At 42.3% G+C, this 288,358-nt stretch overlaps 1 protein-coding gene across 1 annotated transcript; it reads left to right on the top strand.

The window, feature by feature from the left end:
• The first annotated feature begins 124,174 nt into the window (after positions 1 to 124,174).
• On the top strand, positions 124,175 to 282,486 carry LOC126419837 (glycine receptor subunit alpha-4-like). The gene is made up of 9 exons (XM_050087115.1): positions 124,175 to 124,187; positions 216,448 to 216,515; positions 222,492 to 222,718; positions 223,645 to 223,727; positions 223,880 to 224,029; positions 230,709 to 230,907; positions 252,031 to 252,214; positions 262,511 to 262,960; positions 282,277 to 282,486. The coding sequence occupies exons 1-9, from the start codon at positions 124,175 to 124,177 to the stop codon at positions 282,484 to 282,486; spliced, it is 1,584 nt and encodes a 527-aa protein (XP_049943072.1).
• Positions 282,487 to 288,358: the final 5,872 nt, after the last annotated feature.

The following is a 288,358-nucleotide window of genomic DNA, read 5'->3' as shown; positions in this document are numbered from 1 at the left end:
CATGCCCACTATACGCCCTCGCTCAAAGTCCGTCAACTGCACATACGGTTCACGTCCACGCTGTCGCGGCATACTACCAGTGTTAAAGACTGCGATGGAGCTCCGTATACCGCGGCAAACTGCCTGACACTGACGGCGGCGGTGCACAAATGCTGCGCAGCTAGCGCCATTCGACGGCTAACACCGCGGTTCCTGGTGTGTCCGCTGTGCCGTGCGTGTGATCATTGCTTGTACAGCCCTCTCGCAGTGTCCGGAGCAAGTATGGTGGGTCTGACACACCGGTGTCAATGTGTTCTTTTTTCCATTTCCAGGAGTGTATAAATGACCTAGTAGATAGTGTCGGAAGTTCCATGCGGCTTTTCGCGGATGATGCTGTAGTATACAGAGAAGTTGCAGCATTAGAAAACTGTAGCGAAATGCAGGAAAATCTGCAGCGGATAGGCACTTGGTGACGGGAGTGGCAACTGACCCTTAACATAGACAAATGTAATGTATTGCGAATACATAGAAAGAAGGTTCCTTTATTGCATGATTATATGATAGCGGAACAAACACTGGTAGCAGTTACTTCTGTAAAATATCTGGGAGTATGCGTGCGAAACGATTTGAAGTGGAATGATCATATAAAGTTTGGTTGGTAAGGCGGGTTCCAGGTTGAGATTCATTGGGAGAGTCCTTCGAAAATGTAGTCCATCAACAAAGGAGGTGGCTTACAAAACACTCGTTCGACCTATACTTGAGTATTGATCATGAGTGTGGGATCCGTATCAGATCGGGTTGACGGAGGAGACAGAGAAGATCCAAAGAAGAGCGGCGCGTTTCGTCACAGGATTATTTGGTAACCGTGATAGCGTTACGGAGATGTTTAGCAAACTCAAGTGGCAGACTCTGCAAGAGGCGCTCTGCATCGCGGTGTAGCTTGCTCGCCAGGTTTCGAGAGGGTGCGTTTCTGAACGAGGTATCGAATATATTGCTTCTCCCTACTTATTCTCCCGAGGAAATCATGAATGTAAAATTAGAGAGATTCGAGCGCGCACGGAGGCTTTCAGACAGTCGTTCTTCCCGCGAACCATACGCGACTGGAACAGAAAAGGGAGGTAATGACAGTGGCACGTAAAGTGCCCTCCGCCACACACCGTTGGGTGGCTTGCGGAGTATAAATGTAGATGTAGATGTAGACGTTGTCGGAGCCACAAGTTCACCTCTGCTATCACGTCTTCATCATTATCAGCGTGAAATCCTCGAAGGTGTTCTGTAACTCCTGGAAACAACTGAAAATTGGTTGGCCTAATTCGGAACTCTATGGAGGATGGTGGATGACGGTGAACGTAAGGTTTCAGATTGTTGCAGATGCCGCAGCGCTCGTGTATGTTCTGGCATTGTCATCTTGAAGGAGAGGGTGCTCCATGTGTGGAAGCACTCTTAGAATTCGAAACCTGATTTCAGCATGCTGTTTCTACGCACTGACAGAGTTCCACTTCACACCGCCATCTTACGTGCTACAGTTCGGAACCCTCCAGCGGCAGAGATCTGCTAAAATGTAGCTATAAAGAATAAAGATGCAGAATGTTAATAAGGTTTGTTTTACTTATAAACATGTAAGAGTTTTCGCATAAAATGTGGAGGTATTACTTTTCAGTACGCTCTCGTAATGTAACAACGAAATGTAATACTAAACGTATCCGAGATTATGAAGTATTGGACTATGATGTGTTAGGTCTTCAAATTTTAACCTTTATTCTACGCTGCCAGCTGACCTCGTGCTTTTGAAACATTGTCTATCCACGCTGGTATGTAATGCATGTTTGTTGATATATTTACATTCGATACTAAATTATGCCCGAAGTGTTATTTATATAGGATGTTTATAAATGAATGGTGAGGATTTAAAAATTAATAATGAATCGATTTATTACTTTATATTGGCATATCTCGCAGAACAAGCAGCGGAAACAGTCTAAAGCTTGGCTGCATTAATCATAATCCTTCAATATATGCATCTGTGATCACATGACAAGAAATCGCAAGGTTTTCAATCTGGCGAATGGTTTAGCCATGGGAGAAGGTTTTTGGTCAGCGTTGGTGACGAACACGATTAAAAAGCTCTCATACATTCCTGTGAAAATGGGGCGCAGCAGTTGCAGCTGCAAAATGTAATCATCGTAACTGGTGTCCAGCTGGGGTGACAACTAGGTCTTTAGTGTGTCTCGAAAAGAGTTGCACGCCGAAGAAGAATGGTCCATGAACTTTACGGAAACCGTTCACTTTTGGACATCCACGCTTTGTTCTAACAGCGTAAGTGGTTTCTGGCTTTCCAAATACGTACGTTGTGTGTGTTCACCTTGTCATTACGTGGACAGTGGCTTCACTGCAGAAGATACGTCTTTCTACAAAATCAGCGTCTTCCATTCTTAACTGCTGTTCTTCGAAAAAGCCACGTCGTTTCACTTTGGCCGCTTTATAAGGGTCTGCACTAATCCGACTTTGAATGGTTTAAAACGTAGCCGCTTACGCAACACCTACAATACCGTAATCTTCGGCATGAGCTATTCCCTACTTGCTTTACTAAGTAACTTTCGAGGACTTCGTTGAAACCCATAATGCACTATTCCGACCGTTCTATCAGACATACTAGATCGACCAGGACTCTAATACGTACAAAGGCATCCGGTTTTCATGATTTCTTGGTATCACCTATTTATGTTATTCTTGTATGGTGGGTGCTTCCTAAACCGTTGCCGAAACTTAACGCTGCACTGTAACAACAAACCTGGACGCTTCAAAACGGAGCACCCATCTTGAAAACAGACACTACGCCTGCGCAGTAAGCATGACAAACGAACAACGGTGTGGCCTCTTCTGTCATCGTCCAGCGCCGTGACATGCGCGGGTGTTTGCAAGTACAGTACCGGGGAACTTTACCGCTGGACGCCAGAGACGCTATACACAAGCGACATTTGTTGTGTGACTTACTCTTCCATTGTTGATTTCTGTTCCACGTCCTACTCCTTGACGAAAAGCGTGAATCTAAGTGTTAGATACAGATTAATTTACTGTACTGAACTTTTCTCACACCTTCGCACGCGTTATTGATTGCGGTGTATTATGGTCTGTTCTGCCCGCAGGGCTTCCTTAATAAATTGTTACATGAAGCTGAGTTAAGCGTTCTTTCCTTATTCAGCCTACAAGCACAAGCAGATGTTAAACTATCGATCGCGGTAATTCAAACCGATACCAACAAGGTGGTGTCCCCGGAGTGATCTCCTGCGTGCACGCTGAATTTACGAGACGTCCTTGCAAGAAATTGAGATGGCGAATCCACCAGAGCCGACAAATACTTCTGTGGCGTGCCTAGCGGTGCAACTACGACTCTCCTAGCCGCACAATCCATCCCTGTGGTTTGCGCCAAGATGAAGCAAACTTTTTCTACGTGGATATCAAGATCGACGCCACGAAATTCGCGTCAGTGGTCATCCAACTAGATCACCAGTACGCCAGCGTAGCAAGATAAATCGCCACGTCCACTCAACGGTAGGAAGCTATCCAATCACGACAGCACGATTCACGCATGTCCACCTTGATACTGTTGGTCAACTGTCATCATCCGATGGTCACCGCTACGTACTTACGGTGATCAATAGGTACACTCGATGGCCGGAAGCTGCACGAGTAAACAATGTTACGGCAGAAACTATCGCTTTCACCTTCATCACACACTGGATGTCTCGTTTTGGTTGCCCGATGCACGTTACGACGGACAGGGGACGTCAATTGGCGTCCGATTTGTTTCGAGGGTTGACAAAATTTTGAGACACACTTCACCACCGGACGACGAGTTATCACCTCGACAGCAATGGTTTAATAGAGCGATGGCACCGTACACTAAAAGCTGCCTTAATGTGTCATGACACTGGATGAACCAAAGCACTTCCTGTGGTATTAGTTGGACTCCTAAGCACATTCAAGCCAGACCTGGATGCTTCTTCAGCCGAATTGGTCTACGGCGAAGCATTGCGCCTGCTGGCAGAATTCGTGGCTACCGACGCTCTACCGAATCCTACGGGCGACCAGCCGGAATTTCTCCGCCAACTGCGACAACATGTGGCTCGCCTCCGTCCACAGCAACCTCACCGACATGGGACCCCTGCCACGTTTGTCAATCGTGGCCTATACTCCTACACACACGTCATGTTACAAACTGAAGATATTAAACCCTCGCTCTAACCACCATATTCCGGCCCACACCGTGCCGTAACCAGAGGAAGCAAGATCGTAGACATCTTGATCAATGGGAAACCGACTACGGTCTCCGTTGACCGCGTGAAACCGGCGTACGTCTTTCCGGAAGCAACGACGCCTGATCTACCACTACTTCCGCCTCGCGCAGCAGTCACTCCGTCAACGTCGTTGCCGACACAGACGCAGCCGGGGGCCGCAGTTGACTGACCACCACACACCTCAAGATACGGGCGACATGTCAATTTTCCAGCACGCTATTTGGAATGACGCTCCGCTTCCACCATTGGGGCTGATGTGGCGTCTTCTGTCATCGTCCAGCGCCGTGACTTGCGCGGGTGTTAGCAAGTACAGTGCCGCGAAACTTTCCCGCTGGACGCCAGAGACGCTACACACAAGCGACGTTTGTTCTGTGATTCACTCTTTGATTGTTGATTTCTGTTCCACATCCTACTCCTTGACGAAAAGCGTGAATCCAAGTGTTAAATACGGATTAATTTACCGTACTGAACTTTTCTCACGCCTTCGCACAAGTTATGGATTGCAGTGTATTATGGTCTGTTCTGCCCGCAGGTCTTCGTTAATAAATTGTTACATCAAGTTGAGTCGAACCTACTTTCCTTATTCAGTGTACAAGCACACGCAGATGTTAAAAAGTCGATCGCGGTAATTCAAACCGGTACCGACAAACGGCTAGCACATCAAAAACTTGGATAATCGCTGCTGCTTGTGCTGTAAGTTTTCCTATATAAAGTAAGAAATCGATTCATTATTAGGCATTTCTAGGCGCTTCAGCCCGGAACCGCACGACTCCTACGGTCGCACGTTCGAATCCTGCCTCGGGCATGGATGTGTGTGATATCCTTAGGTTAGTTAGGTTTAAGTAGTTCTAAGTTCTAGGGGACTGATGACCTCCGATGTTAAGTCCCATAGTGCTCAGAGCCATTTGAACCATTTTTGATTTATTAATTATTTTTAAAACCGCACCATTCATTTTTAAACAACTCGCATATTTGGAGAGTACGTTTATTGGATACACCCTGGGGGGAAGTTCACCCTTTACGGAGACGATTTAGTGGGTGGGCCGCGCACTCCAGGGCGCAGCCTGACAGCGCGGCACTCCCCGCCTCCTCGAGAGGCATCCCTCGCGTGCCTCGAGCGCTTCCACACGCTAACCGACTTTGCCAACCGCAGCCTGAAAACAAATGAAGCTATTAGAACTCCCTGGAGCAGTCGCGAGATCAGGTTCACGAGAATAAACGGTATAAACGATAGTGCATTCATCACTCAACGGTGTCAATAGAAGCAGTACCGGGAACGCTCTCTGATAGAAATGTCACGCAGTCATACATGGCACTCAAATGAATGATTATTAATTTGTCCCACTGTGCTGCAGATAACAGCAGAAATTTACCTGTTCCACAATATCCACTGATTACTGGATAAAAGACGAGAACTTCCGCAAATCTACACAGAACTGAAACTTCCTGGCAGATTAAACTGTGTGCCGGACCGAGACTCGAGCTCGGGACCTTTGCCTTTCGCGGGCAAGTGCTCTACCAGCACTAGAGCACTTGCCCGTGAAAGGCAAAGGTCCAGAGTTCGAGTCTCGGTTCGGCACACAGTTTAATCTGCCAGGAAGTTTCATATCAGCGCACACTGCGCTGCAGAGTGAAAATCTCATTCTGGCTACACAGAACTGTTTATATTTTACAGTTATCAGAAGAAGTAATAGCGAAAGTAACAAAAACGAATGACACTGCATGTAAAAAGAGAAAGAAAAAAGCAAAAACTGCTGATTGCGTCTTTAGCCGTAGAATGAGCAACTCTTTGTAGTTTGCTTATCTACATTTCCTTCATTACTACGTGTGTGTTACAGCTGCTTGGACGGCGTAATGGGACCACCTCCGACATCCAACCCTTTCTGCAGAGAGGACGAAGACGCAGAGGAATACCAGTTGGATAAAAAGTACAACAAGAATATACCTCCTCCAGGTAAGTCCGAGCAAAGCTCATGCGTCGATAATATATGTCTATTTGCGTTCTAAATGTAGAGCAAGTAGTTAGGCAGCACTTTCTACGTAACAGTTCTTCCGAAAGCTATAGTAGACAGAGAAGAATCAATTTAGACGAAAATAGCAGAAAATTTACAGTTATTCTGGTAGTTTTGCGACGTTTTCCATGGTTACATTTTCCTGTAATCGCCATAGTCTTGCCCAATATCTGTCGTAAACGGTTTGTGAATGCTCTAATATAAAAATGGAAACATATTCAAAACGCAAAAGCCATGTGCTTTTATTTAAATATTCGCAACGCAGAACAAAATTTCACTAATGCAGCGTCAGCTATCAATTGTTCACAGAGACACAAAATATATTTTATTCATTTAGTAGTCGTTTGACTGTTACGATGTTATGATGCGCATATTGTAATTTGATTTTTGCACGCGTTAGTGTGAACGATGAAGAGCAGCTTGGCAGGCTCTATATTCAAACCGATGAACTTGCGGAGAGATTAACCAAAAATTGCTATCTTATCACTGATTGACGATTAACTGCTAAATCTCATGAATGTTTTCATATTGGGCGCACCATCAGTTATATGTTGTCGTTGAAAAGCTCGAAAATCACAATTTGCATGCAAGGTGGGTGCCCAAAATACTTACGGATCAACACAAGACGCAAGGAATACGACGCGGACGACTGGTTTTGCATCGCTGTCAATAGCGCATAGATGATAAATTTTCCATACCTTGACACGGTGAGACACGGATGCCTTGCACAGAATCTGAACAATAATTAATACAAAGGCGCTATTTAATTTTGCAAAAACAGAAAAAGAAGTAATCTCCTCACTCTTGTCGGAAAATGCTGGTTGATATTTTCTAGGATGAAACTGCGTTTTCTTGGCTGATTTCATACACTTTTGTAGAAAAATTACAGTTCTACTGTTAAACGGTCATCTAACTGAGGCTTGGTATCCAAAATTGAACTGTCGTCTAGGATATTACTCACTGCAAAGCGCTTCCTCGCACCGCTGCTCGTATCAAGGGAAAGAGTGAACATTTACGCTGCGAACTTTCAGACTACCATCCCTATAGTTCCAACCTCGTACACAGTAACTAACACCTGCTCTTGCACTTGAAACTATGGTTTGGCAACAATATTTGGTAAACGACATTCAAATTAAAGCCGCAATGTCAGCTGATTCAATTGGCAACTTTATAAAATGTGCTTGGAAGTGAACGGTGATTATGTGGAATGTGAAGAAGGTTTGTTGTAAACACTAGAACCATCAATGAATACTTTTCTGACAAACATATCTTTCATGGATGAAAGGACCTCACATTTTAAATGCTCCCCCTATATGCGTGTATGCATGTGGCCATGGAGAGTGATGTGGAAAAGCGTCAAGTATCGCCAAACGGCCCATGATCAAATCTATGTGGCTGCTGGAAGCAGCTGAACCTAGGCATTCTGAAGACGCGAGTCATGGGAGTCCAAAGTAATGAATAAACTTGAAATTTTCGTTACATACTTCGGAATACGGTACTGGAGAAATATCCGACATTAATGCAAATGTATGGAACAGCACCGATAAACAGAAAACATGATATAACAGGTTCAAGTGGTTTTTGGTGGAATGGAGGCTGTTGTTCATTCGTCACATTCTGTTCTACCGTCTACGCGCAATGCAAAATAAATGAAACACGTGCTGTCGGAGACTTCGATTGTCACTGAGACTCACATTGCAGAAATTAGGGACTAGCAGCTTCTAATACCGTCAATCACGAAGATGTGCTTAAGTGGAAGAGCCGTTCCTGAGGTACTGCGTAAAAACTGACTCAGTGGCAGGGGGCAACATGGATGGAGAACGTGGGAGATATTCACATATGCGATCAAGTTCCATTTATGCTGCAAACTTTTATCTCGACAGATGAGATATAGCACCACTAGTTCGGTCGGAGCAAGTTAGGTGGTCATACTCTCTGTCACAGCTATCGACTTCTCACACAACGCAGGATGTTAGATATTTACGATTAGATCAATTCCAAGAGAAAGATGTGAACTCTCTCTTCCGTTACTTCATGGTAGAGCAACATAACAACACACACACACACACATACATTGTCTTTTTTCTGATTTGTTCCTTTTCCATTTATTTGCGGTTTACCTTTAACATCTTTAATTACAACATCATTTCATTTATAATACAAAATAAACCTAACGCCGCAAATACGTATAATGCTCACTTAAGAGTTTGTAGGTAAATAAGGATTGTTTGCATCTTCATCCTTAATTGATATACAATAACATTCATCAAATTTCCTTGGCGCAGAGAAACAAACGAGGTAATTTCACGTATTGTAGGATTAAGTCTTACCAGTGATATTAAATACCTCACAGCCATTCAAAATCACTGTGGTGTTCCAGAAGTTTGAGGCTTCGTAATTTGTTGTATTATTATGTATTACGTAAGATAGCCCTTGTATTATTGCGTTTATTGCGCGATTATGATATCAGTTAATGTTAAGCCGTTAAAAAGAAAGGGGTAGTGTTTATAGTTGCATTTTAATGTAGAGAGTAGTAAGCGCACTAGAGATTTGAGCAAGTTATATGTCTCTGTGTCATGCATATTCATTTTCGTTTCTTCGTAGTGTATATGTTTGATATTCGCTAAGCAGAGACACAGAGAATATCTTTCGACATTGTCTCGAATAAATGTCAGTAAATTGTTCGAAATAATTAGCCTCTTGCTCAGCAAGCGGATCCAATGCAATACTTTCGTCTCTTTTTCCACTGTCCTATCGTTACAAAATGGTTCAAATGGCTCTGAGCACTATGGGACTTAACTTCTGTGGTCGTCAGTCCCCTAGAACTTAGAACTACTTAAACCTAACTAACCTAAAGACATCACACACATCCATGCCCGAGGCAGGATTCGAACCTGCGACCGTAGCGGTCACGCGGTTCCAGACTGAACCTATCGTTACACACGGTTAACCGTTTCTTTACGTTTGTGGATATACTAGATTACATTTAGTCCTATAGATGAAACTGCGATGTAAAACGGTGTTCATTATAATAAGAAAAGTCACAAAAGAAGGAATGAAAGCGTGAATATAAACCTCTGTACCAAAAATGATGGTTTCTGATAACTGTCTAGGAAAAGTTTGTACTTTCACGCTTGGTAACGATCAATTGTGCGACACAGTTCTTGACTGTATTCTCAATATCATGCTGATTACTATAAACTGAGATAACTGAGATCGAGGGGTGTAAATGGGATTAGGGACTATTTTCCTGTAGTCTACACATAAAAATAAAAAAGTTCACAGGAGTGCTTCTGTGAAGTTTTGAAGTAGGAGACGAGGTACTAGTGGAAGCACAGCTGTGAGGTCTGAGCGTGATTCGTGCTTGGGCAGCTCAGATGGTAGAGCTCTTGCCCGAGAAGGCAAAGTTCCCGAGTTCGAGTCTCGGTCCGCCACACAGATTTAATCTGCCAGGAAGTTTCAATCAGCACACGCACCGCTGCAGGGTGACAATTTCATTCTGGCACACAAAAATACTCGTATGTCTTACAACCTAATCTACCTTCCTATAAATCGATAACAGAAACTGTTTGCATAACACGCAACTAAAAGCTTGAAAATCTGGAATTACCATAAAAATTGCGTGAAACACAGTAGAAATTTTCCGACAAGAAGCTGTGTACCTCCTACTGAAGTTTTCGAACATTGAAACAAATGCCTCCCTCCTTTCAACAGAATACGTCTATCATAAAATAAACACTTTTTCCAACCCGTTCCTACATCACATCTTCCAAGTTGGGTGCTAAATATTACATCTCAACATGGAAGCTACTCACTCTCATAATCAGGTTAAGTTCCCTTCAGTCACTTATCCTTCCTCGTATAAAGTTTTCTCCCAACCCTACTCTCCTTCCGGCATTCATTCGTTTCTCAAAAGTTCTACTTCCTTTTGATCCATACCATCTACTTTTTGTAAATAATAGCAAAACAACTTGAATTTGTCTGTCACACTGGGAAAGATAACAGAGAGAGAGAAGCAGATGAAGAGTAATAAATTTTTTAAAAAAATGTTTAGACGTCGTCGATAATGGAGGCAACTTGACAGGGTCAGCGAAAATTCACTTAGTTACGACACATTACTCAAGTCCGCAGCTCGTGGTCTAGTGGCTAGCGTTGCTGTCTCTGGATCACGGGGTCCCGGTTTCGATTCCATTGGACTGAGTAAAAATTGGGACTTTGTGCAGGAGCTGATGACCGCGCAGTTGAGCGCCCCACAAGCCAAACATCATCATAATTACTCAAGATATTAATTTCAAAGAGTTTTCATATATCAAGGAATTGCGTAGTAAAGATAAAGAAATGCCTGTGTTGGCTGGTAAATCCCAAGAATCAGATTCAGGCGCGTAAGTCGTGGAGTTTTATCATGCGCATTGAAACTCAATGAAATGTGGTTATTGAGTCTTAAGTAAAGCGGTGTACTTAGTTTTTAGAGAGTTGTGTTCTGTTACTGATATCGACAACTATGGCTAAAGACAGGGGGTATCCAGAAGCGGCACATAACCACTCCGCTAGAACAGCGCCAAGTTGTCACTCAGCGTAAGGACCCAACCAGTCTGAAGAAATACCAACGACTGGGTCACTTAACCTTTTACCCTGACACATTACGGACAACTTGCCTGACAGTCCAGCTACGATAAAGTGTTGACACTTCCCTACTTACTTTTGATGGCCAAGTCACGTTATGAAAAATTTTTAGCAATTGCAGGATTCTTTCGCTGGCTCTCTCTTCGGCGAACGTCACACACTAGGATGCATTAGATACCACTGTTCCGTGGTCTACCAAAGAAAACACCACATTACAAGAGCAGTGAATAAAGGAGTCAGTTTCCTCTACTTCGACCCGAATAAATTAGTACTTAGAATAATTTTTCGTATATTTTGTACAGGGCGTGGATCGTTTTCGTAAAGAAAAAAAAATGTTTGTCTTTGTTTGTTACAACCTGCCCATAGTAATAGCCTACTCCAGAAATGTTTTGAGAGAAAACATTTCATACTAACAACAGAGTGTGAAAACAAGCTGAATTTAGGTGTGATGTAATATTTCTGGTCTTTTCCCTTTCTCGGGTCGTGTTTCCTAACACTTAGCTCAACTCTTTGCGTGACCTGAAACTCATCCTTCGCCCGAAGCCTTCCCCCATCCCCTGCCGCAAGCGAAAAATTCGCGGCCGTTCTGCGCTCCGAATGGGATTTCGTGTTCCAGCCCAGTTCGTAATAAAACCAAACACCCCTCATTTACATCCACATTGTGCAAGTAAAATAGGCTCCTTTAATTCTGACGCTCGTAAGAATGAAAAATAGACTATTTTTACATTCGTATTATGCAGCTTAACAAATCTATGATGTATTTGTGCATGCTATATTGTAAACAATATACTGCTGTTGAATACGTTCACAGACTTTTGGAAAAGCAGTTCCCCAATAACTTAAAAAAAAAATAAGTTACTAAGATTGTTCGCAATAGATACTGTTCCATACATGGAGATCAGTCACTGGACAGTTCAGAGCTTGTTTCAGCATTGTACGCTTATATTAACGTTACGACGTTTAGGCATTTCAACCAACAAAATTAACTACTCATTATGAACTAATTCACATAACCAATGGTTTCTGGTGCCCAACAGATTACGTCTTTCTCGATTAACCACATCTGTCGGGCACAGTCCTAGGTTCAACTGCAATTTTAAATCAAAATGAAGGATTCATTGCACTGTATACAGAGTCCTTAAGAAGTATCAAATGATGGTTAAAAATAATTTTAACGAATCAAAATGTATCAAAATGGGAATGGGTAACTGTCGATCACTTATTTATCTTCAAGATGGCATGTGAATTTCTGTATTGTCATCGATACGGCACAAGGCATTCTTCTGGATCGGATAAATAAACCTGACGAAGACTACGAAAAGGTGGAGTATCGTACTTTACTTGTTAATTTTTAACCACCACACTATACTTCAGCTTATCACGCGCTTTTCCGAATCTGTCTACCCACTATGGTGTATTATTCATATCTGCTGACGGCATTTCATCTGTTTTTCTTTCGTTTTTCAGTCACATGATTTTCATACCCTTGTCTTAGAACAGATTCTATCGAAACGTCTCCTTTTTCGACAATGCTACAACGTTTGTGGTTTCGTGATACTGTTCATGGCGCAAGGATAATGCCTAGATATCTGACGATGAGTCTGAGCTACACAATGGACAAATAAATTATTCAGTAAAATGAATAAAAAATGGTTGTTATTTCCGGAAAAATTATTGTCAATATTTACCAAAGTCGAAATACTCAACATTGTCTCCGAAGGGCAGGAAAAAACTATGTTACGGATCATTCCATGTAGGCTTTCACGGCCGGCGTCATTATCAGTAAACACTTCCGGGCTAAGTTGCCGTGGTCGATCTGTAGAAATTCTTCTCCTTGACGTTTCGTTCTCAACTACGGAGAACATCTTCCGAGGTGAGTCGACGACTGGCTGCTAGGAGCTGGGGCTGCCACTTATATGGAGATCGTAGAGGGCGCCACCACACGTCACGTGGCGTCGATGTGTGGCTATCTCTGGCTATCGTCTGTTCTCTCGATTGCAGGCAATCGATTGTCACGTGATTGATGCAACGTTGACCGCCATATATTGTTCAATTTTAATCCTTCTTCTTTAAGATTAAAATTGTATTGATGTTTGTGGATTTCAATTGCCTCTCTATACATACGTGTATAATAGTGCGACGTCCTCGCTAGCAGGCTTGTCTCGTCAAATTTTATTTCGTGATCTACATCCTTAAAAACATGTTCCGCTACTGCCGATTTGACGACGTGACGAAGACGAAGAACAGGCTGGAGTTTAGGAGATTAGTCAGGAGAAATCAATATGCAAAGAAGTGAGGTACAGAAGTACTACGGAATGACGAGATACGCTAGAAGTTCTGTAAGGCTGTAGATACAGCAATAAGGAATAGCTCGTAGGCAGTGAAGTTGAAGAGAAATGGATAAATCTCAAAAGGGAAATCACAGAAGTTGGAAAGAAAAACATATGTACAAAGAAGGTAATTGCGAAGAAACCATGAATAACAGAGGAAATACTTCAGTTGATCGAGGAAAGAAGGAAGTACAATAATGTTCTCGGAAATTCAGGAGTACGAAAATACAAGTAGCTGAGGAATGATGTAAGTAGGAAGTTCAGGGAAGCTAAGACGAAATGGCTGCATGAAAAATGTGAATAAATCGAGGAAGAAATCACTTTTTGAAGGACTGACTCACCATATTGGAAAGTCAAAACAACCTTCGGTGAAATTAAAAGCAAGGGTGGCAACGGGAATTCCACTGTTAAATGCAGAGGAGACCGCGGGTAGTTGGAAAGAGTACATTGAAGGCCTCTATAAGAGTGAAGATTTGTCACATGTGATAGAAGAAGAAACAGGAGTCGCTTTGGAGGAGATAGGGGATCCAGTATTAGGATCAGAATTTAAGAGAACTTTGGAGGACTTAAGATCAAGGGATATATAACATTCCATCAGAATTTCTAAAATCATTGGGGGAAGTGACAAAAAACGACTATTCATGGTAATGTGTGGAATGTACGAGTTTCGCCATTTATCATCTAACTTTCGGAAAAATATCGTTCACACAATTCCGAAGACTGCAAGAGCTGACAAGTCCGAGAATTATCTCACAATCAGCTTAACAGCTCATGCATCCAGGTTGGTTGCAAGAATAATATACAAAAGAATGGAAAAGAAAATTTAAGAGGTGTTAGATGACGATCAGTTTGGCCTTCGGAAAGGTAGAAAGGCACTAGAGAGGTAATTCTGAAGTTGAAAATGGAAGCAAGACTACAGAAAAATCAAGACACGTTCGTAGGACTTGTCGATCTGGAAGAAGTGTTTGACAATGTAACATGGTGCAAGATGTTCAAAATTCTCAGAAAAATAGGGGTAAGCCATATTGAGAGACAGATAATATATAATATGTATAAGAGCCGAGAGGGAGTCGACGACCAAGAACGAAATGCTCGGATTAAAAAGGGTGTAAGACAGACTTGTAGACTATCGCCCCTACTGTTCAATCTGTACATCGAAGAAGCAATGACGGAAATAAAAGTAAGGTTCAGAAGTAGAATTAAAATTCAGGGTGAAACGGTATCAATGATACGATTCGCTGATGACATTGCTATCTTGAATGAAAGTGAAGAAGAATTACATTACATGCTGAATGGAATGAATAATCTGATGAGTACAGAATATGGACTGGGAGTAAATCGAAGAAAGACGAACATAAATAGAAGTACCAGAAATGAGAACAGCGAGAAACTGAACAGCAGGATCGATGGTCACGAAGTAGATAAAGTTAAGGAATTCTATTAGCTAGGCAGCAAATTAACCAATGACAGACGGAGCAAGGAGGACATCAAAAGCAGACTAGTACTGTGCGAAAAGGGCATTCCTGGCCAAGTTCAGTCTACTAGTATCAAATATATGCCTTAATTTCAGGATGAAATTTCTGAGAATCTACGTTTGGACACAGCATTGTATGGGAAAGAAAGATGCACTCCGGAAGAACCGGAACAGGAGAGAATCGAAGCATTTCAGATGTGGTTCTGCAGACGAATGTTGAAAATTAGATAGACTGATAAGGTAAGGAATTAGGAGGTTTTGCGCAGAATCGGAGAGGAAAGGAATATGTGGAAAACACGAGGAGAAGAGACAGGATGATCGTACATATGTTAAGAGATCAGGAAATGACTTCCATGGTACTAGAGGGAGCTGTAGAGGACAAAAACTGTAGGGGAAGACATATATTGGAATACATCCAGCAAATAGGTAGTACTCTGAGATGATGAGGTTGGCACAGGAGAGAAATTCCTTAATCGCGGCGGGCCGCTTTCGGTCAGAAAAATGATGACAAAAAAAAAGGTAAATCTGAAATTTAACCTATGTTGCAATCGTCTGGTACATTTTCCACGTTTTCCTCTATCGAGAAAGCCATTAAAAATTAGACACATGAAATTACTGTAACATCGTACAACTGCATAGACTATTCATATCTCGATAAGTCATGTAATATTCGTCAATTTCGTCATCAGAACGGGTGATGAAGCTGTTGTTGGCAGTGGCATGTCTGCTCAAATGGTTCAAATGGCTCTAAGCACTGTGGGACTTAACATCGGAGGTCATCAGTCCCCTAGACTTAGAACTACTTAAACCTAGCTAATCTAAGGACATCACACACGTTCGCGCCCGAGGCAGGATTCGAACCTGCGACCGGACTGAAGCGACTAGAACCGCTCGGTCACAGCGGCTGGCGACATGTCTATAAGAACAATGGATAATAGCACCTCTAATGCCTGTTTCAACAAATTTGACTTGTTCTGCTTAGGTAATAAGTTTTGCATCCCATGCCAAGCAAGGTGAAGTAATGTAATTACCAGGTTCCAGATCCATGTTTTAAGACATAGGCTATAAAAGTTTACAAATACGTCAGCAGGCGGCAGCACGTGAATTTTCAAATAAAAATCGGAATACTCTCCTACCTTCTTACTATTGAATACTGTCCATACACTGCTAGCTTTTTAGTACTCAGCTGCTGTTATAAAAATGGCTCTGAGCACTATGGGACTTAACTTCTATGGTCATCAGTCCCCTAGAACTTAGAACTACTTAAACCTAACTAACCTAAGGACATCACACAACACCCAGCCATCACGAGGCAGAGAAAATCCCTGACCCCGCCGGGAATCGAACCCGGGAACCCGGGCGTGGGAAGCGAGAACGCTACCGCACGACCACGAGATGCGGGCGCTGCTGTTATAGTTTCACCTATTAACAGACTTTTTAACTTTTCAATTTGGAGTAAGTGACATTGCAGTTGAAACAATTCACTGCTTACATAGTCATACAGAAAAGCACCTTTCTGATTAACTAAATTATGCTTGTGACAACTGGGAACATGTGCCCTCACTAGTTTGAGTTCGTCGAATTTCAGGGAAGATGCACACTTTTCTCAAGACAGATAATCGAAGTACTTGAAATTTATGTTACATCTCTTTTGTTGGTGCATTACTGAAATGATCTTTGTAAATGATTTATATTTTTTCATATTAGATGGAATCAGAGAAACGTGACTTGGATTTAGCTTCACTTCCTCATCGAAATCTGTTGTCTCTTGCTCACATATATCCATGATGAAGAAATTCCTGTCGTAATTACTAAGATTGTGATGTATGAAGAGGACGGTATAATATGACCTGTAGTTCACGTTGAAGCACCAGCGTATGTGCTGGTGAAACGACAGTGGTCCCTGTGCTATCTTTCTTAAATGCTTTTCAGCAAATATTACCAACCGCAGCTGAGCAAAACATTAGTTTTTCCTCTAGAAATGTCCATTTACAGTGTCGGCGATTGCATGCAGCTCTTCGGGGAACATTTAATGCAATCACTGCCTCTATACAATTTTAACCCAGATTGTCCCCCCGTCTGCTTTTCGAAAATGTGAACGTGTTTCAGCTCTTCAAGGAATGGTATGTTGGCGAAATTTAATATTTCTGCAAATGGGAAATATTTATACACAGAGTCTGTTTTCTTTTTGACATGATATAAATCTGCTAAAATTGACCACGAAACATGCGTTGTACTTTGAATGAATGTTTAAGACTGTATGTTTATTTACTACCACTTTTGACAGCTTGTAGTACATTCCTGCATAAAAAGCCATTATCTTCACTGACATTAACACACAATTAAACTATTTCCTTCATGGCCCAGCCAGCATCTCTCTCTTGAAAATTCTTAAGTTTCCTTAACAGCTTACTGATGGCACTAGGCAGGCATCAATCATCACTTCTTTCAGATTAAATAAACTCACATTTTTTTGCACTGAGATACTTTTTTCACCTTCTTGGGCAAGAGGAATTTGTAAAATAGGAAAACCTGATTTTAAGAGGTTTCCTACTACGAAAAACTCTGGTTTTCTTCTTGTATCCAAGCCTATTATCTATCACGCCACTACATATTCGACTTCTAAATACAGACTCGACAGCAAGCCATTCAGTATCATCCACATTAAAGGGCTTTGGTGCTGGTTCACCCACTGGAATAATATTACGAGGTTAGTTGACGAAGCTCAGCCTACTAAGTTGTTCTTCACCTTCTTCAACCGCTCCCAGTTTTCCGATGCTGCTGCTTGCATATTCAACGCTGCACGATTGTATTGGTTGCTAGATGATGGATCAGCTCTATTTTCGACAATCTCTGCTCTGTTGCCAGATGCTTGCGGATTCTACTACACATGAAAAAGCTTACACAAAATACAACGTAGTTGCACTTATAGATATGGAAATGAAATGAGCGTTTGGCGTCATTGGCCGGGGAGGCCCCTTACAGTATAGGTCCGGCCGCCTTGGTGCAGGTCTTACTACATTCGACGCCACATTGGATGACCTGCGTGCCGGATGGGGATGAAATGATGATGAAGACAGCACAACACCCAGTCCTTGAACGGTGAAAATCCGCGACCCAGCCGAGAATCGAACCCGGGCTCCTTAGGACGGAAATCCGTAACGCTGACCATTCAGCTATCGGGGCGGACACTTATAGATATGACAAGGTCTGGAACAAAAGACTTGTATAACAAATGCCTGCAGGAGAAAGTGAAGATTGGAAGAGGCTTTGTGAACGGTCTGGGTAAGTAGAAACGTTTCAGGAAGAATCGGTTAGGTTCAGTAAGAATTATTAATACTAATATAATTGATAGAAAAAAATCCTATCGCTAGGAAGGATTTGTGCAAGAGAAATGGAAGCTGGTAGATGTGGTGCCACATACCAGCACCACGTCATGGGTGTCAAAGTTGGCAGTGGAACTGCAAGTTTCTGTCGGACAACGGTAGCGACAGTGTGGGATCTGGCGGACCTAATGGAGCACGTGCGCTGAGCCACGCCTCCAGCTGCTCTGTACCATGAGTGTGATCTGTCACCGAGATACAGGACGGCCGGCGGTAGCCAAGTGGTCCCACTCACACCCGGAGCCCGCATAGTCGCGGCTCTGACTCCTTCGTCCGTACCGCAGCACAAGGAGACTCATCCCTGTTGCCAGTGTGATAGCTGGACTATGTCTCTAGCTGCATTCTTTTTAATGAGTCTTCATATGTTCAAAGAAATACAAGTTACGCAAATATTCTGTTTACTGTGTTAACTTGTTCACTAATCATTTCTGCTCCTGTTCAGCTTTCCTAAGACGACAGCTATCGCACCACTTTGTAGACCACCTCTTGTTAATGTAGCGCACTAAGTCATACACAACAGTAGGTGCCTGTCTACATCTGAAAGACGATGATAATTCAGATTTCGCTCTAGTAGTGCCACTATGAGGACGCAAATCAATTTTGCTTTAAGTACATCACGTAACGGTCATGAACGTTAGTTACCGTCGAGACTGGATATAGGAAACTGATGGTAGTGAAGCATGCCTTTAAGATGAGGAAGAATCCATTATTAACTGGTCACAGATTTTAAATGAGGTGGTGTAATAGGACTGTGATAAGCTGGATGTTGCTTCTGCTTCAGTCCAGAACCGCGCGACTGCTACGGTCGCCGGTTCGAATCCTGCCTCGGGCATGGATGTGTGTGATGTCCTTAGGTTAGTTAGTTTTAAGTAGTTCTAAGTTCTAGGGGACTGATGACCTCAGATGTTAAGTCCCATAGTGCTCAGAGCCATTTTTTTTGTTGCTTCTGCAGTATTGCAGAAAGTCTTGGCAGGAATGTGGCCTCTGTACATGATTGATGGCAGTGGTGTTCATAACAAGGTACAGTCGCAAGAAGACTGGGCTCTGGATGGCCGTATGGCACTACCAAGAGGGTTAGACGTGTTCGGCCTATATTATTGAGGCGCAAAGTACTACTTCTGCAGCATCATTTCGAGCACCTGTTGGCACCACAGTGACCTAATGAATTGTTAAGAACTAGTTACTTCAAGGACATATCCGAGCCAGACGCCCTGTGGCGTGCATTCCATTAACCTCAAAGTACTGCCGTTTGCAGCTTCAATGAGTCAAGAGAGCGCTCATTAGAAGGTGGGATGCAGGTCTGTTGTCTTTTCTGATGAAAGCCGGTACAGCCTCGGTGCCAGCGATGGCCATGCGTTACTTAGGAGGAGTCCAGGTGAGTGTCTGCAACCAACTCGTCTGCGGTTTAAGCAAAGTGGAGTTATGGTCTGGAGAGCGACTTCGTATGATGGCAGGACCACTCTCGTGGTTATCCCACGCACCCTGACTGCAAATTTGTACGTCCGTTTGGTGGTTCGACGTGTTTGATTGCCATCCAAGAGATGTTTTACAAACTTCATGCACACACCACTCCAGAGAGTGTCGACATGTTATCCTGTCCTGTTAGATCACCAGATCAATCTCCAATCGATAACCTATGGGACATCATCGGACAACAGCTTCAGTGTCATTCATCAGCACTGACCGAAAAAGTGCAACGGGTATGGAACCTCATCCCACAGATTGATAACTGGCACCTGCATAACAGAAATCATGCACGTTTGCCTGCTTGCATTCAACAATGTAGGGGTTACACAAGTTATTAATGTACCAGTATTTCACATTTTCAATGGCTATTCTCGCGTTTACATTGACCTTGCAACGTGAATCACTGAAATATGTTACATAAATGTTGCCCCAAAATTTCATTACTCTGGATTATTTATTTCTTAGTGCTGGGACTTTTTTACCATCGGTGTACATGTCAAACTTAAATTTCTTGCAGAATTTCCGTACGAATCTAATTTTCCTCATGAGTGGGTATTTTGACGACAGCAGGAGCATTTCTTCGACCACTGCTCTGACCGGGTACTATAGATGCCAGCCAATGCAAATTCTGCAACCATAAATAAAAAAGGCATGTCTGAGTTACAGCACGTAATTAGGAGGTGTGAAATTGTTAATATTGATTTATGTTAGACTTAAACTTTTGAAGAATGCACTGCAACCATAGCCATGATGGTTCAGCGTCAATAATATGCCACAAATGACTGCTCCTGCATTTATATCACGTTTCCAGCTGAGTCAGCCAAATAGTCCGAACACTTTAGAGCAGTTCCAAGCCTTGCTTCTTAATAAGTAAGTTGAAAACCATTCAGAATGGTTCACACTTGTCGATGTCAGCAAAACCAGATTTGTTGGAACAAGCAAGACGCTCAGTCAGCGAATACAGTCTTGCCAATGCCTAATCAGCATGTGTGTCATATTATATCCAACCAAGAGCCAAATGTGATGGATGTCACAGCAAAACAAGACTTGCTGAAACAAACAAACCACTCAATCAATATGTCCACCCTTGCTGGTATCTAATCGGCTTATGTGTTTTATTACACCAGGCTGAAAGCCAAACGCATTCGTCTCTCTCACCTGAGTGCGAGTGTTGTTGTGCAGCAGTAACGTATTGTGTATTAGGTTCTTAACAACAGAATTTATCTTCACAGACGCCATTGACTTTAAAGAGCATGGATCTTGAATTGCATCTTCTCATGATAGTCTTTAAAAGCTCTTGCATAGACGGAGAAACGTTTTACGAATTGTCGATTAACTATCTACTTGTGGGCTATTGGAATAACTATCATCACGAAGGTCATACAATGCAGTTAAACGACAATCTAGTGAACAGTACATAAACTCTGTTTATGCTCTTAAAAATCTAATCTGGAAGATTCTATGTTGTTAATAACCTGTATCTTCGCATGTTAAAAGTTCCACCATGTAAAATCTGTGTTTGTTGCATGCCGATGATATAAGCAGCTTTCCATCGTAATTTATACAAACATGGGCAAGTTTTGCTAACTGAAATTAGTGTTAAAATTGGTATATGCTACTTGGTTTTCGTGTGCGTTTTAAAAATCCGCTGAAGCTTTTGCCATTTTGGTATGCTCGTATATGTCTGTTGCAGTTGTCACGCCTCTCTCATTTCTACAGAGTCTAATACTGCGCTCTGCCAAGCTAATGAAAATTATTCCGCACTCACTCGATGACAGAATGCGACAAAACTATTTCTAAGACTTACGACTGCATAACATGCGCATCCTCAGCAGCGGCTGACGACACGTTCAGCTCTGATTACACCTGATAACACACTTGCAAGCTCTCTGCTCGCTGCGCCGTCACACACTGACAGAGGTCCCTGATGTGAACACAACGGTTGATTTAACGTTAGTCTCCAGTAAATAAAACAGAACTGTACAGGTTACAGTACATATTTGCGAATTAATTTTTTTCTGCACAGTACGTTTCTCAGTCAGTCAGACCACTTTGTGACGTGCTGCGTTTCTCCAATGCAAGTTCCATGTACTTTCTACCGCTGAACGTTACCAGCTGGATCAATTAGCACAGGATGATGAACGTTTTACTTCCAGATAAAGCACATACGTTAGCTTGGGTTCAGTGCCATCTCGGAAATGATAGTGAATGGTGTTATTACAAGGCCGAGAGAATCTCTTTCCTGACCTCCCTACCTCAACTTAACTGATGAGGTACTACCGGGAATCGAACCCGGCTCCTTCCACACCAAAGGCAGTGATTCTAACCGTTCGGCTATGGAGGTGGTCGAATTTAGCGTGCATGTGTGAAAAATGGAAAAACATTAAATGTGGTTTGTAGCTGATTAACTTTGAAAAATCATATAATTCATCAATTTTATTTCTTCTTTTAAAATGTCTTTCAGCTCAACATGAGGTTGATTGTTAATTTGATACATTAAATGCTGATCACTCTGAAACGCTTGAGGTAACCTGTGTGACAGGATACACATTTAAAGGTTCCCAATGAATGAGACTAAGGTATTTGACGTTTGACATTAACATATTGTGAGTGTGTGTGTGTGTGTGTGTGTGTGTGTGTGTGTGTGTGTGTGTGTGTGTGCGCAATTCAGAGGCAAATATCTTACGATACTTTCCTTAAATATTTTTGACCTTGGTGCTTAGTGAAGGTTATGTAATGTCTTGGGGAATAATGTATGTCTTTGAACTTGACTCCGTTAACTTGACACAATTTTTACACAATTTAAGTAACTGGCTGCATTATTCTAAAATTACATTGATTAAACACGGAGGTGTGTCTATGCCAGTGGTCTCTATACTATCTAGATGTCGAACTCTAGCTGTCTGAACGTGCCAGCCAAAGATTATTTTCTTTAGTTTCTTGTCTAATTACAACATGCATGCCACGATATGTCACGGGAACGTAGAAAGAAAACACGTTTCGAATCTGCTTCCGCATCAGCCTATTCATCGCATATTGACATAAACTGCAAAACCAGAAATAAGTAAAGAATTCTTTATCACGCACAGATCGATAGAATTTTTTTTGCCTAATTACAACATGGCGGACTATGCAGATGACAAGAACCTGCAGACACGTCGAAGTTCCATGTTCGGATATTAGGGATATATATCTATGTGGTCTAGAGACCACTGGTATGTGCACATAATTTTACACAAATGTCTTTGGCCTTCAAGTGAAGGTGTGATAGAGATGGGGCTATATATATGCGCTTCACATTACTTTGAAGCCGCCATGTTAGACCTTCCCTACATAAGCAGACTACTGTGTACGACTGCCCCCTGTTCCTAATTTCTGTCGTCTGCACGCAACAGTTGTTTTAAACAGAAAATACACTCCTGGAAATTGAAATAAGAACACCGTGAATTCATTGTCCCAGGAAGGGGAAACTTTATTGACACATTCCTGGGGTCAAATACATCACATGATCACACTGACAGAACCACAGGCACATAGACACAGGCAACAGAGCATGCACAATGTCGGCACTAGTACAGTGAATATCCACCTTTCGCAGCAATGCCGGCTGCTATTCTCCCATGGAGACGATCGTAGAGATGCTGGATGTAGTCCTGTGGAACGGCTTGCCATGCCATTTCCACCTGGCGCCTCAGTTGGACCAGCGTTCGTGCTGGACGTGCAGACCGCGTGAGACGACGCTTCATCCAGTCCCAAACATGCTCAATGGGGGACAGATCCGGAGATCTTGCTGGCCAGGGTAGTTGACTGACACCTTCTAGAGCACGTTGGGTGGCACGGGATACATGCGGACGTGCATCGTCCTGTTGGAACAGCAAGTTCCCTTGCCGGTCTAGGAATGGTAGAACGATGGGTTCGATGACGGTTTGGATGTACCGTGCACTATTCAGTGTCCCCTCGACGATCACCAGTGGTGTACGGCCAGTGTAGGAGATCGCTCCCCACACCATGATACCGGGTGTTGGCCCTGTGTGCCTCGGTCGTATGCAGTCCTGATTGTGGCGCTCACCTGCACGGCGCCAAACACGCATACGACCATCATTGGCACCAAGGCAGAAGCGACTCTCATCGCTGAAGACGACACGTCTCCATTCATCCCTCCATTCACGCCTCTCGCGACACCACTGGAGGCGGGCTGCACGATGTTGGGGCGTGAGAGGAAGACGGCCTAACGGTGTGCGGGACCGTAGCCCAGCTTCATGGAGACGGTTGCGAATGGTCCTCGCCGATACCCCAGGAGCAACAGTGTCCCTAATTTGCTGGGAAGTGGCGGTGCGGTCCCCTACGGCACTGCGTAGGATCCTACGGTCTTGGCGTGCATCCGTGCGTCGCTGCGGTCCGGTCCCAGGTCGACGGGCACGTGCACCTTCCGCCGACCACTGGCGACAACATCGATGTACTGTGGAGACCTCACGCCCCACGTGTTGAGCGATTCGGCGGTACGTCCACCCGGCCTCCCGCATGCCCACTATATGCCCTCGCTCAAAGTCCGTCAACTGCACATACGGTTCACGTCTACGCTGTCGCGGCATGCTACCAGTGTTAAAGACTGCGATGGAGCTCCGTATGCCACGGCAAACTGGCTGACACTGACGGCGGCGGTGCACAAATGCTGCGCAGCTAGCGCCATTCGACGGCCAACACCGCGGTTCCTGGTGTGTCCGCTGTGCCGTGCGTGTGATCATTGCTTGTACAGCCCTCTCGCAGTGTCCGGAGCAAGTATGGTCGGTCTGACACACCGATGTCAATGTGTTCTTTTTTCCATTTCCAGGAGTGTATTATAGTGCTTTCGTGAATAACACAACGTCGGGAAGCCATTTCCAGACCTTTCTCTGGCCTTAAATGCATATCTAATCCTGTAATATGGCGCATTTCGCCTCGCTAATGTACATTTCTTTTTGTTATGCTTTTCGAAGAACTAACAAGATAAGTATATGAAATGCAAAGGCTGTTTCCGTAATCCAGCCTTTTCCTTATTAGCGACTGACGAAAGTGAAGTACTGTATGCACTCTTCCTTAAAATGCCGAGAACATGTTTTGGTATGTTTGGTCGGTTTCTAATCTTTCATTCGCACAGCGTTCACCCAGGGAACTTTTTGAACTAGACTGATTGGAAATCTAAAGTGAAATGACAGCAATAAAACCACTATATTAAAAGAAAGCAGCGCAAGGAAAATGCATGTATGAGGGCGTGCTGAAAAGAAATGTCTCCGAATTTTTATGTTACCCCTCTTAAAGATTTTAGAATGAAACAAATACTATTAACGTTCTACATCTTCCTTGTTCATGTCTATTCATTCGCAGCCCTCTGCGCTGGAGGACTCCGAACTGCGGCGTGTATCATGGTGATTTGCAACGTAACCATGTCAGTGCATGAGAACCAGCGTGTTGTACTCATCCTCCATAAAGTCTCGACTCAGCCCCATCCGATTTTCTTCCGTTTCCAAAACGTAAGGAACGGTTTTCAGGACTTCACTTTCATAGTGATGAAGTGATACAAGCACAGGTAAGGCTGTGATTCCATCAACAAAGTCAGATATTTTACAGTGGTAGTATCAAACGGTTCAAATGGCTATGAGCACTATGGGACTTAACATCTTACGTCATCAGTCCCCTAGAACTTAGAACTACTTAAACCTAACCAACCTATGGACATCACACACATCCATGCCCGAGGCAGGATTCCAACCTGCGACCGTAGCAGTCCCGCGGTTCCGGACTGCAGCGCCTAGAACCGCTCGGCTACACCGGCCAGCGGAGCAGTATTATACGGCATCAGTAGTGCCACCCATGTAGAGGTCTCCTACTTCTACGTCCACACTCCGCAAGCCACCTGACAGCGTGTGGCGGAGGGTACCTTGTGTACCTCTATGGGTTCTCCCTTCTATTCCAGTCTCGTATTGTTCGTGGAAAGAAAGATTATCGGTATGCCTCTGTGTGGGCTCTAATCTCTCTGATTTTATCCTCATTATCTCTTCGCAAGACGTAGGAGGGAACAATATACTGCTTCACTCCTCGGTGAAGGTATATTCGCGAAACTTCAACAAAAGCCCGTACCGAGCTACTGAGCGTCTCTCTTGCAGAGTCTTCCACTGGAGTTTACGTATCACCTCCGTAACGCTTTCGCGATTACTAAATGATCCTTTAACGAAGCGCGCTTCTCTCCGTTGCATCTTCTCTATCCATTCCATAAACCCTATTTGGCACGGATTCCACACCGATGAGCAGTATTCAATCAGTGGGCGAACAAGTGTACTGTAACCTACTTCCTTTGGATTTCCTTAGGATTCTTCCAATGAATCTCAGTGTGGCATTTGCTTTATCGACGATTAACTTTATATGGCCATTCCATTTTAAATCACTCCTAATGCATACTCCCAGATCATTTATGGAATTAACTGCTTCCATTTGCTGATCTGCTATATTGTAGCTAAATGATAAGGGATCTCTCTTTCTATGTATTCGTAGCACATTACACTTGTCTGCACTGAGATTCAATTTCCATTCCCTGCACCATGCGTCAATTCGTTGCAGATCCTGCTGCATTTCACTACAGTTTTCCACTGTTACAACCTCTCGATATACTACAGCATCATCCGCAAAAAGCCTCAGTGAACTTCCGATGTTATCCAAAAGGTCATTTATATGTATTGTGAATAGCAACGGTTCTTCGACACTCCCTTGCGGCACACCTGAAATCACTCTTACTTCGGAAGTCTTCTCTCCATTGAGAATGACATGCTGCGTTCTGTTATCTAGGAACTCTTCAATACAATCACACAATTGGTCTGATAGTCCATATGCTCTTACTTTGTTCATTAAACGACTGTGGGGAACTGTATCGAACGCCTTGCGGAAGTCAAGGAGCTTTGCAGTCTTCCGGCCAACAAAAGGCCCACGGCCGCCTCACCTGCCAGTGTTTAGTATCTCGCAACGGACAAACTGGTTCTTGTTCACAGCTGTGCTTCAAGGAATCTCTAACTAAATTCTGCTTTTGTTTCTGGAGCCGCAACATGCTAAACTATTAAGATCAATTTTTACGCCTGGCAGAAATAACTGATTTTCTCAAGATCTCCACGACACTTTCTATCTCGGAACAAGAATCGTTTGAAGGGTTGTTTAAGTCTCTAACAATAGTTCAAAAAGGCTTACTCCGTGTCCTATGAATCAGTTGAAACGTAAAAAAAAAGACGTTTGCGTTCCTAAAGCCAACAGTCACATGAAAAGGTATAGTTCAGAATAGGACTGGACAAGAGTAGCAATAGTAGCTCTGGCAAGCCCTGGACGGGCTCGAATGTCACGGAAGACGAGGTGGAGGAAAACACGGGCCTGCGGCGTGCAGAGTGGCTACGCCCCTTTCGAGAGCGGCGGAGGCGGCGGTCCGACGTCGGCAAACCGTTTACCGCTAATGCAGTCAAGCGGGGGCGAGCAGAGGGCGCGGTCGGCCCACGCCCATCGTCTATCGACCTGCCTCCTCTAACAACCGATGGCCGCGGCACGGATTGGAGTGGTGCAGGAGTGGTCGGTCGTTCCGTTAGCAATGCTATGCAGTTAACGGCGGGGTAGGGACAAATGTATGAGCAGACCTCGTGGTAAGCGCGCAGACTGCCTAACCTCTCTACCATATGCTAGAGGCTGCGGTATCTATTAGCTAGCTGACTAACAGATACCGTAGCCTCTAGTCCGTATCAAGGTCAAAGACTAGTAAATCAGTTGCAAACAGGACTGAGAGGAGGTGGGCCGAGATCATATTGAAGGAACCAACAAAGAATCCACACAAATCACATCGGTTTGAGGGTGGTTAGAAGTTCGTCCCTACTAAAGAAAAATTCAGTGTCTTGAATCACTGTGCCACATCAGCAAATTCTGCACTAATGTCTTTTTTCTTCTTGTTCGCTTTGGCATTAAATGTGTGTGATTGGCTGTCGGAAACAGCTTCCTTACTTAATCGTTCGCATAATATTCATTAGGGAAATATGCATAAATATCGTGTCAACCATCAGGCATAAGTGAATTTCCGTTTCTACCGTTCCTGTGCTAAGAATACACTACGGTGCTAGTTATCTTTTCTTTGCTATTTCATTTACGATGAGACAACACAGGTATTCACCGTCCTATAAATCTGGTAAACTTTTCTACTCCTACCCGAATCATAGTAGTATATGCGCGTGCACTCTAGATGTATTAGTCACCTTCAATTAATTGTCGAAACATGATACTGAAGGAGACATACATACACCTTTTTCAAACAACTACAATGTTTCGGGAAACTTCTATGCCAGAAGTTTACGAAATTCGTCTCACACCAGAACTAAGCGGTATAGACGAATAAGTCAATGTACAAATAAGTTTAAAGATATTTTAACATAAAAGCAGTGATTATTCAAACTTCGATGTATTTCGCTGAGTTTCTACACTGTCTTGACGAAGATTGGAACAATCTTTACAGTCATGACGGTAGATAGAATTCTGCTAACATCCGTTAGCAGAATTCTTCCTAACATCTTACCTTTCAACAGCTGCTGATGACAAGAATATAAAATAGTTTGTGAGTCTTCCAAGTGTCCACGAGGAGTGACACTGCAGAATGGCAAGTCACACTACAATGAAACGCTAGATACGTGATTTCTGAGGTTTGCTGACGTAATTGATAGTATTTTCTAGAGTGTCGGTTAGAATGTCAACGAGAGAAGCACCGCTAGTTTCTGCTACTGATAAGGCGAGTACACCGTTCGCTTTTTACGTATTTTTACGAACTTCAAACAGGAGCAACTTATTTTCAGTTATCTGGGTAGTCACTAATTTATTTTTGTAATTTCTTGCGTGTTTGAGGGATTACTAGGCACAACCTTTTATTTGAATAACAGTGTAGTGTACAGTACCGCCGTTGTTATCGACACTTGTATCGATCCTCGTATCGTACAGGCTTTTGTTTGTTTGGTTAGAACAGCTCAGTGTCGGTTAGACCGTCAGCGAGAGCAACACCGCTAGTTCCTGCTACTAAAAAGGTGAGTACACTGTTCGCTTGATACATATTTTTACGAGTTTCAAACAGGTACGACTGCAGTAAGGGATAGGAAGTGTGATTGTTGTGTACAGATGCGAGCTGAGTTGGCGACCCTTAGCTCACAGCTCTAGGCTACTTTGGCTTCCATCACACAGCTTGAGGCTGCTGCCAAGGGGTGTCACTGTGGGGGATTGAACGAGGGGATGCGGGGGACGTCGAATACGTCCCACGTGTCCTCCGATCGGTCCACTGCTGTGGCTGCACCAGCCTTTACTGAGGTTCACCCCTCACCCATGGTCGAGTGGGAGATCATTCCGAAGTCTGGCAGGCAGCGAAAAACTTTCCAAGGGGCCGATCGTAGGGCCTCCCGGGTTCGTTTGACGAACAGGTTTCGGGCGTTATCTGTGACTGACGATGTCTCTGAGCTGGATGCAGTCGTCCACCCTGTTCCAGAGGAAGCTTCTCGGCCCGCAAGGTCTGGGCATTCACAGAAGGTGGGTTTGCTGGTAGTTGGGAGCTCCAACGTTAGGTGCGTAATGGGGCCCTTTAGGAACATGGTTGCCAAGGAAGGGAAGGAAGCCAGTGTGCACTCCGTGTGCATTCCAGGGGGAGTCATTCCGGATGAAAAGATGCTTCCGGATGCCATGAAGAATACAGGGTGCAACCAACTGCAGGTGGTGGCTCAAGTCGGTACCAATGACGTGTGTCGCTTTGGATCGGAGCAGATTCTGTCTGGTTTCGGGCGGCTAGCGGAAATGATAAAGCCTGCCAGTCTTGCTTCCGAGATCAAGGCGGAACTCACAATCTGCAGCATCGTCGATAGAAGCGTCTGTGGTCCTTTGGTGCAGAGCCGAGTGGTGGGTCTGAATCAGAGGCTCAGGCGGTTCTGTGACCATGTAGGCTGCAGATTTCTTGACTTGCGTCATCGGGTGGTGGGTTTGCGAGTTCCGCTTAATAGGTCAGGAGTCCGCTACACATAGGAGGTGGCTACACGGGTAGCGGGGGCTGTGTGGAAGGGACTGGCCGGTTTTTTAGGTTAGAGGGTCTCAGGGAACCACAGAAGGGGCGTCCGTCTAGAAGTGGGCAGGTAAAACACAGTAAGGTAGTTGTAGAAACGATTTGTATCGTTCTTGTGAAACACAGCTAGCTCTTTATACTCATGAAGTAATAAGTGCTATCGACAGTGGATGTCAAATTCTTTCCATATTTTTGGATTTCCAGAAGGCTTTCGACACCGTTCCTCACAAGCGTCTTCTTATCAAACTGCGTGCCTATGGAGTTTCTCCTCAGTTGTGCGACTGGATTCGTAATTTCCTGTGAGAAAGGTCACAGTTCGTAGTAATAGGCGGAAAGTCATTGAATAAAACAGAAGTAATATCCGGCGTTCCCCAAGGAAATGTTATAGGCCCACTATTGTTCCTGATCTATATTAACGACATAGGAGACAATCACAGTAGCCACCTTAGATTGTCTGCAGATGATGCTGTCATTTACCGTCTTGTAAAGTCATCAGATGATCAAAATGACTTGCAAAATGATTTATATAAGATATCTGTATGGTGCGAAAAGTGGCAATTGACCCTGAATAAGGAAAGTGGGAAGTTATTCACATGAGTACTAAAAGAAATCCGCTAAATTTCGATTACGCGATAAGTCACACAAATCTGAAGGCTGTAAATTCACCTAAATACTTAGGGATTACAATTACAAATAACCTAAATTGGAATGATCACATAGACAGTATTGTGGGTAGAGCAAACCAAAGACTGCGATTCATTGGCAGAACACATAGAAGGTGCAACAGGTCTAATAAAGAGACTGCTTACAACACGCTTGTCCTCCCTATTCTGGAGTATTGCTGTGCGGTGTGGGATCCACATCAGGTTGGACTGACGGATGACATCGAAAAAGTACAAAGAAGGCAGCTCGTTTGTACTATCGTGAAATAGGGGAGATAGTGTCACAGACATGATACGTGAAATGGAGTGGCAATCATTAAAACAAAGGCGTTTTTCGTTGTGACGGGATCTTCTCATGAAATTTCAATCACCAGTTTTCTCCTCCGATTGCGAAAACGGTCTGTTGGCAGCCATCTACATAGGGAGAAATGATCATCACGATAAAATATGAGAAATCAGGGCTCGCACAGAAAAATTGAAGTGCTCGGTTTTCCTGTGTGCCGTTCGAGAGTGGAACGGTAGAGAGACAGATTGAAGGTGGTTCATTGAACCCTTTGCCAGGCACTTTATTGCGAATAGCAGAGTAATCACGTAGATGTAGGTGCAGTGTCCAAATACGTTTACCACTTTTATGCTCAATATTTGCACAACTAAGTAAGTAATCTGCGCTAGGTGGATTACAGTATAAATGTAGACATTTATTTGCAAATACTTGTTATTGAAGCAGGACACAGTAAGTTAAGATGAATTAAGGTTACAGCTTCTGCGTCTGAAACATCTCTCAGTTAGCTGCAGCTATACCCACAACTCACAGAAGGTGGGATCGTCACTATCTTACTGCCGTTTTCCGACAATATGTCCAAATCGGTCCTTTTCCAAACTATGATTATCTGCAAAATTTTGCCCTATTGGACTCCTGTTCCGACGTTGTTATCGTGTTTTTGTTCTCCACCCGGCGGAAATCTGACTTACTGATGTTATGCCATTCGTCTATGACATTTATCCTACACGCACACACGCATGGGCTGCATGTTGTTTGGTTCAGCATTTAAGACGTTCATTCTACATATACTGTCGTTGCAGGTGTACAGATGTGTTGTCTTCAGTTGTTAATCAAATTGTAACAAAAGTTTGCAACGGATATCGAAGCTTCAGTACTTCATGTTGTCCGGTGCACCCAAGTAAAAGATGATCTTATTCGTTTTCTTCTGAAGACTAAAGAAGAGTCTCTGCTATGTGTAGTCTGTACAGGTGTTTCGAAAGTGCCTTGATTATGTCTGCTTGTAGCTGTTAAAGATGTTAATTTTGGAGACTGTCTATGAACTAGGGATTCTTGAGGCAAATTATTGATAATTTTTACTGTTGCGTGCCGTTGTCTTCCATTCTCATTACGAAGCACGATTCTAAATGCTACATGTTTGCATCGATAACTGCACTTCAATGATTCTATATGCAGTAGGAGTATATATTTCTCTGACGACAGAGTTCTTTTTCTTTCAGTATTGGTAAAGTAGTGTACAATATGAAACATTTGCCGTCCGCAAACAGAAATCTAGTATTTCTAGCAAGCCCATGAGTTCCTAAGTCATGATGTGTGCCTTTGTTGGTATTAGGATTTAACCAGTTTACCTCAAACTTTGAATGTAGAATGAACTTCCAACAGAGTAACCGAATTTGGAGATTACAGAGTGACACTACGCTAAACTTCAGTTATTCACAACTTCATCGTTTAAAATTAATGTCAGTTATTAACGTCACTGGGAATAATTTTATTGGATATGTCAAACCTATTTAGTTGAAATAGGTATCTGTTGAGAGGCCAGACAAACGTTTGGTTCCTGCAGGGGCAACAGTCTAGTTGACTGACAGATCTGGCCTTATAACATTAACCAAAACAGTCTTACTGTGCTGGTACTGCGAAGGGCTGAAAGCAAGGGGAAATTACAGCCGTAATTTAACCCGTTATTTAACCCGAGGGCGTGCAGCTCTACTGTACTGTTAAATTATGAACTCATCCTCGTGGATAAAATGTTTCGGGGGTAAAATAGTCCCCCATTCGGATATCCGGGAGGGACTACTCAGGAGGATATCGTTATCAGGAGAAATAAGTCTGACGTTCTACGGATAGGAGCGAGGACTATCAGATCTCTTAATCGTGCTGGAAGGTTAGAAAATTTAGAAATCGAAATGGAAAGGTTAAAGCTAGATATAGTGGTAATTAGTGAAGTTCGGTGGCAGGAGGAACAAGACTTTTGGTCAGGTGAATACAGGGTTATAATCACAAATTCAAATAGGGGTAATGCAGGAATAGGCTTAATAACGAATAAAAAAAGTAAGAGTGCAGATGAGATACTACGAACAGCATAGTGAACGCATTATTGCAGCCAACATAGACACGGAGCCCATGCCTACCACAGTAGTACAAGTTTATATGCCAACTAGCTCCGCAGACGACGAAGAGATAGAAGAAATGTATAATGAGATAAAAGAAATTATTCAGATAGTGAAAGGAAATGAAAATTTACAATGAAAAGTAAAAAAATGAAAAATAGTAGGTGAATATGCAATAGGGGTAAGGAATGAAACAGGAAGCCATCTGGTAGAATTTTGCACAGAGCATAATTTAATCATAGCTAACACTTGATTCAAGAATCATAAAAGAAGGTTGTATACATGGATGAAGTCTGGGGATACTGACAGGTTTCAGATAGATTATATAATGGTAAGACAGAGATTTAGGAACCAGGTTTTAAATTGTAAGACATTTCCAGGGGCAGATGTGGACTCTGACCACAATCTATTGGTTATGAACTGTAGATTAAAACTGAAGAAACTGCAAAAAGGTGGGAATTTGAGGTAATGGTTCCTGGATAAACTGACAGAACCAGAGGTTGTACAGAGTTTCAGGGAGAGCATAAGGGAACAATTGACAGGAATGGGGGAAAGAAATACAGTAGTAGAAGAATGGGTAGCTTTGAGGGATGAAGTAGTGAAGGCAGCAGAGGATCAAGTAGGTAAAAAGACGAGGGCTAGTAGAAATCCTTGGGTAACAGAGGATATATTGAATTTAATTGATATAAAAATGCAGTAAATGAAGCAGGCAAAAAGGAATACAAACGTCTCAAAAATGAGATCGACAGGAAGTGCAAAATGGCTAAGTAGGGATGGCTAGAGGACAAATGTAAGGACTAGAGACATATCTCACTAGGGGTAAGACAAATACTGCCTACAGGAAAATTAAAGAGACCTTTGGAGAAAAGAGAACCACTTGTATGAATATGAAGAGCGCAGATGGAAACCCAGTTCTAAGCAAAGAAGGGAAAGCAGAAAGGTGGGAGGAGTATATATAGAGCGTCTATACAAGGGTGATGTACTTGATGACAATATTATGGAAATGGAAGAGGATGTAGATGAAGATAAAATGGGAGGTTATGATACTGCGTGAACAGTTTGATAGAGCACTCGAAGACCTAAGTCGAATCAAGGCCCCAGGAGTAGACAACATTCCATTAGTACTACTGACAGCCTTGGAAGAGTCAGTCCTTACAAAACGCTACCATCTGATAAGCAAGATGTATGACACAGGCGAAATATCCTCAGACTTCAGGAAGAATATAATAAATCCAATCCCAAAGAATGCAGGTGTTGACAGGTGTGAAAATTACCGAACTATCAGTTTAATAAGTCACGGCTGCAAAATAATAGCGCGAATTCTTTACAGACAAATGGAAAAACTGGTAGAAGCCAACCTCGGAGAAGATCAGTTTGGATTCCGTAGAAATATCGGAACACGTGAGGCAATACTGACCCTACGACTTATCTTGGAAGCTAGATTAAGGAAAGGCAAACCTAAGTTTCTAGCATTTGTGGACTTTGAGAAAGCTTTCGACAATGTTAACTGATATAATGTCTTTCAAATTGTGGAGGCGGTAGGCGTCAAATATACGGAGCGAAAGGCTATTCACAATTTGTACAGAAACCAGTTAGCATAAGTGTCGAGAGGGCACGAAAGGGAAGCAGTGATTGAGAAGGGCGTGAGACTGGGTTGTAACCTATCTCCGGTTCAATCTGTGTATTGAGCAAGCAGTAAAGGAAACAAAAGAAAAATTTGGATTAGGAATTAAAATCCATGGAGAAGAAATAAGAACTTTGAAGTTTGCCGACGACTTCGTAATTCTGTCAGAGACAGTAAAGGATCTGGAAGAGCAGTTGAACGGAATGGACAGGGTCTTGAAAGGAGGATATAAGATGAACATCCACAAAAGCAAAACGAGTACAGTGGAATGAAGTCGAATTACATCAGGTGATGCTGCGGGAATTAGATTAGGAAATGACACACTTAAAGTAGTAGATGAGTTTTGGTATTTGTGGAGCAAAGTAACTGATGATGGTCGAAGTAGAGAGGATATAAAATGTAGACTGGCAATGGCGAGGAAAGCGTTTCTGAAGAAGAGAAATTTGTTAACATCGAGTATAGATTTAAGTGTCAGGAAGTCGTTTCTGGAAGTATTTGTATGGAGTGTAGCCATGTATGGAAGTGAAACATGGAAGATGAATAGGTTAGACAAGAAGAGAATAGAAGCTTTCGAAATGTGGTGCTACAGAAGAAAGCTGAAGATTTCATTTGTAGATAACGTAACTAATGGGGAAGTACTGAACAGAATTGGGAAGAAGAGTAATTTGTGACAGAACGTGACTAGAAGAAGGGATCGGATGGTAGTTCACGTTCTGTGGCATCAAGGGATCATCAATTTAGTATTGGAGGGCAGCGTGGAGGGTAAAAATCGTAGAGGGAGACAAATGTTTGAATACACTAAACAGATTCAGAAGGATGTAGGTTGCAGCACTTACTCAGAGATGAAGAAGCGTTTAATCACCCACGACACACCCTGCACTTGGCTTCCTCTGATTTTCATCTTTGCTCGCATGAACCAACGGCTATAAAGAGAACATTTTGGCACAGACAACAGACACAGAGAATTGGCAGAAATCGTAGGCAGATGACGTCGAGCGTGTCTGACCGGTCGACGTTGCTAAGTCTACAGGTATGCCGATTGGCCACAGGCTCACACGAGAAGACCTGGCGCCCTACCTTCACCCAGATACCTTGGCATCGTCTTTACGACCACCACCCGTCGAACCACAGTGGTCAACTAATGGCGTGCCCAAGCGACCGTTGGGCAACATCATCTCTATTGCCTTGATGCATTGTAACGTGAGGAATTATTTGAAAATCCATGTAGAGTCCAGGCTGTTGTACGTAGCACAGGTACTTCCAGTGTCACTGGTGATTGGTCGCAGCCTACATGCTGCGTTGGGCTACTTCCTGACGCCTGGTAGTAATTTCACTCTTTCCCAGAAGGCACTGGGACTTAGACTCGCCACGTCCAGTAACGTGCCTTGGCCTTATACGTGAACACCATGAACAAACAGTGACCAGGCACAAGGAACTCACACGACAACTCTTGGACATTTTCACGCCAGCATCTATATCCTCACCGGCGTTGTAGGACATGTTGCTCTTCTAATCGTACATCTTTTTCTTTCTTTTTTTTACGTTAGCTATGTCCATCCCGGCCTCCCATGTACGCGCCCACACGTCGGCAGTATTTCTACATTCACTTGCTGCTTGGTGTATCTTGCAACAACATTGAGATCAAGCATCCATTAACGAGGTGCCCTGTCGGGTAGCGCAACCTTCATCAGCCATTCCTTCCGACGTTAGTCCAAGAGAAATGGTATCACGTCGCTACTAACCAGCGTTTACATGCGATTGGTTTGATGGAGACTCCTATGTGCCCAACCTGCCACTCGGTAGACGATGATGCCTATCACCTGACTTGCGCCAGTGTCGTGCAGCCTGGTCACTGGGACAGCCTGTTTCCTCCCAGCCCCCCCCGCACCCCCCCCCCCACTCGTATGCTTTCATTCGCCCAGAGGACGCATGTTTCCCTCCAGCCAAGACTCCTGCGATAGTCTGCCGGCCGTGGTGGTCGAGCGGTTCTAGGCGCTACAGTCTGGAACCGCGCGACCACTACGTCGCAGGTTCGAATCCTGCCTCGGGCATGGATGTGTGTGATGTCCTTAGGTTAGTTAAGTTTAAGTAGTTCTAAGTTCTAGGGGACTGATGGCCTCAGAATTTAAGTCCCATAGTGCTCAGAGCCATTTGAACCATTTGAACCTGCGATAGTCTGGGTCGGTCGCCTACCTTTAAGGAGACGAGGACAAATCGCGGCTCCTCTTTGAAACAACCTACAGAATGAACATGACAACACGCGGTGACTGAACGACGTCCACGTTACAGCGCTAATTCGCCAATTACCTCCTTGGGGTTTTGCCCGAACCCCAACTCAGCTGGAATGTGCCTGCTGCAGTTGACTCGAATGCTGTCGAGGTGCACTATTAACGCCCCCTGCAGGTTTGTGCAGCTGACTTCGACCAATGGCCACTTGCTCTAGTAGAGAGAGGCATGTATATGTAATATGCCCAATGTCAACATGCAGACAGTACTTTCAAACCCCCGGCTGGCGCAGTGCCTGATACCACACTGTCCTCTGTTTCCTTTTCCCGACCCTCCTACATACTACTGCTGTGTCACATGTTGAGTCTCCTTTCTACTGTGCCATTTTGTCGACTTCTGGTTGGTTGGTGGTGTTGGGGACGCTGTGGCCAGGCCTCATGTGCTCGACCCCTGCTCACTCTACCCCCTGCCCTCCCATCAAGCCGGAGGCGACCTACACATCCTCATCTCCCATCGCCTCTGTCTTCCGTCTGTTTAAGGGAACGGCCAGTTTCCCTATTTACTTTCCTGACGTTATCTGCTGATTTGGTGTACTACCTTTTTTGGAAAAGGGGGGGGATAAAGTTTATATTCCCTCCACGTTCCTCTTAAGAAAAGTCCTGGTCTAGCACAATTTTTCAGCTCTCGCTGTTACGTTGAGGCCGGAAAGTCATTATTTCCCTTCTGTCTCTTTCCCATCGCATTTCCTTTCCATTCCTTTCACACCATTTATTCATGAAGTTTTCTGCTCGAGCTGTTACACTGGTCATTTGCTAGTAGTCCAGTAAGGAACGTCGCACAATGTAAACGCTAAGAGGAGCGTTCCGCTTCACTCATTCCATTAATTTTTTAATCGTTGCTGCGAACAGCACCTTCCAGTGATGATCAACACCAGAACAGTAACCATGTACACAACAGCAGAATGAGGATTCTCTTTTAAACCTAACACCGAGACATCCGAAACCCCATCACTGTGAAAGATGAGATTAACTGTATAGTTCATCACCTTTGCATAGCTGTTGGAAACGCTCTACGATGTCGCAAACTCTTCCAGTTTCCATATGATGCGATCACTCCACAGTGCTGTTGGAAACGCTCTACGATGTCGCAAACTCTTCCAGTTTCCATATGATGCAATCACTCCACAGTTTTGCCAATGAGAAACATCGCCTCTGTGTTTTATTTCTACCAACCTGTGTGTTGAAGGAGTGGAATAGTTTACACCATGTGATGTTCAACTTTCAGTGAGACTCAATGGATTGAAATGAGTTATGTCAGTTTAGCACCTAACACAGACCTCTAAGTCATGGTAGAAATACAAAGTATATAGCTGTGCACAAAGCTGTAGTCGTAGATTGCTTCGATGTGTTACAGCTGAAAAAACAATGTATTATACTGTTTATGAAGGAACAGTACAGGAACCCCCTCTAGTGATTAATAGTCCGTTGGATATGGTTTTCCTCCAGTACAATCGACAGAACTTTATGCAGGTTTGTGCAGCTGACTTCGACCAATGGCCACTTGCTCTAGTAGAGTGAGGCGTGTATATGTAATATTCTCAATGTCAACATGGAAACAGTACTTCCTTTTATACATTTGGAGAGAGAGAAATGATAAAATTTATAGGTGGTTCTATCACAAGGAGTGGTATAACTGGTTAAAGTCTGGCTGCTGATAGTTCTCTCAAAACTACGCCGATTTTTCTCATAAACTAACAGATATTGGCTGTGTCTGTTCTCATGGAATCATGGCCGTTTTTATTATTATCATCATTTTTGTGTGTTTAAAAATAGATGCTACTTCAAGTCCTGTGTTATTTCATACTTCATAACCTCTAATTATAAAATAGACACCACTTGAACTATAGCTCATTGTGGCACCTAGAAATGACAGGGTTTTCCCAACGTGTGAGAAGACTGCGTGAAACTGGCTGTGATGATCAAATTGCTCACAAATCTAGAACGCAAGGATCTGCTGTTATTGTGAATGATTATCTTCTGTATGGTAGGAACATTAGAGACAGGTCGGTAGAGTGGAGTTATGAAGCAAAAATATCAAATGCAAGCTCACAGGAGGTATTTGAATTCGATGTATCAGAAGAGAGAGATGGGGTAAAGTCTTATAGGAGGATCTATTACAAAACAGCATCTCACTATGTGTTTCGTAAAAGCCAGTGTGATATAGCATTGCAATGATAAAATGGGACCTGCTATACTGAACAAAATAGCAACATCCTCTTGAATTATAGCTTGTTGTTGTCGAATATAAAATGATAGTGTTTTTTCCGACATGTGACTAAATGGCGTGAAATGCTGTATTGTGTAACGTTATTTCACAAGTGTGAAATTTCTGTAATACACACATGAATGACAGTTTGTTTACAGACACTGATTTGAATTTGAGAGACACTCTCAGGTAGTGTAATTTGTCCATGAACTAAAACTAACTAAACTCCATCTGAACAAGCCTTTGGAGGCACAACGGTGACGGAAATGAGCGCTTGGCGTCATTGGCCGGGAGGCCCGTTGTGAGGCAGGTCCAGCAGCCTTGGTGCAAGTCTTATTACATTCGACGCCACATTGGGCGACCTGCGTGACGGACGGGGATGACATGATGATGAAGACAGAACAACACCCAGTCCCTGAACGGAGAAAATCCGCGACCCAGCCGGAAATCGAACGCGGCCCCTTAGGACGGCAATCCGTCACGCTGACCACTCAGCTGTCGGGGCGGACAGGCCCAACGGTACCGACCGGCAGCTGTGTCACCCTCAGTCCTACATGTGTCACTGGATGTGGATATGGAGAGGCATGTGATCAGCACACCACTCTCCCGGCCGTATGTCAGTTGACGAGACCGGAGCCGCTACTTCGCAGTCCAGTAGCTCCTCAGTTTGCCTCAAGGACTGAGTGCAGCCCGCTTGTTAAGAGCGCTCGGCAGACCGGATGGTCACTCATCCAAGTGCTAGCCCTGCCCGACAGCGCTTAACTTTGGTGATCTGATGGGAACCCATGTTACCACTGTGACAAGGCCGTTGGCCAATTTGTCCATGTAGCTAAAAGAAATTGCTTAACATAGGTGCTTTTTCTTAGAAGTTTAAATTCTCGCCTTTTCTCTACTCCAACGACAGTTCTGAAATAATGAGGACATTCTGTGGTAATCTGTAATTTTCGCAGGAAAATTATGGCACTTTTTCTCCCGACTTTATGCAGGCTGGACAGCTATAGGTCTTTGTCGTCTGGTCATTTCAAATCAGCGGCGGTGCTGTAGTTTTTTATGTTGCAAAATAATTAGATACGATTTGTATCCTGCAGTCTAACGGAAAATCTATACCGAATTTGCTTATAAAACTAGAAGAAAATAGAATGCGCCGATTTTCGTGGAAAGAGGATAGATATTAACGTCTCAATTGTGTTTTCCTTTTTAATAGATGCTCGCTAATAAGAGATGCATTGACATTAAATGGAATTGTTATTGTAAAGTGTTTTTCCATTCAGAACAGAGGGCATTGTGAGAGATGGTCCAGTGTGTGTGTGTGTGTGTGGGGAGGGGGGTCATTGAGGGCAGATGCACCCTGACCAGGGGGTGGAATTTGTGACAGTGCAGTGTGGATACAATTTAGATGAACAAACAAGTTGCACTTGCAGTAGCCCTCATTTATCTCATATTGTTTAGTTGCCTTTACATCTTCTGTGTTGGAAAAGGGCCAATGCTTGGACTGATGCCTGAAGGTGGATGCCACTCGTCCACTTGTGGAAGGGTGGTAGGCAGCAGAAAACCCATGCAGCTTGCAGCTGCAGTTCATCGTTTGAAAAAGGAGTGTTCCCACTGTAAGTGGAGGGAGAGAGAGGGGGGAGGGGGGAAGGAGGGAGGGATGGAGGGGGAGGGATGAAGGGAGGCAGGAGTGCCTATAATTTCGCTAGTTCGTTCCTGTACATGTCGGAGAACGTCTGTTCAACTGACATCCCCCTCTGCAATCTTTTGAGATGAAGATTTTCCCCAGGACTTGTGTCGCATTATGAACAATTGATTATGAGTGCTCGTTTTTCTCACAACAGTTTCGATTGTAATTAGAACAGAGGAGCATTTTCCATCAGTTGTGGTAGCATGTATTGGCTTAGATCAGCTGTCCTGCACGGTGATTGTCAAGCAGGCATCTGTAGCTAACTCTGTCATCTAACAGCGATAGTTACAGTCCTCAGCTGTATGCTTACTGGTAATACACTAATTAAATTAAACCCCTCTCTGTCCAACACCAGCATCTTGTAGTTTGCTCATATTTCCTACCAAAAAAATAAAGATAGTACCTTCCCCTCCAGCCTTTTTTGCTGCCAGCTCGTGGGTGAAGGGTAGTGTTTGTGTATGTCTGGAACTAGTTTTGAGTGGTATTGCGATATTTTTTCCCAGCAGGATAACACCAGTTTATGACATGACCAATTTTTGCTCTGTATTGCGAATTTATGCATTCCTTGTGTGGCGCTTTGCACGTAGTTGTGTAATTAGGACCAATCGTTATGATAAATTATGCAGTGAGGACCGACATTTACCACTGTTTCTATTTAGTACTGTTTCCCAACCAAAACAGATAAAGCACACTAATCTAATCTTCCTCGTCCGTATCTGCATAGTTTTTATATGCTGGGGTGTGTACTTGAGCTTTCCATCCTGAACGACCAGGATTCGATTCCCAGAAAGGTCATCACCTTTTCTATTTCCCGCCGATTCCTGTGTGGTCAGTGGGGTCAGCACAGTCCTGGGACAAAGAGATGCCTACCATAATTGGAATTGCCACAGAAATTCGAAATTTTCACAAGTAGGATATGTGGAGGAGGGGGAGGGGAGATGTTTCGGGTGAGTTGGTGTAAGTGGGTATGGGGTAGGGCAGGTGGGAGTAATTAATTAATCAATTTAATTTATTTGCATCTCAATTTGATATTAAAAGTGTCTTAGCACTCGCATCCCCCGCCCCCCCCCCCCTACTTGCAGCTAAATCAGACGTGCTAAGTTTTGGCTTGTAAGGGGGAAAATGTTGCTTCTGACTATGACAGAATAAACAACAAGCGATTTTTCAGGCATTGTAAAGAATAGACATCTATTTCTGGATGACGGATTTCCATTTACTCATTAGTATGTGAGGAGGAAAACACCACATGACATATAAGTCAATCAGTAGAAAGCCACAGTGTGCAATCTCGCACTTTCTTTGTATGTTTTCTACCGTGCGTGAAGGCACCATGCTCTTGCACAGCTGATACAGTTTCGAGATGCACGTATAAATTTTCATAATTATTACTTGGTGCAGACGGCGCATACCGTGTGTCACAGTCGGAATCTAGAGCATGCGAAGAGTGTCAGTGTTCCAAACGACAAGCCGCCTCTCAAATCTCACTGCCGAGTCATAAGCGAGTAGTGCAAATGTTGGAGTATGACAGTACTCAATACGTGATTATGTGAGCCAAGCATTGCGGTGTAATAACATGTACCATCCGAGCTCAGCTACTCCACAGCATCATAATACTGATGGAAAGTGTGAACGCAAGGAAAACTGGTAATAACTGAGACAAGATCGCACGGACTAGACCACTGACACTCCCTGTTAAATGATGACAAATGGCCACACTGCCTGTTGCGATGCCATTATGTCTAGCTTAAATATCCTCATTTCAGAAGCTTCAGTCTTAGTGTCTTGTCATCCCATCCGCCTCTCTGATTCCGACGAAATGTCAGTCTTGCTAGTTGCAGAGTAGCTTCATTAGCAAAACTTGATATGCTGCCTACTGCCTATGTGAAGGATTCGCCTCTGAGACCACAGCCATCCGGCTGTGGTGGGACTTAGCCGCTGCAAGTCACATCCGTGACTCATAAAATACACTACTGGCCATTAAAAGTGCTACACCACGAATATGACGTGCTACAGACACGAAAGTTAACCGACAGGAAGAAGATGCTGTGATATGCAAATGATTAGCTTTTCAGAGCATTCACAAAAGGCTGGCGCCGGTGGCGACACCTACAACGTGCTGACATGAGGAAAGTTTCCAACCCATTTCTCATACACAAACAGCAGTTGACAGTCGTTGTCTGGTGAAACGTTGTTGTGATGCCTCGTGTAAGGAGGAGAAATGCGTACCATCACGTTTCCGACACTGATAAAGATCGGATTGTAGCCTATCGCGATTGCGGTTTATCGTATCGCGACATTGCTGCTCGCGTTGGTCGTGATCCAATGACTGTTAGCAGAATATGGAATCGGTGGGTTCAGGAGGGTAATACGGAACGCCGTGCTGGATCCCAACGGCATCGTATCACTAGCAGTCGAGATGACAGGCATCTTATCCGCATGGCTGTAACGGATCGTGCAGCCACGTCTCGATCCCTGAGTCAACAGATGGGGACGTTTGCAAGATAACAACCATCTGCACGAACAGTTCGACAACGTTTGCAGCAGCATGAACTATCAGCTCGGAGACCATGGCTGCGGTTACGCTTGACGCTGCATCACAGACAGGAGCGCCTGCGATGGTGTACTCAAAGACAAACCTGAGTGTACGAATGGCAAAACGTCATTTTTTCAGATGAATCCAGGTTCTGTGTACATCATCATGATGGTCGCATCCGTGTTTGGCGGCATCGCGGTGAACGCTCATTGGAAGCGTGTATTCGTCATCGCCATACTGTCGTATCATCTGGCATGATGGTATGGGGTGCCATTGATTACCTCTTGTTCGCATTGACGGCACTTTGAACAGTGGACGTTACATTTCAGATATGTTACAGCCCGTGGCTCTAGCCTTCATTCTAACCCTGCGAAAACCTATATTTCAGCAGGATAATGCACGACCGCATGTTGCAGGTCCTGTACGGGCTTTTCTGGATACAGAAAATGTTCGACTGCTGCCCTGCCCAGCACATTCTCCAGATCTCTCACTAATTGAAAACGTCTGGTCAATGGTGGCCGAGCAACTGGCTCGTCACAATGAACTGTGGTATCGTGTTGAAGCTTCATGGGCAGCTTTACCTGTACACGCCATCCAAGCTCTGTTTGACTCAATGCCCAGGCGTATCAAGGCTGTTATTACGGCCAGAGGTGGTTATTCTGGGTACCGTTTTCTCAGGATCTATGCACCCAAATTGCGTGAAAATGTAATCACATGTCAGTTCTAGAATAATATATTTGTCCAATGAATACCGGTTTATCATCTGCATTTCTTCTTGGTGTAGCAATTGTAATGGCCGGTAGTGCGTGTGAACGAGCTGGAACTTCCTCTGGTGCAGGGCCGAATCAAGTGACTGTAATTCGCCACCTTAAACCTGTTGGGGAGGCACGCATTACTGCCTCCGCGGATGTATGCTGTGCTGCTGATTCGTGTCGTGAGGTTCCGCCATCACGACATTCGTCACGCTTGGTATACCTTTGGTACACTCCTAAACTCGCGTCTGTCTTCGAGAGCGCTGGACGTGGCTTAACATGCTGTTGTTGAGCTGTTGTAAGCTTGTACCGACAAACTCCAGAGTCCGCTACCTGCAGGACATCGCTGCTGGGTCCTGGCCTTCGCAATATCCGCAGCGTCCAGGGTGTTGCATCCTCATTCCTCGCCACACGCGAGTGTATTGAGAGCGCCTCTCACCGCGCCAGAGAATACAGTCGATGTTGTAAGATCACGAAAAATAAAGAAGTTACCAGAAAACACTGTTTAACTAACGGATTCGGGGCATACGACAGTCATCCTCACCGGTTCCCCGAGCTCGACACCCTACACCTGTATTGCTGTCACCTACCCTGCTCAGCCTCCACTCCCCTGAGGAGTGGCCGCTACGGCGCGAGGGAGCTCCGCAGTGCGCGGCCAGTCCGATAGCGACGCCGGACAGCGGGCAGCTGGCAGCGGGAGCGGTCAGCCCAGCACCGTCCCGCAACTGCCACTGCCACAGGCCGCTAATCGATGTCCACGGCGTGCCAGGGCCAGGCCAGCGGCTGGACCCGACGGCCCGTGGGCCGCTATTCTAACGAGATTCATGCATATTCCCGATGGCGGCGCAGATAACATCTGTCCGCCGCACGGGTCTACTGCAGCCGCTGCTGCTGCTGATTGTAATTTCAAATCGCAAGGCCAATTCCCCGGTTATTTCCAGAGCTACGGCACGCGGCCGCCGTGGAGAACGCGCTGCGCCGGCCGCTAATCATAGCCTACTTTCGCCCAAAATGCGGGTCACGCTGCCCTGTCGCAGCGACGCCTTACAGCGACGCCGAATTTCCTCACCCGGATATTGCTCGCTGCTCAGGCCGAGCCTAGGGCGCTTCCAATTTCCGCTCTTTCTGAGAAGAAATGACGACTGTGACACTTGCAATATCGAAGACATTTCATTCAACTTTTCTCGGCCTTAGCGTGAACCATTTCCTTCACAGCAACAACAGAGTAACTGTGCACTTCCAGGTAGACTGCATTTATTGTCTATTCAAATTAGTTGTTGTCGTTTCAGTTCTGCCAAAGACTGTCAATTTCGAATTCATTTTGTAAAAACAACTATTCTTCACTAATAGAACTACTTATGAGGAATAAACAGCGTCGCGCGGTGTTAGCCGAGCGGTCTGGGACGCTGCAGTCATAGACTGAGCGGCTGGTACCGGCGGAGGTTCGAGTCCTCCCTCGGGCATGGGTGTGTGTGTGTTTGTGCTTAGGATAATTTAGGTTAAGTAGTGTGTAAGCTTAGATTTCACACACATTTGAACATTTTTTTAAATAAACAGTTCTTTTTATCATAATTCTCGGACGATACTCTTAGGAATAAATTTTCTTCGGTAGTAATATCGTGCTCTAGCTGCTGGCTGCGCAGAGACGATCATAAATATGTGTGCGAACTTGCTGTCGCAATTACTCAACCGATGTAGGCACTAATTTAGCCCAGATCAGTTGCTCTACCAGAAGATCCCTCACAGATTGGGGGCAGATGTGATGATCTTGGGTTGATTAGCGGAAACGTGTGCACTAACCTTGGTCTGTTGGAAGATCGCATCTCCCATCATCAGGAAACATCAACATAATATGTATCCAATACGGCAAAATCTAATATTATATAACACTGCAACGTCCATTTGCGTTTTTCGCCCAACATCTTTCGAGGCATGTATCGGTAGAATGTTGAGAGGAAGCCCAGTGTACAACAAACGGTTGCCTAAAGTCCTAGCTGATACTCGAGATGCAACGTTGTTTCTAATCGCTGCCTTGGTCGCAGCAAGGGGTACGTGTCCAGTGTGACTGTACAGGTACGGGGCTGTTTGCTGCTACCGCCTACAGCAAAGATGATGCATCTTCCATGACCTAACGGCAGCCTACGGTGTATGTGAAGCTATAAAATTTCTTGATGATTTGATAATAATAAATAAATAAACCTGATTCGCAAAGAACCACACATATATCTTGTCAAAAGCCTAGAAGCGCTTCTTGGTGCTGTAGCTCTCAGGGACATCTATGCGTCTCTGTGAGTCGCAACTCGATGGCGTATCGCAACACACAGGAGTACTGTATTGCCAAGCGTGGTTGTGCGTGTCGCCTACCAGTTATCCAGTTAGTAAAATTTTCAAATGTGTGTGAATCCCTAATGGATCAAACTGCTGAGGTGATCGGTCCCTAGTCTTACACACTACTTAAACTAACTTATGCTAAGAACAACACGTATACCCATGCACGAGGGAGTCCAGTTAGTAACTCACAATCAACCTCATCCGCTGCCAACTTTCTCGCAAACTCAAAATACAATATCATCGAAATTAGATGAAGTGTACCCATCCAGATTGCCCAAGCATGTCTGTAATTTTCATTAACCTAGTACGATCTCGAAGCAACAGACCATTATTTTGAACACTGAAACGCTCTGATAGAGTAAGACAGTGTTGTGCTTCGGGGCTCGAATCAAGAACCTCTCCTTTCGTAGTGAACGTTCTTAGAGACTAAACTATCTAGACACAAACCTCCCTCATAGTTTTACTTCAATTTCTGGACCACGATGTTTCAAAACAGCGCAAAGGCCACTGCAAAGTGAAAGATTAATTCTGTTATAAGACCGGCTTTTTGTCCTCAGTGCACGATTCACACTCCTTTCAGGGCATGGTGCTTGGAGTAATTGTCTTTACCTGAGAAGGAATTCAGCGATTGGCTCGCAGCAGGGCCTCCCACCCCCAAATGTCTCCTAAAGCGCTCTCTGTTGCCTGTCGCGTGGTTTTCAGCTTCAATCTTTTCCAGACGCGCGTATCGAAACAACCACACGACCAATGACAACTCTTTCACAAGTGTCCTTCCATGTATATTCAGCTACACCTGATTAGCAAGCTGCGTAAACTGTGAAAAACTGTGGAACTTGTTTGTGTGAAAACAGGCTTCTTCACATGATCATAAAAGTTGATGATACCTTCATTTATATCATTTATAATGTCAACAGTCGGTCCGCAACGTAACCTAAGTCTATATTGGCTAGTCGTGTCGTAGCGAGCTTTATAAGAGTGCATCATATCTGCGGGAATTCATGGTTCTATTCGGATTTGGTTGCATGTAAATAAGTCAGAAACGCTTTGACATGAACAAGGCTTAAGTAATACCATCAGATCCTTAACCAGTTTTCACTATACATGAGCCAAGAACGAGAGTCGTATCATTCAGTTTAAAGAAGTTACTATCGATAATCCAAACGCTATAAAAAGCAATGTTTACTCATTTCAGTTATTATGACGTTTGCAATGTTGGCACCTTCACTGTCCTTTCGGGAGCCTGAGGGGACACGGAGGATGCTATTTCCATACCGGTACTACAGCAAAGTTGGCTTCTGCGTTAATACCCATACCGGGACGTAATACCTGTGGGCCAAATGAACATAACTGTTGGTAGTGGCACTATTTTTAGAATGTAAATACAGTTTCGGATCATCTTCCTGTAGTTTTCATTTGTAATGTACCGGATACCAACATGATAAAAGTAAGTGATACAGCTTAGCAGTCAAGCACATTGCACATTTGCTGTACATAAATTACACTAACTTAAATGAAGAGTGATACACCATAAGCACCTTGACTGAACACTATCGAACTAATAATCGAGTACTTCCATGTCTGTTACCGGAATTTTCTAGGCGAAGATTGGAAGCAGCATGCTCATAGGGCGTGCATATGCCGCTTATCGCCAAAACGTCGAGCTGTGCTATGTGGGCCATGGGAGGACCACACCTACACATCACACGGACAATTACCTGTAAAGCAATGAACGCAGCATAAGCAGTGAGGAGATGGGCCCAGGGTAACAGACTGGCGGGAACGGTAGCCACGAGCCCTTCCAGGCGGACTACACCGTGAGAAGATCGTAGGACTATTCCATTGGCTCTGACGGATGACCGGCCGGAGTATCCGTGCGATTCTAGTCGCTACAGTCTGGAACCTAGCGACCGCTACGGTTGCAGGTTCGAATCCTGCCTCGGGCATGGATGTGTGTGATGTCCTTAGGTTAGTTAGGTTTAATTAGTTCTAAGTCCTAGGCGACTGATGACCTCAGAAGTTAAGTCGCATAGTGCTCAGAGCCATTTGAACCATTTCTGACGGATGGATGACAACACCCGAAATGCGGGCAAGCGCTACGGTCATAATGCCTCCGTGAGCTCTTGGAAATAGTTTTCTGGAAGCTGAGTTGAGATTTCAGGTTCTCCTGCTTCGTTTCCGGCTGAATCTGTTCCAGAGACAACAAAGACTTGCATGACGTGGAGCCAGAGTCACCTGCAAGACTGAATAGCATTAGTGTGACATGCAGAAATGAGCCTCGCAATTTGGTGCGTACATCGCCACCATTGTCTCCGTAGATGGCCATGTGAAGATTCACAGGAAGCAGTGATTATCGATATCCACATCGCTATGCTGCAGGGAGTCACTGGATATGAAAATTTGTCGGATTCCGTAATTTTTGAAGGGAGACTGAATTCTCGCATGTGGCATGCGTGATAAATTATATTGCCGTATCTCTCATTAGCAACTAGCAAGTCAAATATTTCCATTAGATAATACAGAGTCCACAATGAAATTCACACCACAAACGGATTCTTGACTGGGAAACCCGGCTTCTTGATTTTACCAACACTGCATGTCTGGTATGAAGTAGGAAGCCGTATATTTTAGTACCAAAACCCAGCTAACTCGTTTTATGAACCACCACGGCATTCATGACCAAAATTTTCAAGATGACATTCGGTGGCTGTGTGCTTGTCTTTGACGACGAATATAATGGTGTATTCATGCTCTTGAGGGTCATACCTCATACTGATGTTGACGATACACACCAGTTTCGAAAGGAATGAAAGTTTAATCGTTTAATAACCGTCATCTGATGAACATTCTCACAGAGTTTAACAAAAATCGTACTGATGCATTTCTGCCAGCATACACCACAAAATATTTTGCGGCAGAATGTGGTTCTGTATCTTCTATGACGTTTTCCACAAAATAAATACGAACAGCAGTTTCCAGTTCTACCGTTCACACAACAACATCTAATCAGATCAGTACATTTATATGGAGGAGCCGGACATAACTAAATATTCAGTCAATGTGCTTTGCTCTTCCACGGTTTCTTTTTATATTACCAGATGAGTTTGTGTATGATATCTTCCTAGTGTACCTCGTTCACCCACCCTTGTTTCCCGCATTTGATGATCTTGACCTCATATTATGCCTTAAATACCACGTTTGCTTGCATTTTTTTCGATTCATAGCTCTAGAGAACTTCAAAAGTCAAACTGGTTTGCCCTGCGCCGAACGTAACAAAATCATGTTTTGTGATACTTATTTTCATACACTCATTTTACTGTGGAATCCGCTTAGTCCTTGGTGGTGTGACGTAACGAACTTCGGTGTAACATTATTTTCTTGTATTGATTTTCGCTATCCGACACACTATAACCATCAAGCAATTTGAAGAACCTGATCCATTGCCAGCTTTACAGGCGTCTTGCAGTCACCTTTTTGGTATTCGATTGTGCACTAAATTTCCTTGCGGTACTCTGTCAACTGGGCTGGAATGTAGGTCATTTACATCACGAAAATCTCCATTCTCTCTCTCGCTTTTTCAAGTGCACGACATTCTGCAGTTCGTGTTGCATTTAGCTATGTAGACAAAGCACGACACGGATAATCCATTTCTTATCCTCTTCCTGTACGTGATAACATCAGCCATTTGAGCGCAAGAAATTTTTTATCATGAAATTACTCAACTGCACTCACACGTAGTAATTTATTTGGACCCAACCGTTGTGGTCTTAAATATCTGACGTTAAGCACTATCACGACCGTTCTTTGTAATTTATTACCAACGTACTCTTGGAACAAAAAACATGTGATAACATTGTACTCAAAGTTACTTTAATTCAAGAAATTTGATTTATTTTTCAAACGTGATGTCCATTCGGAATATTTAGGTCGAGGAATACATTTGTACAACGCTGTTGCAGCTCGAAAAATATTATGTTCCCCCACAACATTTTCAACCAAAACCCAAAACTTGTTAACAATATGACAGCAGTGCAGTAGACACTATTCACAAAATAAACACAGTGTTTACTATCCTTTGTTTGTAAAAAAAAAAAAAATGGTTCAAATGGCTCTAGGCACTATGGAACTTAACATCTGAGGTCATCAGTCCCTTAGAACTTAGAACTACTTAAACCTAACTAACCTAAGGACATCACACACATCCATGCCCGAGGCAGGATTCGAACCTGCGACCGTAGCGGTCGCGCGGTTCCAGACCGAAGCGCCTAGAACCGCTCGGCCACTCCGGCCGGCTTTGTTTGTAAAATATAGAGACTGCATTAGCCTTAATAGCATATCGGTTGTCAGCAGTCGATGTCCACATTGTATTAGTAACTAATTTGCAATTAAGATCATGTCACTTACATTTAATTCCTTATTTTGATCCTGGATCTCTTGACATTAATGGATTACGACGCACACTTTTGAACTTCCTGCTAAACTGAAAACCGACGATTTGACAATTCCAAAGCGTTCTAGAGTTAGGATCCTGTTATACATTAGAAACAAACTCATATATTTGGTAATTTGTAGGGAAGTGTGAAATACAATTATATGTAACCAACAACGCTCATACAGAAGTTGTCAGTCTGACTGACAACAGACTGTTTTAAAACGTCTGACATTTGGAAATAAATGTGCATTAACCTGTCGACAGCCATACTCTGTTCCTCTAGTCACACAACCACCAATTATAATTTTATGATCTACATAGCTAATCCATTTCACTTATTCAATTGTGCAATAACTAAATCTCTTTCCTCCTTATCACTTGCTTAAACTACTCCCAACTACCCGGTCCTCAAGAAACAAAGCTTCAGAGTTTCATCGTTACAGTATTGAAGCGCTGTAACAAATATGTATGACAAGACCGTGCGCAGAAACGCGGTTTGGGGGGAGGAGTTATTTCTGCTCGGTTTCTATTTGAGCTAGGAATATAGGGTAAAAAGTTTTTGGTTTAGCGGCAAATAACGGCCTTTGTATAGCCATCCGAAAATCTGTGTTGCTGTAGCTATGTTACAGTACATTTGAGCGACGAACCCCAGCTGGCGTACACTGTGATATATTTTTGAATAGGTCTTTAGGAGAGAAAATGAATTACCGAATAAAAAAAAACAAGGTGCCATTTTAAAAAGTCATACCACTGTTCATATCTTCGTAAGAAACCAAGCTAAAACGAAGGAAACGATTCCGATTTATGTCCCCCTGACGGTTAGAGAATATGTGCTTAAAGCACTTTGTATTTTGCATCTGGACAAACAGTTATTTAGGGTGGTCAAGATAAATGGGACACCCTGTATCGCCTTAGAGAACTTCAACATTATGTCGACATTCCTTAGTACTTCCGTATCTCACTTCTTTGCGTGTTGGTACTTCCTGACTAATGTCTTAAACTTCAGCCTACTCTTCATTACTACTACATTGTGATCTGAGTCTATATCTGCTCCTGGGTACGCCGGCCGCGGTGACCGAGCGGTTCTAGGCGCTTCAGTCTGGAACCGCGTGACCGCTACGGTTGCAGGTTCGGATCCTGCCTCGGGCATGGATGTGTGTGATGTCCTTAGGTTAGTTAGGTTTAAGTAGTTCTAAGTTCTAAGGGACTGATGACCTTAGATGTTAAGTCCCATAGTGCTCAGAGCCATTTGAAACTTTTTTTTTTCTCCTGGGCACACCCTACACCCCAGTATCTGATTTCGGAATCTCTGTCTGACCATGATGTAATGTAACTGAAATCTTCCCGTATCGCCCCGCCTTTTCCAAGTATACCTCCTCCTCTTGCGATTCTTGAACAGAGTATTAGCTATTACTTGCTGAAACTTTTTACAGAACTCAGTTAGTCTTTCTCCTCTCTCATTCCGTGTCCAAAGCCCATATTCCCCTGTAACCTTTCCTTCTACTCGTTCCCCTACAGCTGCATTCCAGTCCCCTGTGACTATTAGATTTTCATCCCCCTTTACATACAGCATTACCATTTCAATATCCTCATACACTTTCTCTATCTCTTCATCTTCAGCTTGTGACGTCGACATGTATACCTGAACTATCGTTGTCGGTTTTCTGTCGATTCTGATAAGAACAACCCTGTAACTGAACTGTTGATAGTAACACAGTCTCTGCCCTACCTTCCTATTCCTAACGAATCCTATTCCCTTTATACCATTTTCTACTGCTGTTGATATTACCCTATACTCATCTGACCAGAAATCCTTGTCTTCTTTCCACTTCACTTCACTGACCACTATTATATCTAGATTGAGCCTTTGCATTTCCTTTTTCAGATTTTCTGGTTTCCCTGCCACGTTCAAGCTTCTGACATTCCACTCCCCGACTCGTAGAACGTTATCCTTTCGTTGATTATTCAATCTTTTTCTCATGGTAACCTCCCCCTTGCCAGTCCCCTCTCGGAGATCCGAATGGGGGACTACTCCGGAATCTTTTGCCAATGGGGAGATCATCAACACTTCTTCAGTTACAAGCCACATGTCCTGTGGATAAACGTTACGTTTCTTTCATGCAGTGGTTTCCATTGTCTTCTGCATCCTCATGCCGCGGATCATTGCTGATTCTTCCGCCTTTAGGGGCAGTTTCCTACCCCTAGGGCAAGAGAGTGCCCTGAACATCTGTCCGCTCCTCCACCCTCTTTGACAAGGCCGTTGGCAGAATGAGGGTGACTTCTTCTTCCGGAAGTCTTCGGCCGCCAATGCTGATTATTAATCAAAATTTAAGCAGCGGCGGGATTCGCACCCGGCACTGAAGACGTTTTGGTTATGAATCAAAGACACTACACCTAAACCACTGGTGCAAAAACAAGATAGTGCTTACTAAAGGGTGACGGTTTACTTGGAGAGCGGTTAAGGATAAAGCATGGAGAGAGAAATGCAGGCAAAAGCCATACTACACCATGACAGCCCATCTGGATACTGACATGTAGAGTCGATTCCACACCAACCGCCCACATCTTCAAATGTCGCAGATTCCATCATCTGGTGAGATAAAAATATTATACCCACTACATCCCCATTTACTGAATCATGTACATGTGCAACCAAATCGTCATTGAAATTTGCATTTATAGTTTATACGAAACATGGAGATTAATAACTGTAATTATTGTTGTACTCCATCCTCCCACGTATTCATTTTGAATTTAAAATGGAGTTTTGTTATAGTCAACTCTGGAAGCCGTTATTCCAACATGTCTACTTCAGGTACTTTAACGTAAAATAGCCTTAGTATAATAACTGCGTTAGTCAGCCCATACGGTGGCTGGTGGAACACGCTTAATCGAAGTCAGGATGCCAGTAATCGACATGACAGAGGGAGCCGGCAGCGGTATGGTGCGCTGGTGCTGAGTAGACGCCTGGTGAGATGCCACAGAAACAGCATTCAAAAAACATTCGTTTATCACTCATAGTACACCAGTAGTAGGGTCATTGCCCCAGACAGCTAGCTTACACTGGCGCCAGTAGCACACGCCGAGGCGAGGGAGGAAGGTACTGTGACAACACGTGGCCAGTAGCCATGGGCAAATGGGATGTAAGGAAGTTGTGATTTTAGCGCCAGCAACGCTGCAAGGTAGCATCTTGGGAATACAGCTTCAACCATGCCGATTAGAGGCTGCTAATAGAGCTGGGCTAAAATGACCAAGGTGTGCTCGACCAAGCTGGAGGCCCCATACAGAAGAGGCAGCTCAAGTGGTAGAGTCCCCCGAAAGCAGAGCAAGGCAGCAAGAAGTTTGCTGACATAAATGATGATGGTTTAATGGCTGCACAGTCCTGAACGAGAGCCAAGGGCTTCCAGTGTTAAATTTGGCAATAGCTGAGGAGGGGCCCTTCAGGTGACACGCCAATAGGAGGGTATAAGGTCCATAGCATTGTACTCATCGAGAATGTCAGCACCATTAACAGTGGCTAAGTCCAGAGGAGTAAACTTCTAGAACCATGGAGACTTGTGGATTCATAGATTCAAAATTTGCTGACGATCGCAATTCTCTCCTTGTAGCTGGTTGCCAGCAGACTGCAATATCTACAACTGAAAAAAGAAGTATTTACAAGAGCTTGATTCATCCTTGCTTTGGAATGGTCTGGTTTCTTCCACATAAATCACAACAGAATTATAGCCCCAGCATGAATCAATCAGGCCATCTGCAACATGGCTGCTCCAGCTTTCTGCTGTGTCGGTACTTGGCGCCTCTGTTCGCCCTGCTTGGCGACCCCATCAAGTAACTACCGTGGCATCGCAGCCATGATGCTCGCTGCATCAGCAGACAGCCCCGACATAACTTGCAGTAGCCGAGGAAGATATCTCAGTTTCCTGCATTTGTATGAAGTGAAGCATTTACAGCGCAACAGAAGGAAAAGAAATATTTCATGGAAGAATCATCAACTAATGATGACAAAATGTCGCTTGCTGAAATATTATACCCGATCGACAATAAATCAGGATTTTAACTCGTGAAATGCTTCATCATTGATTACACCAGGAGAAGCTGATCAGTCACTCATAGAGGAAAAAGAGAAAAGTATTATTAAAAGTATTATATATTCACGCTGGTGTGTAGAAAATATGAGAAGGGAGATAAGCCCCCAGACTTTTGGGAAAATGTCATCGACACAGTTCCAAAAACAGCAAGAGTCGACAACTGCGAGACTTATCGAACAGTCAGCTTTACGTCTCCGGCATCCAAGTTGCTGTCAAAATTAATAGAAAGAAGAATGGAAAACGGAACTGAGAATGTTTTAGATGACGATCAGTTTGGGTTCAGGAAGGAGAAATCAACCTGAAAAGCAGTTCTGACGATGATGTTGATAACGGAAGCAAGTCTGAAGACAAATCAACACATCTTAACAGGATTTGTCGACCTGCAAAAGTGATCGACGGTGTCAAATGGTACAAGACGTTCGAAATTGTAAGAAAAATTGGAGTTAGCTACAAGGAAAGACGGGTAATACACAGTATGTACAATAAGACTGGAAGACTAAGAACGAAGTGCTCCGATGAAATTGGGTCTAAGACAGGGATGTACTCTTTCGCCCTACTGTTCAGTGACGGAAATAAAAGAAATGTTCAAGAGTGAGATTAAAATTCAAGTAAAAGGATATCATTGCTAAGCTTCGCTTATGACATTGCTATCTTCAGTGAAAATGAAGAATGATTTACAGAATGTGTTGACTGGAATGAAGAATCTTATGAGTACAGAATATGGATTGAGAGTAAACTGAAGAAATAACGAAAGTGATGAGAAGTAGCGGAAACTAGAACAGAGAGAAACTTAACATCAGGATTGATGGTAGCGAAGTAGATGACTTAAGGAATTCTATTAGCTAGACAGCAAAATAACCAATGACAGGCGGAGCAAGGAGGACATCAAAAGCTGACAAGCACTAGCATAAATGGCATTCCTGGCAAGAGAAGTCTACTACTAACAAACATAAGCCTTAATCTGAGGAAGAAATTTCTGAGAATGTTCTTTTGGAGTTCAGAATTGTATGGTAGTGAAACATGGCTGTGGGAAAACAGGAGCAGAAGAGAATCGAAGCATTTCAGATGTGGTGTTACAAACGAATGCTGAAAATTAAATGGACTGATAAGGTAAGCAATGAAGAGGTTTGCGCAGAATCGTAGAGAAAGGAATGTGTGGAAAACGTTGACAAGGAGAAGGGACAGCATGATAGGACATCTGTTAAGACATCAGAGAATGACTTCCATGGTACTAGAGGGAGCTGCAGAGGGCAAAAAGTGTAGAAAAAGACAGAGATCGGAATACATCCAGAAAATAATTGAGGACGTAGGTAGCAAGTGATACTGTGGTGATATGAAGAGATTGGCACAGGAGAGGAATTCGTGGCGGGCCGCATCAAACTAGTCAGAAGACTGGCGACTCAAAAAAAAAAAAAAAAAAAAAGCGATATCTGACCGTCAAGTAACATCGTTCGAGAAATCTTGGATTATAGAGAGAAAGAACCGCTAACGTATAGTACAGAAATACTCGTACACAATGATACGAACAGAAAAGACACTTTTACTAACTGGATTCACCGTGGAACCTGATGGTACCGTGCACTTTACAAAAGGCGATACATATTTCTTAATAGAGTGTGTGATCACCATAGACCGTAATGCATTGCTTTACACCGCGCTCCCATGTTGGCCGCAACGCTGGTGATGGCTCTTGTGATGGGGCGTTCCTACACGAGCGCGGCTGACAACTGCTGGATGGTGGCTGGTGCATGTGGAGGTGCTGTAATACATCTCCTCAACGCATCCCACACGTGTTCGATGGGACTTCGGTCGGGGTAATGGGTAGACCAGTCCATTTGTCACATATTCCTTCGTTCCAAGAGCTGCTTAAGTCGCGCTGTTCTATGCGGTCGCGCGTTGTCATCAATAAAATGTAATCATGGACGAATGCATCCCTAAAACAACGCATGTTGAAAAATTTTGAGGTCAGCACGCCCATGCAAGATTATGCCTCCACAAGCCGTAAAACCTCGACCACAAAACTATGTTCGACAATGTTTCTCATTGCATTAAATGTTCTCACATTTCGCCATACAATGTTACTTGCAAAATCGCTACTTAGAGTGTATCCGTTCTCATCCGAGAAGAGTACACGACGCCAATCCTCGTTGGTGCAGTCCCTATGCTCTTGTTACCACTGGCAACGTTGCCGCAGATGTGAGGATATCAACGGAACACAACATGTTGGCCGTCGGACCGTGCGCTCGTGTTGAATGTGGATGCAATCGCACCCACTGTTTGGCGCGGGTCGTTTCTTGCCTGTTGCACTGTGTAGCGGTCATCTGCCGCCGTATTTGACCACTGTCGACCGCCTCCTTTCCTATGCTCCCCACGCACCTGAGACAATGCTGCAGGCCTGGATGTAAGAGGGGGCAACCCAGGGGTACTTGCCCCGGACGGCAATTTCAGGAGGCGCCAAATTCACACTCTTGAAGAAAAAAGCCTTGTTTCGCAAAGCGCCCAGCATCCAGCACACATTGGTCTATCGAATAGTCATATTATTTTGAAACGCATCCCTGTTGCTTTTTTTAAGATTTTTTAACACATTGTAAATTGACAAACTAGCTATTGGCTTCTGCCTCGGATTCTTCGGACTACGTTCTTCTAATGATTTTTCGTTTCGCCAGCAAGAGTGGCCGGCATTGTCAAAGCTTCACTCTCCATTGCCAGTAGTGAACTGCAGCCAAGCTTTTTTTCTTTTTCCTTTTTTTTATTATTACAAGAGTTGGAGCCCCTCCACGCCCACACCGGCGAGATGGCCAACTCAAATGTCTACTGCCATCTCTGCAAAAAAATGGTTCAAATGGCTCTGAGCAGGGACTTAACAGCTGTGGTCATCAATCCCCTAGAACTTAGAACTACTTAAACCTAACTAACCTAAGGACATCACACACATCCATGCTCGAGGCAGGATTCGAACCTGCGACCGTAGCAGTCGCACGGTTCCGGGCTGCGCGCCTAGAACCGCGAGCATCTCTGCAAAAGGGTTAGTTTTCCTCAAGTAAGGTGTCGCAGGATGCGGGTATTGCGATGTTTGCGTGCGTCTGGTTAAGTTTAACCATTAATACGCGTTCATCTGGCGATAGATTGGGTCGAAAGTCGAAGGAAGGGTAGCGGTTTGAAGGGCAGAGGGAAAACAGTGCCAAGGCAAGAGCTAAGGAAAAAAAAACCACTGTGGTAGTTAGGTCCGGTAGTAAGACGTCCTTTATGTTATTTGATCCTGTTGTTGACTGATCGTCCATTGTAAATAGATTTCTGAACGAATCGAAAGTTGATTTTTGAATGCGTGCGTAGTGTATGGGATGTCTCTGCCGGGGAAGGCCCGTCGCATCTAGAAACAGGTGAATGCCAATCACTGTTTGCTTATGTGGTTGTCTGGGTGTCCGAATGATGAGCGTTATTATAATGTTTAGCGAAATCCATAGATTCAGAGTACCAGAGTGGAAATAAATGACTAACAAGAATAACAGGCAAGAAAGATTACATACTATCCCCTCGGTGTATAAGAAAATGGAATTTTGCCAGAAAATTTTTGCCAGATGGCTACACTACTCAGGGACAGTTTTACAGTCCCTGGTTAGCAGCCGCTTAAGTTCTGTTCTCCGACTAGCGCAGAAAACGCGTTGTACGAACACATAATAATGCTTAACCGGAGAATAAATGCGGGATAATTAAACGTGTGATCCTGGCAGGGTTAGTGAAGTTAACCGGAGAGTAATTTTTGACAATGGTAGGAATAGTTACAGTATTAATTATGACAAGGTTGGTTTTCAGGACGAGGAAGGAGAAGAAACGGAGATATCACCTAAATTATGTGGAAGAATATGACGATTCCTGATTTATATAAAAATTTCGTACTACTACTTTTCGATCTCTTGCTTGAGAAACTGGAGCGTATGTATGAAATTGAAACTATTTCGTAAGATAAAACTTTTTGATTGTAGTTGGCCTAATACGCATTTTGTATTGGTACTTCGTGAATTATATTCTGTTGTGTTACAAAAATGACCATTTGCACCAAAACAGTGTCGCTTATTTCGCCTGTGTTACGACTGCTGAAATATTAGAAAACCTATTTCTTTTTATGTAGCAGACAGTTACAGAACAGACGTAATCAAATCGAGAAACCACACCAGCCTTGGGGACTATTAGTATTAACAGCTTTTTCAATATTAGACAACGAAATTTTGGTTTTTCAAATAGCAAAACGTTTAACGAACTTTGAAGAGATAATAGAATCTTATGGAGTAAGAAAACCACGCCGTGTAAATCTGTAGCAATATTATAGAGAAAAAAATGCTGGGACCTATGGACTGAAGAAATGTGTCCTGTCTTGCTTCTCTCTTGTCTTTACTGGTTTTATCTTTCCTACTTCGTCTTCCTTACAGTTTTCCGATGATTCTTCCCAATATTAAGTCATCCAAATGTTGCCTCGGTGTCATGTTGTAATGAAGAACATGACCACAGCGCGCCATAGCTGCTCGCTGACTAAGACTCGCTACCTCCTTCTGTTCCTTCAACTGCCTCGTGCTGTGCAGCCAGCCCCATTAAGCATTTGGCTATATAGCCACGCTGAGCTCCCGCCATTTGCCGTCTAGCCTTCTGTGCACGTCTGGGAAATCTCTGGCGACATGCATCCTCTCTTTCATCTATTTCCACCGAGTTGGCAATATGTTACGGAAATTTATCTACCTAGTCCTTAAATTTTGCGGAACAGTGTATATCCAAAGGTTAAATAAGTTTGTTTGTAACTTATCTTAGCAATCTTACGTTTCTTTACAGTAGGACAAGTACTTTAGATTCTTAAAAAAGTTTGTTTTAACTTCGAAAGGTTTCGATGACGATACTGCCATTTCACTTGAAACTTGTTCATAATCTGGATTTTCAGCGACAGGAAGGAGGAAGAGCAAAAATCATGTAGAAAGCTGTAGCTGTAGCAGGCGGTCTCTTCATACGCAGTAAACGTTACGTCTCCTGACCCGTTTATTTTCACTATTTATTCTTCTGAAAGGTGCGATAGGTCTTGTTTATTACTCGCTCAGGTAGCCCCTTGCAAACAGTACATGTGTGGGTTCCGTATTTTACAACTGACGCTTCACAAACGTTGCCGTGACGCTACATGTCTTATCAGAGCTCCAATTTAGACTGCTGTGTTCCTTAAATTAAGCGTTTTCGCTAACAACATAATGTTTTATTCATGAGCGGCGGTAGTCTTTTTTAATCTCTGCAGAAACGAAAAGTAAGGCACTATGTTGTTGATAATCTTCGGACGCAATGCGGCAAAATCGGCTACAATTGTGGTATAAAAATTTACTTTGCGTGTTTAATTTTTTTAGGGTAGAGAGAGCAGCGTTTTTACAGCCACAAACAGAAATGGAACACCGTTAGTGATCTTTCAGACCACCCAGACGCATATCTCACTGTAGATCATTTGAAGTCATTCTACTGATTTACGGTGCTTTGTAGTATCAGGGTATATACATCGGGTTTTGGCCTCTCCCTTTGTACTCTTATCGCCATCAACACTACCTTCACTACACTGACTTTTATATCCGCTTGACTTCACTTACAATGATCTGCTACAGCTGACACTCAACAGTTGCTTTTCGGGTAAAACTTAAAACCTTTGCCTTTGATTTAGGGAATCTAGCCCTCAATAGTAGCACTACGCTTTGTACATGTTGTTCTAGTAAAGAATATCTGAGGTCATCTTATTTATACAATTGTGTTAATATTCATAACAAGCAATGTCATGAGTAGGCATAACTCATCCTGCTATTAGCACGATATATAATGACACCATTCCTTGGCTTTACGCATGCTAAGAACAACAATTAGCAAAGAACAACAGTTAGATCATTAAAGACGAACTTGATCGTTGCAAAGAAGAAAACAGAAAATACTGTTATTAATTTACACAAATAGCACCGTTACCGCTTTCTATCCGACGGATTCCTCTTCCCTCAGCTGTTCACTTTTACATAAACATTTGTTGAACTTTACATTAAATTTCGGCTCTTTATTCCTCCGTGTGGTGAAAGATCTTGGGTGTCGTGGTTCATTACAGTGAAATAAGATGTGACAAACGACCTATTTAACTGTAACTCTACCTAATAACGATTCTGCGTAATGTAAACAAGTAGAACATTCTTAGTTTTAGGTTACTTCCATTGAAAATCTCACGTCATTGTATTGTAATGCTGACTGCTTGTGTTCTTTATGTTGATGTAACTAACTCTATGTATATATATATATATATATATATATATATATATATATATATATATATATATATATATATATCACAACCTTAGAGAAACCAACCAAGAAGTTTTTGCCGTATGGATGACTGCATACAAAGATAGCGCTGTCACAACATAATAGTCCCAAAGAATATCTCTGTGGCAGGGATGTTACAAAATGTACATTGATATGTCACTAAAAAGTTTAGAGAGTATAAACCTTTCAGATGAGTAAGTTAAATTTAATAATAAATGATAACAAGTAAAATAAATAAAGAAACTAGTTTGTTAGAAATGGTTACTTAAATGATATATGAATTTTGTGGTTTACACTAACAACAAAATAAATGATGAAAAACGGTTGTACATAAATAAATATTGCCACATTATATCAACATACGATAGTTACTTAAAATTTAAATCAATTTAACTATTTTGTTAATGTATATGTAACTAGGATGTTAATTTTAGCGTAGTGTGTCTTGTAGGGGTACGGTCTGCATGTTGGTACTGTCAATGGGCACAGTGTTTGTTTATTATTCAAATTGCAAGGTAGGTGAATGGAATTTAGTGGAATGGCTGCACTGGCTGACTCAGGCTCTTCCATGAGCACATGAATGTGGTGATTGCTTTTATGAACTTAAATTTCTCTCTATTTGAGTATATCCATACGGCCGCCTTTGCCAGCATAAAGCAGTATCTGGATGTGGTCTTTAATGCTTTGCGCTCCTTACCTGTTCAGAGTTGTGTGAACTGCAAATGTGGATTTTATATGCGTATGGTATCTAAATGCTCCCTGAACCGAACCTAGAAGCTTTTCTCAGTTTGTCCAATATCGGACTATATGTCAGGCTTCAACGAAACTGTATTACCTTCTGCTATTAACTGCTATTACCTGTAACTTGCCTTTCACCAGCATGACGCTACACAGTGTATCAATGTAATACAAAGAGTAATCGACTAATAACTTGTTTCAGCCCCTAAAGGGAGATCTCTGCTCTCTACTTCATTCACTCGGTTTTTGTATGAGTGAGGCAACCGAAATAGTGTATCGTTTAAATCTTTCCGTAGACACAAACGAGACAGCAGTTTTAGACTCAATGCTTTGTTTTTGTTTCTTGAATGTCTCTCTTGAAATAGATAGACAATATTTTTCCACTCCACTGTGACGTTTGCAACTATAAATACTTCACTCAAAGTTTCACTTCTCGTAACATATTATGTCTGCGACTTTTCATACTCTGAAACTATTGGCTAGAACAATGGGAAGAAGATCAGCTACAGGAACGTAAGAGGTACTGGACGAAGATAAGTTTGTATCTAGGAAAGGCAATGGGAACAGAAAGCAAATTCAATTTTGAACTTAGCAATGAAGAAAAAGGGGAAAGAAAATCAGGATACCTTCATAAGTTTTGCAAATCTACGGAATGCCTGTGACGCTGAGGTATAAAATAGTGTTAATAAGTCTGAGACAAATGAGAGTAATGCACAGAGACAGACAAGTTGTATATCCACAAAGGTAAGTTTGGTAATAAGAGACTTGTCAATACAAAACTTTTGTGTAAAGAAGGCTGCAGGGCAAAGTTTTAGATCATTTGCGCTGTCGTTTGGTCTGTATGTTGAAAAAGCAGAATAGGAGATGAACGTTAATTTTGAAACGGGAACTAAAGTGGAGTGTGACCACAAAGTAATGTCACTATTCACAAATGATTTAGACACATTGAAGGAAAACAGCAGCAACTTAATGAACCTGTTTAATTAAAAGGACCCCACAGCGTATGTTAATGTAAAAAGAAAAAAACCAGCAAGCAGAAATGAGAACAGAGTCTAGCTAACATCATAATCAAGACGAATATAACCCATGATGTGAAAGGCTACACAGTCTGACAGGAATTTACTTCAAAACGAAAGATCTCTACTTATTGTGATGGAACTGAAGATGAAATTCTTGAATTATGGAGCAGAGCTGAGTATGGAGGTGAAATGTAAACCGAGAGAATAGCAGATCTTTAGGGGAAAATAGAGAAGGATAACGATAGAGGCAGGCGATGATTGCACTGGGTAGCCGCGCGGTCTCAGGCGCCTTGCCACCGTTCGCGCGGCTCCGCCCGTCGGAGGTTCGAGTCCTCCCTCGGTCATGGGTGTGTGTGTGTTTTCCTTTGCGTAAGTCAGTTTAAGTTAGATGAAGTAGTTTGGAAGCTAGGAACCGATGACCTCAGCAGGCGATGATTAAGTTTCTGAAATAATTTTGGAAGGCGTTGTGTGCAGTTGAAATGAAAATATTAGGGAAATATAGAAAACTATGACGAACAGCATGAAATCACCAAATAATTTCTTGAAAGAGTAGACTCGGGAAATATTTGATGCGTTTATTAAAATGAAACTGCGTCAAGGAATTACTAAAAGAGTCCGTAAATTGTGTATAGCGTATTTAGGGCTATGTTGTGACACAGAGAGAAACCTTTTGAGCAAGATCCAACTTATTAGTGTTTACTGTTTAATAGAATGTAATAACGTCTACGAGATACTTGTTAGCGAGAAGCAGCAGCTGCATGTTTACAGGCCAGCAGGGTTTGCCTTGAGCTAATAGAACCTAGACACGCCATGCGCAGCCACAAGTGAAGCACTGGGCTAGCCAAGATGGTCGATTCAATGTCCCACAGGCAAACTTCAGCCGTGAACTGCTGACACTTCGTAACATTATCGCATTCGTAAGAAGACTCTTTCTCCGAAAAAGAACAGATAGTTTCAGCAGAAAAATTATCGACTGTTAAAAGCAACCAAGTGAAAGGAAACACAACTGATGCTATTTGTTAAGAACACGATTGTTCCAGTGTCGCTCATATTGCAACTTCTAATTCTGCAACTTAGGATACTATCAGTAAAATGTGCGACGACGCCAGTAAAAAAGAAACTGAATATGGATTACTAGGTTCATGAATAGGGAATTGTGATATAAGGTAAACGGAAGCAAAAGTGTGAGGGCTCAGTTCCATGATGGAAATTACAGGAGTAGTGAGCGTTCTCACCTATTGTCTTTATTATGACAATGAAAAACTACTGTCCATATAAACGTAGGCTATACAAGTAACGTACTTTTCACTAGAGAATAGTGTGAAGGCTATTACAATTGTGTGTCACATTACGATAAGTGCTTTGCGTCGACTGAGGTGAACAAGACCGCATAGTATCTGGCCTACACAGCCCGTCCAAAAAGTTCCGAGACCGATTTTATTCTTGGCTTATAAACGTCTACATCTACATCCATACTCCGCAAGCCACCTGACGGTGTGTGGCGGAGGGTACCTTGAGTACCACTATCGGTTCTCCCTTCTATTCCCGTCTCCTATTGTCCGTGGAAAGAAGGATTTTCGGTATGCCTCTGTGTGAACTTTAATCTCTCTGATTTTATGCTCATGGTCTCTTGGCGTAGGAGGGAGCAATATACTGCTTGACTCCTCGGTGAAGGTATGTTCTCGAAACTTCAACAAAAGCCCGTACCGAGCTATTGAGCATCTCTCCTGCAGAGTCTTCCACTGGAGTTTATCATCTCCGTAACGCTTTCGCGGTTACTAAATGATCCTGTAACGAAGCGCGCTGCTCTCCGTTGGATCTTCTCTATCTCCTCTATCAACCCCATCTGGTACGGATCCCATACTGCGCAGTAACTACGGTGGCAACTTCAACTGACAACTGTGTGCAACAGATACACATTCCAGCACTCAACTGCGAAGAGGCAATGTTGAGCTGTGGACAGATGGCCGTAGTGTGTCCACGTAGTCGGGTCACAAATCGCCATGAAGCAACATCTCTATATGAAGCGTTCAAGGCATTCTCCAGAATGTTTTGAAGGAGAAAAAATTGTGTGCGAAGCTTATCACGCACACCTTGACTGTCGAACAAAACCAACGACACGTGGATAACCGCGGCGGCTTGATTCAAATGCAGAAGGCAGGCAGTTCTTTTCTGTAAAAAAAATCGCAGGTGATGCGACTTGCTGTCATCACGACGACTATTATAAAACAAAACGAAAAAGTGCAGGAATTCTCATGAAGGGCCAGCGCCTTTACTAAAATCCAGGCCAATGTTGAACCACATCGCAAAGAAGGCTTTTCTGCCAGTTTCACATCCTTGTATGATCGTTGTTTGCGATGAGCTGAAGTGGCGAGAGAACATTCAGAACACCTGAATCAGTAATACCACCGTCCCAACGTTTCCCGTTTTTCATTGAGCCGGCCTAGAAAATATTTCAATAGATATACTAAATATGTTTCTTAAACATTTACTGAGTCTGTCAATGTTCGTCACGTAATTTACTCCCAGACTACTTACAGGTCCCATTAACTCACTATTTACTTTGCATGACAATGGCAGTACATTGAAAATTCTATGATATTCATTGATATATTACAATGATGATAATAGTAACGACAATAATTACATAATAGCAAGGGTTTATAAAAATAAAATTAAGTTCCATAACTATGACACAAATACACGGTCCAGTCACATTGATGTAACCACCCGTCAGCAACATAAAAAGTCATCTTTTGCGTCCCGGAGGTGTAGGAAGAGAGTCAGTGAGGTTCTAGAACGTAGCAACAGGGATGTGGGGCCATGTCGAGTCCAGTGTCATGGCCAACTGCCTTAGGTTTCACGGATGAGGATCCAACGCGCGATCGGCCCGATTGATGTGATCTCACAATTCTCTCCAGTTGGTTTAAATTCGGAGGGGGGGGGGGGGGAAGGGAGGGGGACGGCTGATGGCCAGGAAAACACAGTATACCACTCATGATGCTCTTCGAACCATACACGATGTACACTGCAATCTGTGTGACGAGTTGCTTTGTCCTGCTGATAGATACCATCGTGCCGAGGAAAAACAAACTGCATGTAGAGATGGACATGGGGATAGATGTATACTTGTGTTGATCCACTGTGCCTTTCAGAATAGCAAAATCACCCAAGGAATTCCACGAAAACATACTCCAGGCCGTGATGCTCCCTCCTCCAGCCTGGATCCTTACGACGATTGTTGCAAGGCCTTACACGCCAAATAACGTCTGTTCTATGGGCCACAAAAGTGATTCATCTGAAAAGAACACCTGCCACCATTCGTTGGACGTCTAGTTGATTGCAAATTCTAGCCTTCATCGCCGATGAACAGCAGTCGGCATGGGTTCATGAACCAGGCGTTTGCTGCAGAGGCCCATATGCGCCAATGTGCGCTGTATGGTCATTGAAAAGACACTGATGGTAGGGTGGCCTTTGGTTCATCTGAATGGTCAGCTCCTCAACAGTTGTACGTCTATTCGCCCGTACACATCTCCACAGGCGTTGTTCACTCCTGCCTTCCATGGTCCGTGATTCACCACAGTTGCCTATGTGCCGGAGTACTTTAAGCACGGCGGTACCCAAACAGCTTACAAACTTTGGTGTTGCGGAAATTCTTTCAGTCTTGGACTGAAAGACAATGGCCATGCCCTTTTGGACAGCAAATAAATCGCCCCGTTTCCGCATTTCGACAGCGGCTGCACTGTTTATCCGAGTCGCTTTCTTTAGCCCCCCCTCCCCGACCCCCACCTTCCCGACACGCTTTATATACTCTCCACAGCTACTTCTGCCACCTGTCGCCTGTGCGTGTTTATTGCACACGTAGTTGGTAGTCTCGTTAATGTGACTACGTCGTGTATAATTCCGGCGTGGAGCGCCAGTTGGAAAGTTTCATAAGACGCAAATGAAGGAAAATTGTGAAGTTCACACAGCTTGATATGGACCAACTCAATCTACTACATTAACAATAAGCAGAATAGCAACTTCTGTTACAAACAATAACACAGCATAAAAAAGGACAATGGAAGCAACTTCTAAATAAATGTGATCAATTAATCAGATAGCCTTTGTAGAGGCAGACATAATGTCTGTAGAGAGATGCTTTATCTGTTAGAAAATTACAACTAAATATGTGACAACTGCGATGTAATTCTGGCGATTATTGGTTTCTGTGGTTGTGGACTGTTTCCAGATCTCTTCATATTGCTTATAGTGTAACATAGCCGTGTACGTCAGTAGCAACACACTAATACAGAGACAGCACTTCCTTGGGTCTTCCGGGAATAGTTTGGCTGAAAAGGAGGCTGCTTGCCTGACTAGCCTTTCTATTGTGTAACTCTTCCCGTAGTGACGAATACTAATGAATGTAGTAGCAGTGATTACATTCTGTATAAACTGCTATATGTTCGTCCAGAACTGGTTCAGTTAATAACTAAAGCATAATTATTTTCAGCGATAATGACTATGTTTGTGAACCGTGACTGTGTGGGATAATTATTTATTTCAAGTTTCTGCTACCAGTCACTTTTTATTTTATGTTTAATTTAACATAATGCTACGCGTTTCGAACATGTTCTTTTCATCTTCAGGCGTTTACACATACATACATAAGAAGAGATATGTTACTTAAAAATAATCAGTCTTAAACTAGATTAATCTAGAACACTTTGGCCATTGTTTTTTACTGTAGCTGCTGGTGTGGCATTTGGGGGGAAGGAGGGGGGCAGTGTATGGCTAGAAATCGAAATCAGTGATGTCTTCTGCTGGTTTTCTTCTTTGTGGTTGACTATGTATATCACAGCCTGTATAGGCTGCAGATAGATTTGCATCAGTTATGTGTTACGAAAATAGTGTGAAAGGTTTGTATATGACTGTTGATCAGCCGCGCGGGATTTGCCGAGCGGTCTCAGGCGCTGCAGTCATAGAGTGTGCGGCTGACCGCGGCGGAGTTTCGAGTCCTCCCTCGGGCATGGGTGTGTGTGTTTGTCCTTAGGATAATTTAGGTTAAGTAGTGTTTAAGCTTATGGACTGATAACCTTAGCAGTTAAGTCCCATAAGATTTCGCACACATTTGATTTTTGACTGTTGATCACTTACAATTTCATCGTCTTACTGCTTCACTTGCATCACTGGTGTAATGGCGTAGTTGTTGGTTGACATTACACTATTGCACATTATATTTTGTCACTGATTGCCAACGTAATTCACTACACAAATTGCTTCGATGTTATACACACAACACAAGATGGCGGACTGTAGCATGTGAGTCTGTGAGTCTGTGTCGATTATCGAGGTTTTGTATCGATATTCTTGGTACTGACAGTTTTGTAGTCAATTATTTACATTGACATATCTTGAATCTATTGAGTTAGAACTGGCTTAAGACTGTTGAAGAATTTTGAATTTTTGAATTCGGTTACTTCATTAAGAATGTTATCTCCATGCTTTGTGTTGTGTATGAAAATTTCCATTTCTTCCATGATATCCATTCTTTTACTTTTTCCTATTTTGTGTAAAATTTAGAGGTTGTCTTCGATTTTCAGAGGGTGGCCTCTGTCTTTAATGTGAGCTGCTACTGCTGATTTGTTACATTTATCAAGCCTGTAGCAGTCTAAATGTTCTTTGAACCGGGTTTTGAAATTTCTGCCTGTTTGACCGATATAATATTTATTACATTGGCTGCAGGTAATTTTGTAAATGGTTCAAATGGCTCTGAGTACTATGGGACTTAACATCTAAGGTCATCAGTCCCCTAGAACTTAGAACTACTTAAACCTAACTAACCTAAGGACAGCACACACATCCATGCCCGAGGCAGGATTCGGACGTGCGACCGTAGCGGTCGCGCGGTTCCAGACTGAAGCGCCTAGAACCGCTCGGTGTACACATTGAAAGACATCTGAGTCCATGGTACAATATCGTAGAAAATTTTGTAATCAAATGCAGATCGCACTGAAAGAAAACAAAACGTACAATTATGAAATACGAGAGTGAGAATAATACTGAAACATCAACAGCAGGTTACTTAAATTTCAAATTTATGCGGAAAAACGAAGGGTAAGAATGAGTCGTCACCTACTACGGATCTATACCGTGTAGAATGATTGAGAGACCCACAGAGAAACCAAAACCAGAGTACCTGGAATAGGTAAGCCTGTGTTACCATCTTTATCTGAACAGCTTCCGTAATTCCCAATGTATTTCAGTGATTTACAAATTGTAAGCGTCGAATAAGAACATTACTTCCTACTATTCCACTGGTTACGGTTAAATATTTTTCAACTATTTTCAAGTGGACCTACGTTCTTCAACATGAAATTAAAGAAGTTTGTGAAGAGAAAAGACTTATATTTTAAAACTGAGGATTGTCACTAACAGTTTTCAACATTTATGATCATTATTGAAAATATAAGTGATATTTTTCTGGACACCTTCTTGAACATCGGTGACGAGTGTAAGCAATACATTATGTTCGTGACTCCTCACGGTGTCAACCGAATAGATGCTGATGTTCCCTTCATAGAAGTTTATGTTGTCAACCAAGAATCTCATAAACAAGCAGATCCATTGTTTGGTGCAACCATACGTTCTCTCACAAGCATGTTCTAACAACTGGCACAGGTAACTGTACCCAGCATAACCACAATCCATCACTCAGTTATATTTTTCATCATTCTTCCAACTGGATTAATTGACGACTTGCGATTTCTTTTCCTGACACAATCCCTTCATCTCAGAATAGCACATACATCCAGTCTCCTCAGTTACATGTTGTACTCGTATATATTTCAAACTACAACATAATACCCTATAATTTTTGATGCATCTGGTATCCTGAAAGTTCTTCCTTGATGACATAGCACGTGTCTTACAATCCTGGTCCTTCCCCTGCTCAGCCTTACCGTATGCTCCCCTTCTCGTAAATCCTGCGGGAAACCTCATTTCTTATCACTCCACTTGATTCCAGAAGGAAATAAGTAGGCAAGATTAAGGTTTAACGTCCCATCAACATCGAGGTCATAAGAGACGGAGCAGAGGCTCGGAATGTTCCAAGGATGAGGAAGGAAATCGGTCGTGCACTTTCGAAGAAACCCAACTGGTAATGGTCTGGAGTGATTTAGGGGGATCAGGGTGATCCTAAATCTGGATGGCCGGATGCAGATTCTAACCGTCGACTTGATTTCAGCGCCCTTCTGTACGATCGCATCATAAATGCGTCAACTCTCTTCTTTTCTAGATTTTAAAAGTCCATGCCTCAAGTCCATATGATGCTGCACTCCAAATGAGCCGTCTCGGGAATTTATTTCTCAAATAAAGGCTTATTTTTGGTACTACAGGCATACTTTGGAGATAAATGGCCCCTTTCCCTGTGAGCCTATTTATTTTGTCGTCCTTGGACCATTCACCAAAGGGGAATTTTATGACGCTACCATAGCAACAGATGCTTCTAGGTGTCGTAACTACTCGTATATTTCCTGGATGCCCTGACACACGTTTCCGGATGCTATACCAAAACACACACCTATCATCTGCTTCAGTCATGTGAGTCAGGATACCATTTCACATTATCCATTAGACGATTCGCTGCTGTCGGCTGACTCTGGCGAAATGAGTCAACGGCCTTGGTTTCTTAGGAAAGCCCTCGACCAGTTTTCTCCCCTTTCCCACACGACATTAATCCACAAATTCACTTCACATTTTTGGCAAACTGAAGTTCGCTACTGTGTAAGCACATTGTACACGATTCAGATAATTATGGTGATAAAATAATTACTAAGCAATTCATGATCTGATATAGATCTTGCGTTACAATCTGCCGAACCTAATAGGTACAGCTCGCAATGGCTCTTGCACAGAGGTGTAATGTATCCCCAGGTACTTCATAAGGAACCCACACAAAAGGGTTCATACGTAAACACAGGAAGAGCTTTCAGTCTCTGCATTGCAGTTGTAAGTAGCCTCGTGATTGTATTTCTTAATCGGCGGCCGATGTAGGCGGCTGAAATCCGTAAATTTGTTGCTCATGGTGCATGCATGTGTTAGTACTTTAATCACATGCACACGCGCACGCGCACACGCGCACACACACACACACACACACACACACACACACACACACACACACACACATACATACACACACACACACTATCCGATTACAGGAGACCTATGAGCGTAAGTGTTGTTAAAATAAAGACATAGAAAGAATCTAAACCTCTGATGTAACATGAAACGTCAGAAGCTGTTAGTAAATCAGTGTAATAATCTGCTCACGTCAGTTTCACCTACCCTTCCTGTTCATTTAATGTAGAGTACCTTACTTCATTTCTCACAAATTTCAACATGTCATTTAATGTAGAATATCTTACTTCATTTCTCACAAAGTTCAACATGTCATTTAATGTAGAATACCTTACTTCATTTCTCACAAATTTCAACATGTCATTTAATGCAGAATACCTTACTTCATTTCTCACAAATGTCAACATGTTTTAAGCACACTTTCCCGATTAATATTTATTACAAATTTGTGACTATTATACAGATAAATTCAGGGCAACTCAGTGACAAAACTGATGGAAAATGTGTACTGGTTCACATATTACGATGAAATCACACGTTAGTGACATTATGACAACTTAGTCTTTGCCAGCTACATAATATTAAGAGAACTGAACATGCATGAAACCTTTTTTAAATGAGAAAGTCGCATAACTATCATAAATGATGGAAATAAATGAATCACGTCTTGTATGTCTAATTTGAAATAAATTCGTCCTAGATTAATGAAGTTACCATGTTTTATTCCTGTAGAAAGGCGTCCTGTAATTTAAAGCGAGCACAATACATAGAGAAAGAGGTGAAAAATATTATTTCAACGGCCAAGTGATTGTCGTTACTGCCATGGGGCCACACATACTATATTTAAATGCTGAACATGAAATAATAAAAGGTCTTGTAACTTGCTACCATTTCAGATGCAAGCGACGATTAAGTTATTATATTAAAAACATAAATCCATAAGTATGGAGAGCACCTACAAATTGATTTTGCAGTGCTTTCTGTTGTGGCGTAACAAGCTTGCTACGCCACACTGGGAAGGGAGCCGAAAGAAAGGCACGCGTACACACACGCCGACTGGCGTCAAGTCTGGAACAGGATAACTATTGAATGGTAGCAAGAAAAGTACGTAGCTGCTTTATACTTAACTTTTATTCTTTGATGAATACAGCGTTCTTCTTGAGACATTTATACTATAACTCTCAAAGTAGGTAAGGCTAATGGCGCCTTGCTAGGTCGTAGCCATGGACTTAGCAGAAGGCTATTCTAACCGTCTCTCGGCAAATGAGAGGAAGGCTTCGTCCGTATTGTCGCTAGCAATGTCGTCGTACAACTGGGGCGGGTGCTCTATCGTATATCGAGACCTGCCTTGTGGTGGCGCTAAGTCTGCGATCACACAGTGGCGACACGCGGGTCCGACATGTACTAAATGGACCGCGGCCGATTTAAGCTACCACCTAGCAAGTGTGGTGTCTGGCGGTGACACCACACTTTCCATGTAACGCTGAATAAAAAAATAAAGAAAATAATCCAATATTCGATGAAAAGGTAATGCCGAAATAGCGAAGAAGCAGTTCGCGTCAACATAACTAAATTTCTGCAAAGTAGGATAATATATTTTATTTATATTTAAGCATTATAAAAATCATGGTTAATGTTTCCGTCGTTCCTTAGTTTCTTCCACATTCCTGTTCAAATGGTTCAAATGGCTCTGAGCACTATGGGACTTAACTTCTGACGTCATCAGTCCCCTAGAACTTAGAACTACTTAAACCTAACTAACCTAAGGACATCACACATATCCATGCCCGAGGCAGGATTCGAACCTGCGGCCATAGCGGTAGCGCAGTTCCAGACTGACGCGCCTAGAACCGCTCGGCCACCTCGGCCGGCCACATTCCTGTGATGTGGTTTGTCTAATGCAATAAATGAAATGCTGTTTTTTTATATTGTGGCACATACGTTTCGCTGCTTTTTATTTGTGAAGCATTTTGAGTGGCCGGTAATGTAGTTAGTTTTTCTATATAATACTCGCATTATTCAATAATTTCAGATCTGTTACTAAATACCGTTTCTTGTTATTCCTTTGTTATTGGGAGAGAAACACCTTTTCGTAGCACACGTTTCGTGATGTTAAATTAATATTTGTTTCCGCTTACGGTTTATGAACTTGTTAGCGCTTACGTGTCGTCCTGGAATTGTATTTAGACCGTTTGCGTCCGCAAGATGTTCGATTTTCAGTAGTTTAAGAACTGATTTCGACTTATCCCACGTGTACTCATTACTGTGTTTTTGTTTGATTTTTTTTCACTGTATTTATGGTTACCAACTGCTGCTCAGTGTTTTTCGATCGCCTTCTTATTTGTGGTGTGTCAGTGTCGTTCAATACTCTTTTTGTTTATTGTGTATGTCAGTGTGGTGTGGTGTGGTGTGGTGTGGTGAGTGAGTGTGTAGCGCTCCTTTTTTATTTATTATTTAGTTTTGGTATGTTCTTCATCTCTTTTTCTAGTGGCTAACACTATCAATGAGATTTTACATATATTGATTTGGTCACTCACTACTTTCTCGTTCATTGCAAGGGTTCGTTTTTAGGAGTTTTCTGTTGTGACTCTTCATCCCACCATTATTTTCATGTCCTGTTCCCTGTTAGATGGTTTATGTCCATGATTTTTTAGGTGTTCAGCAAAGGTAGAATGTCTATTTCCGTACTTCTAGTTTCTTGTGTGCTCCTTATATCTAGTTTTGAAATTTCTACGTGTCATTCCCAGACAGACTGAGCTGCAGCTTGATATTCTAATGGCTCCTTGCTTCAAAAATGGTTCAAATGGCTCTGAGCACTATGGGATTTAACAACTCAGGTCATCAGTCCCCTAGAACTTAGAACTATTTAAACCTAACTAACCTAAGGACATCACACACATCCATGCCCGAGGCAGGATTCGAACCTGCGACCGCAGCGGTCGCGCGGTTCCAGACTGAAGCGCCTAGAACCGCTCGGTCACCACAGGCCGGCCAGCTCCTTGGTATTTGCCTTTTTGTCTATTAAAGTGTTGGTAAATGTGACTGGAGGGTGTTTATTGTTCTGTAGACTATGTGTATACTATGTATCCTATGTTCTGTGTGTTTATATGTACTATAGAGTATTTGTTGTTTATGGACCTTTTTTTGGTATTTGTGTCCTCTGCTTATTTTCATTCTTCTGTAGTTTTGTCTTGATTCTGTGGTAGCGTTCTTCAATTATGTAAGTTTAAAATCCATTGTTTTTCACTATGAACTATAGTATTTCACTATGAACTATAGTATTTCTAATTCTTTTTTGCACTCTTTTCTGCTGAGTTAGATTTCGTTCAGTCTGTACACAATGCGTTGGAAAGCTGCTAGTTTGTGGCTGGTTTGATGTGACTTGTATAATTGTATCTGTTTGCTGTCGATTACCTGTAAATGTCAGACTTGTGCTTATCGGCATCTCTCTTTATTATTACTTACAAGAAGTGTATTTTTTCTTGAGTTTCTTCTTCTATGGTGAGTTACACATTTTATTTACATTGTTTATATCTACATGAAGTTGATTAATTTTCTCTGTTGGTTCATCCACTATACAGATCATATCTTCCAGAAGATAAAAGTCTTAAGTAGAAACAATTATTATTTTAACATCACTTAACCCCTTGCTAAAAAAGCAAAAAACTGTACTGTAGTCACAAATCTGTTATTATTATAGAAGGCAGATGTTATACAAAAATCAAAGTGTATTATGCTGAAGATGCTCCACATACAAATAAGAGCGAAAAGCGTATGGCACAATAAAAACAGCCTTTCATTTAGTTGCATTAGATGAACCACATTCCAACAGCTGTTTATTTATTTTTAATTTGTGTCATTCAGCATTTAAGTGCTACTTTGTGTGTGTTTTTGGTACTCTCAGATAGCTGTATCACTTAAGAAAGCCTATGAAGTGCTGAAACACGAAAGAGTACATGAAAGGTAAATAAACTGTGTCTTTCATCGGTGTATTCGATTGAAATTTTTCTTTGCAAGCATGGAAGGTAATAACAGAGGCATTACTTAAAAGGTGATAATTACGAAAGTGGCACTATAGCAAAAGCTCAGTGTCATGTGGGCAATTATACAGCTGCAACCAGGTACACAGTGATGAGAAACAGATTGGATCGTTAGCGCAGACACTGTTAGTTCCATAACTTCTCCACGCCGAACGACGTTTATCACTGTCACCAAGTTCAGCCATAAGGCTGCAGGTCGGAACAAAGTGCTTCGGCCCACAGCGGTGGGCTATTCTTGGCGCCGGAAGGAAACTCAACCTGCAACACGAGAGAAAGCAAGCCCCAGGGACGGCGAAGGGCTTGAGGGGGGGGGCTGTAATTGTGTGGAGCGTGTAGCGATCTGTCCACGCGAGGCGGCCATTATTTTTAGGAGGAGCGTCCGCGACACCCAGCAACTGCGCAGGCGCGCCGTCTCCCTGAGCTCCAAAGTTCCTGGTCCTCCCTGGGGTCACCACATTCCAGCCGCAGAGTGCTGCCACAGCATCACACCACTGCAGACAACGTTACATACTGACTGGTGTGGTGGGACAGTTACAGTACGAAGCGTAATCGTAACGATAAAAAAATGGTTTAAATGGCTCTGAGCACTATGGGACTTAACATCTAAGGTCATCAATCCCTACAACTTAGAACTACTTAAACCTAACTAACCTAAGGACAGCACAAACATCCATACCCGAAGCACGTAACGATCACCTCTAAAAATTCAAGCTGCGACCATGATGTTAGTCCTTCTCTCTATTTTCAGCCTTCGACGCAGCACATTACTCCCACCGATGGGTGACTTGGCGGAGACCTTATTTGTAGAAGTGTGCGTTTCGGAGCTTCAAGAAATGTTCCACATCAAAAATATCCTCCTCATCGCTCTGGAAACGCCTGCCAGGAAATGGTTTCTTCGTCCAGGGAAAGTCTTTGTGTATGTGTCAGGGTTGAGAAAAAACTTTTTGCCCAAAAAAGAAGCATTTTTGACTGCATTGCATGCAAAATGAGCCAGAACGCTGTAGTGGAGCAAAGACAACCCGCAAACAGTTCCCCACGTCGCTTCACCTTGACAGTTTAATGTAATCTCCGTAGTACACTTCAGTGGAGTGCTCGTGCTGTGATTTGCCTCACGAAATTAATGTGTTCGCATCACACCGTGGCAGTCTCGCAAAACACTCAGCATCATCTTACCCGGTAATGACTGGGTCTTTACTATCTTCGGCGGTAGCAAATCCAAATTATTCCACTGCTTGGCTGCGTGGTTTATTCTCTCGCCTCCTCCTCAACAATTAGGCAGCTAAGGAAGTCACCTTGAACAGCTGCGCACTTTCCTCTGTTGCCTCGGTGCAGGGTGCTTTTTGAATGACTGTCAAGTGTATTGGAACTCGCCGTGCGCCCACTTTTACATGTACTAAAAATCTGCAAGACTTTCAGAACCGACGGCAGTCTTGGAGCAGTTGGACCTCCGCTTCTAACGCTATTCGCGTTTCTTCATAGAAAGAAGATTTACCATTTCGTTCTCCGTGATTCAGTCTTGTTTAACGGCACTGGTTCGTCTGTGCTACCTGACCAGTGTGTTGTACTTCATCAGTTCTTGTATACACTTCCAGAATCCAACTTGGGTAGTTGCAGAGATGGTCCAATTCAAATGTACGAGGTGGAGATGAAAAAATGTGGAATTTGTTGTTGGATATCATTGGATATTCCCTGTTCAGTCCCCACGGTTTCATGACGTTCGGACAGATGCCGGCGATATACGTGACCTTCAAAATGGCACCTGTAACGGAGGCACGTTCCAAGCAGAATGCTGTCGCTGAGTTTCTTTTGGCGGAAAACCAGAACATCGCAGATATTCAAAGGCACTTGCAGAATATCTACGGAGGTTTGGAAGTGAACAAAAACCACGGTGAGTCGTTTAGCGAGGAATCTGCCATCATCGCAACGAGGCCACGCAAAACAGTCCTATCTCCTGCGTGCCTCAGGAAATTGATGAAACGACTTCAGCTTGTTCGTCGCCACAAGAACGCAAACCAACTTCTCCTTCTCCATGACAACGCAACGCCTCTCATAAGTCTGTGCACCAGAGAGCACTCCAAGCACCCGTCTTCAGGCCACAGGTGGCCCATCGGGACCATCCAACCGCCGTGTCATCCTCAGTTGAGGATGTGGATAGGAGGGGCGTGTGGTCAGCACACCGCTCTCCCGGTCGTTATGATGGCTTTCCATGACCGGAGCCGCTACTATTCGGTCCAGTAGCTCCTCAATTGGCATCACGAGGCTGAGTGCACCCCGAAAAATGGCAACAGCGCATGGCTGCTGGATGATGCACCAGAGAGGAGGTCACAAAATTTCATTGGACTGTTCTTCCTCATCCACCCAACAGCCCGGATCTCGCACCTTCGGACTTCCGTCTATCTGGCCCAATGAAGAATGTACACCGCGGGAAGCAGACACGAATGATAGGGAGGTCATTGATGAAACAAGACTTTGGCTCCGATGTCAACCAGTAAAGTGGTACCATGTGGGCCTACAGGCCCTCTCAGTAAGATGGAATATAAGGTTCTGTGACCAAAAGAATGGGAAATAATATGGTGTATCGGAATTCTGAATAAATCCACATCAGAAAAAAAATGCGTTGCATTACTTATTAAACGCCCCAGCTAGAAAACTAATTAACACACGACACTCCACTTTATCAAAGATCTGCGCAATTTTGTTTTGGCTCTTACGGATACTGTATTCAGTGTCTTCTGGGGCTACAGACGTGTTCCAGCAAAGAAACAGAAAATTATTTACACAACTTTTTTGAGGCCATAATTGAATTTTACGATTACCGTTCGTGCTGGACTCGTATTTCAGGAGAGGGACACTTATACCTGTCTGGCCATCTTCACTTACTCTTTTGCCCTACGTTATGGTGATTCATATACTCCGCCACAAAATTTAAATAGTGCATTTTCTTTGACAAATACAACAGAAACCTTATCAAAATAATTCCATATTCGTATCAGAGAGAGAGAGGGAGGGGGAGGGAGAGAGAGAGAGAGAGAGAGAGAGAGAGAGAGAGAGAGAGAGAGAGATACTTTAATTGTAAAGCACTGCTTAGTGGGACAGCTGTTACTGTCCATAATGTAGCCACGTTGATGGATAGCTCTGTGAGGACTAAAACGGATGGATTCTTACCAAAATGCGTCATGTATCAGTGCTTAAAACCCTATTGATTAAGAAGCAGCACACAAAGACTGACGGGATTGTTATATGACAACATTGCCTTTAGACCCGGGGACCATGCTGGCATGCTTCGTCTGAAACTACCGAGAGTATAACTCTGCAGCGATTTAGCACTGATGACTCATCAAAATGTTCGGATCTTGGATGGAGAGTTTTCCATGGGTAAGCTTATCGAAAAGTCATGTGAGCTTTCCTAGTAATTTCAGTCTGAATCAAAGAAATTGCGAACAGTGGACTAAGGGAACTCGAGGAATTGCTTTAGGCATCGGGGCGTACGGAGTTACTGTAGCGGCCGCTCTTTCCTGGGTAAAGCTGCCGACTCGCTACAGTTAAATTCTCCCAGGTTGCTTCGAAGGAACTGAAGCATAACTAATTTATTCTATCTGAACAACTTTTATAGTATGGAGCCTAGCATCGTACCACGAGTTGTTCATCACGCGTCAAACACCAAGCCCCTCCCAAAGTCCAAGTCGTAATTTAGACTTTCTCATGAACGGTACAGTACCAATTCAGCTGAACTGTCCTCCCAACCGGCACAGCTGGCGTGCAAAAACGCGTCTCGTACTCTCTGTCACGTACACTCTTCTCTCCACATTCGTGTCTCGGAATTTGTATCCCTTACTTCCACTATGGGCCTCCAGCCGTCAATGTACTGATTCATCAGACTCGAAAAGTTTATATCTTTTGTACAACCAATGTTATTTAAAAATTATTTGTAATGTGACGTACCCGTGTGATCTCTGAACAAACTGACACTGAACACTTAATGTCTAATTACATATTTTATAAGTTACCATGATTTGTAGCATTTGCATAAAGCAGGAATCTTAGACTGCTGACACAACAAGTAGCGTGCCTTCCCTATGGGAAAAATCCCCTTCTTCCAATTATAGTTAGGTCTTAATACTAGAGCATATTGTTGTGTGTAACATCTTGTTAATTAAGTAGCTTCCCTAAAGTGCTTCCCTATTAGTGACTGACTGCCTCCAACTAAACAAACATGTGAATGATACAATTGAATGTATTTATAGAGAGCTCTCACCTGGATCTCTCTGTTTGTAACAGAGATAATCAGTATCAGAGTGTAGTTGTAAAATATCTTTTTTGATTAGTTATATCTCTGGAAAGAGTGCTCATATTGAAAACTACGATGACCAGTAACACCGCCTAACGCCTTCTTTAATTTCCTGCTTTTGCCTACTGAATTTCTTTACTCCTTCGTAAAATATCACGAGTAATCTCTGTGCACTAAATGCAGTGTCCTGAAAATGACTCATCATAGTCCAGCCCAGACCGCTAAGGATGATGATGAAGTCCCATACTCCGTGACGGAGCGTAGGGGAACGATGCGGCAGACCCGCACCGCCGTACTAGGCAAGATCCTAGTGGAGGTGGTGTGCCATTGCCTTCCTCCGACCGTGTTGGGGATGAATGATGATGAAGACGACACAACAACACCCAGTCATCTCGAGGCAGGAAAAATACCTGAACTCGTCGGGAATCGAACCCGGGACCGCGTGCTCGGGAAGCGAGAACGCTACCGCGAGACCACGAGCAAAGCTTGAAGTTTAATGATGTGGATCTTACACTTCAGGCGTCGTTTAAGAAGAGTTTTTCGAAATTCCGACCTTAAAGGGATGAAATATGGGATGAAGTGTTTTTCCGAATAATGTTGTTATTAAGGCAATTTTGAAACTAGACCTGCGAAAGTTGGTATTAGGTTTCTCGGTCGAAGTAAATAAATACCTGTTTCAGCATTTTTAAAAATTTAACGCTATGGGGGAGACATAGGGGTAAAAGCTCTTTTGAAAGTATATCATTACTAAAGAACTACTAAAGCATATTTAAAGCTACATCTATGACCTTTGGTACTTAGCTCAACTAAAAAAATTTGTTTTAAAGTGAACTCCTAAGGGGGTGAAATAGGGAATGAGATTTTTTATGAAAATCTTTTATTATGAAAGCATTTTAAGGCTAAATCTACGAAAATTTAAGTTTGGCAACTCAGTTAGAAATTACAAAGTTACAAGTTTCACTATTTTTGGAAATTCAATTCCTAGGAAGGTGGGAGGGGGGGTGAAATAGGGGTGAAATTTTTTATGAAAGTATTTCACTGTGAAAGCCTTTTAAAGCCAAATCTTTGCAATTTTGTGTTTGGCTTCACGGTTAGAGGGTGAAATAGAGTCAGACTGAACCAGTGACTCATCATCACCAGTCCCAAACTAGCAATGATAGAAACTTGAAGTTTGGTGAGAGTGGCGATTTTCTCCTTTAGGCATCGTTTAAGAAAATATTGCCCAGAATTCCATTCTAAGGGAATGAAATAGGGGATGAAAAACTTTTTGAAATTATGTCGCTATTAAGGGAATTTTGAAGCTTCAACTACGAAAACTAGTATTTGGTTTCTCAGTCAGAAAATAAAAATATACATGTTTCAGCATTTTTGACAATTCAACTGTAAGGTATCAGGCAAATCCAACACCTTCCGTGAAAACCCTGACATGATAAGCAAATCCAGTAGTATGTCACATAGCTCAGAATAAATCGTGACATTAAATTAACCAAATTAATACGAGTAACGAGTGAGCAAACGGAATACCACAGACTAACACAAGAATGCCTAAATGCATGTCATACCTTCCCACCGTGAGACAGACGCCGTTCCGAGGGGAGAAACGAGAACAGAAGCCGAGAGCAGAACCGTGTTAAGCTGGAAGGCCCTACGACAAGGGACGGACGGACACCCACGTCGCCAGCTAACCGCTAGGACCACACCACCCGCAAGTTTTACTGTGAGACTTTTTCGCGTCTCTGTTACGTCTAGACCACCCCCCAGCCCATGTTAAAAGTTAGAGCCCTCCAGAAGAACAGTACAGATCTTACGATAACACTAAAGGACCACACCAGCTGCAAGTTTTAGCGCGAGACTTCTTCGCGTCTCTGTTACGTTGCAAACTTTAAAAACATTGTCCCACCACGAAAAGTGTAACGTTTCTCATTGGATAGACAGAAGTTTTGTAGGCCGAGCTTAAGGTTAACATTGAGACCCTGATTGGTCAGATGAAAACACAGCCAGATAGTTTTTTTACACCAACTTCGGTAAATTGTAGTAAGGAGAAGTTAAGAGTAGAGTTGCTTCCGAGACGGTGAGGTGAGCGGAGCTGTGCTGTCCGCCGCCCCCTGACGAACACCAACAAGGTAATGAACGCATGCGATGCCGCATAACAGCGCATAAGGCTTCACTCAGAACTGCAGAAGTCTCATCTGTTACATTCCCTTTTTGTGTAATACTAGTGTCGATCGTCAATTAAAGCTCATGGTGTTCACATTTGCCACTTGAAGTAAAAATCTGGAACGCGATGATTTTTCTGTTATATAGTTATTGAGAAGCCACATCAGCCACTGTAATTTACAACAAGTTAGATAAGTAATTCAAGATAATTGAGGGTCACTGTAGACCATTTTGATAGTTTTCTCTTTTGTGAAACTTAATTTAAACCTATAGATGTGATATGGCATAGGTCATCCTTCGATCCATTGTAGAACTTGGAAACCCATTCAAGGAATATCCGTTCACATTTTTGTTGAACGCAGTCGGTTTTTACCATCCTGTATTAAAACATTTCCTTTTATCAATAGTGCAATTTATAAACAATGTTCTGTGAGTAGAATAAAATTTCCAATGGTAAACTTAACTGCTTTTTCGACGTTATTTTACCAGCTAACTAAAAATAGGAAAGCCTTGAACCCCTTCCACTAAATTGAGTTAGTATTAAGATTCTTTTACAGGAAGTGCAGTGGAGCTGACGCTGAAATCATTAAGTATTTGGTTATATCATTGCTAGTCTCACTGAACTCTTCTGAATTCTACATGTCATGTGTGATCTGGCGTCTCCTTACCAGCAACAGGTCCCAGGTTCAAACTAGTCAATTCCCTAAAAAACACGCTCAGAGCGTCGTTGCGCGAAAGTGGTAGGGAGACACGATATAGAACAAACAGACACCACGCAGAATGTTAGACAACCACTTGGGTGTAAAATCTTGAAAGTTTTTTTGAAAATAACAAATTACTAAAGAACTACTCTAGGACTTTTAAGGCTATGTCTGCAATTGGTATTTGACTTGTCGGTTACAAATTAAATATTATGTTTTTCAGTGTTTCTGGAAATTCAGTCCCTAAGATAGTGCAAAAGAGAATGAAAATTTTTAAGGAAATGCTTCGTTATATTAAAAACATTTTAAAGCTAAGTTTATGAGCATTGGTGTTTCACTTCTAGATTAGATATAAAGAAATATTTGTAAGGGGATGAAAGTTACTGTAGAAATATCTCCACAATAACGTAAAAGACATTATTAACAATAACTTTCGACTGCAGCTACCAGAATCGCTCTTTGGTCAGAAGTTCATTTGGAAGAGACCATACTTATGTGGCGTTAATTAGCGTGGAAAGCTCATCAGGTGTTGCAATTTGAGTATAACATAAAATATCGATTAAATAAAAACAAAAAAAATCTCTGCATGCCATGCAGTCTACATGAGCGAAGCTGCGCGAGCTAAGCTAGTGTGAATATTAAATGAGACTACCGCAGTGTTACAGTCCGTGCAAACGCCGCTCACGCTTCCACTGCGCCACGCTGCTGCGTGGAGGCTCCCTCGCTCTTCGGCGCCTGACATGGGACACTTGGAAAGCCTTGTTTACGTCGCTTTCACACATCTACGTATATTTAACTGCGTGTCATCTTTCAGCTTGACGTGTCTCTATACTTGGACAGCTCGCATTATTCACGACGGTCGGATTTTCCATCCGCCAGCCAATGATCCTTGAATGACGCGAGGCTCCAGATCACTTATTTGATCCGGACTTAGGCACTCACTGTCCAAGTGAGACCCATATACGTGTTGGCCCATCGTTCATAGACAAACCACTGCATGGTAGCTAGTGGTAATTCTGTTATTATACTGCCTGTACATGTGTGACGAACGATTTTAGCTATTTCCGTCAGAAACTGAAGACAAAACATAATTATAATCAGGTAAATGTTTTACTAGAGAAAACACAGCAAACGGGTAATTTAGGTATAGTCTTTATTATAGGCAAGAAATTTAAAATGATTGTTACACGTACTAGAGGAATCTTAAAAAAGAATAAGTAGAATTGGTTTGTAAATAAACAAAATTATTCCACGGAAATTATTCAGGTCCACGGCTAGACACACTGACATTCTGATGAGCAAGTATAAACCTCTACGAAGAGCAACAGATCAGGAAGAAAAAGAATCAAGTAGCAAATTATAAATATGTTGTGCAAAAATTTCCGTCTTTTAAAAAAAGGGAGCTCATCACATTAACCTATAACAGAAATGTGACGCATTACTCTGAGTTAAACAATACTATTCTGGAGTATATGAGAAGATATAATGATAATTTCTCTAGAGAATAAAATGAAAATAATACCGCAATGAAGAAGACAAAACAGAATCTTATTTTGGCTAAACGTTACACATCATAATTTAAAGTGGCAGATAACACGGTGCCTTAGAAGAGAGATTAATTTGTACAAGCATTCAGAGATTTTTTTCAAATGTTTGTATAACACAAAAGATAAATCATAAACGTAGATTTACTTACTTATTCATTCCTTCATTCAGCCACGGATCATCTGACAATGCTATAGCACTTGTTATCATAATGCAATTAAATAAATAACACAAAATATAAATGCACGCAGAATATATAAGTATGCTTTAAGAGTATTGAACAGGTGATCGGCTGTGACCATGATGAAGAAACCATCCTGGAATTTTCTAGAAGAGACTCGGGGAAACCAGGGAGAACATACACTTGGATGGCCCGATGGAGCAAGCTCCATCCTCCCGAATATGAGGTCAGTGTCTTACCAGCTGCAGTGCCTCCTTCGGTTGGCCTCTACTGTACAATGTTCTTCGATCAAACACAGTTATACTCTTCTTAGCTACACATAGCAAGGACGCCGCTGAAGGCTCCGGAACCACGAACTTGTTGCTTCACCCCCAGCACTAACTCCTGTCCGTTCGCAAAACTGTACATTGGGAAACCTGACTCTCCATGCCCTCTCCTCAGTCCACCTGAGAAACTGAATAACTGACTGAGCACCCCTTCCCCCGTTATGAGTGAGATGTTGAACTCAGGAGAATGGCAAGACACTCCTGCAACCATTACACATCTTGACACTTGATTTTCTTGCAAAAACATTGCAGCATTGTGATGTGGTTAGGTGATGTAGTTAACTCGTTTTGGTAAGGTAGTGTAGTTATTCCGTTTCATTATTAACCACTCTAAGAAATCGTTTGCTGTGTAGTATGCATTACTTACAAAGAATGTTGCATTTTAAAATATATATATTTTAGTAATCTTCTCCATCTCCTTTACTAATTTACTACACAATTTTATTACCCGATAGGAAACGCTGTTTTGAGTTTCTTGTTTCTTTTTCCTTGGTAAAGTTAGTCCAAACTGGCCCTTGTTACATAATTGTGTGTAGAGCTATTAGAGAAATACGTAGTAATTTCTCCCCACCACGCACAACAAACTGGTAGATGTACTCCCCTGGTGCGGTAAGGATACCTAGCTTTTTGAAACAGTTCTTTACTATGATCCCGTTTACTACTTGTAGTTATTATTCTCACCGTCCTTTTCTGCAGTTTAAAAATTTATCTATGTTTTTTGCCTTCGAACCCGAGAAAAAAATACTCTATGACTGCTACCTAGCAACAGTACTCTCTTCTTCCTAACTTTGCACTTTTCTTATACTTCCAACTGCCAATTTCCTACTCCTACTTGATGCTCCTCTTCCCTCAACTCTGGCAGCTGGAACTTGTTGCTGGTAGATACAACGAAGTACCAAACAGCGTCCTCCCCCCGCACACCTTCCTGCTAACTGCCAGTTCCCAACCATCCCTCTCCCACCCACCCTTACAACTGCCTGCCTTCATCCACAGTAGTTCACTCCTAGCGTGATCCAAACGTATCTGAAAGGCAGAGATCAAGATCGTTTCCTCCTCTATTAACCTGCTCCTGCTGCATACATATAGCAGTTCCAGGAGAGGGCTCAGGAACCTCCCCAGAGTTCTCCCTGATACAGTCTCCTCAGTGAGACTATTTACTACAGCTCCCACAACGCTTTTTACTACCAACTTTCCTTTGATACCTCCCTCAGTTTCCACTCATGGTCAAGTAAAATATTTACGGAAAAGTAAAGAAACCTCATTTACGTGAAACTCAGAAAATATTATTACACTACTGGCCATTAAAATTGCTACACCAAGACGAAATGCAGATGATAAACGTGCATTCATAGGACAAATATATTATACTAGAATTGACATGTGATTACATTTTCACGCAGTTTGGGTGCATAGATCCTGAGAAATCAGTACCCAGTCCACAGCTCGTGGTCGTGCGGTAGCGTTCTCGCTTCACGCGCCCGGGTTCCCGGGTTCGATTCCCGGCGGGGTCAGGGATTTTCTCTGCCTCGTGATGACTGGGTGTTGTGTGATGTCCTTAGGTTAGTTAGGTTTAAGTAGTTCTAAGTTCTAGGGGACTGATGACCATAGATGTTAAGTCCCATAGTGCTCAGAGCCAAATCAGTACCCAGAACAACCATGGCCTTGATCCGCCTGGGCATTGAGTCCAACAGAGCTCCGATGGCGTGTACAGGTACAGCTGCCCATGCAGCTTCAACACCATACCACAGTTCATCAAGAATAGTGACTGGCGTATTGTGACTAGCCCGTTGCTCGGCCACCATTGACCAGACGTTTTCAATTGGTGAGAGATCTGGAGAATGTGCTGGCCAGGGCAGCAGTCGAACATTCTCTGTATCCAGAAAGGCCCGTACAGGACCTGCAACATGCGGTCGTGCATTATCCTGCTGAAATGTAGGGTTTCACAGGGATCGAATGAAGGGTAGAGCCACGGATCGTATCACATCTGAAATGTAACATCCACTGTTCAAAGTGCCGTCAGTGCGAACAAGAGGTGACCGAGACGTGTAACCAATGGCACCGCATACCATCACTCAGGGTGATACGCCAGTATGGCGATGACGAATACACGCTTCAAATGTGTGTTCACCGCGATGTCGCCAAACACGAATGCGACCATCATGATGCTGTAAACAGAACCTAGATTCATCCAAAAAATTGACGTTTCGACATTCGTGCACCCACGTTCGTCGTTGAGTGCACCATCGCAGGCGCTCCTGTCTGTGATGCAGCGCCAAGGGTAACCGCAGCCATGGTCTCCGAGCTGATAGTGCGTGCTGCTGCAAACGTCGTCGAACGGTTCCTGCAGATGGTTGTTGTCTTGCAAACGTCCGTCCCCATCTGTTGACTCAGGGATCGAGACGTGGCTGCACGATCCGTTACAGCCATGCGGGTAAGATGCCTGTCATCTCGACTGCTAGTGATACGAGGTCGTTGGGATCCAGCACAGCGTTCCGTATTACCCTCCTGAACCCACCGATTCCATATTCTGCTAACACTCATTGGATCACGACCAACGCGTGCAGCAATGTGGCGGTACGAAAAACCGAAATCGCGATAGGCTACAATCCGACCTTTATCAAAGTCGGAAACGTGGTGGTACGCATTTCTCCTCCTTGCACGAAGCATCAGAAGAACGTTTCCCCAGGCAACGCCGGTCAACTGTTGTTTGTGTATGAGAAATCGGATGGAAACCTTCCTCATGTCAGCACGTTGTAGGTGTCGCCACCGGCGCCAACCTTGTGTAAATGCTCTGAAAAGCTAATCATTTGCACATCACAGCATCTTCTTCCTGTCGGTTAAATTTCGCCTTGTAGCACGTCATCTTCGTAGTGTAGCCAGTAGTGTAGATGTACTACGTTTATTTCACCTTAAAAAGAATGTAAATCCCGATAACGTGCTGAATTCGCTATTAGCGCGAGTGCAGTAACGTCAGACGTTATAACAGGAGATCCTAAACATAGCTCAGAGACGTCAAATCATCGTTATATGAGAAAAAAAAGATGGTAATGCGACTATTTACAGCAGAAATTGTATATAAAAATATGTGCGAAGGTGCACAGTTCATAATGAGTGTTGGCTTCAGTATGTAACCAGAATCTGACTTATGTAACGACTACCGGAAGTTCCGTATGTAGGTAAATTTTCAATATAATAACCACCAGATACATTGCAAAAGGTATTTAAAAAGCGAAAAAGGCGAAAACAACAAGATGACAATAATTTTTTTATGAGCCACTGCAAATACGCTCATCACTCGGCTGCCATCTTGACAAGGTGTTAATGATGAAAATAATGACATTCCGGAAACAAAGTCACAGGAAGTTTGTAAGCCTGTCGAGGAAAGAAGAGACGACAGGAATCATCACATAATGGTATTTCAGTAGATTTAATTAAAACAAGAAGAAAAAATGCAATAATCACTACTGAACTTATTGATGACTACGATAATGACTGAAGCAGTAGAAATGAATTTAAATTTGTGCTGCCGCCGGGACTCGAAGGAAACGGTCTATTGACACACAGTAAATACGGATTTAGAAAACATCGGTCTTGTGAAACACGACCAGCTCTTTCCTCGCATGAAGTGTTGAGTGCTGTTGACAAGGGAGCTCAAATCCATTCCGTATTTCTTGATTTCCGGAAGGTTTTTGACACTGTACCACACAAGCGGCTTGTAATGAAATTGCGTGCTTACGAAATATAGTCTCAGTAATGTCAGAGGGGTCACAGTCCGTAGTAATTGACAGAAAGTACTCGAGTAAAACAGAAGTGATTTCTGGCGTTCTCCAAGATTGTGTTATACACCCTTTACTGTTCCTTATCTATATAAACAATTTGGCAGACAATCAGAGCAGCCGTCTTAGGTGGTTCGCAGATGACGCTGTCGTTTATCGACTAGTAAAGTCATCAGGAGATCAAAACAAATTAAAAAACGATTTAGAAAAGATATTAGTATGTAGCAAAAATTGGCAATTGACCCTAAATAACGGAGAGTGTGAGGTCATCCACATGAGTGCTAAAAGGAATCCGTTAAACTTCGGTTACACGATAAATCAGTCAAATCTAAAGGCCGTAAATTCAACTAAATACCTAGTAATTACAGTTACCAACAACTTAAATTGGAAGGAGCACATAGAAAATGTTGTTGGGAAGACTAACCAAAGACGGCGTTTTATTGGCAGGACACTTAGAAAAGTATCATCTCTACTAAGGAGACCGTCTACACTAAGCTTGTCCGTCCTCTTTTAGAATACTGCTGCGCGGTGTGGGATCCTTACCAGATAGGAGTGACGGAGTACATAGAAAAAGCTCAAAGAAGGGCAGTATGTTTTGTATTACCGCGAAATATGGGAGAGAGTGTCACAAATATTATACAGGGTTTGGGATGGACATCATTGAAACAAAAGGCGTTTTTCGTTGCGGAGGAATATTCTCACGAAATTCAAATCACCAACTTTCTCTTCCGAATGCGAAAGTACTTTATTTACGCCGACCTACATAGGCAGAAATGATCACAATAATAAAATAAGGGAAATCACAGATCGTACGGAAAGATATAGGTGTTCGTTCTTTCCGCGGGCTAAAGGAGATGGGAATAATAGAGAATTGTGAAGATGGTTCTATGAACTCTCTGCCAGGCACTTAAATAAGATTTGCAGAGTTCAAATGTTCAAATGTATGTGAATTCTTAAGGGAACAAACTGCTGAGGTCATAGGTCCCTATACTTGCACACTCCTTAAACTAACCTATGCTAAGAACAACACACACATCCATGCCCGAGGAAGGACTCGAACCTCCGGCGGTAGGGACCGCGCAGCACGTGACATGGCGCCTCCTAGCGCGGTCGCTTCGCGCGGCTGATTTGCAGAGCATCCAAGTAGATGTAGACGAGTAGATGTAGATGTCGTAGAAGTTTTTTTAAAATTTGTGAAGAAATGTCAGCAGTTTCTTTCTTTAAAAGTTATTTTCATAAAATAACTACTGCGAAATGAAATACGCCCAAAAAAACTTCAAGTTTTTCGAAGTCGTATTTGGTCCTTACAATTAATAAAATCATACAAATTAGTTAATAGCATGATAGTGCAGCTCTTTCTGAAGAAAATAAGCCTCAAAACGTTACTGTAAGGCCGTCCGCTGAGAAGTTATCAAAAGCGCCTTCTTTTCTAAATAAAATCGATATATCTCGAAAACCATTTCATACTTTTTAAGTTTTTAAACAAGCAGTTTTTTGACTTACCGTGGGCTATACCCACAGGAAATATCAAGTATGGGAACGTTAATGTTAATGAGGTAAAGAGAACCCTATTTTAATGGTTTTTTCGATATGTCTTGAAACGTAAGAAAGCAATCGATACTCCATATCAGCAGTCGATACACATTTTCAAGTCTTGCAATTCTCTCGTTCAATATTTTGTCGATCGGAGCTTTTTACTTATTTGCGAAAAACCGTTTTTTACACTTTTGCGGATTTATCTGTGCGATGTTCGCCATCTTGGATCGAGTTTCATGATAAATTGTATTTTTTAATTTTAATCTCCTATAAGCTCACATTTTTTGTTTTCAGGTTATACTTCTTGCAAACACTTCTCCATAATGCTTTAATTAAACCTGCATTCTTTGCCTACGCACCCAATGTTTGATGCCAAATGAGTTGCCTAGCACCATTTCGTCGTTCTTTAGCGACTCTCGGGGACAATCCTGCTGAAATGTTCCCATAATTTCAGTGCCAAGTAATCCTTTACAATCTCCAGATGTTTGTTGGTATCGTTTTGTTACATCTTCTGTATTAAATATGCAATTTAATGGTCTGAAGTTCCTCAGTTACAGTACTGTATCCAAAAGAGAGCATAAAATTTGGACAACACCTTCTTTTACTCTGCGCTCGTTCTGTCATTGAACTTATGGAGTACGTTACATGAGGAAATGAAAGATTTAATTTTGCTGTCAGTTTCATTTGTGTAATACGTCATCCAATCGAACCTCAAATAGCTGCCAACAGCTACGATTTCTGCCTTTGGATGTGTGTCCTTTTATTAAATTGGAAACAGCTATTTAAGATTAAGAAGATCTCTTAGGCATTTCTCTAATGTTTTCACTGTCTTCACCTTTCCCTCGGGTACTACAATGTAGAAGTTATACATCATAGTCAAACAGCAGCTTCAAATTAGTGAGCGATATCATTCAACTTCGTGTCATTGCTCACCTTTCAAACGTGTCTTACCAGTTACTGAATGTCAAGTGAATGAATTATTCTGTCAGTTTATCCGAATTAAAATTATTGCTTAGTAACCCAATGTTACTCATTATAAAATGGAACCAGAAAGGTTATCTGAAGCTTCTCTGCAAATATTGTCTTTATAGTACAGTCAGATGATATTTCGTTACTTACAGTCCAGGCCGGCCGCTGTGACCGTGCGGATCTAGGCGCTTCAGTCTGGAAGCGCGTGACCGCTACGGTCGAAGGTTCGAATCCTGCCTCGGGTATGAATGTGTGTGTTGTCCTTAGGTTAATTAGGTTTAAGTAGTTCTAAGTTCCAGGGGACTGATGACCACAGATGTTAAGTCCCATAGTGCTCGGAGCCATTTGAATTTGAATTTACAGTCCAGTGACGATTCACTATTTAGCCTACGTTTAAATACAGCTCACCATTCCAATAGCCTCCTTTCCACTGCGTATTTTTCATAAAGTTAGTTTTTTTCTACTGCTAGGACTTCTTGGTGTTTTTTTTTATTGGCTATACTTACTTAGTATCTTGACCGTAACTGCTGTTACATCCCCACATAATATGCGCTTCTTTATGCACTTTGTTTCAGAATTTGTCGAAAAATGACGCTAATACTAACACTTCCTTCTGTTAATGTGAATTACGCTACTCGTAATGACTGCTAATTTTTACAGTTGTGTGGTAGTTGTAGAACAGCGTTTTTCATCGTACTGGTGCATTTCATTATTGCTGAAAAAATTTTCCACCTTGAAAAGATAGCTTCAGCTCGCTTTTTCCAAAATGTGGTTCAGAACCCGAGCCTGATATAGCTTCCATCTATCGCCGATGAAAATTTGTTGTAGTATATATTACAGCCAATAAATTTATGGCTCAAATGGCAGTGAGCACTATGGGACTTAACTTCTGAGGTCATCAGTCCCCTAGAACTTAGAACTATTTAAACCTAACTAACCTAAGGACATCACACACATCCATGCCCGAGGCAGGATTCGAACCTGCGACCGTAGCGGTAGCGCGGTTCCAGACTGTAGCGCCTAGAACCGCTCGGGCAACCTGGCCGGCTAAATTTATGGTTCAGAATGGTTCAAATGGCTCTGAGCACTATGGGACTCAACATCTTAGGTCGTAAGTCCCCTAGAACTTAGAACTACTTAAACCTAACTAACCTAAGGACATCACACACACCCATGCCCGAGGCAGGATTCGAACCTGCGACCGTAGCAGTCCCGTGGTTCCGGACTGCAGGGCCAGAACCGCACGGCCACCGTGGCCGGCGGCTAAATTTATGTTTTGTGAACTTAATTACTGATGTGATCTTTAAGGAAGAGACTTTTTTGTATCTGGTTGAATAATTTTCCCTTAAAAGGAATCGTCGTTTTACAATTTTCTAATTTTCAGAATATTACCACTTCTGTCTCTTCTTTTACTCAGACAATGCGTTATTGTGTCTGCTCAGATTTACGTGCAGTCCAGATGGGTGAATATACAGCGGACACGAGCAACGTGATTTAGGTACAGTTAGCGCTAATTACAGTGTCACGTGGTCTGGGCACTGTGATTTACGCACACTGGCCCATTTGTTAATTGCTCCTGTCCAATTAGTAGCCACTAAGCCCCGTTACAGTAACTGAGATTCTATGTTATCCTGTAGTACTGCTTTTTGAGATATTCTTGTGAAACATTATTAACCCGACAAAAACTAGCTTCGATTCACTTTTCCATGGACAATATGTTTGCTCTAACCAGTAATTCTTTGAATGATGTTATTGGACAGACACTTTTTATCAACTATTGCTCAAATTTTACGATATTTTAAACACAAATGCATAAATTCTTTCCATGTTATCACTGTAATAACGTAGGTTGAATAGCATCTTTAGTTAAAATATGTGTACACCAATTTCCACCGAATATGCAAGCATAAGTACTGAAATTTAAATAACCAAAACAAATTCATAAAACCATCTCAAATTTTTCGAGGAATGCTAACATAAAACATGCTTCATTCTGTAACAACAATCAGAAGGCCAGTAGCGTTAAAGCAAGCGCTTTAATCGAATACGAGACTTGTCCTATTGAAATCCTGTCGTCAAACTGTGTTTAAGCTCGCTCATCGGCTTAGACACGAAGTTTTGTTCAGCTTACAGGCGATACTGTGGTATATCCGCCTAGAAAGAGATGGGGATGGGTCATAAGAGACTTACAGAAATACTGATTAAACTAGCACTTCTAAATATTGCGAGTATGCCTATGTTTGTCGAAAAGTAACAAATCGCGAGAGAACCAAATTGAAAGAAATTATGCCAAATTTAAAATCTCTCAGTCTGACACAGAATTGATATTAACTTCAATGAAAGTTTGTTATTCTATATTAGCACGTGTTTCGCAATAAAATAAATAGACTGTAACTTCATTTGCATATCTACCTTCTTTATGTGACTTTTTAAATCAGTGGTGGTGTGTGTTTTTTTCGAATGGGTAAAATAGAATAAGGCACTAGGAAATATTTTTCTTACTAATCTCGACAGAGTATTTTCTTGTTTGTTTTTCGAAATCAGTAATCGTAAAATATAAGGAAGTGACTTGGATGGTCTCAAGACTAAGTGTCTCACGAGCAGTTGTCGCAGATCTACACAGGCTGTATCTAAAACTGTAGTAGCAATGTTTGTTTGGATTCGTTTATCGGCAACAAAAATTCGTCCTTAATTGATGAAGGTTTATAAAGGGCTGACTCTGTCACTTTCAAAGGTACGAAAAGGACAGCAAAATCACACAAGGACTCCTTCTCCACAAGATGGTCCACGTGAAAAACGTCTGAAAACACATATTAAACATTGGTAAAGTGCACAATATCGTATTGTATGGTAGATGATGAAAAGTACATGATATATGGAACGGTAAAAGCTTAACAGCGGAAGAAGTGCCGTATATTTTACGTGAAGAAGTAAATAATGGGAAGTTTTGTGTAAAGTGGGTACCACTTTTTTTTTTAATGTTGAGCCAGTCGGAGGCATTTTGCTCTGATTGTTGCCAGCATCATATCTAAAGTACCAGTGAAGCAGGTTGCCAGCCTTACTTGCCCCGAGTCCCTTGAGTTTTGCCCCTAATGGTTGAGGGACTAACCGGTGGATTTGGTAGTCTTTGCCGTATGAGCACAAAGGTGACCACGACTCAGAATATGTCCGAGATGCCCAGCGTTATTCCAAAGTAGCTGGTATCCCGACTGTCGTGACCACTTACTTGGCCACTCATACGTTGCCCGTTAGGTACCAGTTAGTTGAATGTAGCCAATTACAGTCATTGGAAAAAGAATGGACAAGGTACAGGGACACAGTACTAGAAGTGGCTAAAGAATGTCTTGGAACAGTAGTGTGTAAAAGTAGGATGAAGCAAACAGCTTGGTGGAATGGCACAGTCAAGGCAGCCTGTAAAAGGAAAAAGAAGGCGTATCGAAAATGACTACATACTATAACTCAGGTAGACAGAGAAAGTTATGTTGAAGAAAGAAACAAAGCCAAACAGATAATTGCAGCATCCAAGAAGAAATCTTGGGAAGACTTTGGAAACAGGTTGGAGACTATGGGTCAAGCTGCTGGAAAACCATTCTGGAGTGTAATTAGCAGTCTTCGAAAGGGAGGTAAGAAGGAAATGACAAGTTTTTTGGACAGGTCAGGAAAACTGCTGGTGAATCCTGTGGATGCCTTGGGCAGATGGAGGGAATATTTTGAAGAGTTGCTCAATGTAGGTGAAAATACGATCAGCAATGTTTCAGATTTCGAGGTAGAATGGGATACGAATGATGATGGAAGTAGGATCACATTTGAGGAAGTGGAAAAAATGGTCAATAGATTGCAGTGCATTAAAGCAGCTGGGGTGGATGAAATTAAGTCGGAACTCATCAAATACAGTGGAATGTCAGGTCTTAAATGGCTACACAGTATAATTGAAATGGCCTGGGAGTCGGGACAGGTTCCATCAGACTGGACAAAAGCAGTAATCACACCAATCTTTAAACATGGAAACAGAAAAGATTGTAACAACTACAGAGGTATTTCTTCAATCAGCGTTGTGGGTAAAATGTTCTCAGGTATTGTTGAAAGGAAAGTGCGAGTACTAGTTGAGGACCAATTGGATGAAAATCAGTGTGGGTTTAGGCCTCTTAGAGGTTGTCAGGACCAGATCTTTAGCTTATGGCAAATAATGGAGAAGTGTTATGAGTAGAACAGGGAATTGTATCTATGCTTTATAGATCTAGAAAAGGCATATGACCGGGTCCCTAGGAGGAAGTTATTGTCTGTTCTACGAGATTATGGAATAGGAGGCAAACTTTTGCAAGCAATTAAAGGTCTTTACATGGATAGTCAGGCAGCTGTTAGAGTTGATGGTAAATTGAGTTCATGGTTCAGAGTAGTTTCAGGGGTAAGACAAGGCTGCTACCTGTCTCCACTGTTGTTCATATTATTTATGGATCATATGTTGAAAACAGAAGACTGGCTGGGTGAGATCAAGATATGTGAACACAAAATAAGCAGTCTTGCATATGCGGATGACTTAGTTGTGATGGCAGATTCGATTGAAAGTTTGTAAGGTAATATTTCAGAGCTAGATCAGAAATGTAAGGACTATGGTATGAAGATTAGCATCTTCAAAACGAAAGTAATGTCAGTGGGAAAGAAATATAAACGGATGGGGTGCCAAATAGGAGGAACAAAGTTAGAACAGGTGGACGGTTTCAAGTACTTAGGATGCATATTCTCACAGGATGGCAACATAGTGAAAGAACTGGAAGCGAGGTGTAGCAAAGCTAATGCAGTGAGCGCTCAGCTACGACCTACTCTCTTCCGCAAGAAGGAAGTCAGTACCAAGACTAAGTTATCTGTGCACCGTTCAATCTTTCGACCAACTTTGTTGTATGGGAGCGAAAGTTGGGTGGATTCAGGTTACCTTATCAACAAGGTTGAGGTTACGGATATGAAAGTAGCTAGGATGATTGCAGGTACTAGTAGATGGGAACAATGACAGGAGGGTGTCCACAATGAGGAAATCAAAGAAAAACTGGGAATGAACTCTATAGATGTAGCAGTCAGGGCGAACAGGCTTAGATGGTGGGGTCATGTTACACGCATGGGAGAAGCAAGGTTACCCAAGAGACTCATGGGTTCAACAATACAGGGTAGGCGGAGTCGGGGCAGACCAAGAAGAAGGTACCTGGATTCGGTTAAGAATGATTTTGAAGTAATAGGTTTAACATCAGAAGAGGCACCAATGTTAGCACTGAATAGGGGATCACGGAGGAATTTTATAAGGGGGCTATGCTCCAGACTGAACGCTGAAAGGCATAATCAGTCTTAAATGATGATGATGATGATGATGATGAGCGAGTCGGAATACCAGCCCATATTACACAAAAACGTTTGGAAACTTTAAACAAGAATCCAGCAGATTGTGTGTTCCTACCTCTTACTCTTGATGTAACGTCGACCTAGTTGTAGACCAAAAGATGTGAAATCTGTTTCATCTCCCGCGAATTATTTCACCAGAGTTGTCTAGGATGAAGGTCTGATTGGTTTTATTGATACCTTGCAGAGTTATCAACTAATTGTTGAATACCACGTAAGTCTTTTGGACGTAAAACTGCGGGAATAGAAGTCTCACTTGTATAAGAAAACAAAATCATGTTTCTTTCAGACAGTGCGTGTACCCAGCATAAGACTTTATCAACAAGAGAATTGGTGGATTTTTGGAACATAGACAAGCCAGGATTTTAACAGCTCCCGATTTCCAGCCATATATATATATATATATATATATATATATATATATATATATATATATATATATATATATATATATATACATGGTATAATCGTGGCTGGGAAACATTTTGAGTATAATGCGAGGTTGTGGTATCCACCAACCTTTAGACGTTCAGACTTTCTTCAATTGCACTTCAGAGATTGAATCTGTTCACTGGAGAAATGTTAGATACACTGTACTTACAGCGTGGATTACGTCCAAAAATAGGTAGGTTCCAGTCTCATAAATTGTACCACCTTTTAAATAGTAACACTAAGAAGTCTTGCAAACAGTCTGAATGGTGATGACGCCTGTTGGATAGAATGTGTGTCAGATTGTATCTAGTTGTTGTACGTAACCAATTCGACAAACCTTTGAGGGTTCTCAGACGGAGCGTTTCAAGTGTATTTTGCGCTCCGAGGAAGTAAATATTTGTAAGCGTAGGCTTTCGCGGCCGTTGTCACCATCAATAAAATTCTTCTGCGTATGTGCCGCACCGTCATTATGACTCCTTTTTAAATTTCTTAATTTATTGGGATGTTGAACTAATGACAAAAGCGAATATCACAGTTATTTAGGTTGTACTTAGGAGACTTTATACTGACTCAGAACAAGAGAGGAGTGCACGCTGTTTTGAAACTACGTGGCAGATTAAAATTGCTGCCGAACAGCTCATAAGGTAAGGACAATGCTTACTGCGGAATGTATGGGGAGAGGGTTTACGGAAAGCATCTCTCTGTTGACAGGAGGTGACCTGATACTGAACATTGTTCCCAACTTGTCCAATTTTTTTTTCTTTTTTACTGAACTGTCTCGGAGAATACTCTTGCAAACAGACAGATTCTCAAAAAGCAAGTTTAGGGTTTGATGTCCATTCGACGATGTTATCGTTAGAGACGGATTTATTCTCGCGTATAACGAAAAATTTCTGGTATCTTCTTCAGTCAGAAGAGTGAAGTCGGAGACTCCGAAGAGGAGTTACTGAGATTGAGCAGTAGGCAAAGCAGGCATGGAGACTAACTTCACTTCACCCGTTTCGTAACGGCGACCTGATGCGTGCTCTAAAAGACAACCGCCTCACACGTACCGGACGCAAGCATATTACCATAGGGACTCCTTTACGGTCCCGGGGTAAAGAGTGCATAGAGTGGTAATGTGCCTGGTTAAAAAAAATATTAGCTTTGTGTTGTCCATAGCAAGTAGTAGGTAAAACAGTCGAATCCTTACCACAATTTAGTTTTTTCTATTTTAAGCATATTTGCACCGTTTTGTTTATAAATGAAAGCTGATATCCCTTAGCTAAACTAACACTCATCGTCATCGGTAACTTAATCCGTACACTATTCACATACGATTCTCTGTTAAAGATGGTGTATTTCGTACTAGTCGCCCCAACATCATCAATAAACCTTCGCAAAAAAGGAAGGAAAAGAAAGACAAAGGAAACAAAATGCGCCCTTCCGAAAGATATTTTAATAGATGCCCTGTCATACTGAATTCCATTAGTTGCCAATTCTGCGCAGAAATTCCTCGTATCACACCAGTTCACCTAATTTTCAACAACCTTCTCTAACATCAGATCTCAAACGATGTGATTGTCTTCATTTCCAGTTTTCCCACAGTCCATGACCCAATATCATACAATGCTGTGTTCCAGACGTATATTTTCAAAAATTTCTTCCTTAAATTAAATTGCCAGGAATGCTATCTACGCCTGTCCTGGTCTGTATTTTTAGGTCATCTTTCCTTTGTGCGTCATGTGATATGTTCCTTACAAGGTAACACATTTCCTTCACTTCATCTACGGCTTTGTGACCAACTTCGATGTTATTTTTTCGCTATTCATTTCTACCACTCCTCATTACTTTCGTCTTTCTTCTGTTTACCCTCGGTCTCTGTACTCAATAGGCTGTTCTTTCCATTCAACACGTACTGTATTTCATCTTCACTTTCACTTAGGATAGCAAAGTCATCACAAATTATAGGCCCATATCGTTAACGTCGATATGCAGCAGGATTTTAGAACATATGTTGTGTTCGAACATTATGAATTATCTCGAAGAAAACGGTCTATTGACACATAGTCAACATGGGTTTAGAAAACATCGTTCCTGTGAAACACAACTATCTCTTTATTCACACGAAGTGTTGAGTGCTATTGACAAGGGATTTCAGATCGATTCCGTATTTGGGATTTCCAGAAGGCTTTTGACACTGTACCACACAAGCAGCTCGTAGTGAAATCTCACTTATGTGACTGGATTTGTGATTTCCTGACAGAGAGGTCACAGTTCGTAGTAATTGATGGAAAGTCATCGAATAAAACAGAAGTGATTTCTGGCCTTCCCCAAGGTAGTGTTATAGGCCCTTTGCTGTTCGTTATCTACGCACACGATTTTGGAGACAATCTGAGCAGCCATCTTCGGTTGTTTGCAGATGACGCTGTCGTTTTTCGACTAATAAAGTCATCAGAAGACTAAATCAAACTGCAAAACTATTTAGAAAAGATATCTGAATAGTGCGAAAAGTGGCAGTTGACCCTAAATAACGAAAAGTCTGAGGTCATCCACATGAGTGTTGAAAGGAACTCGTTATACTTCCGTTACACGATAAATCAGTCTGATCTAAAAGCCGTAAATTCAACTAAATACCTAGGTATTACAATAACGAACAACTTAAATTGGAAGGAACACACAGAAAATGTTGTGAGGAAGGCTATCCAAAGACTGCGTTTTATTGGCAGGACACTTAGAAAATGTAACAGACCTACTAAGGAGACTGCCTTCACTACACTTGGGCTTTCTCTTTTAGAATACTGCTGCGCGGTGTGGGGTCCTTACCAGATAGGACTGACGGAGTACATCGAAAAAGTTCAAAGGAACGCAGCACGCTTTGTATTATCGTGAAATATGTGAGAGAGTGTCACAGAAATGATACAGGATTTGGGATGGACATCATTGAAACCAAGGGCGTTTTTCGTTGCGGAGGAATATTCTCACGAAATTCAAATCACCAACTTGCTCCTCCGAATGCGAAAACATTTTGTTGACACCGACCTACATAGGGAGGAACGATCAACATGATAAAATAAGGGAAATCATAGCTCGTACGGAAAGATACATGTGTTCATTCTTTACGCGCGCTATATGAGATTGGACTAATAGAGCATTGTGAAGGTGGTTCGATGAACGCTCTGACAGGCACTGACAGGCACTTAAATGTGATTTTCAGAGTATCCAGGTAGATATAGATGTAGATCCTTTCACCCTGTATCTTAACAACATTCTTCATCTTTTCTGTTATTTCCATCATTGCTTCTTCTCTGTATAAGTTGGATTGTAGCCCCGAAAGACTATACCCCTACCTTACAGCTTCTTTAGACTGAACATTACGATTATGTTCTTAGATTCTTATCGTTCAGTCTTTATTTTTAGACACGCTGTATATCTCTTGTCTAACCTTACAGCTTATACCCATTTTTCTGGGAATTTCGATTTTGCACCATCTTACATTATCAGACGCTTTTGCTAGGCTCACGAATCCTATGAACGTGACTTGATTTTTCCTAAGGTTTGCTTACTTCATCAAGCGCAACCTTAGAACTGTTTACAGATTTCCTGCTTACAGATTTGATGCTATCTCCGTGAATTTCTCTCCTCTACCAACCCCTTCATCTCAGAATAGCTTTCGCACCCAATGTCCTCAGTAATTTGTTGGGTGTATTCCATTATCAGTCTTCTTTTTTACCCTCTACAGCTCCGCCTAGTACTACGGACGTTATTCCCTGATGTCTTTACCTTTCCTAAACCCCAACTGATCTATTAGCATATTCGATCCACAATATGTTAAGCTGATTATGCAACAGTTTTTGCACATCATTCACCCTTGCTATCTTTGGAGTGTGTGGATGATATTTTTTCCGATATACTGATGGTATATCTCGTATATCTCCAGTCTCATATATTCTACAAACCAACTTGAATAGCTGTTTGGTTACCACTTTCCCTAATGATTCTAGAAATTCCTAAGGACTGTTATCTACTATTTCCCACTTATATGATCTCAGGTCTTCTAAAGCTCCGTTAAACTCTAACACTAATAATGAACTGCCTATATCAGCTCCCATTTCTTCTTCTACATCTCAGCAGCCAATTCCTCCCATTATAGAGGCATTCAATGAACTTTTGCCCGCTCTTTCCTGTGTGTTTAAGAGTGAAATTCCTCTTGCACTCTTAACGCTGAAGAATTTTTTTTTAATTCACCGAAGATTGTTTTCTCTTCTCTATTTGCCGGCTCATCAGACATTTCGTAAACCATTTTACTTTCGATTTCTTCACTTTTTCCTGCAGTCATTTCGTTTTGGGTTCCTAACATTTTCTATTTATTTCAATCCCAATAAATTATGTTATTTTGGCCCGGCGTTCCACTGAGTATTTTTCTGCTTCCTTCTTTCCTCGATCAACTGAACTATATCTGTAGTTAACCCAAGGCTTTTTCGCAGTTACCTTCCTTGTACTTATGTTTGTCTGTCTAGCTTCTGTGATTACCTTTTTAGAGATGTCCATTCCTCTTCAGCTGGACAGGCTACTGTGGTATTCATTATCGCAGTATCTGCAGTCTTAGAGAACTTCAAACGCACCTGATCATTCCTCAGTACTTCAATAGCTCACCTCTCCCTGTCACTAGTAAATTGTGGACTGAATCTTTCTCTGCCCCTGGAAATTCCATACAATCCTTTACCCGATTTTGGTGTCTCTATCACACAATGATGTAATCCAGCTGGTATCTTCATGTGCCTCCAGGCCGTTTCCAAGTAAATCTCCTCCTATTGTGAGTTTTGAGCAGTGTATTCGCAATTACCGGCTAAAACTTATTGCAGAACTGAATTATTCTTCCTTCTGTCTCATTTCTTCTGCAGAGCCCATGCTCTCCCGTAACTCTTTCTCCAACAACTTCCCATAGTACAACGTTTCCGTCTCCCACGATTATTAGATTTTCATCTTTTACATACTGTGTCACTGTTTCAATGTCCTCATACAGTTTCTTTGTTTCTCTGTTTCTTCATCTTCTCAATGTGACGTCGGCACGTATACTTAAATTATTGTTGTTGGCGTTGGTTTGCTACCGATTCTGATAAGAATAATCCTAGCACTGAACTGTTGACAGTATCTCACACTCTGTACTACTTCCTTATTCACGACGAATCCTGCTCCCGTTATTCCATTTTCTGGAGTAGTTGATGTGACAGTATACTTGACTCACCAAAAATCCTTTTCTTATTTCCATTGCACAACTCTGACAGCCAGTACATCTAGACTGAGCCTTCACATTTAGCTTTTCCTATTTTCTAGCTTTACAATGACATTCACATTTGTTATATTCCATATTCGTAGAATGTTATCCTTCCATTGATTATTCAATCTCTTTGTTATGGTCACATCCCCCTCCATAGTTTCCTCCCAAAGATACGAACGAGGGATTAATCCTTAACCATATGCCACTGAATACATCATTATGATACTTTTTCAACTAGAGGCCATCTATCGTGCTGATACACATTACTGTCTTTAAAACAGTTGTTTTTATTGCTTTCTTCATCCTCATGACGTTGATTACAGCTGATTCTTCACATTTTGTAGGCAGTTTTCCTCTCCAAATTCAAGTGGGTGCCATGAACGTATGTCGACTTCTACGCCCTCTGTCACAAGGCCGTTAGCAGAACTACGAATATAATCCGATTAAAATTACTTGATAGTTGATGTCTGTCACTTGCCACTACAGTGTTGCCACATCGGGTACTGGCCACCGCTCGGCTACAGGTGACACACAAATACGATGGGTCGCTTCACAATTGCTGATAAATTTGGAAGTGCTGCCACGAGGATTGTCGTAAATGCGAAATGCTCTGTCGACAGCTAAATTTAAGTGAGTAATGACTGAACTGCAAAAAGTCACGTGTTTTGTAGCCCTAAATTTAAACTCATGTCCTAAGCTAACCACAACCTCGTGATGTGCAATGTATCCGAGAAAATGTCACCAACCTGCTGCAGAACTAAAATCGCGATTAAAGCTAATCTCTACTGCCAAACTCAAGACAGAAAAAATTCACTGTCAGCGATAAAAGTAAACTGTAATTTCTCGCTATCACTGGTTACCTGAAACCATTCTCACCCTGAGTAGACGAGCTGCCACGTTACCACACGGTGAGCAGACCTCGTTGGCGTCTGGTTACAGTTTATTAGTGACACAGGCAGACGAAAAAAGAATTATTGTAAAAAAAATAAAAGCAACTAAAAAAGTCATTACGACGATGAAAATGAGGCGGCAAAGAACTGTAAACTACAGAAATATATTTAAACCAATTAACTGGACAAAAATTATAATCAAACTCCTTTGGTTAGATTTAGATATAGAAAAGAAATTCGCCACATTTGATGAGTTTCGCATCTACGCCCTTCTACACGTCAGGTTAATACGCTATCAGTTGCCCTACGGTATAATATCGCTCTAAGCAGTTATATTTATGACTATGGTGAGACAGTCGCAGTGCAAGATTATAGCCTTTAAAATGTCGGCGAAGCTTATCTAAGGTAAGTCGATCTCTGTGATTATGACAACTGCACATGTGACGCTGAATCTCGTCTTGTGTTTGGCTATTGCTATATGTAAAACGTGTGTACTTAATCAGCATCGTTTTTTGAATGTGTGTGTGTGTGTGTGTGTGTGTGTGTGTGTGTGTGTGTGTGTGTGTGCGTGTGTTTATCATATATGACGAAATACGAAATAAAAGTGCCTGATCCACAAGTTGGGACCAAAACAAATTAAATAACAACGGCGGCCGGGGAACTGGAAGTGAGTGACCATGTTGTGGCAGTTTGGCAACGGCGAACGGTTCGGGCGCGGTGTTGCGCAATCCGATTGGAGCAAACCAGCTCCAACACCAGTATGGCAAATATCAAGTAATTTTAATCAAATTATAGGGAGAGTTCCAACGCTGGATGTCTTCGTCCACCAATCCAGATAATTTTTATTCAAAATTCAAGCAGTGTCTGTGTACGAACCCGTGAGCAAGGACGTTTTGATTACTATTTAATCATTAACGTCCAATAGTTGTACGGAGATTTCAACCACCGTCTTCCAGAATAGAAGTCTTGTTTCACCACTACTTCATCTTGTTAGGTACCTTTACCGAAAAAAGAGCCTTATTACGAAAAGGCAGGGCAGCTCCATTTTTAATCATTTCAATAAATATTCGAATTCCTTGAACAAGTAGATTCCTGCACGAAACGAAGTATGAAGAAATTTTCTGCTTTAGCCAGCGATGCTCTTACCATCTGAGCATCCAGATACGGTTCCCAATCAGCCATGCTGCTGGTACAGTCCCAGGTTCGAATCCTGCCTCGGGCATGGATGTGTGTGCTGTCGTTAGGTAAGTTAGGTTTAAGTAGCTCTAATTCTAGGGGACTGATGACCTCAAATGTTAAGTCCCATAGTGCTCAGAGCCATTTGAACCATTTTGAACCCAATCAGCCTTCACAGCTTCAATTCTGCCGGTATGTCTCTCTTATTACCAAACTTCACAGAAGCTCTCTTGGCGAACCAGCAGTCCTGGAAAAAAGTGTGGTGTGCGTACTGTAAGACCTTCAGTACACACACCATCAGATTATTTGACTTGTCGCTCTAACGAAGTAGGCGAGTGTCAGCATTGTGTCTCGTGGTCTTATTGTGGCGTGTTTATCTTCTCCCGTTAGGTCAGACGATAGGAATGCCACTTACACGCTTAGAGTAGCAGATTGATGGTGACCCACTTTAAACAGAACTTGATTAATTTTCACACACATTTATTAAAATAATAACCAGAATAAAAATTACTTAACTTGGTCTGGATGTTATTTACAATTGACAATCTGAAGTTCCTTTGGTATTGGTACGTTAATCTTATTCTCACATATATCTCCGATACTTGACAAAAGTGTCTGTACATTTATCTTCATGGCTATGTACAGGAATATGATAAACTTATTAGGCACAGACTAAAACTTGACTAGGGACTGGTAGAGACAAATGTAGAACTCTTACAGACTGGTACAGACTGACTAATCGGAGGTCTGTACACTCGTTATAATACCTCTCGCATTCATGTATCACTGCGCGAGTGTGATCCGCGAGGAGAAAAGGTTCTACGTTAGCAGCAATCTGATTGGCTGCGTTACATATTAATACGCGGATCGGCGGAAGCAGAATGTGGTCCGTCTCTATGGCAGTGCCATCTGGTAGTGCGGAGACGGTCGAGCGCTGCACCTGCGCTGTTGTACTTTGCGGGGCGCGCTCTAGTGGGAAAGTTGTGTACGCATTGACTACGCAGAACTATGTACACAACAAAAATAATACTGTGAGGAAACGTTTAATCACACTCTAAGTGGTTTGTTTCCAGTATGAATGTTGTACTCGCTGCTGGCAAGGTTCCTGGTGCGAGTCCAGGTCCTGCCGGCCGTTGTGGCCGAGCGGTTCTAGGCGCTTCAGTCTGGATCCGAGCGACCGCTACGGTCGCAGGTTCGAATCCTGCCTCGGGCATGGATGTGTGTGATGTCCTTAGGTTAGTTAGGTTTAAGTATTCCAGGTCAGGCACACAGCTCTAATCTTACAGAAAGTTTCAAAAACAGAACGCGCTTTCGTGCAGAGTGAAAGATTAATTCTGGAAATATATCTGAAGAACTGAGAACAGCAGTGATGGCAGGTTGGTTGCAAGTTGGGAAGCAAAATTTCGAAACATTAAATTTCACGAGAGCAGACATCGGCGAGCGGCTTCGGCAGGCAACCCGCTGTCTCCTTGATTGGGCGCCGGCCTTGAGGAGCCGCAGCTGGCCTTGCTAATTGTTTGCGCGTGTGCCGCCGCCACCCGCCACCGGTTGCGTGGAGCCCGCGGGCCGCTCCGCCAGCCCGCCTGCCCGCTGCCCGCTGCGGCCGCCGCGCTCGATGGCGCTCCCCGTGCCAGGCGCCGCCCATTCACTGCCTCGCCTCTTCCTGTAAGCCGCCCCCGCGCCGTCGATACCAAACACAGCAGCACAACAAAACGCATTGGGCACGCTGTGGCGTGACCTTCGCCCACCAAGCACTGCCTCTCCCCCGAGCTATCTCGTTTTTGCGGCGAGCTTCATAATTCGTAGACAGAGACGGTCTTGGTGAACAGCCGGGGTTAGAAGTACCTGAAATGAATTAAGTATGCACTGAAATGAATCAACGGACCGATGGCGAAAAAAGGAATGAAAATGACATGACAGGAAATGATATTAACGCAAGCCCTTCAGCTAGGTTTCACTTGTAGTGAAATAGATCTATACCGTCCATTGTAAATTTGCGCAAGACCAGGAGTCGCATCCGAATTTGCTATTTATTGTGAACAGTCGCCTAAACAATTAGGCTATCTGAACACACTCTAAGCCTTACTGAAACTTTCATTGTCAGCGACGTTTCCACAGTTTTCGAACAGAACTGCCGAACGTTCTACTACGAGATCCGTGGTACAATGACTAAGAAGTGGCTAGAATAAGCAATTTACTTCAGGACGTACACTGTGCAATTTATAATTCGCCACTATACATCATTTAGGAAAACAGTGGCCATCTTTTGACACATAGCTCCTTAATTATTTACACGAAATTCAATAAAGAAAATTTCACGTTTATTAAGCACCTACGGACGAATGCTTTAGTGTTAGTTGTATTGACTGGAGCAGAAGCTTGCTATGCCTAGTGTCTGTAATTGAAATAGCTATGATGTGCCGGCCGTTGTGGCCGAGCGGTTCTAGGCGCTTCAGTCCGGAACCGCGCTGCTGCTACGGTCTCAGGTTCGAATCCCACCTCGGGCATGGATGTGTGTGATGTCCTTAGGTTAGTTAGGTTTAAGTAGTTCTAAGTCTAGAGGACTGATGACCTCAGGTGTTAAGTCCTATAGTTCTTAGAGCCATTTGAACCATTTAGCTATGATGTCGCGTTGTCATCAACAACGGTTTCCACATTTAAAGTTTCTTTCAACATCTGGATCCAATTTTGGTCCGGAATACGTTTTCATTCAGTTTCAATAATAATATTCTCGCGCAACATAGGTCGAGCGGAATTCCGCGAAAGACAGAAGAAAACAATGAAAACTTTTACACGTTCCGACTCGGTCTCGTCATTTATAATACACTGAAGAGCCAAAGTAACTCGTTCATCTGCCTAGTATCGTGTAGGGCCCCTGCGAGTACGTACAAATGCCGCAACACGACGTGGCATGGACTCGACTAATATCTGAAGTAATGCTGGAGTGAACTGACACCATCAGACATGCAGGTGCAGGTCTCCCCATGAAACCGTAGGAATTCGTGGGGGCAGAGATCTCTTCTCAACAGCACGTTGTAAGGTATCCCAGATATGCTCAATAATGTTCATGACTGTGGAGTCTGGTGGACAGCGGAAGTGTTTAAACTCTGTAGAGTGTTCCTGCAGCCACTCTTCACCAATTCTGGACGTGTGGGGTGTTGCATTGTCCTGTTTTGATTGCCCAAGTTCGTCGAAACGCACAATGGACATGAATGGATGCAGGTGATGCTTACGTACCTGTCACCTGTTAGAGTCGAATCTAGACGTATCAGGGGTCCCGTATCATTTCAACCATACACGCCCCACACCATATCGGAGCCTCTACTTGCTTGAACAGTCCACTGCTTACATGCACGGTCCGTAGATTCATGAGGTTGTCCCCATACCCGTACACGTCTTTCCGCTCAACACAATTTGGAACGAGGCTTCTCCATCCAGGAAACATGTTTCCACTCGCGAGCAGTTCAACATCGGTGTTGACGAGCCCAGGCTTTGTGTCTTGTAGTCATCAAGGTTACACTAGTCGACCTACGGCTCCGAAAGCCCATATCGATGGCGTTTCGTTGTATGATTCGCACGCTGACACTTGTTGATGGCCCATCATTGAGATCTGTCGCAATTTACAGAAGGATAGCACTTCCCTCACATTCTTTTTCCAGTCGTAGCGATGTCGGAGACTTGATGTTTTACGGGATTCCTAATATTTACAGCACACTAGTGAAATGGTCGTACGGTAAAATCCCCACTTCATCGCTACCTCGCTGATGCTCTATCCCATAGCTTGTGCGCCGACTATAACACCACGTTCAAACTCATTTAAATCTTCAAAACCTGCCTTTGCAACAGCAGTAACCGACGTTAGAACTACGTCAGACACTTGTTGTCTTACTCGTATATACGCGTTGCCGACCGCAGCGCCGTTTTCTGCTTGTTTACATATCTCTGTATTTGAATATGCATGCGTATACCAGTTTATGGAGTGGAGCCATGTATGGAAGTGAAACGTGGACGATAAACAGTTTAGACAAGAAGAGAATAGAAGCTTTCGAAATGTGGTGCTACAGAAGAATGCTGAAGATTATATGGGTAGGTCACATAACTAATGAGGAGGTATTGAATAGAATTGGAGAGACGTGAAATTTGTGGCACAACTTGACTAGAAGAAAGGATCGGTTGGTAGGGCATACTCTGAGGCATCAAGGGATCACCAATTTAGCATTGGAGGGCAGCGTGGAAGGTAAAAATCTTAGAGGGAGACCAAGAGACGAATACACGAAGTAGATTCAGAAGGATGTACGTTGCAGTAGGTACTGGGAGATGAAGAACCTTGCACAGTATAGAGTAGCATGGAGAACTGCATCAAACCAGTCTCTGGACTGAACACCACAACAACAACAACCAGTTTCTTTGGCGCTTCAGTGTATTTCTACTCCGGTTCAGAGTTAATCATTAAAAATGCTTACTAATGGGATTGATGAGAGTAGCAATAAGGAAAGACGATGGGTTCTGATAAATAAAATTGAACGAATAAAAGTGTTACTTGTAAATCTGATTTTCGTGGTTATTCATTAATAGGATGATGCTCGATCGAGTATCGGTGTTCAGGACTGAATCGCCAGTGCTGGCGCGCATAAAGTACGTACAACAAATTGTAATCGGGCTTGGTAAACCATGAAAAGATAATGAAGGCATGTTGTGTGACTGATCATAGAAATTTGCATATAGGTTACTACAATGGCCGCCGATCAATTGTATCACCTTTATCAAAACTTCCACGTCGCCTCGTCTAAAATTAATGCTGAAACAAATAAGAACATTTCAGAGTTTACGTGATTTATTAACGTAGAATACGCAAATATTAAGAATACCGCACCTTCTACAAAAGTGTGCGTCTACATCGGGGGCTAAGACAGAAGAGAGAGAGGGAAACAAGATCTCTCTCCAACGAAACTATAATCACTCGTTTCAACAGACATTAGTTCATATTTGAAGAGTCACAGGTTACGTTTACATAATTCTCTTACGACATCACATTGTTCCATCTGTGGAGCGGTGGGCTATCCACTTAATTTAGAAAAAAGGTTATCAGAGTGAGAAAATCTGTATCCCGTTCCAGAGGTCTCTTGAACAGGAAACTTCGCATTTACAAAAATTTTTCCTGCCCCATAATTTTGCTCCTCTCAGGGATCTTCGCGCAGCTAGAAGTCTCGCGTTTTCAGCAGTATCACTGTTTGGTGTGCTATAAGGAAAGATAAAAAAGTTTCTGACTGACAAAGAAAACACATAAACATTTAATTCAGTAGTACTGCTTGAACTGTGCTTTTTGCATAAATATTTATGTAAGCTAGAAAATCTCGAAGTTCCTTAACATGTGCTTGGCAACCAAATCTTCCACTTGAAAACGACCCTACTGTCGAAACTGCAGTTATGGTAATTGAAATCAAACTGACAGTCAGGGGCGGAAATCTATATTAAAAAGTAACAGTTCTGTATTTTAATTCTATTATCTTATCTGAAAATCAAGGTTGTAAACTTTACAGTATTTAGTAAACGCTGTCATTTTTGGTAAAATTATTAACGGTTTTATAGAGCCTGTTAGAACTTTTCTTTTGACTCTATTTTCTCAGTATTAAAATGCCGCTGAAGAAGATAATATTAATAAAAGTTTTTTTATTCAGATTTTTACCACTCCCAGATCCAAGTTCCCTGCCAATGCTGAATAGTCAGGGCAAATCAGTCTCAAGCAATTCAATATAAAGACATGACGAAACGTCCCCTATGCACATGTCTCAGATCGGCTTATGTCGCTGAGCAAACAAAATAGTTTTACTGTCAACGTATAATGCCGCGATGTTTTCATCTCGCACTCTTGTGCCGTAATTTTGAGATGAACTTACATGACGCTCAGTGTTTGAGCCAATCATTACTGGTGTGTGACTAGATTCTTTGTGGGATTACTTCAGCTGGGTTTTTGTGAAGAATCCGTCCATAAATTACTTTCCGTGTGACTTGCTTATTACTTAGCTCAGTGTTTGCTCGAGATTTAGAGCTAACACAGTTAAGCAACGAAAATTAAAGTAGTATTGGAAAGAAAAGTTTAACGAGAAGTGTTGTTTGCCTTTCGTTTCGGGGAGGAGGAAGTAGTAAAGCAGAAAAGGGCAGCCAGCAGCTCCTTTCTTACACAGAAGCTCACAGAAGCAAGAGGTACGCTGAAATCCAGTACTTTCCTTGAGCGGAGCTCTATCTCCGCTACGTAGGTACTGAGAGTTCTCCATTATGTGAGTAGCCCTAAGCAACCCAGCGGCAGCGAGGCCAACCCTCCCTCCGTTAGCATCTTGTTTATTACACAGGGTGCTGACAGCTCATCAAAATTACGACGCAGTATGACGTGGGACGTGACTGCATTAAAGCAGTGCCCTGTATACGAGCTTAGACGCGTATGAAGTACTTGCCACTCTAGGCTTAGACACTTATTCTACACTACATGCTTCTGCAATGCATGACATTCAGTTAACTATGAAATATATATACATATAGCTGCGACCAGTAGCACTTTCTTTCCTATTTTACTGTCGCAGAGCCAGTACCACACAAGGGGCAAAGAAAATAAATATGTAACTCCCATAAGACCGGCCTCAATGTGAGTCTGAAAAGGCTGGAAAATTTGTTCATTCAAATGAACAAATACTTCGTAAGTGCCTAGTCGCAGTTACGTGTTAAACGATCACATGTTTTGCAATATTGAAACTGAGTACGGTTAATTCAGTAAGTTATTTTTAGTTTAAGTAAGTGCTAATCTACTGACGCCAAGTTTAGTTTCTGCATGCTTCGTAGAGTTTATTCGCGATAACTTGCAGTGCCATAGATTAAGTCAGTATATTTCTCTGTGGAACCAATGCTATATAATGACCATTTACATAAATGGACTTTTTTAATGTGAAACAAAGGGACGTAAGCCTACCATATACAGATACTACCTGTCAATCCGAATGGCTTCAGTATGGTTTTTTCCTGTTTTTTCAGCACTCTTAATTCACAAAAATGGATCAAATGGCTTTGAGCACTATGGGACTTCCAAACATCTGAGGTCATCAGTCCCCTAGAACTTAGAACTACTAAAACCTAACCAACCTAAGGACATCACACACATCCATGCCCGAGGCAGGATTCGAACCTGCGACCGCAGCGGTCGCTCGGTTCCAGACTGTAGCGCCTAGAATCGCACGGCCACTCCGGCCGGCTACATACTTATTACATATTTAATACATTGTAAAGCGCGATGAACTCATCGAAACCGTTTGCACTACTGCAGCAATGCTTAATAAGTGTTTTATGTGGTTTAGGAAGTCATCTTTCAATTTTGATTCATCGATACGCTAAACAATGTATTTAGGCTTTCTTTAAAAAGTTAAGTCCATTTTTGAAAACAAAAGTTCTCCCACGAATAAGGCGATCAAAAAGTTTCCTTTCGAAGGTCATACAGTCCAGAACTGGCATGCCCATCAGGCAAAAATCTCCGGGAGCATTGAGGCAGTCTTTCCACCGACACACCAGGTTGAAGCTACCCGTTTGTTTAAACACCGTGTCCTGCTGCGTGAAGAATTCAGTAACTTCCTGTTGCACACCCTCGTTCGACAGGAATCGTTGATCTTTCAAGGCCTTTTTTTAGATATCGAAGGCGTGTTAATCTCGTGGAGAGAGATCAGGAGAATAGGGCTCGTGCTAGAGTGTCTCCCAGTTGACTTGGCCTAACGTCTACGTTACGACATTTGCGATACGGGGACGAGCATTATCATGAAGCAGCAACACCCCTTGGCTCAGTTTTCCTGGACGTTTCACCTTAATTGCACGCCCTAATTTATCTAGCGTTGCGCAGTACGTTACAGGGTGATCAAGGCGCCAGATTTCCTGAAATCAATAACCAATGTGCACCGGTAATCAAATAACAGGGCGAGTATCACCTTTCCAGCAGATGGTTGACTCTTGAACTTCTTGGGACGAGGGGACGATGGATAACACCAATGCACCGTCGACGCTTTCAATCCCGGTTCCCGGTAGTGGCACCAGGCTTCATCGCCCGAAACAATGAGTTCAAGGAACGTGTTGCCTTTAACACTGAACCGCATCAGATGCTTCAGGCAAACAGCCATCCAGTTTGATTTTCGTTCGGCATTCAACCACCGGTGTAGCCACTGGTTGCAGACCTTACAGTACGCTACAGATCTGATTTGATTTGATCTGATCAGGGAAGCAAAAACAACATTGGTCAAGCCCGCTGCCGGCTGGAGTGGCCGTGCGGTTCTAGGCGCTACAGTCTGGAACCGAGCGTCTGCTACGGTCGTAGGTTCGAATCCTGCCTCAGGCATGGATGTGTGTGATGTTCTTACGTTAGTTAGGTTTAATTAGTTCTAAGTTTTAGGCGACTGATGACCTCAGAAGTTAAGTCGCACAGTGCCCAGAGCCATTTGAACCATTTTTCAAGCCCGCTACTACCCGCACCGAAACAGAGTTCATTGTGCAGTATAGTTCCCTGTTCTCTAGTAAAGCCAACCAATGCCCTTGAACAGTGCAAGGAGATCCTTCACCAGTGCTTTGCTAGATATAATTTCTTCAGGTCTGGTTGATCTGAATATCCGGTGTCTTTTAATCTCCAGTGGTTTGCATTCGAAGATCATATGTGATGCCGTTTCCTCGTCCACATCACACATCCTACATTTGGGGTTTCTTCTATTATCCCCATTGTATGTAGGTGTTTGTTGAAATTCCCCCGGCCTGTCAGTAGTACAACCATGAGTTTCATTTCTCTCCTGTTCAAGCCCAGGATTGAGAGACTACTCTTAGAACATGGCTTTGGCATCAATAACTTGCCATGTTTTTGCTTTTAGACCTTAGCCCAATATTTTACATGCTGTCTCCTTGTCGAGTCTCGAAGTTTTACTTTAATCATCGCCTTGGTGATTGTCAGGACAGGTTTTGGTCCAATAAATGGTGCCATCGCCCCTATCCTGGCCAACCTATCCGCTTGCTAATTACCACTAATCCCTGAGAGACCAGGGATCCACAATAGGTTTACCCTATTGCTTTCCTCTGGCTCCACAAGGACTTTGTGGCATTCTGCCACGATCTTTTATCTTGTTGCAGAGGCTGCCAATGCTTTCAGGGCTGCTTGGCTCTCTGAATAAATGAAAATGCTACGACCTCTGTAGCAACTCCGCAAATTCGCCTCCACGCAAACCCTGATAGCGGATATTTCTGCTTGAAACACAGTGGTCGTCTTCCCTAGAGAGACTGCACCCTCCAGCCTTGGCTGCACACCGTATACCCCGGCCCCAACACCTTTGTCTGTATTCAAACCGTCAGTGAACCAGACTATGTCCCCAGTAAGGTGTCGAAATTTGTTCTCCCAGAGCTCGCTACTTCCAATTACTGCAATGAAAGGCTTGCTGAAGCAGCTGGGAATTATTATATAGTCGGCCGACATTCCCTCAAACATACCTATGTCTACCGCACTCAGTATTTGAGTGTGAGATCCTGAGTATCCCAGTGAGTTAAAGTTTTTGTCAGTCTTTAACATTTGTGCTCCAGCTGCTGCCTCCATCCTTACACGCAGGTGTAGTGGGGGCATGTCCAGTATAGTTCCCATCCCAGCAGTAGGTGTGCTGCTAATTCCGCCTGTAATGGCTAAGCAGGACAATCTCTGCACCTTAGCAAGCTCGTTAGCAGCTACCTTTTTCCATCAGTCTGCAGCCCCATAAGAGATCATAGGTCTTACTACCGTGGAGTATATCCAGTATATACTCTTGGGGCTTAGCCCCCAGTTTTTACTACAAGTCCTCCTGGTATTCATTACAGTATCTTTCTCCTTATAACAGATGCTCCTTATGTGAGGAGTCCGCCATTGATTCTCATCCAGGGTTACCCCTAGATATTTCACTATCCCCTTCACCGGTACAGTTTCATCGAGAAGCTTGAGATTCCAGCATCAGTGTTGGATCTGCTTCCTCGTAAATGGTATTACAACAGTCTTCTTAGGACTGGCCCCACAACACAGTCAGAGCATATCATGGCTTGCGTGAAACAACGGTAGCGCCGTTTGCGCCGTAGAACGACTCGCCACTCGGCATGTCAAGCTCCTGTTACCGATTAGGTGTGCAAGCACTTGCGAACAACGTGATCGCGAATAGCTCTTGAGCCGTTCGTTTGGCAGGAAATTACGTCCCATTGCAGAAGAAATGAATCTGTTCCAGCCGCGACTGACACCCTGCCCTCCTGGAGCCAGTAATGAGCCACATGGTTATAATGTAAGGCTAAGTGCAAATTGAGACGCGTGTAGTACGTGTAACGTGACACGGCACTACAACGCGACGCGCACGTCCGCACTTGTCGCGCTGGTCCTGCGCATATGCAACGCGTACACTTACTTTGCACACGACGGTTGGCGCCACTCTGCGCTGACAGAATCAAAGCACGCGCACCCTGTAGTCTTTCTCTAACGATTTTACAGAAACTATTCAGTAAAAAATTTATTTTTGGCTTACTTGTTGCGTTATATGTCAGTTTCGTAGTGAAGCATGCATAGTCTCGGTAATTGCCATACTTTTTGTGATATACACATTTTAGTAAAATACTACGCAAAATTCTAAAAGTTTACAATGAAAGATAGGGGTCGCTATGATTTGGCGTTTGCTGCATGTTACACCATATGGTCCTGCGTATGAAACTGAGCTAACATTTTGAATTTTTGGGAGGAGGTCTCTGTCTGACACCGATCTTCAGAAAATGGATCCTATATAGCGCGTTCACTCCTGATCCCACGCCCACGAGAACACAACATTCTTCATATCTCCTAAACCACTAAAGACATCGAAAAGAGATTTTGGTGAATGAGAGCACACAAGGAGGAGAGTATTTTGCGGATTCGTAAACACACGGAACTTCCTTATCTATGATGATATATCAGAAGTTATACTTCCTGTTTTTTACACTTCAGTGACTGTAACTTTTTAAGAGTTATCGACAGCCAGTGAAACAAGAGTTTCCTAGTATGAAAATAAACATGAAATTTCTTCTCTTTATGTTACTGCAAACCGAGGTTTTTCGTAATCTGTTGAGCTCTGTAGTCGCCAATTACTTGTTTAATTGGACATTCTGTTTCAGAATTCTGTCGCAATAGCTGCTGCAAGAGGAGTTGGTAAAAATTATACTGTGTATTGGCAAAAGAAGTACAGTTAAACCTGTCAACAATGGTGATCATAAATAGTGATGCTTCTTCGAATGAGAAAAAGTTAGCAATTCACACAAAAATAAATACCCTATTCTGCTGGAATTTGGTTGAACCTACGTAACTGTCGTGTTTTTAATATTGAACGAGTGTAATGGAAACTTACCAAAGGATGTTATTCCTTTCTTCATCTGAGCAGCGTTCCTTTCGCGGAATGACAGGCACACGCCAGATGCTGGTTACTCATCTTGCCAAACTGACAATGTGAGATTCGCGAAGAAAGTAGTTGTTATTGAGAAAAGTAAACAAATGATCCATCGCACAATACAATGGTTAGTGTGTTATCGGCAGCTGAGAAAAATGCGCGCGACTGGAATGCGGAAGCCTTGTGAGCGGAAGCGTTCACGTCCTTCCAAAAACATTGTCATGAAAGTATATCTGTCTTTCAGGATACTCATATTTTCGGAATAATACCGACCATTTCTTCATCTGTGTAGGCTGTTCTGTAATTAGTTTATTAATGCTGATAATGTGTATGCAGCCAATAAAATGCATTTGTGTGTGTGTGTGTGTGTGTGTGTGTGTGTGTGTGTGTGTGTGTTGGGATCTCATGGGCGCCCAACGGCGAGGTTATCAGCGCCCTGACATTTATTAAAACAAATGAATGCGGATAAGAGCTAAAATTGTTGTACACCCTATTATACAGGCATTCTCACACGAAAACCAGTGAGGAGGGAAGATAGCTGATCAAGAAATTAAAACAGAGGGAAAACAAAACACAGAAGAGCTAAAAGAGCTGCACAGGGAAATGTGACTGGCTGATCACTTACAAAAAACTTGGGTGAGTCACCCACCCTGTTGACACACTAAAATCATCTCCCCAAAATCTTGTTAAAAACATGGAACAATTCACAAACTTTAAAACGCGAACCACATTCGTTTGATCATTACATAAAATAGACTGCAGATCTGCCGGCAAATCCGCTGCAGACTGCTGGTCGGCAAATAAAATGCAGTCCAATAAAATGTGGCGCACCATGATCTGCACGCCACAAGCACCACACTTCGGAGGGTCCTCTCGCCGGAGTAAAAATAGGGCTGTGGCCGATGCGAAGACGAGTAAGATAGACCTCGTCACGTAGACGTGCTTGGAAGGAAGTACGCCACGGCCGAGTGCCCGCAAGATCGCATATAAGAGTATTAAAATGGTGTAAAGACTGACGATACCAAATGCGGGAGATCGCATTAGCGACTTGACTATAAAAGGTAGAAAGGGATGAAAAAGCGTTTCTCTACTCAAGAGAATCCATATTATTCAAATGGTTCAAATGGCCCTAAGCACTATGGGACTTAACATCTGAGGTAATCTGTCCCCTTGACTTAGGACTACTTAAATCTAACTAACCTAAGGACATGACACACATCCATGTCCGAGGCAGGATTCGAACTTGCGACCGTGGCAGCCGCTTGGTTCCGGACTAAAGATCCTAGAACCACTCGACCACAGCAGCCGGCAATCCACATTGTAAAATAGTTTGGAAAAAGGAGACAGGTGACTTAAAAACTGTCTGGCGAGAGCATCCGTGAGTAGGAACGGGACTATATGTGTTCATGGGCACAGGAAAGTACGGTACAAGAAAGAGAAATTTGAGGAAACGACTAAGGCAGAAAGAGATTCTTTGCATAGGTATTGAGGGGGGAAAGAAATTTGCTCTGCTGCAGATTTTGCGTTGGGTTGGAAAGACAAGAATATGTGGAAGGCGAGACAGCAAATAACATCCGAAGATTTTGAGGGTGTGTTAAAATTTTTGGCGACTTGAAACTGATGCAGTCTGTCCAAATTTCATATTTAATTAAGTCTGTTTTAGAGGTCTGGTGGCAGAATTAATAGCCGTTTTATTGCAATGCATTTTCTAATCCAATAAGTTTGCAAAGGAGCATGGAAGTACTGACAGAAGTGAAACTCTGATGCCTGGAGAGCTCAGTCGAAATGGGCACTACGTGCAAAAGACAAAGTAGCGGTAGAAAACTCCGGCCCAGTACGCAGTTTTCATCTGTCATTAAGTTATAAAAAGGCATACATTCCACTACAGAATGAAAAATTCATTGTAATCGAGTAACGTTTGCCGTTGCACTGCTTTTTTTTCTGTCGTTTTTAGGACCACACCATGCTACTGCCCTGGGAATTTGTGGAGATATTAAGCAGCATAAAGCAGATTATGAGCGGCAGCAGAAAGCAGCGGCGCCAGCGGGACAGGGCCACGCCGCCTGACATTTGCGTGCGCCTCGCGCGCAGGGGGGGGGGGGGGGGGGGCGCCAAAGCAGTGCAAGGGGGGTGAGGGTTGGGCTGTGCTGCGCGCGGCTGGGCTGGATGGACACTTCACAGAGCGCGACCCCACGGTCGGCTGGCATTCTGGGCGGAGGCAAGCTCACCACGTCCATCAACCTCACTTACTAGTCTGTTCTGTGCAGAAGTCAATAAAAGGAATTCTGTCACGGGAATTAACTGTTCCCTCATACTCTCTGCAACCGTGAATAAAAGACATTACAAAATACACTGCCGGTCATTAAAAGTGTAACTGCAGAAAGGATACTGAAAATCACTAAATTTTACCTAACGCGCAGGTAATATGGAGCAGCATCTCTCTACCGCACACATTCATCTGTTGCAAATATGTGTGTTGCGAGATTTTTAATGTCTTCTAATCGTCCGCAGATAAAATATTTAGAACATATAAAACTTATCGCCAAATCGTTTCCTGGAGTTGCCCAACTTGCTGGCCTGGTGACAACACTAAACTCTAGTGCACTCTGGTGACTCTATTGACCTCTCTCAGGGAATTGCGACTCTACTACACTACTGGCCATTAACATTGCTACACCAAGAAGAAATGCAGATGATAAACGGGTATGCATTGGACAAATATATTATACTAGAACTGACATGTGATTACATTTTCACGCAATTTGGGTGCACATATCCTCAGAAATCAGTACCCAGAACAACCACCTATGGCCGGAATAACGGCCTTGATATGCCTGGGCATTTAGTCAAACAGAGCTTGGATGGCGTGTACAGGTACATCTACCCATGCAGCTTCAACACGATACCACAGTTCATCAAGAGTAGTGACTGGCGTATTGTGACTAGCCCGTTGCTCGGCCACCATTGACCAGACGTTTTCAATTGGTGAGAGATCTGGAGAATGTGCTGGCCAGGGCAGCAGTCGAATCTTTTTCTGTATCCAGAAAGGCCCGTACAGGACCTGCAACATGCGGTCGTGCATTATCCTGCTGAAATGTAGGGTTTCGCAGGGATCGAATGACGGGTAGAGCCACGGGTCGTAACACATCTGAAATGCAAATTGCACTGTTCAAAGTGCCGTCAACGTGAGCAAGAGGTGATCGCGACGCGTAACCAATGGCACCCCATACCATCACGCTGGGTGATACGCCAGTATGGCGATGACGAATACACGCTTCCAATGTGCGTTCACCGTGATGTCGCCAAACACGGATGCGACCATCATGATGCTGTAAACAGAACCTGGATTCATACGAAAAATGACGTTTTGCCATTCGTGCACCCAGGTTCGTCGTTGAGTACATCATCCTGTCTGTGATGCAGCGCCAAGGGTAACCGCAGCCGTGGTCACCGAGGTAATAGTCCATGCTGCTGAAAACGTCGTCGAACTGTTCGTGCAGATGATTGTTGTCTTGCAAAAGTCCCCATCTGTTGACTCAGGCATCGAGACGTGGCTGCACGATCCGTTACAGCCATGCGGATAAGATGCCTGTCATCTCGACTGCTAGTGATACGAGGCCGTTGGGATCCAGCACGGCGTTCCGTATTACCCTCCTGAACCCACCGATTCCATACTGTGCGAAGAGTCATTGGATCTCGACCAACGCGAGCAGCAATGTCGCGATACGATAAACCGCAATCGAGATAGGCTACTATCTGACCTTTATCGAAGTCGGAAACGTGATGGTACGCATTTCTCCTCCTTACACGAGGCTTCACAACAACGTTTCACCAGGCAACGCCGGTCAACTGCTGTTTGTGTGTGAGAAGTCGGCTGGAAACTTTGCTCACGTCAGCACGTTGTAGGTGTCGCCACCGGCGCCAACCTTGTGTGAATGGTCTGAAAAGCTAATGATTTGGATATCACAGCATCTTCGTCCTGTCGGTTAAATGTCGCGTCTGTAGCACGCCATCTTCGTGGTGGAGCAATTTTAATAGCCAGTATCGTATTTTCATCATCGCCAATGGAGTGTGCTGCAGGTGTGCTGCAGGAAGTTACACTGACTTCCCACCATCTCTTCTTGTTGCCTCACTTCTTTTGTCAGGCTATGTGTTGTGAGTAGTGTCTTCATTGAGAAAGGAAGTTGTTGTCTACTAAACAATGCAAAAACTGGTTGTCGCGTGGTGTTGCAAAGGGCAACAGAAAATTACGTTGGTGTGAGTCAGCCGTTGGAGGCGCAGTCCGAATCGCCCGTGGTTACAGAAATGGCGGAACAGGGTGACCAGAAACATTCTGTGGTACAAACCAAGGGAGTATGACGGACGTGCCGGGATACTTCATAGTATTCCTGCATACAGTCTTCCTCTTTATTGGTATGATAGGTGTCACTAATTGTTCCGCAGGGTCCTGATCTGCCGCCGCATTTCTTTCAGGTCTGTGTAAGGAACACGTTCGTACCTCTCTGCCACATACTAGATGACACTCTTAGTGAGAGCGTCAACAATGTCACTGCCCCTGAAATACTGTCGCCCATTTACACACAGCATGGTTTTGGCGCTGAAGCTCCGCAGTATGGTCTACAATTTGGTGCACCAAATGAAAATTGCAATTATTGTCAGCACAGTCTCATATTAGCAGAAATGCTGATCAGCATATTTAAGCCCCTTTAATACTGTCTGGAGCTTCAAAGTAAATACTGAGGCGGCCCCTGAAGGGCGTTAGAACTGGCCACTATGGCATGTCCGTTCCTCATTGCATGTGCTTCCAAGAGCACCATCTGTTTAGAGACGGTGCGCACGTTCCCATCCGCTTACGAAGTCCTTTAAAAGTTTCGTGCTACACCATGATCGGTGTATCCGTGTGAATGTCTAAGATTGTCTTATTCCTGTAATCTATCATGAAACAGTGACAGTATGAAACTGTTGTACTTCGGGACACAGTGGTCAAATATCATAAAGGAAAATGCTAGTGGTGGAAGTTTCTTTATAGACCAGTATTTAATATGGAGACAACATTCGAATCCTCGAAAACAAAGGCTGTTATCCAATTTGTACGGACCTGAGTAGATGTTTGTAGCCAATGTGTTTTTTTATGAGTTCTAGAGGAGGCTCATTAGCTTCGACGACAAGAGCATACTTACAGGCTAACCACAGACCACGCAAGCAGCATAGGATCGCATTATTCTGACTTCTGTGAAGCGTGACTGAACCTTAGCAAAGGCAAGCGTATTCCGTATACGGTCGGATTAGCATAGAATATACACTGAGGCGCAAAAGCCATGGGATACCTCCTAGCATTGTGTCAGACCACCTTTCCCCCGCAACTCGACGTGGTATGGACTCAAGACGTTGTTGGAAGTCCCCTACAGTTTGGACTGATACGTCCCACTTCGTTTTCTGCGCGTTACGTCATGCAGTGTTCTCTGCCTGTTAGCACTGACAGGTCTGCGCAAACGCCACTGCTCTCGGCTGTCCTCCTCTGTGGGCTTCTTGCTGACGCGTGCCGCTTTATCTTTCACTGGTCCAACAGACTGAAACTTCGTTACTTGTAGTGCAGATTTGTCCTGGAGATTAGATAGCATCTATGACGATGGGTCCTACAAGGAATGTTAAGAAAGGTAGGAAGATGTATTTGCTCAGCAAGGATACAAATTTCAGAATATCTCAGCAGTCAGCACCAAATATTCTGTGATGAGGACGAAGATGTGGAGGACAAATAGAAAAAGTTCAAAGGCATCGTTCAATATGCCCTAGACAAGTATGTTCGGAGTAAGGTTTTAAGGGATGGGAAAGATCCACCGTGTTAGAAAAGCTCTACGTACACAAAGAGCACTTCATCTCAGTTCCAAGAGAAGTAAAAATCTAGCTGACAAACAAAAGCTGAACGAAGCGAAAATGAGCGTAATGAGAAGAATGAGGCACGCGTTCAATGATTTCGAAGGTAAGACGTTGTCAACCGACCTGAGTAAAAACCCTAAGAGATTGTGGTCGTATGTAAAATCAGTAAGTGGGTCAAAATTATCTATTCATTCTCTCAGCGACCACATCGGCTCAGAAACGGAAGATAACAGAGAGAAGGCCGAAATACTGAATTCGGCCTTCCCAAGAAGATCGTAACACTGTCCCTCCTTTCAATCGTCGTGCGAACGTCGAAATGGCAGATATTGAGATAACCGATCGCGGAAATGAAAAGCAGCTATAATCGCTTAGTAGTGAAAAGGCTTCAGGACCATATGAGATACCTATAAGATTCTATAAATATTATGCGAAAGAACTTGCTCCCCTTCCAGCAGTAATCTATCGTAGATCGCTTGAGCAACGAAAAGTATCTAACTACTGGAAAAAGCGCAGGTCATTCCCGTTTCTAAGAAAGGCCGTAAGACAGATCCACACAATTATGGACCTATATCGTTGACGTGAATCTGTTGTAATATTATGGAAGAAGTTTTATGCTCAAGAATTATGACGTTGTTGGAAAATGAACAGCTTCTCTATAAAAATCAACATGTATTCCGCAAACAGAGATCCTGCGAAACTCAGCTCGCTCTGCTCGTCCATGAGATCCACAGCGCAGTGGAAAACGGCGCTCAGGCCGATGCCGTTTTCCTTGATTTCAGTAAGGCATTTGACACCGTCCCACATTGCCTTTTAATGAAAAAATACGAGCTTACGGAATATCGGAGCAGACCTGCGATTGGATTCAAGACTTTCTTGCAGATAGAACTCAACACGTCGCTCTTAAAGGAACTAAATCGATAGATGTAAAGGTAATATCCGGCGTACCCTGGGGAAGTGTGATAGTACCGTTGTTGTTCACAGCTTATATAAATGATCTAGTAGAAAGCGTCGGATACTCTTTAAGGCTATTCGCAGATGATGGAGTTGTTTGTACCAAAGTAGCAACGCCCGAAGATAGTAAGAATTTGCAAAACGATCTACAGAGAATTGATGAATGGTGCAGACTCTGGCAATTGACCCTGAACGCAAGTAAATGTAACACATTGCGCACACATAGGAAAAGAAATCCACTACTATACAACTACATTATTGATGACAAACAGCTGGAGACAGCGTCTGCCGTAAAATATCTAGGCGTAACTATCCAGAGCGACCTTAAGTGGAATGACCATACAAAACAGATAGTGGGAAAAGCAGACACAAGACTGAGATTCATCGGAAGAATCTTAAGGAAATAGAACTCATCCACGAAAAAAGTGGCTTACCAGGCGCTTGTTCGCCCGATTCTTGAGTATTGTTCATCTATCTGGGATCCCTATCAGGTAGGGCTGATAGAGGAGATAGAGAAGATCCAACGAAGAGCTTCGCGTTTCGTCACAGGATCGTTTAGCTGGCGAGAGAGCGTTACGGAGATGCTGAACAAACTCCACTGGCAGACATTACAAGAGAGACGTTGTGCATCACGGAGAAATGGTTCAAATGGCCCTGAGCACTATGGGACTCAACTGCTGAGGTCATAAGTCCCCTAGAACTTAGAACTACTTAAACCTAACTAACCTACGGACAACACACACATCCATGCCCGAGGCAGGATTCGAACCTGCGACCGTAGCGGTCACGCGGTTCCAGACTGTAGCGCCTAGAACCGCACGGCCACTCCGGCCGGCTACATCACGGAGAGATTTACTATTGAAATTCCGGGACAGCACATTTCAGGAGAAGTCAAACAACATATTACTTCCCTCCACATATATCTCGCGTATTGACCACGAGGAGAAAATTCGATAAATTAGAGCCCATACAAAGGCTTACCGACAATCATTCTTCCCACGCACTATTCGCGAGTGGAACACGGTTGGAGGTATCAGATAGTGGTACCGAAAGTACCCTCCGCCACACTCCATTAGGTGGCTTGCGGAGTATAATGTAGATGTAGATGTAGGTAAATGTCACTTGGTGCTAGGTCAGGCGAATAAGATTGGGATCTAACTCTGTGCTTGTGTACTTCACTGTAACCTCAGTGCGGTATGACACGGTGCGTTGTCTTGATGTAGACCCCATAACGAGTTCTTCCACGATTCGAGTCGTTTTTTTCGTATTTGCTCACGGAATTCAGCAAGAACCATAAGAACTGGGTTCCTAACCTTCTCGAACCCACCTGAGAGACACAATTCCACGAACAACGAAAAAAAAAAAAAAAAAACAATCGTCATCGCTTTGAATCTTGATTTGCTAATTCGAGCTCCTTTCACCCTTGGTGAAGTTGGAACCTTCCAGTGTGTGAAATGGCGCTTGGTTTAGGGATCATAAGTTAAAAAACCAAGCTACGTCACATGTCATCACTATTTCCAGGTTTCCAGGAAACTGGATTCTTTTCAGTGGTATTCTGTGAGAACAAACATTTTCACGACCTTCTTTTTGTTCGATCGAAAGAATTTTCGGCATCAGTTTCGCACACACTGTTCTCATGTTAAATTGTTTGTGTAAAATTTCCTCTGGTGGTGCTGGACGTTCTCGGAGAGTGAGCATCTTCAGCGTCTTCTCGGCCATTTTCGGAATCCTTGAACCACTCAAAATCTCGCGTACATGATAAACAGCCTTCGCCATCAAGTTCTTTTAGTAAAACATAGGTTTAGTAGTTGTTCCAAGTTTCATGTGAAACTTCACGACAGTTCATTGCTCTATTATTATTCTTATCATATTTGGAGCAAAACAAAACAACAGCTCTTGCACATCCGAAGGCCACGATCACACTGATTTGTCTACAGACATCAGAGATATCGCATTCGACTGAGAAGGCATCACAGTTCGTTGATATTGCTCGTTCATCTTGGGATCATGCGTATTTATTCTGTGGCAGCACCAGTCCCGTTATATTACAATAACATCTCGATCTGTGGCTCCTTCCTGCGAAAGTTTTATGTTGGTATCGCTGTAGAGACGTTATTTCACTTTTTGAAAGGTGCGGATTTCCCATCAAGGTCTAATATATACAGTCATCAAGGACAAGACTACAAATTGAAACAGTATGGAAGCAAATATCCTCCCTAAAATACTGTTAGCATTTCTTGACAATCGTTAATTAGACACACAGCTTTAAGTACTAAGGTATCTCCACACAGACTCCGTTACACATTTCTCATGCCGCCAAGCCAACGTATCATAAAATAATAGTGTAGTCCTTTCCTGTTGCTGATAGGAATACCAGCCTTGTTGTAGCAATGAAAATTTCCAGTCGTCACGCACACCGTCTACGTTATCAAGATGTGCGCGCAAGGTAAGATTCCTATCACCTTGTCAACCTTCAGTGCAAGTTCTGTTATTCTCTATGACGCGCTGGCAGGCTCTAGACTGACACCTTTGGACTACTGTGACCAATCCACCGACGCAACACGACATTCACGACAGCGATATTTTCAGCTGGGGCGTCGTTACAGTGTTATTCAAATTGACGTATTAGAATGGGATACAAAACTCTACTTTAGAATCTTGATCCCATGTCAGTGTAAGCAGATGACTGAGTCAGCTTTGCAAAAGACGATATCTCTGCTTTAATTTCAGTCGAAGTAATGCCGCTGGCGCATACCTTTGTAAGTTGCCTTTCATGCAGATTGGAGACCAAGCAGAAAATAACCTGCATGCAATCAGACTAACGAACTGTCAGTGAACAAATAAAAGCCTTTCGCTGCCGGATGCAGATATTTTTAGATATGGAAAATGCTACATTTTTGCAACGGTTATTCCTGTACGTCCCACTATTACGAAACATTGGGAAACTGTTTCGAAATAACTGCTTCCTGTTCGATTCTTTCCATTTTTAACAAATTATATGAATGTTTATGCAATTTCTTTCTTCTTTTGTTATGAAGTTTTCAGGTTTTGCTTTCACTTTCGTGAATTCTTATTTTTGTATAAAAGTTTTGAGTTTATCTGTGGGCACATTCATGTACTTCATCATGGGATCGGGCGAGGTGGTGCAGAGGTTAGCACACTGGACTCCCATTCGGTAGGACGACGCTTCAAATCCGCGTCCAGCCATCTAGATTTAGGTTTTCCCCAGGCAAATGCCGGGACGATTCCTTTGAAAGAGCACGGCCTATTTCCTTCACCATCCTTGATATATACCGAGCGTGTGCTCCGTCTCTAATGAACTCTAATCTTCCTTCCTTCATTTTTTTCTGGCGTGGACACAAGTGACGTTAGCTCCTTAAATATGTAACATACGTCACTATGTTTCTGAAAATCAAAATACTTAAGCATGAACTGAGCTGTGGTGCGGAGATACTCTTTAACGGCGTTGACGTGGAGACGAAGGAGAAGGTGACTTGTTAGGAGTGGAAGTCCTCTGTTTTAAACCCACTAGTAATATTTTCAACATAAAGAAATTCTATCATCAGAAGATATCTTTAATCTAAATTATTTATTCGCAGTAGATAACAGCTATTCAAAGTACGATGGTTGTGGGGAAGAATTTATAAATACGATAATCAACACGAGAAATACAGGACATTGCAGGAAACTACGGAGAAGACAATGTGACATATGTCGAGTGTATTATCATGTGGCATCGAATGAAAAAAGACTTGCTCTTGGCGGCCGAACTTCCCCGAATGGAGCCTCCCGGCCAACTATGCCATATGCTCATTTCCATCAATGTGGAAAATATGGTTTTAACAAATCTCTGAAATTTAATTTCACTTAACAAGTGCTCTCATTTATCGCAGTTAGAAAGTTCTGAGTTCTCCTCGGAGCTCATTTACAGTGGCTTAAAATTAAAGGGCTACAAGTAACGATAACTTTCTGTTTTCTCTCCTCAAATCATGGGTTCTCAGCAATTATTTTGTCTAATCAGTCTTGATGTAACGCTGTGCAGAAGAGTTAAATTTCTTTTTCCATTTAATGTCAAAATAAAAGTCAAATCCTCCTTTCCGAGCGACAGGAAAAAACCTTGAGGACTGAGAAATTAAGTTTAAATTTACAACAGATAAAATTATTTTTCTGCAGTTAGTCACTTAGGCCATGGGAAGGAGTGATGAGCAATCGTTACGGGGAGATTCAGGCAATTTGTGTCCACCTCCACAGCGCAGCGGTAGCGTTACTGCCTACCGCGCAACGGGGCCCGGGTTCGATTCCCGACAGGGGACTGGGTTTTGTGTGTCTTTCATCATCACTGCCACTCAAGTCGCCGAAGTGGCGTCAACTAAAAAGACTTGCGATACGGCGGCCAAACTCCGAACGGAATATCCGGCCAATAAATGTCATACGATCATTTCACTTTCAAACAATTAGTAATCATTTCTATTTATGTGACTATTTTGAAACAATGTGACACGTTGTGTAACTTCTCAATGAAACTTTTATTAACTAGGAACGACCGCAATGGATCAGTACGATATAATATGTGTTATTTCAATAGAAAAATTTTAATAAAGGTGACGAAATCCATGGGCCTAATTACCGCTCCGTAAGCATAGACTAAAGGTGGACTGGCACAAAGTTGCATCAATCTTGTTGCAATTGATTGTCTTTAGCTGGCTGGCTTAAACCCAAAAACCACAGTTTGCATAACTCATCAGATAAAAAAGCTCTGCTCTGAATAACTGAGGATGACATTGGCTTAGAAAACCCTAAAACTTAACAGATTCATATGACAGAAATTTCAGCATACATAACGAATAAGTCCGCAGCGAGATCTCCGCCTGCGTATCTGAGTGGAGAGTAGGAAAGGAGACAGAGACGCTGAGTTTGTTTACGAATCTCGCACTTACTCTTCAGCAGGAGCTGGAAGTAGACACCTGGAATCCGAAGAAGATGTGAAAAAGCAAGACGTGCTGTCACAGTCTTCCGTGTTCTTTGATTACAAGTGGAACAGGAGAACGAAAATGCCATCGGTCAACAGAGTTCAGCTTATCAGTATATAAGATCTTCAGGTTTATATCATTGTTTGTTATTTGTTGTTTCCTGGCTGAATACTTTTTCTGTTATATGAGTCTTCATTGAAACTAAGGTAAAGGCGAGCACTCCGAAATATCCATCGCTAAAAGAGATTATCTGAAGTTAATGTGCATATTTCGTGTAAGGCTATAGGCAAGGGTGGCTCTTTAGGAGAACAGAAACTATAGTTTACACTCACTGTAGGCTGAGACATGAATACAAAGATAAATAGACAAATACTATCACATTAATGTACTCTGGAGCGGACTAGGCGTTTTAATGCTTGTCAAAAGTGAAAGTATAATTTCATGTTCAAAAAATTTGAGGTAGGTGTATATAGAAAAGTGCGGTAAGGGCCAAGTGGAACGCGTGGTTACGAGTGGTTTCTTTCTAACGTACGTGATGTTGATCTCTAGCAAGTAAAGAAACAGAAATGCAGTACGTGATGTTCACTCAGTAGCTTCTCTGTAATGTACCTTGCGTACGTTCTCTGGAGATCACAGATAAACAAAAAACATGTTGGAAATTATTTGGCAAGGAAGGTGTTCTCTGCTATTCTACACCGACTCTGGTAAACACAGTGAGCAACACTACTAATATTTGCACAATCAGATATCGCCACTCTTAAATGGAGAACTAGTTTATGTCATTTCGCATAGCTGATATTTTCTCCCACCATTTTCTGTATGCAGAATAATCAAATTCAGTACCTGAATAGCGCTTTTCAAGAAGTCGTTTTGAAACGCTATACATCGTCATTCTCTATGAATGGGCAGTATACTTCAGGTAATTACATGAGCCACACTTGCTGCTGTATTGCCAACAGACGAATGCGGCAAAATTTTACATTGGCCATTCTGCGATACGACTTTTGAGCACTAGTTTTAGCAGGTACAGCGATGATGTAGTCGTTGTCTACAGAAATAAGTTTACTTCATTGGACTACGCCCATATAAAAAGCTGGATATGCATGTAAGAACGCTTTAAAAAAAAATCGGTCAGATGTTTTGTGAAATGATTTGCCTGCAAATAAGAACTAAAGTAGATCAGAGAAACATTTGACACACCTCACATGCTTCACATGATTTCGGGCATCGTTCAAGGGTGCGTCAACTGTTTCTCTAATCTATTTTATTTCTTACTTTCAGACAAATCATTTCACAAAACATTTGACTGATTTTTCAGACCTTTCCATTTTCATGTTTTGTTCGGAAGCATTATCTTATAGACACATCGTTCGCTTTCCTAGCTCTTTTGTTCTCTTAATATCTTGAATTTAGTTCTTGATTCGAAGGAAATGGCTTTGATATTTAATTATCAAACCTATTTATCTTGTCATCCTCAAAATTGGAAGGCTTTGAAGAGATAAACTTTTTGACACTTCATATACATAGTTAGCAGCAGCTGGAGGTGAAATACTTCGATTTTCCTAAAATCGCTAGTTAAGTATTTCGTGATTACTTTAAAGCAATAAATATTTTAATGATTAACGAACATCACCTCAGCTATAAAATTACTCATTTATCGTTTTACGATCGGTTTCGTTCGTAGAATATCTTCACGTTGCCGAGTTGTGCTGCAGTCATGACACAAATGATCTGGTTGTCATATGTAATGTTAAAGGTCAACTGAAAAAACAATGTACAGTGCGTAAAGTACACACCAAGCCATGCCTGCTCACCATATTTCCGCCACGCGGTAGGTGGAATGTTTATGATCAGTGCCTTTTTTTGTGAAACTAGACCTCAAGTTGGTCAGTGTAATACATCATTTGTCCATTTCCCCATTTTCTGCTCTTCATTTGAATACGAAAATTCGAACAAAAACCCAATCTGTAATTTGTAGGGAGTCTTGCTCCCACTTTGCTCCAACATTTGACCGAAACTTACGTCACAGTAAAACATCCAGAACTGAAAAGTTACTGCATACGTATACTCTACGGTGTCGAAAAAAGGTCTTTTTGAGTCACGTGTACCAAATGTTCCATAATTAATGGAAATAAGACATCTGATCTGAGGATCAATGCTTACAGATGGAATATAGATAGTTACAACCTGATGTTTATTGCACCAATGTTTATTGTGTACAACGATCGAAATGAAAAACAAATGGTAGTAAGTTAAGAAATCATTGTAGTTAGCAGTAATTTGAAAACTAAAATAGTTTGAATGTATTTAGAGTGTAGAATAAAAACGGTCACCAGCTCCAAAACGGCTTTGAAATGTCGCAATTCCCTGGGAGAGAATGACAACGGGGCAACTGAAAAAATCTGAAAACACTTGTGATGTGAACGCTAAAGACGTTAATATGGAGCGCAATGACGTTAATCATGATTATGAAAACCAATAACATGGAACGAATAGTAACATTTCAAAGAAACTCTACAGTATTACGTAACTCACGGTAATGCTGTATGTATGGATGTTTGAATAATCATGACCAACTTTAGTTATTGTTCTTTACTGATTACTTTTCAAATGATGCTGTAAAAACTTTTATTCATGGCAACAACTGCAGGGTGAGGCAAATTAAAATGGCCCGGAGAACAGAGTTCCAGGTTACAAGGGAACACAGCACAGGAGAGGAAATGAGTACTAACCTGACTATAGCAGATGTTGAATGGGACCGTCATTCACCTCCTGTCACTTTTGAGTCCTGCTCAGGAAGTTTCTGAAGGCATATCGAAGCTGGACTGCTGGAACTGCTGCAGTCTCGTCCGAAATGTTCTGCTGCAGTTCTTGAAGACGATGGGTATTGTTGCGATACAACTTGGACTTGAGACACACAAAGTAATCGCACACTGACAGATCAGGTGATCTAGGTGGCCAGATACGGCCGCTACCAGATTGACCTCTGCTAACAACCCTGTCAGACATGAAGATGGTGTAAATGTGTTCCAATGTTCAGCCGGCTCTGTGGGAAGTTGCTCCATCTTGTTGGAATTAACAGTACGTCTTTTCCTCCTCCAATTGTATCCACCCGTCCGGGTCACTTTTATTTGCCCCACCCTGATTTGTCAATTCTAATGTTAGGTAAGCAAATACACATAAAGTCACATTTACATAACACGAGAGAAAGATATCAAAGACGTTCTCGCTGTTTGTGCCAGTCGCTATAAAGCCACATACTCTTTTTAGTTTGATGGATGCGGACAGGGAGAGGTGTGACCTTTATAATTTTTTTTTTTTAGCTATGACACTGTTTCGAATAGACGCAATAGTTTATGAATCCTGGACAACAGACCTAGATAGCGAATGCTGTGAACGTCAAATATACTAATTCCGACATTTCCCGCGGGCACCACTGACACCTTAATAGCAAGACTCAGTAAACATGCACATGTTACTGAGGGGGTCCTTCCGCGCCCCTTGTAAGCGTACCGCTCACCTCAGCCACCACTCTTTTACACGGGGTTCTCCTTGAACTGCAGCACGGCGCCGGCCGGGGTGGCCGAGCGGTTCTACGCGCTACAGTCTGGAACCGCGCGACCGCTATGGTCGCAGGTTCGAATCCTGCTTCTGGTATGGATGTGTGTGATGTCCTTAGGTTAGTTAGATTTAAGTAGTTCTGCGTTCTAGGGGACTGATGACCTCAGAAGTTAAGTCCCATAGTGCTCAGAGCCATTTGAACCATTTTTGCAGCACGGCTAGTGCGGACGACAGGTGTTGTCTGAGTGAACCGCATAGAGTCTGTCGAGTCAACGGGACTATCGATACAGCGCGCCTGGTTGCGTTTAAGGGATGAATGTGGATACAATACAAGTAGTTAACAGGCAAGAGACGAAACAATATCGCGCGTCTTACACGGAATGTACCTTACGTTGATTATTTAATATAACTGGAAGAATTAGTGCTGGTAATTGATATGCGAGTATGAAAGCTGCAAGGGGCGAGCAAAAAGTTTTCGTTTGAGGGAGTTGCTGCAGCGTAATGCAACGCAGATTTCAATGCGGTTGTATAAACACCGACATGTATGCAAGGGATCAGGGTGGCAACTGTGTCTATCCAATGTGCGTGCGTTAAATGCGGATACATTATTACCAAATGCGTCCAGACACGATGGACGTGCTGTTATTTTCTTTTCGGCTGCCGAAGGACAAACACCGGTAGAGACCCTTCGGAGAATGTGTTTCGGACAGGACGTCTGTCGAAGTCCACCGTTGTGGAATGGTGCGACAAGGGGTGCTGCTGCTTCATGATAACACACGTCCTCATACCGCAAATACCGTAACACAGAAGCAAAGCTTCCTAAAACGGGAGACACCTGAGCACTTGCCCTATAGTCCACACCCCACGCCATGCGATTATCACGTCTTCGGTCCCTGAAAAACTGGTCTTGAAGGGTCGGCAAGAATGTGAAGCAGGCAGTTAAATCTTTCTTCACGCAGCAGCACACAAGTGTTGTACGAAGCGAGCATCATCAACTTGGTGCGTCGGTGGGATGATGGCCTCAATGCTCACAGAGATTTCGCAGGATTAGCATCCTAATTCTGGACTTGACGTCCTCTGACCGACCAGAAGTTTCTTAATCGCCCTCATAGAGCGGCACGCAACAACTAGAAATCGTAATGGCAGATATATAACAATAAATTCCAAACGGTTATTATCCAGTACTTTCCCAATCATTAGCAGTTCTATATTTGACGATAGTATCCATTCCCGAAACAACAGTTACCGTAGATGACCATGCAGCTTTGCTAGAAATGAAATGATAATTAAATGGACACCCTAGCTGCAAACAGGCGTTCATTTACTACATTGGGGACATTTTGAAAATGTGTGCTCCGATCGGGACTCGAACCCGGGATCTCCTGCTTACATGGCAGACATCTCAGACATCTATTAGGCGCACTACGGATGTAGTGGTATGGACATGTTGGGAATGTAGGTCTCACGGGGAGCGTGAAAGGGACAAATCCCTGCAGGCGCACTATCTATCCTCTGTGCCCTCGGTGGCTCAGATGGATAGAGCGTCTGCCATGTAAGAAGGAGATCCCGGGTTCGAGTCCCGGTCGCAGCACACATATTCAACATGTCCCCAATGTAGTACATCAACGCCTGTTTGCAGCTAGGGTGACCATTTAATTATCATTTCATTCTCGCAATAAAGACTTCAACCGTGATCGTAATGGTTAAGGGCATGCTGTCATTAGAAGGGAGTATGACCAATGGATGTGAGCTCGCAGCTTGGTCAAACAATTACCAAAAATTATTTGAACTGTGATGAGAATTTATTATTTCTTTATGCGATTTAGAAGGCGTCCGTATCAAAACTGTCTGCAAAGATACATATTTTATAAATGATAATTGCAAAATATTTAATCGTGAAGATTGCTTTAAGTGTAAAATCTTGGAACGTTGGATTAAGTAAGAAAAGCTCTTCCGCATGCGCCGCAAGCAGAGAACGCAGCCCATGTCACTTTGCACATGCGACAATACAATAAAAACTTTTAATCACCTTAGTACATGTTGTTGCTGTTGTTGTTGTTGTGGTCTTAAGTCCAGAGACTGGTTTGATGCAGCTCTCCATCCTACTCTATCCTGTGCAAGCTTCTTCATCTCTCAGTACCTACTGCAACCTACATCCTTCTGTATCTGCTTAGCGTATTCATCTCTTGGTCTCCCTCTACGGTTTTTACCTACCGCGCCGTCCTTCAATATTAATATGGTGATCCCTTGATGTCGCCGGCCGCGGTGGTCTCGCGTTTCTAAGTGCGCAGTCCGGAACCGTGTGACTGCTACGGTCGCAGGTTCGAATCCTGCCTCGGGCATGGATGTGTGTGATGTCCTTAGGTTAGTTAGGTTTAAGTAGTTCTAAGTTCTAGGGGACTGATGACCACAACTGTTAAGTCCCATAGTGCTCAGAGCCATTTGAACCATTGAGCCATCCCTTGATGCCTCACAATATGTCCTACCAACCGGTCCCTTCTTCTAGTCATGCTGTGCACAAATTCCTCTTCTCCCCAATTCTATTCAATACCTCCTCATTAGTTATGTGATCTACCCATCTAATCTTCAGCATTCTTTTGTAGCACCAAATTTCGAAAGCTTCTATTCTCTTCTTTTCCAAACTATTTATCGTCCATGTTTTACTTCCATACATGGCTACACTCCACACAAATAGTTTCAGAAACGACTTCCTGACACTTAAATCTATACTCGATGTTAACAAATTCCTCTTCTTCAGAAACGCTTTCCTTGCCATTGCCAGTCTACATTTTATATCTTCTCTACTTCGACCATCATCAGTTATTTTTCTCCCCAAATAGCAAAACTCATTTACTACTTTAAGCGTCTCATTTCCTATTCTAATTCCCTCAGCATCACCAGATTTAATTCGACTACATTCCATTATCCTCGTTTTGCTTCTGTTAATGTTCATCTTATATCCTCCTTTCAAGACACAGTCCATTCCGTTCAGCTGCTCTTCCAAGTGCTTTGCTGTCTCTGACAGAATTACAATGTCAACGGCGTACCTCAAAGTTTTTATTTCTTCTCCATGGATTTTAATACCTACTCCGAATTTTTCTTTTGTTTCCTTTACTGCTTGCTCAATATAAAGATTGAATAAATCGGGGATAAGCTACAACCCTGTCTCACTCCCGTCACAACCACTACTTCCCTTTCACTCCCCTCGACTCTTATAACTGCTATCTGGTTTCTGTACAAATTCTAAATAGCCTTTCGCTCCCTGTATTTTACTCCTGCCACCTTCATAATTTGAAAGAGAGTATTCCAGTCAACATTGTCAAAAGCTTTCTCTAAGCTCACAAATGCTAGAAACGTAGGTTTGCCTTTCCTTAATGTATTTTCTAAGATAAGTCGTTGGTACAGTATTGCCTCACGTGTTCCAACATTTCTGCGGAATGCAAACTGATCTTCCCCGCGGTCTGCTTCTACCAGTTTCTCCATACGTCTGTAAAGAATTCGTGTTAGCATTTTGCAGCCGTGACTTATTAAACTGATAGTTCGGTAATTTTCACATCTGTCAACACCTGCTTTCTTTGGGATTGGAATTATTATATTCTTCTTGAAGTCTGAGGGTTTTACTCTTGTCTCATACATCTTGCTCACCAGATCGTAGAGTTTTGCTAGGGCTGGCTCTCCGGAGGCTATCAGTAGTTCTAATGGAATGTTGTCTATTCCCGGGGCCTTGTTTCGACTCAGGTCTTTCAGTGCTCCGTCAAACTCTTCACGCAGTATGGTATCTCCCATTTCATCTTCATCTACATCCTCTTCCATATCCATAATATTGTACTCAAGAATATCGCCTTTTTATGGACCCTCTACATACTTCTACACGTTTTTCTGCTTTCTCTTCTTTGCTTAGAACTGGGTTTCCACCTGAGCTTTTGATATTCATACAAGTGGTTCTCTTTTCTCCAAAAGTCTCTTCAATTTTCCTGTAGGCAGTATCTATCTTACCCCAAGTGAGATAAGCATCTACATCCTTACATTTGTCCTCTAGCCATACCTGCTTAGATGTTTTGCACTTCCTGTCGATCTCATTTTTGAGACGTTTGTATTCCTTTTTGCCTGCTTCATCTACCGCATTTTTATATTTTCTCCTTTCATCAATTAAATTCAATATATCGTCTGTTACTCAAGGATTTATACTAGCCCACGTTTTTTATCTGGTTGAGCCTATGTTGCCTTCACTATTTCATTCCTCAAAGCTACCCATTCTTCTTCTACTGTATTTCTTTCCCACATTCCTGTCAATCGTCACCTAATGCTCTCCCTGAAACTATGTACAACCTCTGGTTTAGTCAGTTTACACAGGTCCCATCTCCTTAAATTCCCACCTTATTGCAGTTTCTTCAGTTTTAATTTACAGTTCATAACCAATAGATTGTTGTCAGAGTCCAGATCTGCCCCTGGAAATGTCTTACAATTTAAAACCTGGTTCCTAGATCTCTTTCTTACCATTAAATAATTTATCTAAAACCTTCGAATTTCTCCAGGCCTCTTCCATGTATACAACCTTCTTTTATGATTCTTGAACCAAGTGTTAGCTATGATTAAGTAATGCTCTGTGCAAAATTCTACCAGGCATCTTCTTCTTTCATTAATTACTCCCATTCCACATTAACCTTCTACTTTTCGTTCTCTTTCTTTTCCTACTGTCGAATTCCAGTCACCCATGACTATTAAATTTTCATCTCCGTTCACTATCTGAATAATTTCTTTTATCTCATCATACATTTCATCAATCTCTTCGTCATCTGCGGAGCTAGTTGGCATATAAAGTTGTACTACTGTGGTAGGCGTGGGCTTCGTGTCTATCTTGGCCACAATAATGCGTTGACTGTGCTGTTTGTAGTAGCTTACCCGCTCTCCTGTTTTTATTCATTATTAAACCTACTCCTGCATTACCCCTATTTGATTTTGTATTTATAACCCTGTATTCATCTGACCAGAAGTCTTGTTCCTCCTGCCACCGAACTTCACTAATTCGCACTATATCTAACTTTAACTTATCCATTTCCCTTTTTAAATTTTCTAACCTACCAACACGATTAAGGGATCTGACATTCCACGTTCCGATCCGTAGAACGCCAATTCTCTTTCTCCTGATAGCGATGTCCTCCTGAGTAGTCCCTGCCCGGAGGTCCGAATGGGGTACTATTTTACTTCCGGAATATTTTACTCAAGAGGACGCCATTATCATTTAACCATACAGTAAAGCTGCATTCCCTCGGGAAAAATTACGGCTGTAGTTTCCCCTTGCTTTCAGCCGTTCGCAGTACTAGCACAGCAAGGCCGTTTTGGTTAGTGTTACAAGGCCAGATCAGTCCATCATACAGACTGTTGACCCTGCAACTACTGAAAAGGCTGCTGCCCCTTTTCAGGAACCACATGTTTGTGTGGCCTCTCAACAGCTACCCCTCCGTTGTGGTTGCACCTACGGTACAGCTGTCTGCATCGCTGAGGCACGCAAGCCTCCCCACCAACGGCAAGGTCCATGGTTCATGGTTCATGATTAGTACATAAGTTTAAGAAAATTTGACAGCAGTATTTAGACATTTTGCTGAAGGACTTTGACGAGAAGGAAACATAATATGTAAACTGCGACAATTGGAAAACACGAGTTACTCCAAGTGATTTAATCTCTGTGTTTCATCATTTTAAAAATTATTTTAGAAATCAAATAACTAAGTACTGTTGAAATTTGTATAGCTATTTCACAACCGGATAACTTCCAAAATCCTACCTTCTGTAGCCTCAAACGGAATCTTTGAATTTTCTGAAGAACGGACCTGATGAAGGATTTGCATAATCTGCTTCGGAAAGTCAGAAATAACCCAGACAGCTTTAAAGCGTGTATTAATGATAAGGTGTCAATTATGCAGAGCCTCTGAAATACAGCGCACTTCAGCCACTCTGCGCAAGGAGTCGCCGTATAGTTAGTAAGAGAGGGGCTAAGCCACGCAGTGCAAGTTAGGGAATCGGCTGCCGCAGTGGACAAAGGCACCCCCAGCAGAGCAGTGCGAACTTTCACGTGATGAAGGCCGCCTGCCCGCCGTTAAAACGCCGCTAACAGCGCCAGCGCCGTCGGACCGCCTTGCGCCTGACTGGAATTTAATCCGAGCGACTGTAGCCGTTTCTGCGCAACGTGCCGTCACGTCACGTCACGAAGAAAGTAATTAGCGTACCATCAATCATGAGCGGCTACGCGCCAGCGGCCGGCTAATGGTGTGTGCAGACCGAGGCATCGGCCACCGGCGCCAACAGCTGCCACTGCCGCCGCGCCGCCTTCCCAAAGCCAGAGAGATTGCCAAGGCATGCTATCGCTACTAGACGGCTTTCAGATCGATTAAAAGACAAACTCTCGTCCACAGGAACAGTAAATCACTTAAAATGATTCCTAAGACTCATGCATCATTTATTCTGTAGCATACTACTTGTTCCAAATATAAAAATTGTAAATAGTAAATACACTGGTTGGATCTAAGCACTATGGGACTTAACATCTGAGGCCATCAGCCCCCTAGAACTTAGAACTAATTAAACCTAACTAACCTAAGGACATCACACACACATCCATGCCCGAGGCAGGATTCGAACCTGCGACCGTAGCAGTCGCGCGGTTCCGGACTGAAGCGCCTAGAACCGCTCGGTCACCGCGGCCGGCAGTAAATACACTCTAAGTAAAAAATTTAAAAAAAAGCAAATGGACAAGTGCGAGTAGCACTTCTGCATTGAGGGTTCCGTACAACCTAATTATATACATATATAGTTCATCCTACCTAGGAATCCAAAACTTCATGATTTTTGCCGGTTATCTATATCGACACTGGCAAGATATTTGTCCCGGGAATTCCAAGTCAGTATCAGCACTTCTACAATATTGGCTATTTATTTGGTAATAAATACATAACCAGTCGCTGTTTTATTGATACGATTTATTGAACTACAAACATGTTTTCGAGTACTACAGGCTCATCATAAAACGGAGGTGGTACAAGAACATTATGCTGTTGACAATGTGTAGCTACATGCAATACTGATGCTGCTGATGGAAATGACTGAAATTTAGTAATCAGTGACGAAACGTTTACGAAACCGAAAGTTTCTTATATTTCAGTTAGTTACAGTGCACTGCCTTGTGGTATCCATATAAAATCTCTTCTATAGTTTTAAGCTATGTTCACAAATATACACAATATTTAGCTGCACTTGGTTTTACACTGATTCACAGAAGATAAAAACACTGGCGGTTTTTACAAGGAATATGAATATGATAGACAATACACTTTATTAGATTGTGGTCGTTGGCATGAGATACATTATATTACAGTACAGATAGAACTAGAACAGATATTATATTTCAGTAAATGTTGCTAGTTGCAGGAGTGTTTTTATATTGGCAAAACAATTTTTATATAGGTTAACATTTATACAAAAGGTAAAAAAAATAGAGAAGAATATTTACCATGTGACTAAAATATATTTATAAGTTACGCAACGCCATAGTTGCTACATGACAAGGAGAACAAAATTTGTGCAGGAAGGTGAATATATGTTGTTATTGTTGTTTTTGTTGTTTTGGTACTAGAATGTCCTGGAAATTCTGGAAGAAAAAATTTTGAGTTGATTCAGTTTGTTCATTTTTGATTCTTTGAGGTGATTTCTGTATGTAGATGTAAATCTCTAAGTGTTCAATGAAGTCCATCTGCATTGCTTTCTCAGAAATGTGTAGCACGGGAAAATTGTCATTGATGTCACGAACAGTGTGTTCATTATGAACAATATGTGATGTAAAACTGGACTTATGTAAGTCTTTGAGTCGAAGAACATCCATTTGTTGTTTGTAGTCGTTTTGCCAAATTTCTCCCTGTTTGGCCTATGTATAAGCAAGAACAGGAGCATGTGAGTTTGTATATGCCAGAATTTTTATGCCAATCTCCAGTGTGGAAGGCTATTTTTATGTTCTATAGTGTGAAAAAATTTGCGAGACTTGGAGGAACTTTTCCAAGGAATGGAAGACAGATAATCCACTGGAGGTTGGCTTAAAAATTCTGGCAATATAAACTCACATGCTCCCGTTCTTGCTTCTACATAGGCCAAACAGGGTGAAATTTTGCAGCCTGCTACATTACATTACATTAATACTTCTTCTGTAGATGATAAATATGACATTTCGTAATGATGTGGAATGTGTCAGTTTAACATAAGTTCTTTTTATACAGATAATATTTTTTTTCTTTTCTTATAGTTACTAATTCGTATCTCAACATTCATCTATTCAGTAGAAGGAGTTGTCATTGAGAAATTCTTTTAATTTGTTTTTAAATGTTGGTCAGACTTTTAACGCTATTTGGCAAATGACCAATGACTTTTGTGGCAGCATAATTCACCCCTTTCTGTGCCAAAGTCATACTTAACACAAAGTAATGATGACCGTCTTTTCTCTAGTGTTGTAGCTAAGACCGCACTGCAACAGAGGAAGACCGCACTGCAGTTCCTTCTCTAAATCCTCGCACAAACGAAAAAATGGCTGACATCGAAATAAGTGTCCAAGGAATAGAAAAGCAACTGGAATCACTCAATAGAGGGAAGTCCACTGGACCTGACGGGATACCAATTCGATTCTACACAGAGTACGCGAAAGAACTTGCCCCCCTTCTAACAGCCGTGTACCGCAAATCTCTAGAGGAACGGAGGGTTCCAAATGATTGGAAAAGAGCACAGGTAGTCCCAGTCTTCAAGAAGGGTCGTCGAGCAGATGCGCAAAACTATAGACCTATATCTCTGACGTCGATCTGTTGTAGAATTTTAGAACATGTTTTTTGCTCGAGTATCATGTCGTTTTTGGAAACCCAGAATCTACTATGTAGGAATCAACATGGATTCCGGAAACAGCAATCGTGTGAGACCCAACTCACTTTATTTGTTCATGAGACCCAGAAAATATTAGATACAGGCTCCCAGGTAGATGCTATTTTTCTTGACTTCCGGAAGGCGTTCGATACAGTTCCGCACTGTCGCCTGATAAACAAAGTAAGAGCCTACGGAATATCAGACCAGCTGTGTGGCTGGATTGAAGAGTTTTTAGCAAACAGAACACAGCATGTTGTTATCAATGGAGAGACGTCTACAGACGTTAAAGTAACCTCTGGCGTGCCAGAGGGGAGTGTTATGGGACCATTGCTTTTCACAATATATATAAATGACCTAGTAGATAGCGTCGGAAGTTTCATGCGGCTTTTCGCGGATGATGCTGTAGTATACAGAGAAGTTGCAGCATTAGAAAATTGTAGCGAAATGCAGGAAGATCTGCAGCGGATAGGCACTTGGTGCAGGGAGTGGCAACTGACCCTTAACATAGGCAAATGTAATGTATTGCGAATACATAGAAAGAAGGATCCTTTATTGTATGATTATATGATTGCGGAACAAACACTGGTAGCAGTTACTTCTGTAAAATATCTGGGAGTATGCGTGCGGAACGATTTGAAGTGGAATGATCATATAAAATTAATTGTTGGTAAGGCGGGTACCAGGTTGAGATTCATTGGGAGAGTGCTTAGAAAATGTAGTCCATCAACAAAGGAGGTGGCTTACAAAACACTCGTTCGACCTATACTTGAGTATTGCTCATCAGTGTGGGATCCGTACCAGATCGGTCTGACGGAGGAGATAGAGAAGATCCAAAGAAGAGCGGCGCGTTTCGTCACAGGGTTATTTGGTAACCGTGTTAGCGTTACGGAGATGTTTAATATACTCAAGTGGCAGACTCTGCAAGAGAGGCGCTCTGCATCGCGGTGTAGATTGCTCGCCAGGTTTCGAGAGGGTGCGTTTCTGGATGAGGTATCGAATATATTACTTCCCCCTACTTATACCTCCCGAGGAGATCACGAATGTAAAATTAGAGAGATTAGAGCGCGCACGGAGGCTTTCAGACAGTCGTTCTTCCCGCGAACCATACGCGACTGGAACAGGAAAGGGAGGTAATGACAGTGGCACGTAAAGTGCCCTCCGCCACACACCGTTGGGTGGCTTGCGAAGTATAAATGTAGATGTAGATGTAGATGTAAGCACTTTGCAATTATTTTTCAGTTGGGATGGTTTATTAATAACAAATTTCGTAACTGTATACATGTATTGGGAAGGTACTGTAAATATCCCGAGTTTCTCAAATAAGTATTAGCAAGGTGATCTTTAGTGGGCTCCATTTGTTATCCTGATTACACGCCATTGTCCAATTAATATTTTTCTCTTTATGCTGAATTACCCCAAAATAAGATGCCATAAGAGAGCAGTGAATAAAAACAGGCATAGTAGGCTAATTTACTAACGTAATCATCACCAAAATTTACAATAACCCGAATAGTATAAGTAGCCGAACCTATCCATTTCAGCAGATCATGAATGTTTTTCTTCCAATTCAGTTTATCATCGATGCACACACCCCGAAATTTTAAATATTCAACCTTAGCAATAGACTCGTGTTCAAAGTCTATATCTATCAATAGTATTATGCCATTTAGTGTACAGAATAGTATATACTGTATTTTCTCAAAATTTTATGAGAGTCCATTTATAGAGAGCTGCTTAATAATTTTCTGAACGACATTAGTTACAATTTCCTCAGCTGATTCTTGTTTGTAGCGTATGATTACTATAATCGTATCATCAGCAAAAAGAACTAGCTTTGCAAATTCATGAATATAGAGTGAAAAGTCATAAATATATATTAATAACAATAAGGGAGCCAAGACCGAACCCTGTGGGACACCATTCTTATTACCTTCCCAGTTAGAGGACTCTGCTGATTTTTGCACACTGCCTGTATTGTTAATTTTAACCTTCTGCATTCTTCCAGTTAAATAGGAATTAAACCATTTGTGCACTGCCCACTGATACCACAATATTTAATCTTACCTAGAAGAATATTTGATCAGTAAAAGCATATATAGCACTTTCTGTTGAAAAGCCTCTCTGAAAACCAAACTGACATTTTGTTAGTACTTCATTTTTACAAATATGTGACCCTCCTCTAGGATACATTGATCTTTCAAGACTTTTGGATAAAGCTGTCAGAAGTGAGATTGGGTAGTAGCTGTTAGCATCAGACCTGTCCCCTTTTTTATTCAATGGTTTAACAATAGCGTATTTCAGCCTATCTGAAAAAATGCCCTGTTTCAGTTATCTACTACATAGTGGCTGAGAATCCCACTTGTCTGTTGGGAGCAGGCTTTTCGTACTGTGTTTGAAATGTTATCAATTCTGTGACCTTTTACTTTTAAGTGAATTTATTATTTTCCTAATTTCTGTAGGAGAGGAGGGTTGAATTTTCTTTCGTATTACTACAGTCCTTTCACCTTACAGAGGATTTTCTTACATTCTCCGGATTCGTGTTCTCTTTCCTCTGGAGAAACAATTCACATTTGAGCTTCTGGCATTACTACTTACACGTTCCGCTGCACCCTAATGTGCATCAGCGTCCCGACAAACGGGTCGAAGTCCTACAACTATTCTGTGTAAGCTTGTAATACAACTTTCTCTTTCAGAGACATTTTTCTCACGTTTCTGAATTCCACTCTTACCACCATGAACCTTCGTACGTTTCTTTTTTTTTTTTTTTAGTTATATCAGACTTTTCCTTCGTTGTCTTTGTTACATCCACAGTAATTCATCTGTAGTTACTCCTCAACGATTCTGTTATACAGTACGCCTCTGATGTTGAACTTCCTTCTGTGGTTTTAGCTGGCACATGGTCCACAGACTGAGAGATTTCAATGTAGCACTACAAATATTACATCTTTTCTTTTAAATTTCAACATGCAGTTTATCATTAAATAAATAACAATGCTTAGCAGACCTAAAAGTAGTCCATAAATGTCTGAATATTCGTTTGTCAACTTGATTCAATATCTTGAGTTACGTTACGAACAGATCTGAATGTTTAATATACACATATAAAAGAAAGTTTTGCATCACCCTGGTTCTCAGAACTGCTGAAGATAGACCTTGACTGTGGATATTGTACCACAGACACAGTCCCTTTGACTGTTCAGAGACGACACTAAACCCGCCCAAAGATGTAAGCAACCATGAATGAGCAGCTCCTATTAGACGGAGGAGGCCCGGCAGCCGATCAGTTCCAATCATTCCACCAGTAAGGAGGTACAGGGCTCGTGTTGTCTGCAGTCCAACCATGCCTAGACGGTCAGTACCGCGGTTCGATCGCATCCGCATTGCTCTGTGCCAGGAAGCGCTCTAAACAAGGGAAGTGTCCAGACGTCTCGGTGTGAAACAAAGCAATGTTGTTCGGACACGGAGGAGATACAGAGAGACAGGAACTGTCGATGACATGCCTCGCTCAGGCCGCCAAGTGCTACTGCTGCATTGGGTGACTGCTATCTACGGATTATGGCTCGGAGGAACCCTGACGGCAACACCAACATGTTGCATAATGCTTTTCGTGTAGCCACAGGACGTCGTGTTACGAGTGAAACTGTGCGCAATAGGCTGCATGATGCGCAACTTCACTCCAGACGTCCATTGCCAAGTCCCATATTTGCAACCACAACACCATGCAGCATGGTACAGACGGGCCCAACAACATGCCCAACGGACCGCTCAGGATTGGCATCACGTTCACTTCACCAATGAGTGTCGCATATGCCTTCAACCAGACAGTCGTTGGAGACGTATTTGGAGGCAATCAAGTCAGGCTGACCGCGTAAATATACTGTCCAGAGAGTGCAGCAAGGTGGAGGTTCCCTGATGTTTTGGGGTGGCATTATGTGGGACCTACGTACGCCGCTGGTGGTCATGGAAGGCGCCGTATCGGCTGTACGACACGTGAATGACATCCTCCGACCGATAGTGCAACCATATCGGCAGCATATTGGCGAGGCATTCGTCTTCCTGGACGACAATTCGCGTCCCCATCGTGCACATCTTGTGGATGACTTCCTTCAGGATAACGACATCGTTCGACTAGAGTGGCCAGTATGTTTTCCAGACATGAACCCTATCGAACATGCCTGCGATAGATTGAAAATGGCTATTTATGGACGACGTGGCCCACGAACCACTCTGAGGGATCTACACTGAATCGTCATTGAGGAGTGGGACAACAGTGCCTTGATGAACTTGTGGATAGTATGTCACGACGGATACAGGTATGCATAAATGTGCGAGGACATGCTACTGTGTATTAGAGGTACCGGTGTGTATAGAAATCTCTACCACCACCTCTGAAGGTCTCGCTGTATGGTGATACAACTTGCAATGTATTGTTTTCATGAACATTGAAAAAGGGCGGAAATGATGTTTATGTTGATCTCTATTCCAATTTTCTGTACAGGTTCCGGATCTCTCGGGGCCGAGGTGATGCAAAACTTTTTTTGATGTGTGTAGTACTATAAGACTCTGTAATGTGACTTACAGTATTAATTGAACAACAAATGGGAAGAGATCGAAAGAATTTGCATCGTAGGTATTGCCTGTCATTTATCAACTACGTCGAGATTTTATTATGAATGACAGGAAAGATTTTTCCGTTTCACATTTTTCTGGAGGGAAGGTGCTGTCGGGAAAGGCCATAACAGTATCGTGGGAAGAGACCATAGTACCCTGATGTGGAGAGTCATTATCAATGATGTGCGTCTCTGGGACGTACTAGGGAGGTTAACTGCAACCACAGCATATCTCCTCCGACTGCCAGAAGAGCACTTTAGTTACTCAATAGAAAGCATGCCACATAACTGTTAAGCCTGTGTTGTTGCCAGCAGTTACCATACGTACTGTTAAATGGTTGTTTGTGATCTCTTCATATTATTACGTTAACCCTAGTAAGCTGTTAGGTAATGATTGATATCCTACAGTCTTCCGGAAGAAAGTGTTTTCTGTCTCTCACCACAGTAATAACTAATACATCCAACTTCAGATTATCCAGCTCTCTCGTCTTAACTTACATTTGGGAGGACTGGGGTCAGATCACCGTGCATGATCCAGATTAAGGTTTTCTATTGTTCCCCTAAACCAATTAAGGCGAATGCCTGGATGATTGCCTATACTTTCCCCATCATATCTTACGCTCTGTCTCTAATTACCACGTCTTCGACGTGCGTAAATCTATAAACTTACTTCCTTTCCTCCCTAAATCCGTTTCCTAAAGAAGGGACGTCTATGTGATTTAAATGAAACACTCCGAAATTCTTTCGGGCTTGCTTCCAATAGACCGTTATCTGCACTTACGATGCATCGGCTGATAATTTTCCAGTCATTCTCGAGATTAATCGGTGTCTGACTTACTATCGTGGGAGAGTGATTTTTTATACTGCGGGGTGCCAGAAACGGGTGACAATAAACGCTTTAAAGTTCAATTCGCATGCATTAGAGACGATATAATTGCGGTAACGGTAACAACAACGCATCATTGTTTTGAAGACATCACTGGTTTGTCTGATATGTTGTGATGGGAGTAGAATGCCCTTGCTTTCCTCCGATCTGAGAACTACTTCACCATGTCTGCACTCATAGGATCTGAGAAATAGTGCCACTTCATGCAGTAGATAAATGTGACACTTCAGCAATCAAAACTCAAATCTAAAGAAAACAGAACCAATACAGTCTGTTGCTGTGGCTACCAAGCCACATGCTTTGATTAGTCCACTATTAAGTTTAGACTTCGTCCATTGTTCTGTCCATACTCTTATTCCATGGTTTCAGCGTTTACTGCGACGTGCATGCGCGAACAGAATACCCAGACCCGTGATTCTCACCAATACTCTAAGTTATGTAGCCGCACGCAACACTGCCTCTTGAATTACTCAGACCAGGAAACCACATTCGTAAATTCAATATATTGACTTCGCAAATATTAAGCGCGGAAGCAACATGTTTGCATAAATATTGTTTTTCGAAGCAGAAATATTGTTCTCCGCAGAGTCGTGTGCCTGATAACAGAATATTTCGTCGTACAATCATCAAGAACATTTAATAAATAATGCACAGGCTGGTATTACTGTAGACTGTTTTATGGAACAACAATGAAAATTACATCGGATGCGCTTGGGAGCTTGAGGAAGAATCACATACTTTTGTTTTTTCGTTGTGTACTTTAGCGTAAAATTGGCAAAAGGTAGAAATGGGGTACTGCGACTATTGAAGACCAGGGGTCGCACATCAAGATCGAAACTTTAAACGGTAAAAATCCGACAGAAATACGTAGTGCCATCAATGAAGTTTGTGCTGAGTTTGCCGTCGACCGTAGAGCAATTTTACGTTGAGTTAATCGCTTTCGTGGTGGCCGTTTCAGAATAGACCATAATCCAAGACCCTGCAGGCCAAAAACGTCAAAAGATGGACGAAGTGTGAAACTTGTGGTAGATGCTGTTGAAAAAGATCACAGTACGACTCGTGAGGAACACTCTGAAGCCATGGGAATTCCACCAACATCGGTGTTCCGTATTCTGATTTGAAGAAGAGAAGAATTTCTGTGAGATGGAACCCGTACTGTTTGACTGCCGAAGAGAAGGAGAAACGCATGGACATTGTAACCATTCTCAAACAACGATTCTACCCTGAAGGTCAAGGATTCTTGTGTCGAATTGTCGTTGATGATAAAACGTGGATTAGAGACTTAGAACCGGACTTCTAATCACAGTCCAATAAGTGGAGAGCCTCAGATTCAGCACGTCCAAAGAAATTTCGACGTGCTCAGTCTAAGCTCAAGAAAATGATGAGCCGGCCGCTGTGGCCGAGCGGTTCTAGGCGCTTAATTCCGGAACCACGTAGCTGCTACGGTCGTAGGTTCGAATCCTGCCTCGGGCATGGGTGTGATGTCTTTAGGTTAGTTAGGTTTACGTAGTTCTAAGTCTAAGGTACTGATGACCTCAGATGTTAAGTCCCATTGTGCTTAGAGCCATTTGAACCATTTGAAAATGATGATTTTGGATTATGTCATCAAGGAATCATCATGACAGCACGTGTCACAGCATTGTACTATCGTAACTTCACGCAAAACCTGCGCAGAAAAATGCACAAAACCCAGCCTCAGGTGCTCGTGGCTGCCACTCATTCTCGATGACAATGCTCGCCCGGAGACTGGCAATGTTGTAGCCCAGAAACTGTGCGAATACTGCTGGGATATGTTGCCGCATCCTCGCTACAGGCCGGATATGAGTCTACCAGACTTCGACTTGTTCCCGAAGGTGAAAAACCCTATGTGTGGAGCTCATTATCTCTGCCTCTAACAGCTTTCAACCGCCGTTGCCGAGCCATTCGACAGATGAATATAAGTGGCGTTCTGCATGGAATAGCAGAGTTTCCGAGACGGTGAGATTCAGACTTAGAGAAGCAGGGAGATTATAGTGAAGGACTGTAAAGAGACATTGCAAAAAAGTAAGTAAAACGAATTTGTGTGCATTTTTATGAAAGCTGCTCGTATAACTTGTGCGGGTAGGAGCGTGAGTCGTAGATAAAGCAGATGGCAGTCTTTGGTTCCTGGTAACGTACTGGGAAAATGCAGTCAATCTGCAAAGAGAATACTGCTCAAGGGTATGGGACCTGTATAAAACAGGACCAACAGGGAATATTGATAATGCACAAAGAAGGGCAACGCGAATAATCACCCTGGAAGAGCAACACAGTGATACTTTCGAATCTGAATGACAGACGCTCATTGATTTCTGCGGTTACTTCACGCAGTGTTACTTGTCTGTTAACAATGACAATTATACGCAAACGCCGCTGCCCTTGGCCGTTAAGTGAAGGCCGCCGGCCGCTGCATTGTCCGAGGCGAGAGGTAATGCCTGAAATGTGTTATTCTTGGCACGCTCTTGACACTGTTGATCTCAGAATCCGAAATGGAATGTCCTTACGTCCAGCTCCACTTTCCATTCGGCGTTCAAAGTCATTAATTCCTGACGTGCGGCCTTAATCACGTCGGACACTGTAACACATGAATCACCTGACTACAAATAACAGTTCTACCAAAGCACTGCCCTTTTATACCTCGTGTACGTGATACTACTGCCATCTGTATATGTGAATATCGCTACTCCAAGACTTATTATCTCAGTGTATCTATAGTGTGTAATAAAGACAAATCGCTATTTAGCGTTTTTACCAAAAATATCGAAAAGTTATTGATCGATTTAGTATATATTTTTATACAACACGCTAATGAACCTTCAGACGGACACAGGGTACAGATTTGATGTATATATAAAGGGGAAACTTTGTGAGCAAAAACCTCGTAACGTTCTTGAACGATTTACTCCATATTTGTACAGGAAACGTGCATAAACGTTGGATGGACGTAGGCTACATTTTTTACTTATGTATGATATACACACCGGCGGAAAGACGACGTCGATGTTGATCCGACGACGAAATGTGCTACCCGGAGTATAGTAGATGTACTGCTAATAGTTTCAACGTCGTTCGCCAACAGATAGCGTAGTGGAGTAGCTACCAGAGCGCTATCTGTGTTTACCTTTTAGTAGGAAATGCTCGGAGCCAGAAGGCTCCTGTGCGTCCAGCGTGAACGGCTCCATGTTTTTTCGATTTTTAGTGTCTACATTTTTTGCCCACCGTTTTGACTGTCTTCTCTGTGCCACCTTTATGTACTACTTGTTGTCAAACTCAAGGCTGAAGAGCGGCGTATTGTGCTGCTGACAGCCCGCCTTTGTATAAGGTGTTTAAAATCACAATAAAGAAAAAAAAAGGCTCCTGTGACGCAAACATGTGATGCAAGCAGGCAATAATGGCACGGAGACGCGCTCGTGCTTCATGCAGGCCACTGAGTGACTTTGAAAGTGGTCAAATTGTGGTCTTCAGTGTGCTGTTTCGGGGTATTACCACACAAGTTGGACGTGCTCCGTCATTTGTGCAACAATGCAACAGTGCTGGTACCAGTGTTAAAGTGAACAGTCTCACACCCGTAGACGCGGTTCTGTGCGTCCACGCAACACAGACGCCCGCCAAGATCATCATATTGTAAGGGCAGCAGTGTCAGATCGTACAGCTACCACAGCATAGTACTTTAAGTCCAGACGTGTCAACATCAAGTATTGCGAACCGATTATTAGCAGCGGGACTGCGGACATGCACATCACTAGTTCGTCTGCCACTCACCCCACAGAATCGAGGTGCAGGGCTCGACTGCTGCCTTCAGAGGATCACTTGGAAGATGGTGGTAGTAAGTTCCTATGGAGCTAGACTGCTGAGGTCACCGGTTCCTAGGCTTACACACTACTTAATCTAACTTAAACTAACATACGCTAAGGACAACACACACACCCATTCCAAAGGGTGGACTCAACCCTCCGACGGGGGCAGCCGCGCGAACCGTGGCAAGGCGCCTAGGACTGCGCGGCTACCCGGCGTGGCACTTGGAAGATGGAATATCGCTTCATGGTCTTCAGCGATGAGATCAGCACGCAGGTGATGCTCGTTTGTGTATACGACGTAGACCTAGTGACAGCTTTCTCATAGAGTGAATTCGTGCAAGACACACTGACCTCAGCCCAGGCCTTATGATCTGGGGTGTGATAAGCTACAACACTCATTCACCTTTGCTTCTTCTGCAAGGGACGCTAACCAGCGCTCTGTACGCGTAGAATTTTGTTGGGCCTGTTCTTTTGCTGTTCCTGCAACAAGAACGTGATGTGTCGTATCAACAGAATAATGCTCTCCCACACTGCCCGTGAAACTCAACGTGCTCTACGAGACGTGCCGCCAGCACGCTCTCCGCACTTCCCTGCAATTGAGCACGTGTGCTATGTGACGGGACGAGTACTGACTCGAACGACTCACTGGGTTCGATTCCCGGCGCGGTCAGGGATTTTCACCTGCGTCGAGATGACTGGGTGTTTGTGTTGTCCTCATCATTTCATCATCATCATGAAAGTGGCGAGATTGGGCTGAGCAAAGGTTCGGAATTTGTACGGGCGCTGATAACCGCGCATTTGAGCGCCCCACAAACCAGTCATCATTATCATCGAGCGACTCGGTAACCAACAACTCTTATAGAACTACATTAAGAGTTCGAGACTTCATGGCGTAACGTAATCCCATGATAGTATTTGCCATCTATGCGATCGACAGGATGCCAGAGTCAGTGCGTGCATTGCCACCTTGGAGGCTACACCACATACTAACACGGTCGTTTCAGCGTGTGTCGATACCTGGTACTTCTGAACCGCTTGTCCTATAGATGTGTAAATGTAATCATTTCATGTACTCTATGTGTACTGTTTCAACAATAAATGTTACGTGTATTTGAAACCTCTAAAAGGGTGCACTATTTTCATTTTTTTCCTTTTTGTTTTGCGCCATTGTAAAGATATATTTAATGACGCCTAAAGTGAATACACTGTTAGCAAAAATCTCTAAAAGTTCATAACCATTTTACTACGTATTTTATACGATACTCTAATAAACATTTGGACGAACACAGACTATACCTTCTTTAACATATCGTCTTTAATGTACAAATAATCTCTTAAAACAGAGAATCATTGTTAGCAAAAACCTCGAAAAGTTCTTACTTCGAATATTTGCACGATGCTCTATAAAACTTTACGCCAGTAGTTAGCAAAAACCTTGTAAAATACTTGAAAGCTATACTCCAAATTTTTACAAGATACTCTAATAAACAGTTGGACAGGCATAGACTATAATTGGCAAAAATCTCGAAAAGTTCTTGGCCGATTTACTTAAAGATATGGACCGACATAGGCTATATATTTTTAATATGTAGGTAATGTAAAAATATGTGTAGTCGTACAGTATATAATAGGGAAAACGTTGTCAGCAAAAATCTCTAAATTTCTTTATCCGCATACGTCAGATTGTTACACGCTAGCCTGAAAAACATTTATTTCAAGAACACTGTGCAGATTGTCTATTAAAACTGAGTGTGCGAAAAAAAATGATGTGCTATGAAAATCTACAGTTTCTCTCTCTTTATTGCAGTCAATTTTAACGACAGCAGCACATTTTAACACTAGAAAAATTGTTTCTCCCATACATATTTTTTCTCCTTACACACACACACACACACACACACAAATTACATATACAACGACGTACCTTTTTTTCCTCTTCCGCAGTCCGCATTAACAGAAAAAAAGGAAAGTTGTACTTATGGCTTAGCGGCTTATGATTAGAATAATGCTACGAAATGTGAATCTTCCACAACTTTGTAATCTGTCCCGTCCACAAGTTAAAACGATGCGAAATACTGTCAATGGAGCTACTATCCTCACGGGTCCCGTATGCCAATGATCCCAAGTGATTTACCCACTGATTTTAAGCGGCTTTTGTTCCCAATCAGGGTTTCTTTGACAGTCTCAGTAAATAACGTTGAAGATGAGAAAGAGTGGGGAAGAGATGGACAGAGAGGGAGGATAACATGAATGTAGAGATTGGTTAGGAGGCGATGGACAGAAAGGGGGGGAAGGAGTAGGTGGAGACAGATTAGGGGTATGAGGGGACGGAAAGAGATAGGGGGAGACGGAGTGGACAGATGCTATATGCTTTCAGATCTATAACACAGGTTCACAAGACCAAAATAAAACCAAACTGCAGAATACATAAACAGTACTTTCAATCTGATGGACAAGAAATGGTTTTAAATGAGATTTTTTTAGAACAGATTAATGTTTTTGCCTTGGTACACCACAAAAGTTTACTAGTTGAGTTACAACATTATTGTACATGGCGACTCCGTAACAAGTAGATCAGTTGATTCCTTGGTAACTAAAAGCAACTATAGTTAATGAGGTACAACGAAAAAAATACTATGAGTCGATTATTGGACTCCTTCTCCTTCTCCTGCACGTCGTTTGTGTGTAAATTTGAAAACATGTAAGACAGTTTATAAAAACCTCTCCGGTTTCCGGCCGGTTGGAAGTTTTAAAATGTAGCGAAGTTCCAAAGAGTGTCATGTTCATGATCTCCTGGAGACTTCTCCTGAAGATGATGCGTGTGACGTTCTTTCAAAAGTCGCGGTATTTTAAGACTACCGTCTGTAAATCCGAGTGCCTTTCATCGACAATATATGGCAGGAAAGTCTACTTTCTCACAGCTGCGAGCCAATCGCTAGTTATGCAATAATTCTGACATGTGGTGAGGGTGTTAATGAACTAAAGCAATCTGTAAACTGCTACAAAGGAAACCATCAACTAGGTAAACTATAGCCAGCTACTTTATGTAATTTTCCGTACATTAGCGCACTATTCCACGGTACGGGCGTACATAGGAATGTGACGAGAAACTATATCTCTACGTTCTCTTAATGTATACATTTAAAAAAATAAAAAAGTGATGAAGACAGGAAATTACATTAACTGGTGACATAATGATAATGGATTCTTATAACGACTTTCGGATTTATTGACATAACCAATTAGTTATGAGTAACAATAAGAATATCACCATGAAATTGCATTCTCACCAAAACAAAAAACAACATAAGCCCGTTGTTTCCATTAGGGATGAATCAGTACAAAGCAGCAGAGTAACAAAATTGCTTCGTTTGTAGTGCAAGATAATATAAAATGGTACGTTAACTGGAGGACATTACGTTTTAACAGCTCTGAAATTCGGCACTACTATTGATAAACTTATGATTGCTTACTATGCTTACACACGGTCTCACCTAAAACATCGGACAAATTCAATGGATCTCTGACATTACTCAACGATCTCAAAACCCAAGAAAGCCATTTTAATAAACTATGGCAGTAACACAAGTGATTCATCAAAATGTACCTCTACAACATTTAATACACATTTCCACTCACACATTCGTGTGGGTGAAACATCTACACTCTTTAAAACAAATTTAACTTAAAAACATACATTCTTGTAGAGGAATGCTGATATCCATAAACACAGAAGCAGATTTTTAAAAAAAACTTCAAAAAACCTTCAACACACTGGATCACCTAAAAGATTTCTTTATTTAACACAAGCGGTTTCGTCAGACTTTGCTGTCATTTTCAAGTCTTAAAAACCTTGTTGTAAAACGTGTTCATTTTACGATGAACCTGACACCAAGTTGTTATGTGGATAAAAATCAGCACGTTATAAAAGATTTGTCATCGCTATAATATTTAAAAACGTGAGGTTCAACGTAAAATGAACACGTTTTACAAGAAAAAGATTTTTAAGACCTGAAGATGACAGCAAAATCTGTCGATACCGGTTGTCTTAAATAAATAAATATTTTATGTGATCCAGGCTACTGAATATTTTTTTGAAAGTAAAACAGCTCGCACCTTCAGCCCTCTCGAAATGACAAAACTCGTTTAAAGAAAAACTCCATATTATAGCAACATTATTACTAAACTCTGTTGGAATGAAACATTGCACGTGGTCTTCAAACTCCTTGCGGTAATAAAAGACATCCAGAAATTAAAAGCATTTCTTACATTCTTACACTTTAATGTTTTCAATACCATCGTTCCGTTGAATACGTGGATAAAAAAGTGATGTGTTGATATGCAGGGTGAATCACGAACTGTTGCCACCAAGAATAACTCCGAAAGTATGATCGGAGATGAAAAGTTTGTGGAAAAAAGTTGCATGGGACAACGGGGCCCATATATCACGTTCGTTTTTTGTTGCTAGGTGGTGTCGCGTCAGAGATATGAAGGTCAACGTTGCTTTTTTAAATGGGATGCTGTAGTTTGGTACTTATTTTCTCATAGCGTCTATCGAGACGAATCCAATTATGTGTAACAGTAAGGTCTTTGAAGATCAACAAAGGTCAAAAAGGTGGCATGAACGTCCATTTACAGAAGATTTTCGAAGTGAAGACCATTTGTATCAATGCAGTGCTGCAACTTTCTTATCATGGATTAAGTGGTATGCTCTATCACATCGGCACTTATCGAAGCACATACTCTGACAATTTTCTCATATCTTCAGGTGTAGTTGGAACGTCTTTATAAACAATGACGTTTACGAATCCCCACCAGAAAAAATCCAGAAGCGTCAAGTCTGGCGAACCAGCCGGCCACGACATATCTCCTCCGCGTCCAATCGAACGATTTGGGAATTGTCTTTGCAACTCATTTGTAGACATCAGTGAAAAATGTGCCGGACACCCATCGTGTTCATACCACATTCTGTTCCTTGTGCCTAAACGTATTTCTTCTAATAACAGACCTAATGATTCTTGATGTACTTCCTACCATTAAGATTTCCTTCGGTTAAATAGGAGCCTGTAATTCTCTCCTCCAGAATCCCACACTATACATTCACCGTCCAGGGTTTTTGGTGTGCAACTTGCCGCAGTCAACATGGATTTTCAGAGGCCCAATAATGCATGTTATGCAAATTAACATTTCCATGGTTCGTCAGTAAATAAAATCAAATTGATAAACGTGTCATCCCTCTGAATCTGAAGTTGAGCCCATCGGCAGAATTTAATGCGACGCATACAATCCGTACCAGTTAATTCTTGGTGGGGACTGATATGGTAAGAATGACATCTATGGCGATGCAGAAAACGAACAACACTACTATGGCTCATGCCAGATTCCCTTGTAATTTGACGCGAACTAACACAAGGATCTCGAACCATAGTGGAAAGAGTATCAATTTACGATTCCTCGATACTAACTTTCCATTGCCAGATATGTTCCCGATGCGTTAAAGATCGAGTTGTTCTCAATTTATCATACGCATTTTTAAATGTGCGACGTGTAGCGTGGGTACGTTGAGGATATCTGGATATCTTACAGCGTATAAGTCTCTAGCTCAGACTGAATTTCATTGGATTTCTCCGTAAATGAGAAGCATATCGACTTGCTCTTCGAAGGAATACATCATTCACATTCGCTTGATTCGACGATATTAGTCGTACCGTTCCTGTTAGCATTGTATTGCGAAACCGTCGAATGGTGTTTGCATGTCAATGGCACGTTAGATGGATACGCCGTATTCGGCGAGTATTTACTATTTGCACGACATAAGAGAGAGAATTGCCAAAGCATGTGCTTAGATAAGTGCAGAAGTGATAAGGAATACCACTCAATCCATGATAAGAAGATTGCAGTACTGCACTGACACCGATGGTCATCACTTCGAATACCTTCTGTAAACGGACGTTCATGCCACCTTTTTGACCTCCGTTGACCTTCAAAGACCTTACTCTTACACATCATTGGATTCGTCTCGGTAGCTGCCATCAGAAAATAAGTACCAAACTATAGCATCCCATTTAAAAAAACCACCTAGCAATAAAAAACCAACTCATATTATGGCCCCGGTGGTCCCATGCAACATTTGTCCCACAAACTTTTCAGCTACTATCATAGATTCGGAGTTATTCTTGGTGGCAATAGTTAGTGACTCACCCTGTATAATTTATCATTCTGAACGATTTATTTAAATGTAAGAGCGGAGTGTTGTAGAGTTAGTACTGCGCTTAAGTTTTAACCCAGCTAATTCTTAAGGGATTTCTAACAAGAGTGACCGCGGAAAGTATGTCATTTCATAATCGGAGAATCTGATCGACTAACTTAACAACAGTTTACTTTTATTTCATACAATCATGCTAACACAAAGACGTTGGTCTTTTGAGGTGTTTTGTTACTGTGCCAAATGAAAATAATTAACACCATTGGTCGTGTATTGGAAATACATGGCGTTAAGTGTGCTTTCCGACGTCACTAAGAAATTAGAGCTCTTTTACGGTCCATAATAGAGGACGTGAATCAACGCAAGGCCAGTGTCTGTCGGATCCCCTGCAGCTGCAGCTTGTCATATATCGATCAGACCATCAGGACCGTTCAGGCCCGAATGTGGAAAATAGTCGTTACAGACTCTTACCACAACCAAGCAAATTGTCGATAGCGGGTCATTGTGTGGATTCTAGGCGTCACATGGACATAACGAAGATTTGGACTTCGCTTTAAACTATGGAGACAGTGTTATACGACTAATCGTCGAAATTAAATTAACGCGTGGAGCAACGTGGACGGCGAGTCCTGTTTGAATGAAGCGTGGCAATCTGTTCTTTCTCTTTCAAAACAACACGGGAACCTAAGCTTGCGGTAGTTATATCCGGCAGGCAGTGGCGCTAGTGTCGATTAAGTGTATTATATTTTTTTGCATGGCCTCTTACATCGTTCGCACCTGCTTGCGGAGCACAAGCGTGTTAGACTGAAACACATACCTTGAAACTGGCGCGGGGAGGGGGGACGGAGCAGGAGATGGTTAAATTTTCGGCTAGTTCTTTGAACGCATTCTCGCGACTTATTCAAACATTACACACGCCGAAAAACACCGAAAGTTCAAATTTAAGAATGTCTTAACTAGGTCCAGTACGTCGTGGTAATGTATTGACTTCTCCTAATTCTATTGCAGACAGTACTAAAATAAAGTAAGGAAATGAAATAAAATGATATCGGTATAATATCTACAGATACGCTGAACCTGTGTAATGAATGTGTCGTAACAACTGATAATTTTTGACAAACGAACGTTCGAGCCCAAAACTCTTGTTCGTCACCACAAAAACATCTGTTTACACAACCTGTATACTCTGGACCTACAATAACAAACATTTCAAGTTAATTGTAATTTCTCCTTCCCATTACTGATATTTGCTATCTACCTTTAACATATTACCCATTATCTTAAACAACCAAAAAAGAAAGAATTGTTTCGTCACGCATATAGAACGTATAATTATTTCTAGCTATTGTATAATTATTACCAGCTATTGTAATAGCCTCGATATTTTCGATCTTCCTACCGATGCTTGGCAGAGAAAGCTGCGGTGTGGAGCTGAACCCAATGGCATGGGGCGGATTTCGCCTGTAGCAGGCCTGGAAGGCTACTCGCCCTCTCCGTTCTTGGCCTCGACACGCAACGGATCGCTCTTAAGGGACTGTACTTTCCCGTCATACCTTTTTCTTATTGTCTCTAAATTCACAGCATATTCTGTAGCCCAGCCTCCTAGCTGAGCCATTCTGTACAATGTTATTGCTTTTACCAAACCTCTATTACAGAATTCTAACACGTAAATATTAGTGTGTTTATTATCACATCTCCGTATAGAATACGGACATGTGCCTTCTGCATGTGACGAACAAAAACAAGGCGCGTTTCTCTTTTACATATTTATATTTCTTTCCTGACTCCGCTAACTGACGTTAATGATGGCAGCTGAATAGTGAAGTGAGCCTAGATACTGCCGCTGATCGAGGCGACTTCAGATGGCGTATTTCAGAAGTACAATGATTGGCCTAATGCCTGGAGTCTTCGTACATCCATACTAAAACTGGATGAAGTTGAGACACAGCTGGTATAGTTTTTATTAAAAATGCAACTCTTCCGCCTGTACTTAAAGTTCTTATTTACTTCGCTACTAGTTTCGACGTTGCGTCAACGCCATCTTCAGGCCCGTACACTTTGCTGAAATCACTTGAGTGTGGCTCAGTCTAGAAGTCCGCGGTGAGATCAATAATTAATAATAATGCCTGGAGGGCGGTGACGGGCTTATTTGTTGGACGACGGTTACGTCTGCTTGCCTGTCCTGTATATTCACCCAACACGTGACCCATCGGACATAGACATACTGAATTCTCAACGTCAGAGACCATTAAATTCTCTTTGTATACGCTGTATGAAACTCACTTCAGTGCAATGACTCCCTTGTGTTACAAGTGAATTAAACATATGGGGTGGTGCCATTGGGACAGCTGGCCGTATCGTACCACGCTGGCTGGCAACTATCTGTCTCGGACGGTTGATGTGATCGCGAGCAGCAGCAATTGGCAGATGTGATGGAAAAAAATTAGTGTCTGGAACAGAGAGAAGGAACAGCAGGATGCTGGCAGCCCTGATTATTGACCGATTTGTTCTTTTTACTTTCTTAATTTATAACGTACTAGCCGTCACTCGTTAGTCAAATAAAATCGCCTATATGAAATGAACAGTAAATCACAGCTTCAATCGTACCACTTTCATTTTGGTAATGGATTAGCAGATAAAATCTTAAAATATTACAGAAGCCTAACACTATGCTGAGCAACATACGCCCTTTTCCACATGATAGTTCCCCACCACACGATTGCGATAGACGGAAATCTCTTAAGCTGTTGCTTAATGGTTCACACCCCATCATATTTTTATGTGGACCTGTTGAAATCAATTATATACTGAACTCATTCGAATAACTGAAATGGTTCGCCAACTGAAATAGAGCGACAATTCAGAAAATAAGCAATTGATACACACACATACTTTGTTGCTTGTTTTAGTGCGTGGTATCTGCTGATCGCATGGGTCCCACAATCACGACTCCCTACCACACGACATCGATAACTTGGTCTCATTCCTTAATGAGATGGAAGTGGTAAACTCTCACACGTTGACAGTTAAGTGCACTTGTCGTTTCAGTTTAATATTGCATTGTCTTTATTCACACTCTTCCCTTTAATGAGCTCCGCACAGTCACTCAACAGTTAAACCTCGAATTTCTGCGGTCGATTAGAGCGTAATTTCAGCTGCCTGGACAATTTCGATAAAGTTATACATCTCTAAAGTGTATTTTAAGTACAGAATGGTAAATCAATGGGACAACAAACGCAGAGCTGAGAAATATCAAAGTCTCAGATGCATTGAATACGGGAAGGAAAGTTGTCAGCATCCTAACGTGCACTCTCACATACATTAAATAGTGACATGCAGTTATCTCAACCGACGGCATCTTTTAATTGCTGCTAGGTTTCACGTTTCCTTGCCGAGGACACTTTGCAATATGAGCATGAGTCTATGAAGTCAGCCCTTGCGGAATTAATTTCCGCCCGCAACTCAATATCCGACCTGCGGTAAACTTCTAACTTTGCAAGTTTCTCTGAAGAGGAGTGCAAGTAAGATTTAATTTTCCTCGTGTCCTGCGGAACTTCCGTCTCCTCCATCACCTCGAACTTTTGAATTTATCACTCATGAATTCTTATTTGCCCCACCCACTAGTTACACAAACACATTTGTCTTTTTACTGCCCTCTTTCTCTCTCTTACTCGTCGTTTGTTAAGCTTTACGTCTCCAAATGTCCTGTGAGTTGTTAACACAAAGATACGACTACCCTTTATCAAGATATTTAATTTTTTGACTGTGTCGAGGTGTGAGTCACCAGAAGTGTATATCTCGTTGGCTGCACGGGACAAAAACTCAATGTTGATGAACGACGAGGATACCTAGTTGAAAGTATTGTTGTTGATCTGCCTGCCTTACCTACGCAAAAGATGCAAAACGTGTATGTGGGGACTTTCATTCAGAACTGAACACGGTTCCTCGGTAATAACATCCCGACGATTTAAATCAACGTTGACTGTATTACTATCTGTCAACTGTTAGAAATTTTTCCAGTCTTAACTCCAAATGTCTGTCGCTCCATATTAAAAATGGCAAACATTTCACTGCAACTGAGTAGCATTCCATTTTAAATCAGCTTTCACTCAGGCTATTGACTTGTAGGCAAAATGAATGGCTTGGTTTTAAGTTACAACGCCACCGCTCTTATTTTCCGTAATACCAACGTTTAATTCACTGTATTATTAATTTATTTCAATTAGAAATGAATTAATACACCGCTGTCGCAATTCTTTGGCAGCTGGTGCTTATGACACAGTAGCACGCTCCGCTCCTCCCGACTGTTAGGTGTGGGACTCCGTCAAGTTTAAACATGTTCACTCAAATCGATGAACCTTTAAGGCTGAAAACCGTGGTAACGCAGTGACACACAACAAGCTAAAGTTCATGAAGAAACTTTCAAAAGTGCATATGTGTGTGCGTGTGTGTGTGTGTGTGTGTGTGTGTGTGTGTGTGTGTGTGTGTGTGTGTGTGTGTGTGTGTGTGTGCGAGTGTGTTTAATACGGCAATATAACAATATCGTTGTTGTGGTAAGGAACAGTGTAGCAAAAGGTATTTAAAATTGAGACCTGTCTAAAGACGGTGATATTGCAGATAATGTAAGTTATTCCTGACTGTCCAATGCAATAATAAATCTCGAGACACACTTCATACACTTGAGCTCGTACAGTATTTACTTCTGTTATTATGCATGTTCCTTTAAAATATGTATTTGTTTATTATTTCTTAAAAATAAAAATTGACCTTGTCATCATCCCTAAAGTTAGTTCGAACACCACGGTGCTTTATGAGGTACGGTCCTACCGGAGGTGGTTAGCCATTACCTTTCCCTGACCTTTGAACTGACTTACCCAGCCCTTTAGCATTAATGACTAGCATTACAAGTAGATAAAACTTAATGTGTTAGGCTAGGCTAGCGCCTACACAAGGCTTATATCAGTTGGTGTTATTACTGTCTAATAAATCTAATTTGTAATATCTAAGACCGAGGTACCAATCAAGTTCCTGTGGACAGTTGTGTTCGATGTATTGTATTTCTATACGCCCGCGACAAAGGTGATACTCCTTATTATCGACTATAAAATCGATGTGACAGGATGTTTAACAGAGTCAACTCGTATTCAAAAGAAACATATTTCAAATTTTGCTGACTTATATTTTCCGGTATCTTGCTAAATCGAGTTACCCAATAATAACAAAGAACAAACAGAAATTCATTATAACAGACCGAAAAAAACAAATACCAGCAAATTACGAGATCAATTCAAAATTCCCATTAAGTATGAACACTTGCGTCAGCTTGTAAGCCTATTGTCATATCGCTGACTTAGTTGTGGAGTATCTTTGCGGGCAGCCGCGTCGTAGAGTCGAGCGCGGGACACGGTACTGTTAGGTTGTGTAGTGTGTGTAGCTCTGCATGTGAGAGGCTTTGTTAGTATTCAGGTTGAAGTGTTGCTAGAAATTAGAAATTAAACACCAAGTGTGTAACACTGGAGAAACCAAGCTCTCACTCAACAATAAATACAAAGCGGATGCGTGTGGATGTAGAATTTCCTGGCGTATACTGCTGATGAAATATTCTCACGCAGGAATGAAATTTTGTGATATGTCGACGCATGTCATGTTCATCTCTTTCTGGCGCAGCGACTACGTCAAAAGATAGTGGATCTAACACTAGACAAAACGTCTTGAAATTTCACCACTAGTACCCTGTCGGGAACATGAAAGCTTTCATCAATGCTACACGCTGCTTAAGAACAGAATCCAAAGTGGCTACTACAGTCTCTTTCTTTGCTGCAATTGAAGGCTTCAGAACTGTGATATCTTCATTTTCTCAATTTAGCGTTCCAGTTGACTTTCCGTAATGACATCTCGAACGAATCTGCAAACGCTAATCTTCCTTTTCCTATATTTCTTCTTAACCCTTTCAGATCTGAATTTTTTTCTGGAGGAATTTTTTTGATGTTCTGTGTTCTTGTATGATTTTTTAATGATTTTGAAAGTAAGAACTATACAAATATAACACTGTGTTTCAATCAATACTTGTGTCATTGCAGATCAAAAAGCTTTATTCACAAGTGCAGCTCACCTCAGTTCACATATAAACCATACTTTTATTTACGTATCCTTGCAGCGTAGTCTCACAAACCAGCAAGCCATTTGCAATGTAGATATTCACATTCCAGGCTAACGTATAGTCTTCGGAAGCCGTGCAGACTGTGCTGTCATGCAGCTTAGTGGACACAAACTGTGTGGAACGAGGCAGAAACGTCTAACGGGCTACAGAATTACATAATTCCACACAGAATCTGCCGGGACTCCTAAGCCCCGCCAGTAAATAATGGATTATGTAGCCGTCATAATAATGAACATATACCACTGCAATTTCTAAAGCTACCTTTCTTTTGTTCTGATATTTCCCTCTAACCTTTTACGACTTATCTTATTGTTTTAACAGGCATAGCCATGTCGCCTTCATATCTTCGATTTGTTTCCAATTACTCGCTTTATAGTGTACCGAAGGTATTTAGTTTTCGATACTTCGCGTCCTTGGAGCTGCGTAACGGTGCTTAGCTGAGTGCCGGTGAATGACGTCCGAATCTGGGGCAAGCAGAATGGTGGTTCGGGGGCTGAGAACGTAGCGGGAGGCCACGGCGCCTGCCAGGGCCGGCCATTAGCGGCGCCCGCGCTGACCTACTGGCGCCAAGCACGACAGCCTACGGCACTGACGCACCGTCCTGCCGCTAGTCGTAGTGCTAGCGCTGCTGTCTACACTTAACTGCCTACAGTAGAACCCCTCTAATCTGTCACCTTCGGGACCGGGACCATGGTCGGAACGAAAAAAAAACTCGGATTATCCGAAAAATCTAATATTTATTGCAAAAAAGATGAAAAGACATTTAGTACAAAAAATTAAACGATTTAAGAACTAAAAGACGTCTACAGTAATATAAAAAGAACTTTTTTACACAGTGTTAAACAATATATTAACTAAAAAACCTCTACACACTATAATATGTATTGGTTTTAAAAGGAAAGACGACAAACAAATTACAGTACTGTACTGTACTTGATAACGTATAAACGATATATACTGTAAACTAAAAAATGTTTATAGCACCGTATATAAAAAAGAATTTTTTTACAAAGAAATGAACAACTGTATGTATAAACTAAGAAATGATTATACTGTATGCATTGTTTTTACAGTAAAAACGAAAATAAATTCCTTGGAAAAAAGTCAGTGACACATTTTTGTTTAGCAGGTGTTATTCTAGATTTAGCTGCAGTGTCCTTCCATTTTTTTTTATCCACAAAACGTCCATTGGAGTTGAAGTTGGATTCTGCTCGATGTGTTGAAGGGCGGTGTCAAAAGCGTTTTTTGCATCGTTGTGTGAAATCCGGGTGGGGGGTTCGTCTTCACCGTCCGAGTCCTCATTCACATTTTCCTGGCTAACAGTGCCAACAATCTGATCGTCATTGAGCTCTTCAAAAGTGTCTCAGTCTTTGTCACATTCGTTGCTCCACTCTTCAACTTCATTGGTAGGGACGTTCGGCTCCAGAATTTGCAGATCTTTAACGATTTCCAGTGCGTCGTTGTTTTTCTCATTTCAGGTCATAACTTGTGGCCAAAGCTTACGCCATGATTTCCGCAGTGTGTCAGGTTTCAGTTCATCCAATGCTGCAGCGATTGTGTAGACAGCATCTTTGATGTTCAGGGGTTTCACTGCCTCAAATAAGTTATGACCTCCTTCAGATTTTTCCAAGATTGAGCTGATATACTTTCTGCGATATTGCCTTTTTAACCATTCGACAACGCCCTGATCCTTTGGTTGGATGAGTGTGGTCACATTAGGAGGCAGAAAGAGAGCTTTTATGTCCCCTTTCACCAAATCTCCCTCAGATGGATGTGATGGTGCGTTATCCAGCAGCAGTAGAGCACGGACAGGCAGATTTTTTTACTTCAAGTCTTTTTCGACCGATGGCACAAACTCGTCGAAAACCAGGATTTAAAAAGGTTGCAGTCCATCCAAGCACATTTTTTATTGCGGTAATAAACCGGCAAGGAAGATCAGTTTATATTTTTGAATGCACTTGGCTTCTTAGATTTGCCAATGACGAACAAGGGGAGCTTGTGGTTACCATCTGCGTTGCTACAAGGAATGACTGTTATTCTATCTTTTATAAGTTTCATTCCTACCACGCATACATTTGAAGCTGCGAGCGTCTTTGTTGGCAACATTTTAAAGTTCAGCCCTATCTCGTCGATGTCATACTCTTTGCAGGGTAACAGTTGATTTTCTTCAACAATTTCTTGAAAATTAACAGAAAACTCCTTAGCAGCTGCGGCATCGGCAGATAGATTTTAACCGGAAATAGAAACAAATCGGACACCGTGACGAGTTTTCCAACGATCAATCCAGCCTTCACTGGCAGCAAATTTACTTTCGGCTTCCAGTTTTTTGTGCAAAACTATCGCTTTTTCTTTGACAATTGGCCCGGAAATTGGAGTTCCTTTCCTTCTTTCTTGACAAAAACCACATCCACAATGCGTTATCGAGCAGTTCAAGTTTAGGCTTTTTTAATGTTTTGTGATTCTTCAGAGTGTTTTCACCATCAATCGTAACTGTATAAGATTCGATGTCTTTCCGATTCTTCCTGCAATCCTTAATTGTCGTAACACCTTCATTCAGTTCCTTTGCAGTTTTTTGGAGTGATTCTCCATCGTCCAGTCTTTGTAGCACTGCTAATTTTTCATGTAGTGAAAGAGTTACGTGTCTACGTTTGAATCCAGACATGTTGAAAAACAGACAACTGTACACACAATGAATCTACAGTAATAAGTACAGTAGAGAACACGGAATAAAGCAAACAACGACGTTTTTTAATCCCAACGAAGGATAAAACTGCACAATAACGTACAATATAGCAATATGCACAGCGATAGACACCGTAACAATGGCCCGACAGGCGTCCAGTCAGTGACAAGTCAGCACAGGCTCGTGAGCCTGAGCATGGTCTGACTAACCGGAGTGACGGACCATCCAAGGTTGGATTAGAGGGGGTTCTACTGTATATCAAATTTCTAGAAAGATTAAAACTCTGTACCATAACAGCGTTTGGAACTTGATACTTGCTTCCCCCACGCAATGCTGTTGCCAACTGATCTATCCTGGCATGAATGACAAACTACCCACGTTTTACATCTTCCGAGGAAAGCTGTAGTCCAGGTTCCAGATCTGGAGCAGCACAGTCTTAATCTTTCACCATGTATCTGTCATCAAGTTTGTCAACACTGTTTAATCGCGCTGCAGAGTGAAAGATTAATTATGGATTAAGTATTTCTGTTTTCTAGAAATTCCTCCCTTAGCTACGTTGTTATCTTTTCAATTATTGACATTGTGAGGGCATGGCTGAGTGACAATACAGGCACTTTCTCTCTGAAACTAAAACATCTTCCAGAAAGTTCTTCCCACTCTCCAATGTAAATAAGTATCTTCAAAAATGGTTCAAATGGCTCTAAGCACTATGGGACTTCCCATCTGAGGTCATCAGTCCTCTAGACTTAGAACTACTGAAACCTAACTTAAACTAGGGACATCACACACATCCATGCCCGAGGCAGGATCCGAACCTGCGACCGTAGCAGCAGCGCGGATCCGGACTGAAGCACCTAGAACCACTCGCCCACAGCGGCCGGCTAAGTATCCACAAGTGCGTACACTGATTATGTGGATTCTTACCAGTAACGAGACAATTGACCATCACAGGCAATACACGCTTCCAGTCTGGTATGGAACCACTGCTGTACGTATGCAAGCATTTCAGCGGAAATGTCCGATTAGACTACAAGTTTTCCCCACAGAAAGAAGTCTATAGCCCTCAAGTTCTGGGAATCGACCACCCAAGATACAGGTCCTCTGTGTTCAATCCAACGATTTTGAAACTGCTCGCGTAGTCATTCTGTAGTACATGGTGTGATATAGTCTGGACAGCCATCATGTTGGTACCACAGGTTTCTCCTAGTCTACAGAGGAACATCTTCTACCATCCTTGGAAGATGGTCTGTTAGGAGGCTGCGATACTTCTGCGCGTTCAGTGTTCCGTCTGTGAAAATCAGATCTATGACCTTTAGCTTCATGATCCCACACCACTCGTTTACACTCCATGGACACTGACGTTCCACCTAACATAGCCAACGGGGATTGTCAACAGACTAATGGTGCATTTTTTCGGCGGTTTACGTGGTCATGATTGGTAAATGTGGCTTCATCAGTAAACAAGGTACATGTGGAATATCCTGTCTTAATGATCATGTAAAGAAGTTAACACTTGAGCCGTGCTGAGGCTCACGTTGGTACTGTTTGTAGGTTTCCATCCTCTTTTGGAGGCCTGACGGTATCATTTAGTTGACATGGGTGCGGTTGTTTGTCTTCTTCTCGTGTTGATTGGCGCCATTCGATTTCGCAAGCGTTGCCTGTCAGCTAGAGGCAGCAGCGGCAGTTATCGATATGTAGTAATTGTTGCCCTATTTTTGGTGCAAAAATGGTTCAAATGGCTCTGAGCACTATGGGACTTAACGTCTGAGGTCATCAGTCCCCTAGAACTTAGAACTACTTAAACCTAACTAACCTAAGGACATCACTCAATCACATCCATGCCCAAGGTAGGATTCGAACCTGCGACCGTAGCGGTCGCGCGGTTCCAGACTGAAGCGCCTAGAACCGCTCGGCCACATCGGACGGCCCCTATTTTTGGGGCGATGTCGTTGTTTTTTCCGGGTCGTGTGTGTGGGCCAGTTTGGTTGGGGATTCAGGAGGAGCCAGGTCTACGCAGCGCCAGAACACTCTGGGACAGCTGGCGGCAAGCATGGACTGCCAGATAGAAGGGATGTGGTCACGAGGGTGCACGACCTCGTCGTAAACCGGATCCAGCAAGCTTTAAGTTGATTACATTTCAATCCAAGTAGAGAAACCTCCACCACTGTGATATCTCGCGATTCTCCAGTGACTTGGGTTCGTGTAGCTGCTCTTGGTGCCGCCGAGGCGAAGAATAGCGAGTGGTGTGCCTGGGGAAGGAGGAACTAATTAGCGTTCCTCGACTTCTTATTACTATTTACTGCGTTCATCTTGTTACAATTTGTTAAGTTCAACCAGCGGTAACTTTTCTTGCCTGGTGGCCGCTAAAGCCCCAGTTACCTGCCCTGGGGATTAGTGTATGTAATGGCAGTGTACATTTCCTCGCCTTGCCGCTGCTGTCCGGTAAGGCGTGTAGTTTTGACAGCTTTCTTGATTGTAGGCCGGTTGGTGATTCTTCTACTCTAGTGGTAGTGATTCCTTTCTCGTTCTGGACGCCCTAAACATAGTATTCTTCGGACGTAGTGTAAATCGCCGGGCCGCGCGGGATTAGCCGAGCGGTCGCCGGCACGGTAGCTCAGCGTGTTCGGTCAGAGGGCTAGCTGCCCTCTGAAATAAAAAAACTGAGTTACTAGTTCAACAACGAACTGAAACGGGTGTCTTTCGACGTCCGCCCAGAGCAGATACAACGAACGAAAACGAACAAAACGAGATTAAAAAAAAAAGTGGTCTAAAGGCGCTGCAGTCATGGACTGTGCGGCTGGTCTCGGCGGAGGTTCGAGTCCTCCCTCGGGCATGGGTGTGTGTGTTTGTCCTTAGGATAATTTAGGTTAAGTAGTGTGTAAGCTTAGGGACTGATGACCTTAGCAGTTAATTCCCATAAGATTTCAGACACATTTGAACACATTTTTGCAGATCACCGGTTCCAGCTTTGTCCCATCGTTGCGTTTGGTTTATCGGACGTCAGGTAGCTTCAGCAAGATTATCATTAGTCATTCGTTAGACTGCCACTAGTCTGAGTTATCTTGTGAAGTGAATGCAACTCTTGGCTGCCTGTCTCATCGCTCGCGAAAGTGTATGTTGCTGGACCTTCTCAGAGCTCGGTTCCTGGAACACCGTCTGTGACCCCTTGGTTCTTGTAAGACGTGTGTTCTAAAAGGAGGTCTGATGGCCAGTAGTTCAGTGTAACGCTCCTTCATCTCACGCCTTCTGCGGGTATAATCTGCCTCAGTACCCTTTAAGGAACTTATGTACTAGTCGTGTTTTATTACTGTATTATTTATTACAATACCTTGTAATGCCTACATTATAGGTTATATATGTCTAGTTAGTAGCTCTGGTCGCCTTCTGGAATAAATCTAGCAGTGTAGTGTTCAGTGGATGCTAAAGGTTGTATTACAAAGTTTACCATCATCTTATTTCACCCGTTTGCTGATCAGTTGCTTGTTTTTTAATTAAACTTTGCTATTGCATTTGCTGTCTTACAGCAGGTTTCTAAATTTTTTGTATTATTGCCGTATCTCGCATTTAAGGCCTTCAGCCGTGATTGTGGTCGATTGCCTTAAAATTCTAATTTGGTATTTGTATTTACGCAGTAAGCCTTTAAAACCTTATTTGCTGCCATTCCTGGCGTCTGATGCCTTCTGCTGTGTTTGTGGCGACTTGCCTTTAGTATACCTGTAATTGGTAAGTTACAGCGTGTTTTAAACAATTCTTAATTGCCATTCCTGGCGTGTAAGGCCTTCTGCCCGAATCACAGTGGCTCCCTGTTAAGACATTATTTGCTGTATCTGTATTTAATGGTGATTTGCTAAACTTTAACTCACTGAAAACACTATTTACACAGCTGTTTATTCCTTCATTAATAACGTGTGTTATTTTTATTTATTATTGAGTCTGGAATTAATGGTTTAAAATAAATTGTGTGTAACTGTAAAAGGCAACCAATAGTAACTGATTACGGCCCCGTCCACAATCGTAACTGAATCCTGCCTTCCCTTGACCACCAGGTTTCAACACGATTCTCATAATCGTTTCCATGCAGCCCTTGATGGAGGTAGATGTGACAGAGATGAAACATACGTCGATGGAAATCCAACTATCAGATACCAAGTTGACAGCTGATGGTTGGAGAGACAACATTGCTGTTACACGTAGTCTGCGAAAACCAGTTATAGAAGTTAGTCACTGATGAATCGTGTATGTGGATGGAGCTGCCTCTGGATCATGGGGTTCCGGGTTCGATTCCCAGCCAGGATGAAGGATTTTCTCTGCCCGGGGACTAGGTGTTTGTGTTGTCCTCATCATCTTAACATCAGCATCAAATGGCTCAAATGGCTCTGAGCACTATGGGACTTAACATCTATGGTCATCAGTCCCCTAGAACTTAGAACTACTTAAACCTAACTAACCTAAGGACATCACACAACACCCAGCCATCACGAGGCAGAGAAAATCCCTGACCCCGCCGGGAATCGAACCCGGGAACCCGGGCGTGGGAAGCGAGAACGCTACCGCTCGACCACGAGATGCGGGCTTAACATCAGCATCAACATCATCATCATCATCATCATTCGTGACAGTGGCTAGGGTGGACTGCGTAAAAATTGGGAGTTTTTACGGGCGGTGATGACCGCACAGTTGAGCGAACCCCAAACCAAACATCCTCATCATCGTCATCTTCAAAGCAGCAGCAGTCGCTCTCCCGTTTAAGCGAATTGCAGTAATTTGCTTCAAGATACAATTCACAACCACTATCATTCTTATTCGTATTATCCGTTTTTTAAAGTCAGAATTAGGGTCGAGTCACCATCCTTTGTTCAACTTTGTCAACTGATTATCAGAACACTTCACTTATGAACAGGAAGAGGAATATAATCGAGGTGTTATGTTTACCTATGTTCAGTTTAATTCACGTCTTTTAGAGATAAATTTGTCACGGTATTGAATTCTGTCTGTCATTCAAATTGACAGGATCCCTTGGTCACCTGCATTAATTTCAGTCATATGTGTGGGAAATAATAGGAGTAGTCTTGGAATAAAAATACAATTTGTTGTCTTCACTTTCAATAGACAGGACGACCTTTCATCACATACGCGATTAAAATCCGTTGTGTATAATTTTACAACATAGCATCACGTCGTTGAAGGGGAGGTTCTGTGTGTTAGACATATTGATGAATTTTATTAGAGGTATCCACATACCTGCCCTCCAGAGAGATATTTTGTAATGTGTTGTGCTCATTCTACAATAAGTCTCTATCGAACTACGTGACACCATCGTTAAAGACCACTACTCGTAATCGGCAGGACGTGGGTTCAAATTTCTGTCGAGATCTGAGAGGAAAAAGCGAAAATCAGTCACTGATCAAACATCGAAAATTTTAACATGACAAAGGACGCAGCCCAATGGGTTCCGTGGTACTGAGGCACCAACGAAAATGTTGCACCTCTGCATGGTCACTTCAGTCGCTTAATCACCTTGACTGAGTGCTTTGGCACCGAGACACAGAAGCAGATCAAACAGTGGAAACGTGTGGATTCAGCACCGCGTTGCATTGAAGGGTGAATATGTAGCGAAGAACTAGCACCACGTTCTATGATCGCAGCTTGACTTTTTCTCGGTGAAAATTACACAGACGTGAAAAAAGTCATGAGATACCTCTTAATATCGTGTAGGACCATCTTTCACTCTGCACAGTGCAGCATCTCGACGTAGCGTACATAGACTCCCAAGTCGTTGGAAGCCCCTGCAGAAGTACTGAGCAATGCTGCGTTTATAGCCGTCCATAATTGCGAAAGTATTGTAAACAAACTGACCTCTCAATTATACCCCATAAATGTTCGATGGTATTCATATCGATCGATCTGAGTGGTCAATTCACTCGCTCGAATTGTCCAGAATCTTCTTCAAAGCAGTCGCGAATAATTGTGGCTCGGTGACATGGGGCACTGTCATCCATAAAAATTCCACCGTTTTTTGGGAACATTAACTCCGTGAATGGCTGTAGATGGTCTCCAAGTAGCCGAACATAACCTTTTCCAGTCAATGATACATGTGAACACAACTCACATCTGAGACGCCCTGCTAAACCTGCAGGACAGGACAGATAGTTTAAATTGTGAAAGGGGCCAAAATAAGCGGCTATCAGTTACACTCGAACATACGACTTTATTTATTTGACCAAACATCACAAGAGCAAAGAAAATTTAAAAAAACACAGCATAAATTTTTGAATCTTAATTACCGCCTGAATGCGCCATACGATCTCATGCCTTGAGGGCAAGACCACCTTAATTTAAAATCGGCTAAAAGCCAATAACTTAAGACTCAAATCAAAATCAGAAAGTGTTTTCAATTAGGCTGAAGGCCAGAACAATCTGACACCTTAAGAGCAAAACAACTTTAATTTAAAAATTGGCTGTAGGCCCATCACTTAAGACTAAACCAAGAATAAATTTTTAAAGGTCAAGGCCATACCTTAATACAGTTCTTTCAATTAGGCTGAAGGCCCGAACAATCTTACGCCTTAAGGGCAAAACAACCTTAATTTTAAAAACGGCTAGAAGCCATACAAATACAAACAACAAGAACAAATAAGAAAAGGCAGTACACCCAACGGCGCTCAGAAGTTTCCGAAGGTCGGCCTGGAATTCAAACACTAACGCTCACTTTGGTGAGACAGTCAGTCGGCCCAACCATTCTCGATCCGACGACAACCCAACCGACAGACAGTCAACGGACCCACCGACAAGATAACTTCCACTCTACCCGACCAGCACACAACAGGGAATTCAATGGAATAACGTAGAAGGTATTGGCGCCCACAACCAATTATACATGAGCTGTCAAACTACACACCGTGCTGGACAGCAACAACACGATGAGGAACATACACTGCCTGAATTTACGTCAACGGCCAGGCAGGTAACCGGAACGTTAACGGCCAAAAGGCATAAGATTCCGCTGGTGCACTTCAATTCAAATAACTAGACACAGTGAAACTCCACAGGAGGGTGGCTAGAATTTTCCAACTTGAAAACCACGTTGTTGCTCGCGGGAATATCCGAACAACCGACAACGAACTCCAAACGACACAATGTGAACAGTCGTGACTTGCTGACAGATTAAGTCAAAACTCAACTTTCGTGTCCAGGATCGGTGAGCCACAGACCTCTTAGCAATGGGAACAGCACCACACATTCCGACCGCTCGTGGACGCCGCCAGCGGCCTCGGAAACTACCGCCGCAGACATTTCCTCGCTGCTCCACGCGAACCGACCAACTCCCAGGCCCGGAAACGGTGAAAGGACCAAATACACGTCGGCCGATGAGACGACCAACCGAAAGACCGCCCAACGGTCGTCCCGCTCCAATCTCCCTCCGTCGGACAGTTCATGTGTGTCGCCAGCGGTCGGCGAGCACTGGCTATCGGCGCCCCACCCGGCGCTCTGTCCCCGACTTCACTGCTGCTGCGTCCCGAATGCACTGCTGGTCCGTCCCGAACTAATAAATAAATGTCGTGTGACTAGGGCCTCCCGCCGGGTAGACCGTTCGCCTAGTGCAAGTCTTTCGATTTCACGCCACTTCGGCGACTTGCGCGTAGATGGAGATGAAATGATGATGATTAGGACAACACAACACCCAGTCCCTGAGCGGAGAAAATCTCCGACCCAGCCGGGAATCGAACCCGGGCCCTTAGGATTGACATTCTGTCGCCATGACCACTTAGCTACCGTGGGCGGACCGGCCCGAACTCACTGCCAGACACACAACGATCCCGGAAATACTATCGGTCGCTCCAGAGACGGTACGACAGTGCACTTTTCGATACGCGCTGCTGCTGCCGCTCACGGGCAAGTAAGGCAGGAAGTTAGTGACGCCAGTAAGTGGAATAAGAAAACGAGGCGGTAGTACTGTAATTGAGAATGACAAACAATAAATGGGATAATCGCGACCCGTGCACGGCACATCATCATACATCATTATGGAGGCATCGCCAGGTTACACAGTGCGTTGTTGATTACCTGGATCCGTGGCTTCGTGGGGTCGAACCTTACCATCAGCTCTTACCAAATGAAATCTGAGCTCATCTGACTTGACCACGGTTTTCCAGTCGTCTAGGATCCAACCACTTTGGTCACTGGCGCAGGAGAGGCGCTGCAGGTGATGTCGTGCTGTTAGAAAAGGCAATCGCGTCGGTCGTCTGTTGTCATAACTCACTAACGCCAAATTTCGCCGCACTGTCATAACAGAAACTTTCGTCATCCGTCTCACAACGATTTATGCGGTGGTTTCACGCAGTGTTACTTATCTGTTAGCACTGACAACTCTACGCAAACGCCGCTACTGTCGGTCGTTAAGTGAAGGCCACAGGGCACTAACTACGTTGTTCGCGGTAGGCGCTAATGCCTGAAATTTGGTATTCTCGGCACACTCTTGACGCCGTGACCCTCGGAGTATTGAAATCCCTAACGATTTCCGAAATGGAATGTCCCATGTGACTAGCTCCAACTACCACTCCGTGTTCAAAGTCTGTTAATCACAGTCGTGAGGCCATAAACACGTCGAAACCTTTTCACATCAATCAGCTGAGTACAAATGACGGATCCGCCAATGCACCGTCATTTTATAATCTGTATATGCGGTACTACGGTCATCTGTACATGTGCGTAACGCTATACCGTGACTTTTGCACCTCACTGAAAAACATTTTGACTACCCTTCGCGCAATACAGGACATGTAAAATTAAATACAGGGCTATCAGTTAGCAAATAATAACTGAATGATGCTTTACTCAAATCGGACAAAACCAAAGCGACAGTAAGAGCAATACTGAGTTAACAATAATGCTGCATTTAAAGTGTATCCTATGAAGATGAAATCTATATACAATTACCATACCTAAGAAAAGCTTTGCCAATGAGTGTTGAAATTTTTTTATCTTTTTCTTTATAATCCTATGCTAAAATTTAAGATTAAACGTTGTTAAGGAGAGATGGTAGCGGAATATCAACTTTCATTTAGAAAATTAAAAGTAAGAAAATATAACACTAAGAATTACTTCAAAAACAAGATCTAAGATAAATGAGAAAACATTCATTGACCTAGAAAATTGTTTTAACAGACTGGAATGGAAGTTGCTGTTTAGAAAACTGATCAAATTTATCGCTGGAGAAGCAAAACACTCCTTCTCAACTTACACCAAAACCGGAGCACAGAAATAGACGTCCAAGTGTTTCATAAAAGCATAATAACATGACAAAAAGTATGACAAATCTGTCTTCTCTCTTTCATCAAAAAAAATTAAAAACACAAAGAAAATCAGTAATAATTTATAGTAAACAAACACATTGTAAAGGATTTTTTAAGATAATATAATCTCAGCATATTCAAGACAACGTAAATTACATATTTCCATTTTTAACTGTTGCCCTGGATAATCGTATGTGAAACACGAAAGCAAAAAGATGATGGTAGTAAAATTGGAAACGCAAGTGATAAGGAACATTAAGGTAGGAAATACAGTTCTGAAGTAAATAGATCATATTGATATTGGTGTAGCACAGAACTAATGATAACGAAAGTATATAGATAATAAGTGAACAACCGTAATTTCCAAACAACCCTTCAGATGCATGAGTAGATTATGAACAAAGACCTTAAGACAGTAGTAATAAAAACGTTTTTCAAACTGTATTTTAAGGTATAATTGTAACGATGAATTCTCTGGAAAGATGTCACGATAGAATTAAAAATAACTGAAATTTGTATATAGAGTACAGTCTTCTTGTAACGGAAGACTAAGTTCTACAGGAAATACACGGATAAACGACGTTGCTTAAGTCTGACGAAAAGGGAAAACTAAAATAACTGGATACCTACAAATACGAGAGGCAAGCTTGGAATCTGTGTATACTGAAGTATGACCAGTGACGTGAACTGTACACCTACAACCGAATGGCACATATGGCGAGAGACAGAAGAATGATTACATGAACAAGGTATGCCTTCAGTGAATGATGATGAATTATGAAACAGCAATTTTCTGTTCACGTATGCACTACTTAAAAATGGAATCCCACATCATCGGTTCTCGTAATGAAAGACAAGTCAGGACACAGGTTGTAACCTTAGCTTTTACTTTCTCCGTGTCAGAAATTGCTTGCCTATGGCTATTACTGGGACCAATAACTTTGATGGTGCGTCAGTTTTCTTAGCAGCCACACGAGAACTGGAACATTCGGGGCCGACGCTAAAGGCATGCACCCGACTGACCTCCTGTCACGCTAAGCGTGGATTAACTACCGCACCTCTCAAGGTCGTGTGTCGCATGCTTGCAAGCGAAACACTGCAGCGAGCTTAAAACACTCGGGCATTTGCTGCACTCGGCCCTGTCTGAGTCTAAAAGAAGCAGATACCCTGCAACACACAATGGGCATGAAACCCTGCGACCATCATTAAAATGCTCTTGGCGTCGAATAGCTATACATTATCACGTGTTGCCATCGTTATCATCCATATAAAGTGCACAAGTGACAGGGAAATCATTTGTAACAGGAGACATATGAGATGAATAGTATCGGCGTCATTGATTTCCCCACACTATAGAGCGGAATAGGCAGAAAGCCGTGGAACGGTTCACAGCTCAGTACAATTCTGGTAAAGGCCAGGTTTTTCTTAGGACGCCATTCACAGCAACTTTTAGCTCATCGGGCATCACAGAAGACGACTGTTCACCTATCTCGCTGTTCCAACGACATCTTCGATATTTTTGTAGTGGGCTTGACTAATTCTAATTTCACAATAGAAACAGAGACGCTAGAATGAACTTTTCACTCTGCAGCGGAGTGTGTGATGGTATGAAACTTCTTGGAAGATTAAAACTGTGTACCGTACCGAGATTCGAACTAAGGATTATTGACTTTTGTGGGAAAGTGCTCTGCCGACTGAGTTTCAAAAACAGAAACGATTATACTGGTCATAAAAACCACGCTTCTTATTATATCACTTTAATAGTAGTGTCGGGGTACTCCTCCACCCAGGCGAACACTTGCTAACAGACTGACCCTCTGACGTCTTGAAGACAGTTGTGGAGTTGTGTCATGGAAGGATAAACTCCTATGGGTCTGTGACTATTACTACTTCCAAATTGCTGTTGACAACCTGCAGCCTTCCGAGACAGACGTATTCCCCGCATGGCCTGAGATATTCCATCAGAGCACTTATCGTCGCCAGAGGCCACAATCATACTATAAAACTACATTAGTCCTGAATCCCAAGTTCGCGGGAAACATATTTTATTGGACGCTCCTGAGATGTCATCGAACGTCAGCTCACTAACTCACAGACGAGGGCGTCGTAATCTACAGAAATTCTTCTTTACCCTAGTCTTATCACGCGTCTTCACGGAGTCAGCCCGTTATTCCAGTTTCGGCAATGTTAGTGACGGAGTGTGGGCGCATGCCCTTCCTGTCACCAGCCTTTCGCCAGGAAGGAATTTGCAACACATTTAGATGCGTCCGGTGTTTCCTGTGATAGTGTGACAAAGTTTTCCAAATGTTTGCGAATCGTGTAACTGCGGCGGGACGTGAATGCGAGCCCAGTATGCAACTATTCGGATGTGGAAAACAGCCTAAAAACCACATATAGATTGTCAGACACGCCGGCCCGCGGCGTTAATCCACCTTGTGGATTCGATCCGACGTCGGCACGCATACCCGAATCCTAGAAACGGCGTGCTAGCGCGCGCGGCTGACTAGGAGAGTGTAATCTACAGGAATTACGTAGTATAAAGGCTGATAGTTCGTGTCATCTGCCTCTTGCCACATTTCATTAACCTTTCGAATGGAAGCCCCGGTAATATCAGTTTTACTACGTACCGAATGTGGGAAATAATGGTGTAAATGTTACTTGCTATAAAAGTATCTCTTTTCCATGCAGACAGTGTTTGTTTTTTATCTGCAGTTCGTAGCAGTAAAGGATACGGCAATGAGAAAAGTGAAAATGTGTTTTCTTGTTGTTACGGACAATTTACCAAACATCGAATGGAATTTTTCACAGTTATATACGCGACCATTCGTGAGCCTTGGGAATATTCTTAATACGGTGTATGCACGCTTAAGACGTCAGCGACGCTAGATAAAATTCAATTAAAACAACATGTATATATGTAATTGTAGAGAGAAGTTTAATAAATTCCGTGAGCTTCCAGTAAAAGAAGAAGTCAGAAGAGCGTTGCAAACAGAGTATGATCTGAGAAGCTTTGAGTTTCAACTGCTGTATAAAATGTTCAGACAACTTAACAGTAATGCAACCGGCTGATATCTTCGACAATTGTCACACGGCCGCATTTCCGTTGTCTGAATATTGTATATGATCTCTCACTCTGACTGTTCAATTTGATGTGAAGCTTCTGACTCGGATAGTTCAGGGTGATGAGAAGCCAGGGAGGAAGCATGTACGCACTCTGGTGTGTAAAACTTAAGGACGAAAGTAACTTTCGCATGATGTGTCACTGTCAACAAGTAACAGCTCGACGAAACTTCGACAACATTTAGAAACAACTTCTACAGTATAGCACAGAAGGCAACTAAAAGAAATATGCAATGAGCTATACAGAATGTCTCTTTTCTTCAAAGACAATTATTACTCTGAAATTACCGCGATTTATGCTGGCCGTCCGGATGTTGCAGAATGTGAGACATTATCACCACCAACAGCAATGCATGCTCTGCAACGTGCTCCAATGCTGGCGACAAGATTGGTTAGTAATTCTTGTTGTAGCAGGTTCCATGCCTCCACCAGCGCGGTTGACAACTGTCGGATGCTTGTTGGTGTATGTGAACATGCTGCAAAACGTCTCCTCACAGCACTCCACGCATGCTCGATGGAATTTAAGTCGGGGAAAGGAGCAGGCAAGTCCATTCCCCCAATATCCTCTCGTTCCAAGAGCTCCTCCACCTGTGCTGTTGTACGCGGCCATGCATTCTCATCCATAAAAATTAAGATAGGGCCCGGTTCACCCCTGAAAAGACGCATATTACGGAGGAATACAGATTCACAATCACAACAACCGTGGCCGGTGAGCACAGCGTATTCAAAGTTTGCAAGGTCAGTAGGCCTCTGCAGCATTAAACGTCCCCACACCACAACATCTGGACCATCAAAAAGATCACGTTCGACAATGTTACTGTGCACATTAAGTGGTCTCACCTATCGCCACATGAGGATACGGCCAGGATCACTACTCAGGCTGAGTCTGCTGTCATCCGAGTAGAGTGCGCGACGCTACTCCTCGTTGGTCAAGTCCCTATGCTCTTGGCACCCTCGCGAACGGTGCCACCGATGCGCGGATGTCAAAAGAATACTGTGCACTGGTCGTCGGGCAAAGAGACCATTCCCATGCAGAGCCCGTGATCGCATTCTCGTGAGGGTTAAGGGAACCAGCTAGCGAAAATGCCAATGTCCTATCCGCACGATAACACATCCCAGCTGTTAGTACCCGTAAGGTAACAATTTTGATGGATGCTTTTGTGGGGGCTAAATTTGAATGAGCTGGCCACCTACCCGCACGGCAGACGACATGCTGACACAAAGTCTGCAACTTTCTAGACCAAATGAACTACCAGTGCCATTGTGAATACTGTTAACTGAAATATCGTTTGGAGACTCGGGAACTATACTGGTGACTGATCAGCATGCTAAATGGTCGTACCGATTCCCAGCTCAGAGAATCACTTAGGTACAAACTGAAGCTGTTCTGCAGTGATTTAGCATTGTTCTCGTGTCTCGATATACTTTTCAGACTCTGTCAGCCGAGTGTACGATGGGTAGGGCCATACTGAGACGTCACAGCTTCTGGGACGCCGGTGATCCAACCCGGTGAAAGACTATCGGGAGCAGTATACTAGGAAAACAGGCAATCACTCCAGGCCATGAGGCATGCGCAAGTACTTCTATACCATACCTTGCTACAAATTTGGGTGAGTAAACAAAAATATGGGCACTTAAATACCAACAGTTCCTACTCTTTATTTAGAGACAGTAAACTGAGGAGCTCTAAGATCTGAAATGATTTTTACTAGGATTATCTGGAGTGTGGGGAAGAAACGAGGAACAAAACTGAAATAAAATCAGGTCATGTGTTTACTGCGGAGGAACAGACCAAGGAAGGAAATTCAGGTATTTCAATTTCAAGCACGTTTCCTCTTCGGATGGAACTTCTTTAAATCATTACTAGCAGACAGGCTGTCTTGCGATTTTGATTTTTTTCCACTCCGACGGACGTAACATTGATGAATGATTTTTCCTATTTCAGTGATTATTGGTCGAGAGCTCTCATTTCGTTTCGTACAAAATTTGACGTCAGGTAATAGGACTCATCACTTAACTTGGGTATACCTTTATAAATATATGTTCTTGGGACGTGTCATTGCCTTCTCCTCTGGCTCAGAGTGACCTTAAAATACACAGGAACAAGCTGCTAGAGTTAATATCGTAATATTTCACAAAGTAGGGCAAGAAGTGTAAGCTCTAGTATCAAGGATAAAATTTATTGCACAATGCAAAAGATTGCTGTTGCTAGGTGCTGACATTGATAACCTACAAATTATCATCTTAGAAGATTTTTACAAATAAACCACGAGGAATAGACTGAAAGATGTTCACGTACAAAACAAAGCGAACATCTAGTTAAAAAAATTAACAAATTATCGAACTCGCGAACGGTTACAAAAGTATTGTTGGGGAACTTGCATGAAGACCATTCATACGCCTTACACGTCGAATTACAGTTATAGACTGATCGATTTCACGTAGTGAAACATTGGTCTTTGAATTAGCCTTTAAAAGCGCTACTAGTGATTCGTATTAAGCGCAAGGGAGCAGTTCATGAAATAAGTTATAATTAAATTACAAGAACCTTAAATAAACTGGGTGTTAAAAGTAGTCCATATATTGAGAGATTATCATTTGCACCAAAGAAAGAAAAACGTGTACACAGTTTTTAGTAAGTGCAGCGCATACATTAATTCTAATGGAAAAAGTTTGTGTTTTGATATGTTTGGGGAATTCTTTTACATTGCAACTTTATCTTTGCATACTCAAAAGTGCATTGGAAGCATGCATTGTACCGTGAATGGACACCATCTTGAGCGCCTCCTTTACTGAAGGCTAACAACTGCAGGTCACATGTAATAGCAGGCAGACTACATTATAAGCTCTGGTGTTTCACAATAACAGAATAATGTGTATTTATTTCTTTACTCATTTGAATACTCCATTCTGTAGGTTGTCCGTAATAGCAAAGAGCTCACGGTAGAAGAGATGCGTTTCACAGTATCGAAGATGAACGAGTGCTCGTGGTTCTTAAGGTACGGTATGCATTTTAGAGCCCATGTCTAACGCACAGTTTTTTTTTTCCTTGGTTTGGTCCGCACTACCTTCTCTACACATGGAATATTTTTTTTAGTACCTTGTATATTTACTTTCAATATTAGTTATGTTTTCAGTGACAGCGATAATGTATTTTTACAGCTGGACTGAAGAGAAGAATTAATTACTTTCAACTGCACTAAGGGAATAAAAGCTGCAGCTTATATTTCTTTCGCAGAACAATATGAAACTGAAACATGTCACCTTCAATGAAGTGCGATACAGGCACAGCATTAAATACTGCAGAGTTCCGGGTTCGTGTCCCTGACCACTACACTAGTGCCTGGATAGCTCAGTGCAGAAGAAGATTGCCTAAGGCATGGTTCAGGGTTCGAGGCCCACTCCGGCACACTGGTTTAATCTGCCAGGAAGTTGAAAACAGAACACACTCTTAGTGGAGTGAAAGATTCATTCTGGAAACACCTAATTACTTGTCTACTATGACCTCAGTCACTAATGGCTACAATAGCATAACACTGTTATAATACTAAAATTCCACTCATTTTCAAAAGTATAACTCACTTACGTTGTCTTACACTAAAGCTTGACCTACTAAATGATCATATATAGTAATGTGTTGCTTGAGGAGAAGCATTGGATTGTTGACTAATTCCACGTTTGCTTCTGTTCCTATCAGGGCTTATTCTTCTTCATCCTCTTCTCTCCTCCTTCTTCTTCCAGCCTGTTTTTAAATCTTGTCGACTTGATCATAGACGTTGTCTGTTGGTTTTATTGAATTGGCGTCACTGAAGCTTGTAACAAGACACATTCCTATATTCATTAGTTTCGTTCTGATACTATGTATCGTATTTCCGTATTTCTTAGTATCGTTTGAAAGATTCAAAAAAGCACTGGTTGCTGGTGTAAGTACTTTCTTTTCGTTTTACTTCAATAATATACAATCACTACAAATTTTTACTCACCCACAGATTGAAATACTTTTGTTTTTCAAATAACGAAAAATTAAAGTGACTAACCTTGAACGGATGTTTTTATCAGTGATAAGAGAGATGTAGGTAAAGAGGGGATGGATGGAGGAGGACTGATAGAACAACGGCTGCACGCTGAATGGAGGCTCCGAAACTGTTTGTACTTTTGAGCTTGCTGAGCTTTCTGCGCTACCACCTCTTTCGTTAATAGGCGCGTTTCAGATTCCTTGAGATTTTTGTCTGACCTTGGACGCCACCGCTTCCGTGACCGCTGCGCACTTCATGAAACCCACTAGAATTTTCGTGCCGCGGCGACCCCCGATAAGCCACGTCTCGTTAGTGCGGCGGTGGGTGGTAGTGGCTGCTGGCCGTTCTGATAGAGAATGCGCAGAGGAGAGGTGGCCGCGACCGCCACTGCAGCGCAGGCGGTTCCGCAGCCCTGCGGCTTGCTCTTTCGCTCCAGAAGCACTTTCTTCCGCTAGCGACAGCGCATAGCATTGTCATTTATTCAGACGCTGCCTCACTTTAAGAGAAAAGGGCGAGCCGTTCGGCAAGGCTGCTCGTTGCGAACACACATAGATGCTTGTTCCGCTGAGAGACCTACTTAGCCCAATATTGCTAGTATCGACGAAAAGGCTTTTCCTCAACAAATAATCGTCTGGTCTGCGTAACACGTGGTCCGATCATTTAAGTTTTTATTCTGTGATTGCTATTTAATAGCTTCTGCTATCAAATTTCCGCTCTTATATACGTTGCTGTATACCTCTATTAGGTACATCTATAAGACCATCGTAAAACGCGCATTTCCACGGACTGCAGTTTCTGCTCAAGTGTATTTTTCGTAGCTGGTACCTCACTGCCATAGATCATTGCTGATCTATCGGCTTTTCTTTCTACCACATAACGCTACCATGTGAATGCACATTTTATTCGAAGATGTGGTTATATGATGGGCACGATCTACATCTGTGGCTCCGTAAAGTCACATTACCTTCTCTGACATTTCAGTCTAATAGCCCTTGCTAACTGATGACCGTACGCAACTCGTAAGCTGGGTCTGTTGGTGTCAAAGCCGCACACCATGAATTCAGTTTAATTTCTACTGATACGCATGCCTGCAATCTCTGATTTCCCTCTCCGCTGCTCCGAGATTTCTTCAATTTCTTTTATATCTTCTGGTACGAATATCACTTCATCAACAAACAGGAGATTCCAACAGGTGGGCTTTTGTATTGAGGCTGTTAGACAATTAATAACAATGTTGAACAGGAGTTGACTAACGACGTTGCCTTATGTACCCCAGCTTTTACATCTAAATCCTCCGACTGTCCAGTTCCCACCTGATACATGTGTGATTGTGGATTTATGTAACTGTGATAAATTTATGTAATATTGAAGCACATTGTGTGCTCTCTGGAATGCAACTTTAATGGCCACGGTGTGCGATCAAAGACTTCCTCTAGTGCAGTAATTACTAGCCACAGATTTTGTTTGTTGTCGCGTCCCTTTTCTGTTACTTATCTTGTAGTATGTATTGCACCTGTGGTGTTCTTGCCTGCACTACAACCAAGCCTGTTTCCAGTTATTGTTAATAAATTGAAAAGGCGGTCATTTATAATTTTTCCTCAATTTTTGAGGTGGGTGAGATCAGTTTAATTTTTCGGCAGTTTCCACAATTACGCATGTCTCCTTAGTTTGTGAAGAAAATTCATTTCCTCCGTGCACCAGGCTATATTACACATCTCAAGATGACAAGTTCTATGAACGATGTGACGCCGTCTAATGAGAGGCCCTACCGTAATTCTACACGTATTTGTCTGCATCAGTAGCTTTCCATTTTTTTTTTTTTATAGCAATATTCACTATTTTTGTGGTAATCTTATTTATAGGGCCGAGCATTTTAACTGTCTAATTGAGAATTCTTCGTTGAACATTTGTTTGTAATATCCAGACCACATCACACACATATAGCTTGATATAGTGTGAAGAACAAACCGCCCTTATTCTTTAAGTATAAAATTCTTCTAAAATATTTACTAGTGATATTAATACACTTTTGCGATTTTTCATAGGTCATTATCGTTTGCTTCTTCTACACATTCGTAAAAAACTGCTGAGTTTTTCTTTTCTATGTTGAGTAAGTTTCCCGATCCACCTTCTTAGCTTGTCTCTAATTCTTCTGATCTTCACTTCAGCCTGTTTCCTGCTAAATTTTTAAGTGAATTTTCCTTTTTAAGACCATATCTTTAATATTGTTGTTTCATCAGCTGGTATCTTTGGTCTTATGTAATGCTCTTTTCTTACTCGCAGTTCTATCCAAAGTGAATTTTCACCCTGTAGTAGAGTCTGCGCCGATATGAATGATCCTGGTACATTAAAACTTCGTGCCAGACCAGGATTCGAGACTGGAACCTTTGCCCTTCGCGAACAAGTGCTCTACCGACTGCTACACCTGCAAAAAGCACATTTCGCCCTCGTAGCTCTACTTCCGACACCACGTCATCCGGCTTCCAAATTTCACTGGTGTTCTGAATTTCTTGCGGGATTAATCAGCGCTCACTTTGCCGCAGAGTGAAAATTCATCCTGAAAACAATCCCTCAGGTTGTTTTTAAGCCATCTCCCCGCAATATCTTTTCTTCCAGGACTATTTTTCCCTCCTCCATGAGGTTTCCATATTCCTGGAGGCCTGAAGAAAGGCATTCGCGACCGTGGATTTGCTTCGGACGAAGAACTGCACGTCTGAGTCAGTCACGGTTCCGTAAGCAGCCGGAAACATTTTTCTTTGAAGGCGATGACCGTCTTATCTCACAGTGGGACATATGTTACGGCGATTACGTTTAAAATACTAAACAGTTTACCTATTTTTTTCCTTTGCCTAGTTTTCATTTGACAGCACCTAGAATGAAATATACAAACAATACATGAGCAAGGTTGAAATTGAGAATAACTGTAACGACTGAAAAAATACGGGCAGGCATCAACAGCCCACTGATCAGTTTGAATGCACGATCAGTGTAACACAGGATTACTGGCCAACAGATTACCACAAACAGCAAACTACTTAAAACGGGGTTTATCCCCTCACCAATGTGTACACGCTGTAGTGTAGAGGATACGATATAACATGACCTAAATTGGTAGGAGAAACCTGAAATGCAACGGACAATACAAAAACTTGCAAACAAACTTCATCATCCTATTCCAGGGGAAGTTCTTTTAACCAAAAAGAAAAACAACGCATTTCTCTGGATCCTGGCCGGTTAAATTTACTACTCAATTAGCAAGAAAACCAAAATCAGACCTGCAATTACTTGTATTGCTTTACAGTGCAACACAACAAACTGGTACAATGCACGAAATACGAAGAAAATTTTCCCAAATTTTTGATAGCTGTGTTACCATATTGGCCGATACTACGGAACAAGTTGATATGGATAGTCCTCGAAATACGTGAAAATTGGTAACGCAGCTGAGTGGTCGTACACAACATAGCACCTATATTACCCACCATCTTTCAAGAAGATTATTTAAGTTAAAATTTAAAATAAGGGCCATGTTTGTTTTAAAATAGAAACCCTGCTGTTTTACAACAGAAGTCTTGGTTGTTCTATAAAGGGAGTCTTGTTTGTTTAGAAGAAACGCTCGTACAATTTATAATTTAGAATAATAGCCTCATTTTAGATATAAGAGGAGCCCAGCATGATGGAAGGAGGTACCGTTATTTGCTTTAGAAGAAGAAGGAAGTTTCACTTCAAAGAAGTTTGTTTGTTGGTTCTCGAAGAAGAGATAGATTGTTTTAAGATAGGAGCATCGTAGTCTTAAGAGAAAAGTCTGATTTGTTCTAGAGAAGGAGCTTTGCTTTTGTTAGAAGAGAGGTTCTGTTTAAGTTATGAAAGAAGCTCTGACCTAAAAAAGGGAAGACGCCCCCTTTGTTTTAGAAGAGGATTTTTTTCTAAGAGAGGAATCTTGTTTACTTTAGAAGAGGAAATTGTTTTGGAATAGGTACCGTGTTTGAGTTTTGAAAAGCAGGTTTTTTTTTATTTTTCCTTCGAAGAGGAACCGTGAATGTTATGTCGCGATGAAGAAGAGTGAAAAAAGAAACGCAAAAGAAGAAAAACAAAACCGGTGGTAGAGCACTTATGTCCAGGTAAGGCCAAGTTCCCAGGTTTCAGCCCCGGTCCGGTACGCAGTTGTAATCTGCCAGGCAGTCCCAGTTCTGTAGGACACACAAGTTTTCTTTTAACTGGGTCCAAGTAAAAGTTTCTGATTCCCTAGAGATCAGATAGAATTATTTAATTTCCTATCGTTTACACATCTATAAGTGACTAAATACTCAATCTGCGTTTTACAAAATATTTTTACACTTGCTGAATTTGGTGAATGTTTACGTTTAAGAATATTTTGTTTATCGTGACTCATAGTACATCACTACGAGAGCCATTATACTTACATTTATCTCAGTGCACAGGAAGATTTAAGTCTCCACATAAAAGTTTTTACTCCTGTTTTGATATAGTTTCCAAATGAGCAGTTTTTACTTAGATGATATGGTCACTCGTTTGTACCATCTGTACCATTGGATTGCTCAGATGTTTATCCATCATTAAACTTATATCGTTCTTGTTGATGTCAATGCCGTTATAAATCAATTTAAAATCCTCTCAGCCTTTCTTGAGTTAGCCTCTTCACCTTGTCTTTTGTAGACGGCATATATTCGTAAAAGTCCTTAACTGATCGGAAGCCTCGAAAGTAAGATGTTATTCTAGCAGTGATGATGATAAACTACTTTTACTGTATATGGCGGCTGTGACATTGATGCTCAAAAACGTTTAATACCAGATGATAGTGGACAGTATGCATAACAATCTGTCCTCGTCGTAAGCCTGTCTTTCCGGCCACGGCACCTCATTTTGGATTTATGGAGGCCGCACTACGTTCATAAGAACAAAATAAACTCTTGGGGCGAGCAGTCAGTCAGTTGCCAGCGCACTTTTTTCAGCGCCCAGTCTGCCACAGGCTGGTAGTTCAGACGGGAAATATGGATGCTTTTCAAAACCACTATTCAGTCACAGTTGTACACTATGTGATCAAAAGTATCCGAACACCCTCAAAAAATACGTTTTTCTTATTAGGTACATTGTGCTGCCACCTATTGCCAGGTTCTCCATATGGGGCGCTCCACGGAACTCACGGACTTCGAACGTGGTCAAGTGATTGGATGTCACTTGTGTAACACATCTGTACGCGTCATTTCCACGCTCCTAAACATCCCTAGGTCCTCTGTTACCGATGTGATAGTGAAGTGGAAACGTGAAGACACACGTACAACACAAAAGCGTACAGGCCGACCTCGTCTGTTGACTGACAGTGACCGCCGACAGTTGAAGAGGGCCGTAATGTGTAATAGGCAGACATCTATCCAGACCGTCATACAGGAATTAAAAACTGCATCAGGATCCACTCCAAGTAGCCGGCCGAAGTGGCCGTGCGGTTAAAGGCGCTGCAGTCTGGAACCGCAAGACCGCTACGGTCGCAGGTTCGAATCCTGCCTCGGGCATGGATATTTGTGATGTCCTTAGGTTAGTTAGGTTTAACTAGTTGTAAGTTCTAGGGGACTAATGACCTCAGCAGTTGAGTCCCATAGTGCTCAGAGCCATTTGAACCATCCACTCCAAGCACTATGATAGTTAGGCGGGAGGTGAGAAAACTTGGATTTCATGGTCGAGCGGCTGCTCATAAGGCACACATCACCCCGATAAATGCCAAATGACGCCTCGCTTGGTGTAAGGAGCGTAAACATTGGACGATTGAACAGTGGAAAAACGTTTCCACAAGTTGGAAATCCGATGGCAGGGTGTGCGTATGGCCATTGCCCCGGGTACGTCATCTGCCGGCGTGTGTAGCGCCAACAATAAAATTCGGAGGCGGTGGTGTTACGGTGTGGTCGTATTTTTCATGGAGGGGCTTGCACCCGTTGTTGTTTTGCATGGCACTATCACAGCACAGGCCTCCAGTGATGTTTCAAGCACCTTATTGCTTCCCACTGTTGAAGAGCAATTCGGGTATGGCGATTGCATCTTTCAACACGATCGAGCACCTGTTCGTAACGCACGGCCTGTGACGAAGTGGTTACACGACAGTAACATCCCTGTAATGGACTGGCCCGCACAGAATCCTGACCTGAATCCTATAGAACACTTGTGGGATGTTTTGGAACGCCGACTTCGTACCAGGCGTCACCGATCGACATCGATACCTCTCCTCGGTGCAGCGCTCCGTGATGAATGGGCTGCCATTCCCCAAGAAACCTTCCGGCACCTGATTGAACGTACGTCTGCGAGGGTGGAAGTTGTCATCAAGGACACTCAATATTGGCTAATGACGTACTGTCCCAAAAATGCAACACGAAACATCTCTAAACAAAGCGCACAAGACGAAGGGTGCTAAATATTTACGTGCAAATACACCAAACTGGACTCCGTACTGCTTCAGCATCTTCCTAAACCAACCTCGCTATAACATATAATTCGTATTTTAACTAAAATTACAATATCTACTTGACTGCAGACAATAATTGTGGTCTCGTCTTACGTAGACCCCCCCATCCCCGTACAGCCCTGAGTCACCGCTAATCCGTCATGGAAAATGATCTTGTATTGCATGCGCAACACAATTAAAGATTCACTTTTCAAAATCGCGTAATCGTCTCTCATCGCGACGCAGGAGTTTGAACTCTGGCTCAAAGGTGTCCTATTGGACAGGCTATGAGCTGTAAATGGAAACATCTAGATTCCAGTCTTCGTGGAGCCGTTACTTATTTACCTACTCGCGACTTATCTTAAAGTTTCCAAGAAAACACCATTTGATCAAGCTGCCTATCTTTATCATAACCAACCTAGTTGTGATTCTAGTGACCACCTAGTCGGCTAAATATTTAACTTCTTTCAAAAAAAATTATGGTTTGAGATAGCGCTGTACCGACTCCCATGTATCCGTACGCAGACTTCACTTGTACATTATTAATCAGAACAGAAAATGTTGGATCTTGTATCTCATTTTTTCTCTATTTAGGAGGTATATATTATCGAACGATTACGCTTGTATTTTCCAGCAGCCGATTGAGCTATTCTTTAGAGAAACTATTCAAAGGCATCTTTGCATAGAAAACAGTGATGACATTTGACGGGTATACCATATAGGCTGTTGGCATTTGGGGTTGTTAATACTGTCGAACGATTCTTTCATCGAAGTAATTTCATTTCTCCTGTTTAACAGAAAGTTTTGACACCGTATCCCGACCTATCATGACGGCTGAGACATTGTGTCACCGCCTGGCTTCATGTAGTACTGCCTCCAGTTAGGATTGAGCTCACTTGGCAGGATACATAACATAGCACCTTCACTTATCTAAAAACGAAGATTATAAAATCTAACATATCATATTAGTCGCATAAAAACATGGAGTTCATTTGTCGTAAGTGATGTTTTTATTTCATTTTCCCCATAACAAATACTAACTGGGGAAAGAAGAAGGGATTCTTTTGCATTTAGTTAGAGTGATTATCATTTCTTGTATTGCTCTTTCTTTTCTCAGCTCAGTCTAATAAACCAATATTACGTGATGTACCTTGAATTATTACTGCACCGTATTTGCTCTCCCTGTAATAATCACAATTCTGTAAGATATAATTAGCACAAGCGGAGAAAGGACAGCCTGTTGCCCCCTCCCAATCTTAATAAGCTCGCAGAGATATTTAGCGAATATTTCTCTGTCCCGCTCTCTGTTTCCGTCCTCTCTCTCCATCTCTGCCTTTCTCTCTTTCTGTCTCTCTCTCTCTCTTATTTACTTACCCTATCTGTCTATCTATGTACCTACCGATTGGAAAAGAGAAGAGTAAGACACTGACATAGATCTCTTTATTTGTCATCAGCAATGAGTCACATCTTGATAATAAAATATGATTTGTTGCAAACTATAATCCATTATGCGGATCACCTACTGCAACACTTAAAAGAGCCTCCACAACAATTTTACATTGTTAGAAGATAAATATTTGTATTCAGTTACCCTTTACACTGCTTATAACCAGGAATGGTACAGCGAAAGCCTCAGAAGAATCATTAGTCAGAGTTCAATAGAAAACATTGTCAGGCAGTACTATTAGCTTAGTTGGCTCTTTTTTTAAAATTTGAACATTGTGTTATTAGTGCGACATTGAGTGCACATAATGGTTTCAGTCAAAATAATGTTTATGGTAAAACAAGATATTACAAATAACCGACTACACTAGAACTAAATTTCCATTAATAATCAGGAATATAAAATGGATAAAGATACTGTAACCGGTCAATCTACCTAAATCAAATTGGAAAGGCATGGCATTAAACAACGTAATTGGAAACTTCTCTCATATGCTTGACATTGCCAAGTTAGGAGGCGATATAGATTGATGCAGAAACAGAAGTATAACTTCAAACAGCCAAGATCGCTATTGTACAGTATTTATTGTCATGATCAGTTTCAGGAAACTACAATCCCATCATCAACTAGGTAAAGCGTAGGTCATCATCTTCAAGCACATTGGGATCAGAGGTAAAGGGGATGTAATACAATTTAATATAAATATGGGCCACACCTTGAAATGTAACATACCTTCTGCAGTACATTTCACTATATCATGACCAAATGTGGCTCATATTTTATTAACATGAGAACAACAGTATATCAGCAAGTCAAGCATAAAATAACTATAACACACAACAATGTACATATTGCACTGATTGTACAAGCCCACATTCCTATATTAGCAGAATGAAGACAGATTCTCAAGTAAACAAAAATATATCAGTAGTGGGGCAACAAGAGTGCAAGGACAATTTGTTGGTGCAGGTTGCCTACATCAAAGGCATGTATACATTCAGGGACAAACCTACTGTTGTCCTTTGATTTACAGGTCCTTGTTCTGCTAAGACGATTCTGACCACCTGGGGATAATCCTTGTCTTTGGCTGACAGCTCCTTAACCTATTGTTTCCCCATCCCTCCCACTTCTCCTTCCAACCCCTCAGAAAATTTCCAACCGTCCTCCTCCCCCCTGCTGATACAGGTACACTTTCAGGACAATTAATTCAATAGCCCTCTCTCACTCTATCAATTTGATTGACTATTTAATTAAATAGATCAATTAATTAACCTCTCCCTCTCTTGTAAACCTCCAACCCTCCCTTCACCTCACCCCCCCCCCTTGAACTACCTGGAAATTGACCACTTTGTGCTGGAGAGGAAGGATCTCACAAGACGAAATTCAATTACATAACAGAGGGTATAACGTTTATTTGTAAGAAATTTAGTCTGCAGGAGTTGCATCTCTCTTGCTCATCATTCTCTGCTGTTTGGAAAGATAAAGGTATTGTAAAATATATCAAGTAGAAGTAATTAAATCAATCGCTTTTTTATTATCCCAATCACACAAGGAATAATGTCATGAAATTCCCATCACAGGTAATTACAGTGTTAAAAAGTTTTCGATCAGGAAGCATGCACTGCCAGCCATCCACTGGTCCACATAGAACACCAGCTCACTCCACCCACATAAACTACCCAGAGTCAAGCTGCACTGTGGACCCCTATGAAGCGACGTGTCAGTCAGTGGCTGTGTTGTGCACCAGTGTTCATGAGGAGGCCGCTCAGTCCCTGCGACCAACTGACTAGATGTCACGTTAATCCCCAAACAAAAGACCCAAGATATTCCTGTCGAAAACACGTGCTCTCTCTCTCTCTCTCTCTCTCTCTCTCTCTCTCTCTCTCTCTCTCTTTCTCCTCCTGCAGCATACCACTGCCGAGCCTGCACGAGCTGTGGTCATGGTCAGACTGAACCAGAAACCAACCAAGGTTTACCCAGTAAACCCCTGTGGAATACCGATGCAAGTAAGAACTCGTTCCAAGGCAAATGCCTGTCTAAGAATCGATTCTGTCATGACCTCTAAACTGCCTGCAGCCTTCCTGGTGCATTTTCTTGTGTTGCATTTCATGCACTTCCTACTAAATCTGGTGTTACAGAATACTGTCACATACATAACTTGAATATGTCACAAGAACTAAATGTATCACTGCACAAAGACAGAGCTCTGCAGATGACGTGAGAATATCTACACAATTCCGAGGATTACCACACCGCCACACTTGAGCACATACTCTAAAAGAAAAGATCGCGACACATTTGTGAGACCATCCCTGAGACACTTTGCGGACTTTTGTGGGAAATACCCTTGTCTCTGAGAATGAGCTGCTGCATCAATTACTAAATCCAATCGAATAGGTCTCTAAACGCACTTTCAAAAAGATTGCTATACAGTGGTTTACCTCAATCTTTAGATGTATGCCACCACTGACTCCAAAAAAATATCGCATCACATCTTTGAAACCTCTGTCTTCCTCCACTAATCCGGAATATTTGCGTGTATAAATAGATCAGGTGGAGTATCTAACGCCCCAGCAAATTTGCAAATTTTGCTTTTAACAATTTGTTTCAAATACACTCGCACACAAAGCACTGCACTGTCTTCCCAAGTGCACATGGAATGGAAATACATTATGCCACCCTTTAATTAAAATTATTAATAATTCCCTAATTGATCTAATTGCACTAACAAATATTTCATTTAGATGAAATTATTGGTCTGCATTAGCAAAATACATCATCATCATCATCATCATCATCATCATTTGAGACTGATTATGCCTTTCAGCGTTCAGTCTGGAGCATAGTTCCCCTTATAAAATTCCCCCATGATCCCCTATTCAGTGCTAACGTTGGTGCCTCCTGATGTTAAGCCTATTACTTCAAAATCATTCTTAACCGAATCCAGGTACGTTCTCCTTGGTCTACCACGACTCCTCCTACCCTCTACTGCTGAACCCATGAGTCTCTTGGGTAACCTTGCTTCTCCCATGCGTGTAACATGACCCCACCATCTAAGCCTGTTCGCCCTGACTGCTACATCTATAGAGTTCATTCCCAGTTTTTCTTTGATTTCCTCATTGTGGACACCCTCCAGCCATTGTTCCCGTCTACTAGTATCTGCAATCGTCCTAGCTACTTTCATACCCGTAACTTCAACCTTATTGATAAAGTAACCTGAATCCACCCAGCTTTCGCTCCCATACAACAAAGTTGGTCGAAAGATTGAACGGTGCACAGATAACTTAGTCTTGGTACTGACTTCCTTCTTGCAGAAGGGAATAGATCGTAGCTGAGCGCTCACTGCATTAGATTTGCTACACCTCGCTTCCAGTTCTTTCACTATGTTGCCATCCTGTGAGAATATGCATCCTAAGTACTTGAAACCGTCCACCTGTTCTAACTTTGTTCCACCTATTTGGCACTCGATCCGTTTATATCTCTTTCCCACTGACATTACTTTCGTTTTGGAGATGCTAATCTTCATACCATAGTCCTTACATTTCTGATCTAGCTCTGAAATATTACTTTGCAAACTTTCAATCGAATGTGCCATCACAACTAAGTCATCCGCGTATGCGAGACTGCTTATTTTGTGTTCACATATCTTAATCTCACCCAGCCAGTCTCTTGTTTTGAAAACTTCCTGGCAGTTTTAATCTGCCAGGAAGTTCCATATCAGCGCACACTCCGCTGCAGAGTGAAAATCTCATTCTGGAAACATCCCCCAGGCTGTGGCTAAGCCATGTCTCCGCTATATCCTTTCTTTCAGGAGTGCTAGTTCTGCAAGGTTCGCAGGAGAGCTTCTGTAAAGTTTGGAAGGTAGGAGGCGAGATACTGGCAGAAGTAAAGTTGTGAGTACCGGGCGTGAGTCGTGCTTCGGTAGCTCAGTTGGTAGAGCACTTGCCCGCGAAAGGCAAAGGTCCCGAGTTCGAGTCTCGGTCGGGCACACAGTTTTAATCTGCCAGGAAGTTTCATATCAGCGCACACTCCGCTGCAGAGTGAAAATCTCATTCCAGTCTCTTGTTTTCAACATATGGTCCATAAATAATATGAACAAAATACACTCTAAAAAAATACATCGCTAAAATAAATGACAGCAAATACACAGTGTCAAAACTCTGAAGACGATACCGCATCACATAAAAAAAAGGTTAAATATACTATCATAGTAGTTTGCTACATGAGGCAGAGTTATAAGTGGAGACCCACAAAGCAGCGGCAGCAGCTCGCCATAGAGTGGAAGTGCAGATCGGAAGCAGGGTTTTCCCGGCTGAAACCGTGAGTGCACAAAAACCATAGCCGGCCAGACCAGCACCAACTTGTCATGCGAGCTCAGACCAGCATTCATCTGGAGGTGGGGGAGAATGATGCACTCCTATTGGCTCCCTGGGTAAAATGGTGGGTGGAGGGGAGGAGATTATATAAACCCTCATCATTGTGCAGTCGCTCTAATTCTGCTTTCGTCCACAGCAGAGTCAGATTGACTGTGTTGTTGTCGCTCGTGTGTGTGTGTGTGTGTGTGTGTGTGTGTGTGTGTGTGTGTGTGTGTGTGTATGTGTGTGTGTGTGTGCATGTGTGTGTGTGTGTGCTACCAGTTTGTTTGGAAAAACAATGAAGCAATTATTGGCAACAAGTGTCAGTGGCATTGCCACTGGTGACAAATGCCCGAGGCAATGGAAATTACCAGGTAAACATATATTTAATTTCATAGTGTGAGGTTGGATTCAGCAGTATATATTTTCGTAAAAAAGGTTCACAGTATCAAGTCCGCATTTAAATGTTCATTTTTTTCTTGTCTTTTCAGCATACACACACCAAATCGAGGAAGAGCTGCAGGCAGAGGTCCAGTGGCAGCAATTTCATCGTGAGCAGTGTATGTATTTTTCATTTACATAATGTGTTGTTGTCACTGTAGATGATTTCGAGGATCAAAATTGATATATGTTACTTCTTGTCATTTCACTAAGAATTTCGTATTGTTTGACTATATATATTTAATTTTTTCATCTCCATGGGACTGTATATACATAATTAAATATTATCGTATATGTAATAGGGTGTATATCTTTGTTGTTGTAGATGATTTCCTGAGAGATGAAGAAGGGGTACAGGGAGGCGTATGTGCTGGACATATGCAGGAACCGTCACAGGTCTCATGTGAGTGTATTTTCTAAAAAATACTTTTGTTTCCCTTCGTTTTTGCGTATGTGTATACTTCTTTTTAATTATTAGATCATTATGTTCTAGGTGATATAGAGGACCTGGACAGAAGTGTCTTCGCAAATTCAGGCGAGGACGAAACGCCACAATGGGTGGAGGAGATGAAGGAAGACATTCATTGGCGTGAGAAGATGAGGGAGATGCCACGGCGCCAAAGCGAAATATATAATACATACTCCTCTGCTTACAAACAATCAGTATTCTTTCTTTCCTTGCAGCAGCAGCGGCAGCAAGCGGTGTCTACAATGTTATTTTTTTCTTTTCGTTATTCTGCAGCTGCTGTATCAGTAGGGCAATTCAGGCAATACGCCATGGCTCGGGTACCGGGGTCAGCGAAGCCTATAACATCAAAGCGAGGTCCTGTGCGGCGTGCTTCACCAGCAAGGGCGCCGCTAGTCGCACTGCGGGAAGCCTCAGCCGCTGCCGCCACCGCTGCCACTCCCGCGGCCCCGCCTCTGCCGTTGCCGCTACAGATAGCTCAGCACCACTCTGGCGTCCACGGACCTCCCTACCTCAGGCTAGTGGGTCAGGGCTGCTGCAAGCAGGCTGCTTGCACTGGCCCAATTCCGCAGTGTCTCCCCCTCCTCCTCCTCCTCCTTCTCCTCTGCAAACACGTCCTCGCCGATCTCATGAGGTACAGCACATAGCCCTCAACACATCACCACAAGCAGCAGCTGTGTCACATAGTTGTAGTTGTAGTATAAGTAATTGATATGATCCTCTGGTTAGTGGCAGTTCGCTCTCTCGTCCTTTTAGTGAAGGACATCTGGTCAGTGACACCATGTTGTTGTTGTTGTGGTCTTCAGTCCTGAGACTGGTTTGATGCAGCTCTCCATGCTGCCCTATCCTGTGCAAGATTCTTCATCTCCCAGTACTTACTGCAACCTACATTCTTCTGGATCTGCGTAGTGTATTCATCTCTTGGTCTCCCTCTACGATTTTTACCCTCCACGCTGCCCTTCAATGCTAAATTTGTGATCCCTTGATGGCTCAGAAAATGTCCTACCAACTGGTCCCTTCTTCTAGTCAAGTTGTGCCACAAACTCCTCTTCTCCCCAATTCTATTCAATACCTCCTCATTACTTATGTGATCTACCCATCTAATCTTCAGCATTCTTCTGTAGCACCACATTTCAAAAGCTTCTATTCTCTTCTTGTCCAAACTATTTATCGTCCCTGTTTCACTTCAGGACATGGCTACACTCCATACAAATACTCTCAGAAACGACTTCCTGACACTTAAATCTATACTCGATGTTAACAAATTTCTCTTCTTCAGAAACGCTTTCCTTGCCATTGCCAGTCTACATTTTATATCCTCTCTACTTCGACCATCATCAGTTATTTTGCTCCCCAAATAGCAAAACTCCTTTACTACTTTAAGTGTCTCATTTCCTAATCTAATTCCCTCAGCATCACCCGACTTTATTCGACTACATTCGATTATCCTCGTTTTGCTTTTGTTGATGTTCATCTTATATCCTCCTTTCAAGACCCTGTCCATTCCGTTCAGCCGCTCTTCTCTGACAGAATTACAATGTCATCGGCGAACCTCAAAGTTTTTATTTCTTCTCCATGGATTTTAATTCCTACTCCGAATTTTTCTTTTGTTTCCTCTACTGCTTGATCAATATACAGATTGAATAACAGCGGGGAGAGGCTACAACCCTGTCTCACTCTCTTCCCAACCACTGCTTCCCTTTCGTGCCCCTCGACTCTTATAACTGCCATCTGGTTTCTGTACAAATTGTAAATAGCCTTTTGCTCCCTGTATTTTACCCCTGCCACCTTCAGAATTTGAAAGAGAATATTCCAGTCAACATTGTCAAAAGCTTTCTCTAAGTCTACAAATGCTAGGAACGTAGGTTTGTCTTTCCGTAATCTTTCTTCTAAGATACCACAGTTAGAATACTTAGTGATTGCAGACGCCTTTGAGGACCAAAACTCGTTCACGAGGATTGAGAACCCACAGACGAGTGCTGCGACCCTGTTGTTTTCTAAGGACGCGCCTTCCTGTCGTGGAAAAGAAGCACCTCAATTTAGTCAATGAGCTGTGGTATACCAACATTAAATGCAATGCAGTGCTCCGTGTCGAACTGACGCAGCAACCCCCCTCCCCCCCCCCCCCCCCCAAGTTGATTCTGGCATTCAAGAGACAAGTCTTCATTATCTTTGGGGGAAAATGGCGTGATAATGTGGAGTTCGTCAGTCGCTGAGTGGTTTCGTAAAGCCACTTTGAGTGCTATCCGTATACTATAATTAGACATCCATACACGGGTCTATGATCTGTAAATGGAAGGTCTAGTTACATCAAGCTCCCTAAAGATAAAGCTAATAAACAGCCGTATACTAATGTCCAAAATAAAACCGATCAGACTTGCTTTGCCTGGTCAGTCCTGGCTTATGAGAAAAATTACAAGGTATATCTAGAGCGCACATCTCAATACAGTAGATAGCCTGACATTTATAAGTGTTATGACATTGATAGTATCGAGTTCCCCGTCAAGATCCAGGTCATACCTAAATTTGAGGGGTATAATATTGGAATTTCACTTCATGTTTATGGCCTGGAGAAGAAAAGCAAGTCAGATTAACAGGACAAGCATATTGTCGTAAGCCCCCTCCATTTCTCAAAATTTTCCAGTGAGCATAAGATGCATGTAAAGATGCTGTTTTTCTCTAAAGGTGATAATTATCATGATGTTTGGATTAAAGACATGTCCCAACTTCTATTCTCTCGATTGAATAACTAACTGTAAGTGTAAAAAGGATATTTGTTTAAGATACCTGAATTATTTTTCCTCAGACAAGTTATTAGCTGCGCATCTAGTAGACTGTGCTTGCAAGGACCCAGTACATGGTATTACGCCTACTGAGGAACACAAATTTATGAAGTTTAGAAATGTTCACCATCAGGAGCGATTCCCGTTTTTAGTGTATGCCGAGTTAGAATGCCTCCTAGCTCCTGTGACCTGTTATGATGGTGACCTCACATACCACCTTTAAAGAAAAACACGTACCACCTGCGGCAGCATACCAAATACTATTGTCTTATGACTCGAGTTTTAACTGCTACAAATCTTATGTCGGTATAATCCTTGTGTTTGGCTGCTTACTGAGTTCGAAAATCTTCATGAGAGGTTGATAAGCTCTACAGCGACAACATTCCCATGATCAAATCGAAGGAGAATGAAGATTTGTACAATAACGCGGTTTACTGTCATACCTGTGGGCTGCCGTTAGATATAAAAGTGGAAACTTCTCGTCGGGACCAATGTCATCCTATGGGGAAGTTCCGTGGCGAAGCTCACAATATGTGCGGTTTTTAGTGCCAACTACCAAGGCGTATACCCGTTTTCTTCTATAATTTAAGCAGATATGACTCCCAGTTTATAGTTGAGCACTTGGCTGATTTCAGAATGGAGAAAGATCAGGGACCAATGTCATCCTATGGGGAAGTTCCGTGGCGAAGCTCACAATATGTGCGGTTTGTAGTGCCAACTACCAAGGCATATACCCGTTTTCTTCTATAATTTAAGCAAATATGACTCCCAGTTTATAGTTGAGCACTTGGCTGATTTCAGAATGGAGAAAGATCAGGTCAGTGTCCTACCTGAGAGATTTCGACCAATACATTTCATTCTCCAAACGAATGACGCCAAGAATTACGCTCTGCTTCATTGATACCTTACGTTTTATGCAGGCACCACTACAGAAATCCATTGAAACTCTATCTTTGGAGGATATACATATCACTCGAGCTGCATTTCCTGACAAGGAAAAGTTTCAACTTGTGAATAGGAAGGGGGTTTCTCATATGAGCATGTGGATATAAAGGCAAAACTCAACGAAACCAGGTTACCTAACATAGCTGCATTCTCCAGCAACCTCACAGGCGGCTCCATAGCGTTTGGGGAGTATGAGCATGCCATGAATGTCTGGCAGGAATCCAGCATCTCCATTTTAGGAGAGCACGCATGGCTTTACGTAGACACACATGCGCTTGCTTGCGGACGTTTTCGAGAAATTCCAGAGCCCATTTATGACCACATATTCTCTGGATCCCGCCGTTTACCACACATCACCTGTGCTGTCTCTGGACGCAATGCTCAAGAAAATGAAGTACATTATTGTATGTTGACATGCTTCTTTTCCTTGAGCGAGAGAGCTGTGGGGGACTTCGCCAAAGTGGCAATAGGCATGCGAAGAGAAATAACTCATGGACAGGTTCAACGCATCCCTTGATTCGAGTTACATAATATACCTGGATATAAATAACTTATATGGGAACGCCATGCAGCAATAACTGCCGATTAGTGAGTTTCGATGGGTGCCCAAAGACCAATGAAAGGGATTAGGTGGAAAAATCGTGGGGGTATGACGGCAGCTCTGATGTAGGATATGTGGTGAAGACAGAACTCATATACCCTATTAGCTTGCATGATACTCACGTCGATTTACCTATTTCCGTGAGGAGGCTCCACCCCAGAACTGATGACAACACTGGGTAATAAGTAGAGATACATTAATCATTATTGTAATCTCCAGCAGTGTCTCAGCTTGGGAATGGAGATGATTAGAATCGCCCAGGTTATTTCCTTCATACAGTCCCCTGGTTGAAGGAGTATATTGAATTGAATACGAGACAGAGATCTTCTGCATCGTGTGACTTTGAGAAAGATTTTTATAAATTAATGAATCATTCAATTTTCGCGAAACCAATGGAGAATTTGAGGGGACGACGTGAAATTTTTATTGTAACTGAATGGGATGGGCGTTATAGCGTACTAAAATCCATTGCCAGACCAAATTTTAAGCAGGTCACCATACTCAATTAGAAATTTGTTGCTGTGGAGATGACGAAGACTGCAGCAGGGTTTACAAAACCTATTTATGTGGGGATGTGCATACTAGAGCCATCCAAACTCCATATGTATCGCTTTCATTATAAGTTTATGAAACCTCATTTCGCACATCCTAAATTACTTTATATGGATACAGATAGCTTCATCTATTGGGTGAAGAACTGCGATCCATATGAAATAATGTGGCACCACAGTAATGAATTCCACAGGTTCTCATACATGGCCGATAATCCTTATGATGTTGTTCCATAGAACAAGAAGGGTATCGGCCTTATGAAAGACGAGGCAAATGTATTGCCGATTGTTGAGTTTGTAGGTCTGAGATCAAAAATGTATGCATATCGCACATTGTAAGGTGCCACCCAGAGGCGGGCTAAGGGTGTTCATATTTAAAGATGTTGCAGCAATAGAGACATTCTCAGCAAACATTCCATCACCGAGATCTTTCAAGGAGGTGAAGACTATTTGAAGAGCCTATAAGTGGTGGTAGCAGTGGTGTACAAAAATGTAGAAGTCGAAGGAATGCCTTGATTTACATTACAAAATCAGATGCAGAACCCATATCTAATTGTAATGAGTCGGCATTATCGTTTAATGTCAGATTACGTCGTTGACTATACCGACCCGTTTCTTGTTAATAATTGGTCTCGTGTGCGTTTTATAGAGAAGTATTTTGAATCGTTTCAGAGCAAGAAGTGTGTTGCACGTTGCCTAACCGAGTGCCATCTCACGTATAATGGCTGGGCGGGCCGCGTGGTCCGCTGGTATAATGAGGCCTTTCGGTCCAAAATGGTACGTAAGAAGCAATTGTACCTATATGGAGACACAAATATTGGCAAATCCACTCTAATTGAAAAAGTTATCTCGCGCAGGCAACATGTCTATATGCCATTTTGTTCCGAATTCGGATTTGGCGGTTATGATGGACGGCTCCACCATGTTATATTGTTTGAAGAATTTGAGTGGTTTCGTTGGCGTCCTTTTGCATCTACTTTGAAACGAATTGTTGAAGGGCGCCCCGTCACTGTCAATGTGAAAAACAAGCCTGGAATGACTATTAAACATAGAGGACTTGTCATATTTGTGTCCAATGAATTTAATGTCGGAGATGAAGCTCTTATTTCACGATTGCATGTAGTGCACGCAGATTCCCATATTATACATTGTTTAAATGTTAAGGAGGACATGGGGTGTACACTGTGCTACAGTCTAGAGTCAGCCTTTCGCCTAGTGGTAATGAAAGGGCCATATGTGATGATGGGGCTGAAACTCTCCTGTACTCACACTACTCACTTGTTGCGAGGGAAGGGGTGGGACACTTTGAGTGAGAGAAAGAGAGAGAGAGGGTGTGTCTGCAGAGTAGTAGTATGGCCCTTTTATCATAGTGTAAGTAATTTTGTGTGTGTGTGTGTGTGTGTGTGTGTGTGTGTGTGGTGTAAATATTTATTTATTTATGTGTACAATGTACATGTGTATATATACACACACAGGCCATGTGTGGAAACAGAAATGTATACACATGCACACCGTGTGTGAAAGAAGTTGAAAAATAAGCATAAACAAAAAATATTAAAAAACTATAAAAAGAAAAAATATTTGTGTATATATTTATTCATGCATAACGTATGTGGAGTCTGTAAGTATATATCTATGCACCACGTGCGTCTTGTAAATAGAATAGATTTAAGTATTTTCACATACTGCAAGCAATCCATGTCAGATTAGTTTTTAAGTCTATGTACATCTCTGTAGCTACAGTCCGTCAGAATTATTATAATTGTAAAACCTTTGTTTCTGGGACTGTGGAAATTAAATTCTAAGCGTACACAGTAAATCAGAATTATTGCAAAACCTATGCTACTAGGACTGTGGAATTCACTTGTAGTAAAAGTATCTCCACATTAGTTTCTAGTGAAGATTTATAAAAAAACGTAAACATTCTCATCCATTGCTACTGGAAACAAATTGTAAAAAGTACCCTCACCACTGTTACTGTTGTAGCATGCAAGTTAAAAGTATCTCTGCGTTGAAATATCAGATTCAAAGTGTACCTCAAGAACTATTTTGTAGGCTCAAGAACTGAATTGTAATCTCAAGAACTGAATTTTATTTGTGTGAACTGAATAAACGAAAGAGTTCTTTACCAAACGTCTCTGTTGTTGTAATTTACAAAAATCCTATCCCATATATATATATATATATATATATATATATATATATGTATCTATATATATATATATATATATATATATATATATATATATATATATATATATATATATATATATATATATATATATATATATAAACAAAAGTTTTGCATCACCTCGGTTCCGGAACCTGCACACAAAATTGGAATAGAGATCAGCATAAGCATCATTTCCGCTCTTTTTATTGCTCATGAAAACTACACGTTGCAAGTTTTACCACCATACAGCGCGACCTTCAGAAGTGGTGATCCAGACTGCTGTGTGTACTGGTACTTCTAATATCAGTTGCAATTCCTCTTGCATTTATGCATGCGTGCATTCGTTGTGGCATACTATCCACTAGTTCATCAATGCACTGTTGGTCCAGATTATCCCACTCCTCAACGGCGATTCGGCGTAGATCCCTCAGAGTGGTTAGTCACGTCGTCCAGAAACAGCCCTTTTCAATCTATCTCACACATGTTCGATAGGGTTCATGTCTGGAGAATATGCTGGCCACTCTAGTCGAGCGGTGTCGTTATCCTAAAGGAAGTCATATACAGAGAGAGGCACGATTGGGGCACGAATTGTCATCCATGAGGATGAATGCCTCGATAAGCTGGCTGCCGACGTGGTTGCACTATCGGTCGGATGATGGCATTCACGTATCGTACAGCCGTTACGGTGCCTTCCATGACCGCAAGCGGCGTACGTCGGCCCCACATAATGCCACCCCAAAACAGCTGGGAATCTCCACCTTGCTGCACTCGCTGGACAGTGTGTCTAAGGCATTCAGCCTGACCACGTTGCCTCCAAAAACCGCTCCGACGATTGTCTGCTTGAAGGCATATGCGACACTCATAGGTGAAGAGAAGGTGATGCCAGTCCTGAGCGGTCCATCCAGCATGCTGTTCGGCCCAATTGCACCGTGCTGCATGGTATTCTGGTTGCAAAGATTGACCTCGGCATGGACGTCTGGAGTGAAGTTGCGCATCATGCAGCCTATTGTGCACACATTGAATCGTAACAAGACGTCCTGTGGCTGCACGAAAAGCATTATTCAACATGGTGGCGTTGCTGTCAGGGATCCTCCGAGACATAATCCGTATAGAGCGGTAATCCACTGCAGTAGTAGTAGCCCTTTGGCGGCCTGAGCGAGGCATGTCATCAACAGTTCCTGTCTCTCTGTATCTCCTCCATGTCTGAACAAGATTGCTTTGGTTCCCCCTGAGATCTCTGGACACTTCCCTCGTTGAGAGCCCTTCCTGGCACACAGTAACAATGCGGACGTGATCTAACCGCGGCATTGACCGTTTAGGCGTGGTTGAACTACAGACAACGTGAACCGTGTACCTCCTTCCTGATGGAATGATTGGAACTGATCGGCTGTCAGACACCCTCCATCTAATAGGCTCTGCTCATGCATCTTTGGGCAGGTTTAGTAACATCTTTGAACAGTCAAATGTACTGTCTCTGTGATATTATATCCACAGTCAACGTCTATCTTCAGGAGTTCTGGTTCTGGGTACCGGGGTGATGTAAAACTTTTATATATATAATAGCTTTTCTGAAGATGAATACTGTTAAGGAGGCAAAGTTTAAGACGGAAGATAACAAAATATATAGAATAGTTGCATGGAATTACGCCTGTCATACAGCGCAAATTGGGTTACGGGAGCAGGAGTCACACGTGACCACGTCCGCTTCCAAAGAGACATAGCAAACATATCTGAAATGATATCTCCTGTGCTTGAAGAAAACTACAGACATAGTACCTGGGTAAAATTGTACACTTCAAAGAGAGAACAGGGTAAAGTGAAAACGTACACATATTATGAGGTAAAAAAATTCATAAGCAGACAGCATCAGTGGCTATGGTATTAATATTGAGTATAAAGCAGTGAATAATCGAATCCCGCAATCCAATGAGTATGATGAGCGAATTATACGTCAGGAATACTTCTTGCATTAACCTAACACTTCGACCACATTTTAACGAGAATGGTGCTTCCATGCAAGAGTTTTATATATTTGGAGGGATCATCCAAGAAAACCGACGGTAGCGCTACGATGGGATCCAAGCTAACACGTAACGCTTTAGCATTCCTGTTTCAAGATATGCGCTATGAACTCAATGGCTCTGAGATCGAGCGTACACGCAATGCCAATCCACAAAACAAGCGTCTCTGATCACCCATGGATTTGAACGGTTTAGAAAATACAGGATGATTTATAGACGATCCGGTGGATGGAACAGTTGCAGAGTTCAAATGATTTACTGCTTGCATACCTCTAAAAATGGTTATGGGCTACTTTGAGGACGTGAGGCAGATTGTTATGAAAGCTAAACAGGAATTCATTCTGGTAAAGAGTGCGACGGATAACATCTCATACAATTCAAGGAACTCAAGACGAGAATATGATCACAGCCAGCAAGAAAGTATGGACAATGCCTCAGATCAGTCAGTCAGACTAGGAGCGTCTCAAGATTTTAAAAGTTCAGAATTCCGGGACATATCTATCACTAACATTCCGCTCGTGGGAGGTTTTCGAGTGCCCAGTGCTATCGATTTCCAGACAAACATGGTTATCTTCCATTATGAACGTGGGTGCACTCAACGACTGTTTTATGACTTTCAAGTGATAGAGCACAGCAATCAGCCGTCCTGTACCTGCCATATAAGGAAAAACATTTGTTATTAAAACTTCTTCGCATCTAGAGACGCCTAGATTGATCATACTTGCGTTTCAGACTGATAGAAAGGGAATATAATATATGATTCCAATGTGCTAGACAGCTGCAAGTTGATTAATGCAAGAGTCTACCCGAATTTAGAATTCTATCCATAAGACAATTTACACTTGCAGTGGGATGAAAATGTATACAGTTCAGCATATGACATGTACGCGAGATTTCGTGCTTCTTACTAAGAAAGTGTTGAAGAAGAAGGAGGACGGTGTCCACTCATCCACGGAAATTCAAGGAGCTATGACCGATCTTCGTTGTAGACTGCTCGAAACAGAATGAAATAATTAAGTCTTGTCCCAAAAATGCATGAACTGAATTTGAATCTTCAGCAGTGGTTTTGTAATTGTATTATACTTATGGTTGCTCTGACTTATTTGCGATCTTATGTACAGCAGTCAAATGCAGTATTTCACGTTACATTTCCCAATCATTAACTGAATAATTTATGGGGTTTGTCGTGGATCTTAGGAAAATAAGATTCATTAAGTCAGATCTTCTCTCAAACCGCCTGTTACCAACATGCATCGTGTTATCAGTTAGATTTATTGGCTGCGTACCCAGCATGTAAGGTCTTCCCCTGATGACACCGAATGTCCTATCTATCTGCCCAGGGGCGTGACGGATAATGAATTCCTCGGAGGTAACGCCATCGTTATCGTGTGGTTTAGTTTTTGCTGAGAGTACCCGAGAGATTCAGTACCCAGCTTAAAGGTCTCAGCGTTTGCTATCGATCCATATGCCCTAACCTTAGCAACCGTAGTTTCTCTCGAAAGGCTTTCCGCGCCTGAATGACTTTCTGCTTCATTGACATCTCGGTGAAAACTAATCAGACGTCTCTGCAGCGTGAGGCTTTATATATCCGCTCTTCTTCCTCTTATTATGTGCCTGGTCCCCCTTCCCAACAATAAGAGCCTATGCACCTATTTTACTCTGAATAGCGTCGACCTTTTCAGTTAAGTCAGTTACTTTCTTATCGACTTCATTAACTAACTCATTTAATGTGTTGATCTTTCTCAGATGAATCTCGTTATACGTCTCTAGCTCCCTGCACATACCTTGAATTTTCGCATCCTTGTACAAGCGAATGTTCTGTCTATGTACGCCCATTCTCTCGGGTTGAGAGCTAGACATTCACGCGTATTTGCTCATGGTGCAGTCTACACTGATGTACTCCCCTCTCTTACTGGGCTGTATACACAGAAACTGTTGGAAGTTTCTCCTGTATCCACCATCTTTCAGTTTTCTTGCTTTATGAATAACGAGAAACTCATACTGTGAATGATTCCAGCAGTCGGCATATCTTTACAAAATCATTGAACGACATGTCAGCTCCTACATGTGCTTAATAACTGTATTTTAAATTCAGATTGTCTTGTTTGACGGCTATAATGAGGTTTCCGTTATTCCTAACCAACTGTTTCGGGATTCTGGAGTATGTTTGACATAGATAAAATACATCAGCACCCATATGACGACCGAAACAGAAATATTTTCAAATTTGGTCTTGGTTTTCCACGGTGTTTGGCTTTACTCTTTCATATCGGGGGATAGCACCACTTTCACTGGATGTCGTTTATGTAACGGCTTTTACATCGTGCAGCATCTCCTGTCGTAGCTCATACTTGTGTTGAAACAGTGTTTTTGAAAATACACAGACATGTTCAAATCAGACTCCATATACAGTAGAGCGTCGATTATCCAAAGTAATTGGGGGACATGGGTGTTTGGAAAACTGGTTTGTTCGGATAATCTAACTGTACATGTTTATTTGCCAAAAAGAAGTAATGCACAGTAAATTTATTCATTCTCTTTTAGTATTACAAAGTAACATACAAAGGCAACTTCAGTAGGAATATATAGTAATAATCTCGTTCTTGTCCTTCGTAGAAAGGACAACACGTTTACGTTTAAGCATTTTATATCGTCAAGTTCACTTCTTCACGCAGCAGCACACAAGTGGTCGTAACAGAGAACAAAAGGTGGCTGTTTGCACCGTGAGAAGCTCTTCTTGGAGGCGCGCAATCCTTCAAACTGCGTGGAGCGGCAAGCCTGAACTCTAAGCTGGCGCAGCTGTTGCTGTGAACAGCTTTGATACTGCCGCTACTTCTACTGCCAGTGCCAAGCCGACAGAAGTGTGCTGATTGTTGAAAAACAGCGACTGGCGGCTTGGCCTGTCAGCAGCGCTTTGTGAAGGCCCCATTAGAAGCAATGTTCCGCCAGCGGTGGCCCAGTGCGGCGACTACTGTGAGAAACTTGGTTTGGGAGTGAAGGGGATGATGGACGGTAGGATGGGAGAGTAACAGGTGCGAGCGAGTACACAGTTCGGTTAAGCGGTCGTTCGATTGACCGACGTCCGGATAATCGACGCTCTACTGTATTTGTGTTAGCAGAGTTATGAGGATATTTGCCTTGCCACAATTGGATGGACTTACAATAATTGCTCGTATGTTATCAGGAAGGAGTAATCCATTCTTCTTCTTCTTCAGGTCTTCCTTTTCATCTTGAGAGGACCAGCCACCAACAACAAAATACTAATGCTTCACTCACTTGGCCATGATACCTACTACATCGGGTTTTGGTGTGCCACGAGCTTTTATAGAAAAAATAAACGCTTGTAACAATAATAATAATAATAACATGTGTAGCCACTGCAGCACAATCATCTTACCGAGTAAGCAACAATGGTTACGTTCTTCTTGTATGCAGTAAATTCAGCATGTATGTCTCTCAAACTGATGGGAGTTCCTTCAGCTTCTTCTTTTCTTGCCTTATTGGTGCAGTTTTCTATATCATCTGCATGCATACTAAACGTATGGCGATAATTCACAATGTCTTTATAAACATTCTGAACGCACAGCAGCTCACAGTCAGTCTTTCCAGCACAAGGGATAGCACCATCCATAGAATGAACAAGTTTGTAATGGTGGAATGTTGTAGATAAATGGATCGACCTCCACATCTCACCATGAATGTCACGCCATTGTACAAAGATGTTATAGAACGCATCAGACCTGCATAGCAAATGTCCAGAGATGGAGAATACTCGGATATGATCTGTTGGTTGATGTAATGTTCTGCATGACACAGTCTATTCCATTCCAACTCCACAAACCACATTTTATCACTTCTCGATCCATTTTCAATTTCTAACACAAGACGCCAGTCACTGTCCACTGATGCCTCTATGCCAGTATTTAAGCGCTTTGAACCACTAGCTGTTAAATTGTAAGTTAAAGTGAAAAGCAGTAGAGCAGTGGGAGGAACCGACAGCTTCTCATCCGCCACATGAACACTCTGTTCTTGCAGTAACATTGGAATGTTCTGGGATGGTGCATACATCGGAGACCAGTACTGACCCACACCATGTGGTGTAGGGTCCCCAGCACAGTTGTTCTGAGAGTTGGGGACTTCATGGGCCCTAAATCAAAGAGTGGAATGGATAATAGCAGCATATTGTCCTGCTCCATCATGCCGGTTAGGTGCACAACAGGATCCCATGGTGCTGCTACAGCTTCTGATCCTGATAGGCCAGAGTTCGCTGCATGTCCTGACGAGGCGATGATGGCTGCTGCTGGCCCAGACACTCCAGTGGTCGGTGAACAAAGAACAAGAAGAAGGAGAAGAAGAAGAAACAGAGCTGAACAAAGAAAGGGAACTGCTACATGCAGTAATAGTAGCAAAGACATTTAATGAGTACTTACTTTCACGCTTTATCTGCGATGGAGAGGCAGATGAGAATCACAACTGCGATGATGCTTCATGGTTCTTCTTCTTCCAGAGACTGACTGCAACTGGGAGCTATGAGCTATTGCACTCGCCTTATATCCCCTACATCACGATCACGTAATCTAAATTACAGGTATAGAAAGCTGGCTGAAGCCAGAGATAAATTCTGCCGAAATTTTTACAAAGGTACAGACGGTGTTTAGAAAGGATAGATTGCATGCAACCGGTGGTGGAGTGTTCGTGGCTGTTAGTAGTAGTTTATCCTGTAGTGAAGTAGAAGTGGATAGTTCCTGTGAATTATTATGGGTGGAGGTTACACTCAACAACCGAGCTAGGTTAATAATTGGCTCCTTTTACCGACCTCCCGACTCAGCAGCATTAGTGGCAGAACAACTGAGAGAAAATTTGGAATACATTTCACATGAATTTTCTCAGCATGTTATAGTCTTAGGTGGAGATTTCAATTTATCAGATATAGACTGGGACACTCAGATGTTTAGGACGGGTGGTAGAGACAGAGAATCGAGTGACATTATACTGAGTGCACTATCCGAAAATTACCTCGAGCAATTAAAAAGAGAACCGACTCGTGGAGATAACACCTTGGACCTACTGATAACAAACAGACCCGAACTTTTCGACTCTGTATGTGCAGAACAGGGAATCAGTGATCATAAGGCCGTTGCAGCATCCCTGAATATGGAAGTTAATAGGAATATAAAAAAAGGGAGGAAGGTTTATCTGTTTAGCAAGAGTAATAGAAGGCAGATTTCAGACCACCTAACAGATCAAAACGAAAATTTCTGTTCCGACACTGACAATGTTGAGTGTTTATGGAAAAAGTTTAAGGCAATCGTAAAATGCGTTTTAGACAGGTACGTGCCGAGTAAAACTGTGAGGGACGGGAAAAACCCACCGTGGTACAACAACAAAGTTAGGAAACTACTGCGAAAGCAAAGAGAGCTTCACTCCAAGTTTAAACGCAGCCAAAACCTCTCAGACAAACAGAAGGTAAACGATGTCAAAGTTAGCTTAATGAGGGCTATGCGTGAAGCGTTCAGTGAATTCGAAAGTAAAATTCTATGTACCGACTTGACAGAAAATCCTAGGAAGTTCTGGTCTTGCGTTAAATCAGTAAGTGGCTCGAAACAGCATATCCAGACACTCCGGGATGATGAAGGCATTGAAACAGAGGATGACACGCGTAAAGCTGAAATACTAAACACCTTTTTCCAAAGCTGTTTCACAGAGGAAGACCGCACTGCAGTTCCTTCTCTAAATCCTCGCACAAACGAAAAAATGGCTGACAACGAAATAAGTGTCCAAGGAATAGAAAAGCAACTGGAATCACTCAACAGAGGAAAGTCCACTGGACCTGACGGGATACCAATTCGATTCTACACAGAGTACGCGAAAGAACTTGCCCCCTTCTAACAGCCGTGTACCGCAAGTCTCTAGAGGAACGGAAGGTTACAAATGATTGGAAAAGAGCACAGGTAGTCCCAGTCTTCAAGAAGGGTCGTCGAGCAGATGCACAAAACTATAGACCTATATCTCTGACGTCGATCTATTGTAGAATTTTAGAACATGTTTTTTGCTCGAGTATCATGTCGTTTTTGGAAACCCAGAATCTACTGTGTAGGAATCAACATGGATTCCGGAAACAGCGATCGTGTGAGACCCAACTCGCTTTATTTGTTCATGAGACCCAGAAAATATTAGATACAGGCTCCCAGGTAGATGCTATTTTTCTTGACTTCCGGAAGGCGTTCGATACAGTTCCGCACTGTCGCCTGACAAACAAAGTAAGAGCCTACGGAATATCAGACCAGCTGTGTGGCTGGATTGAAGAGTTTTTAGCAAACAGAACACAGCATGTTATTATCAATGGAGAGACGTCTACAGACGTTAAAGTAACCTCTGGCGTGCCACAGGGGAGTGTTATGGGACCATTGCTTTTCACAATATATATAAATGACCTAGTAGATAGTTTCGGAAGTTCCATGCGGCTTTTCGCGGATGATGCTGTAGTATACAGAGAAGTTGCAGCATTAGAAAATTGTAGCGAAATGCAGGAAGATCTGCAGCGGATAGGCACTTGGTGCAGGGAGTGGCAACTGACCCTTAACGTAGACAAATGTAATGTATTGCGAATATATAGAAAGAAGGATCCTTTATTGTATGATTATATGATAGCGGAACAAACACTGGTAGCAGTTACTTCTGTAAAATATCTGGGAGTATGCGTGCGAAACGATTTGCAGTGGAATGATCATATAAAATTAATTGTTGGTAAGGCGGGTACCAGGTTGAGATTCATTGGGAGAGTCCTTAGAAAATGTAGTCCATCAACAAAGGAGGTGGCTTACAAAACACTCGTTCTACCTATACTTGAGTATTGCTCATCAGTATGGGATCCATACCAGATCGGGTTGACGGAGGAGATAGAGAAGATCCAGAGAAGAGTGGCGCGTTTCGTCACAGGGTTATTTGGTAACCGTGATAGCGTTACGGAGATGTTTAACAAACTCAAGTGGCAGACTCTACAAGAGAGGCGCTCTGCATCGCGGTGTAGCTTGCTCGCCAGGTTTCGAGAGGGTGCGTTTCTGGATGAGGTATCGAATATATTGCTTCCTCCTACTTATACCTCCCAAGGAGATCACGAATATAAAATTAGAGAGATTAGAGCGCGCACGGAGGCTTTCAGACAGTCGTTCTTCCCGCGAACCATACGCGACTGGAACGGGAAAGGTAGGTAATGACAGTGGCACGTGAAGTGCCCTCCGCCACACACCGTTGGGTGGCTTGCGGAGTATAAGTGTAGATGAAGATGTAGGTGAATTGTTTATTGACTTCAACAGTATTTCTGGAACGGTTCTCAATCAGCCATTTGCCTTGAAAGGAGTTCTCAGATGTGTTGGTATTCCACAGGGCTTTACCAGATAAATGCTCCTTTGTTTGCAGTTCGGTCCGACCAAGACCGATGATGTGTGTAGGCCCAGCAGTGGGATTCTGCTGGAGGAGAAAGAGAGAGAACGTGATTTGACCGGAATTTCTCAGATGCTTTTTTTTCTGTGATTATCATGATGTCTGATCCGTCAATCGCAGGTCCTGAGCAGCCTCCTCCTGGACACTGGCGCGTGGCACAGCCATTGACGGATGTGTCGCTTTGTGGAGGCCCCTGGTGCAGTCTGACTGGGCAGTCTGCATGGGTACCATGAGCTGGCATTCTGTGTGGGAGAGTGGACAGCCGGTGATGCGAGCTTCGCAATATAAAGGCTTTTAACAGTGTAATTACGTGTGATGGGTCTTTCATGGCATGCTCCTTGTGTGATAGGGATAAAAAAGCGATAGATTTAATTACTTCTTTTCGACGTATTGTACATGATCTGCATCTTCCCAAAGAGCAGATAATAATAGCCAAGAGAGATCCAACCCCTGAAAATTGAATTTTTTTTAAATAAACATAATAGCTTCTGCTATGTAATTGAATTGTCATTAGATCGTTTGTCTCCTGATCTCCAGGTAGAGCAGGGGGAAAGGGGAGAGGAGGGTGAAGGGATTTACCAGAGGGGAAGGGGTTAATTAATTGATGAGTTTAATTAAGTAGTCAATCAAGTTGACAGACTGAGATGGTGTTATTTAAGTAACTCAGGACTGACAGTGTATCTGTGTCAGGGAGGGCAGGGGCTTTGGAGTTTCCTGAGGTGTTCGGGGAGGGGGGAGGAGAGGGAGGGGTGAGGCAATGATAGGTTAACGACCTGTCAAACAAAAGAAAGAATTATCCTCAGGGGGTCATAATCCTCTTAAGAGAATAACAGGTTAAGGACCTGTCAATCAAAGGAGAATAAGATTTTCCCCTGAACGTATACTTGCCCTTTAAGTAGGCAACCCACACTAACAAATTGTCGGGAGGACGACGGTTCAATCCCGCGTCCGGCCATCCTGATTTAGGTTTTCTGTGATTTCCCTAAATCGCTCCAGGCAAATGCTGGGATGGTTCCTTTCAAAGGGCACGGCCGACTTCCTTCCCTGTCCTTCCCTAATCCAATGAGACCGATGACCTCGCTGTCTGGTCTCCTTCCCATATAACAACAACAACAAATTGTCCTCGCACATCTGTTGCCCCATTACTTGTGTCATATAACATATAAAGATAAACCATCGATCGAAGAGTGTTACACGCAGACATACAATAAATAAATAATCCAAATCAGAGTACATTATATTTATTTTGCTATAACAATTATTAATTAATATTATACAGAAATTGAGGCACCTTAAGGAGCTCCGGAAAGGCTCAAAATCATGAAAAGTTCAATTTTTACTGTTTTGCGTTTTCTGAATCTGCAGACTATTACCTTTTAATAGATATATAATTTATTCAATTCCGAAGACTACAACTATTTTTAAATTTTTTTTGAAATGTGTTCTACATGGGCGTGACCCACTGTGGCGCTGTTAAACTGCTGTCAAATGGTGTTATTATTAACGTCCGTGTTCATCAGGTACATTTTAGTGATGTGAGATAAAGTATGTGTTGTGCCTAACCTGTGATGGTTCAATATATATCGCTGGTGTGATTATCGATTGTTTCATGTTTATTTACTCTGTCGTTATCTCGAAAATATTCGTAATTAATTCTGTTTCTTGAGTCTCTGTTTTGTTGAAGTATAATAATGAGTAAAAGTAAAGTTATTAGAAATCCTCTGAAGGCTTTTAAGAAAAGGAGAAATGTTGGAAAGCCAAAGGTATGTGTTATTACTGTAAACAATAGAGACGATAACCAAGTGAGTGAACCTAACCTCTCAAGTACACCTGCCCATAGCAGTCAAAGTGGGAAAGAAAATACTTCACAGAAGAAGCTTGGTTCAATAAGTGAAAACTATGAATGTTTTATGGGCGGATCGGATGTGAATGAAATATTTGATATGTCTCAAAGGAATTTTTTCAAACGGTGTAAGATGTATTCATTGTAGTGAAGTTGGTCTGGAAATCTCCATAATAAAGCACATAGGATTTGCTAGTGAAATACAACTGAAATGTGATAAGTGTTCATACATGACCACCTTTTGGAAGAGTGTTGCAGTAACTGCAACTGAAGAAAATGGTAGCAAAATCTACGAACACAACAATGAGCGATGCTTGCTTTAGACAAGGAACGCCTTCGGGCTGCAGACAGGGCTGTAAAGAGTCTAGAAATACAAGTAAGAGTAAACAGGAGGAGGAACAAGAGGAAGCTGGAGGAGGAGTTAGCAGAGGATGAAGATAATCCATCCTATGGACCTGGAATGCACTAAAAAGTTAATCCAATCTTTGTCGCTCGATTCCCAAAACTTTTATTTTCTCATACTAATTACATGTTTTCTAAGGATCTTCCAAACATATTTGTTTCAAACTTTCAGTAAATGTTACACAGTACCTTCTGCATAATTTAACACAGCCTTTTTCCAAAAAAATTGTATATTTTTGAATATATAAATAAAAAATTGCAAAAAATGTTGTGAATTTTCATTACAATTGAAAAAAAATCATCTTTAATAACTCAACTAAAATTTTGTAAAATCCTTGTGTTAAGTTGTAGCCCATATTCCAATAAATAATCTGTAAAAAGTTCAACTTCCTACCTCAAATACTTTGTGAGGAAAGATGTAATTTATAAGCGTTATTTTAACATTGCAAGTATAGGGCGTTCCGGAGCCCCTTAAAAACATAACTGAAATCAATGTACCTTCAACGTATCATTCAATATGTAAGTAGTGAGTCAGTCATATTGCAAGTTTGTATTACAAAAGAAATATAAAAGAAAATATATGTGTCATAAAATGCAGACAGCAAAAAGCGTCAACAAACATACAGTGCCATTTTGTACCTTGGTGTAGTTGAGCAAACATGGAGGAACTACAAATGGAACATCTTGTGTTCCTCTGACAACTACTACTAACCTATCACTGCAAGTACAGAAACCATGCAATGGAATCACTTAGCTACCTAAATATAATCACAATATTTACGTAATCGACATGCAGCTCGACGTTTAGGTACTAGCATAGTGATCGAGGTATGAAAGACATAGGATGACAAGAACGCAGGAATAAATACTGCAATCCTGCAATTTCTATGTAATACAATAAAAATAAAATGTGCTGCACCATACAGCTATAACGGCTATGCAATTAGGACCATGTAGCTTGCTATACATTATTCAGGGTTTATTAACCTATCAACTTGTCACATGATGTTCAGGTATTAGCATAGTGCTCGCGGCCTAGTTGTGAAAAGGGAACTAACAGGGACAAAAGGGATGCATAGCATAGTCCAAAAAACTTGTCATGTCTTAATGTCTGATATTTCTAAACACTCTGTAATTTAATAAACACAAAAACAAACTGCGAGCATAAATGTCAGAACCTAATAGTATGTCGACAAGTGTCTATGTGATATGTGATATTAGTGCACAAAATAATGTTCGACGCCTAAGAGCTATGGTACCTGTCGTCAAACCAAGAGGAAACACTGCGTGTATCCAGCGTGGGCTTTCTCCAGTTCCAATATATGAGCGAAAGCAAATCAATATCGAAGAAACAAGGAGAACTCAACTTTCATGAGATTATAGAATCACATCATCACGACAAGAGAAATTTCGTAAAAACAAATCACAAAAGATTATCAAAAATGGTAAAAACGTTTTCTCATAAGATTCTAATTGGTCATTCAACAAACAATTCGGAGATCTTTTCTTATAACTATAAATTCGTAGATTTCCTAAGGTATCTAATCTTTCCTATTCGGGAACATCATGCAAGACTATCATGGAGCGACAAATATCAGAAATGCTATGCTTTGTGTCTCTGATATGATATCTGAAAGTGATTTTGTTATGAGTACTAGTATGTTTTTTAAATCATGTTAAAAATGACTTTCCCATCCGTCCCACATAAAAACCACTGCATTCACCACAGTTCAGTTTGTAAACTCTCGCCGGCCGGTGTGGCCGTGCGGTTCTAGGCACGTCAGTCTGGAACCGCGTGACCGCTATGGTCGCAGGTTCGAATCCTGCCTCGGGCATGGATGTGTGTGACGTCCTTAGGTTAGTTAGGTTTAAGTAGTTCTAAGTTCTAGGGGACTGATGACCACAGATGTTGAGTCCCATAGTGCTCAGAGCCATTTGAACCATTTTTTGTAAACTCTCGTTCTATTTTATTTGTCATCATTCATCTCAATTTCGTGTCTTAACTTAGACTTAAGAGTATTAGAAATTTTATATAAATGAATTACATTTGACTCCGGAAGTACCGTTCAATTTTGTCCGATAACTTCTTTCTATATATTATGGGAATGTATTTAAATTTATGTTTTAACTTTTCGTCTGGACCTAAAGTACCACTATCGTTATTATCTTCTCTTTTAGTTTTACAGAAGGATCTTCGACTAAGCCCTGAGAGAAGCATCAGCTACAACAATCAAATGGCCGTGTGGGGCGGCGGGTGGAATGAATGTAGTTACATAATGTTTGGTTTGTAATGTAGAAAAATTTCCCAGCCGATGCACCAATTGTGGTGCGGCTGGTGGATTGATTGTTTATATAATGTAGAATTGTAATGTAACTGCAGAAAAGATGCAATTCCCTGCCGTTTTACCATATGTGGGGCGGCGGTTGGAATTAATTGTTATATAAATGTTCCTATTATTTATGCTGTCTTTTGCCGTTCTCAACACTGGCTCTCTAACTACAATATTGGCAACCAGAAAGTGATTAGCAAAACGTGAAGCCTGTAATTAGAATTCCTAGTGTCCACTTCATCTGAGAAATACATTATAGCTACAGCTTATAGCTCTGAGGAATTAGGAGATTGTCTGGGATTCATAATCAAAAACGATCGTGAAAAAAACGTTCGCTATTTTCTGAAAGTCACAGATGAAAAAAAAAGAATCCACACAATCCAACTACTAGAGCAGTTCAGAGTCTAATGCGCTGATGCAACTATAACTGTTCAAATTAAAGGTTTAAGTGAATGCTCGCCATAATTTGATGATAATGTTCATCAAACGCCACGCTAAATAATGGTAGAATGCTTGTCCCGCGACAGCACGTGAAAATACGATATACGCAAACTGAAGATATATCATTAAAGCCATCCCAGAATTAACACTTCACTCGAAAATGATTTCATGGTTACGCGTATCCCGATTAATTTAATACGGCATCCGAGGCTGTTTATAGCAATGATACCGACGCGACGCGACTCCCGACACAGGTGGTGTGCTATTCAGCGTCTGGAGAGAACTGGGGCCTTCCTTCCTCGCGCAGCGTTCTTATATATAACGCCGCGGTGCGGACGGCTAAGGGAACGCCTGATCAAATCGGCTCTCCCAACTAGCCGCTGGGCTAGTAATGCACCACTTCAAGTTATTGAATAAATCATCGCTTCCTTTGCTGATGCCCGATGAAGCTCTCAATTTAAACGTGCATTCAGCACACAGGTAAGTAATCATAATAAAAGTCTGACGTGGCTAAGTCAAATATTTTGGGCGAGAGAATTAATTTAATTATACTACATGCAGTAGACGAGCCCTGAACTTGCCCTTTGGAGATACGCTATCGCTATAGTTTTATAGTTATTCAATTGAAACTTCTCACATCTTTATGATTATAGCGGATCTCCATTCTACTTAAATATAAACATCCTAGCCTTATTTATTAGCCTACTTAATCTATCTTGCATCCTTAATTTTTAAGACAAAAACCAGAAAATCATGAATTTCCACTAAAATTTTAATTTGTGAGATCCAAAGTACTGTTTCTATTAAATTATTATGAAAAAGGAATCTAAATATAAATTTTTTAAGTCTCTAGCTCTTTTCTGTTGCGCCAATGATTTTTACAGAAAACATCCAAATTTCGAAAATGGTTAAAGTTATTGAACTGACATTCAACACATGTTGATTTAGTATTACTCCTGACATGCTAGAAACGTTTCAGGTTATTTACTTGATTTTTAAAGTATTGCACAACATTTATGACGTCAGAGCTAGTTACAGCAGACTGGCTGGCACACAATGGAAAGACTGATGTGAATTTATTACGGCGTGAGTAGGCTGCTTCCCTACAGCCGGCCGGAGTGGCCGAGCCGTTCTAGGCGCTACAGTCTGGAACCGCTCGACCGCTACGGTCGCAGGTTTGAATCCTGCCTCGGGCATGGATGTGTGCGATGTCCTTAGGTTAGTTAGATTTAAGTAGTTCTAAGTTCTAGGGGACTGATGACCTCAGAAGTTAAGTCCCATAGTGCTCAGAGCCATTTGAACCATTTTGAACAATCAAATGTATTTCCTGCACTTAAAACTTGTGGTGTACAGGTAGGTTGTTGGTACGTCTTCTATTAGTAGAGGGAAGGGAGCATGTGACATCTTGATCATCAGACTCTGTGTCCTAGGTTAAAGACCAAACTTCTTTTTCGGCAATAAAGTGATGAGGGCATGTAACACTCTGACAAGACGTCAAGCTCGAGAACAACATCAGTGCGATTTGGAAAGAGTAGGTAATATTGCTACATCATTTCCGTCCTCTACCTCACTCCCCCTTTTTATCAACAACACTGACTGAACACACCAACACACTGCACTTAATCTCGTCTACAATGAATTGCTCCACTTAAGGCACGACCCTCGTATATCGGGAAACATAGGGGACAATGCTAGCAAAGGATAAAAACTACCAAATTAGGTGACAGAACATCATTTCACTTTAACTAGCCTTTTTTTAATTTGATAACAAATGCCTTTAACAAGTCATCTTTTTGTTACAGGTGAAACAACGGAGGTGTCTGTTTCGCTGTTCATCAATCGAATTTCGGCTGTTGATGAGAACAAAGAGGTAAGTGTGCAGTGTTTCATATGTTATATTCAAACAGTCTAAAGATCTCGTTATGGTACTGATCTGCTTAAAGAACCTCATAATTTTAAAATATGTATATTCTGTCTCCAAATGTTCAAAAATAAGATTGAAACATACATGTAATGTGTTCTGCTTCTTAATGTTAATATAATCGAACAGCAAAAGTTTTGACAGCAAATTTCGTACAATGGCTATAGGGTGCCATTATACAGGATGTCCCAGGAAGAATTGACAGTTTTCATGGATATAACTGGAACGTTCAACGCAGAACTTAGAGTAAATATGGTTTCTAAGATGCATACCTTAGAAGCTACGCGCACTTCATCTTCGAAACTGTGAAACAAATCTCTTCTCCTGTAAGCTCTTTCCTTTTCATGTTTTCGGAGGAGATAGTATGGACCAAAAGAAGAAGAAATGGTCTGTAAACATGAGCTCTGGAATGCACAGAGTTATGATAACTTGCTCAGTAGAACAGATGTGTTTCACAGTAGCGAAGATGAACAAGGGCTCACAGCTCTTCAGTAAGCACTTTGGAAGCCATGTTTATGAGACTTTTTTGCTTCGAATGATTGTTCCTGAATACTGACCATTCCTCCAAGGGCATCACGTATCTCGTCCGAGTGTACCTCCATGACAAGGTAGTAGCGTGATAAGCCGCTAGTCCTCGACGGATATTGGGTACAACTTTGGAAGAAGTCGTCGCCTTCTTTGTTGTTTACACGTAGATGATTTGAACGCCAGAGCAGCCTAAAATGGCTCAATTTATTTTTGGTGTCCACAGCATTGTAATAAATACAATGGGAAGCATTACAGACCAAATTACTATATTATTTACTTTCTGAATGGGTGCATAGTGTATGTGTAATATCTAGAGCTTTTGGTGTTTCTTAAACTGTTTGAAGTGACTCATATCTTCTCCAGCTGCCTTTTATATTGTACGAGGTGTGATTGGAAAGTTTTAAGAATAGGCTCGTAATTGTACAATGGTGGCACTTACATGCTACTGTGATGCATCTCCTTCAAAATAGTCCCTTTCTGACTGAACACACCGACTCCGAAGGTATTTCCACTTTTGGACAGATTCCTGGAATTCTTTTCCTGAAGTGTGTTAAGGAAGCTTTCTGTATTTGCCTGGATGTCTTCAACCGAGTAAAATCGCTTCCCTTTCAGTGAAAATTTCAGTTTAGGAAACAGGCGCAAATCATGGGAATATGGCGGTTGTGGAAGCACAGGAATTCTGAATTTGGTCAAAAATTCAACGATGCATAAGGCACGATGAACCGGAGCACTGTCATGGAGTAGCACCCAACTCCTGTCTTTCCACAATGCAGGCCTTTTCTTCCACACCTTTTCGCGCAGACGCTCAAGGACACATTTGTAGTATTCATGGTTAATTGTCTGTCCTCCAGGAGTAAATTCATGATGCACAATTCCGGTAGAATCGAAAAAATCTACCAACATTGTCTTCACCTTCGGCCGACTTTGCCGTGCTTTTTTCGATCGTGGTGAACCTGGAGTCTTCCACTGCGAAGAGTGTACTTTGGTTTCAGGATCTTATCAATATGCCCACGATTCGTCACCTATTTAACAAATTTGAGTCATTTTTAGTCCGATTAATCAGTTCTTGGCACACTTCAAGTAGGTATTGTCTCGGGTCACGATAACAATTTTGGAATGAATTTTGCGGACACTCGACGCATGTTCAGATATTCAGTTAAAATTGACTGAACTGTATAGAAACTTAAATTAAGTTCATCAGAAATCTCCCTAATTGTAAGTCTACGATCAGAGCGCACAAAGTCGCGAACTTTCACAACATTTTCATTCGTTTATGAGATGGAAGGACGGCCGGACCGTGGTTCATCTTCAAATGAATCACGTCAATTTTTAAATCTGTTTGATTAGACAAAAACATGAATGGCTTATAAAATTATCTCCAAAATCTGTTTTTAATAGTTCGTAAGTCTCAGAAGCTGATTTTCCCGTTTTAAAACAAAATTTCACACAAATTCGTTGCTCCGTATTTACGTCTATTTTCACGCGGACAGAATTCAGCAACAAGCTCTAACAGACCTGCGCCCAACCAGCTGCCACAATGAAATGGTCAGAGGGCGTTCAAGGACAAGGCAATGACTCACTACAAACCCTCCATGTCTCTGCCCACCAAACAAGTAAGCAGTAGCGGATCCATTCTTAAAACTTACCAGTCACACCTTGTAGATATTTCTGTAATTTATTATTCTTCTTGCATAAAGACGTGTTCTGCTCAGATTCTACAGCAAGACATCTCATAAACACTTTGGTAACGCTTACAGAATTCCTCGGCTTTCAGTTAACAGGTTTAAAATATTTAACAATAGAAAGACTTTATCGCAATAAACGTAATCAAATAAAATTACAAGGCATTTGGAGAATATTGCCATGATAGAGTCAACTGCCATAGGTGATAACGTTTTGATAGCAAGGATCAGCACTGACTATCGCAGATTGTAACAGCCAATAGGCGGGTCACATAGTTCAGCAGATACTTAACCTACCAAGCGCTGAGCAACATCACACAGTCCGGAACCATCTCGTCGCTATTGGGTACAGAAGCATCTGCCCCACGCGTGTAAGAGAATCTCACCATACGTCACAGGACACAAAGATTATCAGGGGCGAAGGACACTTTTGTGTAATGTTGAAGAATTGGAAAAGCACCTGAGCTGACAAGTGAAAACGATGATCATACTGTACATCTAAAACTAGACGTATATGAGACGCATTCCGCTTGTCAGCTGAGCACTGTTCGGGCAGGTGACAGAGATGTTATCATGTGTGAGATGTTTACATAGGATAAAGTAAAACCCCGATGTGTCTGTCATCGTACCCCACGGGAGAATGATAAAGGAATCTACTTTCAGCGTACTCTAGTTCACGCAGACAACCTGTAACTTCTATAAAACAATAAACTACATCGTCCCTTTCGAACCGCGTCAGCGAAGTTTGAGTACAAACTCGACAGACATTCAGGACTTGTGTGACCTCGAGTGAACCTGAGATCCATCCTAATGAGAACATATGGCACACTACTCAGAGCTGATCGCGTACCTCGTTCATATCTGAGAGCAGTGTCCATGGGTTGAACGCTAATGGATAAAGATCATGCTCCTGGGTTTTCGAGTTCCTGTGGAGTTCATGTGACAATGCGCTGCCGCAGTTATCGCGATGGTAAGGGATGCTGCACTCTTCTAGTTGGGTGTCTCTGATTTTGTTGCTCACGGGTGTAAAAGTAATAATTTATAACTGCCTGAGCTTACCAAAACATCCATGTCACAGTTCAAAAGATAAATCACTATTCAAAAAACAAATGTCTTAACGTTCGTTAAATACGTATGATATAGACACCAACATGCAACTCACAAGTATTTTCAGCGTGACTGTCTCACTGACCTGATAGGTGGCCGAAAAATCTGCGCTGAATTTCAAATATCCAGATACCTTGGTGTACGGTAAGGTATCTTCTCTCTGGCAGCGGCAGGAGATGAGTGTCACATTAAATAATAGATCGAAAACTAGAATCAAACGAGTTTCGAAATTCAAACGTCACGATCCATCAAGGGTTTACGGAGGTATGGGCCTTACGAAAATGCATTATCTGTTACAGTAAGTTCCTGTACTACTAACTCTTTTCTAGAACGTTCTGATCAACTATTCATCTATTTTTCTACAACGTATGTTTGATTATTCAGCACTCATTCTTTAGTAACTATATCACATTTTTCCTGAATTAAGAACAAAACATTTTAATTCAAATTAAACCATGTCGAGAACTCAGGAAAGATAAATTTGGAATAATTGTATCAGGTACTTCGTTTTTCGCAAATTTCGAATCGGCATACATTTTCTAAGTGTGTTAGCATTTGATAATTAGGGTAACAATGATTCTCGTCGAAGATTGTAATGTTAAAGGATATGGGCTAATTGTACACAGGAATAAGAAAAAATATTTCGTTTCTGATGTTCCTCTTTACCGGTAAATTACCTATTATTTATTCACAGAAGTATGCAATACCACGCGATGATCCCTAATCAGACAGTAGAGCTTCTATAAACGTATCCAGCGTTAAATAAGGAAAATGTTTTTTAAAAAAACATTAAAAATCTGGCAATTTGATCAAGTGCGTTATAACCAAAATTGATCCGGCTTTCGAGATCTCTTTTTGACGAAATGACTGTTGGCTTCTGTCTCGGATTCCTCGGCCGATGTTTGTTTGATGATTTTTCTGACGTTTCGCCAGCACGGGTGGCTGACATTGTCAAAGCTTCACCCTCCGTTGCTGGTGGTGGACTAGCGTCGAGCTGGCGGCCGCAGATTATATGTATCTGGCGCGCCAACGTTCAAGGGCTTTTCCGTGTCCATTTCCGGTGCAGTTCTCCTCTTGCTACATGCAACGAGCGTTCGGTGTAGCACGGGAATCCAGGACCCGTTTACCATGAGGCTTTCTTGGTTCAAATGGCTCTAGGCACTTTGGGACTTAACATCTGAGGCCATCAGTCCCCTAGACTTAGAACTACTTAAATATAACTAACGTAAGGACATCACACATCCATGCCCGAGGCAGGATTCGAACCTGCGACCATAGCAGGCGCGTGGTTCCAGACTGAAACGCATAGAAGCCCTCGACCACAGCGGCCGGTGAGGCTTTCTTCTTTCTTGTTGAAGCTATTCTCATGTTTATGTATTTATACATCTTTCCTGAAAAAGAGGTTGTGATAGCTCTTCTCTACAGCTAGAACTTCCGTGTCGGTGAATTTTAGCATCTGGTCGACACCACACAGCGCGTGCTCTGACAGGGCCCATTTCTCCACCTGCCCCAATTTGCAATGAGGCTTATATTCTGTGATCCTACTTTGACTGATCAACAGTCATTCCAACATAAACTTTTCCGCATGTGCATGGTATGCCGTATGTCGTATATTACTGACATTGGAAGTGGGTTCCTTTTCTCTTTCGCCGATCTGAGACATTCTCTGATCTTCTTTCTCGATTTATAAATAGTCTTTACGCCGTGTTTGCGCAATATAAGACCGATTCTGTGCGTCACTCTGGGTTGGGGTTGGATTGACTTCGGGGAAGAGACCAAACAGCGAGGTCATCGGTCTTATCGGGTTTGGAAAGGATGGGGAAGGAAGTCGGCCGTGCCCTGTCATAGGAAGCATCCCGGCATTTGCCTGAAGCAATTTAGAGAAATCACGGAAAACCTAAATCAGGATGGCCGGACGCGGGATTGAACCGTCATCCTCCCGAATGCGAGTCCAGTGTGCTAATCATTACACCATCTCGCTCGGTGTCACTCTGGAAATGTATGGCATTGAGGCCTTACCCGAGGCTGACCACATAGTAAAATTCTCCGACTGGGATGTTGTGGCTGTGGAAAAGAGCTATCACACCCGCTTGCTCAGAGGAGCTATAGAAATACAAAAACATGAGAATAGCTTCGATAAGAAAGAAAAATGCCTCAAGGTGAACGGATCCTGTATTCCCGAGCTGCAGCAATCAACCGTTGCAGATAGCAAGAGGAGAACCGCACCGGAAATGACCCATAAAAGCCACTGGCCTTGGTGCGCCAGGTACATATAATCTGCGACAGCGAGATCCATTCTAGTCCATCACCAGCAATGGAGGGTGAAGCTTTGACAATGCCAGCCACTCGTGCTGGAGAAATGTCAGAAAAATCATCAAACAAACGTCGGCCGAAGAACAAGAAACAGGAGCCAATAGGGAGTGTGTGCATTATAACCGTTCCAAAATTATTATAACTGAGAAGCATCTGTTTTATTATGTGTAATGGACGAAAAAAATGACGACTTTCAAACAAAGCACGTGTTTCGAACATGTTTTATAGTGTACACCTACAGTTTTGTTGACGCGTTCGTGTCTGTCTGATTTGTGAAACTGTCGGCATTTGGCAGGAGATCTCACTCGACGTGTTCCTGTACGTGCACTGGAGGGATCCACGCGTGCACATTCGCAATGACACGGACGTGAACCATGTGGAGCTGACCTGGAAACACCGAGAGCGGTTCTGGGTGCCCGATCTGTACATCCGCCAACTGCGGGAGATGAAAGTGTTATCGCTCTTCCAGGAGATGACATCTCTGCGTCTCTTCCGCAACCACACCATGCGCATCAGCATCGGGTGAGTTGAATATCGGGGCTTGACGCACGCAGAATCCTGCAGCTGAACATTTAGATACTGGGACGAGTAAGAACTTTGAGAATTGGCTGGAAGTATGTGTGACGAGTATACGTAGGAATTGGTACTTCTCTGAAAAAAGATTTTGTAAAGAAATTGGCTTAGAAGTTCGGGCAAACTCACAGTTATTTTCCACCCACACACTGTCAGAAGATGTGCCATCTTTATGCGTCGACAGATATTTACCCATGCATTTCCTTCCTATTGTGGACTAGAAAGTGACACCAAAAAGCACAGTATCCTGAAACGGGGTGGTAACAGCATGGTCTTTTGTCAAAACCTGTTTAACTTTTAAGTATTAATTTGAAACATCTCAAAAAAGCATCTGTCAGTCATCTGCAGCTTCTTTAAAGTGCATTCGAGTATAAAATTTACTACCAAAAGTTTTTTCCAATCTTTCTAATGTCAGTCATTATATACAAAAAGTATGCTATGATCACCGTCTTTCGACATCAATCTTATCTTGCAATCTTCAGCACGTGGCAGCAAAGTAAATATAAATAATTCCGAAAAGAAAAAAAATTAACTGCTAGGTTTGCACAGACGCGTCAGTTAGAAACTATTTCAAATCTACATATAAAGCAGTAACCGATCACGACAGTTTACTATGCTCCTATGCACACACAGTGAATGCACTACACTATGCGCTACAGTGTTAAGCTGCAAATAACAGTTCTTACATGCGTATGTATGCAATACTTGTTGAATATGAAATATTAACCAAAACATTTTCATTTCACTTTGAATTAAGATTCAAGTTCTTTAGGTAAATACGTTTTTAAGTACTTATGCAAGAGTCAGGTTCATTTAGTAAATATGTATTTTTTCTTAAGTATTACGCAAGTAAATGTGATGTCTAATGCTTTCAGTGCTACGGTGATCATCAAGTGCGACATGGATTTCGTGCTCTACCCGCTGGATGTGCAAAGATGCGACGTCGACTTTAGTAGTTGTGAGTAACGCCCGTAGCTACATAACACGCTACTCGCGCAGTTTCGTTTCCACAGCGTGTTTCCTGCTTTGAATAATTCACGTAGCCTTTCGGTTTTTGTAGTTGTAGTAATTAGTACCATACATTCACACAGAAATTGTTCGTTTTTCCAGACAAATACACGATCGCGGACATGAATTTTAAGTGGGTGGGTGAGAAGGCCCTAAGTTTCCCAAGCGACTTCGGTGACGGTTACAGGCTTCCAAAGTATGTTGTGTCCTTTTCTACGGAGGACTATTCTCAAGGTGTCTATTACGGCGAAGGCAAGTATTCATTTACTACAATTATCTTCTGCACAATGTTTTCCTATGTGAAGTGGTTTCTGTAACTGATTAAAACTGAAAAACTCCTATACACAGGGCATTCCTAGTTACTTTTATCAAATAACAAATTTAATATTTTGTGAATTAGCTAAAAAGTAAAAAAAAATCTAATAGTGTAATTCTGAATTCCAGATTGGAAAATATAAAATTCATCATGAACCACAGGTGTTTTTTGTCGTGATTTGAATATACGATACCAGAGGTGGAAACTAAACGATCAAGACAGACAAGATTTTTCATTAGTACTAGCGTCCAGTTAACCGAAAGTAAGCTGTACGACCCTTTCCACAGCTGACATGTACTAAAAATTTGCCCAAAGTAAGAGTAGAAACGTAACAAAAAAGACAAAATGGAGCCATAAATCTACTGCAAATAGTATACGACTTTGGATTACAGGGGGCCTTTCATGGCATGCGGCATGCACTCACTTCGTAAATTCGTAAGTGTAGCTGATCTGACTTCGGATTTCTGTTTCAAGAATTAGAGCCCCATCTTAACGAACTAAAGTTCACTCACATACATAATTCCATAGTTCAGACATAGGCTCACTACGAATCAATCAATATAATGCCTGTCAAACATGATATCACTCATACTGCAAACTAACAGAGATGTGGGGTTAAATTTCACGGAAGTATATTGATGTTAATTGCATTGTCTGGCATTTGAAAATAAAGCTAGTCTTTGAGTAATGCGTATCTCAGGGCGAAAGCTTCATCTATAGACTTGTTTATCATAGCAAACTAAGGCTGCAGGAACCGCAACCTGTGTAAAATTTTGACATCAACAAAGAGATAATGTTTAAAGCTACACAGAAATTCATGTTAAAAACACTACATACCTCTTTCTTCTTTCTATAGTTATAAATACTATTTCCAAAACCAGCCTTCTTCTTGTTTTGTGAACATACGTTGTTTGAAGCATTAGATTGTAGCTCCGAGAGCAGCGGTATCGCCTCGAATACAAAGTCTATTGCAACGTACAGTCACAGAGTAGGAATATCTATGGAGCGAACTTTCAGATGCACAGAGCTGAATTTTTGTCACCAATGTACAGACTCCAACAGTTACCACAGCGCGGTGTGGCTAAGGTTTGTCCGGAAGCGCACTGCAGACTTTCACTGTCAGACCCCGCTGAGACATAAGGTGGATTTTGTAAACACTTTTCAAAGGCACCTCAATGACTTGCATTCGATGTCTGAAATGAACTTGCGGTTAAAACTATGAAGAGATAAAAGTAAGGATATTTCATTTTTTGCGACAACGAATCACAGCTAAGACGTCGATAATTATTTTTCCATGGGAAAAGAAAGGATAATATAACTGTTTTTTAGGCTTTGTATTGCAGTTGATCATGTCACCGAGTCTCTGTTTTAATAACTTTTTTCTACAGCGGGTTATGAAGTGACTTGCTAGTATGACAAAATGGACATGTCCCGAAAAATATCGAATTTGAAACTATGGCATGCAGAAAGTTAGCTAATTATTACTCAGTAAAATAGTTTAAAGAGTGAATTTTTTTATTTCCTTTCTCGTGCCATATGTTTAATCATCAATCATTTTCGAGAGCTAAATTATGAATCATGGGTACTAATTCTGCATGATATTATTATAGTACTATAGTTTCGTATTGTAATTACTTTGAAATAAGCAAACTGGTATGTACCTTTTTGTAATCCAGTGGAAATGAGTCAGGCTGTCTTATATAAATCTCACATGCAGGTGAAAATTACTCAAAGTATGTATACATTCAACGAATTAAATACATTCAACGAATTGACTGGCTGCATATTCCCGCTCTATCGGATTATTTGTCACTTATTTCGTAAATATATGTGCATACAGACAATAAATTACCTCTGCTTTATGAACTCATTAAGTTATAGCTCGATATCAATCGACACACAAATCGCCTCTTTCTGCAATGACAACTTGACATAGACCTTTGTTGCGCTTACCTGCAAGAAGAAATGTTTCCTCTTTTGCCGTACATTCATTTGTACCAACTACTCACCATTGCTGTTACTAAGAGATAAATGTATAAAAACAGGACAAATAAAAGTGTAATATTAAAAGTTTCAGTCTTAGCTCAGTATGAAAATAAGAGTTATATAATAAGTCAAGTGTCTATTTTGGTGTGCTGTTGGTCCCATGTACAGTACACTATTCTCACTCCTTAGATATTCCTCCTCTTTGTACGCAGTCGTCATGAAGGTACACCTTCATGGCAGACGTTTACAGCTATCTCTATTGTCGTTTTACCTGACTAAGTTCTTTGATATATTACGGAAAGCACAATGTATGGTGAAGATTCATTTCAAGGAAAACATTGCGGTGAACGACAACGGCGAGACGGCATCGTGTTAATAGTGATTGAACTGTAAGCTTGCAATCACCAGTTACAGAACTTCAAAGAACTAGAGGTATACTATTTTTCTGTATCTTTGACCGCTCGTATAAGAAATATAGAGAGATTATTATTATATTACGACAAACTACAGAACGTTGCATAATATACCATTCCGTTAGAGGGACGGGTACTCCACCGATACTATTAATGAAGCATATTCTGAGGTGGATAAAATATCTTTGATTATAACACCCATATGTATCGCAGATTCGGCTTTCGCTGTAATTGTATGTACAGCTATGTTCAGTACAGAAGATCCTAGTATAATTTATTTCCTCAGAAGTTGGCCAACATGTTATGCCATCAGAAAAGGAAAATCAGATTCAGAAACTACATTTGGCTCTAACAACAGTAGGACTTTTGAGATCTAAGTTAACCGCAAATATTCAAACAGACAATAAACATTATTGATAGAGGTTCATAAAACAGATGGTGCGAAATTTTAGGTACAATAACCATTTCAAATCGTGAAATAAGATGTGTAGGAATATTTCCTCCGGAGTTCTTGCTCCAAATATGTCCTGCTATTTAATCAGAAAATAATACAAACTCAAGAAAAATCTGTATTTCACGGTATCTCCGTAAAACTGAAAATCTCTGTGATCGCGACAAAGCCAGTGCCACACCCTTTTACGAGTGAAACGGTGGCTGGTTGGTTGGTTGTTTTGGGGAAGGAGACCAGACAGCGAGGTCATCGGTCTCATCGGATTAGGGAAGGATGGGGAAGGAAGTCGGCCGTGCCCTTTGAAAGGAACCATCCCGGCATTTGCCTGGAGCGATTTAGGGAAATCACGGAAAACCTAAATCAGGATTGCCGGACGCGGGATTGAACCGTCGTCCTCCCGAATGCGAGTCAGTGTGATAACCACTGCGCCACCTCGCTCGCAAACGGTGGCTGTTTCGCAACAACGACAGATATATCATGCTGCAAGTTCGCCGTCCTGACACAAGTAAATGAGTGTCCGTCTCTTTCTAGTGAATAACCAGACACTATTAACTGCATCGCTTCCTTTATCACAGTGACAAAGAACTCTACTCCTGAAACATTTTCTGTTTATTTTACATTTTATTTCAGTTTCACATACGAGACATGGCTTGGCCACAGCCGTATTATTTGGTTGCCTAGTTCGAATAAAATGTAAATATTTCTTCTACAATTATTGCAATTTGTCCAACATACAGTTGAGACACTGGCATCTTATGCACACAGTTGTACGTGGTAATTAGTGGTCTAGATAGTGTTTAACACTGAATACCGTTTTTTAGGTATCCATGTACAATGAAAACCATGCGAATATTCTGCCGACATTCCCGAAGATTGTAATTGTATTTTCTTTGTTTAGTGTTCTAGCTAAATTATTTATTAGTGTGGGTTTATGCCCATTAGCTGCAGCTTTTTGTTTTACGATTCTCATTTCATTCTGGAGGTTCTCATAACTGAGTGAGATTTTTAGAGCTCTATGAATCATTGAGTAGTATGCTGCTAGTGTGTGCATGTTCGGGTGGTAGGAAGCATGTATGTTTGTGTCAGTGGTGTTTGGTTTCCTGCAACTCAGGAAGACATATTTGTTCTCTTGCTTGCAGATATTTAGCTCAAGGAAGTACATGGTATTATTTATTTCCTGCTCACAACTGAATTTAATGTTCCTGTGTATTTTATTGAATGTTTGGAATACGTCTTGGATATCATCTTTGCTTTAAGCTTCAACTTATTTATTTCCTGCTCACAGCTGAATTAAATGTTCCTCTGTATTTTATTGAATGTTTGGAATACGTCTTGAATATCATCTTTGCTTTCAGCTTCAGTGATTAGAAATGCATCACCTACAAATCTTCCACAGAATTAAGCTTTTTGAACGAATGTTGGTTTTTTTGTGAAAAGTTTGTCCTCTGTGTGGTTGAAGAATGTTTTGGCTATTGTTCCTGATATGCTGTGACCCACAGCTAGCCCATTTGTTTGTGTGTACATTTTTCCACTGAAAGAGAAGTAGTTATATTTCAATACAATTTCCAAGAACTTAAAAAATTCCATGGTTTCTGCAGGGGAAATCTTCTTGTTTTTTATTAAGTTATATTTAATAACAGCTGTTGCATTATGAATGGGAATGTTAATATATGAACTAGTTACATCTGAAAAGATGATTTGGCATTTGTTAGTATTGTGTATGTCTTTCAAATCACTGACAAATGAAAGGTTATTTTTTAATGAGCAGTTACTTTCAGACAAAGTTATCCTGTTGTAAGTTTCTGAGTTTGGGCAGAAATTTGTAGCTAGGGTAATTCATTGAGTTTGAAACTGGTCGTACGGGACATTTTTTGTGAGCTTTTAATTGAGATTTTAGGTCGGGTTCTATTGAATTCATGCATACAGAGTGGCGATTTCCTTTACCACTAAGCAGGAAGATAGTTTTCTTGAGATAATTTGGAATTTGTTGTTAAGGTATTTGTCTAGACGTCTGATATTAAGTTCTTCAAAAAACTTTAAGATTTTCCAGATACATCCATTTTCATGTGTAATTTCTGTTGAGTTGCCTTTGTCTGCTTTAATGAAAATTGCTTTATGGTCTTTCAATTTAGCGTTTGGTGTGTAGAGAGCTTCATTTCATGTTTCTCTTGTGGTTTCTTTGTCAAGCCGATTTGTAACTCTTCCTACTTCAGGATTTTTAATGGTGGTACGTAATTTGGCGACATCTACCGCATTTTAGTAACTATTATTATCTCTTTAATATTTATAATGTTGAGTTGTTGCTCTGAAATATAACACTGGCATCATGTGCAATGCACTCAGGTATTTAGTGGCTTAGATATTCTTAAACACTGCACAACAAACTTTTTTTTTTGTTTATCGATATAAAATGGAAACCATATACTCCAAGTACTCTGTCAATATTCCCGAAAATTGTTATGGCAGATATGCGACTCTGGCAACTGCTTCTTTGTCAACTCTGAGCTTGTTCCGTAGGTACTGTTGACTTGTGTTACAGATTACTCTAGTTTTGTAGAAATGAGACCTCGTCTTTTCGTTACTGCTCTGGCAACACCTACAAGACTGCTGAAGTATAAATATTCATAGAAGTTTCATTCATAATGTTCCGCGTTTGATGAACGCACAGCAATTTTATCATAAATTCATAATTATGTCATTTGCATGTACGAAAATCTTTTCATTGTATACATGAACGATTTGTATTATGTCGCACAGAACGTTCTCACATTATTTTAGTTCTTTCTCATAAAAATATTTGAAGAAATTAATTTCACATGAAAACAGTAATTCTCGTGTTCTTTGTTGGGGTCATGACGGATAACAAATTATTAATCGCATTTACTGCTGTGGTCTCGGTGTTAACTGTTGTAATAAATATCGCTTCTCTGTTGACCGTGGTACTTAATAACGGAAATAACATTTTGTCGTTACGGTTTCTTTACTTTCGTCAGGAGGAAATTTTATTCGTGTGTTGCTTCACTATGAATCTGGAGTGAAATATTTAATATTGCCGCGAAGTAATGGAAAAAGGATTTATTTGAATCACCTTTTTATTTGTGATTCTTCAGTTTCTCCCGGCGTATTTGTTGCTCGAACAGTCCACGGGTGTACTGCCTGTTCATAGTGTCCAACGGGCACAATATTTCGGCGATCAGACATGTCGCCCATCGTCAGGTGCGCTGACGAGCAGTTCGTCAGCGCACCTGACGATGGCGACAAGTCTGATCGCCGAAATATTGTGCCCGTTGGACACTATGAACCGGCAGTATACCTGTAGACTGTTCGAGCACCTTTTTATTTGCTTCTTCACAGTAATCTCGTAAATGTTACACAGAAAATCTTAACGACAAAAAAGGCGTTGGACTTCTTTATATTGCTATCCCTAATGCGAGACGGAGTGGTTTAAATTTTTACATCGCCCTCAGATGTCTTCTTCCTCTTTTGATGAAAATTATATTGAGGACAAGCACAGATGTAAGTGTTAAAGCTGAATTAGGAACTAATCGGTACCGAAACAAATCAGGGTGTAAATCAGGATATTAATCGGATCAATTTAAGTCGAAGTTTAAGATCACACAATGTCATCATTTGCCAGTCTGACTGTCGTTTCCATTAGAATCAACACTTTTGCATTGTTGTCTCAGTACACATTCATTTGTCGACCGAAAATCGTAAAATGGACCAGGCGCTACGAAGTGAAAATAAGTGACGGTGTGCGCACAGGCAACCACTCGACGGCCCGCATGCACATCACGATGAGCCGCGAGCTGCGCAGCTACCTGCTCGAGACGTACTTGCCCAGCTCGCTGTTCGTCATCATGTCGTGGGGCAGCTTCGTCGTCATCCCGGACATGGTGCCCGGCCGCATGGTGCTGCTCGTCACGACGCTCCTGTCCCTCGTCACCATGTTCGACACCGTCAGGTACCGCCGCCAGCTCGGCTCTGCGCTATCCAGCCGTAGTGCTTCCAAATGTCTTCAGATTGTCTCGCTAAACTAACGTGTCGAAACGGCCTGAGGTCGATACAGTGCATGCTCTAGTAAAAGAACAACATTCACAGAAGACGTAGACGAGAGCACTGTTCTTCTAAGACTTGCTTCGTTCAGTGCAGATATATTCTCCCATTCACGTACATCGTGTACACCGCTTGCTTTACCGAAATTTGTGTACAGAGTTTCTGGTAATGAACCGAAAACAAGGAATCGAATTTCTAAAGCCACTGTCTTTACTGCGTTGGCGATTATACGAATGATAAGGCGAACTTAGTGTTTTATTAGACTTGTCCGTGAGCGTTGTTAGCTAACCTATGGAACCGTTCACAATGGACCGGTAATTTAGTCTGTACCAGTAATCTAGTGACTAAACCGTTTAAGACAACATTACAGCCGAGAAGTTCATTAAATAATTTAACGGGCTGAGTCCAGTAAAATGGAAAGTAACCAGTCGAGTACCTAAATCTGTACCTACATCTACGTGCACTGAGGTGACAAAAGTCTTGGGGTATATTCCTAATATCGTCTCGGACCTCCTTATTCCAGGCGTAGTGCAGCAACTCGACGTGGCATGGACTCAAAGAGTCGTTTGAAATCCCCTCCAGAAATATTGAGCCATGCTGCCTCTATAGCCGTCCATTACTGCACAATTGTTGTCGGTGAAGGACTTTGTGTACGAGCTGACCTCTCGACTATATCCGAAATATTCGGATGAACCATGAACCATGGACCTTGCAGTTGGTGGGGAGGCTTGCGTGCCTCAGCGATACAGATAGCCGTACCGTAGGTGCAACCACAACGGAGGGGTATCTGTTGAGAGGCCAGACAAACGTGTGGTTCCTGAAGAGGGGCAGCAGCCTTTTCAGTAGTTGCAAGGGCAACAGTCTGGATGATTGACTGATCTGGCCTTGTAACAATAACCAAAACGGCCTTGCTGTGCTGGTACTGCGAACGGCTGAAAGCAAGGGGAAACTACAGCCGTAATTTCTCCCGAGGGCATGCAGCTTTACTGTATGATTACATGATGATGGCGTCCTCTTGGCTAAAATATTCCGGAGGTAAAATAGTCCCCCATTCGGATCTCCGGGCGGGGACTACTCAAGAGGATGTCGTTATCAGGAGAAAGAAAACTGGCGTTCTACGGATCGGAGCGTGGAATGTCAGATCCCTTAATCGGGCAGGTAGGTTAGAAAATTTAAAAAGGGAAATGGATAGGTTGAAGTTAGATATAGTGGGAATTAGTGAAATTCGGTGGCAGGAGGAACAAGACTTCTGGTCAGGTGACTACAGGGTTATAAACACAAAATCAAATAGGGGTAATGCAGGAGTAGGTTTAATAATGAATAAGAAAATAGGAATGCGTGTAAGCTACTACAAACAGCATAGTGAACGCATTATTGTGGCCAAGATAGATACGAAGCCCACGCCTACTACAGTAGTACAAGTTTATATGCCAACTAGCTCTGCAGATGACGAAGAAATTGAAGAAATGTATGATGAAATAAAAGAAATTATTCAGATTGTGAAGGGAGACGAAAATTTAATAGTCATGGGTGACTGGAATTCGAGTGTAGGAAAAGGGAGAGAAGGAAACATAGTAGGTGAATATGGATTGGGGGACAGAAATGAAAGAGGAAGCCGCCTGGTCGAATTTTGCACAGAGCACAACATAATCATAACTAACACTTGGTTTAAGAATCATGAAAGAAGGTTGTATACATGGAAGAACCCTGGAGATACTAAAAGGTTTCAGATAGATTATATAATGGTAAGACAGAGATTTAGGAACCAGGTTTTAAATTGTAAGACATTTCCAGGGGCAGATGTGGACTCTGACCACAATCTATTGGTTATGACCTGTAGATTAAAACTGAAGAAACTGCAAAAAGGTGGGAATTTAAGGAGATGGGACCTGGATAAACTAAAAGAACCAGAGGTGGTACAGAGATTCAGGGAGAGCATAAGGGAGCAATTGACAGGAATGGGGGAAATAAATACAGTAGAAGAAGAATGGGTAGCTTTGAGGGATGAAGTAGTGAAGGCAGCAGAGGATCAAGTAGGTAAAAAGACGAGGGCTAGTAGAAATCCTTGGGTAACAGAAGAAATATTGAATTTAATTGATGAAAGGAGAAAATATAAAAATGCAGTAAGTGAAACAGGCAAAAAGGCATACAAACGTCTCAAAAATGAGATCGACAGGAAGTGCAAAATGGCTAAGCAGGGATGGCTAGAGGACAAATGTAAGGATGTAGAGGCCTATCTCACTAGGGGTAAGATAGATACCGCCTACAAGAAAATTAAAGAGACCTTTGGAGATAAGAGAACAACTTGTATGAATATCAAGAGCTCAGATGGAAACCCAGTTCTAAGCAAAGAAGGGAAAGCAGAAAGGTGGAAGGAGTATATAGAGGGTCTATACAAGGGCGATGTACTTGAGGACAATATTATGGAAATGGAAGAGGATGTAGATGAAGATGAAATGGGAGATATGATACTGCGTGAAGAGTTTGACAGAGCACTGAAAGACCTGAGTCGAAACAAGGCCCCCGGAGTAGACAATATTCCATTGGAACTACTGACGGCCGTGGGAGAGCCAGTCCTGACAAAACTCTACCATCTGGTGAGCAAGATGTATGAAACAGGCGAAATACCCTCAGAATTCAAGAAGAATATAATAATTCCAATCCCAAAGAAAGCAGGTGTTGACAGATGTGAAAATTACCGAACTATCAGCTTAATAAGTCACAGCTGCAAAATACTAACACGAATTCTTTACAGACGAATGGAAAAACTGGTAGAAGCCAACCTCGGGGAAGATCAGTTTGGATTCCGTAGAAACACTGGAACACGTGAGGCAATACTGACCTTACGACTTATCTTAGAAGAAAGATTAAGGAAAGGCAAACCTACGTTTCTAGCATTTGTAGACTTAGAGAAAGCTTTTGACAATGTTGACTGGAATACTCTCTTTCAAATTCTGAAGGTGGCAGGGGTAAAATACAGGGAGCGAAGGGCTATTTACAATTTGTACAGAAACCAGATGGCAGTTATAAGAGTCGAGGGACATGAAAGGGAAGCAGTGGTTGGGAAGGGAGTGAGACAGGGTTGTAGCCTCTCCCCGATGTTGTTCAATCTGTATATTGAGCAAGCAGTAAAGGAAACAAAAGAAAAATTCGGAGTAGGTATTAAAATTCATGGAGAGGAAATAAAAACTTTGAGGTTCGCTGATGACATTGTAGTTCTGTCAGAGACAGCAAAGGACTTGCAAGAGCAGTTGAATGGAATGGACAGTGTCTTGAAAGGAGGATATAAGATGAACATCAACAAAAGCAAAACAAGGATAATGGAATGTAGTCTAATTAAGTCGGGTGATGCTGAGGGAATTAGATTAGGAAGTGAGGCACTTAAAGTAGTAAAAGAGTTTTGCTATTTGGGGAGCAAAATAACTGATGATGGTCGAAGTAGAGAGGATATAAAATGTAGGCTGGCAATGGCAAGGAAAGCGTTTCTGAAGAAGAGAAAATTGTTAATATCCAGTATTGATTTAAGTGTCAGGAAGTCATTTCTGAAAGTATTCGTATGGAGTGTAGCCATGTATGGAAGTGAAACATGGACGATAAATAGTTTGGACAAGAGGAGAATAGAAGCTTTCGAAATGTGGTGCTACAGAAGAATGCTGAAGATTAGATGGGTAGATCACATAACTAATGAGGAAGTATTGAATAGGATTGGGGAGAAGAGAAGTTTGTGGCACAACTTGACCAGAAGAAGGGATCGGTTGGTAGGACATGCTCTGAGGCATCAAGGGATCACCAATTTAGTATTGGAGGGCAGCGTGGAGGGTAAAAATCGTAGAGGGAGACCAAGAGATGAATACACTAAGCAGATTCAGAAGGATGTAGGTTGCAGTAGGTACTGGGAGATGAAAAAGCTTGCACAGGATAGAGTAGCATGGAGAGCTGCATCAAACCAGTCTCAGGACTGAAGACCACAACAACAACAAACGTTAAGTTTTGTACTGCCTGCATTGCACAAGAATTTTTGCGGATGAGAAGTTTCCCCCGTATAGTTGGTTTTCCCAGTCAGAAGGAAAGTGTCATACTCCTTATACTTTATTATTTTGGAAGAAGGTATCACATGACTAATCTTTTGTTTGAGCACGTATAACGTATTGGTAAGGTGGATTAGAGTCTGTACTTTTTGTGACAGCACCCTGTAGCAGCTTTCTGCGTTTTCCTAGTGGAAAAATAATCTTTGACAGCTTCAACTGAGAGTTCTCTAAGACGTACACTGGATACTCGATTCAGATGTATCCGACCAAAGCCTTCTCATTCACATCCGGCAGCACAGCGCCAAGTGGCTGTAGTTTAGGAAGCCATAGATACAAGCTTTCGTGGTTATCATTAGCCGTGGATTTGGTTATATTCAGCTACCTTGTTGAAACACGAACACTCTTCTTAAGGATCCTTACAAAAGATGCTTGTGTACAGGCGACATCATTTTGTAGGAAGCGGGTTTCGGTGTTTTCCTGGAATGTCACAGGACACTTCGTGTTTCCCGAAATTTACGGTTCCAGTGCAGTTACAAAACTAGTTATGGCCATTCCGCGAAAAACGTTAAACAACTGTGAAAAATCAATTTTGATTTGCATCTTCTCTCTAACAGCCTGTCTCCATCTCGAATGAATAGCTGCATGCATTCCTCTTCTTCTACGAATCAGTGGGACTCAGATCAGTAGTGTCAACAAACAAAATTTCTCGAACTCGTCTTTTTAAGTGTGAAAATCTTGTTGTGACACACTGGTTTCACAGAAAAATTCGTTGTTTCTTTTTCATCTATTAATTCCAGAAGCCTTCCATTTACACTGGTCAGCCATAACGTGGTGACCACCTGAGCTTGTATGTAGACCTTTGGCACGGGTAACAGTGGCGGCAGGCCGTGGCATGGAAGCAATGAGGCCTATGTAGGTCCTTGGAGGGAGCTGGTACCAAAAGAAAGAAAAATGTTCGTGAAATCTTATGGGACTTAACTGCGAAGGTCATCAGTCCCTAAGCTTACACACTACTTAAATAAAATTATCCTAAGGACAAACACACACACCCATGCCCGAGGGAGGACTCGAACCTCCTCCGGGACCAGCCGCACAGTCCAGGAGTTGGTACCACATCTGTAAACACAAGTCACCTAATTCTCGAAAATTCCGAGGATAGGGGCGATGGGCCCTGATGCCACGTTCAGTCACATCCCAGATGTGTTCGATCGGGTTCAGATCTGGCGATTTTGGGGGACAGCGCATCAGCTGAAAATCGTCATTGTATTTCTCGAACCCCTCAATCACACTCCTGGCCTTGTGACAAGGCGCGTTATGTTGTTGAAAAATGCCACTGCTGTCTGGAGACATGATCGTCATTAAACGGTGTATGTGGCCTGCAACCAGTGTACGATACTCCTTGGACGTCAAGGTGCATTGCACAAGCTCCAGTGGAGCCATGGATGCCCACGTGAATGTCGCCCAGAGCATAATGGAGTCGCCACCGTCTTGTCTCCGTCCCGCTGTACAGCTATCAAGGAGCTGTTCCCCTGGAAGAAGACAGGTTCATGACCTCCCATCGGCATGATGAAGAAGATATTGAGAGTCATCAGACCATGCAATGATCTGCCACTACGCCAACGTCCGGTGCCGATGGTCGCTTGCCTATTCCAGTCGTAGTTTCCGATGTCATGGTGTTAACTTTGGCACATGCAAGGGTCGTCGGTTGCGGAAACCCATCGTTAGGAGCGTTCGGTGCGTGGAGTGTTCAGATACACTTGTACTCTGCCCAGCATTAAAATCTGATATTTGTTCTGCCACAATTCGTTGCCTGTCTTGTTTTACCAGTCTGACAAGCCTACGACGTCCGACATCTCTAATGAGGGATGGCCATTCAACCCCAAAATGTCTGAACATGACCTGGGTTTCACTACGTGTTGAAGACACACACCACAGCACTCTTCGAATGCCCGGTAAGCCGTGCAGCTCCCGAGATGTTCGTGACGAGCCTCCGGGCCACTCAAACGCATATAGATCACGTGCCTTTCCCATCCTACATACGGACAGCATGCTCACTGGTACTACAAACACGTGTTTGTGTCTCATTAGTCATTCCTCGCCTGGTGACATTGCCATCAGTTGGACGGATTTATAGCGATAGTAACTCGGTGTTCTGATTGATCAGAGTATACGAAGAAGATCACGAACGCTGAGGTGTTAGACCAAATCTAATGATCACTATGAATAGGAACTGTATTGTTTCAGCTTCTAAGTTTCTTACTTCCTACACGAAACACACAGCTTCCATGTTGAAAGCCTATTGGTTTACAATCAGGATACTAGATACGTAATCTGCATAACCTTTCTACCATATGGAACATAACGAAATTGGTCCATCACTGTCAAGTGATTCCGATCTTTACAGCCCTTTCAGTGGAAACCAACAGATTTTTACTCTTCTGGAAAACATAGCGGATAGCTTTCATTTTGCTCACACATCTTTCGGCATGAGGAAGAACATACTAACGATTGCACGCTATTCTGAGATGACACATTAGACTCTTCCACTGCAATAACACGTGTGAAAAAGATGAAACTTTAAACAAAGTAGACAATAATTATGACAAGATGTTAATAGCACTGCAGTCATCAATCGAAAGCAAAGTTTTACACCATTAACTACCATCACCGAAGAACATCAGCATAGTGTTCAAGAATGTAGTAAGTTTCGATACTAATAATTCCATTAGACAGCTTAATTAATTCATATGTAGATGGCTGTTGAAATTATCCACAAGTAAGTTTAGTTAGTTCAAGCCTACATGGTTCAAACTTATCAATTAAAAGCGTCACATCAGAAAGAAAAACTAAAAAAACCTGATATACCTCACAAGTCCAAAAAGTTTCGTGAGTAGATCAATAAAAAATAGAGAGAAGTTAACATGATGGTTTTATTACTTCAAGTGTTTTAAATAGCTTGTTCCTCAAGCACGAGAATATTCGTATTTCTACGCCACGCATCAAGCTATGGTTCCAAAGTTAGGCTGTTTACATATTTTTTTTTACTGTTAAATTCAAGGTTGAAGCCCTCATTGTTGTTGTGGTCTTCAGTCCTGAGACTGGTTTGATGCAGCTCTCCATGCTACTCTATCCTGCGCAAGCTTCTTCATCTCCCAGTACCTACTGCAACCTACATCCTTCTGAATCTGCTTAGTGTATTCATCTCTTGGTCTCCCTCTACGATTTTTACCCTCCACGCTGCCCTCCAATGCTAAATTTGTGATCCCTTGATGCCTCAAAACATGTCCTACCAACCGATCCCTTCTTCTAGTCAAGTTGTGCCACAAACTTCTCTTCTCTCCAATCCTATTCAATTATTCAAATTCATTATGAAGCGCTAATTCCCGTAGACGACAAACGAACTGAGGTCGTACTGCGGGGAGATCGCATATAAAAGCTCACTGGCCAAGGATCTGAGCGTTGGCTAGTGTGTTTTCCGTCCAGTACGATGACAGCTTGCCTGATTTCAATGAGCTCGAGTGCTTCATAATTACGCTTCGGCCGTCAAACAATTAGTGACAAACACAGATAAAGAAATAATGTAGCTCTATAAGAATTTTTTTCAAATTGTCTATTTAAAAATGAAGAAGATTACCAAAAACATGTATTAGTGCTTTATTTGAAAGCGTGCTGGGTGTTGAACTGAAATTAATGCAATATACTCAACAAATACAAGAAAATTGAATATGTTTCTTTTCCTGGATCAACAATACTATTCATCAAATATTTTTTTCGAGCGACAATTAAGACTAGAAATATATTGCAGGAAATGAATGATACAGCGCTGTATTGTAAATTCACATTTATTCCAATCGGTTTAAGTCCTTGAGCATCATCCAGGGAGAAAGAAAAACAATAAAGCCTTCAGATGTCACACATTGCGCAACATGTAAATGCCATTCCTATTACAGACACAATTATTGTGCACAGCAGAATGACAAAGCTTCATAACGAGATAATATGGTCCATTAGGTGGCAAAGGATAAACTGCAGTTCATATTGGTGGATTTGCACACAAAAAACGTAATGAGAATATAAACTTTCCTAGCGTAAACTACTGACAGAATGCTCTCTGGTGTCCAGTCAGACCGCAGTGTTGGTATACCGCGGTGTCTCAACGGTGACACCTGGCGAGAAACCCGAGAGCTTTTCATTAGCATGGAAGGAGATTTCCCAGAAGCGTACGAGGCACTCTTTGGCATACTATTAATTTCAGGATTTCTTCATAACACATATATTTCTTAAAGCTATACCTTACGTACTTCTTCGTAATATTAATCCTTTGCTTATTGTCATTTAATGTAGTTAACAATTTCAATATCGTTTATCTTTCTTGGAGTTCTAAGTTCCGTAAATTGAAAACGGTTCCAACGTAAATTATATACCCGGTACACATTCCAGCTTGCTTCGCGTTTCTCGTTTCTTGACCGTGCGCCCTGTCCACACCACGTACCTCATAGCTCGTGGCGGTCGCACTGTTCTGCTCCACACTGCTGCTGGCTTGCCTGAAATTATGTATCTAAATATGCAAGCGGATTTAGGGGAGCTACTTAACATTAAACACAACACTGTCCTACCTCTGGTATGAACAACTATATTCTGAGATGATAAGTAAGTCGTAGGTTGCACTGTTTACATTCTAGGTCATAAGTATTTATCCCTATTAGCATTCTTGATGAATATCTGTCCACAATATCACTTGGACGAGCATACGCGTAACCGACACGACGCGGGTGATTGTTGGAGATGCGGAGACCGAATAATCGAACGAAAGCTCTTACGTTCGTCACGCATACACAAATATTTAGTACCAGTCCTAATTGACAATAGTAATGATATAACACTGTTCATTAAGTTAATTTTTCTCAGTTTTCACTCGTACGAGCGTACGCGTAACCTTCGCGGCGCGGCTGATTGTTGATGATGCGGGACGCAATGACCGAACGCACGTTCTCACGCTCACTACAAAACACTGGCACTTGAATGCTCTCTTTAGAGGTAAACTATATTGCTGATCGATATTAATTCAATCTGAGAGGTCGAACACGGCGCGGATGATTGATGTACGGTGTGACACGCAGCGGAAGGTTACACAAATACATTATCGGCGGCACTACTCATTTTTAACTACATGATTACGCACTTTATTCTGAATCACTTCCATATTTCATCACTTTACTATAATAGCACTTGTATCAACACTGGAACTTCCATAATAAAATTCCTCTCACATGCAGAGCTATCCACAACACAGCATAACAATTCAGTGTCCCGTGCTCGACACTGCAAACGCGCTGCCCGCAAAGATAATCCGTAACTAAGCCAGCGATAGGACAATACGCTTACAACCTAATTAATAATTAAGGTTCTGATCTGAGAGAAGCAGATCTGTAGAAACGTCAAAATGAACGTTTGAAGAAAAATGTTACTTGCTTCGAGTAAATGGGCCTCAAGAATGATTTGGAGAGTTCCGACTGGAGGTCATCGTGGATACCCATAACATTCAAGTGTTCAGAGGCCTTTTAGAGCATTAGGAAATGAGTAGTCTCGTTTATCTGTAGCCAATGCAGTAAAGATGTGCCAAACAAAGCAGTGACATTAAACTGCACGAATAATAATATCAAAGAAATTCTCTTTCGGTGCTTAAAGTGCGATTACATTTCGTTCTTGATAGCAGAGTATTTCAATTACAGTCTGTAGACTCTACTGTATGTTGATGTGATTCATGGGCATAAGATACAGGCAATCTCACTCTGGAACACGCGCTCCATTCTCTGATACTTTGACACAGCAAGTGGTGGAACAATACATATTCTTCTGTCTGTAAAGTAAATTAGTCGTAGAAAAGTGATAAGCACTAAATCGTAACTGTCTAAATACACTCCTGGAAATGGAAAAAAGAACACATTGACACCGGTGTGTCAGACCCACCATACTTGCTCCGGACACTGCGAGAGGGCTGTACAAGCAATGATCACACGCACGGCACAGCGGACACACCAGGAACCGCGGTGTTGGCCGTCGAATGGCGCTAGCTGCGCAGCATTTGTGCACCGCCGCCGTCAGTGTCAGCCAGTTTGCCGTGGCATACGGAGCTCCATCGCAGTCTTTAACACTGGTAACATGCCGCGACAGCGTGGACGTGAACCGTATGTGCAGTTGACGAACTTTGAGCGAGGGCGTATAGTGGGCACGCGGGAGGCCGGATGGACGTACCGCCGAATTGCTCAACACGTGGGGCGTGAGGTCTCCACAGTACATCGATGTTGTCGCCAGTGGTCGGCGGAAGGTGCACGTGCCCGTCGACCTGGGACCGGACCGCAGCGACGCACGGATGCACGCCAAGACCGTAGGATCCTACGCAGTGCCGTAGGGGACCGCACCGCCACTTCCCAGCAAATTAGGGACACTGTTGCTCCTGCGGTATCGGCGAGGACCATTCGCAACCGTCTCCATGAAGCTGGGCTACGGTCCAGCACACCGTTAGGCCGTCTTCCGCTCACGCCCCAACATCGTGCAGCCCGCCTCCAGTGGTGTCGCGACAGGCGTGAATGGAGGGACGAATGGAGACGTGTCGTCTTCAGCGATGAGAGTCGCTTCTGCCTTGGTGCCAATGATGGTCGTATGCGTGTTTGGCGCCGTGCAGGTGAGCGCCGCAATCAGGACTGCATACGACCGAGGCACACAGTGCCAACACCCGGCATCATGGTGTGGGGAGCGATCTCCTACACTGGCCGTACACCACTGGTGATCGTCGAGGGGACACTGAATAGTGCACGGTACATCCAAACCGTCATCGAACCCATCGTTCTACCATTCCTAGACCGGCAAGGGAACTTGCTGTTCCAACAGGACAATGCACGTCCGCATGTATCCCGTGCCACCCAACGTGCTCTAGAAGGTGTAAGTCAACTACCCTGGCCAGCAAGATCTCCGGATCTGTCCCCCATTGAGCATGTTTGGGACTGGATGAAGCGTCGTCTCACGCGGTCTGCACGTCCAGCACGAACGCTGGTCCAACTGAGGCGCCAGGTGGAAATGGCATGGCAAGCCGTTCCACAGGACTACATCCAGCATCTCTACGATCGTCTCCATGGGAGAATAGCAGCCTGAATTGCTGCGAAAGGTGAATATACACTGTACTAGTGCCGACATTGTGCATGCTCTGTTGCCTGTGTCTATGTGCCTGTGGTTCTGTCAGTGTGATCATGTGATGTATCTGACCCCAGGAATGTGTCAATAAAGTTTCCCCTTCCTGGGGCAATGAATTCACGGTGTTCTTATTTCAATTTCCAGGAGTGTACTTTACCTACTATTCTGAGAACATCAAAGTCGTCTAAAATATTACATAGGTACTTTGAAGTGAAAGACGGTCCCATTTTGCACCCTGGCTGTTTGTTATACATTATTTATATCACGATCGTCTGATTTCGACTGTTTGCCATTTTCAACTGCTTGCTCCTATACACGAAAATTTACGTCGTCACCCTCTGTGGTATATACAAATGTACATTTCTCTTTTTAATACGTCGTGTCGTAGTAAATACGAGCGAGAACAACGTTCCATATTCGTCAAAGTTATAAAATAAAATTACATCCATAGTGGTACACGTTAATACAGAAACTCATAATATATGGCGCAGAACATTGCTCTGCCGGGTTGATTCAACACTGAACTGTTCATTTTACAGTAAACAGCTGTTCAAAGACATCGACAAATAGCCACCAATGCCCATCTGATTGCACCTATCGATATCTACGGGGGACACGGTGCTTCACTATTATATTTCTTTTGTCGGTGTGTTTAAAATTATAATCATATATCCACTACACCGTACACACAGATATATTCACGCTCGCGTCACGTCGTACGTATATGAGGGACGTTAAAAAGTAAGTTAGGTATTATTTTGGCAGGACTAGTAACTTTTGTTGAATGCTACACTAATAAAGTGACAGAGATACTTGACAACATTTTTAACATAGTAACCACGTCTCTGTGAACAACGGTCGGAGCGTTCTTCCTATGCCGGCCGCTGTGGCCGAGCGGTTCTAGGCACTTCAGTCCGGAACTGCGCTGCTGCTACGGTCGCAGGTTCGAATCCAGCCTCTTTCAAGGATGAGTGTGGTGTCCTTAGGTCAGTTACGTTTAAGTAGTTCTAAGTCTAGCGGACTGATAACCTCAGATGTTAAGTCCCATAGTGCTCAGAGCCATTTGAATCATTTGTTCTTCCTATCTTTTAAATCCTCTACGATAGAAACATGCTCCTTGATTCCGGAGTCATTCGAAAACCACTGTGTGAATGTCCTCATGGTTGGAAAATCGCCTTTGACACTAGATATTCTTTAGCTTACTGAAAAATCGTATGTTGCAAGATCTATTGTAGACTTCCCCATCAGCATCACCCAGGTCTGTGCGATCTTGGTCAAGTTGTTGGCACTAATTCACTACGGCTGGACGTGCCATTGCATATGGTCCATACACCACGAGAACTTCACGGTCTGTGTGCAATTTAGATTTTTTTGTCCACGAATCCTACTGTCCCACGTATTTCAACTTTGGAGTACGTCTCCAGACGTAGCGCCGTTTCAGTAGCACCCTCTGATCCACCCGTTATCCATTCTGCATAAAAACTATGTCTGCAGGGAATCTGGAATGTGTACTCTCTTCCGACAACGAGCCATCCTTGTTGCATAACGGTCTTAGCTTGGGGCAACATGTGTAAGTTACTCTAGTGGGTCGGGGACTGCAATGACTGCTACAGAGAGGTAGAAGAAGAGCCGTTCATTAGTGGTTAGGATAGCGGGGCTCTCACACCCTGGGCTTTGTAGGTTCGATGGATTGGCGTGGGGTACAGGAGGCCAGGAGAAGGTGGCTGCAGCAACAGTGACAGCGTTCATGTAAACTCATTATTATTATTATTATTACTTCTACTACAAACCACACCAGTGAAGGTGCTCACTGTCGTCCAGTGGCGCTCCCCGGTGACAACCCACCCCGTCCCTTTTTCCACGGGGGTGGTCAGGCTTGGATCTCGCGTCCCACGGTGGCGAGAAGTGACGTCATGAGCATGACAATAGCTGGTCAGATGTACAGGACGTATGTTGTCATTACATTGCTGGTGGGTCAGTTGCGTCCCGCCCAGCTGAGACGCATGTTGCGCGCTGGCCTTCGTCACGTGTCCCGGTGTCTAGGAGGGCAACGGTTCGACCCTTGCCCCCACGGGAGTGGTATGCAGCAGGAAGAACGTTAGCGACCTCGCTGTCACACAGCATTCACTCTTCGGTCCACTTTTCTGAATTCACTCACTGCTTCCTGCAAAATTTTCTATGATCTCCCACTGAGCCCCTATGTAGAGCTAGTCCATATAACACGACATTCACTTGTCCATACAGGAACAATGGTGAACCATCTCCTAAGGATAAGAGTGTGGGACCTAGATCGCATCCTACAACATTACAAAAGTATGTACCCACTCTTTCTCACCTGTTGTCCTGCTTCACTTTAAAAACATATCAATTATCCTGGTCTAGTAACCACTCTTAAAAATATGATCAAACATGTTGCAATACATAACTTCAACGCTTACCTAGCAGACTAAATTAAATACGCTAAGATTCCGCTACACACATCTCTACACCATACATTGCCCGTAATTAGGTATCTCATATAGAAGTGCGTTTGACCTATAGCATAATCACTTACTATAACTACCAGCAAAATGTCTCCTTACTACTCCCATGAATGCAACAATTTTCAACGATTTGAATCTCTGCATTCCTAAATGTATTCAGACATCTCCGTGCCCATAACAGACACGCACACCTGTTCAGAAAACGAGTGTAAGCTAAACTATTCACAAAAAGTAAGTAATCTATGATAGAGGGACTACAGTTGTTGAAAATATGTGCCCAGACGGTCTGCAATTACAAACTCGTCAAGCTCGCGAAAATTTTAAATTTCATGCTTGAGAATACTTTAATTTGAAGTTTCGACTTCACTTTGTAGAATGTTTTATTTTTCCGTATGACATGACGTGAGCATGAACATATTCGCGCATGCAACATGGAATACATAACAATGAAAGATACGAGACCAGAGAGGCACCATGTTGCTGGCACTTACCAGTAGGTCTAATCAGCCGAGCAGTGGAGACAGTTGGCAGTGCTGACAGTTTGTCAGTATCTCTGAACAGCTGTTTATTGTAAACAAGACAGTGTCGGATCACCCATGTAGAACAATGCTCTGTGTAATATATTATCAGTTTTGAGTTTACATATGTGAACCACTGCAGGAGCAAAGCTTAGACGAATATGGAACATCGTTATTTCTCGGGTTTACTACAACAGCAGTTACATATTAAAATGACGGATGTACACTTGTATACATGCACCGAGGACGCTGGTGTAATTTTCGAGTATAGGACTACAGTGTAATTTTCGAGTATAGGACTACAGACTTGAAAATTATCATCAGTCGAAATCAGCTGATCATGGTATAAATGAGAGTGATTGTATAACAGCTAGGGTGGAAAATGCAATTGTTTTTCAATAAATGTGTGGCTGTGGCACTAAGAATAAGAAATATGTACCTTGAACTCTTTACAAATACAGCTGTGTAGGTTTCTGTGGCCAGAGTCAGTTACTGTGGAAGTTTTCTGGGTATGGTGCCCGTATCATATCCAAATACTATTACTGGTGAAACTAACATTTCGGCCATGGTTACAGTTACAGTAGGCCCCGAAAAAGGCAAATGTGGCGGCCACCTTGGAAGAGGTCACATTCTTCCGATGACTGGAGAGGCACAGCGTTGTTATTCCTGGTGCTGTAGTGCGAGAAGCCATCGTGTATGACATCAGTCTACTGCTGGTAGTGACTGCGGGAACTATCATGGCACAAGTGCGCGTCTATGGCATCCTGTATCCCCATGTGTTATATCTCCTGTAACGTATTTTGGCGCCATTTTTAAACAAAAAAACGCTCGTCTGCAATTTGCACTTGATTCTATGAGCTGCCAGTGATATGTCAACGTACTCCCATTGCCAGTAATAGCCTCCGATTTGCCACTTATAGAACAGGTTCGGGACCAAATCTGGATTCAACTCTGTTTCAGTGTCACTGTCCAAGATGTCAGGGGCCAGCTACGACATTTGTGAGCCAGCCTGCCTCAGGAGAAGAGACAACAGCTCAGTGACGCCCTTCCCAGACGAATCACTGATTGAATCCAGGTTTTGATGATCAGCGGGCTCATACTGTGAAGTTATCGATTCCTTAGTCCATTAAGAATATCACATACTCTCTCAAGCCGTGAAGTTTCGTTTCACTTCCTCTTCCCCTTCTGTGTGCTCGGCTTTTTATTGTCAGGCAGTGTATTATCAGTGATCACATTACCGAATACTGGAGTGCGTCATACTGTAATGCTACTAATCAGACCTGCTATCAACCAGTCATGCTACACACCTATGCTTGATCATACTACTTGTACAAAATATTATATTCTTCTGTCGTTGCTATACTCATAGAGTGAATTTCATTATTTGTTTCCTGTGGCTCTATCTGCATGTCATTCCTTGCTTGCCTCGACTGTCGTACCTCTGCAGTCCCACAGAATAGCACCAAGGTTTTGTCGTTTCCCCACCTTGACGATAATGTGAATGTTGGTATAGCAACCCTCTTTCTTTCCACTAGCAGACGTCTTCCCAGACATAACTAGCAGATATGTCAGCACGACGAATCATCCTTTACTGAATTCTAACACATGCCACTGTTCGCCCATCACTGTCCAACCGTGCCTCTTGGCATCCCAGTGCTATTGGGATACAGTGTTACATGTTGATTCGTAGCCACCATTAGTAACTCGTCTTAAATCTTCTTTCTATATCTTGAAATTTTTGAAAAGTATAGGACTTTTCAAAAATAATTATCTTATTTTTAAAATTTATATTTTTTGATGGACACTTACTTTATAATAGTGACATGTTGAAAAATGCCACAACACCCTAAATATCTTTTATTTTCTTTGGTATTGGCAGAATGCATATGTGAGTACATTGTTTTGAACAGGAAGATCTATTTCAGTCAAGTTATAACGTAATTTTTTTTTTACCTAGCTATTATCAGTAGCCCATAAATACGTCTTGGTCGATGGTGGTGTCATAAAATGTTATGAATCCACATTTCAGAGCGATCCCTAGCACAGGACTGTGGTTTTTTCTGTGGTTTTGTAAATGTCGCATGGGCTGAATTATTCTTGTGCTTACATAAGATTTTTTAAATTGATAAAAATTTCATTCCTCTTGTTATCCGGCCTTTGAGTTCATTTACGCCACGAGTGAAAGGGGAGAAAAGACAATTTTTTTCCATATCCCCACAGTAAAAAGTTGTAAGAGGTCATGTCTGGAGATCCTGAATACCAGAAACGTAGATAAGTGCATCCAGCGCTGAGGTACTGTGCCACTGAGAAACTATTGTACGCTGTTATGCCGTATGCTGGAGATCCGTTCTCATGGAATATGGTATCGTTATTTACTCTGATGATGTGGGAAAATCTACGTTTACAGTATTTCAGGACGGATAATCCTAGTCACTGTGTTATCCTCAAAAGAACTGAGCCACATTCCTTTTCATAAGACATGCCAAAAACCAATTCACTTTCACACTCATCGATTTATTGAGAATTCTCGAGTCCCCATCTGTGCATGCTATGACGGTTAAGTTTAGTCTTAAGATGAATATTATTTTCATCATGTCAGTTAGCTGCCATACAAATGTGTCGTCTTCCAGTCCTGTAACAGAGCATTGCTGATGTCAAGATTTTTCTTTTATCACAAACAAGAAGAGCTTACACTAATTGTGGTCGGTATGGTTTGTAGATCAAACATCGCCATAACACTCGCCAGACAGTCGCTTGAGGAACTAAGTTCTCTGCTTGTATGCCGAGAAGGCTTTCGTAGGTTCAACTAGATAGCTTCCCAAACCTCTCAACGCTTTCATCAGAATTTGGAGGTCCACCAGGTATTTTGTCTTTGCATACACATCCCTTCACTTCAAACCAGCGATAATAACGAAGAGTGCTTTTCTCCACAGGCGAAAGAATCCCAAAACGCTGACGAAAAGCAAGCTGACCGCAATCACTGTCCCACATTTGTTTAACTGAAGCACGTTGCACGAATGCCATCATCCTTCAGACTGAGATTACCAACACATCGATGAAAATGTAAAGTGTTACAGCATTAAGTACCAGTCCGACATTTATCCTACTTCACGGAGATGGTGATCACGTAATGGGTATTACATGATTAAATTCCATTCCATTCGGGAACGATGTCGTTCATTAACATTTGTATGAGATGTGACCCCCAAAGGCAAGAATACAATCTTCTGTTCGTTGTGGCATAAGAGAGAAAAGTCCACGAATGTCATTTTGAGAAATTTCTTACCATACCTGAATCACATGGCCACCGTGATTATGAAGATTACTGGGTGGCCGCATTCCATATATACTCTATAAGTAACAAGTCATGAGTCTGGGCAGCATAATCAAGAATACAAACAATGCTCAAGGCGTTTTTAGTGTGGACTGTAACGTATAGTCTGGCGTTATCCTGTTGAAATATGTCATTTGGTACACTTGTCATGAAGGTCATGACAAAAGGGGACTTACTGTGATCTTTCGGTCGTCTACGGATACGTTAGCGGCGATCTGACTGTCACAAACAGAAGCGAGACATCGTTAAACATTATAGATTTCCATTCAATGTCCCAAAAGATTCTGGCTGTACACCGTGTAAGTCTCTGTTGCGTGTGGTATGATGTTACAGTTAAACAACGAGTGAAACTCGAAATCTCAACTCAGTTTCTAGAAATCTGTTCCAGACAGTTCGTGCTAACACGCTGTAGACTGTTTTCGGATTTTAACTGTTGTCATGTTTCTACTCTGCAGACCCAATCGAACAATCCTACGATCTTCTGGCAAGGTAGTCCTTCCAGAAATATTCGTGTCTTTTTATCTTCCCAAACTGTTATCCAGAGCCCACCTCGTCACCACTCGTTTTACAGACAGTGCACTACAGCTACCTATATGTGCGATCTCTTGGTGTGATGCTAACGCGACTCTCCACGCAATGATTCGACATTTCTCAAGTCCGAAAGATGGCAATAAGCGGTGGATACATTTCGTTTGGTGATTCTGTGTTGCGAACTACAGCTACAAAGATCTGGTGACGTTAGTCGCATCCAGCAGCTATTATGTACTCACACCGTTTCTCTTTTGATACAACTGTCTTTTTTTCTGAACTGAAAATGTTGGAAGTAAGCTCATATAAGGATGAAATTTTGTGGTGTACTGAGATACCATGCAAAAAGAGGTTGCGACAGTTGATATCAGAAGTACAGTGGACATCTATCCGCAGCAGGAACATCGCTGCGCGCAAACTAATCACGCTGCCTGCGAGTAAATCGCCCCCTGGAGCAACACCGCCATCAGGAAGAGAGACGCACGCTTAAGTAGCCATGCACGAGCAGAAGTTGTTAGTTAAAAGTTGTAAACACTTCGAGTCCTACTAGGGAGTTACTGCAGAACGTTCGTCTTGCATTTAAGTCTTCAGGACGTCGAGCGAGATACAAACAGTGGCCAATGGATAAACAGAAGTTAGTCTCCAGTTGAAACTAAACTGTGAATAGAATTATCGTGTGCGGAGAGAGACCGCCTGCCTATAGATTTAACTGAGTACTGTTAGTTTGCAACTGTTCTTCGAGTTGTACATTATGACAGAAGATAAGCTTTCTTCCGACTTCGTATGTGTGATATCTTATGGGAGTTAACTGCTAAGGTCATCAGTCCCTAAGCTTACACACTACTTAACCTAAAGTGTCCTAAGGACAAACACACACACCCATGCCCGAGGGAGGACTCGAACCTCCGCCGGGACCAGCCGCGCAGTCCATGACTGCAGCGCCTAAGACCGCTCGGCTAATCCCGCGCGGCTATTCCGACTTAAGTTCAGAGAACATAATTTAATTAATGATCATGGAACTGTAGTCAACGCAGGACAGATAGGCTAAACCTGCATTCTAAATCTGCTGTCAATAGCGTTACCAAAGTTGCGTAACATACCTGTATTTCACTATTTTGTGTTACGTTCATTGTGTACGCTGCCCTAGAACTACGCGTCCGTCCTACCAGGCACATGTACTAGTCTTTTTCAGCGGCAGCGAGATTTTCATCAAAGTGGACGCCCCCAATACACAACAAATTTTAATCAACATTTCGCTCAGGGATGGGAATACTGTAGTATCAGTATGGCAGCGTTCGGTCAAGGTGTTCACATTGCCACCAGTGTCAGTGCGTTTACTAGCATCCAGCACTTAGGCCACGTCCATTGTATAGACACACATTTATTTCCGAAATTCCCATTTTGCCTTAATGGGAAACGTTTTATAATGAATTCATAAAGCAATTGTAATAGCTCAACAACACGTAACAAAACTGTCTTGAAAAAAAAAAAAAAAAGAAAGGTGTTGTGATCATTTTTCGGTTTGTTTCTGTTTTGTGTCATGTGTCCACTGATAAATATAAATTGTTCAAAAAATGAAATGAGTTTTTTTTTAGGTACCCTGCATTTATTCATTATGAAATTACAATTAAATTAATACCATTAGCTGCTGACGGGCATTGATGTATATATATATATATATATATATATATATATATATATATATATATATATATATATATATATATACACAAAGCAACAGTTCTTCAAGGTACCATTTAAAGATATACAAATGAGTGTTAGTTAAACAAAATATTAGAATAACGTTAAATACAACAAAATATAACAATTCTGTCTTCTTCCTATTCTTTCAATAATCTTTATTGAACAAACTAACAGTACATATATATACAGACTATGCAAGAGTTCTTCAAGGTACCATTTAAACACATACAAATGACTGTTAATTACACAAAAAATATTAGAAAAACATGAAATAGAAGAAAATATAACATATTCTCGTCGATGCATGAGAACGTGGATAAGGGTGTTGCATCATGTGACAGGTAGGCATGGCACACCCCAACTTTGAGAGGGGTCAAGGAAGCCGCTGCGGAGATAACCGGCAAAAGTTTGTCGATAAGATGGTTTCCGGGTTAGTGTGCTATGCGCGGTCAGAACTTTGTACCAGAAGTCGAGGACTGTATGTGGACCACTCTGAAAGAGGTATTCTAAAGCCTGTCCTCGAAACCAGATTAGGGTATGGTGCTTAGCAAGAGGGTAGTGAAATGTCTGTGGCAACAACAAGAAATCCGGGGTCACCATCGTTGGCGGGGCACGGAGGTAAAAGTCCACCATTCGTTGGATGAGGAGCCATTCGTTTCGTTTCAGGGAGCACGTAAGACGGTGCTCGTCGGTGTCCTCGAGTTGACAGATCCAGCTGAGCCACCGAGGGCACAGAAGATAGCGCGACTGCAGGGATTTATCGCCGGCACACTCCCCGTGATACCCACATTCTCAACTTACAGTCCACACACTGCATTCGTAGTGTCCCTGCCATTATACCCATTACTCACGGTAGACAATCCAGCGACTCCCGTAAGAGTCCAGGCAAATCGTGTGCATCCACACTGAAGAAGGTCATCAGCCGGTTAGCCTTAACGATACGAAGATGGCATCTGTTCTTTCAGACATGTCCGAAAGAACAGGTGCCAACTTCATATATTTATTCATTAGGTGCCCTCACATTATCGAGGTCTCTCTGCGAATGACCACTTCGGTGATATTAATCGCAGTTGCTATCAGTTAGTAAACAATAATCCAGTGTGCATGTTTTGAATGTTTGTATAAAATGCCTTCCGTTAGCGATAAGCCAATAACATGTTGCGACTCGGTCGTGCCGGACGCAAGCGCGAACCTCCTAGCAAGAGGGCACGTGCAGCTGGTGTAGTGTGTTGTGCTGTGCGACAGGAACAACTCGCCGCCAGCGCTGGAGCTGAAGTGTATCGAGGTGTGGCTGATATCGTGCACGCTGTTCGTCTTCTTCGCCCTCATCGAGTACTTCGTGGTGCTGTTCGGCATCCGCTACGACAAGCACTGGCGCCACAAGAAGCGCGACACCGAGCGAGCAGCGCCGCCGCCCCTCGGCACGCAGGTAGGCGAGCGCACACTGCCGCGGAGCAGCTGGGGGACGCTGCCTTTCGTGTAGTGTCCATTACGTGTCTTCGGGTTCTGCTTCTGCTTGTTTATCAATGTGAGCGTTCAACCTTTCAAAATCTGTTCTCTTAAAGATTTTACTTTATTTACTAGCGATTCACCAAGAACATTAACAATTTTAATCACACTAGGTACTGAAATGCAGGAGGATATGCAGCGAATTGACGCATGGTGCAGGGAATGGCAATTGAATCTCAATGTAGACAAGTGTAATGTGCTGCGAATACATAGAAAGATAGATCCCTTGTCATTTAGCTACAAAATAGCCGGTCAACAACTGGAAGCAGTTAATTCCATAAATTATCTGGGAGTACGCATTAAGAGTGATTTAAAATGGAATGATCATATAAAGTTGATCGTCGGTAAAGCAGATCCCAGACTGAGATTCATTGGAAGAATCCTAAGGAAATGCAATGCGAAAACAAAGGAAGTAGGTTACAGTACGCTTGTTCGCCCACTGCTTGAATACTGCTCAGCAGTGTGGTATCCGTACCAGATAGGGTTGATAGAAGAGATAGAGAAGATCCAACGGAGAGCAGCGCGCTTCGTTACAGGATCATTTAGTAATCGTGAAAGTGTTACGGAGGTGATAGATAAACTCCAGTGGAGGACTCTGCAGGAGAGACGCTCAGTAGCTCGGTACGGGCTTTTGTTAAAGTTTCGAGAACATACCTTCACCGAAGAGTCAAGCAGTATATTGCTCCCTCCTACGTATATCTCGCGAAAAGACCATGAGGATAAAATCAGAGAGATTAGAGCCCACACAGAAGCATACCGACAATCCTTCTTTCCACCAACAATACGAGACTGGAATAGAAGGGAGAACCGATAGAGGTACTTAAGGTACCCTCCGCCACACACCGTCAGGTGGCTTGCGGAGTATGGATGTAGATGTAGATGTATGTGAGCGTGGAAGTAGTTGCCAGGAAGTAACTGATGGAAAATAAAATTACCTTTAACAAATGTGAATTTTATTGCTAAAAGCCTTTTCAAAAACCGATTTAAAATTACAATCAGAAAGCACCCTCTAAATATCAAGTTAAAATTATTCAGAGGCAGAATAACAATTTTATTTTTTTTCAGTAGGATCCTTCGGGCTGAGAAGCTTCCGCTCCCTTTTAGCACGGCCGTAGTCATGACCACTCACAACGAACTCTGAAAAACTACACTGGTGCAAATCTGCAACACACCAGATTACTCTAGACTAAAAATTTCAACAACTCACACAAACACATTAACTATGCAGCCCGTAAGAGGGATGGAAATGGTACAAACACTCACACTAAGAAATTATTTGCCACCAAAAGTGCAATTTGTTTTTAAAAGGGCTCTTACGGTGTTGGCTTCAAATGGCTCTGAGCACTATGGGACTTAACTTCTGTGGTCATCAGTCCCCTAGAACTTAGAACTACTTAAACCTAACTAACCTAAGGACATCACACACATCCATGCCCGAGGCAGGATTCGAACCTGCGACCGTAGCGGTCACGCGGTTCCAGATGGAGGCGCCTTTAACCGCACGGCCACACCGGCCGGCCTTTACGGTGTAAGGGTGGCAACTTTATAAAGCGACTATTTAAATAAAGCCCATGAAATTCAGACTTACATAAAGTGTACAACATGCTCTACGTTACATATATATCGCATCGCAAGATGATAGGCAAGATAAAAACATATTTCAGGAATTCGGCCTTTACCTTAATTCTATAAAGTCGTTAACACCGAATCCGACACACATGACAGAGGCAGCTATTAACGTATAGCAGACCGACAGACAGACACTAACTGCCTAACAAATGCGGACGGGAGACAGACGAGCAAGCTGGGGACGTGAGACTGACCAAGAAAACAAGTAGAATTTAACAAGAAAATGAAACAACATATTACAGATCACTTCTAAAAACTGCGATGCCTGGCGATGACCTGGCGCAGGACCCCCAAAAGGCTCTCCCAAACCGTTTGCTGCCAGCCGCTTCAACGGACGCAGGAAGCCACGGCGATCTCCCGTCTCACAGCGTCGCAGCTCGCACCGGTCAGACCGATGTGGTAGGTTGACTCCTGCTGCTCTCGTGTCGGCCGCGAAGCCACTACCCCTCGCTATACAGCGCAGGCCACTGGACTGACGTGGCGACCTCACATGCGCCGACGCTCAAGGTGGACAAGTCATCTTGTGTCCCAGTGCGCGACCGACCAATCAATCGATCGATCCAACCGCCAGTGCCATTGCCAGAACAAACTCGAGTAGACTGGCGGCCTAACACATACTAGCACTCCGGACGACGGACAGACACTGACTGCCGCACAAATGCGAACGAGAGACAGACCAGCAACTCGCGACGCGAGATTGACCTAGCCTCACTCCGACTGACCAACTTAACGTACGGCAGACCGACGAACAGACAGACACTAACTGCCCGACACAGAGCCGGCTGACCAACTGACTAGACTCAGGCTGACAGACTCACCCCTTCTCAGACTGACACCGACTGCCGACTGACTGACTGACTGACTCTTTGGTGAGCTCATAGCGCCCCTTAAATGCACGTGAACAAGCAACCTTTCCCTTTTCACACCAGAGGGAGACACGAAAGCTGCGATTGCCACAGCGGCGCCACCGCCAGATACGGAAGGCGACTGCTTTACACTGCGCGCTGCGGTGCGCTCTCCAAAACAGCAAATTTTACTACGCCTCAAGAGTACTGTATCTACCGGATGGCAAGTTCTTTGAGAGGCGGGCATCCTTTGGGAATTTTCGTGATGACAATGTAACTTTTACGATTTGAAGGCGCGTGCGTTTCGGACATACAGTAGGAATACGCGTTGAGTGACTATTCAGGTGCTCATAATAGAATATTTTTCGCCAACATGCACTGCGTGACAAAGAAAGTGAAGCACCGAGAAGAGCAAGAGGAAGCGAAACGAAACTTCACGGGTTGAGAGAATGAATGATGTTATTGTAGTAAGTACAGAAACGAGTCAAACTTGTAACCTCCCTCTATATTTTGTTTCCGAATGGAATTTAGACGAACTTCACCACCCTCTCTATAAAAGTCAAAATATTATCAAAACTATGTTCCAAAAACTGTTATCCAACTTAAACTCATATGCTAACTTTTGACTAAACAGCATCTAATTTGAACGAACTGAACTGTAACTGATCTGATGGCACTTTGTCTTTATATTAAATGCGTAACTGAAGTACACTACTGGCCATTAAATTGCTACACCAAGAAGAAATGCAGATGATAAACCAGTATTCATTGGACAAATATATTATACTAGAACTGACATGTGATTATATTTTCACGCAATTTTGGTGCATAGATCCTGAGAAAACAGTACCCAGAACAACCACCTCTGGCCGTAATAACAGCCTTGATACGCCTGGACACTGAGTCAAACAGAGCTTGGATGGCGTGTACAGGTACAGCTCCCCATGCAGCTTCAACACGATACCACAGTTCATCAAGAGTAGTGACTGGTGTATTGTGACTGGCCAGTTGCTCGGCAGCCATTGATCAGACGTTTTCAATTGGTGAGAGATCTGGAGAATGTGCTGGCCAGGGCAGCAGTCGAACATTTTCTGTATAAAGAAAGGCCCGTACAGGACCTGCAACATGCGGTCGTGCATTATCTTGCTGAAGTGTAGGGTTTCGCAGGGATCGAATGAAGGGTAGAGCCACGGGTCGTAACACATCTGAAACGTAACGTTCACTGTTCAAAGTGCCGTCAATACGAGCAAGAGGTGACCGAGACGTGTAACCAATGGCACCCCATACCATCACGCCGGGTGATACGCCAGTATGGCGATGACGAATACATGGTTCCAAAGTGCGTTCAGCGCGATGTCACCAAACGCGGATGCGACCATCATGATGCTGTAAACAGAACCTGAATTCATTCAAAAAAATGACGTTTTGCCATTCGTGCACCCAGGTTCGTCGTTCAGTACACCATCGCAGGCGCTCCTGTCTGTGATGCAGCGTCAAGGGTAACCGCAGACATGGTCTCCGAGCTGATAGTCCATGCTGCTGCAAACGTCGTCGAACTGTTCGTGCAGATGGTTGTTGTCTTGCAAACGTCCCGGTATGTTGACTCAGGGATCGAGACGTGGCTGCACGATCCGTTACAGGCTACAATCCGACCTTTATCAAAGTCGGAAACGTGATGGTACGCATTTCTCCTCCTTACATGAGGCATCACAACAACGTTTCACCAGGCAACGCCGGTCAACTGCTGTTTGTGTATGGGAAATGGGTTGTAAATTTCCTCATGTCAGCACGTTGTAGGTGTCGCCACCGGAGCCAACCTTGTGTGAATGCTCTGAAAAGCTAATCATTTGCATATCACAGCATCTTCTTCTTGTCGGTTAAATTTCGCGTCTGTAGCACGTCATCTTCGTGGTGTAGCAATTTTAATGGCCAGTAGTGTAAAACAATTATCTGACCCTAATCAATATTTTCACTTACATCGCGTCTTGACAACGTTGTTGAGAATTTCTCGAAAGCACAACAGTAAAACAGGAAGCAGACAGCGGCTAAGCTAGATTTCTATTTCTAAATAACATTTCCAGCTGTTGCATTCTACTTGTGGTAATGCGTAATGACAAACGGTGGGCTGGGGAGAGTAATTATTCCTATAAAATCATGTTCGAAGGCAAAGATTTTAGAATAAAGGATGTATTCAAAAATACAAAGTAAAACTTCGCGTGAACTTCAGGCATAACAATGGTCTAAGCAATACTATGTTTAACAAATGAACAATGGTTTAAAATGGACACAATGTTAACAGAGAATTCCTATAAAAATCAAACAGCTCAATCAATTAATATGTTACTGCATGACTCACGGAACTGAGGTGGTATTTCTCTCAGCTCTGAACAAATGAACAACGTTAACTACCTCCCAATAATCAATTTCACAAACTAGATGCTCAGTGCTGCAGTCTTACCTCAAATGTCCTCGCTTCAAAAATAATAATAGTATTCAAAATATATATTATCTTCGCTTTCTAATATATATATACAAACACAGTGAAGCACCATAGAAACTGGTATCGGCATGCGTATTCAAATACAGAGGTAAGTAAACAGGCATAATACGACGCTACAGTAGGTTGCTGCTACTACAGTGGTAGGTTATCAAGATTTAAGTGAGTTTGAACGTGGTGTTATCGTCGGCACACGGGCGATGGAACACAGCATCTCCGAGGTAGCGATGAAGTGGGGATTTTCCCGTACGACCATTTCACGAGTGTACCGTGAGTTTCAGGAATCCGGTAAAACACTAAATCTCCGACATCGCTGCGATCGAAAAAAGACCCTGCAAGAACATGACCAACGACAACTAAAGAGAATCAAGAACACGTCCATCACCTACCGCACTTCAACTAAGAATGTATGAGTCTGCACAGAGGCAAAGACTGTGCCACGTCAAGACCAAAGATTGTTCAACAGTAACGTAACTTGCTCTCTCTCTGACGTGCGCATCGATAACATAAACCAAAATGCCTTGACCTCCTTACAAACTCACGAAGAACTTGGCCGTATTAGCCCACCTGTCAGTATGACGTTGCATCCTCTGACCTGGTTGCACGCACTGACTCTATTGGGAAGCATGTCCTGATGCAAGATAGTCTACGACTGCTATATGTGCTCCTTCATATCCTGGACACTGACACTCAGACATGATTGACATCCGAGATCATCCGACACATGTTCTACCGGCGACAGATTTGGGCATCTTGTTGGCCACAGGAGTACCTCAACATCACGCGGACAGTTCACAGAAATAGTTGCCTTCTCTGGACTATCATCGTCCTACTGGAAAATGGCAACACAAGTAATGTCACACGATATGTGACACGTAATATCTGTGACATACCGTTGATCCTTCAGACACTACCAGTCGTGACCTACAGTCATACTCACACCACGACGCTAGGAGTAACACCGCTGTGTCACCACAAAACACTGGAAGAGTGGGACCTCTCTCCAAGTCGCCACCATATTCGCCTAGGATGGTTATACTACGTACTACCATACAGAACCGCGATACGTCTCGGATCCCAATAACGTGTCATTCATAGGCAGTGCGTGCTTCTAGGTCGCGGCACAACACCAAAAGCAGCTGTTTGTGTTGTTGACAACAGCCGATGCATGCGACGATAATTCCCCAGTCCGCCTACTGCTAGTCTACGATCAGTGGAGCGGGATGACTCAGAATGTTACAGGAAATCCATTACAGATTCTCGGGCGGCAAGCACAGATGTAAAGTGGTTACGATATGCTTGGTGCAAACTACGACAGTTCTCTCTTGTGGTGGTCAGACTTTGCCGATTGGAACCTTCATCATGAGTATGCTTTCCTTCATGTTCCGGTGCAATCCAACTTCGGGCCACTGTTACATCTGAATATCCCTCAAATCTGGTACTGCACAATTTGACCAGCCAGCCAAACGGACACTTTCAAAACCCGTCAGGTACTGATACTGTTGTTTCATACGAGTAAGTGGCTTTTCCTCGTCCTCCACAGCGAAAACTCAAAATCGCAGCCGTTCAAATCTCGTAAGTACCCTACCAGCAGTGGTAACAACACTAAACATGAACAGCGTTAATGGGCTCTAGAGGTTGCTCGCAGAGAATTGCCACTCTAATCACTTACATGCCTGCATATGGTGAGTACGCATACGAAGTTACATTGTCACCTGACCCTGTTTTCTGGAAGCTTCACTTTTTTATCAGACAGTATATGTTTGTTGCAAAGGTCAAGTGAGTATACTGTGGCGGAAGTTTTGTCCGTAAGCACTCTGCAGATTCTGAATCGCTAGTGCAGACAGCTCTCATTCAGAAATGTCGTAGAAACTTCGCTGCTGCAGACAGATCTCGTTAAGAAGTATCGTACGTGTTCTGTAGGTGTTTCATAGACATCTTAACTGTTTGCAATTGACATATGGAATACAATTGGCTTGCAGCTTGGTAGGATAAACTCAAAGCATTTCACTTGTTTCTCATAAATGTCACAGCGCAAACATAGCTATTTTTTAATTGGGGAAGAAGAGGATAGTTGCCACTCATTTCTATTTTATGTACTAGAGCTCATCGTGTTTCCAGGTATCTGTTCTAATAACTTATACTTCGGTGGCATTGCGAAATGAGTTCCTAGAACGCCAAAATGAAAGTCTCCTGAAAAACTTTCAATTTGGAGGTAGGACAGCAAGGGCATCTGACCACCCTCTACATCTAACATTGCCAATTCCAGATAAACATGCCAACTGCGTGAAAACACGGAATAAGGCCAGGAAAAATAAGAATTAGATTGTAAGGGATGATCAAAAACTTCCCGTCTCTGGGTGTAGCTGCAAAGTGTATACCCAAAGTAGCGCGACTCCGATGCGGCAATATAAGAACCGACATTTAGGCAATAGATTAGTGTGGTATTCAGGTATTTCCGACGTGCCAAACGTGTCCATACCGGACCAAGGCGCTGTTATTCTTTTATTGGCACCAAAAAGGCGAACGCCGGCAGACATCCTTTGGAGATCGAAGAACGTTTAATGGACAACATGTCTGTCGAAAACAATCGTTGTGGACAGGTGCGCCAAGTTTCGCGCTGGTCGAGGTTCGATGCAAGTTGCCGGTCGATCTGGGAGGCCAACCTCATTCATTACGGAGATGTGGGAGACACTCGAGCATTCGCCATTTACTCCTCATCTCTCCCCACGCTATTATCACGCACTCGGTTCCTTAGAAATGGCCTTGGAGGGTCGACAATTCCTTTCGGACGAGAATGAGTACCTGGCAGTTATGGACATTTTGTCACATAGCAGGACACAGTGTTTTATCAAACGGGTATCTTTAATCTGTGTGTTGGTGGGATGATTGCCTGAATGCTCACGGACATTTTGAGCACACCTCTCTCCGCAGCATTAATATCAGGTTTAGAAACCACATCCACTAGCGCCAGTAGCTTCAATTTGTTTCTCTAAAGAGAAATAACCTAATTACTGCTTTTTTTTGTCATCAGTCTACTGACTGGTTTGATGCGGCCCGCCACGAATTCCTTTCCTGTGCTAACCTCTTCATCTCAGAGTAGCACTTGCAACCTACGTCCTCAATTATTTGCTTGGCGTATTCCAATCTCTGTCTTCCTCTACAGCTTTTGCCCTCTACAGCTCCCTCTAGTACCATGGAAGCCATTCCCTCATGTCTTAGCAGACATCCTATCATCCTGTCCCTTCTCCTTATCAGTGTTTTCCACATATTCCTTTCCCCTCCGATTCTGCGTAGAACCTCCTCATTCCTTACCTTATCAGTCCACCTAATTTTCAACATTCGTCTATAGCACCACATCTCAAATGCTTCGATTGTCTTCTGTTCCGGTTTTCCCATAGTCCATGTTTCATTACCATACAATGCTGTACTCCGGACGTACAACCTCAGAAATTTCTTCCTCAAATTAAGGCCGGTATTTGATATTAGTAGACTTCTCTTGGCCAGAAATGCCTTTTTTGCCATAGCGAGTCTGCTTTTGATGTCCTCCTTGCTCCGGCCGTCATTGGTTATTTTACTGCCTAGGTAGCAGAATTCCTTAACTTCATTGACTTCGTGACCATCAATCCTGATGTTAAGTTTCTCGCTGTTCTCATTTCTACTACTTCTCATTACCTTCGTCTTTCTCCGATTTACTCTCAAACCATACTGTGTACTCATTAGACTGTTCATTCCGTTCAACAGATCATTTAATTCTTCTTCACTTTCACTCAGGATAGCAATGTCATCAGCGAATCGTATCATTGATATCCTTTCGCCTTGTATTTTTATTCCACTCCTGAACCTTTTTTTTCATCATTGCTTCCTCGATGTACAGATTGAAGAGTAAGGGCGAAAGGCTACAGCCTTGTCTTACACTCTTCTTAATACGAGCACTTCGTTCTTGATCGTCCACTCTTATTATTCCCTCTTGGTTGTTGTACATATTGTATATGACCCGTCTCTCCCTATAGCTTACCCCTACTTTTTTCAAAATCTCGAACAGCTTGCACCATTTTATATTGTCGAACGCTTTTTCCAGATCGACAAATCCTATGAAAGTGTCTTGATTTTTCTTTAGCCTTGCTTCCATTATTAGCCGTAACGTCAGAATTGCCTCTCTCGTCCCTTTACTTTTCCTAAAGCCAAACTGATCGTCACCTAGAGCATTCTCAATTTTCTTTTCCATTCTTCTGTATATTATTCTTGTAAGCAGCTTCGATGCATGAGCTATTAAGCTGATTATGCGATAATTCTCGCACTTGTCAGCTCTTGCCGTCTTCGGAATTGTGTGGATGATGCTTTTCCGAAAGTCAGATGGTATGTCGCCAGACTCATATATTCTACACACCAACGTGAATAATCGTTTTGTTGCCACTTCCCCCAATTATTTTAGAAATTCTGATGGAATGTTATCTATCCCTTCTGCCTTATTTGACCGTAAGCCCTCCAAACGATTCTAATACTGGATCCCCTATCTCTTCTAAATCTACTCCTGTTTCTGCTTCTATCACATCAGACAAATCTTCACCCTCATTGAGGCTTTCAATGTATTCTTTCCACCTATCTGATCTCTCCTCTGCATTTAACAGTGGAATTCCCGTTGCACTCTTAATGTTACCACCGTTGCTTTTAATGTCACCAAAGGTTGTTTTGACTTTCCTGTATGCTGAGTCTGTCCTTCCGACAATCATATCTTTTTCGATGTCTTCACTGCTATGAGCACACAAACTTAGACCACTAGATGCACATTGTGCCATTCATGGTTGTAACAAAGTTCAGTTTGCTTTGTGACCCTAAGCTATATGCATACTTAACAAACCAATTTCCATGATAACGCCATTTATTGAGGGATTAGATTTAATTCCTTTCAGACGCTAAATCGGCTACAGCATCAGATCTCGTATGGTAACATTTAAAATGTTTTCTATATGTTGGTAAGTTCCACCAATCTGGTACAGTGTTCATCTATACAGATATGTTGATAGGCAATGAACTCATATTGATGACAGCGACGTACAGTACAGTCTCTTAAGGTCAAGAAATCTAGAGCACCAGTCTTTCAGGTTCTTCAGGTCATTCTGACCACCAGTATGAGCAGCTGTCTTGCAGACTCATCCTCATGTACGTTGTGCTCTACTGAATACCATGTGATGTGAATCAGCAAAAGTAGAACTTTGTGCAGAAGCAAGTGCTGTGTTGGCAGGGCCAGCAGAACAGCTCGGCGATGCCCAGTCGCAACCAGCTGCAGGCTCCAGCACCGTCGGCGGCCGCCAGCAACCACAATCACGTGTCTCCGGTCGCCCCCATCCGGCACATGTCGCAGCTTCCTCCACTGCTGCGCCGAGGGATCGGCAAGCTGGCTGGCGCCAAGGAGGCTGGCACTGCAACTGGCGCAGGCGGGGGCGGCGGAGGCGGCGCTGCAGGAGCAGCAGGCACAGCTGCCGGAGGGGGCGGAGGAACCGTCGATCCGGGAGGAGGGGAAGGCGGCGGTGGTGGCGGCGGTGGTGGTGGTGGTGGCGGTCGTCCCGGAGGAGTCGGCAGTTCGCGCATCGATAACCTCCGGCTCTTTGGCGGTACCAGCAAGGTGGCGCCACAGCATCTCGACGTCGATGCCTCTAAGGACATCGTCCTCCCATCTAGAACAGTTCTCAGGGTAAGTTGCTGATGCTAAATGAGAACATATCATGCATGGTCGCAACCAAAGAATAACACAGTGTAGACTTGCCCGGCCAGTTTTTATATTTCTGGTGATTTTTGTCGTGTGGGCATTACACTATGGCGCAAGGCATGTTTCTGTGCCTAACTTTTCGGCTTATAATGCGGGGACATTCCTTCAATCACTGCCTAATGCACGTAAAGCAGATTTTATGTAAGTATGTATGTCCAGGATCTACCTGCAAAACCCCTGAATCGATTTCAACTAAATTTGGCAAACAAACAGCACACTTGCCAAGTATCATCACTGAGGGATTTATAACCTCTCGGTTCCAATAGAAGTGGCGATATGAGCAAAAACGTGTTTCTCATCCCCTCTGTATAGACTGCTGTGTACAACAGGATTATTATGCTGAAGCAGTATCAGTTGCCCTATTGACCTGATCTGCTGCACAGCCTACTCGTCAGAAGCAAAATAATTACTCGTATGTAGGCTGCCCTGCACAACAGGTGTATTGTGGGAGTTGTGTCAGCCTGTGTTATCTATTTCTTTTTCAGGAGCTGCGTGTGTGAGTGGCTATGCCTGGAGCTAGACTGATATCAGTAGAGGAAGGAATGGACAAAGAGGCGGTGAGGCAGGAGGAGACAAATGTGGAGAGAAGGAGGCAGGAAGGGATTGACAGAGAATGGGAAGGAGGGGAGGGACAGTGAGAGAGAGGTGAGGAGATGGACATAGAGATAGGGGGAGGAGGAGATAGACAGAGACGGAGGGGAAGAGGAGGTGGGAGAAGAGTAGGGTGAGAGAAGTCCAGAGAAAACATGGAGAAAATGGGCAGAGGAGATGGGCGTAGGAAAGAAGGAAAATTATGGTTTAACGTCCCACGACATCGAGGTCATTAGAGATGGAACACAGACTTGAAATGTTTCAAGGATGCGGAAGGAAATCGCCCATGCCCTTTCAAGGAACCGTCCCAGCATTTGCATGGTGCGATTACGGGAAATCATGCAAAACCTAAATCTTGACTTCAAGAGGTGGATTTTAACAGTTGTGCTCCAAAATGCAAGCCCAGTTTTCGAACCATTGCACCACATCGCTCGGTGAGATGGGAAGAAAGGGCAGAGTATGAGCTGGGCAGATAGTTGGCGAGAAGATGGACGGAGAGGAGGGAGGACAAAATGGACAGAGAGAGAGAAGGAGATGCGTGCAACATACCTTTAATACAAGTACATGAAGGGAAACTGTTGGAAAAAGGCTAATAAATAACAAAAACCAAAAACATACCGTCATATAAAACAGGTGCCCCGAGTATCAGAGCGTCACATTCCACAATTTAGTTTGACAAATGCGCAGTAAGTTAGCGAAAAAGACAAGCTGACACCTTTTGGTGGGGTATTTAGTTAGAGGTTTAAAATGTTTGATTTTAATGATAATTTGTAGATATTACACATTCTGTAGCACAAATAGGACTCTTCTGTCACCAAATTTTTGAAAACATTATCAGCGATCTTTTAGTAATATTATAATTAAAAGCACAGTCTTGATTTGCGATCAAGAATGTGCTTTTAATTATAATCTTATGTCATTGTCAAACGGTCATGGCACGTTTTGCTCTTTAATGGAATATACGCTGTGATGAGTATTTGTAGAAAGCTGAAACTAAGTGCCAGATCGGGACTCGAACCCAGATTCTGTCTTTCGCAAACAATTCATTACCTATTACACTATTTGAACGCACTTCTCTGGTGACTGGAAGCTTTAAGTCAGCACTATATATTTTAATACCCACCCACATTTTTCACCAGCGCTCTCTACAATTTCATGGGACCAGCACCCATAAGTGGAAGGATATGACGGGGAGCTGTTTAAGTTCATGTCCCTCTATATCTCTGTTAACAAGCAATAAAAGTTCTTAGATGCTGACTTCACACTACTTTGTCAGGCAGTTCTGTGACGGCATTAAATTTTCCAGTTCCTCACACTTAGGATAATCACTTCCTCTCTCATGTTGTCAAAGAATCATAGTCCAAGTCTTCCGAGAGTACTTTATCCTCCCTCAACGGTAAGCAGTTTTAACTGGTCACAGACGTCCAATGCTGTAATAAAATATTGATACTAATGACAGTAATCAACAATAATAATGCGACTACATACGACAAAGAGAAGACATCTGCAACATTCTCTTCTTTTGATTGCCCTAGAAATCTGTCTTCGTGTGTGTTCAAATGGTTCAAATGGCTCTGAGCACTATGGGACTTAACATATGTGGTCATCAGTCCCCTAGAACTTAGAACTACTTAAACCTAACTAACCTAAGGACATCACACAAATCCATGCCCGAGGCAGGATTCGAACCTGCGACCGTAGCAGTCGCGCGGTTCCGGACTGAGCGCCTAGAACCACGAGACCACCGCGGCCGGCTCTTCGTGTGTGTGTTTGTGTTTGTTTGTGTGTGTGTGTGTGTGTGTGTGTGTGTGTGTGTGTGTGTGTGTGTGTGTATGTGTGTGTGTGTGTGTGTGTTTAATTTACATCCCTCGGCATGAACACACAGGTTTCCAGAGTAAATGTCCGCAGTAGCTGTCAACGAGCAGTACTGTAATGTACATACATCACTCACACAAAGCAAACAACTGTCTTTATGCTAAGTACTGGAATGGAGAGCAAATATCATCTGACTTTCTTCAACAAAAGAACAATGTATTATCAAATACTGACATGGAAATGAGGTAGGAGCTCCTAAAAGTGACCAAAATACAACGTTGTATAGAAGTGAAACGCGGACCATCGGAAGTCCGAAGAAGAAGAAACTAGAAGTGTTTCTAATATCATACAATCGAGGAACGCTAACGACTGGGTAGACCGATGAGGAAGGAAAGAACAAGCACTAGAAAAATTAAGTTAAGATCAAAGAAGATGGACAACCCTTTCCAGCAAAAAGGAGCGGGTCTGTGGGAGATGTGCTACAGAATCCAAAAATAATTAACTTGGTCCTGGACGGTACAGTCAAAGGGAACATTATAAGGACAAAGAGTAGAAATTGTAGACATATTATAAAGGCTGTTGGGCGTAGTGGGGACGCAAAGCTAAGAAGATTAGCACAAGATAGGCACGACTGCTTCCAGCTCATCAACAGACTGATAATTTCAAAAAAGTCTGATGATGGGCATCTTTGATTACGACCCTCGTTATATCCCGGACACTACTAAGTTTTCGGATGAAAATAACATGTACCCGGTCACAAACAGGATTCGCCATTGTTGTGCCACAACATTATCAAACGAAGACCAAGAGCAGGTCAGGAATCGAGGTAATCCCATCCAGGCTGTGGAAAACTATTGCTAAATACAGAGGAATCGACAATGATCATAGGCATTAGAATACCGAACAAAGAAAACTATCTTACATGTCTCAAGACATGTAGTCCTACAAAATAATCTCATAATGATTTTATTTATTGCAAAGGTACACGGAATGAAGATTCACAGTCTGTCCCCCATCCCCATTCTTCCATCTCCCCCTGCTCACCGGCCACCGGTTGCAGCCGCCAGGCGAGAACCGATCTGAAGGTGAAACACTCAGGAATACGTCCGCCCCGGTAGCTGAGTGGTCAGCGCGACAGAACGTCAATCTTACAGGCCCGGTTCGATTCCCGGCTGGGTCGGAGATTTTCTCCGCCCAGAGACTGGGTGTTGTGTTGTCCTAATCCTCATCATTTCATCCCCATCAAGGCGCATGTCTCCGAAGTGGTGTCAGATCGAAAGACTTGCACCTGGCGAACGGTCTACCCGACGGGAGGCCATAGTCACACGACATTTTATGTATTTACTCAAGAAGACAATTCATTGGGCTAACGTTCTACAGTGTGTCCCAGAAAGAATGGTCAATATTCAGGGATATGACAGGGACGATCATTCGAAGGCAAAAAGTCTAACGAACATGAACTCTAAAATGCATACCATAAGAGTCTTGAGCACTTCTTCGTCTCTGATACTGTGAAAAAAAAATCTCCTCTACTGCAGACTCTTTTCTTTCCATATTTTCAGAGGAAGCAGTATGGACTAAAACGAGAAAAAAATTATCTAGTAAACACGAGCTATAAACTGCATACCTTAAGAGTCATGAACACTTGCTCAGTAGAAGAGATGTGTTTCGCAGTAACAAAGACGAACAAAGGCACTTTAGAACTCACGTTTACTGGCCTTTTTTCTTGTTTTGATCCACGCCACCACCTCTCAAAGTATGGAAAGCAGAAGAGCCTGCAGTAGAAGAAATTTATTTCACAGTACCGAAAACGAAGAAGTGCTCATAGTTGCTAAGGTACGGATTTTAGAACCCATGTTTACTAGACTTTTTTGCTTCGAATGATCGTTCCAGTCAAGCCCCTGTAAATTGACAATTCCTATTGGGACGCCCTGCATTAATCGAAACATGGGATGTTAGATGTGAACGGTACAAAACGAAGAGGTCTTTCGCGGAATAAGCGAGAATCGGAAACTGTAAAATTCTAGTCGTAATTATAGGTGCGGCAGTGAGTGCATTTAAAAATATTTTTACATACTTGCTGGAACAAATGACGATCTGTTTTTAAGACACCATTTAAATACAAACAAAACCGTTTTTTTCTTGTATAAGCACTAATAATTTCGGATAAATTTATTCATTCTCAGTTGTAGTAGTGTAGCTATACTAACCAGAGCAACACCCAGCGTATAGTTGTGTGACAGATCAAGTATTTGTCCATTTGAATACTGCAGGCGAATACAGACGAAGCTGACATCTGAGTGACATAACGGTACTCAATAGACTAGAAGGGAGTTATTTAAGTAGAGACAGATAACTTTCAAATAAGACAGGAGCCACTTCGAGTATAGGTAAATAACATACATAGATTCTAGTTGTTTTGAGTGTGTAAGGGGCAGCAGTGGTGAAGTATTTAAATCTAGACGAAGATTAGAACAAGTATAGGATCTCATGGAACATAGATGTGGAAGACATGTAGATCGTAAAAGATTAGCTTTCGGCAGAAATTGGCAATGGAACTTAATGGAACCAGTCGAAAAGCATATGCATGACTTCACAAAAAGGAAACTGTGGAATATAACGCACTCTACCAGAAATATATTCTTTTGAGAACAGCTTACTTGTTCTTACAAAGCCTCAATTATTTTAAGAAGCTCTCAAAGCACTAACCATACAACTATTAACCAAATATTGCAAGCTGCATGTAGAGACTGCAACTAAGAACACCGGAGACGACAGAAAATTCTGATAAAATGTGATCTGCGTTAAATTAATTTTATGCTCCCGAAACCTTCGTTGCCCTTTTCAACACTCTATTAGTCTATGATAGGAACGGGGGAAATACTGTGCATGTGCCTCATATAAACGAGAAAATCAGAAACGAATGGTATGTCTTAATTCATCTTAAATATCGTGGATATTAGACTGAGAGTATTAGCTCAGAAGGACGAGATGAGGCACTAATTTTACCGCGGCCATATTGAAAGAAGTCTCCTTGCCACCTCACTCAGAGAGAAAATCACAGCCATATTGGTTCACTGATAAGTGTTAACGTTTTCATTCAAACAAATTTTAGAACAGAGAAGTCACAAGATTAACTGTGGCCAAGAATAGGTTTTTAGTTTACAAAACATCAGAGTTTTCAATGAACTGAACTCTTCAGAGCCGCTTAAGTTTTTCATATTGCCAAACATTTTCAGAGTGTGTGTTGCCTGGGCCTGCGGTCTGTGCAAGATTTGTTGAATACTGAGCTCGAAGTAAGGGTGTTAAAACCCCGTAACTGAGCGTCCTGAAACTACAACACACCCAACTGTTTCAAACTCAGATGACTGCATTCTTAGGGGCACAGATAACGCACAAGAACCCATGTGTTTCATTTAAAAGAATGATCTGTTTTGCTTTTCTTTTCTGTCAGTATAATAACTCCTGATTGAATTTTGCACTCTGATGTCAAGTTGAAACTCCCTGATACAGTAAAAAAGTATGTTGGATAGTTCAAATGTTCAAATGTATGTGAAATCCTAAGGGACCAAACTGCTGAGGTCATCGGTCTCTAGCCGGCCGAAGTGGCCGTGCGGTTAAAGGCGCTGCAGTCTGGAACCGCAAGACCGCTACGGTCGCAGGTTCGAATCCTGCCTCGGGCATGGATGTTTGTGATGTCCTTAGGTTAGTTAGGTTTAACTAGTTCTAAGTTCTAGGGGACTAATGACCTCAGCAGTTGAGTCCCATAGTGCTCAGAGCCATTTGAACCATTTTTTCATCGGTCTCTAGACTTACGCACTACTTAAACTAACTTATCCTAAGAACAACACACACACCTATGCCCGAGGGTGGACTCGAACCTCCGGCGGGAGGAGCCGCGCATCCCATGACATGGCGCCTCAAACCGCGCGGCCACTCCGTGTGGCTATGTTGGATAGTGATTCCTTCTCGAAACAGCTGCTAGTTGACGGGTAAGCTTATTTTTCCCGATATCGTTTCACCCAAGAGTACTTATCAAGTAACGTACGCTGGAGCATTTGTGTGGAACTTGGAGAGTAGTACTGGCAGAACTGAAGTTCACCTATATAGTTAACGCGATAAGTGAACTACCACTGAGAGTCGATTCTATGGGTTAGCGTGCCGCTCTAGCACACCGTCACAACCTATCAGGCTGTCTAATAATCTGACAGAATCTTTGTATAAGTGTTACTAGTTAGTATCCCAAACCCCCTCCCGCTGACAAAAATCAGACAGTGTTGAAAGCGTCAAGTGGGGTGAAGTGTATCTAAGTAAGTGTTTTCCTAGCAACTCTTTTTAGAAGCCTGGTATACATTGCCTGGTTCCTGCTGGCTACTCGGACTCCAGCCAACTTTCACGCAATCTATTTTCGTCCACTCAGCTGCGAAACTCATTCACACGGGTTCAGAATTAGTTTAGTACAACGACGCTGACGGCTCTCTGTAATTAAGCGTCCATTACTCAGCCCATATGATTTATGGATCATAAATGATGGCTGGGGTAATTTCCTCAGCCATTACACCACAGAGCTGGGTGTGGCCCGGACCTCGTTTAATTACACGTTCAGTCGCTGAAAGGAGAAGTTACTGCTTTCACACACCCTAGCGGCAGTCACTTAAGCTCTCTTGGCTATATCGAACACCGTCAAACTGATACTTCCTTCGCCTATCTACGAAGATGGGAGTGAGATTAATATTATTATTTCTACTCCATAAGCCACTGTGCAGTCTGTTTCACACCAGTATCAGGTATTTTCAAAAAAATCACATGGCTCTGAGCACTATGGGACTTAACATCTGAGATCGTCAGTCCCCTAGAACTTAGAACTACTTAAACCTAACTAACCTAAGGACATCACACACATCGATGCCTGAGGCAGGATTCGAACCTGCGACCGGAGCAGTCACGCGGTTCCGCACTGAAGCGCCTAGAACCGCTCTGCCACACCGGCCGGCCAGGTACTTTCCGTCCTGTTCCATTCGCGTGCTGACTGATGGGAGAATGGTTGTTCAAAAATGGTTCAAATGGCTCTGAGCACTATGGGACTCAACTTCTGAGGTCATCAGTCCCCTAGAGCTTAGAACTACTTAAACCTAACTAACCTAAGGACATCACACACATCCACTCCCGAGGCAGGATTTGAACCTGCGACCGTTAGCGGTCTCGTGGGTTCCAGACTGTAGCGCCGAGAACCGCACGGTCACTCCGGCCTCTGTACGCGTACGCTCCCTTAAATTTTGTATTATCATGATCGTTACGTATACAATGACGGTAGCAAAATGATCGCACTTATTTCCTCGAATAAAAGCTCTCTACATTTTTCCAACAAGGTGTCGTAAGAAATACGTCACCTTTCTTCAAGAGAATCCTATTTAAGTTCCCCAAACATATCCATTACACTTTCATATGGGCTTCACCGAGTCGTTGCGATCCTAGCTGCATGTCTCTGAATTCTTTCCATGTCTGCAATCATGCCTACTTGATAAGGACTTCCATTGCTGGAAATATACTCTATAACTGGGCGCAGTAGTGTCTTGTGTGTGATTTGCTTTACAGTTGCGTTACTTTCTCCCAAAACCCTTTCAACAAACCTGAGGCTTCTATCCACCTTTCCTTATAATGAATTTAGGTGTAGCTTGCATTTCATATCGTTTCTTAAATACCCTTAAATATTCACAATATGTGCACCGTTAATCCTTTAATCAGCTATTACTGAGTTCTATCTTTTTGTTATAGGCACTATCATACACTTACATTTAAAGAGAGAAGCTGTTTATTACATTGCATTGTCTCGTTACGACCGTCCAACGATACTTTCATGCATACAACAGCTGCGTCAGTGGACAATCTGAGGGTGCTCTTGACATTTTACGATAAATCGTTTGTCTATACAGAGATCCTATAACGCTTTCTTGGAGCACACATGATCTTACCTTCGTTTCTGCTCAACATTCGTTGAAGTATCCATACATGGCAGACTGACATGTAATTGAAAACTTTAATACATCCACTAAGATCAGAATCATGGAATTTAGTCTGTGTTTCTAGAATTCCCATATGCAAAAAAAACTTAAATTCGTCACTTTTTTAATTTTATCACTTATCTACAAAGTGCAGTGGGCCAAGAACAAACTCCATGTGATTAAAAATGGTTCAAATGGGTCTGAGCACTATAGGACTTAACATCTGAGGTCATCAGTCCCCTAGACTTAGAACTACTTAGAGCTAACTTACCTAAGGACATCAAACACATCCATGCCCAAGGCAGGATTCGAACCTGCGACCGTAGCGGTCGCGCGGTTCCAGACTGAAGCAGTTAAAGAAAAAGCGGCACATGTCGTCAAGGAACTCACAGAAGAAAACTTCCAGTACTGTTTCCATCAATGGATAATTCGTATGGAGCGTTGTGCGGGTAGAGGAAGGGAATATATTTAGGTAGGCAGCAACTAAATATCTATGTTCTAGAAACAATTTATGTTTCACAGCAACAGTCTCATTATTTTAGAGCCACGTTTCCTGTAGCAACATCATAAGCTTATGAAGCACTGTTACAGTGCAAAATGTAATCTGACTGATAGTGAATCGTCTTGTAACGTTTAGCATTTTAGTACTTTCAATAATTATTATACTTGCAATGCATTTGTATTTTGATTTTACCTCATTTTCTAAATTCATCACGTAAACTGGGCCTTAAGCAAATCATTGTTTTGGAATCGATGATTACTGATCATCATGGTGAAATTTAAATCAGCTTCGAAGAGTTACCAACATCCAACATCCCTTGATCACGCAGTATGGCTCCGTATGCTCCTCAGAAGCCAACATTTGGAAATTTCAAACAATAATAATGCTCACTTGACCGCCAAAGCAGTTACATGTTTTAATAGGCCTACATACTTTAAATGATAAAAGAAAATTTATCATATTAACCGCGCATGCATAATTTTAGCTTTCTAATTAAAAACGTTTCTTTTAATTTGAGACATTAAATACTGAAAAGCATTACAGAGACAGACAACGAAATATCACTATACGGTAAAATCTGAACTCAGACTGATTGCACATAGAAACTACTGATTTTAGGGAACGCAAAAATTCAGAAAAATTATCTGCTTGGAAAGCCATAGTGTAATAGCCTAATGAGATGAATGTACTTTGACATTTGATTCCTTAATTCATTCAACATGTCCCATAGATCCCATCAAGAGCGAAAATATCCAGAGATGTAGAAGGAGTCATTAACATTAGACAAACACATCATAGAAATAACTACGTAAGCTTCTGCAGCTGGTGTCATGATGATTAAAATTGGTCTGGCTGTTGTGCCACGTCATTTTACAGAATACTTTAACTGTAAACTTAAAACCAACATTTTGACCGTATTGTAATGTTCGTCCTCAGAGCAAGACTGGTTTTGGTGAAGTAAATATGGCTCTTTTTAATGCAGACGATCGGTGTCAATACATCGTACTTTAGAAATTTATAGGCTCTAGAATATAATAGGCTAGTCATGATGGAAGGGGGAGTATAGGAAAGAAGCTTTTCGTATGCTAGCCAGCTTGTCGGTGACTGACGATAGTGTGCAATTTAGCTCTTGCCTTCTAGCAGTCGTATTTTCTTCCTGGTGTTTGCCGTTCGGCAGCCAGTTGATGTGGCTCCTGAGAAACCACAGAGGGAACGTGCTTTGTTGCCGTCCCTCCTCATGACAGCCAATCGAAGACAACTGCTGACCACAGCTTTGGGCAGGCTCGCCCGATGACTGCGCATCCGGCACGGCGCACTATGGCGCACACAGCACCCCACAGCCGAAGCAGCCAGACAAGCTGGTCTCATTATTGCTTTAGACTGCAGACGCATTGAGAGTCCTCACAATAGGTCAGTGCCCCTTGAGACCTGGCTGACTCAAGGTAGCTGAACTGTCAGCCCCTACCCCCTTCTCATCAGACCCACGACCCAGCGTGTTAAGAGCTGTCAAAACCTAGAAGAAGAAAAAAATAACCATTGATTTAGACACTTCACAACTTGCTAAACGAATGAACCTTCTGATTTAGTCACCTCCAAAGAGATGGCTGTAGCTCTTTGACGGTCTCTCATGTATGCCCATGCCCGCACTTCCTCAACCAAATTATGGGCCACCTCTCTGCTAACCCTGTAAAAATGTCGTGTCGGCAGCTTTTTCCAAAGCAGTAACTTGTTTAGTAATGAAGCCGATTAAATTCATATACCATAAGCGTGAAATGCATTAACGACAGTTTATTGTTAATATACACTACTGGCCATTAAAACTGCTACACCAAGAAGATGACGTGCTACAGACGCGAAATTTAACCGACAGGAAGGAGATGCTGTGATATGCAAATGATTAGCTTTTCAGAGCATTCGCAGTAGGTTGGCGCCGGTGGCGACACTTACAGCGTGCTGACATGAGGAAAGTTCCAACCGATTTCTCATACACAAACAGCAGTTGACCGGCGTTGCCTGGTGAAACATTGTTGTGAAGCCTCGTGTAAGGAGGAGAAGTGCGTACCATCACATTTCCAACTTTGATTAAGGTCGGATTGTAGCCTATCACGATTACGGTTTATCGTATCGAGACATTGCTGCTCGCGTTGGTCGAGATCCAATGACTGTTAGCAGAATATGGAAACGGTGGGTTCAGGAGGGTAATACGGAACGCCGTGCTGGATCCCAACAGCCTCGTATCACTAGCAGTCGACATGACAGGCATCTTATCTGCATGGCTGTAACGGTTCGCGCAGCCACGTCTCGATCCCTGAGCCAACAGATGGGGACGTTTGCAAGACAACAACCATCTGCACGAACAGTTCGATGACGTTTGCAGCAGCATGGACTATCAGCTCGGAGACCATGGCTGCGATTACCCTTGACGATGCACCACAGAATTGCTTTTGGGCATTTCAAAGTGGTTTGTCTCATCCCACAGATTATGTTGCCAAATGGCGTCGCATTTCTTCAATTACCTTTCGAGCCCCCATCGCTATTGCCTCCTTCGTAACAGCAACATGTGCACCATGTCCACTTCCATGATTCTCTGCTGAAATGCATGCATAATAACATTTACGACCTCACTTTCCACTCAGATGCGTCCGAGTCATCCTTCAATAAAACCTAATCATTAAACTCAAAATTAAAAACGACAAAACTAAAAACCATTCCATATTTCCAAAATAGCATATTATCTCCATAATCAAAGCACATCCAACGGAATAGACAGTCTTACCGACATTTCACCACCTCTTGGTGCAGTAGACGAAAAATAGGCAGGCGGATCTACAGTTAACAGGCCTCAGTAGCATACAGAATAGCAACATTGGCTACTGAACCGAAAATGACGTCACTACTGAAGCTAACCTATGGAACCAAATGGTGCAGACGATGCAGTATAGAGCTGCAGGCACGGACATGACAGTGTAAACTACACTGCTTCCACTCGAGATCTCAACTGCAAGCAGCCGGGCGCCCACAGACACTGGCAGGCAGGAGTGAGTAAACAGCCTGCACACGTGCGTGCAGTGTCACAGGTGGATAGGGCTGGGCAATCAGCTTACAAGTAGGACTGCGCACAAAACACTGACTAAAGACGAGACCTTATACAAGACATTGCAGAGTGACTGACTTTAATTAACAAAAAATATTAATACAAGCCAAACGTACAAACATTTTATTTAGTTCTTGCATCTTGATTTTTTCCTTCAGATGAGTCATAAAATCTTGCTGGCTCCCAACCATTTGCAGTGCACCTTCTGTTGCCACGGAACAGAGCTTGTCCCATGGCAAGAACATGTTTTCTACAGACTCACAGACAGTGTCAAATATGTCATGACCTGTAGTTCCGAATTAACGCCACTCACAAAAATTGCGAATTGAGCAATATCTGTGGTTTCGTCAAGGGCTAACGAAAAAGCAATAAAAGTCTGGCACTTCTACTTCAGTTGATTTTCCAAAACCGTGCCCATATCGCAAACAGATACCATTTGCTTGGAGAGACAAACTCCTACAAATTTCATAATGTCTACTGGCGCTAAGTATTCGACGACGGCGAGCAGGCGTGATTTCACAAAAAGGGACCCATTGAAAAGGGTGTTTCGGTTGTTGCAATGATGTGTGCAACTTTGTAGTTAGCTCAAAGCGCTGCATCAGTTGAATCTTCGTCGACGTCAGCAATCTACAGTAGTTGCATAATACGTATGTAATAAACGAACTCAATACTTGTACAGACTGAGTAAAAATAGTATGTACTCATTTGTTACATTTATTTATTCTGCGTCAGATTTACCTGTCGCTGAACTTCGCCCTTCAGTGTGACAATTAGTTGCTTTCTTGTATTACTGTCCAGCTCATCTTACTAAGTCGCGTGAAGAGACCTATAGTGACGCTGAATATTATACTTCTTCGTCGTATTCAGAACTTTGTGACACACAAGACACTGAAGCAACTCGTCTTTCTCAACAAACAAAAACCGTTCTTCCAAACTTGGCGAAAATTGCAACTAGCTGCTTCCAGAACCCATTTTTGTCACACGGCCACTACGAAGCAAAAGACATAATTAAGCGGAACTTAGCGGAGTAGGGCGCATACGATGTGAAATGGACCCTTACGGGCACCCTAGCCCTATCTTCTTTTCGCCGGGCGAGACTGTGATCGCCCGCGAACGCCCGTGTCCCAGGGGCTGACTTGGAACAGCAGGGTCTAAACAAACCGCTATAAGAAAACTGTCAAAGCACTTGCGCGCACACCAGGAAGAAAACGTGTCCACTAGAAGCTAAGCGCTGATTTGCACACTGTCGCCAATCGTTAACAAACCGGCTAGCCCTCGAATAGCTTATTTCCTACACTCTTCCTTTAGTCATGACTAGCATATTATATTTTAGGGCCAATAAAATTTTAAAAAAATGACGTATTGACACCGATCGCCTGCATTAAATACAGTCACCTTGACTCCACCAAATACAGTCTTGCCCTCAGAAAAAGCGTTGTAATATTGTCGAAATGTTGGTTTTAAGTTCATATTTAAAAGTATTTTATACAGTGACACAGTACAACACCCATAAGAATTTTATTGGGCAACATCATAATAGCTTAGTCAACATAGTACACTACTGGCCATTAAAACTGCTTCACCAAGAAGAAATGCAGATGATAAACGGGTATTCATTGGACAAGTATATTATACTAGAACTGACATGTGATTATATTTTCACGCAATTTTGGTGCAAAGATCCTGAGAAATCAGTACCCAGAACAACCACCTCAGGCCGTAATAACGGCCTTGATGCGCCTGGGCATTGAGTCAAACAGAGCTTGGATGGCGTGTACAGGTACAGCTGCCCATGCAGCTTCAACACGATACCTCAGTTCATCAAGAGTAGTGACTGGCATATTGCGACGAGTCAGTTGCTCGGTCACCATTGACCAGACGTTTTCAGTTCGTGACAGATCTGGAGAATGTGCTGCCAGGGCAACAGTCGAACATTTTCTGTATCCAGAAAGGCCCGTACAGGACCTGCAACATGCGGTCGTGCATTATCCTGCTGAAATGTAGGGTTTCGCAGGGATCAAATGAAGTGTAGAGCCACGGATCGTAACACATCTCAAATGTAGCGTCCACTGTTCGAAGTGCCGTCAATGCGAACAAGAGGTGACCGAGACGTGTAACCAATGGCACCCCATACCATCACGCCAGGTGATACGCCGGAATGTCGATGACGAATACACGCTTCCAATGTGCGTTCACCGCGATGTCGCGAAACACGGATGTGACCATCATGAATCTGTAAACAGAACCTGGATTCATCCGAAAAAACGACGTTTTGTCATTCGTGCACTCAGGTTCGTCTTTGAGTACACCATCGCAGGCGCTCCTGTCTGTGGTGCATCGTCAAGGGTAACCGCAGCCATGGTCTCCGAACTGATAGTCCATGCTGCTGCAAACGTCGTCGAACTGTCCGTGCAGATGGTTGTTGTCTTGCAAACGTCCCCATCTGTTGGCTCAGGGATCGAGACGTGGCTGCGCGAACCGTTACAGCCATGCAGATAAGATGCCTGTCATCTCGACTGCTAGTGATACGAGGCTGTTGGGATCCAGCACGGCGTTCCGTATTACCCTCCTGAACCCACCGTTTCCATATTCTGCTAACAGTCATTGGATCTCGACCAACGCGAGCAGCAATGTCTCGATACGATAAACCGCAATCGTGATAGGCTACAATCCGACCTTAATCAAAGTTGGAAATGTGATGGTACGCATTTCTCCTCCTTACACGAGGCTTCACAACAACGTTTCACCAGGCAACGCCGGTCAACTGCTGTTTGTGTATGAGAAATCGGTTGGAAACTTTCCTCATGTCAGCACGCTGTAGGTGTCGCCACCGGCGCCAACCTTCTGCGAATGCTCTGAAAAGCTAATCATTTGCATATCACAGCATCTCCTTCCTGTCGGTTAAATTTCGCGTCTGTAGCAGGTCATCTTCTTGGTGTAGCAGTTTTAATGGCCAGTAGTGTATATTAACAATAAACTGTCGTTAATGCATTTCACGCTTATGGTATATGAATTTAATCGGCTTCATTACTAAACAAGTTACTGCTTTGGAAAAAGCTGCCGACACGACATTTTTACTATATGACTACTGTTTATTTGCCAGTACCGTATATTTACTTGATTACCATGTATTTTCCAAAGAAAATATTTTTCTTACCTACATAGATACTGAGACCTATATAATACTTAACTTGTGACACAGCTTTATAAGAAACACCCTTACCCATTTAGCTAACAGAACTGCAATTAGATATTCAGATAATTTGTGGAAAAAGTTTCTTATGAAGCATCTTTTTAATTTTCTTCCGTATTCGTAGGGATTCTCAGTTTCTAGCTTTATTTTAGAACTGTTGACTATCTTATCACCACAGTACATAACTCCATTGTGGGTAGGAGGCAAAGTCCACGTGAAAAATGTGTTTGTGACTTGTGTTGTGATGCTGTACATCACAGTTCAGTTGAAACTGATCTTTATTATCAATAACAAAAACCATTAAGAAATAAATGTATTCAGAAATCAGTTTAAGAATTCCAAGCTCCTTAGGCTTCTACAAGATGTACACAACATTCTGACCGCTCGCTTCTTATGCAAAGAAAGCCAACATTCTCGCCTGGGGTCAATGCAAGATAGATGATACACTGAACGCAAGACACGCTGAACGGAGTTTCTTGACTGGTTTATCAATGTGTTGACTCCATTATAACTTGGCAACCAGCTGTACACCACGCACTTTTACACACTGTGCTTGATTCTTCAGGGTATGACCACCAATGTCTATTTCAGGTACTAACAGTCATTATTGCTTGTTTGAAATTGTATAACATGAATCTTTGAGAGATTAAGACTTAAACTGTTTGCTGTAAAACACTTGTGGCACTATTCAGCTGCCATCTGGGCTGTGTCTGTCAGGGTTGAGTCTGAGCAAGAAAGGTAGTTGAACAAGTTGAGGAAGGTAGGGTCAGGTAGCCACCATATGGGAAATTGAATGTTCAGCTTCCACATTTTGAATCTAAATGTTATAATGCATCACATCAAATATTTTTAAGAGATGCATTTTTCAAAAGTCTTACATAGTGACCGCTTTTCCCAACCTCAGGGGATAACGACGCCAGTGCCATTGCAAGAAAATCCCGTGTTTGTTGCTCTGATTTCTGGACATATTTTCTAGGAGCCTTGATGCTCCAGTATCTGAAACAATACCAAGTGGCTGCAGCAAATCGATTTCAATCGGAATTTTGCATTAGGCCAAATAGAACAGAGAGGGTTTTAAACAGTATATATTAAATAATTCAAAATTGTCACAAATGGATAGAATGATGGATGATAGCTTCGTGCAGGAAAGGATTTGGAAGTCAATCTGATCTGTGGTATTACGTGTGATACATGAAAATAACTAATGAATTTATGAATTTTTCGAGTTGGAGGGGGGGGGGGCGGGGTTAAACAGCTTGGCTTATTTTCCTGACGACTACTGTGGCCACCAGTCTACAACAACTGAAAGATAGAAAACTATAGACCTATATCCCTCCTTCCATTTCTATCAAAAATTTTTGAAAAGCTGATGAAAATTAGACTCATAAGCTACCATGACACTTTCAGTCTTCTAAATTGTAATCAACATGGTTTTCGTACAGGTCACAGCACAGAAACAGCTAAACAGGCCTATATGGAGAAATTATTAGAAATTTAGACACTAACAAATGTGTAGTAGGAATCAACCTAGATCTTCGATAAAGTATATCAACAAATTCTCCTTGACAAACTGGAGGCAATAGGCATCAGAGGAATTGGGAGGAAATGGTTTGAATCCTATATCCAACATAGAAATCAGGTTGTGGAACTCTCCTCATGTCAGAATAAAGAATAAGCAAAGAATAAGGTGGATATCTGATGCTAAGAAAGTGGCAGTAGGTGTCCCTCAGGGTAGTGTTCTTGGCCCCTCATTATTCTTAATCTATATGAATGACGTTGAAAGGCCCAACAGATCATCAAAAGTTATGTTATTTGCAGATGATACAAGCATAATTATAAGTGATGACAGTAAATTCTTATTCACTACAGCTGAAAAAGTTCTGAAGAGTGTGCAACAGTAGATTTTACGCTAATAAGTTAACACTCAATTTAAATAAAACAAATTACATACAGTACAGTAAAGTAAATGAGAAGGATGATCACCATACATCATTGAGTGACCATGAAATAGAGAAAGTCTGGTCTACAAACTTTTTGGGCATTTACATTGATCAGCACTTGAGCTGGAAAGATCATGTCACATACATATCCAAAAAACTCAATTCAGCATGTTTTGCACTGAGAATAATTTCTAAAGTTTGCAGTCCAGAGTGTACAAGATTAGTGTATATGGCTTATTTCGATTCTATTATGTCCTGTGGAATAACATTCTGGGGTGCAACTAAATGTCACTTGAGAGAGGTTTTTAAATTATAGAAAAGGGCCATTAGAATTATTACACACAGCCCTCCACAAACACACTGCAAGCTCTTGCTCATGCAGCTAAACATACTTACAGTACCATCTTTTTACATATTGAAAAACTTACTGCATACAAGAAAACACTTGAGTAGTTTACGTGTAAATTCAGAGCTTCGTGACTACAATACACGTATCTGTAAGAATCTGCATGCAGTAAGAACAAAAAAAAACCAAAAACATGTGAGCCACTCTGCATCAGGGAAATAGAAGATTAAGTAAAATTTAAGTCAGAATTAAAAAATTATATGATAAATAGATGTTTTGTAGCATAGAGGAACATTTTGAATCCTTAAATCACTAACTTATCGTTGTATCGTCACTATCATGTTGTTCTCATTGTCAGTTCTATGTCTCGTTTATACTATTTTAAGCCTAAATTATTAGTAATATGTTTTCCAAAATGCACCAAATATACATAAATTTATCACATACGGTATATATTAAAAGGGCATGTAAAAGAACAACCCATTAATTCAATGTTTTAATTGTCAACATATTATATAATGTTAATTTTATGTGTTTGACAGAAATTTGTAATATTCTGCTGTGCATGTTCTGGACAGTATTATGACAATTCCTATATCATGTAAATGATACAAAGGATGATAATAAATAAATTAAAATGTCTATAGCACTCGGGACAGCGTTTTGGCCACATACATATGTGATGACCTGTGGAATGATTTCGCAGCATTCCTGAGAACCATTCATCCTTGGTAAGCAACTGACAAATTAGGTTGCGAATACGTCCACAGAGTTCACGACCACTTGTGAATGATCGTTGTTTCCGCTTGGGGCGATGAAGCCTTCCAGTAAGACCTTGTATCTTGTCGCACAAGTTCAGATGTCCACAAACGGTTGGAACAACAAAGTTGAAGACTTCGAAGTACTTCCCTGGACGATAAATTCGCCGAATACCATCTCGAATGAACGTCAATCGTTGTGAGAGCTGTCTGAATCCCTGGCGCCACCCCTCAGCAAGAAATGTCGTGAAAACCTGTCAGTTTCTTACTAAGTAACTTCCACCTCTTGTAGTAGTATCACACTGCTTCGAATGCGAGCTACTTTGGATACTACAAATGGCCACAGTAATGTAGCTGCACATACTATTCTAAAACATCTTTGAATTGACATCTACACCAAATACGTGGCCGGCCAGTGTGGCCGTGCGGTTCTAGGCGCTTCAGTCTGGAACCGCGTGACCGCTACGGTCGCAGGTTCGAATCCTGCCTCGGGCATGGCTGTGTGTGATGTCCTTAGGTTAGTTAGGTTTAAGTAGTTCTAAGTTCTAGGGGACTGATGACCACAGATGTTAAGTCCCGTAGTGCTCAGAGCCATTTGAACCAAATACGTGGGGTACATAGTGCGCCAAAGTCTTGTGTCAAAGTTTCGTTTATCGTTCTGCATCTCATTGTAAACTACAAGCCGGTCCAGCATTTGCCTAAGAACCGAGTGCATGTCAGGCCACCTCGCTATAGAATCATTGTGAAATTCGGTCATCTGTGATATCCACCGATTATTAGACCTATTCCCAATGGGTTTCTCTTTCCTAGCAGATGTTTGAAAACTGCCGACAGATTTTACATTATAAGCGATCTGACGAGGATTAAAACCCGATAAATCTCTCAAACAGCTCTGAATATAGCGAGAATCCAGTTTTCTAGCGTCTGTTAATTTTTATTTCGTGACACGATTTCAGAATTGAGGTGAAACATAGTCTTACACAACATTCTATCATTTCAGGAGAATCACGTGCTGTCCAGCGAGCACTCTGAACTACGAGGACGGCTCAAATTCCGTGCAGTGGCGGAATATGTAGTGCTGTACTGCGGCTCACAGCGTGGGATGGTCGACCAGGTGTCTCTGGTGCTGTTCCCAGTGTGCTTCTTCCTCTTTACGACAGTGTACTGGATCTCCTACGTAAGCGAATCACGAATGCGCATGAATGGCTGACTCTGGGCCCAGGTTTGGAGCAGTCGTGTAGTGCGAAGGGCACAGGGCACAGTGGAGTTACTACTCTTTGCTTACGGTTCAGCTCCTCTACACTTCGCCCGTTTTTGTGCTTGGACGAGTGTGTCTCTTTTCAATCACATAGCTTTTATTTTATTGCTTCCGCAGCTGATACCACCGTTGTCAGAGAACTTCTAACCTACGTCGACTACTGTGTAGTTAACAAAACATGCTGTGATTTCTAAGGAATTTTCCAACCTTTGAGACTCCCGATGAGCTTTTCAGGTAATAGAAACAACAGATTTTTAAAGATTTCGTATTTCTTTTCAATACGGAAGCAAGGCGTTAAACTATGTTCATAAAGTGTCGTAACTTCAGGTTTTTTCGCTTTAATGTAAGTGAAAATCAACTGTAAATACTGGTATTAAGGCTTAAATCTGTTTACAAGTCATAATTATCTTTTTTCGTAAAAAATACGTTGTACAAAGCGTTCTATTACTATCTGTACAATACGTCTGCTAACTTATAACTTAAACTCTAATGGTAATATTTAATAACGTCGACTACTAGTTATTAGATCAAAGAGACATGGCTATCTCCGGTTGTCATTCTTAAAAAATCAAAACAAAAAAAAATTAGTAGTGGAGCTGCATTCTTAACCGCTTAATCAGTTCTCCCTCACAAATCATATACAATTTTTGTTCTGTATTCTATTTTTATAACTAATAATTGATTGGTCCCTGATTGAAGAAAGGCCTTCTTTGTGTAATGTTGAACTATTCCATTCATGCTCTGAGCTTACACTTAACTCATTAATCTTGCCCATCTAAAATGTCATCTTCGTCATCAGCTTTAGTTGATTCCATCGCTTTCGTAGACTGCCTATACTTCTATCCCCTATTTATACTTCTCAGCGGTAATCTGTTGCTACTCACTCTTGTAATAATTACCATTTTTCTGCTTTACTGAATTTTATTCCTTAGTCTTTTGATGCTTGTCCCTTTTTCTTAATGTTACTGCTTCAGTCTGATCCCTTACTATTGCAGGAAATTTGATTCCTGGAGCTTCAACATGGCTCTCTTGCTGTTTCTTTACAAACCCAAAAATCGCTTCCAGATTCGTTGGAACAATCATTTTTAATATAATCTTAGCCTTTTTAATTTTCGTGTTTTGCTTCTTAAGTAATCATTTAATTCAGAAAGTGTATCATGTTCGAAGTCATCACATTCACTGACTTCAGACGGGACTTCACCAAAACAACGAAGTGAATGATTTTGCATGAAACATTGTTTACTGCACCAGTAGAGATGCGAAAGTCTCTGCTCTTCTCAATGATCTAAAATCATGATAGTGCACATCGTAAACGTCGCCTGTATATTTTGCCTTCGACCTTTCCTTCCCGAATAATGATAATGGACGCATCGTTAAAAATATGTGTGAAAAGGAAAATTTTTCGACGTGGATGTACCGGCAAGCAAGAAACAAAAAAGAAATGCCAAGATGTAGAATAATCAGGTACAGAATTGTTTGACGCACCTACATTTCCCAATAAGAATGACACGGCAGCGTTAACTAAGTTTATTTTTTCCACAGAATACCATTTTCTTTCTTTAAAATGTTGTTTGCTACATTAACAGTATCGTGTAGTTGTAGGAAGATTTAAAATATATTCGTCATGCTGATCACAGAAATCCATTTCAGACGAAGTTTTTGTTTAAAAATATTATTAACTACGTTATTCCTCTTGGAAATATGTCGATTTTGTGTGCTTACCACTGAAAATCTTTTTCAGATAAATTTTATGCGATGTATTTGGTTGGTGACGTTTTTTCGTAAGTTTCATAAACACAACAGATACAAATAACAGAGACTTTAGTCACCAACAATATATTCTCTTTCACTATTTACAACAATCTGCCAATGCTGAGGAAACTTTTCGATTCCGCCTCTGTTGAAACTACGTGGTTTTTAGGCGAAGAACTGGTAGAGCCATGTTCGAAACGTATTTACATCCAGAAAGAAACTTCCTTGGAGGTTGTTCGATAGAGAGCGACAAAGATGAAAATCTAAGTGCGCAAGATCACATGAATAAGGTGGGTGCGAAATGATTTCCCAACTTAACGCCTGTATAGAGTTTTTTGTCACAGAACGCAGGCAGGCGTTATCGTGGAGTAGCATTACTTCACGCATTCTTACTGGTCGTTGTTCTTCCGTCTGCAAGACGTCTCTGTTGTTGACAATAAATGTGAGCAAAGATGATTGCACATCGAGGAAGCAAATCGTAATAACCACACCGTCGCTGTTCCACCAGATAAATAAAATTTTCTTTTGAGGATGTGCGCAGGTCTTTGTACAGGGAGTTGCTGCTTTGTTTGAACTCAACCATTCCATTCTTTTCCTTATGCTAGCATACATGCACCATTGCTCGTCAACAGTAAGGATACAGTATAGGAACAGTCGATGTTGCTCAAGAACCAATTCATGACAAACTATCTGAGATGCACATTTGGCCACCTACTGACTTTTGTGATTTTCGCTTAGAGCATGTGGTACCCATACACTCGATTTTTGTATCTTCCCCATTGCATGCAAATGGCGCAAATCTCGCACGATAGCGGAATGATGACAGTTCAGCACTTTTGCCAGATCTCGATACACGGACGTGGATCGTTATTGATTAATGCGTTCAAACGAACTTCACCAAACCCCGAAGGTCTTCGTGGACGTGGAGAGTCACTAATGTCAAAGCATCCTTCCTTAAAACGAGAAAACCATCTTCTTGCCGTGCTCTGTCCAGTGGCATTGTCCACACACACGGCGCAGTTCTTTCTGGTTACCTCCACTGCTGTCACCCCTCTATTGAACTAAAACAAGAGTATGGCGGAAACGTTCCGATTTCTCCACCTGGCACTCCATTTCCTATCTTCCACTGTTGCATTCACTATCTCCTGTTTACAAAATAATATGTTAACTCAAAATGGTTCAAACTCTGAGCACTAAGGGACTTAACTTCTGAGGTTGGTTCAAATGGCTCTGAGCACTATGGGACTCAACTTCTGAGGTCATTAGTCCCCTAGAACTTAGAACTAGTTAAACCTAACTAACCCTTAGGACATCACACACATCCATGCCCGAGGCAGGATTCGAACCTGCGACCGTAGCGGTCTCGCGGTTCCATACTGCAGCGCCTAGAACCGCACGGCCACATCGGCCGGCTAACTTCTGAGGTTATCAGTCGCCTAGGACTTACTGCTTAAACCTAACTAACCTAGGGACATCACACACATCCATGCCCGAGGCAGGATTCGAACCTGCGACCGCAGCAGTCGCGCTGTTCCAGACTGTAGCGCCTAGAACCGCTCGGCCACTCCGGCCGGCTATGTAAACTCAAACACCCACAGTGAACTGCAAACAAAAAAGATAATAAATAAACCCATAGCAACCGGAATAACAACATGCAAAATAAAAACGCTACAACCTATGCATCAACCTAATAGCTTGCTACCTAAATTGAAACGTTCCTTCGGATTTTATTCTAAACTCAATAACTTCTTTCGTAAATAGAATGAATAAAGACATTACTCTGGCAGAGCGTCGAAATGAGAAAGCAGTTTTTGAATGGTTACCAATCTTGCTCCATTTATTTAATTTACGTCGCTTTTGACCAGCGTTAGTCTCAATATTAAATTCTGCATGTCTTTTAAAAATCGCTTTAGAGCTGTAGCCAACATTCATGACAAAAAAATTTAATATTTTTTCCCATTACTGCCTTGAAATACGGTTTTTAGTGCCATACGCTAACTACTCTCTTATAAAAAGAAAATAGCCTCTATACATCACATCATGACCTGCCTTTATGGAATGCATTTTCAATTTCTGTGCTTACAGAGCAATAATTGTGATTTTTTCCTCACTATACGCAGCTTTTGAAGTCTGGGTCTGTGTCTACATTCAACAGTCGAGAGCTGTCACATACAGGGTGTTTGGAAGATACAGAGCTGGGTTTAGTGTTTTTTATAGGGAAACACATCTAGCTTTTTTACCTTGAACTGAAGATGTAAGTGGTTTCCGTTGGTTATCCTGCACACATCCCATTGGAAGTCAGTTTGTTCCCAAATTCGCTGTAGGACTGCAGGAGTAACTTGCTCAGTGGCGGCGTAAATTCTTGCTCTAAGTTCAGGTAGAGAAGCCGGCAAAGGAGGCAAAAACACGATATCCTTGATGAATTCCCATTAAAAAAAAATCGAGTGATATCAGGTCTGGGGAACGTGGGGGCCATGCAATTGGCGCATCACATCCAATCCATTGATCTGGAAAGCGGTCAACGAGGAAATCCCAGTCGTCAGCCAGGCAATGGGGTGGTGCACCTTCCTGGATGAAGTAAACATTTCGTCCTTGGTCATTCTCATCGATCTGTACTATCAAAAATTGTTGTAAAATATCACATGCTTTTTGATTCCACCAAGTGGGTTTCCGGTTTCACTATACCACACAAACATATATTAGTTATTTCTCTTAGTTTATTTGAAGACGACGACCATGGCTGTCTGAAAACACAAACAGTTTTCTACCGTATTGCAGTTTACAGTCTGGAAGTCCGCTTGCGTTGTTTCATTAAACACTTTAGCACGACATATGCACTGTCTACATTTGCGCTTAGTTTCTTATTTCTCACGGTTAATAAATTTTCTTCTCCTGCTTTATTCACATTGCCCTTTTCTTCTTCACCTCGTTCACGAGAACCGGCACCGTATAGGTCTGAACTTTCACAATCGTCCGTAGAAAGTACTTTAAATGAGTTTTCGTGTACAAAGCTTGTGTTACTTTCGCATGTTTTTTTTTTTTTTCGATTTAACGCTTTCTTCTTGATGCTATTGCTTTTCCGTAACGGTCCCATGATCACGCGGAAATTTCAGAAAAAAAGACACTTGCCTAACTTTTATCCTTACAGCAAACTTGAACACAATGGATTTCCCATTAAAAATATAATACTGTAAATAAATATTGAACGATAAACTGCATTCAGCTAGCGTTGTCAATATCCAAAGTCACACTGAAACAAATTAAATAATGATGAAATTCATTGGTCCTTAAGCATTTTTGCTATCAAAAGAAGGTCATCATTATTAGAGATTATCTTGTTTCAAAGATTGGTTGCTGTTTCCAGTCATGCAAAATCTTGAACTTCACTGTGTATTTTAAAGACTCATTACAGAAGAATTGTATACAAAGGCAGACCTAAATCTCCAGTAGAAAATATATCTCCAATTGCAACTGCGCATAGACATTGTGGACAACTTTACATAAAATCACCAGCATAACAAATTTTTTGGTTATCAGAATTTCTCTGAATTAGTGTAATTCATTTATTGAAATACTGCTTGCAATTACCATTTATATACTACTGTATCACTATTGGTCATTTTGACAATATTGGTATCATAAGCAAATATATGCTTCTGGCTCCTTTGCTTTTACTAAAATATAGTTTAGGAGTACACCAAACACACACACACACACACACACACACACACACACACACACACGCACACACACATGTCGACAACTCAACACTGCTGCTGCTTTGTGAGTGATCTCCTTTACTCATGAATTATTCGCGTTCTGCCAGAATTTTCCCTCCTGTACCTCCGAAATATAGTCACTTCTGGTGCAGTCAGTTGCTTCACTAAATGCTACCAAATATTATGATTTTTAATTCTCAGAACTTTCTTCTTATTTTTCTAGGCCATTTCTTTACAGTGACCATTCACTCAAGAGAATTCAAGTAATGGCATGAGAATGGTTAATTTCAGTACACTGGTGTAATGGTGTAAGCTTCAAAATCGGTGTTGAGTTAGGATACATCTTATTTGTG

This window comes from Schistocerca serialis, chromosome 1, assembly GCF_023864345.2.
Source record: "Schistocerca serialis cubense isolate TAMUIC-IGC-003099 chromosome 1, iqSchSeri2.2, whole genome shotgun sequence".
Classification (NCBI taxonomy): Eukaryota; Metazoa; Arthropoda; class Insecta; order Orthoptera; family Acrididae; genus Schistocerca; species Schistocerca serialis.
Note: the sequence above shows the minus strand (reverse complement) of the source record. Positions and strands in the feature narration are given on the sequence as shown.

Coding starts and splice junctions, on each gene's coding strand:
- LOC126419837 (XM_050087115.1), top strand. Junction 230,908..252,030: donor ACCATGTTCGACACCGTCAG/GTACCGCCGCCA, acceptor GCTGTGCGACAG/GAACAACTCGCCGCCAGCGC. Junction 252,215..262,510: donor CGCCGCCCCTCGGCACGCAG/GTAGGCGAGCGC, acceptor CTGTGTTGGCAG/GGCCAGCAGAACAGCTCGGC.